The sequence below is a fragment of the Muntiacus reevesi genome, chromosome 6 (genome assembly GCF_963930625.1).
Source record: "Muntiacus reevesi chromosome 6, mMunRee1.1, whole genome shotgun sequence".
Taxonomy (NCBI): domain Eukaryota; kingdom Metazoa; phylum Chordata; class Mammalia; order Artiodactyla; family Cervidae; genus Muntiacus; species Muntiacus reevesi.
This window is the reverse complement of record NC_089254.1, coordinates 105,665,156-105,953,513: the sequence shown is the minus strand read 5'-3', so window position 1 is coordinate 105,953,513 and position 288,358 is coordinate 105,665,156. Positions and strand designations below refer to the sequence as shown.

The 288,358-nt window shown below is 44.5% G+C and overlaps 3 protein-coding genes, 1 long non-coding RNA gene and 1 other non-coding gene across 11 annotated transcripts in view; 4 read left to right on the top strand and 1 right to left on the bottom strand.

The window, feature by feature from the left end:
- The first annotated feature begins 83,571 nt into the window (after positions 1 to 83,571).
- Positions 83,572 to 139,795, top strand: EZH2 (enhancer of zeste 2 polycomb repressive complex 2 subunit). 5 transcript variants are annotated; one of them, XM_065939467.1, is made up of 20 exons: positions 83,572 to 83,717; positions 106,702 to 106,825; positions 107,382 to 107,483; positions 118,810 to 118,926; positions 122,575 to 122,695; positions 123,447 to 123,587; positions 124,545 to 124,647; positions 125,186 to 125,349; positions 130,019 to 130,110; positions 131,455 to 131,695; positions 132,303 to 132,472; positions 133,020 to 133,114; positions 133,802 to 133,842; positions 134,191 to 134,316; positions 135,016 to 135,194; positions 136,658 to 136,753; positions 137,336 to 137,417; positions 138,372 to 138,452; positions 138,580 to 138,664; positions 139,469 to 139,795. In XM_065939467.1, the coding sequence occupies exons 2-20, from the start codon at positions 106,709 to 106,711 to the stop codon at positions 139,527 to 139,529; spliced, it is 2,214 nt and encodes a 737-aa protein (XP_065795539.1). In that variant the 5' UTR covers positions 83,572 to 83,717; positions 106,702 to 106,708; the 3' UTR covers positions 139,530 to 139,795. The 5 variants fall into 5 exon arrangements, with proteins under 5 accessions (XP_065795539.1, XP_065795538.1, XP_065795541.1 ...); XM_065939466.1 differs by having other exon boundaries at positions 107,382 to 107,510; XM_065939469.1 differs by lacking the exon at positions 134,191 to 134,316.
- A 5,196-nt stretch (positions 139,796 to 144,991) lies between these two features.
- CUL1 (cullin 1) lies at positions 144,992 to 233,517 on the bottom strand. 2 transcript variants are annotated; one of them, XM_065939329.1, is made up of 22 exons: positions 233,392 to 233,517; positions 198,155 to 198,456; positions 177,668 to 177,842; positions 175,804 to 175,971; positions 172,900 to 172,950; positions 172,597 to 172,687; positions 171,688 to 171,851; positions 168,187 to 168,349; positions 167,184 to 167,314; positions 158,169 to 158,276; positions 157,982 to 158,088; positions 156,770 to 156,818; positions 156,285 to 156,416; positions 154,837 to 154,954; positions 153,430 to 153,506; positions 152,851 to 152,982; positions 151,086 to 151,178; positions 147,699 to 147,746; positions 147,537 to 147,619; positions 146,914 to 147,019; positions 146,296 to 146,409; positions 144,992 to 145,530 (listed from the first exon to the last, which is right to left on the bottom strand). In XM_065939329.1, exons 2-22 carry the CDS (start codon positions 198,292 to 198,294, stop codon positions 145,450 to 145,452), a joined length of 2,331 nt encoding a protein of 776 aa, XP_065795401.1. In that variant the 5' UTR covers positions 198,295 to 198,456; positions 233,392 to 233,517; the 3' UTR covers positions 144,992 to 145,449. The 2 variants fall into 2 exon arrangements, with proteins under 2 accessions (XP_065795401.1, XP_065795400.1); XM_065939328.1 differs by lacking the exon at positions 233,392 to 233,517 and adding an exon at positions 233,104 to 233,252.
- LOC136170377 (uncharacterized) lies at positions 232,416 to 238,954 on the top strand. The gene is made up of 3 exons (XM_065938526.1): positions 232,416 to 232,504; positions 232,871 to 234,368; positions 234,863 to 238,954. Exons 1-2 carry the CDS (start codon positions 232,416 to 232,418, stop codon positions 233,973 to 233,975), a joined length of 1,194 nt encoding a protein of 397 aa, XP_065794598.1. The 3' UTR covers positions 233,976 to 234,368; positions 234,863 to 238,954.
- Positions 238,955 to 247,394: 8,440 nt separating this feature from the next.
- On the top strand, positions 247,395 to 247,467 carry TRNAG-CCC (transfer RNA glycine (anticodon CCC)). Its single transcript has one exon. It is a non-coding gene; the product is annotated as a tRNA-Gly (tRNA).
- Positions 247,468 to 287,771: 40,304 nt separating this feature from the next.
- Positions 287,772 to 288,358, top strand: part of LOC136171122 (uncharacterized) — an 8,559-nt gene continuing 7,972 nt past the window's right edge. For both annotated transcript variants that reach the window (XR_010663758.1, XR_010663757.1), the window contains exon 1: positions 287,772 to 288,090. This is a non-coding gene — a long non-coding RNA (uncharacterized lncRNA). The remainder of the gene's footprint in view (positions 288,091 to 288,358) is intronic.

Genomic DNA, 288,358 nt, shown 5'->3' with positions numbered 1-288,358 from the left:
TAATATTCCATTGTATATATGTACCACGTATTTATTCATTCATCTGTTGATGGACATTTAATTTGTTCCCATGACTTGGCTGTTGTGAATGGTGCTGCTGTGAACACAGGGGTGCATGTATCTTTTTTAATTAGAGTTTTGTCTGACTGTATGCCCAGGAATGAGATTGCTGGATCATGTGGTAATTTTAGTTTTCTGGGGAAGCTCCATACTGTTTTTCTTCATGGCTATAGCAACTTATATTCCTACCAACAGTGTAGGAGGGATTCCTTTTCTCCACATCCTCTCTTTTGCTGCCTGTTCTAATCTTATTCCTTCAGCACCATTTTTACCAGATAACACCTCAGTCAGAAATTAACAGTGCTCCCTGAATGCCGTAATTTATGCTCTTCTGTCAGATTTTAAGGTTCTCCAGAATCTGGACCCATTCTACCTTTTGCATAATTATAATGGATTTTTAAACATTTTTATTTATTTGACTTTGCTGGATCTTAATTGCGGTAGGCGTGCTCTTCAGTCTTCACTATGGCATGTAGGGTCTTCAGTTGAAGCATGCCAACTCTTAATAGTGGCACGTGGGATCTAGTTCCCTGACCCAGGATCCAACCAAGGCACCTTGCATTGGGAGTGTGGAGTCTCAACCACTGGGCCACCAGAGAAGTTCATTTAATGGGTTTTTAATGCACAGTTTATGATGATACTACCGAAAATGAACCCAGACAGCCAACTCTCACTGATCAGCTTTGGAGAATGTTTGGGAGGCAACTCGTAATTTTCACAACCATAATAGAGGAAAAGACTCAAACATTTACCCTGCTTTTGTTCAACACACTGCACCTCAGAGTAACCTCCTAGTTGCTGAACAACTAGTTCCTCTTTGTAGAGACATGCCAACTCACAGATGAGAAGGGAAGATAGAATTAAAGCCTCACCGTTGTGTGACCCCGATGAATTAATGGGTTTGGGCAACAATTAAGAACAGCTGTTAATACCGACATCATGGCTTCTTTATAGACAGATACAGTACCTGCCCCCTAGTCCCACTTGAATCTGCTCAAGACTCCAGATCTCATTATCCATTACAGCAAACACAGAACAAAGGAGCATTGTAAACCACACCCCAGGGCAGCAACCTAGGAAAGCCAGCCTGGGCAAACTCTGCAGTCAAATGACCCAGTTTCCTCAACAAGTAAATTGCATAAGACAGAGAAAGAGGAGACGCCTACAGATTAAAACAGAATTAAGAGACAGAAGGTAGATTAGTGGTTGCTGGGTGGGAGGGGAAAAGGGGAATGTTTGCTGATGGATGTGGATGAAGAAAATGTTCTGGTGTTTGATAGTGGTGATGGTTGCATAACTTTGTGACTATATGAAAATGAACTCAATTGTTTACTTTAGGAAGTTGAATCTGACATTTTTTTTTTTTTTTACAGAGAATTAAGAGACATGCTAACAAATTACAGTGTATGGATCTTACTTGGATCCAAATTCAAAATACAAGCTGGACAAAAATTATGAGATGGCCAGGGAAATACCAAGGCTGTGTATTGGATGACATTAAGGAACTGTTGTTAACTTTTTGTTTCTTTTATTCGCTAAGGTGTGCCTGACTCTTTTGCGATCCTGTGGACTGTAGCCTGCCACAGGTTTCTCTGTCTGCGGGATTCTCCAGGCAAGAATACTGGAATGGGTTGCCATTTCCTTCTCCAGGGGAAGTTCCCGACCCAGGGATCGAACCCATGTCTCTTACATTGCAGGCAGATTGTTTACCACTGAGCCACCAGGGAAACCCATGTGAAATAGGTAGGGCATATTATCATGGTTATGTTTTTCAAGAGAGTGATTTTCCTTTGTAATTTTATGTTGACATATTTGCAGTTGAAGAAAATACGATGTTTGTGATTTGCTTCAAAACAATCTGAGGAGGAAGTGGATGAGACTGGACTGGGTGAACTCCTGGGAGGGATGAATGGATGAAATGGGGCTGGTCTGCTGTGGGGCAGGGCTAGGGGCTGGTATCTGCTACATAACATCCACCAGATGTTCTTCAGGCTACTGTCTCAGGATCTTGTTACAAGGGATGGTGATGACCATGATGGGCCTGCTCCCAGCTCCTGAGGAGGTGCCCTCTGTCCCCTGCAGCCGGGGACTGAGAAGAATTGACAGGTAGGCTGTCATGCTCAGAATCCACACAGACTTTTTCCCAAAGCATCACTCACCCATAGCAAGGAGATACTGCTACGACGTTGTGGGCTCCTCCAGAGGAACCCAGCCTTCTGGAGCCACCTCTGTCTCTTCCCTGTGCAACCTCTGCTGTTGGCTCCTTGGTGCACCGGGGAGCAAACGATTGCACCCTGGAGAAGCTAAGAAGGAAAGGGAAGCACACTGCTTCTGAGAGAAGGCTGATGATCGCTTCACTGAGAAGTGTCCTGCAGAGCTTCCACGGAGCAGGAGAGCTGACAACTAAAGCACAGGCACCCTTTCTGAGTGGCTTTTATTCTGGAGATGAAATGCAGTGAGGATTGTGGGTGAAGAGGAGAGCGCGGATGCAGGACTTTTGAGTGAACCCTTCTGGGGACAAGTGCAGCTCACAGCGCGAACAGGGGCCCCCGACTGAGGCTCCAGGCTGAAAGCAAACAGTGCCGAGGCCTGCCCCCCACTTCCAGAAGGCGGGAAGAACTGGTGAAGGTGCTTCTGTGGGCTGCTGATGAGAGTGGGGTCAGGGGAGGGCTTTGTGCGCACACATCTGGTCTCAGGAGCCAGTATCTTCAGCAGCATCAGTTTCTGTCAATTTCCCTTCTGACCTTTCCTCACCGGCCCCCCAAAGCCCATTATTCACCAACACCTGCTCCACTCCCGGAGGGGCCCTAAGCCTCCTTCACCTACCCATGAGGAATAAACAGACTTTGAGACCGAGGCTGGAAAATTTTGCATGTTACCCTCAGTAATTTTAAATCAATGTTAATCACTTTGTTGTTCATTCATTCCCCAAACACTTGCTTTGGACCTGTGATGTGACGGTTGGATGCTGGGACTGCACGGATGAAAGAACCTGGGAAACCCTCCCTGTCTAGCTGGGGAGCCAGAAATGGGGATGGAGAAGGAGAATATGAGGCAATAGGTAGCTGGATGAAGATAGCGCGGGGGATTCTGCCCAGAGGGGAAGGCAGGGTGTTTTTTGCCAGAGGCAGTGGTTGGCAGGTTCAGGGATGGGGCAGGGGAGTCAGAGAGGTGGGCCCTAGAAGGATAGTGTCTCCAAGGGATCAATTTCTATCCTATCCCTGGAGAGCCAGACATTTGATACCCAGATGAACACAATTATTAGTTCTCAGCGGACCCTGGAGAGGAGAAGCAGCTCGGGCGCTATTATCACACTTCATCACAGGTCCCTGAGGTGTGCACACTGCTCTTGCTATGCTGGTCTCAGGAACTCTCATCCTACACACATGCACACACACGCGCGCACACACACATGTGCGCACATGCACACACACACACACACTCAGGAGCAGAGGCCATGATCCAGGCAACTAAGGAAACACTACTCAGATACAAGAGGCAAAGAATTTGTGGAGCGACGGAGTGCTGCCTCAATTATCCAAGTATTTGCTTTAATCCTTTGTTTCCTGTCACTTTGTCCTTCAGTTGAGATCATGTTGGGTTTGGACCAGGTTGTCTAAAGGGTTGTTTCTGGAGATTCAAGCTGTTTCTATTCCAGCGACTCAACCACCAACCATTGCCCTTCCCTCCACTGTGGAAAAAAGAAAAAGATGTATGCATTATTCCCTCCATTATCAGGAGTTTTGGGAAGTGATAACATCCCTGTTATTGTCTTTGCTTTGCTCCAGTGGCCAACCTCATTCTTTATAAAGGAAAGATTATGCTGGTTTTATGATTTTAAAAAAATGATCATCACTATTTTGAACTAAAGCAAATGTAATAGAGGGCTTCCCTGGCTCTAGGGTTAAGAATCCGCCTACAATGCAGGAGATAAAGGTTCAATCCCTAGGTCGGGAAGATCCCCTGGAGGAGGGCCTGGCAGCCCACTCCAGTATTCTTGCCTGGAGAATCCCATGGACAGAGGAGCCTGGCGGGCTACAGTCCATGGGGTCTCAAAAAGTCGGACACAACTTATTAACTAAACAATAAAAACCACCACAAAATATAATACAACAGGGTCAAGGAAAGACTTGTGGATTTCTCATTTTGCCCTTCACCTTAGCTCTCATCCCTAAATCCTACCTAGAGATGCTTACAGAGGTAGATCATTGACAAGAGTTTGCAGCTCAAACAGGTAACCATGATGGCAAGGAGAGCCTTGGTCCTCTGAGCAAATAATCAGGCCAGACTGTACTGGGTCCCTTGAAAACTGCTCCCCACTTCTGAGCAAAAAAGAGCCCTGGACACACTGCCAGGAAGGTGTAACCCTTGGCAGTAACACTGTACTGACACCATCTCCAGAGGCTACTACATGAGAGGTGTGCCCCAATCCCAAAGCTGTAGGAGGTTGCCATTCAGGCTAAGTACAAATGAAAGGATGATACCTGCAAAAGAGCATTTCTGGTTTAAAAAATATTATACACTTGTTACGAAACTTAGAAAAAGAATTCCTAGTTGTTATAAGTGCACTTATTTAAGCATGTTTTTCCTCCAAAGTGAATATTTTGCAAAGTGTTTTTTTTTTTTTTTTAAGTTGGATACAAACTCAAATAGTAAAAAGCCAGTCAAATTTAGCAGTGGGGGGTTGTATACCAACTTTAGTGACACTAACGTTAATAAGTTCTGGTAACCCACTACCATCGGACCAGCCAAGAGAGCCACTTTCACTTTCATTATATAAATCCCTTAAGTAGCTACACCAAATAACTTAGGTTGAGTTGTTTTCATAATTTTCAAAAAGTTGTAATGTTATGTGAGCTATACAGCAGAGTGTTACAAAAAGCAACACATTGCCTTATTATTTTTCCTGAATTTTAAACAGCTTAACATGAACTGATATTCAAAATGAATATCGTTGCATGATGGGAAATAGACAAATGACCAGATGGAAGCTTCTTGTCCTTCACAAATATTCTATGATGTCCAGGGATCACAGGAAAAAAATTAATGAACATACTTGTGCCAAATATTTAGCAAAAAAAAAAAAAAAAATTAATGTCAGCCAAATGAGCTTTGGTTGTTTTTTTTTTAAGCTCGTCTTTCTGTCTACGATCTGCAAATGCCTTCCGGACTCAGGCAGCAGCAGATGGCAGTAATACACAGAAAATTCACTTTCCATCCACCTTCTGTGTTGAGTTTGGACTAGAGAACTTCTCAGGCAAGAATACATTGTGTTTTCACACTTGTTATAATCTAGATTTTTCTTCTTTTCTTAATAACCCCAGATAGTTATAATAAGTCAAATAATTATGTCAAGTATACTATGGTCATATTATATTGTCATATCCTTCACCTTTAAGGAAGACTGCTGCTGTGATGTGAAAGTTGCCATGAAATGGTGAAAATAGTCTTTTGCCGATGATTTAATTGTTGGGATCAAACCCCATTCAATAATTAGATATAAGCACTCTCACTAAAATCAAGGTAAGAAATTCCACATTCAGCAGAAGGAAAGAAATGAAAAGAGTTCAAAAATGATCACTAAGTCTTAGTTCTTATCTTTGCCTGTCAACTTTTAATTTTCTTGCTTTAAATTGTCTGTACTTTAAAGTAGTAAACATTGACATGAACTGAAGGTTTCAAGGATGGAGGAAAATGTGTGTTGAAGATTATGATTAATGTGAGTACCAAGAAAGGCCCACTTTGTAAGGCATCACCTTTGCTGCTTGAGCAGTATTGAACTGCACTGGGCTTAGCCAATAACAGAAAGATTTTTGTTTTTACAAATCGGAATAAGAATTATGATAGTTCCTGGGGACCAGGGGCTGAGAGAAGTGAAGGGCTGAGCCTTCTGGAGATGACGTAGAGCCTTCTGTCTTTTTATTTCATATTGAAGTACGGCCAATTAACAGTGTAGTGAGAGTTTCAGGTGAGCAGCAAAGGGACCCGACCGTGCACACACATGTATCCACTCTCCCCCAAACTCCCCTCCCATCCAGGCTGCCACGTGACATTGAGCAGAGCTCCTCGTGCTATCCTGTAGGTCCTTGCTGGTCATCTGTTTTAAATAGAGCAGTGTGTGCATGACCTTCCCGAAGTCTCTAGCTATCCCTTCCCCTTGGCAAGCGTGACTTCATTTTCTAACTCTGTGAGTGCCTTTCTGCTTTGTAAGTAAGTTCATCTGTATCACTTCTCTTTAGATCCCACATGTAAAGGATGTCTTCATGATATTTCTCCTTCTCTGTCTGACTTCACTCAGCATGACACTCTCTGGGTCCATCCATGTTGCTACAAATGGCATTATCTCATTCTCTTTAATGGCTGAGTATTCTCCATTGTATATATGTAGCACATCTTCTTTATTCAATCCTCTGTCATGGACATCCAGGTTGTTGCCATGTCTTGGCTGTTGTAAATAGGGCTGCAATGAACACTGGGGGGCGTGAATCCTTTCAGGCCATGTTTTTCTCCAGATATATGCCCAGGAGTGGGATTGTAGGGTCATATGGTAGCTCCGTTTTTAGTTTTTTAAGGAATCTTCATACTATGTTCTCCACAGTGGCTGTGACAATCTACATTCCCACCAACAGTGTAGGAGAGTTTCCATCTCTCCACACGCTCTCCAGCATTTGTTGTGTGTGGATTTTTTGATGATGACTATTCTGACCATCTACCCTCGTCCTTATCTTCTCTCAGGCAATGAGTAGGGACCACTTGCCAAAGTAGGCTGGCTGGGATTTCCCGGAAGGCTGACCAGTCCAAGGTGACTTCCATCTCTCCCACATTTGAAAGATTCTCCAGTTCATGTGGACGGAGGGCCTTTCTGGCCTCAGACCTCTGTTAGCAAAATGTAAGCATTCAACTCCTGTTTAACAGGCCAGCCTGAATGCATGCATTTGTCTGAATTCCTTCTCTAATCCAAGTAAAACTAGATCGAAATGATTTAAAAAGGGGTGGGGGAAGAGAAGAGAAAGAAGACGCGCTTCACCCCTTCCTCCTGCCTGGAATGGGGATTGGTACCTGGAGTGGGAAAAAAACATCCTGAAACCTTGAGTACAGACACCCTCCCTTAGGACGGCATAAGATGAAGAGAAACGGTCTTGCAGTATTGATCACACGGTGTGGGCATTGCTCCAGCCCTGGACACTGGCTAGCTCCACACTTCTTGTGATCTGAGGACAGTTAGTCTGCATTGAGTTCAAACCACTGTGATCTGGCTTTCCCGTTACATGCCGCTCAACGTATTCCTAACTGGGAGCAAGAGGGTGCCTGAGGCATGGGGCACATATCCCCATGTGAGGATATGCATTGTAGGTAGACTTGTATGAATTGTACACAGACTTAAATAACACTGATCCTCCAATGGGGCTTCACTGGTAAAGAATCCGCTTGCCAATGCAGGAGATGTAGAGATGAGGGTTCGATCCCTGGATTGGGAAGATCCCCTGGGAAAGGAAATGGCAACCCACTCCTGTGTTCTTGCCTGGAAGATCCCAGAGAGAAGCCTGGCAGGCTACAGTCCATGGGGTCGCCAAGAGTCGGACAGGACTGAGCACACGTACACACCTCTAATGAGAATGTTATATCTTTCCAACTTTCTTTCAATCTTTCTGATTACATCAAGGAGGAAAAATCTTAATTTGATATGTCACTAACCCCTCCCATTTGCTCAGCTTCTTTTTTAAGTGAAGGGGAAGTACCTCTTGCTGTAACAGTATCTCACTATGTTACTTTGTTTACAAAGTATTCCTATTTACGGTTCCTTTCACTTGTGGCAATTGATATTGATTTTCTAATTTCACTGGTGATAGAAAGTTTTCTTAAATAATATATTTTGGTACTTCCTTGGTGGTCTGGTGTCTCCACCCTCCCAGTGCAGGGGGCCTGGGTTTGACTCCTGGTCAGGGAGCTATATTCCACATGTTGAAACTAAGAGTCCCCATGCCTCAATGAAGAATTCACATGCTTCAGCTAGGAGTTCACATGCCACAACTAAAAAATTCCCTGCATGCTACAGCTAAAAGATCTGCATGCTGCAACCAAGACTGAAGATCCTGCGTGCTGTCACTAAGACCCGTCACAGCCAAATAAACAAACATCTTTTTTTAAAAAAAGAAACACTTTTGAAAAGTTTCTTGTAAGTAAAAGGGAAAAGCTACTAATACATGCAATAATATGAATGAATCTCAAGAACAGTAATGAACAGAAGAATCCAGACAGCAGTGTACAAAAACCAGGATTTCATTTATATGAAGTTCTAGAAAAGAGAAAGCTACTCTATGGTACTAGAAGCGGACTTGCCGTTGCCTACGATGGAGGTTGAGGAAGGGGGACCGTGCGAAGGGCCATGGAGAACTTAATGCTGTGATGAGACCATTCTCCATCTTGGTCGTGACATTATGCGTGTATCAGTTCAGTTCACTCACTCAGTCGTGTCCGACTCTTTGCGACCCCGTGGACTGCGGCATGTCAGGCCTCCCTGTCCATCACCAACTCCCGGAGGTTACTCAAACTCATGTCCATTGAGTTGGTGATGCCATCCAACCATCTTATCATGTCTTCCCCTTCTCCTTCTGTCTTCAATCTTTCCCAGCATCAGTGTCTTTTCCAGTGAGTCGGCTCTTCACATCAGGTGGCCAAAGTATTGGGGTTTCAGCCTCACCATCAGTCCTTCCAATGAATATTCAGGACTGATCTCCTTTAGGATGGACTGGTTGGACCTCCTTGCAGTCCAGGAGACTCTCAAGAGTCTCCTCCAACACCACATTTCAAAAGCATCAATTCTTCGGCGCTCAGCTTTCTTTATGGTCCAACTCTCACATCCATACATGACTCCTAGAAAAACCATACCTGTGCTTTTCTTCAGAACATGCTGGAAATCATCCCATGACACCCTTTGATGAAGTTTAAATTCTGTAATTTCTCTGGGGCCTGTCTTCCACAGGCTTATCTCTGTAGGCTGTCTCCAGCCAGCCCCTAGAGCTGGTCATAGCTCCAGGCTGTCCCTTCTCCCTTTCAGCCTGATTTATAATGACAGTCGACAGCTGTCTAAGGCTGGGATAGGAAGGAGACTGTTATTTAAGGGGGAATCTTTCTCTGGCCAAAAGCATTTTTAGCCAGCTCTGTCTAAGCAGGTCTCTGATAAGGTTTCTCCTTTTAAAACTCTCCGTGTCAGGACAGAAACCAATACCTCTTCTAAAACGCAGGAGGAGAACATGACTATGTAGACAGCAGCAGCAACAAATGCTCCCCTTGGGCAAAAACCATGAAGGAATATGAAAAAAAAAAAGCAATAATTATGCTACAGTGATAGAGCACCAGGTAGGTCTCTTTCATTTAAAAATTTACTCTTGTGCAGCCTTTATAAAATTGTATTGAACTACAGTTGAGTTACACTGTTGTGTTAATTTCTGCTATACAGTGAAGTGTAGAGTGTAAATATATTTACATTCTTTTTCATAATCTTTTCCATTATGGTGTATTACAAGGTATTGATTATACTTTTGTGTGTTCTGCAGTAGGACCTTGTTGCTTATTTGCGAAGAACTGACTCATTGAAAAAGACCCTGATGCTGGGAAGGATTGAAGGCAGGAGGAGAAGGGGACGACAGAGGATGAGATGGTTGATGGCATCACCAACTTCATGGACATGAGTTTGAGCAAGCTCCGGGAGCTGGTGATGGACAGGGAGGCCTGGCGTGCTGCAGTCCATGGGGTCGCAAAGAGTCGGACACGACTGAGCAATAGAACTGAACTGAACAGTAGGCCCTTGTTGCTTATTGCGTGAGGCCATTTGAAGAGAATAAAAATGTCTTAGGACCAGGTTGTAGCGTGTGTGTGTTTAGTCACTCAGTTGTGTCTGACTGTTTGCAACCCCATGGACTATGGCCCACTAGGCTCCTCTGTCCATGAGATTTTCCAGGCAAGAATACTGGGGTGGGTAGCTATTTCCTCCTCCAGGGCATCTTCCCAACACAGAGATCAAACCCACATCTCCTGTGTTTCCCGTATTGCTGGCAGATTCTTTACCACTGCCCCATTGGGGAAGCCCCAGATTGTGGAGGTTGTTGTGTAACTCCATAAATTTACTAAAAATTACTGAATAATATGGCACACAAATTACATCTCCATAAAGTTCTTTGTAAACTTCTTTAAAGTGCTCTTTTACGATTTTAGCAATGGGTGCTCAAGTTGCTTCAGTCATGTCTGACTCTTTGCGACCCCATGGACTGTAGCCTGCCAAGATCCCTCTGTCCATGGGATTTTCCAGGCAAAATGACTGGACTGTGTTACCATTTCCTTCTCCAGGGGATCGGCCCAACCCAGGGATCGAATCTGCATCTCCTGTGGCTCCTGCATTACAGGCAGAATCTTTGCCGACGACCCACCTGAGAAGCTTAGCAAGGGTAAGAAATGAGAAGATTTTACAAACCTGTAACATGAGTCTGCTGCTTTGCTGTTTCAGTCATTGTACAAGTGTTCATTGAGGTCCTGTCGGGTACGTGGCGGTATGCACTTGGAAGGTGCCAAGGTGATGGAGAAAGCCTGGTCATCTAAGGGTTAAACTGAAGGCCTAATTCATGGGCTCTGTAGTCAGGGCTAGACTGGTTCAAATTTCATCACTTGAATCCTGTATTTTGGTTACCAGGCAGGTGAATAATCTGTGTTAGCAGGAGAGGACGAACCCTGGTAGGAGGCCAGCCAGAGGGGTGCAGTACCACACCCCCAGATGCTGGAGGAGACCTGAGCAGCATCCGTCTTGGGAACAGGGGCAGGCTCCTCTGAGGCCCTCAGAGCATCGACTGGACTCGGGAGATGAGAAGAGTTACCTGGCGTTTTGTCACGAGTCACCCAGGATGTGATGAAGCTACAGGTGAAGCCATAGAAGTAGCCGTTCTGTTCACTGGTTCTTTTATTTGGCTGCGTCCCGGGGGCATGTGGGATCTTAGTTCCCTCACCAGGGATCAAACACATGCCCCTTGCATCGGGAGCCCGGAGGCTAAACCTCAGGACTGCTGGGAAGTCCCTGGCTTTGGTTTTAAATGAATGAATGAATTTTGGCTGTGCTGGGTCCTTGTCGCTGTGCCCGGGCTTTCTCTAGCTGCGGCAGGATGGGGCTGCTCTCTAGTGGCGGTGCGTGGCTTCTCATGGTCGTGGCTTCTTTCTGTAGCGGAGCACTGACTCCAGAGCACTTGGGCTCCAGTGACTGTGGTGCACGGGCTTGGTTGCAGCATGTGGGATCACAGCTCCTGGACCAGGGATCAAAGCCATGTCCCCTACGTTGGCAAGTGGATTCTCACCCACTGGACCACCAGGGAAGCCCCAGGTTTTGTTTTTAAGTGGTACATCTTAAACCCTCTGGCCCTGACCCACTTCTCCTCTTTATTCCACACTCCACCATTTACTTGGTCTGCCCTTCACATCCTCGCCACATCAAACCACACCTCACATGCTTCCCTAAAAGTATTTTTGAAGCTTCATCTCTCCCAGCAAGACTGCCTCTCTTGTTTCTCTTTCCCCCTCAATCATAAGGGCTCTTTTCTTCTCTGAATGCCAGTATAATTTTATTCACGTGCCCCTGCCATGACACTTTTCAGTTTATGTTTCATAATTATGGAGGTGTGTTATTACAGGTCCCCTGTGATGTCCAGCCCCCAAGACACACACGAGTGTGTCATCCCCAAATGCTGTCCTTCAGATGCATCTTTGGGGTTGGCAGGGACTTAGCGACCATAGGGACTAGTCTCTTTCAAGCTATTCCTTTGAAACAGTAGTTCTTAAAACCTCTCAAAAATCATTACACTCTGGGACTCTGATGAAAGTTTTGCATCTGTGTCCACAAAGCTGCACACATTGGCATGTGTCCAAACATTCTGTGCACAGTGTCAGGGTGTTATGGGTCTCCAAGGCCAACCAAGAGGTTAAGGAAATCTGATCTAAACCTTAGGGATACCGACAGCTACCTGTAAAACTATGACACATTTGTCTGCTTCTTCCAGCCTTATCTCCACTCTCTTCTGCATCTCCTTGTTCGCCCAGAGCTGCCTTGGGAAGCAGCGGCCAAAACTACCCCTTCCTCCCAGTCATAAAAACCCTTATTCCCCCAGAACACACCCAACAAATGTATGAAGTATGTTTTTATGCATGTACTTGAGACATGGAAAACTGTGCAGATTTAAAATAGAGAGTTATTAAGACTGGGTAGGACAAAGGAAAACTCTTACATGTAAGGTTCAGTGGGAGAACAATCGTACTGGGCTCACACCTATGGGAGAATTATATGGGAATAAGCAAAACACCTGAAAATCAAAGTGTGACATATTGGGATGTGTCTGTTTTTCTTTTGCTGTATTATTATAGTGCTGTTGATGTAAAAATAAGGAATTGCATTCCTTTCTTGCAGCCAGCTCAGCCAGTTAGAATAAAAGAGACTGAATGGCGGATAAAGACACTGTATGATGTCACATATGTGGAATCTATAAACTAATGAATGAAACAAAAAAGAAGCAGACTCATAGATACAAACTAGTGGTCACCAGTGGGGAGAGGGGAAGGAGGGACAAAATAGGGTAGGCGATTAAAAATGGGTTGTTAGGTGATTATATGAAATCCTGTGTGTGTGAAACTTCTGAAAATTATAAAACATAGAACTGAAAGAATCTTTCATTCAATTTTTAAAAAAAAAGACTGAGTAAACAATTTAAAAAAAAAAAAGAAAAACTGAGTAAGCAAAGTCCCACATGGTGTAAATACCACCATATAACCCCCTAGGTCTGATCTAAATGGGATCCCCAACCCGAAATGACCCTGGAACGGGACTTAGCTAAGCCGCCAGTGTGTCCTGGCCTTCTGCGAAGAAGCTGAAGTCGTCTTAATGTTTCTTTCCAAATTGAAAAAGAAAAGATCACACGGAAATATTTTCCCAGAGTTTCTTCCAAGACTCTTGGAAGAGTCTGGGGGAACAGCCTGGGGGAACCCCCCAGAAGCCTGCCTGTAGCTGCGGTGGGCTCTGCTACTCTGGGGAAGGCAGGTGGGACGGGTCAGAACCGGCCTCCTGGGGAAGGTCGTGGGTCCCAGCATCAAGAAGCTTCTCTTCCAACAGGCTCCATCTGGACCTCGGGGCGGGGGGATGCGGCCTGGGGCCGGCAGGGGGCGCGGAGCCGCGGGCAGCCGGGAACGGCCAGCTCTGGAGCGGGGGCCTCGGCATCTCCTCTCGGAGACGGTCCATTCTGCGGGATGCTCTGGAGTCAGGTGAGACAGCCGGGCCGCCGCAGACCCAGACAGGAGCGCTTTGTGTGTTTCTGGTTTGGCAGGTGAACCGCGGCTGGAACGTCTGTCCGTTTGAAAGAAAAAAAAAATTGTTATTTGTTTCTCCGCTGTGCTAGTTTCTTTCTTTCTGCCCAAACCTGTGTCCTGGGACACACCTCTCCGCTAGAAGGTTCCCGCTTCCAGGCAGCCGTGGTGGGGCTTCGGGATGTGGGCTTGTCCCCACCCTACCTTCCTGACTTGGCAAGCATCCTCTCTTGGGTCTCGCCTGCCTCCTCTGTGCAATGGGATGGGAGTGCCTCCCGGCCCGAAGGTTGGACCGGGCGGCCGGCGGGGACTCACCGACCTTCAGTTCATCCTTATCTTTGTCCTTGAGACCTCAAGTGACAGTCGCTTAGTCTTGTCTGACTCTTTGTGGCCCCATGTCCATGGAATTCTCCAGGCCAGAATACTGGAGTGGGTAGCCTTTCCCTTCTCCAGAGATCTTCCCAACCCAGGGATCGAACCCAGGTCTCTCGCTTGGCAGGCAGATTCTTGACCAGCTGAGCCACAAACCCAGCTGGAAAATGGCCTTGCTCAAAGGCTGTGCACCCTGTATTGTCAAGGGTCACTGCTGAAAGTTTTATTGCCTTTGGCTGGGGAGTGGCATTTATGTGGACACTGCGTTCCAAGGATACTCCCTGACTACAACCCTCTGGTCCAGGGTCGGGTGGGCTGGGTGGGGGTGCAAGTTTGCTCACTCAGGGCATTCAGCAGGCAGAGGACTGGGTGGTGAAACCAGATGATGAGGTTGCTCACAGTCCCAGCGCTGGGTAGAGGAAAGAGTTGGTGGATGAGAGAGCAAGACTGGCTGGGTGTGGAGGATTGGACTTGAGAATAAACCTGGGTAAAACCAGGAGCAGGTGGGCAGGATCTGGTAGAGGTAGAAGGCTGGCCCCACCTGGTACCCTGGCTCTCATTAGGTACAAGTTCCTTATCTCTTCCTGTGCTGTGTCTGGCTCTTTGCGACCCCATGGGCTGTAGCCTGCAAGGCTCCTCTGTGCATGGGATTTTTCCAGCAAAAACACTGGAGTGGGTTGCCTGCGCCCTTCTCCAGGACATCTTCCTGACCCAGGGATAGAACCCGGGTCTCCTGCATCTCCCACACTGTGAAAAGTGAGAGTCACTCAGTCGTGTCTGATTCTTTGTGACCTCATGGACTGCATAGTCCATGGAATTCTCCAGGCCAGAATACTGGAGTGGGAAGCTGTTCCCTTCTCCAGGGGATCTTCCCAACCCAGGTATCCAACCCAGGTCTCCTCCACTTCAGGCAGATTCTTTACCAGCTAAGCCACAAGGGAAGCCCAAGAATCCTGGAGTGGGTAGCCTATCCCTTCTCCAGCGATCTTCCCAACCCAGGAAGCGAACTGGGCCACTGTACATAAAGAATCACTGTAGGGTGATTCTTTATGGCTGAGCCACCAGGAAGCCCCATGTCTCCCTAGAGCCATCAAAACAAGTCAGATAAGGTGATTTAAAGCATTTGATTTACACCCAAACAATGCTCATCTCTGCAATATAGAAAAATATCCTGTGAAATAAAGAGCAGGTAGTCATGATTATCATTGTAGTAGTTAAATAGCATCGATCGAGCTCTTGCTCTTTGGGACTGTGCTCAATGCAGTCATTTACACTCCTAATCATTCTATGAAGTTGTACTATTATTATTTCTTTCTGAAAATATTTTTAAAAATTGAAGTGTAATTGACACATCAGTTCAGTCACTCAGTTGTGTCCGACTCTTTGCGACCCCATGAATCGCAGCACGCCAGGCCTCCCTGTCCATCAAAAACTCCCGGAGTTTACTCAAACACATGTCCATCAAGTTGGTGATGCCATCCAGTCATCTCATCCTCTGTCGTCCCCTTCTCCTCCTGACCCCAATCCCTCCCAGCATCAGGGTCTTTTCCAATGAGTCAACTCTTCGCATCAGGTGGCCAAAGTATTGGAGTTTCAGCTTCAGCATTAGTCCTTCCAATGAACACCTAGGACTGATCTGCTTTAGGATGGACTGGTTGGATCTCCTTGCAGTTCAAGGAACTCTCAATAGTCTTCTCCAACACCACAGTTCAAAAGCATCAGTTTTTCGGTGCTCAACTTTCTTCACAGTCCAACTCTCACATCCATACATGACCACTGGAAAAACCAGAACCTTGACTAGACGGACTTTTGTTGGCAAAGTAATGTCCCTGCTTTTTAATATGCTATCTAGGTTGGTTATAACTTTCCTTCCAAGGAGTAAGTGTCTTTTAATTTCGTGTTTGCAATCACCATCTGCAGTGATTTTGGAGCCCAAAAAAATAAAGTCTGACACTGTTTCCACTGTTTCCCCGACACATAGCATTATATTATTTTTAAATGTATATGATTCAGTATTTGTATATATTGCAAAATCATCACCACTGTTAAATTTGGTTAACCTCTTTCAACAGTTACACATTTTTTTCTCATGAAAACTTTTAGAATTTACTCTCTTAGCAACTTTCAAATATATGATACAGTATTAACTATAGTCACCATGCTGTATATTACATCCTCATTACTAATTTATAACTGAAAGTTGGTACTTCTTGACCCCCATTTTGCCCACCCTCCAACCATACCCACCATAACCAACTCTCTGTTCCCTGTATTTGAGTTCTATATTTTTTTCCCCCTTAGATTCCGTATATAAGTGAGGTCATATGGTATTTGTCTTTCTCTGTCTGACTTATTTCACTTAGCACAGTGCCCTCAAGATCTGTCTATGGTGTCACAAATGGCAAGATTTCATTCTTTTTTATGGCTGAATAATATTTTCTCTACCCATTCACCTGTCCATGGGCATTTAAATTGTTTTTATGTCTTGGCTATTATAAATACCACTGCAGGGTATGTAGGCATGGGGATGTAGGTCATCTTTTTAAATTGGTTTTTCATTTTCCTCGGGTAAATGCCTAGAGTGGGATTGCTGGGTCATGTGGTAGTTCTAGTGTTTAATTTTCTGAAGAATCTCCATACCGTTTTCCACATGGCTGTGCCAATTTGCATTCCCACCAACAGTGCACGAGGGTTCCCTCTTCTCTGCATCCCTCCCACCACTTGTTATTCCTGTCATTTTGGTAATAGCCATCCCAACAGGTGTGAAGTGATATCTCCTTGTGGTTTTGTTGTGCATTTTCCTGATGATTACTGATGCTGAGTAATAAATGTTGGCCACCTGCGTATCTTCTTTGGGAAAAACGTCTATTCAGGTCCTCTGCTCCTTTTTCAATCGGATTGTTCGTATTTTTGCTACTGAGTTGTAAGAGTTCTTTATATAGTTTGGATATTAATCACTTATCATATGTATGATTTTGAATATTCTTTCCCTCTTAGTAGGTTACCTTTTCATTTTGTTGATGGCTTCCTTTGCTGTGCAGAAGGTTTTTTTTTCTTTCTTTAATTTGATGTAGACCCCCTTATTTATTTTTGCTTTTATTGCCTTTCCTTTTGGTGTCAGTTACAGAAAAATCATCACTAAGTTTGATTTTGAAGTGCTTATCACCATTTTTTTTAAAAGATGTATTTATTTATTTTATGCTGTGATGGGTCTTCGTAGCTGCACGGGCTTTCTCTAGTTGCAGAGAACAGGTGCTGCTGCCTGGTTGGGATAACAGACTTCCCATTGCAGTGGTTTCTCTTGCTGGGAGGCACAGGCTCTGGGGCTCAGTAGCCGCCGCACATGGACTTGGTGTTAATAGCTGTGGCTCCGGGACTCCAGCGCACAGGCTCGGTAGTTGTGGTACGCTGGCTCAGTTGCTCTGCAGCATATGGGATCCTGCCGGATCAGGGATCGAACCCGTGTCTCCAGCATTGGCAGGCGGATTCTTTACCACTGAGTCACCAGGGAAGACCTGCCTGTGCTTTATTTTATTAAAAAAAATTTTTTTTTGGCTGCCCTGGGTCTTCATTGCTCTGCACCAGTTTTCTCTAGATGCGGTGAGTGGGGGCTAGTCTCTAGTTGTGGTGTGCAGGCTTCTCGCTGCGGTGGCTTCTCTCGTTGCAGAGCACGGGCTCAGTGGTTGCAGCACACAGGCTTAGTTCCCCTGGGGCATGTGGAATCTCCCCAGACCAGGGATCGAACCTGTGTCCCCTGCATTGGCAGGCAGGTTCTTAATCACTGGACCACCAGGGAAGTCCAGCTGCCTGTGTTTTATTATACTCATTTTAATAATGAGAAAATTGAGCCTCATGATATTAACTTGTGTATGATCACGCTCCTATTAAGTGGCAGAAATGGAATGTGATGAGCTGTGTCTCAGGCTACAATAACAACCTACCAGAGACGGGATGACTTAGACCACATTTATTTCCCACACTTCTGGAGGCTGGAAGTCCGAGATTTGATTTCTGGTGTGGGCTCTGTTCCTGGCCGGCAGACGTCTGTCCTCTCAGTGTCCTCAGGTGGTGGGGAGAGTGGTCATCGCTCATGTCTTAGAGGGCTCTAATCCCATTCATGAGGGCTCCACCCTCATGAGCTAACCATGTTCCAAAGGCATTGCCTCCAAATACCATCATATTCAGGATTGGGACACAACGTATAGATTTGGAGGGTGGTACATAAATGTTCAATCCATATCAAAGTGGTGGCAGCCTTTGGTTTTAACTTATCAACCATCTCTAGCTCTCAGAACTTTTCTCTGTATGTGACATTTAGACCAAGGCATCTGCAGTTAAGTCGCTGGAACAGGATAGCATCTATGCTGTAGAACATGGTTTTCATTTAGTCAAAAATATCCATTGAGTACACACGTAAGCAGCGAGATTCGGGCATGTGACCTCACCCCTGCTGGGTCCTCCTGCTAATTACCTCCCAGAGAAGCAAATGGGAATGACAAGTTATTTCAAGGAAAGCAACGCTAAAGTGGGAATTACTGCCAGATGGTCCAGCTATCTGTTCTGGGTACGAAGTGACTGTGTGTGTGGTCTCACAGAGATGGCTGTCCCTGCTGTAGGGGGCCCCCCTTCCTCCTGCAGCTTCCTCCTTCCAACCTGCTAGCCCGGAGCACGTCCTGCTGAGCCTGACGCCCGCACAGGATGGTGGCATGGACTTCCCATCAGCACTTGTCGCCCGGAAGTTGCCTATGTTCTTTCTTTGGAAATATATTTTTGCCATTAACATTCTTTACTAAATGCATGACTATAATTTTATGTAAGTTTCTTTTTCTTTAGTCATTTGCACAGACTGAATAACCTACTTGCAAATTGGATTGTGCTTATCCTTTTGCTTATTTATTATTTTTATTTTTGGCTGTGCTGGGTCTTCACTGCTTTCTTCCACTCACAGGCTTTCTTCCAGTTGCAGTGAGAGGAGGCTACTCTAGTTGTGGTCAGTGGGCTTCTCACTGCGGTGGCTGCTCTTCTTGTAGAGCACAGGCTCTAGGGCTCTTGGGCGTCAGTAGCTGCAGCTCTCGGGCTCAGTGGTGATAGCTCCCAGGCTCTAGAACACAGGCTCAATAGTTGTGGCACATGGGCTGAGTTGCACTGTGTCATGTGGAATCTTCCTGGAACAGGCATTGAACCCATGTGTCTTGCATCGGCAGGCAAATTCTATACCACCAAGCCACCAGGGAAGCCCCTATAATTTTCTTTAAAATGCAATAAAAGCTCTTTATTCAAGCCATTTATTGTCTCACTCTTTCCTTGGACATTCCTCAGGCTGGATGCATATTTCTGCATATCCAGCCTCATTTGGGACAGGGGCATTGGACTTAGGATCAGAAAACCAGAGTGGAATTATGGTTGGGTCACTTAGCAGCTATGCATCTCTGGGTAAGCCTCCTGACCTCTTCAGGCTCACGTTTCTTATTTGTAAACTGTGCTCTGGGAACCTTACATCATGCTTTGGTATTACCTTGTGCTGGTGAGTCACATACATTATCTACTTGGCTACGTGAGGACAGAGGTTGTTTCTCTTGTGTATTCCCTGCCAGAGCGTTTGCTAATGGTAGGGCCCAGTGAATACTTGTTGCTAATCTCCTTATTAAAGTGATCGTGTTTATGCCTTCATATAAAGGATGGAAAAAGAGAACTCGAGGGTGACCTCATGGATTCACAGAATCCTTTTTAATTCAGTTTCTTAGAGATTAAAAAATGTGCACTTGAATCAAAGAAAGTCCTTGCGTGCAATTAGATAGTTGAATGACATCATTGACTCAATGGATGTGAATCTGAGCAACTCCAGGAGATAGTGAAGAACAGGTGAGCCTGGCGTGCTGCAGCCCATGGGGTTGCAAAGAGTTGGACACGACTGAGGGGCTGAATAGCAACAGCAACAGAATAATACACAAAGGCACACAAATCAAGTAACCATTCGTAAATAATAGTTTCCAGTAATGAGTAGTCTGGAAACTCATCAGAGTGGCCAGGTTCACTTCCTGCTGAGGTTCGCTGATGGTCCTAGCAGTTTGGAATCTTTACAAGGCTGACTGAAGCATCTCCTGGTGCTTGCTTAACTTTGGAAGCCAACCTGGATCCTGTCTATAGTTAATAACATGGCTCCTTGTAAATGGAAACTATTCATTAAAAAAAAATAATCATTAAGTATAAAAAAAATAAGCAATTTGTTTCCGTACCAGGCATTGTGAGGCTGATGGAACTAATACAATTGTATAACCACCACTGTGCTTAGTCATGTCTGACTCTTTGCGATCCCATGGACTGCAGCCCACCAGGCTCCTCTGTCCATGGGACTTTTCAGGCAAGAGTACTGGTGTGGATTGTCGTTTCCTCCTCCAGGGCCTCTCGTCAACCCAGGGATCAAATCCGAGTCTCCTGCGTCACCTGCATTGGCAGGCAGATTCTTTACCGCTGAGCCGTCAGGGAAGCCCCGTGACCACCACCAAAGGGGTTCTACTTTACCTGGGAACAAATTTACAAATTACTATAAGATAACAAAGGATCTGTAAGTAAATGTATCAACAAGGCTCTTTGGTTTGGAGGAAGGAGGTGCAGCCTGAAGGGAGACATGGGTCCTAAGAAACCAAACCAGAAAGGACACTTCCCTTGGTTACAGTCAGAGGAGATACGCTCTGCTTGTACACCCTCACAGGCCAAAAAGAAAGTAAAAAGGGAGGTTTGTCAGTAAAGGAACCCTCTCCAAAGTGAGTCAGCCATTGTCAAGACTCGGACATGAGGCTGCCCCAAAGCCCTCTTCTCAGAAGCCAAACTCCAGATCCAGTGTGAGCTTGGTCAGCGTTTCGGTCAGACATACCACACCCCAAAAAATGCGTGGAAAGTTCTACTCAAAGTCTGATATGTTACTGATGTAAAGAATCATCAGGTTTTACATAAAGACAAAAATCCTTTGAACTCACACCTTCCTAAATTTGACCAAAGGCAGATGCTCTGGTCTCTTTTTCCTTCCCTTATGGGAGAATGTGTGAAGGAACATCACTTTGGTACTTTGGACATTTTCTAAGCCCATCAAATTGGAAGATTATCTGAGTAAAGGTGAAATGTTATTACAATGAACAAGAAACTGACTCGGCTTTGTTACTGTGTTGATTGTTATGATACGAGATCTAAGTAGAAAAGACAGTGAATTAACAGAAGCAAGACAGCAAAGACTTGGACCAGACTGCTCATATTAGACTCCTACTCTGTGTACCTTAGGCAAGCCATCTCTGCCTCAGTTTCCTCTCAGCAAAACAGGGGTAATACTGCACAGAGAGATTAAAAAAAATTACTTGGCTGTGCCGAGTCTTAGTTGTGGCAATGCAGGATCTTCGATCTTCATTACCACGGCATGTAGGATCTAGTTCCCTGACCAGGGATAGAACCCAGACTCCCTGCATTGAGAGTACAGAGTCATAGCCACTGGACCACTGGGAAGTCCTAAAGATTTTTTTTTTAATGTGGACCATTTTTAAAGCCTTTATTGAATTTGTTACAATATTGCTTCTGTTTTTTTATGTTTTGGTTTTTTGGCCCCAAAGCATGTGGGATCTTAGCACCTCAACCAGGGGTTGAACTTGGACCCCCTGCATTGGAAGGTGAAGTCAACCACTGGACCGCCAGGGAAGTCCCCAGAGCAGTTATTGGCGGATGTGGCATATGTTTGATAGATAACAAGGACGTAAACACAGCACAACTCAATCATTGAGTAACCTGTGCATTAAATATCTGAAGTAAGTACTAATGACTTTCAAAATAATCACCTTGGAAGAATTATTCCAATGATGGAGCCATTGGTTAAAATCTATCTGAAAGCAAGTGAAACTGTCCGTAGAAACCATCTTCGTTTTCAGTGTTCCTTGGGGTAGTGACTCTTTCTCTTTGGAAGGCAGATTTGCTTTTGAAAAGAGCCCCAAGTCTGTCAGAGTCAAGGATGGTGAATATGATGAGAACAAGCTGGGACGGATGATCTTGGCAAAAACAAGGTGTAATTATAGGAACGCGGTCCATCTTCTTGTGTGGCTCACACTTGGACCCTGAAGGCGACTTGCAAAACGCAAGGCTTCCAAGGATGCTTAAGCAGAGGAGGTGCTTTTAGTGAAGGACATGTATTAGCTATCTATGGCTGTCTAACAGACTTACCCCAGACAGCAATTTAAGACAGCCAACATCTGTTTTCTCACAATATCCATGGGGCAGAAATCTGGGCACAGCGGCTGGCGCTCAGGCCGAGGGGCTCTCCCCAGCTGCATGGAAGGTGTTGGCCTGGGCAGTGGTCCTCGCCAGGCTCCCCTGGGGAGACTTCCTTGCTTGCAGGCTCTCTGCCTGGCTGTTGGCTCACTCACACGGCCTCAGGCTAGAGTGGTTGTTGGCTGCAAACACCCTTCCTTGCTTCTCTGTCTGCCTGCTCCGTGTGGGGCAGCTGGCTTCCCCCAGAGCAATGAGGGGGACGGGGCAGAGGGAGAGAGAGAATCCTGGTAGAATCCACCGTCATTTTTCAAACTCATCTTGGAGGTGATACTCTATTACTTTTGCCTTGTTCGTTTCCTTAGAAATGAGTCATTAAGTTCAGGTCTCCTGAACTCTTAGAGAGGTAGATACACAGCAGTGACTACTGGGAGGGGAGATGATTGCATAAATCCATGAAGTGAAGCGACAGGGTTGAAAGATGACACGCATTTCAGTAAGACCTCTCTCTCTCTTTCTCCCCCTCTCCCCGTCCCTTCCCCTTCCCTCCCTTCCTGTCTCCCTCCCTCTCTCTTTATATATACATATTCTCCAATTGTTTTTTAAAATTTCATTGTTTTGTAGGGATGTTACCTTTCCCCCTGTGATATAGATACTTTTGTGGAAAAAAATTATCTAACACTAAGAACATCATTTTAATAATTGTCATCGTCGGCCTGGGTTATAGGTTGAAATTGCCTTAGCAAATGCTAGTCCATTTCCCTTGGAATGGACCTCACCTCGCTAGATATTTTAGTCATCTGAAATAGACATGGAAATGCCTATTATGATAGTAACACTGAGCAAGATTCTAGTGGTCTAACATTTCTAGACTAACAGTCGGCTAGAATTTGGGGACTTTGTATCTTAATGCTTTTAAATTTAGGAGTTAGAATTAAGTTCAACAAGGCTGGCTGATGCAAAGCACCCATTTTTAACAAGCTGCCCCAGCCTGAGAGTGTGAGCTGAGGGTTTTCTCTAGCTGAGAACCATCCTTACCAACAAACGATGCCCTTGTCATCTGTCAAGATTCAGTCAACATAGAACCGGCTTCCCTCCTGGCTCAGATGGTAAGGAATCTGCCTGCAATGCGGGAGACCTGGGTTCGATCTCTGGTTTGGGAAGATGCCCTGGGGAAGGGAACAGCTCCCCCTCCAGCATTCTTGCCTGGAGAATCCCATGGACAGAGGAGCCTGGGCTCCTGGGCTACAGTCCACGAGGTCGCAAAGTCAGACATGACTAAATGACTAACACTGCTACCACTCCCTCTGATTTTTTTTTTCAAATTTCCCCCCCAAAGTTACCATAGAGGGTGCATGTATCTAAACAAAGCAGTCAAGTTTCTTTGCTAATAAGGAAAGCCAGTGTGTTGGAACCTGTTGATTCAATTTGACTGTAAACTCGAACCAATCACAGCAATTGAACCAAAGAGAAGAGAGCTCTGGCTGACAACAGGCAGACAGAAAGGATCCATGAGGAGTCAGGAAGCCTTGCCAGAGTTAGAAACCTTCTTTCCCATGTGGTTTTAAATTGGGTCTCCATCTGGGTCTGTGAATGTATGTGCTTTATGTTTGTTGTGAAATAATCCAAAGTTCACTTTCTATTCATTCACAGACACTTATAAATGTACTGAATTTTTGGCAACCATTGTTTGCATACCTTTTTTCATTCTGAAAGTTTCTTTAAATGCCCTCACCTGAAATCCTACTCCCTAGAGTTATGTAGGGCTTCGCAGATGGCTCAGTGGTAGAGAATCCGCCTACCAATGCAGGAGACTCGGGTGGGATCCTTGGGTTGGGAAGATCCCCTAGAGGAGGAAATGGCAACCCACTCCAGTATTCCTGCCTGGAGAATCCCATGGACAGAGGAGCCTGGCGGGCCACAGTCCATGGGGCTGACATGACTGAGCATGCATGCACAGACAGAGTTATGTAATCACTGTTAATAATGTGGTATGTCTCTTCCAGGTTTTTTCTATCCACCGACAAACACACGTGTATTTATATATACATACAGACATATGAGATCATGCCAGTGTAGCTTTGAAAGGAAGCTTCTTTAATTGGCTTCCCCCTTCCTTTTTCCTGATTTATAATAAGAAATGCATTGCTGTTTAACCATGAATTAACGGTTTTCAATATAAGATTTCTAAAAACTGATAAGCTCTCTGATAAGTTTAAAGCGAATTAAAACAAAGTTGCTTTTACTGCATTAGCTTTCTCCCCCAGGGACTTTGAAAGTAAATATATAAATGCTGCAGTAAAGTTAACCTTACAAAAAAAAAAAAAAAAAAGTAACCAAGCAGGCTCTTTTATTTTTTTCATTTTCTTTTCCATTATGGTTCATTGCAGGATACTGAATATAGTTCCCCGTGCTATATAGCAGGACCTTGTTGTTTACCCGTTCTATATATAATAGCTTGCATCTGCTAACCCCAAACTCCAAAGGCCTCCCTCCCCACCCCCAATACCCTTGGCGATCACAAATCTGTTCTCTATGTCTGAAAGTCTCAGACAGGCCATCCTAAGTCTTTTATTTTTTAGATCATAAACTAAAAATTTCTTTAAATTTCCATTTTAGTTAATCTATGTAAACTACCAACGACTGCTTCTTGATGAAGGCAAAACACAAGTTAGTCGAACATGGTTGTGGGGGGGAGACAAATATGATAACCCACAGCTTTCGGACCAACTGCGGGCACGAATAGGTTTCTGAGTATTTATAGTTCCTTTCCAGACACTTTTTTAACTAAGGAGACTTTTCATGGCTCAAGTCGCAACCCCGAGAAGTAAGATGTGAACAACTTCTCGACTAAATACGATGTGAAAAAACCAAAATCCCTCTTTCTAAAAGTAGTATTTGTAAGGATTGTGTTAACCGCTAACCTCTTTTGCATTTCATATTTTTAAACAAAAGCATTGTGGGTAGCGCCTGGCTAAATATGAAAGTAAGCCGGGCAGGCGGGTGGCCGCCGGCCACGTGGGCCGTGGGAGTGGAGGTTGGCCCGGGTGAGGACAGCCCACCTGGCCGGGAGCCCTCGCGGAAAAGGACGAGGAAACCGAGTCAGGCGCTCGCCTGGGGCTGCGGCGCGGCCGGGCGGGCGGGCGCTGTCAGTGCCGGGTCAGCGTCGGGGGCACGCGGCCGGTGCGGACTGAGCGCTCTAACCCGGCGCGCGCGCGCGCGGAGGCCGGCGGCCAGCTAGGGGGCGCCGGCCCGCGGGTCCCTCTCGCCGGCACCGGCAGGCACCACCTTCGTCTCATCGTTAGGAGCCCCTGCTCCCAGAAATCCGTACTCTGCTGGTTAGGGATTCAGAGTGAGTCAGCAGACGTCAAACAGGTGGTGCCAGCAAGATTTCCTCTTTCCCTCCGGTAAAGCTGCCGTCCAAGAAACCCCGTGTGTGCTAAAAACCCTATTCTGGGAGTTCTTCAGTGGTTTACATCAACCCATAAATCACTCACCTTTTCTCAGCCTACCACAGGGGCTGGGGTATTTTTATTTCCAAAAACCGATCGGGAAAACGCAAACCATTGGTGACCTTTCCAAGTTTTAAATATTTATAATGAAAGTCTAAGGATAAACTTGAGAGTTTACCCACACCTAAGTATTTTGCACATAAAAAACATTGCCAACAAAAACATGAAGCTATTTTCCTTAAGGAAAAGGGTTTCAGCTGAGGAACTGGGGCTGAACCTAGGTTTTATGTGTCAGGTATGAGTTAAACCCAGAAACTAAAATACGAGCTAGATTTAAGAAATAAACCCTTTAGAATTTTGGCATCATCTGAATCATTTCTGAGGATAGTTTTGCTTTTTTTGGTTGTTGTCTGTTTAAAAAACAAACTCCTTTTGGGGAAACTTTAATAGATTTCCTGCACTTACTCAAAATAAAGCTCTTATTCAATGTATTTTTTCGGGTTTTCCTAGTAACTTACTGTTCTTTCTTCCTGTAAGGACAAAACCAGGAAATTGTTCAGAAAAAGCCCCAAGTTGACTTTCTAATGAACTATTATGATTAGTGAGAAAAATGTGAGAAATTGGGAATATCGGCGCTGGGTTGAGAATTTTAGAAAAAATGGAGAAAACATCAAATTTAAGATATTTTTAAATTGTCCTAGAGAAAATGATGATACAAGAAGCTTAGAAATTCCCTAAATCTAAGATAGCTGACTCATGGTTTTTAAAAATACATATAATCTAGGAGAGTCTAATAGATTAAGAGAGATATAGAAATATTGTCAAATGCTCTGTTGCAGACATGGATAATTGCTCTAGTGACATCCTTATACATTTGGGGATTTTTGCCTTTTGACTAAGGTGGGAATTTACATGATAATAATCATTGTAGTTTCTATTATAATTTATACTTTTCTTTTTATTATTTTTATTATCTCATTTATATTATAGCATTGATGTCTTAGGAACTGGTTGCACATGTCAGCTTTTCCCCCTCTTTATTATTTATCAGACCCGATGGGAATCAGGATATGCTATTTTGGCATAAAATTATTTTGAGGTAAGGACTGTTGAGAGTCAACAGATGAAGAAAGAAGTCGTTTTGGAGTTTCCCTTTTCTGACCCAAAGCACCAACTTTGGGGAAATAAGCCTGCCACAAATTTCCTCTTTGGGGCAGACCTACTCATAAGTGTCCTGACTGGGGGAGTTTTATGGCCCCGAAGCTGGCATATAGGCTTCTCATACCCATAGAGACAAGCATTATCACAAACTTTCTTATTTCCTATTTGTTCTCCTGAAAATCCATTGGCCTTCCCTAAAGAAACACTTCTGTTCTTCCCATACTGGCCTTTTCTTTCCTCTATTGAGTTAGGTGTATAAACTCCAAATTCTAACTACTCCTCTGGTTATACTCCTCATTGATTGCTCCTGCATGTATGAGTCCTGCACACATAAGGACACTCATTTCCCCCCCCTTGTTATCCCATCTTTTGTTGGACTTTTGATGGACCATCTCATCCTCTGTCGTCCCCTTCTCCTCCTGCCTTCAACCTTTCTCAGCATCAGGGTCTCTTCCAATGAGTCAGTTCTTCGCATCAGATGGTCAGAATATTGGAGTTTGAGCTCCAGTTAAATCAGAGAAAGTAAATAACTTCCTGCAGTACCAAATTCTGTGAAAGGTGGTACCCGGGGCTGCTCCTTACCCCATGCAGCTTTCTTTCCCTGGAAGATGCTACTGCAGGGGCCAGAGGCAGGTAATCTCATGCCTGGCGCTTATCACGTGCACTCAAAAGTTCACTGTAATTTGTTAACGACTATTGAGTTTGATTTTCCAGAGTTTAAATTCTGATAACTGACCGACATTACATCTGTGCCCTTTTTTCCTTTCTTATGATCCAAAGCATTTATAGTTTCCTGGATTTATGCTAATGATACTCTTTTCTTTTTAAACTATTTAGGGGGCTACAGCTAGTCATGTTTACACATAGAGAAAGAAGTCCTGCCTGAACTGGCCAGAAAGCCCACACCCAGGTTAATTTTCAGTTGTCCCATCTTTTCCTATGTGATTTCTTCCATTGCTTTTAAGCTTAAAGTCCTTCCTGTTGATAATTCATAACTATTCACCTATGTTTTCTTCTAGGTTTTGCTCTTATTTTTCATTTAACTCTTTAATCAATTTTATTTCAATGTGAGTAATGAGAAACCAGCTTTTCATCTTCCTAGCCTGGCTCTTTCCTCTTATCTTAATTAAGATTTCTAATTTCTATGGTATTTCTTGGCTTTAAAACCCCTGCAGGTAGTATTAAAAATAGCTACATTTTACTATGCTGTAGGTTATTTTCTGAGGATAAACTGCACTCTTTTAAGAACTAACATGCTAAATAATTTTGGGTCTCTGTTTTCGCTTCTTTGGGTAGCAGAATCTTCTGTAAAATGAGAGACTTGGGCTGGATCCACTTTTCTTCCGAGGACCACACGCCTGGTGGGCTGAACCAGAAAGAAATTCTGCAGACAATTTTGGGAATTTCTGTGTTACATAAAATGTAAAGGGCATTTCTTTTCTTTATTTGAATGATAACTATTATTATTTATTCAGAAGCATTTATTGCATGCCTCCTAAGCCAAGCATCGTGAGAGAAAAGGCCCCCAAGCCCAGACACGGTCTTGGAGTGGAGGTCATTCTGTGCAGAAGACAGCCACGGAGCAAACCCTGGTCAGTTCCAGGGAAGTTGTGACGGGGTGTCAGGAACCCACAGCAGGGGGAGCCCTCCGAGTGCTGCGAGCTGGAGGCTGGAGTGGTAGCTGCCCAGAGGAAAGCACATGCTCTTAAGTGAGACAGCAGGGAACTGCTGAGGGTCCAGCTGCATCACTGGGGAACTTCGAGGTCTTTGGGGGATCTGGGACTTTATCCCCAGGGGGGCAGGGTGGGGGGTGGGGCGTGAGTAAAACATGACTGGAGATTTTAATTAGGGGTGTGATGTTTACATTTTGCAGAGATCCTTCTGCTGCTTCGGAGAGACTAGGTTGATGGAGGCAGAACTGTTAGGGGGTCATAGTGTTTAGATCAGAGATGCTGGTGATGTTGGATAATAGTGAAAATGGGGCCAAAGTGGACGGACTGGAGAGAAAAACTGGAGATGCAATTGGAAGAAGTCAGGGAAAGAGAGGGGTCAGAAGCGATGCCCCGGTTGCTGGCTTGTACCGTTGGGCAAATACTGGTGCTAGTGCCTGGAAGGTGGAGCCTGTGATGCTGACCTGGAGAATAGTCACGAGGTGACGGTGACAGGATTGTGTCGAGACCAGTGAGCTCTGCTCTCCCTAAAGTCAATAGCATGCAGCATCTGTCAAGTTAATTTGCCCCATAATCCATCTCTTCGTGGTGGAGCATCTATGGGGGCCAGGGTTTCGTGGAACACACTCTGATAAATGCTAGACTAGTCACACTCAGAGGTCTCTTCCGGCTCAAATGCAATCCTTCCCCATCATGCTTATTATAACCAGAGAGCAAACTGCATTGCCTGATGTTTTAAATAAACTCATAAATTGAAGTGTGATGAGGATATAGAATGTGCACAATGGATACATTTGTGGATAGTGAGCACACCCGCGTGACCACTGCCTAGAACAGAACACATCACTTAAGCCTCCCGTGTGGTCCAGTTTTTGAGTCTGTGAATCAAACACAGACTCTGGGGAGGGGGCTGCTTTTGGTTGAAGCATCACTTCCCTTGGTCCTCTTGGATGGCTTCCTCCCCAGAAAGCAGGGTATTGAGGGGCCTAGACGTTGGCTCACCTGTTACTCTGCACCCTGAACACCACCAGTCGGGAACCCTGGCCTCTTTCCTTGAGAAGAGTATTAGTGACCCAGAAGTCACGTCAACGGCCTTCATCTGGAGTTGGCCTCACCTGCCGAGTAGCCTTCATGTGAAGCTCCCAGGAAGAAAGGAAAGTTCTTATCCATTTGCCAAACAGTGTCCAGAAGCTCTTGATTCCCTAGGTTAACAGTGGTGCAGCTTAGGGATCACTAAATATTTATAGGGTAATGAGAACATGAACATCAAGCTCTGCTTCCTGCCCAGGGAACAGGCCATGGGTGGCAGTGCCTGAAAGAAAGCAATATTCACTGGCATTTCAGCATCACACATGAATGAATGAGTGAATGAGAAATGGGTGAGAGAATGAACGAGTGAATGAATGAGTGAGTGAGTGAGTGAATGAATGAGAAATGGGTGAGTGTATGAATGAATCAGTGAGTGAGTGAATGAGAAATGGGTGAGGGCATGAGTGAATGAGTGAGAAATGGGTGAGTGAATGAATGAATGAGTGAGTGAGTGAATGAGTGAGAAATGGGTGAGTGAATGAATGAATGAATGAGTGAGTGAATGAGTGAGAAATAGGTGAGTGAGTGAATGAGTGAGTGATTTCATTTTCTGTGCTGAAATGCTCCTCCTTACCTCTTTCTACAGCTGCTTTTCCTATCTGCGGGCCCTACATTCAATGCCTCACCCTTGGAGAAACTATTCCCAAGCCCCAGACAAGATCAGGACACCTCCTTATTCACTCTGTCAGCCCCTTCTACCTCTTCCTAACATGCAGTACCGTTGCTCTTGGCAACAGAGAGGCACCAGGCCTGCGAGGAGGCTGAATGAGGCAGCCTCAGAGGACGGCCACCAAAGTCTGGCTGCCTGGGTTCAGATCTCTGTTTAATTTACTACTTACGAGCTTTGTGACCTTGGGCAAGTTACTTAACTTCCCTGTGCAGCACTTTACCAGCTGGATGAGGATTAGCAGAGCACACCCATCAGAGGCCCCTTGTGACGATTAGAGAGAGCAGCCTGGTGAAGTGGTTAGTGCAGGACGGTGCTTCAAAACACACGTGCTGAGTGAATGCAAGTCTGTACTGTTCTGACTGAGGGGTGGTGGAAGGGTCTATGGGTCTGGGTGTCCGAGGAGGGAGGTGCAAAAGCCAGCCAGCGGGTAGGGAGAGTGGGGGCGACAAAGGTGAGTGAGCCTGGGCATTTTATTTTTGGCCACACTGCAGCCAGCGGGCTGCCCAGGTAGCACAGTGGCCAAGTGTCTGCCTGCCAAGCACAGGAGACACAGGAGAGGAGGGTTGATCCCTGGGTTGACCCCTGGAGAGGGAAATGGGAACCCTCTCCAGTATTGTTACCTGGAAAATTCCATGAACAGAGGAGCCTGGTGGGCTATAGTCTATGGGGTTGCAAAGAGTTGGACGCGACTGAGCATGCGCACACGTGCAGCAAGTGGAACTCCCCCCAGCAGGGATCGAACAGTGCTCCCTGCAGTGGGCGTGCAGAGTCCTAACCGCTGCACCACCAGGGAAGTCTGAGACGGAGGTTTTAATAGACGTTTCTGTCTAGGACAGGGTCTGACTTGCTCTTACCCTTTCTATACAGAATATTTCTTAGCATCTGCCCAAGTTAGAATGAACCTGGCCTTGGTGATAAGAAGCCATTGTTTTAACATAAATGACAGATAGTCTGTCTCTTCTTCCTGCTGGCTTCTATCATGGGAACTTCCGGTGCGGGTCAACTCAGCAGCCTAGATTTGGCTCCTGGCAGCTAACCAGCTAACTCTGTCTGATAACCTAGTGACCAAAGGAGAGGAAAGGGTGGGGCTGGCTTCAGTGTATTTACATGTGATCCCTACGAATGTGCATAGTCAGGGAAATAATCACGGATCCTAGTGCTGGAAAGTTCTTCCCAGTTCCCTTTTGAAATTCAAATGTTTTTATGGCTTCATCTCGCTCAATGTGAAGATCTTTTTTCAGCTCAGGAAGGCATCCTGGAAAAATGCATCTGGTCATTTATTTTCTGGCCTCGTTTAGATGTGGTTTTTGAAGACAGTGGGGGATCTGTCAGCTCTATGATCTGTCAGTTTTCTAGATCACATTCAGCCCTGTAATTCTATGATCTAATAGAATTTATAACATTATGTATTCCAGTAGTGACTTGCAAAGATTACTTTGAAGGGATTACAGATGGTTCTGTAAGTATATACTTTTAGAAGCACATAATGCAATTTGCTTCCTAGCCCAAAGCCCCAAAAATAATTAGGTAGGAGTTGAGACAAGTGTTAAAAGGCAGTTGTTTCTAGTGAATCCAAATGGTTTTTTAAAAAATCAATTTCATTTATCATCAGAGGAGGGCTTGCATTTCAGAATTCTTCTGCTTTGTTGAATAGGAGAGTACAATGACCACGCTAGCGTTACAGAGGTAAGCGATGAGAAAAATCAGTGCAACATTCCAAGTGCTAATTAAGTATAACAGAGTGAGGAGAAGGAATTTCAGAATGTGAGAGTGACTAACAGAACAGAGACTCAAGTGTCTGCCTTTGGGGACTCTTACTGGTTCATTTTCGACTTTAACATATGTCTTCCATCTGACTGCCACTGAAGCCCCTCCTGCCTTGGAATTGCCCTGGCCAATCTGGTTTCCTTTTGTGGGATGGAGGAGACTTTCTCACTGAAGTGTGGGTCAGAGTTCAGACTTGGTCTGCACAGAGTGTGGTGGGGCTGGTCCAGAGGGAAGCGAAGATCTGGACCAGCGGTGGGGCTGTTTCAGATGGAGGGAACATCTGGACAGTGTGGGCCACACTATTGAGGGCTTTCCTATAGGCAAGAGGGAACCATTTGGAAATTTTATTTCAATAAATTTTTATAATAAGAAGAAGGGAGGGAGTGTTCACTCAGTCATGTCTGACTCTTTGCAATCCCATGGACTGTTGGGGTCCTCTGTCCATGGGATTCTCTAGGCAAGAATACTGGAGTGGGTTGCCATTTCCTTCTCCAGTGATAAGAAGAGTATACCTTTAATGTAGAAAAGTCACAAAAAAACCCAAAAAGGTATAAAGAAGGAGATAAACATCACTTATAATATCATCTTTCAGAGTCATTGTGATTTTTTTCCTTTTATTTTTTGGTTGGAGAGAAGTATTATCAAAGTGCTATTTTTAGAAAAATTAACATGACAGGGAGTTTAGGATGTACTTGGGGGAGAACTAAAGCAAGGAGGTTATTTAGGAAGCCAGTTCATGGGTCCCTGGGCAAAATGGTGGTGTTAGCAGTGACCAAAGGAGAGTGTTGTGCTGAGCTGAGTCCGAGTCTTTGCGACCCCATGGACTGTAGCCCACCAGGCTCCTGTGTCCATGGGATTCTCCAGGCAAGAATACTGGAGTGGGTTGCTGTTTCCTACTCCAGTGAAAGTTGCTCAGTCATGTCCAACTCGTTTCAACCCCGTGGACTGTACAGTCCATGGAATTCTCCAGGACAGAATACTGGAGTGGGTAGCCATTCCCTCCTCCAGGGGATCTTCCAAACCCAGTGATTGAACCCACATCTCCTGCATTGCAGGCAGATTCTTTACCAGCTGAGTCACCAGGGAAGCCCTTCGTACTCCAGGGGATCTTCCCAATCCAGGAATCTAACTGCATCTCTTCTATCTCCTGCATTGGCAGACAGATTCTTTACCACTAGTGCGACCTAAGATTTGAGGCCATTGGAACTGAGTGATCAGTGTGGCTGGATGAATTTAAATGGGGGGAGTGAGACTTGAGAGGGAGGAGTTAAAGGTGGCCTGGAAAGTTCCACTGGATGAACATTACTCATTCTATTCATTCATGCATTTAGCAGAAATATATCAAGTACCTCCATTAAATCATCATTCATTCAGCAGAAGTGTATCAGGTACTTAAAACTGTCACGGAACTTACAGTCTAACAGTGGGGGGACAGACAGAAAAGTAAAACAAATAGCTACAGGATGTAACATGTTAGGTGGTAGTGGGTTTTACAGGGGAAAATGAAGCAACAGGCAGCTAGGGTGTGTGGCAGGTGCAGTTTTAAAAATGATTAATTAATTAATTAGACTGCACCAGGTCTTAGCTGTGGCTTGTGGGATCTAGTTCCCTGACCAGGGATCGAACCTGGGGCCCTACTGCATTGGGAATGTGGAGTCTCAACCACTGGACCACCAAGGAAGTCCCTGGTGCAGGTGTTTTTTTTTTTTTTTAAATAATTTAATATATATTTAGGCTTCTTTGGTGGCTCAGATGGCAAAGAATCTGCCTGCAAAGCAGGAGACATGGGTTTGATCCCTGGGTTGGGAAGATCCCCTGGAGGAGGGAATGGCAACCGACTCCAGTATTCTTGGCTGGAGAATCCCATGGACAGAGGAGCCTGGTGGGCTACAGTCCATGGGGTTGCAAAGAGTCGGACACAACTGAGCGACTAAGCACAGCACATATTTTATTTAAAATATTCACTTATTGGCCACACTGAGTCTTCACTGCTGTGTGTGGGCTTACTCTCATTGCAACAGGCAGGGGCTACTCTCTAGTTGTGTCACATGGCCTTAATTGCTCTGAGGCATGTGGGATCTTTCCAGCCCAGGGATCAAACTGGTGTTCCCTGCATTGCAAGGCAGATTCTTAACCACTGGACCACCCGGGAAGCCCCAGGTGCAGTGTTAAGCAGGACAGTTAGGGACGCTCTCATAGAGGTTGGATTTTGAATAAATGCCTGAAGGGTGTGAGGAAATGAGCCATCTGGTTTCCTGGAGGTGGAAGTGTGCCCTGCTAAAGAGGAGAGAGTGGTGAGGAGAGGACCAGGAGAGGAAGGAACCCATCTGGGGTCTCCAGCAGAAGAATGGCTTCTGACTGTGGCTCTTATGTTGGGAATAGACTCAAGAAAGAGAAAGGGAAGAAGTTATGACCAACCTAGACAGCATGTTAAAAAGCAGAGACACGACTTTGCCAACAAAGGTCTGTCAAGTCAAAGCTATGGTTTTTCCACTAGTCATGTATGGATGTGAGAGTTGAACTATAAAGAAAGCTGAGCACCAAAGAAGTGATGTTTCTGAAATGTGGTGTTGGAGAAGACTGTTGAGAGTCCCTTGGACTGCAAGGAGATCCAACCAGTCCATCCTAAAGAAAATCAGTCCTGAATATTCATTGGAAGGACTGATGCTAAAGCTGAAACTCCAATACTTTGGCCACCTGATGCAAAGAGCTGACTCACTGGAAAAGACCCTGATGCTGGGAAAGATTGAAAGCAGGAGGAGAAGGGGACAACAGAGGATGAGATGGTTGGATGGCATCACCGACTCGATGGACATGAGTTTGAGTAAACTCTGGGAGTTGGTGATGGACAAGGAGGCCTGGTGTGCTGCAGTCCATGGGGTCACAAAGAGTCAGACATGACTGAGCGACTGAACAGGAACTGGAGGCAGTGTATTCACTTGCTAGGACCGCTGAAACAAATGACCACAGATGGGCGGCTTATGAGAACAGCAGTGTGCTCCCTGAAACCCTGGAGGCTGAAAAGTCTGACATCTAGATGAGAGCAGGTTGGTTCCTTTTGGAGGTTCTGAGTTCATTTCATGTCTCTCTCCTGGCTTCTGGTGGCTTCCAGCAATGCTTGGTGATCCTTGGTCTTCAGGGGCGCCTCTCCAGTCCATGCCTCCATCCTCACATTGCCTCTCCTCCCTCGCAAGGATACTTGTCACTGGATCCAGGGCTCATCCCAGTCCAGGAAGTTCTCATCTTGAGATTCTTAATTACATCGCTGAACACCCTTTTCTCAAATAAGTCACATTCACAGGGTCCAAATGGAGATGTCATTCTGGGTTACCCGTTGGCCCCTACAGAAGGTCAGGAGGAGGAGGGGGATTTTGGAGAAAGGCAATGTGTTGACAGCAGTCATGACTTAGGTAGACTGAGGGATTCTCCCACAGTTCCACAGGCAAGTGCTGCCTGGTTCTCCCCTAAGTGTATAAGCATCTCCTTAGCATCCCTCAACAATGCAGTGCTGAAAACAGCTTGAGCAAAGAAAGCCAAGGTCATGACCTTGAACCATATTGCAACCACGCCATTTTCTCAAGATGCCTTGGCTATACAGGTGCCTTCTCATTGCTCATCATGTGATCTACCCTGATAAAGATCTGATCCTAGAGGTCACCTCTGGGTCCCATCACCTTTATTCTAATGAGTGAAAGAATGAATAACCAATTTAAGTCTGACTAGTGTTGAAACTCAGAAGAGATTCTAATAGCTCAAGTGGTTCTTACACTTTTTAATTTTTTTTATGTAGTCAAGCATGCCCCTGAGAATGTAGGAGAATATTATGGGTCTCCCTCCCCATGAAATGATCCTTTAGTCTCATCATACACAGTTTCCAGGGATTCACAGAGGGAGAGTGGATCAACCCCTGAGGAGGTAGCCCAAGAAGCCCCTGATTTTGGGCCACAGATATGGCCACGTTTTTCTCATGAGAATTGGATGATACCTCAAATCTTCAGCTTGGGAAACTGCCCAGCCCACTTGATTTCATATGACACAACCAGCCAGATTTGGGCCTGAAAGTGTTCAGAGCCCCAGTTTGCCAGAGAGCTTGGAGCAGGGAGGATGCTGAGCCCCAGGGTCTGATAAGCAGATGGCAGGTACCATGCCGGGGAGAGGCCAGGAGGTAAGGCTGCTGGTGGTAGGGAAGGAGAAGAAGGCTGAAGCCAACACACCTTCAGAAGGTGCATTGGTGAAGGGCTGTGTGCAGAGAGCAGAGGAAAGAAGATTTTAAAAGGATCTCTTGCTTTTCTACAGAAGAACAAGAAAGGCATGATAACATCAAGTCAACTGGGCTATCTTGATGACAAGTCCAATTTGTAGCTTTTAGATTCTTCAGAAAGTCTGTGCTCTGTTTGGAAGCTGTTAACTTTCATCACTGAACTCGTGGATAGGATAGCAGTGGTTGACACAAAGAACATTCATGAATCCTTTGGACTTTGCTCTTGTAGCAAATGTGGACTTGAATTGATGTTGGCTTTAGAGGTACAACTTAACTGTTTCTCCGTGACATCCAGTTTCATTTGTCATAGGACCTGTATTATATTATAGAATTGGGTAATGAAAGGGTCCTAAACTTAAATAAAAACTGCTTTTAAATGGCAGTTACACATAGTTTTTTTTTAATTATTATTATATTGGCGGCAATGAGTCTTTGTTGCTTTGCACAGGCTTTTCTCTAGTTGCGGTGAATGGGGGCTATTCTTCATTGCGGTGCTCAGGCTTCTCATTGCAGTGTCTTCTCTTGTTGCTGAGCACAGGCTCTAGGACATGCGGGCTTCAGTAGTTGCAGCACGTGGGCCCAGGAGCTGCCACTCCCGGGCTCTGGAGTGCAGGCTCAGTAGCTGTGGCGCATGGGCTTAGTTGCTCTGTGGCATGTGGGATCTTCGTGGGCCAGGCCCTGAACCCATGTCCCCTACACTGGCAGGTGGATGCTTATCCACTGCACCACCAGGGAAGCCCTATACATCATTTCTACTGAGCCCCCAACCAAATTCTTAAAAGTGCAAAATGCATAGAGCATGATGATGTGAAGATGTTATGAAAAATGTCAGATTGTCTATACAGGATGCGGGCCATGTTCCCTCTGAGACTCCGGGTAGAATCCTTCCTTGTCTCTTCCAGCTTCTGGTGGTGGCCAGCCAGTCTGGCATTCCTTGGACACATCACCCCAATTTCTCCGTCCTCCAGCCTCTGCCTTCATCGCCACGTGGCTCTCCCTGTGTGTCTGACTCCACACTGCCTTCTTCTCTCTTCTTGTAAGGATGCCAGCCTGCTGGGTGAAAGGCCCACCCTCCTGCAGTATGACCTCTTCTTAACAAACTACATTTGCAAAGACTGTGTTTCCAGAAAAGGTCACATTCTTCTGGAAGCGTTGGGAATAGGGCTTCAGCATGTCTTTTGGGGGGACACGATCCAGCCCCATAACAACATGTCAGAGCTGGAACCAAACTTTCCATCATGTCTTCCCACCAAACCAAACTTATAATGACTTATCTCATGTCCCTCCTCCCTTTAAAAAGCATCCTACGTGGACCTGGGTAAGGGAGGTACAGGGTGCACCAGGAGGCTACTGGAGGAGGGTCTGGTGCCCACGATGGACACCCCAAGGAATGTGCCAGTGGGGTGACCTCCCGACAAGAACTTGTAGCACCAACCCGCTGTTGCTGTTGTCACTAAGACTAAACTGTTGCTGTTTAGTCCCTAAGTCATGTCCAACTTGTTGTGACCCCATGAACGTAGCCCGCCAGGTTCCTCTGTCCATGGGCTTTCCCAAACAGGAATACTGGAGTGGGCAGCCATTTCCTTCTCCAGGGGATCTTCCTGACCCAGGGATCAAACCCGCATGTCCTGTGTCTCCTGCATTGGCAGGCGGGTTCTTTACCACTGAGCCACCTGGGAAGCCCATAGCACCAACCCACTGGCGACTGTTAAAGCACTTTAGACTCTCACCCATGGATCTTGCCAGCCCACAAAGTTGAAGTTGCTGTGGCTGATGTCTTTTGAAATTCTGTAGGCTTGAAACTTCCTAAGTTGAGTGACTGTGTAAGCGTGTATGTGTGAGAGAGTGTGTTTTCTGTATATGCGGATGTGTGTTTATGTCTGCTGAGTGGATGTGTGAGGTCAAGTTTAGATGTGATGATGTCAGTTGACTGTCATAGGATTTCACTTAGATGTCTCTTCTGAAGGGAAACCTTGGCAACTAAAGCCTATAAATGTGGATATTATAGCAAATTAGATGGCAGTGGTTCAAGTGCCTTTCTTCTTTTAGTGACTAGAGGAAGATAGGCTTCCCGCCCCCACGGCCCCCTTCACTGGCATACCCACTGGACACAGATATTTGGCTATAACATTTGAGTCAGAAAGAAAAACAGAAAGCTCGAAAAATGCCAGGCTCCCACCACCATCTGGAGCTAAAAGAAGAGAGGAAAGACTTCTTAAATAGAGGAGAGGGAGAGATGGGAGAGAGAAAGATACAGAGAAAGACAGACAGAATCAGAAAGCAAATAGGCCAGTGTCCCCAGGGCCTGGGATCGAAGGCAGAGTTTGGGTGGATTAAGGCTGTCTTTTAAATAAAGGTCTGGGAAAAGAGTAGATTTAGCATAAAGGCTGTTAGGGGGGAAAAGTTCAGAACTAGTAGAAAAGGTTCAGTTGTATGTTTTAGAGTTAACATTAATTTCAAAATTTGCCTCAAAGCTGTGTCACCGTAAACTCAGCGCTTTGGGTCGTTTTACACGTGTCTGTATAGATAGGAATGTTCTTTCAGCCATGGTGGTAACAGCAACAGTGAAATTTCCGGTGGTGTCTCCAGTGAGAGCAGCAGTGGTGTTCTTGGCCCAGGTTCCCGGATTAATAAGGAGAAAGATGTGATTTTAGAAGTTAGAGCACTCGGGGGCCTCCCTGGTGATCCGGTGATTGAGAATTCGCCGTGCAATGCAGGGGACACTGGTTCGATCCCTGATCTGGGAAGATCCCACATATTGCAGGGCAGCTAAGTCTGCATGCCACAGCTATGGGGCCTGCACTCTAGAGCCCGGAAGCCACAACGAGAAAGCCCAAGCACCTCACCGAAGACCCAGCACTGCCGAAAATAAATAAATAGTAAAAAAGAAGAAATCAGATATTAGATGTTGTTGCCTAACTGACAGTCCACTTACCTCTTAATCTAGGAAGTTGGTGAGACGAAGGTAAATTCCAGAAGTGGAATTACAGCAAAATATATAAAAATTGCTATAGAGGGACATCTGACAGGTATAGAGGTTTGAGGGTGAAGTAGAACTTCATTAAACCCTGAGACTCCAGGAACGAACGTGTATTTAGCAGGACTAGGATGTGAAACACCCAATTACCATCAGGGTTTCTGGATAAATTTATTAATAGATATAGTTCCTTCTTGTAGTTGGCATTTCTGTTTGTGTCGGCATTTTCTGAGTCAGATCTAGTAAGTGAATAAGCCTTTTATGGACAAAGGATAATTTTAAAAGTATAGCTGGTCTTATTAATATGTTAATTCAGCAGCAAAAATGCATGAGAACTTACTACATGCTGTGTATGATTCATGTACATACGTGCATTCTCAGTGTACATGATTTTTAGAGGCTTGCTTTTTAAATGATAGTTTTCTCACATTCAAATGCAGTGCTTTTTTGTTGTGCTTTATTTTACAGAAAGCCTATCTGATTTTATTGTGGAAGATTCCATTTAGTACAGATTTTCACTTTAAAGAAACTTAAAAAAAATTCGCCCCTGTGTTGAATGACAGACCACCACACTGAAAAGGGGATATTAATATGCACCTAAATAACAAAAATGCTGGTTTGAAAGCAAAGAATTTTGCTTGTTATCTGGTACATGCACTTAAATCACCAAATGATAGAATGTTTTAAAGTAGATTCTTTTTTTTTTTTTTTTTTTTTTTTTTTCCAGGAGGATCTATTTTATTTTATTATTATTATTATTATTTTTTTTTTTTAATATTATTTTATTAGTTGGAGGCCAATCACTTCACAACATTTCAGTGGGTTTTGTCATACATTGACATGAATCAGCCATATAGTTACACGTATTCCCCATCCCGATCCCCCCTCCCACCTCCCTCCCCACCCGACTCCTCAGGGTCCTCCCAGTGCACCAGGCCCGAGCACCTGACTCATGTATCCTACCTGGGCTGGTGGTCCGTTTCACCATAGATAATATACATGCTGTTCTTTCAAAACATCCCACCCTCACGTTCTCCCCCAGAGTTCAAAAGTCTGTTCTGTATTTCTGTGTCTCTTTTTCTGTTTTGCATATAGGGTTATCGCCACCATCTATCTAAATTCCGTATATATGTGTTAGTATACTGTAATGTTCTTTATCTTTCTGACTTACTTCACTCTGTATAATGGGCTCCAGTTTCATCCATCTCATTAGAACTGATTCAAATGAATTCTTTTTAACGGCTGAGTAATATTCCATGGTGTATATGTACCACAGCTTCCTTATCCATTCATCTGCTGATGGGCATCTAGGTTGCTTCCATGTCCTGGCTATTATAAACAGTGCTGCGATGAACATTGGGGTGCACGTGTCTCTTTCAGATCTGGATTCCTCAGTGTGTATGCCCAGAAGTGGTATTGCTGGGTCATATGGCAGTTCTATTTCCAGTTTTTTAAGAAATCTCCACACTGTTTTCCATAGTGGCTGTACTAGTTTGCATTCCCACCAACAGTGTAAGAGGGTTCCCTTTTCTCCACACCCTCTCCAGCATTTATTGCTTGTAGACTTTTGGATAGCAGCCATCCTGACTGGCGTGTAATGGTACCTCATTGTGGTTTTGATTTGCATTTCTCTGATGATGAGTGATGTTGAGCATCTTTTCATGTGTTTGTTAGCCATCTGTATGTCTTCTTTGGAGAAATGTCTGTTTAGTTCTTTGGCCCATTTTTTGATTGGGTCGTTTATTTTTCTGGAATTGAGCTTCAGGAGTTGCTTGCAAGAGACCCCCCGGGCCCGACGGCGCGACCCGCCCGGGGCGCACTGGGGACAGTCCGCCCCGCCCCGACCCACCCGGTTGGAGGCGGGCCGGGGTGGGAGAGCGGTAGCGCCGTGGGAGGGGCGGCCCGGCCCCCCCAGACTCCCCGACCCCGGCCGAGGCCGGGGCGGGGGGTGGACACCGGCGCGCCCCCGCGGGGAACGCCCCCTCGCGGGAGCGCCCCCGCGGGGGAGAGCGCCGGGAGGGGGGAGAGCGCGGCGACAGGTCTGGCTCCCTCGAAGTCATCTCCTAAGAAAATCTCTGCCAGGGAGGATACTGTTTTAACCATCTTTGTATCACTGACCTGCCCAGCTCAGAGCTTAGACTATAAAACCTGCTCAAAATGTATATTTTGTGTGGGAATGTTTGATCTTGGTACCCAAACCTGTACATGCCATTTCTTTACCTACGATGGTCAATGGTGGCTTTTTTCAAATGACATTTTCTCTGCTCTCGGTGGTAATTAATGCTCAGTTCAGACTGCACTGTTTGGATGAAGAAATCTGAACAATAGCTAGACAAGACAAAGCCTGTTAAATCTTAGGCAGGTTTCTCCGTCTACTAATGCGGTTTGGAATTATACGTCAGGAGCATTGTATACCAGAAGAGTATTGATTGCATTTCAGATAATGCAATTTACAGTTAATATGATGGTTAGGCTGGTCCAGGGAAATATTTGTTTTGTTCAATAATGTTAGACAGAAAACATACATTTTAATAAATACTGCATGAGAACAATCCTTTAGGGTGAACTTCAAGGAAATAAACACTGCCACATGGCTACACATCAGTGATTTTCACATTTTTGAAATCTGGAGAGATTTATTCTAATTCTTTGTTTTACAAATAGATTCTTTTGATTTGTTCTTATTTTAATATCAGAAACCATTGACTGGCTTTTTGCATGTCACCTTTAATATCTAAGGATGATAGTTACAGGGCAGAATATGCACTATAATCCTATTTGTGTGTGTATATATGTTTTGTGGGTTTTTGCATATGTATATATGACTATATATGTATACATGTTGTGTGTATATACACATATGTATATATACATGTGTTTATATGTGTGTATATGATTACATTTGTGTATATGTTGTGTATACACACATGTATATGTATAACTGTTTACATGTGTATATATGATCACATACATGTATATATGTTTTGTGTATATATGTTATATGTATGGTTACATTTGTATATATACTGTGTATATACACATGTATATATGTATATATACTGTGTTTATATATGTATATGTGATTACACATGTATATATGTTGTGTGTATACACACACACACATTTATAAGTACACACACTATATACACACAGAACTCTGGAAGACTAAATGTCTAACTTCACAGTGGTTTTGGTGAAGATCAGGGCAGAGCGAGAGTATAACATATTTTTACATTTAGAGTTACATATTCCTGTTCTATTTGAATTTTTATAAGAAACAATATTGCTTTTGTCATCAGGAAAAGATATATTAACACAAAGAGCCGAAGTTGATGACATCCACAGTAAAAATAGTACTGCCATGAGCTTGAAAGGAATCTGGTTGCAGCATCATCTATCAACCCCATCTCCTGCCTGCGCACACGGGGACGCTTGCGCATCCCCGTCTGAAATGGCAAAAGATTCACCAGGAAAGCAAGCCCATCGTCAAAGGGAGAGGAAGAATGTGTATCATGCTTAAGAACGTGTGTCCGTCTGCGGTGGGTGGGGGGTACACGACGTGAAGCTGGTGAGCCTAAGGGGGACTGGTGTCACTGGGGGGTACTTTCTCAATTTTATACCATGTCCCTTTGCCACATGGTAAAAAAAAATTTTTTTTAATGCTAAAAGGCTCTACTCAGGTTCACAGATGACAACTGCTGGTCAAGACAGACCAGGAATCTGACGGGACACAGGCCGTCTCCTCCCCGTGGCCTCTCCTGCCCGGGCACCTGCTGTGTTCTCCCCTACTGGGGCTCCTAGAACAGACTGTTGATAGTGAAAACCTAGTTCTCTTTTGCTCTTTATTTCCCTAGTGCCTTGCAGACAGAGGCTTTAATAAGACCAATGAAAATGAATTACTGCAAAGATGAAATTAAAAAAGCAACCAAGACTTGCAAAATTCAGGGTCCAATATTTTTATTATTAGATTGAACAGACATAAAGTTCCTGTGTCAAATTGCTTTTAAACAGTGGTTCTCAATTTGGGGGACATGGGGAGGGGGTGCTGTGATTTTTGCCCCCAGGGGACATTTGGCAACGCCTAGAGATACTTTGAGGATTGACTGATTCAACCAGTCAATGCTAAAGGAAATCAACCCTGAATATTCATTGGAAGGACTGATGCTGAAACTGAAACTACAATAGTTTGCCCACTTGATGCGAAGAGCTGGCTCATCTGAAAAGACCCTGATGCTGGGAAAGATTGAAGGTGGGAGAGGGGACGACACAGGATGAGATGGTTAGATGGCATCACTGACTCGATGGACATGAGTTTGAGTAGGCTCTGGGAGTTGGTGATGGACAGGGAAGCCTGGCATGCTGCAGTCCATGGGGTTGTGAAGAGTCAGACACGACTGAGGAAACAGCTCACTGGTCAGATTGGTAACATTCTTGGACCCCTGTCCACAGACTTGCCTCTGAGAAGACTGCCCTTAACGTCCTCACTTTGAACTCTGGCCCAGGAAGGTGGCTGACAAATTGCAATCGGAATCATCTAATCCTTGACATTTGTGAGGCTTCTGCATGAAGAATATACTGGAAAGAATATACAGGAAAACAGAGCTTAGTGATGTAATCAAATGAAACATGAACTAATGACTCTCTGCAGATGGTCAGAGTAAGGCTTGAAACCCAACTCTGCCACGACCAAGCCTTGCGAGCCTGGGAAAGCTGGTTAATAACCCTGGCCACAGTTTACCTATCTGTGAAATGGGAAGCCCTCTTTGTAGGGCTATTGTGTGGGTTAAGTGTAAGTAAGTTACTGTCTAACCCACAGCAGCACCCACCTCTAGATTAATTCTCTCTTGGAACCCCTCTGTCAAAGGACTCTGCACCCGGCCCCCAGAACCCAGGTCCCTAGAATCCAGAGCACGACTGGTCAGTCTATTTCGGTGGAGGGACTTGAGGCAAGACTGCCCACATCTTCTCCTCCTTTGAGAAAAGTGGGGACTGGCAAGAACTTTCTGAGGCCAAACTTGTGAAGGAGCAAAGGGCAGAGCCTGACTCTTCGGAGGAAGCTGAATGAGATGACTCTGTAAAGTGGAAAGGGCTGCAAGTGGGAGGAACCTCTCACTGGTCCCGCCAGTACTGATCAGCCCTTAGTGGCTGCTCTTCACAGAGAACAGTGGGAAAGGAAACCAGAGGGGAGGGAAAAAAGAAGTCCCACAAAACTGGCCACCTGTGAGCAAGCCGTGCCCTTGGTGAGACCCAAAGCTGTCTTGGGCTGCCAGGAGATCCAGCCAGTTCGTCCTAAAGGAGATCAACCCTGAATATTCACTGGAAGAACTGATGCTGAAGCTGAAGCTCCAATACTTTGGCACCTGATGCCAAGAGCCGACTCATTAGAAAAGACCCTGATGCTGGGAAAGATTAAAGGCAGGAGGGAGAAGAGGGTGAGATGTTTGGATGGCATCACTGACTCGATGGACATGAGTTTGAGCAAGCTCCGGGAGTTGGTGATGGACATGGAGGCCTGGCGTGCTGAGATTTATGGGGCCGCAAAGAGTCAGACACGACTGAGTGACTAAACAACAACAACAAAAGCTATTTGAAGAGCGGAACCAGCTTCCTATCTGTTCACTGGCAAAAACGGTCAGGGAGAAAGACATTTTACGAAGAAGCTTCTCACGTGCTCATGAGGCGCTGCCGTGCAGCCAACTCGGGCGTTGGAAGGAAACTCTTGGGAGGGAACTCACCCAACAAATCCCAGCTCCACCTTAAAAAAACAGCCCTCCAGCTGGCGCCTGTCGTCCTGTTCGTCTGCACCTGAGTGGCAGGGCCTCACATCTGGCCCCAGCCTTGCTGACCCAGTTCCAGGGAACCAGAACCTCTCACCTGTTCCTGTTCTAGGAAAAAGGAGAGGGTGCAGGTTGGCTGTGGGCTCAATGCTGAAACACTCTTCTGGCTGATCTCCAGGAATTACAGCTCATGGAGGAGAAGAAGGAAATGGTAGTGGTGGGGTGGGGGTGATGGGGGCACCCCCCCACAAGTTGGGGCATGCGTGCCCTTGTCAGTTACACCCGAGGTCTGCCCGCATGGAGGCCCTGCCAGGTCTTTGCCTCCAAAACCCTCTTGAGACTACTTCCCTGTCTTTCATAATTGCTGTGAGTGAGTCATGCTCTGGGTTTCGCTCAAGCAGTTATGACAGAGGACCTGGCAGACACCGCTCTCAGGGTGTGTTCTGAGTAAGCGGCAGGTGCTTTAGAAAGACAGCTGCACTGGAGGCTGCAGATCGGGTGGTGATGGGTCTCTGGCACCTCTGTGAACAGTCCAGAGCTTAGACGTTCCCACGCTGAAGTCAGAGATGGATGGGGAAAGTGATGAATGAGTAACAACTTTGTTAATTACCTGGAGCTGCCCGGGAGGGAAAATCCATTCTGTTCCAAACCTGCATCATTTCAGCTGCCTCTTCATGCATGCATCACCCACAGTATCTTTTTTTGTAAAAATATAATTTTATTTATTTATTTTTATTTTTGGCTGTGCCGGGTCTTTGTTGCTGTGACGGCTACTCTCAAGTTGCGGTGCTTGGGCCGTTGCCGTGACTTGTCTCGTTGCAGAGTGCAGTCTCTAGGGTCTGGGGCTTCAGTAGCTGGGCATGTGGGCTCAGTAATTTCGGCTTAGCTGCCCGTGGCATGTGGGATCCTCCTGGACCAGGGATTGAACCCGTGTCCCCTGCATTGCAAGGCAGGATTCCTAACCACTGGGCCACCAGAGAAGCCCACCCCCAGCATCTCTGCTGCCCTTGGTGGAGGGGCTGGAGAAAGATGATTTGTTGATCACCTTCTGTTCCCTGAGTACTGGGTACTGGCTCTGGGCATACAGAGAGACTTCAGACCTGATTTCTCTCACATAGACTCTCACAGCCTACACAGAGATGTGAGCTATAAACTAGTAATGACCACACAGGGGTCAAGGGCTATAAAAGCGCTTTTCCCAAGGGTTTGGGAAGAGGGAGAAGCCAATGAGTGCCCGGGAACAAAGCAGTGGTCCTCTCAGCCTCCCACCGTTGGAACCTGACGATGGTTGACATTGCGCCCTGATCATGTAGCAGACACCTTCTCATTTTATGATGTTTTAGAAATCTTTTGGGCCACGCGATATGGCATGCAGGATTTTAGTTCGCCGACCAGGGTTCAAATTCCAGCCCCTGCAGTGGAAGCTTGGAGTCTTAACCACTGGATAACCAGGGATGTCCCCATTTTATGACTTTTTCATTTTAATTCATATTCTCAGGTTTCACTACCATGGCAGAACATGCTGTCTTAAACTCTATGTTAACCTTACTTATCCATGTCTTCTCTCATGATGCATTATAAAAATATCTTTTTACCCATCACATGCTTTGTGGCTCTATCTGACTGTAGGATGTGCTTTCCTTTCCAAAAGCAAATCATTCATGTAAATGTTCCCACAGATCATTAAGCCTGCAATCTCTGGTACCAGGCATAATTGGAAGATGAATCCACAAATAACACCAACATCTATCTGTATAACATTTGAGATTTCATCCTATTTTCAAAGAAAATGATATGAGTATACTCAATACATAAATGGGTATATGATATATGTGTACTTGAGTATATCATATAAGTAATATATGATATACTGACCTTCTTTCACATATTAGTCTATTATTTTTTCTGTTAAATCAGGCAATGAGTACACTTTCCAAGACTGAACTCTTTGCAAATGAGCCCTGTGACTCAGCTTTGCCATGAGGAGGTATTCTGGGGCTTTTAAAGGTATGGATGGAGACATTCTTAAGATCAGTAAAAACAAGATCGTCAAAAGTCATGCAAATTGAAAGTACAAAAAAACGTTTTAGCTTTTGATGGTTTGATGAAACTTTCTCTTCACTGGCTTCATAATTCATAAACATCAAAGTCAAGGAAACTGTGGTGACATAATTTTATAGTCGCAATTTCTGAGTCTCAGAAATGCATGCAACCGAATCGAATGTAGTATTTTTTTTTAATTTAAAACGAGTAAAATATAGATTCATGGTTTTAGAATCAGTTTAATGACTGGAAAGAGCCTTTGAGAAAATCTGTTCCCAGCTCATCATTTTGCAGATGAATGCTGATGACTGTGGCTCGTTAATGGCCTGCAGGTCCTTAACTTCCCAGAGTTCAGCTTTCTGGTCTGTGAAAGGAGAGGCTGGGCTGTATGAACTCTTGATCCCCACCCACCACCACCATTTTGCAGGCTTCTAATAAGTGGTTGTTGAATGAATGAAACTAACCCCCACCCCGAGAGACTGCTTGATTGGCCTGGGATCATACAGTTACTCAGGGAGGGACCTATGTCTTCTGACTCTTGGCTATTGTTCTGTACAGAATAGGCTTAGAATAAAGGCCTTGAATTTTGTAAAAGTCCTTGGAGATCAGTGAAGAAAACACCCTAAGAAGAGAAAAAAAATGAAACAACTGTATACAAAAACCAAGTGAAACACAGCTTCACAAAGCTGCCATTATCTGCAGATTCACCATTTTCATTGTAGGGTAGCTTCCCTTAGACATCCAGCTCACATGCCTGGTGGACCAGGAGTGTCAACCCGTTCTATTATCAACCTTTCTATTACTGCATCACAAACTTCTCCAAAAGGAAGAAGCTTGGAACATCTACCTTCACCTCTTGTGATGGGTTAAATTGTAACCTCTGAAAAGACATATTGAAGTCCTAATCCTCGGGGCCTGGGAATGGGACCTTACTTGAAAATAGGATCTTGGCAAATGTCACCAAGTTAAAATGAGTTTGTCAGGGCCCAAATCTAGTATCACTGGTGCCCTCATAAGAATAGGGAAATCCAGGGACTTCCCTGGCAGTCCAGAGGTTGACTTTACCTTCCAACGCAGGGGGCGTGAGTTCCATCCTTAATGGGGGAACTAAGATCTCACATGTCTCAAGGCCAAAAACCAAAACCTAAAACAGAAGCAATATTGTAACAAACTCAATAAAGACTTCATAAGTGGTCCACATCCAGACTTCCCTGGTGGTCCAGTGACTAAGATGCCATGCTCCCAATGCAGAGGGCCCAGGTTTGATCCCGGGTCAGGGAACTGGATCCCACATGTGACAGTTGAGAGTTCACATGCCACAACTAAAGATCACAAGTGCCGCAACTAAGACCTGGTATGGCCAAATAAATAAATAAATAAAAATTTTAAAAGAGGGAAATCTGGATACAAGACACTCGGAGGGAAGAAGGCCTCAGGAAGATGGAGGCAGACCTTGGTGTGATGCTTCCATAAGCCGAGGAGCACCTAGGAAGAGATAGAGAAGCAGCTAGGAGAGATAGGGAAGGATCCTCCCCTAGAGGTTTCAGAGGGAGCAGGACCCTGCTGAGGGCTTCCCAGATGGTGCTAGTGGTAAAGAACCCACCTGCCAGTGCTGGAGATGCAGGTTCGATCCCTGGGTCGGGAAGAGTCCCCGGAGAAGGAAATGGCAACCCGCTCCAGTATTCTTGCCTGGAGAATCCCATGGCGAACGGGGCCTGGCCGGTTGCGGTCGTTGGGGTCGCCCAGAGTCAGACACGACTGAGTCTGCACATGTATAATCCTGCTGACACGTTGATTTTACATGTCCAGCCGCCAGAATGGTGAGAGAATGAATTTCTGTTGTTTTTAGCCCCACAGCTCACGGTAGTGTCTGTGGAAGGCAGCCCGGGGAAGTGAACAGGCCTCTTGTGTTTCTGCAGGTTAGTCAGGCCCAGCTGGGTCCTCCTTGCTCGGGGTCTCTCCTCAGCGACTGGGACTGGAGTCACGTGAAGATGGCGCACGTGAGGGCTCTACCCGGCAGGGTGTCCAAGATGGCGCACGTGAAAGCTCTACCCGGCAGGACGTCCAAGATGGCGCACGTGAGGGCTCTACCCGGCAGGACGTCCAAGATGGCGCACGTGAGGGCTCTACCCGGCAGGACGACCAAGATGGCGCACGTGAGGGCTCTACCCGGCAGGACGACCAAGCTGGCGCACGTGAGGGCTCCACCCGGCAGGACGTCCAAGCTGGCGCACGTGAGGGCTCTACCCGGCAGGATGACCAAGATGGCGCACGTGAGGGCTCTACCCGGCAGGACGTCCAAGCTGGCGCACGTGAGGGCTCTACCCGGCAGGACGTCCAAGATGGCGCACGTGAGGGCTCTACCCGGCAGGACGACCAAGCTGGCGCACGTGAGGGCTCTACCCGGCAGGACGTCCAAGATGGCGCACGTGAGGGCTCCACCCGGCAGGACGACCAAGATGGCGCACGTGAGGGCTCTACCCGGCAGGACGTCCAAGCTGGCGCACGTGAGGGCTCTACCCGGCAGGACGACCAAGCTGGCGCACGTGAGGGCTCTACCCGGCAGGACGTCCAAGATGGCGCACGTGAGGGCTCCACCCGGCAGGACGACCAAGATGGCGCACGTGAGGGCTCCACCCGGCAGGACGTCCAAGATGGCGCATGTGAGGGCTCCACCCGGCAGGACGACCAAGATGGCGCACGTGAGGGCTCTACCCGGCAGGACGACCAAGATGGCGCACTCACATGGCCACGGTCAGTGCTGTCTTTGGTTGGGGGCCTCAGCTGGGCTTGTGGACTGGAGCACCTAGTGTGACACAGTTTTCTCTCAGCATGGCAGCGTCTCAAGAACGACTGTTCCAAAGAGGCAGTGAGGCCCTGGCTGGAAGTCGGCACAACTCTTTCACTGAGTTCTGTTCCTCATACCCTTTAGGGAGATGTAACCCACTTTGAAGCTGACCTTAGTGACGAGGGACAGTTCCTGGAGATGTTCTGAGCCATTGCCTCCCGCTGGTAATGTGGATTAACAAGGTGAGGTTGTAGAAAATATTCTTCACCATAGCCAGCGCTGCCTGGGACCCAGAAGGCCTAATGAAGCCCCCAGGGGGTTCTACATCACAAGGAGAGTGTCTTCAATCCAGTTTTCCCCCAGAAACTTTCTCACCCCTAGGTCACAGAGGAGGAGGCTTGACGAGACATCTCTCCCCTTGCTTTTGAATCATTTATAGCAACGGTTAGAGTGGTGTTCAGGCATTCCCAGCAGATGAGGCAAGCTTCATTTTCTCCTTCAGGGAGAATTCTCACAGTTCTTTATTCAAAGTGCCTTTGGTATCTCCTGGGGAGCGGTCCACATTGTGTTGGCTGCCGAGACAAATAAGTAGGAATTTTAGAAGAAAGAAAAAAAAAATTGCAGTCTGGGGTGATGGAGCCAAGAAGACTCTGGTCCTTCCTCTTCCTGTTTCCTTTCCAGGCTGCAGAAGGGGCCAGCATGCTGGGTTGTGGTGCCACTTTGGCCGTGTCTGTCCCCAGACACTCTTTCCTTCCCATGGACTGGCTGGCCTGAGGGACCCCTGGGCTGCAGTGCTGCGGCAGCGCATTCTACCTCTCTGGTCCATTTCCTCTGACGGGATGGGGAAGCTGTGACCTGAGAGGCTGCAGGTGGGGTGAGTCCTGGAAGGAACCCCTCCGGGAGACAGGTTCCTGCTGTCCATTTGCAGGAGGAGACCAGGAAGAGAGTGCAGAGGGGTTGGAAGAAAGAGCAGTGCCACGTGTCTGTATGGAACTGCTTTTGGGTTTTCACAGAAGGGGTTGTTCTCTGATGGGGCGACCGATGGCTTTTACATGACTTGTGGTGGAGCTCCTTGCAGAGCCTTTGGTGTCATCAGTTCAGTTCAGTTGCTCAGTCGTGTCTGACTCTCTTCGACCCATGGACTGCAGCACGCCAGGCCTCGCTGTCCATCACCAACTCCTGGAGTTTACCCGAACTCATCTCCACTGAGTCGGTGATGCCATCCAACCATCTCATCCTCTGTCATCCCCTTCTCCTCTGGCCCCCAATCTTTCCCAGCATCAGGGTCTTTTCCAATGAGTCAGCTCTTCACATCAGTTGGCCAAAGTGTTGGGGTTTCAGCTTCAACATCAGTCCTTCCAACGAACGCTCAGGATTGATCTCCTTTAGAATGGAGTGGTTGGATCTCCTTGCAGTCCAAGGGACTCTCAAGAGTCTTCTCCAACACCACAGATCAAGAGCATCAATTCTTCGGCGCTCAGCTTTCTTTATAGTCCAACTCTCACATCCATACATGACTACTGAAAAAAGCATAGCCTTGACTAGACGGACCTTTGTTGGCAAAGTAATGTCTCTGCTTTGGGACCTACCTCCAAAGGGATGAGAGACTGGTGGAGAGACTCAAGGACCCTCATCCTTTTTTTTTTTTTTTTTTTTTTTAGAGCAGTTTCAGTTTCACAGCAAAACTGAGAGGGACCAAGAGTCCCCACATACCTCCTAGCCTGACACATACACGGCCTCCCGCCTTATCGGCATCCCCCAGCAGAGTGGTCCAGGACACATCATAAACACCCAAGCTACACATTCTCCATGAGGGCTCACTCTTGATGGTGTACCTTCTCTGGGCTTGGGCAAGCATATAATGACGTGTATCTCAGTGTTATAATATCACCCAGAGTATTTTCACTGCCCTCCGCATCCTCTGAGTTCTGTCTGTTTCTGCCTCTCTTCCTCCCCAGACCCTTGGCAACCACTGATCCTTTCACTGTCTCCATTGTTTTGCCTTTTCTCTGACCCCTTTCTGACCACAACTGATGTGGTTTACATATTGGGCTTTTGTTTGAGATTTCCTTTGAAGATGAGGTCATGCTGCTTAAGAAGCAAAGAAAAAGGTTTTAAGTTAACAGGCAGCATCTTGACCTCATCACTAGTTAGGTGTGTGACCCTGAGCAAATCACTTCACCTCTCTGAAGCGTGATGTCTCATTCATGTGATGGGGCCAATGAGGGCTGCCTCATAGGAATATGGGACACAGAGCACCTGCACACAGTAGGGCCTCAACCAGGGTAAACTGCTTACTTCTGCACCTCCTGCTCACTTCCCACTTTCAATCCTTAAGGCCTGAGTATTTTGTTTCTAGTTGCTGTTTAGTCGCTAAGTCGTTTCTTTTTGTGACCCCATGGACAGCAGCACGCCAGGCTCCCCTGTCCTTCACTGTCTCCCGGGGTTTTCTCTAGTTCATGTCCGTTGAGTTAGTGATGCTATCTAACCATCTCGTCCTCTGTCATCCCCTTCTCCTCCTGCCTTCAATCTTTCCCAGCATCAGGGTCTTTTCTAGTGAGTCAGTTCTTTGCATCAGGTGGCCAAAGTATTGGAGTTTCAGCATCAGTCCTGCCAATGAATATTCAGGACTGATTTCCTTTAGGATTGACTGGTTTGATCTCCTTGCAGTCCAAGGGACTCTCAAGAGTCTTCTGCACCATAGTTCAAAAATATCTGTTCTTTGGTGCACAGCTTCTTTGCGGTCCAACTCTTAAGCATCTGCCTGCAGTGCGGGAGACCTGGGTTTGATCCCTGGGTTGGGAAGATCCCCTGAAGAAGGGAAAGGCTATGCACTAGAATGAGCTGGAGAATTCCATGGACTGTATGGTCCATGGGGTCACAAAGAGTCGGACACAACTGAGCGACTTTCACTTCACTCACACCGGTATATGACTTTTGGAAAAACCATAGCTTTGACAATGCAAACCCTTTGTCAGCAAAGTGATGTTCTGCTTTTTAATACACTGTCTAGGTTTGTCATAGCTTTTCTTCTAAGGAGCAAGCATCTTTTAATTTCATGGCTACACTCACCATCCACAGTGATTTTGGAGCCCAAGAAAATAAAATCTGTCAGTCTCCATGTTTTTCCCTATTTGCTTTAGAGCTGAAGGATTTCTCTCTTTTTTCATCCCTATTCTAACTACTTTCTAGTTTAGGCTTGACCTGATTCAGTGTGTCTGAAAGCAGTGATTAGGCTACACACCTGTATCAAATGCTCGCCTTTAATGCAGTGAAACATGGAACCACCCCTTGGCAATATGGTGGTGAGCGCAGGAGGAAGCAGGCAGGTCCTGTGTGCTGTTTCCCAGTTCATTTCTCCAGGGTCCTTACCCCTCAACCCCTTATTGCACACTGGTCACTCAGTCGTGTCTAACTCTTTGTGACCCCCTGGAATATAGCCTTCCAGGCTCCTCTGTCCTTGGAATTCTCCAGGCAAGAATACTGGAGTGGGTCGCCATTCCCTTTCCCAGGGGATCTTCCCAACCCAGGGATCAGACTCAGGTCTCCTGCATGGCGGGTGGATTCTTTACCATCTGAACCACCAGGGAAGCCCCAACCACTACTGCCCCAACAAAGCACCAGGGGACCTGATGGTCCCTGAGTCTGAGGAACCACCATCGGGTGGCAGACTATCCATGTAGGGCCCCACATCCAAGTTTTTCACACCAAGCTGTCTGTAACTGTCGCTGGCACTAACCTTACATGACACAATGGAACAGAAACTGCTACATCCACAGAAATATACCACGCTTTGGGCTTCACCAGGAAGCTTTCTGGACTGCATTTCCTTAAATATTTATCTCTGGGCATCTCCTGATGAAGACCCTCTAAATGTAAGGCACTCAGCCCCTCACCTGGACTACTCCTCACTCTCCTGGGGAGGCCTCAACCTCCCGGATGAGCAGAACTTAGTGAGTGATTAGAAACTGGGGACGAAAGAACATTTCATGGAAGAGGAATCCCAAGTCTCAGAATTGGTCACTATCACCAAGCAGAGAGAGAAGACAAGAAAACAGGCAGTTAAGGACTTCGATGTTGGCTACCTCAGTTTGTGGCACTTGTGAGACCCATCGGTGTGAATGTCAGACCAGCAGCTGGACATGTACATTGGACATGGGCATCTCATCCAGTAAATCCTTTACTGGAGGGCTGTTCTGACTCATCTCCAGCTGATTTTTTCATCTACTTCTTATGGGGCATCTCTTTTCCCTCATGTTTGATTTCTTGGGTGGGGGTCATTCACCATCACTCATGTCCCATTTACAAGACACTTCTTGTATGACTTGGCATCTAGTGTGATACATTACTCTGGAAATGCCAAATATTTACATCTGAACTATTAGCTTATCACTGGACTGAACCGATCAGCTACGAGTGCTTTGAGACTGTGTATGATTGCGTATTACAAATATTATAAAAGACTTACTTTATATATAAGTGGTTAAGATCATAGACTCTTTAGAGAAGGAAAGTTAGCAGTGATATAATCCGATGCCCACAAAATACTAAATAGGTCAATGCACAGTAATTGAGTGCCCTTTATGTGTATGTGTATGTGTATGTTTACTGAGAGAAAGAATGCTGTAAAATGTTAACATTTGGGGAACATCAGTGAAGGAGACTTGGGGATTCTTTGTCCTGCTTTTCTGTTTTGTTTCCTTTATTTACTTTTGGCTGTGCTGGGTCTTTGTTGCAGCACACAAGGGTTTCTCTAGATGCGGTGTGTGGGCTTCTCGTTGTGTGGCTTCTCTTGTTGTGGGTCACAGGCCGCAGGGTACGTGTAGGCTCAGTCATTGAGGTTCATGGGCTTAGTTGCTCCTTGGTGTGTGCAGTCTTCCCGCACCAGGGACTGAACCCGTGTCCTCTGCATTGGCAGGCAGGTTCTTTACCCCTGGACCACCAGGGAAGTCATGCATTGCTTTGTCAACTTTTTTCCTGTCTAACATTTTTTCAAAGTTAACCCCAAAAGTTTTAATACATGCCGTGTAACACTTTAACAGCTGAGAAAGGGCAGTGGTGGTCCTGGTGATGATGGTGGTGTTGGAGGTGGGTAGGAAGCAACAAAAACTCAACAGTGCTACCAAGAAATTGGGAAATCACGCGACCAGATTTCGTATAATTGCCTCAACTTCTTGAAAGTTTTGCAAAACAATCTTTTTGCTTTTTCTAGATGCAAAAAGATAGAATTGCCTAGATCATAACAGAAAATGAAAAGATCCTCTGCTTGGTGTTATAGTGATTGTGAGAAACGAATAAGTCTCAGCACAGAAGGAATTAATTTCATGAACGTAGATGTAAAATCAAAGTGAATAGGACAGTAATCCCTTGCGGCATCTGTATTTGTTCCGATGGCTCTTATCAAATGTTCTTGGGGATACAGGACATGATATTAAGATACCTGGCGGGGGAGGGCAGTAAGACAGACAGACGGAAGATGCTATCTATAGGTCACGTGCTTGACTTGCTCGGAGAAACCTGATGAAGACAGTTCCAGATATCAACTCTGGAGTGTGGACTGTGGGCCTGGGCACCTGACCCCAGGAGCCCCTCACAGATATGAGTCCCTGGATTGAGGCAGAGATGTGGCTGGAGCATATGGTCCTGATTTGTATCAGAGAACGGAGGCTCAGGGATGATCCCCTGCCTCAAGGGAAATAGAGAATATCCTTAATTACTTAAGGACTCATTAAAGTCTAGTGAGGTCTGCTTTAGGGGACCGGCCTCGCTGGGGAGACAGTCAGGGGAGGCCGCTTATTCAACAAGCATTAAATAGAGGTTTCCTATAAATGAGCTTCCTGGGTGACTCAGGCAGTAACGAATCTGCCTGCAATGCAGGAGACCTGGGTTCGATCTGTGGGTCAGAAAGATCCCCTGGAGAAGGAAATGGCAACCCACTCCGGTATTCTTGCATGGGAAATCCCATGGACCAACGAGCCTGGTGGGCTACAGTCCTTGGGGTTGCGAAGAGTCGGGCATGACTGAGCGACTAACACTACACACCATTATAGATGAGGCACAATGCTGGCGGCTCAGATAGTGAAGAGTCTGCCTGAGATGCAGGAGACCCAGGTTCGAGCCCTGGGTTGGGAAGATCCCTTGGAGAAGGAAATGGCAACCCACTACAGTGTTCTTGCCTGGGAAATCCCACGGACAGAGAAGCCTGGTGGGCAACAGCCCATGGGGTCACCAAGAGTCAGACATGACCAAGCAACTGACACTTACAGATGAGACACAGGCAAAGCAGTAGAGAGATGCGGTCAGGTAGACAGGAGCTATATCATCGGGTGACTTCTGGGCTGAAGGCTTGCCAGGGCGTTCCCAGAGAACTGTTTCCATGTCTTTAAGAGGGACAGCCTCCCCTCCTCATATAGGAAGCATGTGGTCTGGGTGGCTCTGAATCAGGCCACTCTGGCCCGTCCCCAGGACAGTTCCATGGACCCAAATCTAGACCTGCTGCCGTCTTACTTACCCAGACATCCTGAGGACCTCTGACCTTGCCCTTATGCCCCAACCCCGTACCGAGACTGTTCACGACAGGGCACACGTTTGATTAGGAAACCACCTGGTTTTAAAATGTGACTCTGTTTGGGCTGCAACCGCGACTTCAATTTGTAGATTTCAGCATGGCTGTGCTGTCAAGCCATGTTCAGGTTTATTAACTTTATATGCACTGCAGTCTTTGAAATTGTTAGTTCATATGTATGGAAATAAATTTTCATGAAATGAACCCCAAGCTCTGTTATATGGGACATCTTTAATAACTAGAGTAAAATAGATTTTAAGTGACATACTAGAATGGCAGGTTTCCACTATAAGTTTGTGTTTACAAAGGAGGAGAGAGAAAGTATAGATGAAAAGAAAGAAAAGGAAGTAGATGTCAAGTCTCTGTACTTGGGGTTACATTCCGGGAGATATTTCATTCCTGGCTTCCTTGAATCCCAGCCTTTTCCCCACCCTTAGGAAGCCCTGTAAAGGTTGGGGTTATTTATCTCAACTCGAAGACAACTTGGGGCAGCCGGGGTGGAGCTGGAAGGAAATGATAAAGAAACTGAAGGAAGGTTGAATTGCAGGCAGCCTTCACGGAGCATCTGCTTCAGATCAGGGGTCTCAGCCATGGAGGAAATAGGATCTTGCGGCCACTGGGCTGAAATCGGAGCCCACACCCCACTCCATGGGGCTGAGGCTGTGGGGGCTGATCAGTGGACCAGGGGGAAGAACTGATGATCCCAAAGATCATGTCGACAGCTGTCTGCTGGAAAATAAGACAGCTCAGAGCGCTTTTTCCTTCTTTGAGTTAATTCCTCCATCTGCCCTGGGCCACGACTCTACAGGAGATATTTCATAACTGCTTACAGAATGATTCAGGTCTCCACAAAATCAAAACTAGTGCAAAGCTGAGGATCCCACAGAGACCAAGAGGAACTGTGGAGAATGTCTGTTGTTAGAGAGGAAATGTGCTAAGTTGAACCAGGAGCTTAGATTTTTTTTTTTTAAGAAAAAGCATAAAGTTGCACATGACACCACTTTACTGGACTGACAAAAAAGGAAATAAAATGGAAGAGCCAATTCTTTCATGTGGAGAAGTCAGGAGAAAGAAAAAAAATTTACCTTTCCTCTACACTTTTCTGTTAGAAAAGTCTCTTTATGTACCCTTTTCTCTGGCTATGCATGCCTAAGAAATTTTTTTTATTGCAGTATAGTTGATTTACAATGTTGTGTTAGTTTCAGGTGTATGGAGTGCCTAAGAATTCTGAATCACCATTCTGTTATGGTCAGATATTGATCTCACACTGGTACCAGGTATGATTCCAAAGTAAGGATACTGACTCCACAAGCCATGCAGGGAAATCGCTGTTCTTATTTTATAATCAAAGCAGATACAGGCAATATGTGCATATAGCAAACCACCATGTTGTATAAAACCAATACAATGTTATGTGTCAATTACATCTCATTTCAAAAAGTTGATTCAGTTTTCCGTGTTTCTAAAGTATCAGATATGATGTAGGGCATCGTTAGTGATCTCTCATTTTTTCAAAATCTTTTAAAAAAATTATTATTGAAGTATAGTTGATTTCCAGTGTTGTGTTAGTTTCAGGTGTACAACAAAGTGATTCAGTTACATATTATTCTTTTTCAGATTAGTTTCCATTATAAGTTATTATAAGATATTGTTGTTAGTTCCCTGTGCTATATAGTAGGACCTTGATGTTTAATATATTTTTTAAATTTATAATGTTTTTATTGGGCTTTTCTTACTACAAAACTCTTTCTTTCTTTCTTTTTGTTTTTTGTACTTGACCTTGATCATTGCAATCAGAGTGATCTCTGGTTTTTACTTGTTGGAACATGGAGGCAGGACTTAACAACTGATCCGGAACTTTGTATTTTCAAAATAGTTCATGCTTCTAAAAGTCATCATGTATTATTTAATGACTTAGTAACATTATTCATGCCTCTCCTCCATGACCCAAATGGGATTATCACCAGACTGTCTCTGATTGTAGGTTCTCAGCAGCAGGAACCAGAACCATGCAGTTCCCTCCGTGTAATATTTTGCACGGAGATGCTTGATAATGATCATGCTTTGAAGTATGAACTCAGTTTTTTAAGTTTGGTCTTTTTATTTTCAATACAATGGGCCATGAAAAGAGTAAGAATTTACTTTTTCTTGTTGTTTATTTATCTTCATTTTATTTTTTGGCTGTAGTGTGTTTTCGTGGCTTCGTGCAGGCTTTCTCTAGTTGCAGCGAGTGGGGGCTACTCTTCATTGCGGTGCTCGGGCTTCTCACGGCAGTGGCTTCCCTTGTGTGGAACACAGGCTCTAGGGACACAGGCTTCAGTAGTATTGGTGTCTGGGCTTAGCTGCTCCGTGGCATGTGGAACTTCCTGGACCAGGGATCGAACTGGCGTCCCCTGCATTGCAAGGTGAATTCTTAAGCACTGGACCACCAGGGAAGCCCTTGTTACGGCATCTTAGACATTGTCAGGTTTCCTCTGTCGCCGGCTTATTTACAGAGAGATGAGGTACTGCTGTGTTCAGAACTGATAGCCATTACCCTCACAATACAACATACTTGAGACAGCAGAGTGGAACCCAGGAGCTGTGTGATGAAAGGTTGAGTTGACTGTGGGTTGGTTTCTTAACTGAATCACCCATGGTAAGCCTCAGGGGCTCTGGACATGCCCTAAAATGCCCTATTTGGAAATTCTGAGAGTAGGGAGTAGTGGGTCTGTTGCTCACTCAGTTGCTCAGAGGAGTTCAGGCTGCCCTGCCAAAAAAAGTAAAGGTAAAACCACATTTCCATGTCTTCTGCTTCCCTGCTTCCATCAGGCCAAGAAGACAAGGGATGTAAGGACAGGGAGACCATGTGCAGATGCTGTCTGTTCCTGCTTCCTTCTGCCAGTAGAGCCCTGACTGTGCTCAGGGTGACAGTGGGCCCAGAGTGAGAGGGTGACTCACGACACTGCATACCAATCAGGACAGTCCCATCCTCTTGCCTTAGACTGTCAACTCCCCAGCCTCCCTTAGAGAAGGTGTTGTTAGCACCCTCTAATGTGTTCCATTTCTTGATGGTGAGAAGAATCAACAACCATTCTGAAGAGTTCTTGCTTTTTTTTTTTGGCTGTGCCTTGCAACTTTTGGGATCTTAGTTCCCCAACCAGGGCTGGAACGCTTGGCAGTGAGAGCATGAAGTCCTAACCACTGGATCGCCAGGGAGTTCCCAGTTCTTGCTTTCTTTATACATGAGAAAGAAGTGACTGACTCACCTCCCTCCCCTTTCTTTTTGCCTTGACCTTGCATGTGATAGTTGGAACTGCTGCAGCCATCTTGTAACCTTGAGGTGACATGCATGGGGATAATAGGCCAATATGCAAAATGGAAAGGCAGAAAGAGTCTGCATCTCTGATGTCTAATGACATTGGCAAGCTGGCAGGCCAATCCTGATATGGACCATGTTTGAGTTTCTTGTTAAGTAAACATAAACATTCTAAGGGCTTCCCACATAGCTCAGTCGGTAAAGCATCTGCTCACAATGCGGGAGGCCTGGGTTCAATTCCTGGGTCTGGAAGATCCGCTGGAGAAGGAAATGGCAACCCACTCCAGTATTCTTGCCTGGAGAATCTCATGGATGGAGGAGCCTGGCAGGCTACAGTTCATGGGATTGCAAGAGTAAGACACAAGTTAGCACTATCTTTCTTCTCTTTCTAAACATTCTAATGGTTTAAGCTATAGTTAGTGGAGGATTTCTGCCATCTTAGTGTATACAGTGAATAATCTTTTCAGCTTAAAATAAAATTAATTGATTCTGTTTGTTCAAAAATATACTGCTTATAGCTAGATGATATTTTCATTGGATGACAATAACCCTATTATTATACCAACCTTCAAAATGTGCATGCAGGAAACATATGGAAGAATCAGGAGTGAAAAAAGAGATCCTCTGAACTTAAGCAGTATTCTTCCTTAAATAAAGAATAGTGGGTTTTACCTTATTTCTGGTTAGTAATACCGTGATCAATGAACAGAAATCATTATATAGGCAAAGAGAGTACACTTCTACTTCCAAAGTGGGAATTAATTTTTTTAAATTTTTGTTTATTTTTGGCTGTGCTGGGTCTTTGCTGCTGTGTGCAGTCTTCCTCTGGTTGTGCCGACTGGCTACTCTTTATTGCGGAGCGCAGGCTTCTCGTTGCGGTGGCTTCCCGTTGCGGAGCACAGGCTTCAGGGTGCAGGCTCAGTCGTTGTGGCGCCCGGGCTGGGCTCCCCTGTGGACGTGGGGTCTTCCCCAGTCAGGGATTGAACCAGTGTCCCCCGCTTTGGCAGGTGGATTCTTAACCACTGGACCACCAGGGAAGTCTCAGGAATTCATTTGAAGTATTCAGGCTTTTTTTATTCTAGACATTTCTGTATCAGTAAATATTTGTGCTATTTCATCATATAGCTCACACACCAACATAAAAGACAAATCTACCAATTAAGGGTTGCATTTTTGTTCTAGTTATTTATTTTTACACTCCATTAAAGCCATTTCAACATGTAAAAGTCCCTTAGGAAATTTGAGGAAGGAAAAAGCCACTGAATTTAGTTAGCACATTCTTCTCTAGGGAAGTTAGTCACATGTATTAATATTTCTATGCTGTTTATATAAACTTATATGTTACTTCATATATATATATCTGTATACACACACACACATATATGTATATACATGTGTGGGGGGGCATATTTTTAAAGCGCTTTATCGGTCGTTCACCAGAGGTGGAGGCTTCGCAGTTTATCAGATAGCTTTAGCTGTGTAACAAGCCCCTCCAAGAGTCAGTGGTTTAAACAGCAATGGTCTTGTCACCTAGGTGTCTGGTCAGTTGGAGTGGCCTACGGTTGACTGCGTCTTTCTTCAAGCTGAAGGTTGGATGCAGGTCTGCTCCACATTTCTTGGACCAGCAGGCTGGCTGGGACATGTTTTTCTTGTGGTGATGACAAAAGCGTGAGAAGCAAGAGGGCCAGCCCAGATGTATGTTTCAAGTCTTTGCTTGTATCACATCCATTAACGTGCCATTGGCCAAAGTGAGTCAGAGGGCCAAGCCCAATATGCGTGGGGTGGGAGATGGGCTTCACTACCAGCTGGGAGGGGACGCTGCAAAGTCACATCTGAGGTCACAGGAAGGCGGTGGGGAAGGATTGAAAACAATGACGGGAAGAGAGTTGGTAATAAAGGACCAGCTTCTGACACTGTCCTGACAGTTCCAGGAACCCCACAGAGCTAAGAATTAAAGGAAGACTCTTAGGAAACAGAGATGCGTGGTAGTCCTATGGTGAAATTCCTCATACTGAACAGGTTTACATTATTCTTGGAAAGATGACCTCACAAGGCTTTTTAAAAGATCACCATTCCTTTCTACTCTATCTATGTGAGAAGGTGGATGTTGACTGAATTTATTGTGGTAAACATTTCCTGGTACCTGTAAATCAAACCATCATGCAATATACCTTAAACCTAATATAGTAATGTGGGCTTCCCTGGTGGCGCTAGTGGTAAAGAACCCGCCAGCCAATGCAGGAGACATAAGAGACATGGGTTAGATCCCTGGGTTGGGAAGATCCCCTGGAGGGGGACATGGCAACCCACTCCTATTCTTGCCTGGAGAATCTCATGGACAGAGGAGCCTGGAGGACTACAGTCCATGGGGTCGTAAAAAGTCAGATGTGACAAGTGACTTAGCAGGTGCCCATATAGTGAAGTGAAAGTGAAAGTCGCTCAGTCGTGTCCAACTCTTTGCAACCCCACAGACTATGCAGTACATGGAATTCTCCAGGTCAAAATACTGGAGTGGGTAGCCTTTCCCTTCTCCAAGGGATCTTCCCAACCCAGGGATCGAACCCAGTTCTCCCGCATTGCAGGCGGATTCTTTACCAGCTGAGCCACAGGGGAAGCCCATGCCATATAGTAATGTATGTCAATTATTCCTCAGTAAAAATAAGAAAAAAAATCACCATCCACCATTATCATATTCATGCACCTTTGTAGAGCTAACCTAGTATTTCTGTGGAATATAGAAGTTATTTATCTTTTTTTTTTTTTTTTAATATTTATGTATTTATTTGACTGCCCTGGGTCTTAGATATGGCATGTGGGATCTTAGTTCCCTGACCAGGGATTGAACCCTAGCCCTGGGCAGTGAAAGCACTGCATCTAACTACTTGACCCAGAGGGAATTCCCATTTGTGGGTTTTTTTAATGATGGCTATTCTGACCAGCGTGAGGTGGTACCTCATTTCAGTTTTGATTTGCCTTTCTCTAGTGTTAGTGACATTGAGCATCTTTTCACGTGCCTGTTGGCCATCTGTATGTCTTCTTTGGAGAAATGTCTGTTTAGGTCTTGTGCCCATTTTTTGATTGGGTTGTTTGCTTTTTTGGTTGTTGAATTGTAGGAACTGTTTGTGTATTTCGGAGATTAAGTCCTTCTCGATCACATCAACTGCAAATACTTTCTCCCAGTCCGTAGGCTGTCTTTTCATTTTGTTTATATTTTCCTTTGCTGTACAAAAGCTTGTAAGTTTGATTAGGTCCCATTTGTTTATTTTTGCTTTCACTTCTATTGTCTTGGGAGACTGACCTAAGAAAACATTGGCTCAGTTTATGTCAGAGAATGTTTTGCCTATGATCATTTCTAGGAATTTTATGGTTTCACGATGTATATTTTTAAGTCTTTAAGACACTCGAGTTTATTTTTGTGTATCATGTGAAGATGTGTTCTAATTTCATTAATTTGTATGCAGTTGTCTAGCTTTCCCAATACCACTTGCTGAAGAGACTTTTTCTATTGTATATTTTTGTCCCCTTTGTCAAAGATAAATTGACCATTAACTGAGTAGGTTTATTTCTGGGCTCTCTATTCTCTTCCATTGACCTATGTGTCTGTCTTTGGGCCAATAGCACACTGTTTTGATTACTGTAGCTTTGTAGTATTGTCTGAAGTCTGGGAGGGTTATACCTCCTGCTTTGTTCTTTTTCCTCAGGATTGCTTTGGCAATTCTGGGTCTAATTTTAGGATAATTTGTTCTAGTTTTATGAAAAATGTCATGGATAATTTGATACAGATTGAGTTAAATCTACAGACTGTTTTGGATAGAATGACCATTCTAACAATACTTCTTCCAATCAAAGATCATGGGTTATCTTTCCATTTCTTTCAGTCATTATAGGTAATTTATTTCATTATTGTTGCTTATTGTCTCCATATGCTGGAATTGTATAGCGATTGTATTTACAAGATCCATGATGTGTAATGGCCAGTATTTATAACAATAACTTAAATAGTAGTCATGGTCCTCACATGCATTCTTTCATTTGTATCTTCACAGTAAACCTGTGAAGTAGGAACTTTTCATCATACCTGTCTCACAGATAAGGAAGCTGAATCCTGGGTTAAGCAACCTACTGAAAAAAAAAAAAAAGAAAGTGTTAATCATTCAGTCATGTCCAACTCTTTGCAACCCCATGGACTGTAGCCCGCCAGGCTCCTCTGTTCATGGGGTTCTCCAGGCAAGAATACTGGAGTGAGTAGCCATTCTCTGCTGCAGGGGATCTTCCCAATCCAGGGATCAAACCCGGGTCTCCTGTATTGTAGGCAGATTCTTTACTGTCTGAGTCATCAGGGAAGCCCCCAATATGCTGAAAGTCACAGCTAACACAGCCAGGAATCAAGCCTAGTTAGTCTCACTTAAGACTTGCCTGCTTAAGAGGACACAGGCTACTCCTTGTACCCCCCCAGGGAAGACACTGCCGAGCTGATGCTGTCAGAGTCCAGTTCGGCACGTGAAGCCACTGCACCCAAACCGCCACCATGAAATATACATGCTGTAGAATAAAACAAATTATGTGTCTCTACTACATTTTTGTGTGTCATAATTCAGAAAATATCTTACCTAGATTGCTTTTGAGTGCAGCATCCTGAGGATTTGGGTTGACTGTTAGCAGAAGAATGCATATTACAGAATGAACGTGAGTTTTTGAACACTCTTAGCTCCCTCATTGACCAGAGCACCAATTTGTCTGGCATCATTGGCTTCTCACACCAGTGTGGTCTGGGCCAGCGATGCCCCCAGTGGACTAGCAGCCCAAAGCTTTGCTCTCTGTGACCTGCCGCCCCTGCCCGGCAGGTGCCGGACGATGCCCCTCACTTACCTGTGGACAGCTGCCTGCAGGTGGCTCTTCGTGTCCCCGCTGTCACCTATGTCTTTCTTTTCCTCTCCTTGATTCTTTGTGTTCTGCCTTCTTTTTGGAAATCTGCTGCTAATTCAGCACATGGAGCAACAGTGGAGGACCCTCCCCAGAATTCAGGTCCATGGGGAGCCTTTTTCTGTGTCTGACTTTAACTCTTCTGCATTCCATCTCATTCTTTGCTCATCTATCTGAACAAAATGAATCTGAGCTTTTAAGTGCTTTCAGCAATCACTTATGTCTCATTTCTTTTAAGCTCTATGAATTAATTCCTTTTAAAAGAGTATTCTTAAGAAAAATACTTTGGTATGAGCGGGAGAAAGTAAAGCACATTCCTTAAGCCCAGGAGTGCTTTCTTGTGACTCATGCCAACGGTCACTCCTTTAACCAGCATTTATTTTTGCTTCTTTAACAAGAGGGACATGATCGTGGGGATGCTTTGGAGATGAGTAAAGGAAAGGGGAGGGTGATCAAGGCCCTTAGCAGGGTGAGGTTCAAATGATTTTATAACCAAGATGGCCGGAGTGCTGACCATTCAGCGTGGACACTTCATCAACAGCCTATGTGGCCGTATTGGTGTCGCCTCGAGACCAGATGTGCCCCTTTCCCGTTGGTGTCAACGGTGGCACTCAGGTCCGTCACCCCAGCTCTGGATCCAAACTTCTGGGAGGTGCTTTTATAAACAGAATCTGCTGTCCAAGGAAAAGATTTGTCACCATTTAGGAAATTCCGTTTCTGAAGGCGGTTTCAAAAGAAAGTTTCCAAAGAGATTTTGAGCAGTGACTTTGTGCAGTTGACTTGAGCAGTTAAGTTATTCCTTCTTCAAGGGTACTGCTGGTTGAGAACACAGAAATTCTGGCATGTTTATTCAAAGACAAGTATTGTTATTTTGTCATACCTCCTGGTGACTGATATACTTAATGGTGGCTTCCAAGAAGTGACTGTCATGTTGATGAAATATCAAGTCAGATGACAGACTGCCTGACTTATTTGGGGAAGCTTAGTCTGGAGAGAAGGAAGGGGAGAGTATGGTTGGATTAGAAAAGGAGGTGTACCGTGATCACATTATAAAGGAGAAGGAGCTGAATTTGGAAAGGGAAACCAAGCAGCTCCGTGACGCTAAGGGGACAGCCCGTGCCGCTGGCTTTCAGCTTGTCGGCTGCAAGTTGACAGAGTCTGCAGGAAGAGAGACACAAACCCAGAGCAGAAGTGGGAAGATCTCCGCTGTAACTCACTGCTTCTCTGACTCTCCACGCCTGCAATGTTCCTGTCATTGTGGATTTGCAAACTAGGCTCTGAAAACAGCCTAGTAAAGAAGACACTGGAAACCTGGGGTTGGCTCCAGAGTTTGTGAACATAATACAGATTTTCCCCAAGGAGACTGTACCTTTTTGTAGCAATTTATTTCAATCTTAACATAAAAAGGAAATGTAAAACTGCTCTTTGTTCTAAAATGCTCACTACTAAGGGACACATTAAATAATTATAGCATCTCTATAACACAGAACATGAAGCAGGCATTAAAAACCTGCTTTTCAGCAAAGCACACACAGCAATGCCATACAAACATACACAGAAAACGTCCGAAACCAATGTGGAAATGACAAAGGCCAAATTCAAATTGAGGTGTTACTTCTGGAGAAAGAATAGGGAAAATGGGGTTCAGGACCTGCAAATGGAGTTTGTTTATTTTTAGGAAACATTTTTATTTTAATTTTTTTGGCCAGGCTGTGGGCAGCATGTGGGATCTTAGTTCCTGGACCAGGGATCAAACCCACGCCCCTGCCCTGGAAGTGCAGTGTCTTAACCACTGGACTGCCAGGGAAGTCCCTGAATGGAGTTAATAATCTGTAATGTTTATTTCTGAAGCTGGTGGGTGGATGGGTCCATGGAGTTTCACTGCATTACTTTGCATGCTTTTTGTATGCTTAATTATTTCATAATTAAAAATAATGTTTCAGATTCTAATCATATGACATGGTCATGATAAAACATTAAATGGATAAATCAATAGAAAAAGGAAATAAATAGGATATAAAATATATACACAGTATGATCTTAATTTTGTTTTAAAGTAATAGCTATACAGATACATATATATGTGTATCTATATGTACAAATGCACATGTATATGAAGAAAATAAAAGAGACTATCTCTGGCGATATCTCTCATCTTGAGAGGTATATATTTTTTATATCTGAACATTTTATAATAATGTCTTTTATAATCTCAGAAGGGTTATTTTAAAATATTATGGTCTCTAATTAATCAAGAAGTGCATTGTACAGTTTTGCTTTTTAAAATTACAGAATAGGGGCTTCCCTGGTGGTCCAGTGGCTAAGACCCCACACTCCCAATACAGGGGGCCTGGGTTCAATCCCTAGTAGGGGAACTAGACCCCACATGCTGCAACTAAGAGTTTGCATGTTACAACTGAAGATCCTGTAGGCTGCAACTAAGACCTAATGCAGCCAAAAAAAAAAAAAAAAAGAAAGACTACATGATTGCAGTCTTATTGTAAAGAGTCTGGCCAGCCATGACAACACAGAGCTGAGGGTGACGCTCCCTCCTCAGCGGTGACAGTTTTGTGTGCATCCTTTGTATATGTGTGTGTATGTGTATATCATGCTCATAGTATGAAATGTGATCATACTATACCTACTGTTTTATGATTTACCTTTTTCATTTCACACTGCGTCTTGGGAGACTTTTTTTGCATCTTTATAGGATTTATTCAGGCAAGTCACTAAACACAAACATTAAGAACAACAGACAGCAGGGCTGTCAATATGTATGATCCTATTACCATTTTCTTAATTGTTTTGGGTTTATTTTTTGTAGGCGTTTTCCTTCTCTTGTTTTCTGCCTAGAAGAGTTCCTTTAGCATTTGTTGTAAAGCTGGTTTGGTGGTGCTGAATTCTGTTAACTTTTACTTGTCTGTGAAGCTTTTGATTCCTCCATCAAATCTGAAGGAGACACTTGTTGGGTGGAGTATTCTTGGTTGTAGGTTCTTCCCTTTCGTCACTTTAAATATATTGTACCATTCCCGTCTGGCTTGTAGAGTTTCTGTTGAGAAATCAGCTGATAACCTTATGGGAGTTCTCTTGTATGTTATTTGTTGTTTTTGTTGCTTTTTCATATTTTATCTTCGTCTTTAATTTTTGTCAGTTGGATTACCATGTCTCTTGGTGTGTTCTTCCTTGGGTTTATCCTGCTCAGGACTTTCTGTGCTTTTCGGACTTGGTTGACTATTCCCTTTCCTGTGTTAGGGGAGTTTTCAGTTATTATCTCTTTAAATATTTTCTTGGGCTTTCTCTCTCGCTTCTCTTTCTGGGACCCCTATAATGAGAATGTGGGTGTGTTTAATGTTGTCCCAGAGGTCTCTTAGACTGTCTTCATTGTTTTCATTCTTTGACGGTGGTGAAGAATCCACCATGTAATGCAAGGGACACAGGTTTGATCCCTGGTCCAGGGAGATCCCACTTGCCGGGGAGCAACTAAGCCCATGTGCCACAATTAGTGAGTCCGTGCTCTAGAGCCCACAAGAGGAAACTCCTGAAGCCTGAGTGCCTAGAGACTACTCCAAGTAAGAGAAGCCTCTGCAACGAGAAGCCCGCACACCACGAAGAAGAGTACCCACTGCTCTCCACAACTAGAGAAAGCCCATGTGCAGCAACAAAAAATAAGTAAGCAAATCTAAAAAAACAACAGTGACAATAACAAATGCTGGAAGAAGGATAATCTGATTTCCAGGGTTGCCACTTTTAAAATTTTGTCTTTTATTTTTATAGGATCTGGGAGAATTTTAAATATCAGCATATGGGGGTTTACTCATATTTCTACTTCAAGAAATTTAAAAATAAATTTAATTCTATTCACTTAATGATATCCATCTTAGTATCTGCATATTATTTATAGTATATGAAAATAAATACATATTTATAGTATACCTCTATCATAATTCATTTAAGTAAATCACTTATGATAGACATTAAGTCATTCCTTAAATTTTTCTATTATAAGCAATATTTCACTGATGATCCTTATCTTTAGGTGTGCAAACATGAATTTTTCTAACAAAGATCTCTAGAAACAGGTCTCTAGTCAGAGGGTACACATGTATTTAATGACAAATACTGCCACACTGCCTTCCTGAAAGGTTTTATCACTTACTACTCCCGACACATATAAGTCCTATTTCCTCAGATCTTTGTATTTCACTAACAGCATGTCTTGAAAAACATAAGTTTATCAAGAACGTTTCACAGATTTCTTGAATGAGCATGTATACCTTTTAAGAGAAAAAATGTTTTTAAATTAAATAGAAATGTTGCTTTTCAAGACTGAGAGCGAATCCCGCAAAATGGTAAAAGTGGTTCTTTTTGGAAGACAGGCTGTGGGCAATTTTCATTTCTTTTGGATCTGCAAAAAAGGCAGTAATTTAAAAACAATGATGCTAACATTCAAACATAAATGTTATAGAAAATAACAGTGAGTGAGAGAGAGGTAGATGCCATAAGCCCCTGTCCAGTTAGCCATTGGATAGAATAGAATTGGTTTGTTTATACAAACAAGTGATGCTAGTTTGGTATTCAGTATACAAAAACAGTTATCTGGAACAGACATTAGAGTGGATTCTTGCAAATGCTATTAAAACACATGTAATCATTATGCTCTGAGAGTAGAAATGACAATACCTTAGAAAAAGCTTGCCTTATCGCTTTCTGCTAGTTGCTGTTGTTCAGTCGCTAAGTCAAGTCCGACTCTTTGTGACCCCATGAACGGCAGTACACCAGGCTTTCCTGTCCTTTTGCTATCTCCCAGAATTTGCTCGAACTCATGTCCATTACGTTGATGATGTCATCCAACCATCTCATCCTCTGTTGCTGCCTTCTCCTCCTGCCCTCAATCATTCCCACCATCAGGGTCTTTTCCAGTGAACCAGCTCTTCGCATCAGGTGGCCAAAGTATTTTACGCTGGAACCCAGCCTAATTTAAAAGGACATTGTCTTGTAAAACAATATGATATGAAAACTAATAAAATTATGGGTATAACAAATGTCTTTACTGAGAAGTTTCTGCCAGTGTACACCGACTGTTATACATTATTTTCTTTTATAAGATAATAAACTATTAAGCAATTGGTCATTCTCTTAAGGTTATCCTAGAATAGTATTAGTATGAAAGTGTTCAAAAAGTAAATTATGAGGTCAATTTTCTAGTGCAGTATTCCAAGTTCAGTGATACTTTTTGCAAATGCTTCACAGGTGGTGTGAGTGTGACAACACTGCAGAATGAACCCGCTCTGTCAAGGATTTATTGCCCTTAGTTTGAAATGGTTGAGTTTTGAAACATATGGTTCCCAGATGAAGCTTTATCTCTGCTACTATTTTTCTTCCTAGAAGATTATACACCAGTTTGATAAATTTCATCAGTGGGAAAATATTTTCTCCTCAAGTTAGGGATGAATTTCTGCAGTTGGAAACATTTCTTATATTAAAGATACCAATTTGGAACATACTCTTCTTTGAATAGTAGGAGTAAGTCTTCAGTCAACAGTCATTAGAACATGGAGAATTGCAAAGCAACATGTCAGAAGGTTGCCGAAATCTCGTAGAAAACCAGTGCTTCAAAACAATAGAGGAACTGCCTTCCTTGGATGTATGTTAACACATATGTTTACAACAGAACTGTCCATCTGTCCGCAGGGGCTGGAGGGGACGAGGGGTGTGGGGAACCTTGGAGCTTAAACCTACTAAGAAGGTGCAAGAGGTTGAGGAGGGCACCACCGTGGACTTGGAACAGTGGAAGAAATCAGGTGTAGGATCTTGTTATTGAGAAGACTGACTAGCCAAAGGGTTGGCGCTCATCCACCCCAGACTCAGGAAATCATGAGCCTGGTCCTGACTGCAGGGTTCTAGTCACACACACTGCCTCTGAGATCCTAGATAATGATGCCTTTAGAGGCCAAGAATATTAACTTTCTGCCACCCAATCAGATCCCCTGGAGGAGGGCATGGCTACTCACTACAGTCTTCTTACCTGGAGAGTGCCATGGACAGAGGAGCCTGGTGGGCTACGGTCCATGGGGTTGCAACGAGTCGAACCTGACTGAAGCGACTTAGCACACACACACCCCATCCCCACCTGTCGTGGGAAAGGGCTGCTGAAAGGACCCAGGTCACTATGCTCTTGGGAGCAGGAGGTCTGGGTTGCCTCATTGCCAACCTGATCTTCTCTTGGCATTGCTGACTCTGCTCTTCATCCCTTTATACTTTCATCCTTCCTTTTCTCCCTCCCTTACTTTCCTCTTGCTTGCTTGCTTGTTTTTCTTTTTTTTTTTTTTTCTTTTTTTTTTAATGATCCTTTTGCTTTCTTGAGGAATCCTTCTGTGTGTCCCTCCCCTCCCTCCACCGGCTATATTCCTGCAGGGCATGGACGAGAGCAAACATTAAGTAAATGTATTTTGAATGAATAAATTAATGGTCATGTGTGACTCAGACTTTTAAACATTTATGCAAACATTTTAAACTCTTTTATGTTTGTCTAATTATGCTGTATTTTTACATAATGAGTTCTTTAGCTTGTTACTTACCAAATGAAGTCATTCTTAATTGTTTTCATTATATGTTATAGAGAATGCAGGCAGTACTTTTTAATTGAAACATCTTGGGATTCAGTGAAAAAACCTGGATTCACTCTATCCAGATTGTATATGTTTTCAGAGAATCTGAGCACTTGATTCACTTCTCAATGTTTGAGCTTTTAGCCTAAACTGTTCTGATGCTGTCTTTAAAATTTTTTTTATCATGTATTTATTTGACTGCACTGGGTCTTAGTTGTAGCAGGTGGGATCTTTAGTTGCAGCATGTGGGATCTATTTCGCCAACCAGGAACTGAACCTGGTTCCTTGCATTGGGAGTGCAGAGTCTTAGCCCCTGGACCACCAGAGGGGTCTCTGATGTGGTCCTTTTTTCAGCAGAACTTCTTTTCCCTTTCCAACCCCCATCTCCCTCTCAATCCTTTTAGGTACAGTGGTTGAAAATGCTTCTATATTTTCTTTTGTGGTCACCTCAAAGTTTTTAAGTCTGATGCCAGGACAAGTAATGTTTTACTGCCTTTTGGACTTAAAGCCCTTATTTTCAAGCAACTGATTCCTCGGGAGAACTTTCCACAGGTCTTTGACCAATGGCTCAGAGGTCTTCTTTATTAATGGATAGAGGATTTATTTTATCTCTAAATAAGTCATCTGGAACTTTCCACCTAAGCAAATATCCTTTTTCTAGAAGTAGGATCTTTTGGTGAGAAGGGTGCCTAAGCAAGTTCTCCTGAGTAATCACCACTTCCCTCTTTAAAAAAAAAAAAAAGCAAATTTAGAGAAGTGATTTACATACCATAAAGTTCACCCTTTGAAACTGTACAATTCAGTGGTTTTTAGTATATTTACAGTGTTCTGTTTACACCACCACCATAATCTAATTTTAGAACATTTCCATCGTCCCACAGAAAACCTTGTATAATTTAGCAGTCACTCCTCTTTCCCCCATCCTCTCCTCCCCCTCCAGGCCCAGGCAATGACTATTCTACCTTCTGTCTCTGTATATTTGCACATTCTAGACATTTTATATAAATGGTCCCATACGATTGTGGCCTTTTGTGTCTAGTTTCTTCCCCTTACCATAATGTTTTTGAGGTTCACCCATGTTGTAGCGTGTATTAGTATTTCATTCCTTATTACTGCTGACTAATATTCCACTATGTGGATATACCACATTTGCTTTATCCTTTCATCAGTTGATGGAAATTTGGGTTGTTTCTGTTTTTGGGCTATTATGAACAATGTTGCTATGAATGTTCATATACAAGATTTTGTGTGGCTATATGTTTTCATTCCTCTTGGCTGAAATGAAAATTACGCTCCTAGGGGTGTAATTGCTGGCTCATAGGGTAACACTTTCTGATTTACATTTTGCAGAGTTGACAGATTGTTTTCCAAATGGGTGCACCATTTCACACTGTACCAGCAATGTCTGAGGGTTCCGATTTCCCTACCTCCTTGCTAGCACTTGTTATTGTCTTTTTAAATTTTTTTATCTTTACCATACTAGTGGGTGAGAAGTGGTGTCTCATTGTGGTTTTGATTTGCATTTCCTTAGTGACTGATGGTACTAACCATCTTTTCATGTGCTGTTAGCCACTCACATGTCTTCTTTGGAGAAATGGGTACTCAAATCCTCTACTTGTCAGGCTTCCCTTGTAGCTCAGTTGGTAAAGAATCTACCTGCAGTGCAAGAGACCTGGGTTCGATCCCTGAGTCAGAAAGAGCCCCTGGAGAAGGGAATGGCAACCTATTTCAGTATCCTTGCCTGGAAAATCCCATAGGAGGAGAAAATCCCATAGACAGAGGAGGCTGGTGGGCTGAAGTTCATGGGGTCGCAAAGATTCGGGCATGACTGAGCAACTAACACTTCATTTGTCTTTCTATTATCTATACCATTTGGGATATTTTTTTTTTTTTTTTATTGTTGAGTTGTTAGAGTTCTTCATATATTATGGGTACACCTCTTCCTTCTTCATCAACTGTTTTCACCTGGCTTTGGGGACATGACACTGATTTTCCTCCATCTTTGTTTATTCTCCTCAGTCTTCTTTGCTGGCTCTTTCTCGTCTCCTTGATTTTAAGGAAAACTTAATATTGAAAGATAACATATAAATAGAAATGGCTTAAATAATTTTCACCAAGGGAAATGCACCTGTTTACCCAGTACCCAAATCGAAGAGCAGAACATCCTGAGCACCCAGAAATGACCCTCCCATTCTCTGTAGTCACTAGTTCACCAGGGATGACCAGTTGTCCTGACTTCTAACATCATGGGTACATTTTACTCATTAAGGAATTTCAAATAAACAAAATCATATGGTACAAATTCTTTTTAATGGCTTATTCACTTGTATGTAGTTGGAGATTGTTTGTTTACATTGTTGTAGGGTAGTCCATTCTGTAAACTGACCACAATTAATTCATTCCACTGTTCATGGACATTTAGATGTTTCCGATTTGTGCCTATTAGTCCTGGCACTTTTTTTAAACATTTGTTTTTTATATAATTTTATTTACTGATTTATTTTTGGCTGTGCTTGCTCTTCATTGCTATGTGCAGGCTTTCTCTAGTTGTGGCAAGCGGAGGCCACTGTCTGATTACGATGCGCAGACTTCTTGTGGTGGCCTCTCTTGTTGCGGAGAATGGGTTCTAGGTTGCTCGGGCTTTAGTAGTTATGGCATGTGGGCTCAGTAATTACAGCTCCCGGGCTCTAGAGCAGAGGCTCAATAGTCGTGGCACATGGGCTTAGTTGTTCTGCAGCATGTGGGATCTTCCCGGATCAGGGTTGAACCCGTGTCTCCTACAAGGGCAGGTGGATTCTTTACCACTGAGCCACCAGGGAAGCCCTTGAATATTCTTGTGTGCGTGTTTTGGTAAATATACACACACATGTACATACCTGATAGATGTAGACCTTGGGGTAGAATGCTATTTATTGAGTATTCAATGTTTGTTCAAACTTTGCAGCTACTAGCTCTCAATTTTCCAAAGTGGTTGTACCAATTTATAGTCCTGTAGTCCTGATTCAGTGTATAAGGATTTTGGTGGTTTCACATCCTTGCTAACACTTGGTATCGTCTGTATTTCTTTTTGTTTTAGCTATTCTGGTATGTCTGTAGTGGTATTACATTATGGTTTTATTTCCATTTCTCTGGTAAGTAGTGAAATTGAGTACCTTTTTATACTTATTAGACATTTGTACATTTACTCTTTCAGAGTGCTAGTGTAAGGTGGGTTGTGTTTGATCACGTTCTGACATTTTGTCTTCTTTTTCAAATTGTCTTGTAGGGGTTCTTTATATGATCTATTGACAAGGCTTTCATCAGATACGAGCATAGTGGATCTATTATTTGGCCTGCCTTTTGAATATCTTAATGTTGTCTTCTGAAGAACAGAAGTTCTTGATTATAATATAGTTCACTTTATCATTTTTTTTATTATGATGAGTACTTTCTGCATTTTGTTTAAGCACTTTATGCCTACTTCAAGATCATAACAATGTTTCTCTGAGTTTTCTTCCACATTTAAATCAGTAACCCATCTGGTAAGAGGTAGAGGCCAAGATTTTTCCCCCTGAGGATATCCACGACCAACTGTTGAAAAGACTTACCCTTCTCCACTGCAGTGCTGGTCACCTCTGTTATAAATCAGGTAACCTTTAGGTGTGGGTCTATTTATGGATGTTTGTGTTGTTCCTCACAGGTCCATTTGTCCATCTTTGTGTTAATATCACTGGCTTAATTACCATAGCTTTGAAAAGCTAGGTTTTGATATCTGGCACTGAAGTCTCCAGGCTTCATTCTTCTTCTTCAAGACTGTCTTGGCTCTTCTCAGCCTTTTGCATTTCACATATATTTTAGAATCAGCTTGGCAAGTTACACACAGAGACACAAACACACTCACACCCCCATAAACCTTCCTGGGATTCTGATTGGCACTGTGTTGAATCTAGGCAGTTTCTTAAGTCACAGAAATGACATTCTATTTACTTAGGTCTTTTAAAAGTTCCCCTCAATATAATTTTGTAATATTCAGTATATAGGTTTGGTGCATTTTCATCAGATTTATTATTAGGTGTTTGTTTTTCAAAAAGTAAATGGTTTTACTTTAAGGGTTTAATTTCCTCTTTGTTTATTGTTGGTATATAGAAATTGATTTTTGTAAACTAACCTTGTATCCAGTGACCTTGCTAACTTCACTCATTAATTCTAATATCTGAAAATTATTTTGGAGTATCTATGTATACAATCATGTGATCAGTTTTGTTTTTTCCTTTTTAGCTCTTATCCCTTGCTAAAACCATGTTCTCTTTCCTATTATATATTTTAGTCTTTATTGATCATTTCTCTTGTTATAGTCCAAAGTCAATGGTAAGTAAGAGTTATCAGTTCTCAACTTCCCCAAATCCTCAGTCCTCGTTTGTAGGAGAAATTTCACATTTGTAAAATGATATTTTACCCAAGGGTCATTTGTAGTCATATTTTGGCCAAGTGTTCCTCAGTTTCATACTTGGATTCCTTTACAACTCCCAGATAATTTCTCAGTTCAGTTCAGTTTAGTCGCTTAGTCGTGTCTGACTCTTTGCGACCCCATGGACTATAGCATGCCAGGTTTCCCTGCCCATCACCAACTCCCGGAGCATGCTCAAACTCGTGTCCATCGAGTCGGTGATGCCATCCAACCATTTCATCCTCTGTCGTCCCCTTCTCCTTCTGCCTTCAACCTTTCCCAGCATCAGGGTGTTTTCCAATGAGTCAGTTCTTCGCATCAGGTGGCCAAAGTATTGGAGCTTCAGCTTCAGCATCAGTCCTTCCAATGAATATTCAGGACTGATTTCCTTGAAGATTGACTGGTTTGATCTCCTTGCTGTCCAAGGGACTCTCAAGAGTCTTCTCCAACACCACAGTTCAAAAGCATCAATTCTTTAGCACTCAGCTTTCTTTGTGTTCCAACTCTCACATCCATACATGATTATGGGAAAAACCATAGCTTTGACTAGATGGACCTTTGTTGGCAAAGTAATGTCCCTGCTTTTTAATATGCTGTCTAGGTTGGTCATAGCTTTCCTTCCAAGGAGCAAGTGTGTTTTAATTTCATGACTGCAGTCACTATCTGTAGTGATTTTGGAGCCCAAGAAAATAAAGTTTGTCACTGTTTCCATTGTTTCCTCATCTACTTGCCATGAGATGATGGGACAGGATGCCATGATCTTAGTTTTTTGAATGTTGAGTTTTAAGCCAGCTTTTTCACTCTCATCTTTTACTTTCATCCAGAGGCTCTTTAGTTCCTCTTTGCTTTCTGCTATAAGAGTGGTATCATCTGCATATCTGAGGTTATTGACACCTCTCTCAGCAATCTTGATTCCGGTTTGTGCTTCCTCCAGCCTGGCATTTCACATGATGTACTCTGCATATAAGTTAAATAAGCAGGGTGACAATGTACAGACTTGACGTATTCCTTTCCCGCTTTGGAACAAGTCCATTGTTCCATATCTGGTTCTAACTGTTGCTTCTTGACTTGCATACAGATTTCTCAGGAGACAGGTCAGGTAGTCTGGTATTCCCATCTCTTTAAGAATTTTCCACAGTTTGTTGTGATCCACACAGTCAAAGGCTTTGGTGCAGTCAATAAAGCAGTAGATGTTTTCTGGAATTCTCTTGCTTTTTCTATGATCCAAAGGATGTTGGCAAATTGAACTTTGATTCCTCTGCCTTTTCTAAATCCAACTTGTACATCTGGAAGTTCATACACTGTTGAAGCCTCACTTGGAGAATTTTGAGCATTACTTTGCTAGTGTGTGAGCTAAATGCAATTGTGCGGTAGTCTGAACAGTCTTTGGCATTGCCTTTCTTTGGGATTGGAATGAAAACTGACCTTTTCCAGTCCTGCAGCCACTGCTGAGTTTTCCAAATTTGCTGGCATGTTGAGTGTAGCACTTTAACAGCATCATCTTTTAGGATTTGAAATAATTTCTAGATAATTTCTAGATATCCTAAATGTTTAAATCTATATTAATCTATCCATTTGACTTGATCAACTTTCTCTTATAAATGTCAAAGTAAAATGGTAACAGCCTGATCAATTTAGCTGAATTTGTGTTTGAGATAGTGAGTAGTATCAATACAATATGGCTGGAATTAAGGGTGGTAGAGGTATGAGAGAGAAAAGTGATGTGACAGCTTGTTTCAGGCAGAGCAAGAGAAGACAGAGAGAGAGAAGGAGGTGGGGGGGGTGGTCCTAATTACAGAAGTGACATCCCATTACTCATGTGGCCATATTCTATTAATTAGAAGTGAATCAGCCAGTGGGTCCAGCCACACTCAAGGGGAGATTACACAAGGGTGTGAACACCAAGAGGCAGTAATGACTGGGAGCATTTTAGAGGCTGCCTACCACTTCCCCCTCTGGCTTTCTAGAGGTGACTATTTCAGCCTTGTTCTGCAAAGGTCAGGCTCATTTAAATCATGACCAAATTATGCTATAATTTTTAATTAAGCTTGCCCTCTGTGCCACACTTTCCCCAGCCTCAGCCCCGGGTGTTTTCCAGCCTGCAGTACAAGGCCACTCTTGTTCTCTATTAGAGGTCATCTTTCTGAGGCCTCCAGTTGCTGCCCCTCTGTTGACAAGCTTAAATCTCTCACCCAGATTTTATATCCTGTGGCTTTTCATTTGTCCTCCAAAAACTTTTAGTTTTTTCACTTTTGCTCTGTATTCTCTATGTCTAAAACCAAAATAATCAGTTTTCTACTTCTGTTAGGGCTGAGACATTAAGACCAAGAAGGGAGAATTGATAAAAATGTGATGCTGGAATATAATGGTCTAAACATAGTTTTTGTCCCCTAACAAACTGCATACTCACATACATACTGCCTCTTGTCAGCAGGTCATTACCCACGGGTGTCTGTTGCAGTCATATGAAAACACGTACCAAATTCACTAAATCCACCCACATACCTGCATTTGCGACCATGTAGTTTACCTTCTCTCCTGGCCATGACCTAGCAGAGGCCAAGTCCTCCACTCAGGCTCCAGGACTCATCTCCTTTCACCTGGTCTGGACTCCCTCTCTTCTAACACCCCAGTATGTTGCTCCAGCAATATGCTTTCTTTCCTGAATCATCAGTTTTCTCATCTTCACTAGATCTTTCATCAGAATACCAATGTGGTATTTCTCTTAAAGATCTTAAAATCTTTCAATCCCACTTACTGTTCTAGCTCATTTTCTCTCCTTTTTTTTTTTCAGTAAAGTCCTTGAGAGAGTTGGCTACAACTGCTATCTTCAATTTTCACTCGCTACAAAATCCACTCCAACCAGTCTACTGAAAGTGTGCTCTCAGCATCACCAATGACCTTCATGTTGTTAAATCTGAGGGTTAAGTCTCGGACATCTTACTTATCATGCAATGGTTACTCTCCTCTCTGAGACACCTAGGCTTCCAGGCTGCCGCACTTTCCCACTTGGATGGTTGTTCCCTCTGTCTTCATTGGTGTCTCCTCATCATCACAAACGTCACAGTAGAAGACCTTCAACTTTTCTGTCTGCCTTTATTCTCTTGATTTTAAACACCATTTATATGCTGGTGATTCCTAAACTTACATTCCTAGGCACAGCCTCGCCCCTAACTCCAGACTCCTATAATGAAAAAAAAATTTTTAATAACAGAAATGGTATAGGGTCTTTCCTGGTGGTCCAGTGGTTAAGAATATGCTTTCCAATGCAGGGGACACAGGGTTGACTGATGATCAGGGAACTGAGATTCCTACGTGGCACGGGGCAACTAAGTCTGGGAGCCACAACCAGAAAGTCCATGTGCAGCAGCAAAGTCCTAGGGCAGCAACCTGCCCCCACCCCACCCTCCGCCCCCTGCCAAAATGCTATAAAGATGACTCCAGAGTGGGAACATCTGAGTCTAACAGATGCTGAAAGAACTTATCGGGCTCCCCTCATCTGACTAAAGCAAGAGCTTCATGAGAGTCAGCTACATGCCCTCCCCGCCTCCCCACCCTTTCCCGAGCAAGTCTCCCATCAGGGAAGTGACTTACTTCAGGCACTGGGATATTCCAAAAGAAAAAAAAAAAAATCACCTAAACAAGCCTCATCAGAACCTCCATCCTTGGAAGACTTAACCCTCCCCTGTGCCCCTGCCCTTTGTTAAGCTGGTATATAAACCTTTACCTTGTGCTGTTTGGGGAACTATTCTCTCTGTAGAAGTCCTCCTGCAGGAATATTAAAAATTTATCCTGTTAATCTGCCATCAATTAATTTGCTGGCACTGGTAACCCAGTCCTAAATTGGTAGAGGACAAGTGTTTCCTCCCATCCGTAACTCACCACCTACTTGATATCTCAATTTGGTTGAAAACAGGCATCTCAGACTCACTCTGTCCCAAACTGAACTCTGATCTTCAAATCTCCACTCGCTCCTACTGGCTGTTCTTTCCAGACACACCCGGGATCTACCACTTCTCACCAGCTCCCCGTCACCACTTTCTTTCCCAGTCACAATCTTTTCTTGCCTGGGTTATGACAACAGACCCCTGACTGTTCTCTCTGATCTGGCCCTGCTCCACTCTGGGCTGCTTTCAGCACAGCAGACAGAAGGCTCTCGTTTGAATGATCAGATCACGTTTCTGCTCCCCATCCTGTCGCTGAAGTCAAGTCCTCACAGTGTCCACAGGCCCGAGAAGAGCTGCCCGTGCTCCCTCACCTCCTGCTCGACTCCCTCCCCCCGCCCAGAACACCGGGCAGTCGCCCACGTCAGGGCCAGGTACCTGCTGTCTCCTCTGCTTTGAACATCTTTATCAGGAAGTGCTCCTTCTCCTCCAAGTTTTCCTTTTTTCAGTCTTTTTTTTAATAAATGTTGACTCTGACCATTTTAATTATTTGTTTACTTATTTATTTTGGCCATGCCATGAGACACTCAGGATCTCAGTTCCTCGACCAGGGATCGAACCCGTGTCCTCTGCAGTGGAACTGCAGAGTCCTAAGCACTGAACCAAGGAAGTCCCCGAGTTTTTCTTCAGATGTCATCTTCTCAGTGAGACCTTCCCTGACTAAGTGGTTTTAAAATGGTAGCATTTATACTCACTCCTGGGAAAGATTGAGGGCAGGAGGAGAAGCGGATGGTTGGATGGTTAGATGGCATCACTGACTCAATGAACATGGGTTTGGGTAAACTCTGGGAGCTGGTGATGGACACAGAGGCCTGGTGTGCTGCGGTTCACGGGGTCGCCAAGAGTCAGACAAGACTGAGCAACTGAACTGAACACTCACTCCTCTCCTTCCATGCTGTTTTTCTCCATTGTACTTGCCACCACCTCATATCCTGTATAATTTATGGTTTGTTTCTCTCCACCAAGGCAGGGACTTTTGTTTTGCTCACTTTGTATTTCTAGACCCCGGAACAGTGCTTTCATGTAGTAAGCCTTCCATATTTGGGTGCAAGGTGAACAAATGAATGTGTGAGAAGTAGATCCCATTTGTGGGCTTGAAAGGGAAGTTCTGTGATGCCAATAAACCTTAATTTTGCACTTGACCTTCTCCTGTCCTTCCCCCTGGAAAACCCTGGTGATATACTGGGTGCAATGGTGGGCCCTGGGAGAAGAGCAGTGAATAAGGTAGAGCTATATCCTGACTTCAGAGTTTAATTCTCCACCTTTTGGTTTTATCCTGTAATAGTGAATCTCTCTTTTACAGAGGACATGATGACCTGTCATTAGGAGCATAACTGTCCTCTGAGCATCTTCACAGAGGTAAACATGCTTGGTGACTCTTACTGTTCATATCTACCTTTGTGTTCAACCTGGTTTTCTGCTTCACCTAGGTCCCTTTAGTAATTTTGGGTTCACACCCAATAATTGGGGGTTCACACTTGCTTTCTTGCTTTCCCAGCTTGGAAAGCTTTAATTTTTCTTAATATTGAAAATGAAATACTTCTTCCTCCCAATTTTCCTGTACTTATGAATATACAGAGTTGCACAATAACATATGTCCTCCATATATAATGAGGTCTTTTGGCAATGTTTTCAATGTATCCTCTTTTTTTGCCACACTGTAACCTAAAACATCTTGCTTAACTAGACAATGTTATCCCTGAATTAAGACTATTGTAGTCCACTGGCACCTTCACTTCCTGCTCCAGGTCAGCCGTCGTATTATATTTAACATAAATATGTATTGTAAATATAAATTCTACAATATTGGCTCTCTTAATTTGCTCTCTCACTCTTTGCCAACTGGAGTTCTCAGCTCTAATTATACTCCATGTAATCCTGAGGAGTACATGCTCATTCTCAAGTGCCCTCACTACCCCATCAATCTAAATCTTATGCTTTCTTTACAGTCTGACTAAAATATCCTTTACTGAGGTATTTTTTTGGGAGGGAACATCTTGATCCAACATCATTTCTTGATTCTAAATGCCTTAGCAACTCACGTGACATTTCATGATATGCTGTTTGTATATTGCTTGGATTTGCTTATAATCTCTGCTAATGTAATTTCCTTTATCTTTCTTTAAAAAATGCCCACATTGTTTTAATATAAAAGGTAAAATCAGTAATTTGATAAGTGATTTAGGCATAAAGTTAACTTTTGAGATGTAAATGGTTAAGCAATCGTAAATTAATGGTCTAGATGGAAGCCTTGTACCATGGACTAATGAATGTCTGTCCGGTATAAGACAGGTGGAATTGTTACATTAGCTTATAGTTACATCTCAGATGCATAGGGGTTCCCAGGTGGCTCAGTGGTTAAAAATCCACCTGCCAATGGATGAGAGGCAGGAGACTCAGGTTCAATCCCTGGGTCGGGAAGATGCACTGAAGGAGGAGATGGCAACCCACTCCAGTATTCTTGCTGGGGAAACGCCATGGACAGCCTGGCGGGCCGCAGCCCATAGGGTGGGCAGAATCCCATACGACTGAGCACACACGCACTCAGATGCATAACTTGCTTTTGCCCTATTATCATTTATTCATGCTTTTATTTGGGCACATGATTGTTTTCTGTCTTTTGATTTCCTCACTCCAGTATTCTTGCCTGGAGAATTCCATGGACAGAGGAGCACGGCAAGCTACAGTCCATGGGATCGCAGAGTCGGACACTGCTGTTCGACTTTCAGCTTCATACTTTAATATGTGAGGAACGGAATGGTGACTTAGGAAAGGCGGTAGATCAATGGGTTAAATGACTGTTCCAGTCTCTAGGAACACAAAGCGCGCGACTAGTTATTAAAAATCGTAGTCATTTAAAAATTAATGCTAAAAGCATGATTCCGTTAGACTTCTAACTCGAGCTCATAAGTGACCGTCTTCCCCGCACCGCACGTGAACTCTTAATATGGAATCTCAGTTTATGTGGGTGAGGGGGTTAGTTTGCCCTATAGCTGCATCCTATTAAAAAAAAATCGGAATAACCTTCACTGCTAGATAAATCAAAAGGGGTGGCTATATCCTAAGTGAAATATTCCTAACTCCTCTGGGTCGAGACAGGCTCACCCCATGATCTTTTTTTTTAATACTTGAAAAATGCTGGAATCCTAATACTTTGTAGAGAAGTTAGCGCGAGGGACGTGAACGGCACGCATCCTTGATAAATGATTTTCAACGCTGACACGTGCTTGGCACTGCAAACACTGGAAAGGGTCTGAACAAGGCGCTCTGAATGAGGAATTTGAAATAATCGTGACTTCTCTCTTTCCCAGGGTTTCTAAGGCGATGGGCACTGCGGGATCCACTAGCTAAAGTCCAGCGGGACGTGGGACCCGAGTCGGGCCAAGCGGCCGAGGGGCGGCAGCTGACAGAAGTAGCGGGCAGGGCGCTCCGCTCTGCTCGGGGGACGGCGCGCCGGTCCTGCCGGAGGGCGGGAGGCTCGCTGCTCCTCGCCCGAGACCAGCCCGGCTGGAGCTGGGGCCGTAGAGGGCGTCTGACCGGCAGACGGGGCGCCGCGGGCCCTCACGTCCGGCGTCTCCCGCCCGCCGGTCGGCCAGCCGGCCGGGGCCTCCGCTGCGCGCGCGGGGAAAAAGAGCGCGGCGGTTGAAACCGTTACCACCCCCGAGTTTTGAACTGGTTCAAACTTGGCTTTCGGCCCCGCCCCGCCCCTCCGGCCCGGGAACACCGAGGCGGCGGTTCCCGCCAAGCGCTGCGAGCGCGTCGTCCCGCCCTCCGGCCGGTTCCCGCCACCCCGCCCAGCCCGCCTTCCCGCCCGCGGTTCGGGGAATCGGGCTCTGGAGGCCCTTCTTCCCCGAGCGCCGGACCCGCAGCCTTCCTGAGAGGCGCCGAGCGTTCGGCGAAAAGAACAAAGAGCCGGCGCGGCGCTTCCACTCGGGCGGCAGCGTCCCTCAGCGCCTGCCCGCCCGCGCGCACGCGCCGCCGGCCCGGCCCGGCCGAGTCCCGCGGGCGCCTCTGCGTGGGGCTGGCTCGGCGCCTCCGAGCCCGGCGGGCCCTGTGATTGGACGGGAGCCCGCCTCGCGTCCCGCCAATCGGGGCGGCGCTTGGTTGGACAGGGGGGGCCAAATAAAAGCGATGGCGATTGGGCTGCCCGGTTTGGCGCTCGGTCCGGGAGCGTCCGACACCCACTGGGACGCAGAAGGCGGTGGAGCCCCGGCGGCGGCGGCGGCGACTGCGGCGGCGGCGCGCGGGAGCGGCGCGCGGGAGCGGCGCGGGCTGGGGCGCGGGGCGCAGGTAACGCGCCGCTGGCGGGCCGGCCGGTCGGCCGGGCTCCGGAGCTCGGCGTGGGGCGGCGGCGGCGGGACATCCCCGCTGCCGCTCAGCCGGTCCGGGTAATTCCCCCCACCCCCGACGGGCTTTCCCGGGGTGCCTCTGGGGCTCGTGGGGGGTGAGAAGAGACCGCCCCTCACCCCCTTCGGAAGGGGCTGTGGGTCCGGGCCGACCCGCGCGACCCCCGCGGGCGGGCTGTGGGAGCCAGAGAAACCTGAGGCGGGAGCCCGGGCGGGCGCCGAGCGGAGGGTGGGGGGTGGTCCCCTCGCGCGCCAGCCCCTCCCGAGGCGCCGGGGCCGGGCTGGGGGCGCTCCGGTGCCTGGGGCGGCCCGGCCGCCCGAGCCCCGGTCTCCTTTGTGTGGAGCGGCGCGGCGGCGGGAGCGCCCGGGTGGGACGGGACGCACACAAGTTGATGGGACCTCGGCGCCGAGTGCGCACTCACAGACAAAGGACGGACTGTGTCTCGGGGGAGCTCGGCGCGAGTCAGGGGCAGTGACACCCGGGCCTGACAGCGGGCGGGAGAGGGGGCGTGGGGAGCGGGCGGGCGGGCTCGGCCCCACGCCCCCTCCCCGCGAGCGCGCAGGCTCGGCCCGGGGCCGCGGGGGCCGGGACGGCGCGCGGAGACCGGACTCGGGCGGCCGCGCTTGCTGACATTTCCGCGGAAAGCCGCCCCGGAGCCCCGCGTCCCCGAGGCCAGCTCGGACCAGGCGGTCCCCGGCCGCCTCCGTCTTCTCGGCGGGGCTCTCGGTTAAGTTTGAGGCAAGGGTTGCGCTGTTCTCCCCCCTCCCCCTCCCTCCCCGGTTTTGTTCGTTACGGAGAGCTTTCTGTCGAGTTCCCGCGTCCTTGTGGGTCCCCCACCCCCATCTCCGCCCCCCCCAAAGTCGGTGCCGCAGGGTCACTTTGTGAAGAACGGGAGGGATCGAGAAGCGCGGTATTTTGGAAAACTTGATGAACTCACGCCTGGTGAATCCCCACTTTCTGAAGAAATCATCATCATACCAAAAAAACTGTCCAGGCTGTTTTGACCAACTAGTTGATACAATTGATACTGGCGACAGGTGCTAACGAAATCAGCTGTCATTTAGTGAGGAGCGATTGTTCCCCAAATCCCTAGGGGATGAACGGGGAAGAGATGGTAGAAAGAGTTGGTCCAAAGAAAACGCTTATGCTAGACGTGTGTTCGGATGGTGTGGTTAGCAGTTTCTCATTAATTGGACTTGTTTTCCGTGAACAATAGCTTTGTTGAGTCAGAAAAGACTGGCTGCAGAAGTGTTTGTTGCCTAAGAAATCGAACGTATGCTCTCCGCAGTTAAGCGAAACTTCCTTTGTTTGTCGCACAGGATCTGTAAAATTTTAATTAATTTGGAAATAAAGATGTCTTTGGTATTTAAAAATGTTTTAAATGCTGCAGGGTTTGCTTGCTGGGTTTTAAAAGTCGTTGTCAGCTTAATTTTGTGGCGTTTCAATGTCACATAAAACAACATTTAAAACAACAGTTTAAAAAAGCTTTTAAAAAACACTAATGCTAACATAGGTGAATGTAGTCTATGCTTCTAGGGGGGTTTGAGATCGATTGGGTGGGGTACTAACCTTTAGATCACCAGGGAGCTGGGGGGGTGGTGGTTGTGGAGTTTATTTTCTATTACTCTTCATTCATGACCATTAGCAACTATTTTATGTTTGGAGATAAAATGTAGAGCAAGTGTGTAAACCTAACTATTGATCATTTTATTTGCAAGAAAACGAAAGTATTCAAGATACATTTTAATTTCCTTTTTTTATTCCCTAAAGTTAGGAATAGATGGGGTTCTAGTCTTAGATATAAAGAATCCTATTCTCTTTTTGGAGATGTGTTAGAGAATGTAGTTTAAAGTCCTGGAAACGCTTAGGAAAATGGCATCTTAAATAGTAATTTTTGTGAAAAGTGAACGTATTCAAAGGAACGAAATTTAGAAACACTTAGGCACTCTTCTTATTTGCATTGTTTTATCTGTTGATTTAATGTGCAGCCTTCTATCTTACGGTTTCAAAAAAATGGAGACAAAGAAATGCAATCTAAAAGTCTTTATTGCACATTTTGCAGTGTTTGACATCACTGAACTGACATTCCAGGTTCTGTTCCTAAGTATTGTCTACATTTATATTAGTTGTTGGTAATTATATGTTCAAAAGTCCTGTTGATAATCTTGCCCATTGTTATGAGATGAGCTAGTTATGCTGGTTATTTCAGAATTTGGCAGAAATTTGAATCTTTTAGGATACAGAATTCCAGTTTTTCCCATCTTGTGTACATTATATTTGATAACTACTATCTTTGTACTTGCCACAAGATTTTGTTTGAAAAGTTTTTTGGGGGAATTGGTTTTAAATTCTTTGTGTTTGAATTGAGAATGTATTTAGTTTAAGTGGCAGTGATAAAAAACCATACTTGTTGATTTAGTGTAGTCAGGCAAAGAAAAAAGCTCAAATCCGTTTATACCAGCTTTGCCTTGCATGCATACGTAAAAGTGGTTATCTTTGTGTTGACCGCTAAAAATGTGTAGGCAGATTTCCCCAGGTCACATGGGGTTTTCCAGGATATCCCCCATCCTTTGAGCTGGCATGCCCCAGGAGTCTGAATTAGTTTCTCACTTGGCCTAAAGAAGTGATTAAGAAAGTTGATCTGCTTTTAAAACACTAACAGCAAGGAAAAGTCCTCTGACGATCTAATGCATTTTGGGGTCAGTTGGAAGTGATTTATGGATCTGCCTTGCAGTCTTTATGTCTGTACAGATGAAGAAAACATTTTCTGTGAATGATGAAGAAATTCTACGTGGGCAGGTGAAATGTGCAGTTTGGGGAGAGCAGGAGAGGAACAGCTTGTTAGGTTCGGAGAAAGCTTCACCTGCTGGAGGCCGTCCGTGTCTCTGCAGGGCTTGGTTGGTACCTTTGCTGTAGCCTGTATCCAGTTCCAGGCACTCGCTGGTGTGTCCCCCCCTTCATTCTGAAGTGCCTTCAGGCAGGGCTCTCTCTTAGTTTTCTCTGCGCACCTGAGTTGCTAGAGAGCAGAGATTAATAGTTGAATGAATAAAGGAAATCCTGAAAATGTAGGGAAATGTTTTGATAAAGCAACTTGCAAAGCAAACAGGATATATTCATGTTGTGAAGAACTTTGGAAGGTATTTTTCTCCCTGACTGGCAGTGGTTACAACGAAAAATAGTTATCAAGGTGTACAAGTTCCACGGTTTCTCCTAGTTATTAACACTCTAAGATACTGAAAATTGGATATACTTTAGATGTAACTGTTGGTTTTCGTATTTGATATTTCAGGCAGCCAGAGAGAAGCTTGATGGATCATCTGGATATACCTGGCATATAGTGTCTGCTTAATTTATGTTGAAATTGATCGAGTCATACAGAATTTAGGGGACGAATACATCTTTTAATCAAAAGGGGTTTAGTTACCATTAATGAATTCTTGGTTGGAATAACTTGAGCTAGGTTTTGAAGCTAAACCTGAAGAAAGTAGTGTTAGTGTAATTACAGATTATTTATTGGCATGCTCTTCATCATTCTTTTAAGATGATAAATGTAGTTGTAAATCCAATAATATCTCAAAAGGCATAGCTGATAAATATGTAAGATGGTTGTACTGTTTTTGTCTTGCCATTGCCCTGCTATGTGATGCAAAAATATGACAAAATGAAGTGAAAAAAAAAGACATTAATATTAAAGAGCCTACTGTTTGCCAGATGCTTCATTCGTTTGCTTGGTTTGTTTTTTATTTGTGGTAACATTCACATCAGATGCTTTGTTTTTGATTCTTGTGGAAACCACCTTGTACCCATCATCAGAGGTTTGGATAAACCAAAACATGTCGTATACATACAATGGAATGTTCAACTATTGAAGGAATGACATATTGACACATACTATAACACAGGTGAAACTTGAAAATGTTATGTTAAGGAGAAGAAGCCAGACACAGAAGGAAACAATTTTATGATTGCATTTATAGGAGGGAGCTAGAACAGGCAAATTCACAGAGACAGAAGGTGGAACAAGAGGTTACCAGGGGCTGAGGGGAGAGGGGAATGGGAAGTTAGTGTTTAATGGGGACAGAGCTTCTATTTGGAAGGTGAAAAAAGCTCTGGACATGGAAGGTCAATGTTTTGATTGTGTTTAATGCCACTGAATTATGTGTTTAAAAATGGTTGACATGGTAAATTTTGTGTATATTTTACAATTAAAAGGACTTTAACAACAAGAGCACACTCTGCAAATATTTACAGATAAGTAAGCTTTGGTGTAGAGGGTTAAGAATTTGCCCAGGATTATCAGCTAGGAATTTGCAGGCAGGATCCAAACTTAGATTCTGTTTGGCTCCTATTATCAGCTCCATGTTATCTACTTGTCTTCTGGATGATTGAAGAGGCATGGGTTCCAAGAAGAATGAGTTTATTTGAATCAATCAGAAAATTTTATTTAAAAGTAGATAAATTGTAGTTCAGATTGAACTGAACTGAATTGTAGTTTTATGGGATCTATGCCCCAGACTAAGAGATGTCTTTGTGGATTTTTTTTTTTTTTCAGCCAGAATTGTAATAGTGTGCACTCTAGGGGAAGGGCACGGGAGCTTTGAGTGTGGTCTTTGGAGTCACATTGTCTTTGAAGTCTAAGTTCCCTGTCTGTAAATTGGTGTCTTAATGATAAGCATTCATTCCATAAGGTTGTGGAGAGGATTAAATAAATTAATACATGTGAAGCCTTTAGAACCACACCTGGCACAAATTGTTTAATAAGTGATTCTTAGTAACTGTGCCAGTATTGTTTTTTTTTTTTTTTTTTTTTCCAGTATTGTTTTTTAAAGACTAGATGTACTTTCTCATTCATGGAACTAAACACTTCCCAAACTTAAATATCTGTATATAAAGAAAATGGTGCCACAAATGATTTATCTGTTTACTTCTAAACAGTACTGTCTGCTGTTTAAAAAAACAGACAATATGTATTCAATTTAAAATACTGAAATAATTTAGATGTTTATAAAGTGAAAATTTCTTGATTCCTGTAGCCCCATTCTGTCTCCCTTAACAGTTTGCCGTGTACTTGTCCCAAACTTTCCAGTGTATTCATGCAAATATATTGGTTTGGCCAAAAAGTTCCTTCAGTTTAAAAAAGTGAAAATAAAGACTCATTTTCACCACAGACTTTTTTGAACAATGTATTCACCATTTTGTTCTACTGCGTTTTGCTATTTTCAGGCAGCTTCATAGTTCTCTTTCCCCTAATCTTTTTTATCTTTTTGAATAAAGAACTGTTCCAGGTGCCTTTTATTGTCTTCCAGGGAATTGCAGTTTTTTCCCTTAAGAGAATTTTGTGAAGATGGAAATAAATGGAAATCCAAAGGTGCAATGTCTGATGAATATGGTGGAAGAATCAGAACTTCCCACCCAAGCTGTAACAGTCTTTGCCTGGTCATCAAAGAAACGTGCGGTCTTGGGTTATCCTGACGGGAGGTTATGGTTTGCTGTTGACTAATTCCAGATGCTTTCTGTGGAACGCTGCTTGCAGTTGTTCTGATTGGGAGCAGTGGGTGCGCGCATACTTATGCTTAAGTGGTGCTAGACTCCTTGCGACCCTGTGGACTGCAGCCCATGAGGCTCCTCCGTCCATGGAATTTTTCAGGCAGGAATACTGGAGTGGGTGGCCATTTCCTCCTCCAAGGGATCTTCCCGACCCAGGAATTGAAGTTGATTCTCCTGCATCTCCTGCATTGGCAGGTGATTACCACTGAGCCACCTGGGAGCAGTACTTGTTGGGATTAATCAGTTGGTTTTCTGAAAGAAGCTCATCATAGAGGACTCCTTCTGATCCCACCATATGTACAATTTCACCCTTTTTGGATGAAGATCAGCCTTTGGTGTGGTTGGTGGTGGTTCATTTTGCTTGCCCCATGATCTCTTCTGTTCCACATTATTGTACAGTATCTACTTTTCATCCCCCGTCAATTTGTTTTAAAAATGGAACGTTTTCATTATGTTTCAATAGAGAGTTGCATATGGAAATATGGTAATGGGTCCCATCCCCCCCCCCACCCTTAAGTGGAACCCAAACATCAAAGTGATTAACATAACCAAGCTGATGCAGATGATTTTCAGTGCTTGATTTGGGTATTTTGAGACTATTGACCATCTCTCGAGTGGTATAACGTTGATCTAAGACATTAGAGCATCGTCCAGTGAGAAATCTCTAGCAGGAAACTTTGATACGTTCAGTCACAGCACCTTCTCCATACACTGCACAAATCTATTTTTGTGTTTCAGTTGGGTTTTTGCCTTAACGTAATAAAGCATAGTTTGCCGAAAATATTCATTTTGTCTTCTATCTTCAGTTTTAAAATGGCTACATAAAAATTCACCAATTTTGAGACTTTCCTGGCTCTTCAGTGGTTGAGACTTTTTCCTTCCAGTGCAGAGGATGCAGGTTCAATCCCTGGTTGGGGAGCTAAGATCCTACATGCCTCTGGGCCAAAAAAACCAAATCATAAAACAGAAGCAATGTTGTAACAAATTCAGTAAAGACTTTAAAAAATGGTCCACACAAAAAAGTCTTTTATTAAAAAATTGACCAGTGTTGATAAGTTTTTTTAAATGCACTGATATGAGAGCTGTCACAATACAATCTAGCAGAATTGTTTCGAATGAAGTGAAGAACAACTAAGCGCATTGCTAGAGCCAGAATGGGCTTTTTGGTCAACCCAATATTTATACGTGTATTTAGGTATTTTACAAAAGCAGAATTAAGTTCTTTTGATATAAAATAATTATTTTAGGTCAGTACAGAGGTCTGTTTCATTTTAAAAAGCTGGTAGTTCTTTAAAGCTTGCTCTGTGGTTGACACGGTTTTAAGTGCTTTCGTTTATTTTACACGGACACTGTAATGACAAGAGATGGCGGGATTATGTTACTAGTCAGTGGTAGTTTACCGATTTGAATTTAGGCCTTTGGGCTTCAAAGCCCTGATTTCTCAGCCTGGAGGGTGTGTGTGTGTGTGTGTGTGAGTGTGAGTGTGTGCGCGCAGCGCCCGCTTGTTTTTTGTTTTCGTAATGCCCCTTGAGCTACCAATGATTTTAGCATTTCTTAAAAGAGTTGTAAAACAACAACAAAACCCCCCAAAGAATATGCAGGGCGACTGGCTGTGGCCTGCCAAGCCTCGAGTGCTTAACCACCCGGCTCTTTGTAGAAGTGTACCGCCCTGTGCTCCAAGCTCCCAGGCTGTTAGGTGGAATGCGCCTTGTGCCGGCTTCTGTGTTGTCAGGCAGTGAACCAGCTGTCTCTGTGGGTTCTGTGCTCTCCCTCTGATGGGGGGGGCGGGGGGCATCCTTATGGAGCTTTGAACCTCTGCACGTCAAGATTATGCACATTTCAGGTTTTAATAGGTGTTGCCCAGTTGCTTTCTAGAGAGGTGTCTGTTTTTGGGGGGTACAGAATCAGCTTTACTGAAGTGTAGCTTATTTACCTTAAGATCCATCCATGTGAAGGGTACAGTTGGAAGAGTTTTGCCAGCTGTAAGCATCTGTGTGACTGTCACCTCAACCATGATGTAACCTTGCTGCCGTTGCAGAGCTCTTCATGCTCCTTTCCCATCATTCTCTCAGCTGCTGATCAGATTTCTCCTGTTTCGGAATTTCATGTGAATGGAATTATGCAGGGTATAGTCTTCTGTGACTGGCTTCTTTGATCCAACATGTTCTCGAGGTTTATCTGTGTTGCTTGTTTCAGGAGTCATTATTTCTCAGTAGTAGTCCATGTGTGAACATCCCATGCTTTTTTTTCACTTCATTGCTTGCTGAATGGGCTGGTCCCTTTTGGCTCTTGTTATAGTAAATCCTCTGTGACCATTTGGGCAATCTTTTTGTGGATGGATCTTTTCCTTTCTCTTGGGTAGACTTGTAGTTGGACTGTGGGGTCACTTGGTAAATACTGATTTAACTACATGAGAAACTGCCAGGCCATCTCCACAAGCGATTGTGCCATCCTGCGTGGAGTGGGGGTGGTGGTGTCTGCCTGGGACCTGCGGTTCCGCTCCGTCTTCACTGATGTCTGTTGTTTAAGTCACTGGCATCTAATGAGTGCTGAGTGTCCTTTTGTGGTTTTGATGTACATTTCCCAAGTGTTCACAGTGCTGGATATCTTTTTACATGCTTATCGGCCATTTGTGTGTACTTTTTGGTTAAACCTTTTGCCCATTTTAAAAATTGGTGTCTCTGTATTCGGGGTACACTGTCTCTGTCAAATGTATGTATTGGAAACGTTTTCTCCTTAGCTTTCTCCAATTTTTTTCTCCAAACGTTTTCTCCAAATTTTCCTATTTGATTTTGTGTATTTTTGACAATCTATAGATCAAGTTAAGTAATAACACTAGAAGCATAATGTTTAAATTCAGTAAAATTGTGTGAAAACAAATTTGTTCTTAATTCACAAGTCATTTAGTTCTTGGTATAACAAAATGTCATGTTGTAGAAACATGAACATGAAAAGGATATTTATCTTGATGGTGTTAGGTGTGTGAGTTATGTGGCATGGAGAATTTTAAAATTTGAAAGTGATAATATTTAGTAATTCTTTAAATTTTCATTTGGAGTAGTTTGGACCTTTTCCATTTTTTAGTGAGTTAACAATTTGCTTTTATTTTTTTCTTCAGAGGATAAATGGGGATATTAAAAGTGACTTTGATCTTAGTATCTGGTTATGTAGAAGTGATAATAAAATTGTCAAGCTTGGTCTACCTGTTTTGATAGTGAAGTAGTTTTTTGTTGTTATATAATCAAATAGTTTTTCAGATTATATATACTTGATTTGTTCACTGCTTTATTTCTGCAAAATATCAGTTCTTTTGCTCAAAACCTGATTTACTCCCACAGTAATTTTTAGTTTTTCTTCACTATACAAAATAATGTCTTTTTCACACTTTTTAAAAGCTTACTAGAAACATCTTGAAATGCTATGTATGAATTTAGTGTGCATAAATGCAACAGAGGGATAAAGACCATCCTGAGATGGTCTCTTCTTTAATAAAGAAAAAAAGTGCCAGGGCTTCTGCTGGGTGTTGTTCACCACTGCAGGTGGGTTGTTTTCCGTGGCTGTCGATTCCGTGAGAAACTCCCGAAGCTAGTGTTCCAGACTATATCGGAAACAGCCTAAGCTCTCTCAACCAGTCACACAGTAAACTAGCTGTTTTCTCAAGAGTTTTCTTGTACTTCTTCCCTGTTGAGCTCAGCTGGTCTTCCTCGTCTCCAGGAAGCCTCACGTGGAGTCTGCTCTGTCCTCTTTCTGGAATCCCTTCCGCACCGTTGTAGCATCTCAAGCTGCTGTTGAGTCTTTCTGTCTTTCCCTCTCCCCTTCACGTGAAGCTCTGGTCTCCTCATCTACATGGGAGAGGTTAGAAAAAAGTCTTGTACATAGCAGGTAGAAATAACTTTTTGTGAAATTGATTTAGGATCAATAAAATTGAAAACTTCGGCCTCTCTTCTTTAGCAGCAACTCAGTAAATAATTATTTAAATAGCACTCTACCCTTTAAAGCAGAGGCTTCAGAAGTCTGTCTCAAAAGTGAGTTTTGTTCTCCTTCACTGTATATATCACCCAGTGAACTTTACTACCTGGTGTCAGGTACTATTATGCAACTTTAATTTATAAATATATACTCTCGATTAAAGTTAGCTTGAGAAACATGGAAATAAGTGAGAATTATAAAATAATGATTCTGCAGATGTACCTCAGAATGGTCTTTATCCCTCTGTTGCATTTATGCACACTAAATTCATACATAGCATATCAAGATGTTTCTAGTAAGCTTTAAAAAAGTGTCAAAAAGACATCATGACTGTTTTATCTGTTTTAGTACCTTGGCTTTTGATACTAAAGACCTAAGTGCTTTGTAAGTCAAACACAAAAAATGACAAAAACTAGTTGATTTTCTTTATTGAAAGAATCTCCATCATCCTTAAAGCAGCTCTTGTATGTTTTTGATGCTGGTGCCTGTAGTGAAGTTTCACTATACGCTGTCCACAGGCGCGTGAGGAGCTGCTGTGTGCTTCCAAGTCATGCTACTAGCTACTGTTTGCTTCGAGCCTGCTCTGTGCCTGATATCCATGCAATTATAAACCAATCATTTTACTTTTGAAATTTATTGAAAGTCATACATTATAATTATTCTAAAATATATATAGCATTTGCTGAATGAGAAGATAGTTACCTGTTCTTTGACTATTATAAAAGATTCTATTCGGATGAATTTAATCATCTTTTACCGTATGATGATCATCTAAAAGTAGTTGTGTTTCCTTGGCAAGTAGCTTTCGTGGATCTCCACTGCTTAGTGACTGAGATGAGCAAACAAACTAAGCAGCTTGTGGTTTTTAGGACCTGCCACTTGCCTTTTTCATAGATAAAGAAATAGGAACTTGGTGGAGGTAAGTAACTTGCCTGAATTCATACAACAAGGACAGAGGTCCCTTAGAGAATAGGGTTTTGCTGCTTCTAGGCTTCTTAGCTCAAATACTGACATGCTAGGTGCTTTGCTACTGTAGGCACTTATGTCTGTTTCTCTGGAGACTGAGAAATACTGGACGTGAGTTCATATTACCTTCACAGGTGATTGTGATGCTTTCTAGCTGGCATTTGAGTTCTGTGTACTTCTCCTATTCCTAAAACATCTAATGCTAATCATAAGCTGGTTCCCTGATAGCTCAGAGGATGAAGAATCTGCCTACAGTGCAGGAGACCCCCAGGTTCAATTCCTGGGTCAGGAAGATTCCCCTGGAGGGAGGAGGGCATGGCAACCCACTCGAGTATTCTTGCCTGGAGAATCCCCATGGACAGAGGAGCCTGGTGGGTTACAGTTTATGGGGTGGAAAGAGCTGGATCCGACTTTGTGACTCAGCACAACACATGATGTTATAGTGATAAAATAATTAAATAGACAATTTACTTTGGTAACAAATGCTGGAAATATCATTGGTTATAAATAATACTTGAAGGGTTAGGCATTTCCTTGTACTTCAGCAGTATATTTATATTTATCATAAACTTTAAGTATGGGAAAGTCATGAAAAGACTTAGAGCTCATCATGACCCCTATCTCTTTTACTTCCATGTTGGCCCAAAACTACTACATTTTTAAGCAAGAGAATGAATTTCAGGGTGGAGATGAACCCCAGGAGTTTCTGAAGGGTCTCTGAGGAGTCTTGTCCATGATCTAAAGAAATGGCACTGACAGACATTTTTATCCCCTTGTGGTGGACACGAACCCCAGTGCTGAAATCTCCAGGTAAAGGTTACTTGATTGTAGAACGCCTGGAAATTCTGAGTGAGTCTGTAAATACTTAGGGATTAGTAGTTTGAACTGCCAAGTCCATTTTATGATACTGTCTTCAAAATATGGAGGAAACTGGGGGGACTTTCTCCCGGTGGTCCAGTGGTTAAGGCTCTGTGCTTCCACTGCAGGGGGCACAGGTTCGATCCCTGGTCAGGGAACTAAGACCCTACCTGCTGAGTGGTGCAGCCAAAAAAAAAAAGAAGAATATAGAGGGAATTTTGTTTGGGGATTAAGACATAAAGTCAGTGTCTCAGGTGACAGTAGTATGTTGGCAGAATTGCCTGTGGAGAGTTTCTAGGAAGGTATTGTAGCGCAAATACCTTGTCTTCAGGCCCCAGAGCAGCCCATCTTTCCTCCAGCGTGAGGACAGATCACTGTCCGTCTGTTGAGCACAGCTGCTGGTTTGCACGGATGGGCTCGTGCTGTGAGGATGCCCTGGCGCCCTGCGCGGCTGACTAGTGTCAAGGCCTTGCAGAGTCTGGGTGGCAGAGTCCTGTCACCCACCTAATGCTCACTGGGATAACTTACCTAAAGTGGGTTTCTCTGAAAACTTTCCCCAACGTGTGTTGTTAAATGTGTACTGGATGTTGGCTTATTTGAGACATGATTTAGAATAGACTTCCTCTAAGGAGGTATTAAAAAGAGTTTTGAAGAAATACGTGTCCCACATCCCATCCTTGAATTACAGTGAGTTGTGTATCAGTTTTAATTTCTGATGCATCAGTTTTTGTTCTGTTTCCTCTCCAACAGTGTCTCGGTAAACTGAATAGTACCTAAAAGAATGAAGGGATTTTAGCTCTTAAAAACAGGTTTTGTACAGTTTTCAAAGATAACATCACCCTTTAGATGTCAGTTTAGCTAATCAATCTGTATTACCTGTTGTCCAAGCCAACTGTTAAGACCTTTATGATAGTTCGGTTTTCCACCTGGTGTAAGTTTATATGCCATTTCTTTTCTAAGACATGTCTGTGAATGGATAGGATTTTCAAATAGCATAGAAATGGTGGTCTGTAGACCCCGGTTTACTCTTCTGCTGAAAGGAAGATGATCTGACTTTTGTAGAAAATAAATTACTGCAGAGTCTACTTACTTTTGCTGAAGCAGTTCAGTTAATGTTTTCTATCATTCACCTAAGATTGCTACATTACTGTAGTTTTCCTGTGCCTTTTTAGCTGGGCTCCAACCAGGGCTACAAATGTGATCTGAATTTTTAGTTTCCCTTATCACTAGTCATGGCACATTTGGTTCCTAAAAACATTTGATACAAATGCTGTTCATAATACTTTTTCACCTGTAGTTGTATGTACTAATGATTATGTGACTATGATCTGCTGAAGTTTAGGCACTAAGGTGCCTGTTGTATCTTGCAAACTTGTGTCTCTTACAGTGTTTGGCACTTTCAGAATGTTTTATAAATGGATTTTGATTGGTGGATAGTACCTCTATTCCTGGCTTTCCCAAGTCCTTCAAAATGAAGTTTCAGAAATTTCTTTTTTGTAAATTTTCACAAGTCTTTTGGGCGGACTGTTTGGATGCAGCAGTAGTGAACTTGTGTATTTTTGTTACTTTTTTCTCCCTTTTAAATAAAAACGGAGGCATGCTAGAAAGTGAAAAGGGACAAGATATTTACTTTTATCTTTCTCTTACGTGGGTAGGGCAAAGTGCTAGTGAGTATGTGGGGAGTTGGTCAGAAGGGTAGGGTTGTTCGGGGGAAGCGAAGCAGGGGGTTAGAAGAGAAACGGTGACAAGGGATGATACCTTCCTGCGAGGGTGAAGGGTAGGACAGATGGATGAAAGCAAGCAATTTGTTTAAGACAAATTTTGTTAATGTTAGTCCCTTAATTTGGCACAGATGTATGGCAGCCTTTCTTTTGTATTCTGTAGTTGACAGTTAACAACGAAGTATCCCTCATTAAATATTTTTAACATAGATTTAAAAATTTTTTATTTATTTTTGGCAGTGCTGGGTCTTCGTTAGTTGTGGCAGGCAGGGGCTACGCTCGCTGTGGTGTGGAGGCTTCTCATTTCGGAGCACAGGCTCCAGGGCGTGTGGGCTCAGTAGTTGTGGCCCGCAGACTTAGTTGCCCCGTGCGTGGCATGTGTGACCTTCCTGGACTAGGGATCAAACCTGTGTCCCCTGTATGGACAGGCGGATTCTTGACCACTGAGTCACCAGCGAAGCTCTCACAGAGATTTTTTGTTAGCCTTTTTTCAAATTACAAAATGGTGATTTCTAGGCTTTCATTCTTACAAACTTGTCTTTTAGGAAATATAATTTGAATATATGGCAGCTCCAGGCTCTCTGCTAGGCAAATGAAAATCTGGGGTACTGTTGGGATTTCTGATTCACATGGTCTGGATATGCTTGTTCTGCAAGTGTGCTCTGTGGCCGCAGGGAGTGGGACTTCCCTGGTGGTCCGGGGGCTGAGGCTGCCCTCCCAGGGCAGGGGATCAGGGAGCCAGATCCCACATGCAGCAACTAAGACCTTGATCCAGCCAAATAGGTACTTTTAAAAAACAATTTTGGTAGTAATTTAAGATGTTACATGTTGACATCTGCTCCAGTGGCGGAAAAGCAGTGGTAGATAAGGACTGTTGGCACTGTAGCACTTGGAGTTTAAAAAAAAAAGTTTTTTTGAGAATGTGAAATGAAGTGAAAACAGTTACTAATTTTGTATGCTCTTGATCCTGAGTGCACGTACCTTAATATTCTGTGCCACAGGATAGGAATGTGCACATAGGGCTTCGACGCTGCCCGAGCCGACGGTCTCTGGGAGCCGCACTTACGTGGTGGAGTTCCAGGCTGCACCAGCTGCTTTTTTCACGCGGAGCCATTTTCACTTGAAAGAGGGGTTTACAGACAGTGATTATTCCAGCTTGGGTATGGGGCAGACGTTTTTCAACAAAGTGAGCCTGTCACTTGACGGAGAACAACTGACCATTATTTGTTGCCAGTGGCAATGTTTGAGTTTTCGAGCAAAAATTAGAATTTTTAGAAAACTTGGTATCTATCATGGTGAGGTTGACAGCTTTTCCAATAAATACTTAAAGACTTTTCTGATGCCATCAGTGGATTTAACAATGATTTTTTGAAATATGTGAACTTATGGAAAATCTGCATAACTCAGTGGACCAGTGTTTTTCAAATTGAGGAAATGATATTATAAAGTCACACATGGGTTAAAGATGCAGTCAAAGGAGACAGACCAATGAATTTTAATGTAGCAGAGTAGGAACGTTTATTGATACAATTTTAAATCCCTCATTGCAACTAATGTTTTAAGCAACAATGGCTGCTTACCAAAGGATAGAGGTTGTCTTGAGGAAAAGCTGCTCTGAGGTTGAATCTCAAGCTGCTCTGGTCACTCTTCTCTTAAAACAGTTCTGGAGTAATGTCTGAGCATGAGATTGCCCATGAGCTCAGAAGCCATGCAAACGCCCTTCCCTGCTGTAGCCCAGTATTTGTTTGGGAAGGGATTTTCTTCAACCAAAACAGCATGTTGGAGCAGATTGAACGCAGAAGCAGATATGGCAATCCAGCTGTTTTCTGTTAAGACAGATATTTAAAGAATTGGCAAAAATGTAAAACAGTACCCCTCATTAATTTTTTAAAAAAAGGAAAATAGTTTTTTAAAAATAAAATGTTACATTAACATTTTGTAATAACATTACATGTTATTATATTATCATGTGACAGACTTGCTATTGTTTTTTTTTTTAATATGTTTTAAAACTTTCTCAGTTTTACATTTCTAATATGAAAAATATCAGTAGATACACCTTGTATAAACTCAAGGGTCCTAAGACCCTTTTAGCTCATGAACGGTGTCGTGTTTTCTTAGAACGTCCTGCCTGCGCTTCGTGCTGGTGATTGCTGCGTGAGTAATTAATGTCTCGGTCTGGGTCTGCGTTCGGACTCTTGGTGGTCGCAGCGGCTAACTTAGGGAGTCCTAATCTCTTTTGCTCAGTCTTTTCGCGCATGAGTGCATCAGGGTTTAAATGTTAGAGTGTCTCTTGCTGTCTATTTTCTCCATTCACACTACTAGCAACCCAGTCAGAAGTTCTTATCACTGTATTCCTGAATTACTTCAGTAACCCAGTTTCTAATATATTTTTCCACCTTGAATGTTGAATGCAACTGTTGGGTTTAGCTTTGACTTTAGCTTTATTTATATGCTCCCTAAAAATGTACAGATATAAACATCTTACGGTATCACCAAAGCAAACTGACAGATTAAATAGACAGTCAGGTCAGCAACGCATATTTAATGACGCTGTTTTGTTAACATGAATAGCCAATCTATTTCTTTAATTTGGCTTAATAATGCTAACAAAGAGCATGTATGTGTTATAAAATGCTGTTAACTTTTAGTCTTTGTTTGTTCAGGATAATTGACCTAGTGGTTCACCTGAGCTGTGACACCTAGCAATCCTTGAATGCCAGCTTGAATGCCACTTGGAAATTCTGTGAAGCTGTGTTGATCACTGGAGCATTGTGGAGTTACTGAAGGCTGCTTTGGATAGATACGGAATCAGTTATTTTTGGAGTCTTTACTGGGAAGTATTACTGCATATTTTACGAGTGGGTTGGTGGGAACAGCATGCAGGTTGGTGAGCGCTCTGTGTCCCGTGGGCCTGTACCCCGCACCGGGTGCTGAGCGCCTCAGCAGGGCTCTTTGTTTGCTAGCCCTAGCGGACCTGGCTCACCTTACTTTCCTGTTTGGTTGTTGTTGTTTTTTTCCACAGCCCTCAACACCGTCTCACATACTAAACATTTGTCTTTGTTTTTGATTTGTTTCCATTCCAATAGACTAAGTTCTGTAAGGTCATTGATTTTTGTCTGTTATTTATTTCTGAGCCTTCCGTTCCTACAAGGGTACCTAGAATGTGCTAGATGTTCAGTAAATATTGAATAACTCGGTGAATGTGTATTGACACTTCTTTGTTAAAACTCCAAACTCAGATTCTCTTTTCTGTGATAGGTGTTTACTGCTATCTCCCAGCTGGGTCAGAGACATGCTTCTCTGTTCATCTTGAACAGGACTAGTTGTACACGACACCTGAATTGTATAGAACTGTTTGATTTCTTTGATCAGTATGTGTATAGTCAGTGGAACAATTACTTTCCTTGGTTCAGAGTCTGTATTTTTATTAATATAGCCTATAGCCTGTATTATCTTGTTAAGTAGACACCATCTTATAAGCTCATATGGAGATTGCCCCCCTCCCTTATATTACTCAAGTAATGTCTGAGTTTTTAAATAGTAGAATTAGATGTGGGAATTTCCCTCTCAAATTCCATCTGTGTATATTTTTTGTTTTTTCCTATTTAACATTTTACATAGCATTTTAATTTTTAATATATTTCTGTTCAGTTTATCATTTAAAAAAGGTGCTTTTAGAATGAAAACCTTTAGGTTGTTGTATAAGTTAATTTTCTTCTTTAAAAAAGAAACTTTATTTTGGACTAATTTTAGATTTCTGTAATCATGGTTTATTTGTCAATAATTAAGAAGCCGTTATTACATTGCTGTTAACTAACCTGGAGACTATTTGGACATCACCAGGTGTCCTGCGTAGTTCTTGTTCTGCCGCAGGACGCCAGGTTGCATTCAGCTGTCTCCTTAGTCTCTTCCGATCAGTAACAGTTTCTTAGTCTTTCCCTGTTATCATATCCTAACTTATTGGTCAGGTGTTTGGTGGAAATATTCTTCAGTTTGGGTTGATACATTTTTAAGCGGCAACTGAAGTGACAGGCTGTGAGGTTAGGGGGAAGATGAGTATCTTCTGTATGTGGCAGGTGTCATGGGGTGCAGGCAGAGGGTGAGCTAATAACCCGGACGGGGGTGTCGCTGGTTTCTGCACTGGGACCCTGCCCACCCCAATTTTGGAATTCCCTGTAAGGAAGACTTGCCCCTCCACCCCCATTTGCTTATTTAGCTTTCACTTCCTTTGCTCATAGACTCATGGATACTTGTTAGTTTGGTTGTAATACTGTTGTGGTTTCCTTTGCAGCTAAAACCCCCGCAGCTCTGGCCCCTGGGAGTCCTTCAGTCTGGTTCCTGCCTTTCCTCCTCAGAGTACTCCCTTCCTTTCTGCTGCAGGCTTTCCTCCTGGTTTCCTGGTCCCAGCCCTCGAACGGCCGTCTCCTTATGCCAGAGAATGGGATCCAGGGGAAGAAGACGCGGGGTCCTGCTCCTGGGCTCTGTGGCCTGGGAAAGGCCCCGCCTGCCAGCTCACCCGGGGATGCTCTGCGTCTCTCGGAGTTCGCGCGGCTGTCCCCGATTCTGGTCCATCACCGCCTCTTCCTTATTTGGCCCTGGTTCCCCATGAGGAAATTGAACTAGAGGACAGTGCTTCTGCCCAGTTCTTTTCGTCCTCAGCCTTCTTCTGTCCGGTTGAAACACAGATTTCCACAGTTTTCTAGCGGGCTCCTTTAGCCCGCCTGTTTCCATGGGCCTATCTCCTGAGGCTTCAATTCACTTGGATTCACTGTGCGGTCTGCATTCCTTCCTGAGATCCCTGGAATCCCGTTCTGTTCTTATTTACTTGCCTACAGCCTCCCATGTGAGAATGTGACTTTTCACACCCATCTGTCGTGTGACTTTCTCTGGGTGTTGTATCCTCCTCTCCCTCACCTGTGGGTGATGGTGGCAGGACCTCCCTGAGGCCGTGCCTACTCTGATGATGGGCGGTGGGCAGTGCCTGACCTGAGCGGGCTTCTCAGGACTGCCCTGTGACCTGCATGCTCCTCATGGCGTGAGGACAGGGAGGCACCAAGAGATGTGGGAACCTGGCCAGGTTCTCACACAGCTGGTTCTGGGAGAGCTGGGTCCAGCCCAGGGAGACTGGCTTTGCAGGCCGTGCGTGCGCCTCTGTTTAAGTTGTGGGTGGGACATGGAGAGCATGCGGCCCACGTCTGTGCCCTGCGCCCGTAACCGGCGCTGTTACTCACCAGGGCACCCTTCTGCCCAGCTGGGGCGGGCGGTGACATGTAGTGGTGTCTGCTCGTTTTCATGAATCCCCCGAATGGGGGCGCAGGCAGCAGCTCCGTGTGCCTGCCTCCCTGTCGGACGCCTTGCTCCCGGTCTGCTTCTCGTGGGGGTGTTTTCTGTGAAGCTCTTCAGGCATACGACCTACTTCCCTTTGGTAATTTTTATCTCTTACCAAGAGTTAACATCTATAAGTCTGAGTTCTCCTAATCCTAACCTACAAAATCTTATTTACCATTAATTTACTTTTGAATTTATTAAAACAGTGGTTTTTAACTTAAAAAGATAAATAGGTAAGTGAGACTATATTACTATATTACCTATATTACTTTGAGCTGCCCTCAAAAGTGTTTTAAATATAAAAGCACTATTAAAGATTGGTGATTTTTCAAACTTGGCAATTTTCTTTAGGGAAGGACATTGAGAGTATTGCACTTGTAGTACTTAAATGTTGTTGAGTTTGGATTTCACCTTCCTCAGTCGAGTCTTCAGTTAGGAGTCAAAGTTAACGCAATTAGGTGAGAAGGATAAGTAATACACATAATTTATAATTTTCTTTAGATAAGTAGAAGCATAACTCAGCAACTGAGTAGATGGCAAATGCCTTGATGCAGCAAATCCTTTAGGAATGAAAAACCTTTTAAAGAAGGGCATCAGGGGCACCGAAAATGCCTAGGGAACCTTTTTTCTTCTTTTTTTAAAAAAATTCCTCAGCTGAGTCAGGAGGGGCAGGAATGTTACCTTAGGTAATAAAGGCCCCTCACAAGTGGCTGAGGGCTGGACCTGAAAGAATGAGATTCCTGGGCGGTGTGGCCTAGTCACTGCAGGTGGAGGTGTGTCTTGGCGTCTAAACCCGAGGGCAGGGGCGGAGTAGGTCTGCTCCTGGGCCCGCTGCTATGGACCCTGAGGACATGGGGCCAGAACCTGTCTTCTGTTCATTCATGCAGTACTAAGACTATACATCAGATCCCTTCTGTGTCTCATGTGGCAGAAAGCCTAATCCAAAACAATTGAGGTTTGGTTGATTCATAAAATAGACTCTGAACTATGTATAATCTTACTTTAGTTTCTTTAATCTCTGTATTTGTAGTCCTGACAGGCTGTACGACATTGTATTAAGTTGTGGATGGTCCCCTGCCATACCCTGGTTTGTCTTTTGAATTAAAGCATATAACTGTCGTTTTAGTTTCATTGTATACAGGTGGACTTGAGCTATTATCTGCTTTGAATAAGAAGCTGTTTTTTTTTCTGGAATAAAAATCATACTCGTGTCATTTCATCTGTGAGACTAAACAGATCTTTTGAGTGAGAAATTTAAAAACTGGATTTCTCCCACATCCCCATCCATTTAGTAGCAAGTCATTTTAGTGAAATTTCCTTTCTGCTAATCCACGAGTACTCCGAGCGCTATCTTAGTTTTTACTGGGCTGAGATGTGGTGGGAAGGAGTCAGAAGGACTCATTTGTCTGCTTTCAGGGTGGGCGGGGGCTGGGGGAGCTCGAATTTGAAGGCTTCTGCCTGCCGGCCTAGAGGTGGGTGGGCCTGCCGGGATTGGGTGTCTGCAGCCAGCTGTGGGGGGTGCTGGTACCCAGTTTGTTTGGATGAGGTGCCTCAGGCAGGAGCAGCTTCCTTAAGGGAATCCTGGAGTTTTACGCTCAGGATCTCTTCATTTGTTGCAGGGCAGGAGGGCCACAGGGCCCTGACCGCCCCGAGACTCGGCTCCTCCCAGGTTTCTCGTGGTGGGGTGTCTCCCCTCCCTCCCTGTGCTCAGCACGGCAGCCCCCTTCCTGTCATGACCCGTGGCACCGTGGCTCGTGACCCGCACATGTCAGTAGACCTGCCTTTTGGTTTATTGTTTGTTTTAAAATCTGTTTGTCAGGCATACAGCCAGGCCCTGGGGTTTTACAAAGAAGAAAAACTGTTCGTGAGGTGGAGAAACCTCCAGGGGGTTGGAGTGGGGTGAAGAACGTGAAAATGCGATTTTAATGTGCTGTCGGTGCTGAGGGAGGGAGCTTGTTTTATGTAAAGCATCCTTCCGATGGTCCCTTAAGTTTTGTTGATTTTTTCATGGATCTGCCTGTGTATCCCTATACTTTTGAGGAGCAGTCTGTATACTTTTATTTGTTATCCTCATTCAGAGCTCATGAACCTTATATTTGGATAATTTCCCCTAAATGAATCATGATTTTCTTTTCCTGTCTATTGTGCATATTTACCAGATCATTCTGTGGCTTAAAAACCTTGATTTTCATTATTTGGGAGAGCTTTGTGAAATTTATAAGCGTGGAAACGTATCCACACATGCCCTCTTACGGAGAGGTTGGTTTCAAATCAGCTTTGAAGTGTCCTGTTGTTGATTGTGAGACTTGGTAGTTTAGTTACAGCTTTGGTTCTGTCTTGACAGGCTCTGGAAGATATTCCAGGGTTGAAAACATGAAGTGCTAACTGATGATGCCTTTTCACCACGACAGAAAAAATGCACCTGAAAGACTGTAGTGATAACCGTGCTGGACATCAGTGAGGACAAGAGCCATGCTCCCAGAGCAGGTTCCTCGGACTCGGCACCACCACCGCCTGCCAGGGACCAAGAATTTGTGGAGGCGGTGGTGGTGATGAGTTTATGAGCTAATGAAGTGGTGACAATCCCTTTTTACCTGATATTTCCCCCTTTTGGGTAGGCCTCTGAAGTGCCAAATATCTGAAACTGATTTGCATAGAATCTCCTGAGCCCATCTGTTGTCTTAACCACAGATATGAAAGCAAAAAATTCCCACAGAGTCACTTTTTAAATAGAGCTTTAGCTTCTCCCAGACTCGGGCGTCCTTTGGCCCGGCCTCACCTCCTTCCTCGTTTCTTCCCGGGGTTCTTCATTGCTGCCAAGCTGGGGTCGGCTGTGGGGGTTAGTCTCCCCAGCTCCCAGGACTGTTCCACTCAGCCCCACAGGCAAGGGCGCACTTTGAACCTTTTACAGGAGTCATCCTATCTCTGATCTCACTCAGCTGTCTTTATCTGAAGTTCTGAAATCTCTTCATTCTTCTCATTCCCTCAGTTCTTGTGGTTGGACTCTTCACCTGTTTGGGGCGCCTTTGTCTGCAGGGTCTGCCGGCGACCCCTGGCTCCTGCTCTTAGCGCCTGCTCTCTGTGCTTTTGAAATCGCCTCAGCTGTGAAGGTTGAGTTGTCACTTTTCTGCCCTCCTTCTACCCCTCCTTACTTGACTCCCCAACCCTCAACCCCAGTACTTTTGCGTGTTTATCTCACATTGTAAAGTCTGTTCTTTCAGACCTTCCTAGTTCGGCTATAAGCTCCACAAGGCAGGTTCTGTGTTCCTTTCATCTTTGTGTGTTCATCGTCCAATTCTTACTAGTCATTTATCACTTGCTCTCTCTGCTCCTCTTTCAGCCTGAATCATCCACCATTGGCGTTGTCTGTCGTGGCTTGGTGGTGGAATATTCCCACAGAAAGTTCCACTGACCTCTGGACTCCTTTTCTCTCTCTGATTCCTCTCCTGAGGCATTTTTCTCTGTGTCTGAGGGCTGTATGTGAACAGGTGCTGAAACTGCTCAGTCAGTCAGGCCAGAAAACCGTCTTCCGCAGACTGAGATCCTTTCCTGCTCTCCTCACCGGTGGGCTTGCACAAGCGCGTCTCCCCCCGGCCACACCTTTGCCTTTGGCTCTCTTGCAGCCCCTTCTGTCACTGTTGCAGCCAGCTGGCCCCTCCACAGCTGGCCCCTCCTTGACTCAAAACCTGCATGACTTCCTCTGTGCCTAGAGAAAGTAAAGCCCAGATCCCCAGCGCAGCCCCTTTGCGCCATCCGACAGAGGACTGTCCTTCTAACCTTTTGAAGAAACAAGTACAATTGTAGCACTTTGAGAAAATGTTCTAGAAGAGGACACTTGTTAGACTCTGTAGTGTGAATTGGACACCTGGTGGACTGCAGGCTGAGCCTGCACTGCACATAACGGGCTTCCAGAGCCTCTGAGTCCCTGCCTTCTCTGGGAGGCCGCGGGAGGAAAGGTGGCCACAGGTAAAACCACAGACTTGCATCGCCGTGTTGAAGGTGAGAAGCATGGTTGAAAGTGCATGTAGGGGGAATACTTTAATTTGTACCTGTATCATATATTGTTCTGTATATTTTCCACCTTTAGTGCTGTATGCAGATTTTACTTCTTTTTTGGATTTCTCTTCCAGTCATATATTTGTGCCTATATCAGCTAATTTAATGATGAAAAACTTAGAACATGTGTCTACATTTTTATTTCACTCCACAAGTGTGAATCTCATAGCTTCTTACTGTATATAATTAACTCCTGTAATGGGTCTTGTTTTGGTAGAATGACTGCAGTTTAGGAGTGGAGTATCTTTGTATATAAAAATGTCTTTGAAAAGCTATGTTAAATAAAAATTTATACCTGGAATGAAATGTTTTTAAGGACTTCACAACCCAGAACAAATGAGCACCCTCCTTGCAAATACCAAGAGCGTAATTATGTGTCATTTCTTTAGTTGGTGGTTAGTTTGCTGGGGGTTAAAACACAAGTGATCATATTCAGGCTGGTCAGATCAGCAATTTTAATATGAAACCATTGCTTTTAGAATAATCATGGGCCAGACTGGGAAGAAGTCTGAGAAGGGACCAGTGTGTTGGCGGAAGCGCGTAAAGTCAGAGTACATGCGCCTGCGGCAGCTCAAGAGATTCAGGCGCGCTGACGAAGTCAAGGTACCCTCTGCCTCCTGGGAGCACGCGGTACAACCCCTCAAGATAAGCTTTAGTTTGAGAGGGAAAATGGCCTTTTTACTGTAAGAGAAATGGAAGCTTGGAAGTTGAGGTCCTTGGTCTGTCCTAACTAACATAAAAATGTACCGTGCGCACAGTGAAATGATGAGTTTTAGTCTAATTCAGCCTACTTGGCAGTCACCATCTTCTCAGTATAGCTTTGTGCACTGCATGACAAGACCTAGGATCCAAGCATAAAGGGGTGTTTCATGGTACTGTGTTCCAGAAGTTTTTGTGATTAAAAAAGATATGTACACAGTTGACAAAGGACAAAAATGATTTCTTGTTCCCCTTCTACTCTCAGTAAAATAATAGATGTTGTGTTTTTGTATTATTTGAATGTGGGAAGCCACATTTTAGTGTAAAATCCGTATGCTTTTGAAGGAATATCCCTGGTACTTTTGACGAATTATGCAATTTTAACCTTCATTAGAGATGTTACAAATTTTCTAACAATGAACAATTTCTTTTTTTCTCTCCTTCATTTTTTTTTAAAAAGAGTATGTTTAGTTCCAATCGTCAGAAAATTTTGGAAAGAACAGAAATCTTAAACCAAGAGTGGAAACAGCGAAGAATCCAGCCTGTGCATATCCTGACTTCTGTGAGCTCATTGCGCGGGACCAGGGAGGTTGGTGAACTCATGCGCTGTTCAAATTATCAGTGCATTTTGGTTTTTGCTGTTGGAATGTTGGTTGGTTATTGAGAGGGAACCATTGACCTCGGATGTCCCTTGTTTTATTGCTGTTTCTCTTTAACATGCAACTGCTAATGGCTTCTAGTTATTCCTGTAACAGAGCTCTGATGTTTAGAATTCTACTTTCACTGTTATTAGATAGATCCCTAGACTTTATAAGACTGTTCATTAAAAAAGAACTTAAAATACTCTTAAATGTCCTCATCAGATCAAAAGTTAGAGCACGGCTTTCTGACCCACACTTTTCTTTTTTCCTCCCCCTTCTTATGAATTAGCCATGCTGGAAGAAATGTTTCTTTTTCATGCATACTCATGGAGTTAACAAGCATTTTATTACACATTTTGTTTAAATTCTAAGGCTCACTGGGAATTTTAAAACTTGGGATTGAGAGGTCAGAATTTCATTTGTTAATAGCATTTTTTTGGATGAATGAAGTAGATCTTAATCACTCCAAAAAATTACTGTTTTCCAAGGAAGGCAGTAAATCTATGGTAGGTTTATAATGAAGTAACACTTTAAAATGTAGTAGTAGCAAGATGAAGAGAAAATGGCAGAAACTTACACAGTATGAACCAATCAGTAGGATTTTGGTTAAGGTGTTTCAACTTAAGTGCCAGTTTTATACAGGAAGACATGGCATATGATAAGAAATGCTACCTGAACGGGCATGGAAGCAGAAAGAGGGAAGAAAGTGAGATGAAATTTAAATTACACCACAGAGTAGATGATTGTTGACCTGGGTGTCTAAACATGGGATGCATTTAAACAATGGAATGAATTTGTTCTAAAGTGATGTTTTCAACGAGTAGACATTTTTAATATGGTATTATGATAATTAAGCACTAATTTGCTGTCATATGAGGCCTGTTGAGGTCATGTGATGGACTGGCTTCGAGGACTGGTCAGTGCTACAGATATGGTCCTAGAAGTGGTTTTAGTGATGATGTTCATGGTCTTGATGGTGAAAAATGGCTTGGGATGATTCTTAGTTATTTATAAATTTTGTCGGGTGACAGCTCTTTAAGCTCTGATTTGCAGTTGTATAAAATGTATTATATGAAAAAAAGTATTAACACCTTTCAGTCACATGGAACAGGTCAGGACCTACACATTGAGGTAAATGACTTATTAATATGTACTTATTAATGTACATATGTAAATAAAATGTACTAAATATTTCATAACTAAAGGTGAAAGAGATTCCTTTCTGTGCTGGTTAGAACATTCTCAAAAGGGATCAGGATGTAGCCTCTCGCTAGTTCTTTTGCAAGTTTTGTCTGGTGATGTTCTGAAAGTTTTGAAGTTAAGGAGAAAGAAACCTCTGTTTTTTTCTCCCCAGAGAGAAAAATCTTAGAAATTTGAAGAAATAAAGTAGGAAACGCATGGAACACTTGTTTTTGCCACCCATTACAAATCTCAAAATGCTGCCAAAATCCTGGCCTGCCTTTATAATAAAAGTCGCAGCAGTGGTGATTTCTGGCAGGGCACTAGGTCTGTTGTGATTTGATCATTGTGATGGCTGTGTTACCCCCTTTCCATTCCCGGGTGAGGAAACATAACTTAGAGGGCTTAAAGTCAGTTTCCTTGCTCTAGTGATCTGATGTGGGCCTGAAAGAGTACTCTTTGCTCAGACACTTTAAGAAATTATTGAAGTTCGTTATTTAAGTACAACTGGAATTGCTCATGATACAATTTTTGGTGTTAATCAAAGAGTATAGTTTATTCAAATGAATATTTACAAATTGAATTTTGCTTTTAATTTTGTTAGTAGAGATAAAAGTCATTGAATGTAAAGATACCTAACTTTTTATTGAGCTTATGGGACAAATGGTAAGAAGAAATTAGTATTTTGATAAAAAAACAAGTGGTTTTTAAACTTAGTACTCCATACAGGTTGAGAAGAAATATTTTCACAAAATAAGAAGGAAAAGGAGGAAAGAAACCCCTAGCCTCAGGGTTCAGGGTTTGTTGCCTGGAGCTCTGACCTGGTCAGGCTCACTTGTTTTTGAGTGTCTCTTGACAGCTGATTCTGCTTCAAATGATTCATCTTATACTCCTCCTAGCCCCCCATCCCCTTTAAAACCATCATCACTGACTTTTGGAAGCTAAAGATTTATATAGTTTGTGATAAGCTTTTTGGTGTTATCATAGTAAATAATAGAACTTTAGGGCTGGAAAGGACTTTAATGATCTGTCTAGTCTCCTTACTTTCCAGATAAGACTCTATCTCTGTTTAGTTTTTCTTCAGTTTGAGCATTTCCAAAATAAATCAGTTTCTTTTTTATGCTTTGAAAGTTGGGGTCAACTAGGTCAGAAGCAGGGAGAAAATAGGTAAGTTAGCCTATTTTGCAAAGACTTTCTTTGCAGTAGGCTTGAAGGCTTGGCAGAATTTGGGACTGCCCTGTTGACCCAGACACCTGAAAAATCTGTTTCTCTGAACATTTGTTAAGTGCTGTTGTGACACTGCTTTAATTAAGTCCTTATCTTTATAAACTCATCCTTTATAAAAGGGCTGTCTTCAGTTTAAGTTCTTGGAGCATGATGATGATTCACTGACAGTTTTCAGTCAAATTCACTCAAATTCACTCAAATACTTTATTCCCTTTTGTACTTGTAGAAGGTAGGTGATACGCCCAGTTTTAAAATGACCAATTTTATCTAGGTTATTTTAGTAAAATCTGACAAGGTTACTTTCTGATCTGATGAAGTGACTTGGGTTCAAGGAGCCCTGCAGTTGAACCGCAGCCACTTTCCTTCAGGAGTGCTTTTAGGAGACTTGCGGCTACTTAGTTTGTGGTGTTGAAGTTGCAGAACCTAAACTGTTGCCCATAGGATTTTAGTACAGAGTATGTCTGTTTTTTTCTTTTAGAAAATACTCCTGACTTCTTGAAGATGGTGACTATAATATATATACTTTACATTTATTTCCTTTGCGCTTCAGTTTATCTGTTTTTAAGGAGCGCTCAGCTTAAAAATGTTATTAAATGATACTTACAGGCCAAGGGATATGCACCACATCGCTGTAACATGTGGCTGTTTATCAAAAACTTCTTTCTTGGTAACATCATTGCTTTGTCTTATCAGTCAGTAAAGAGCTTTATCTTCTCTAAGCCTGTATGTTAGTGGCTGTGCCCTGTAGTGTGTCTGTTTTTCCAGTGTTAATGAAGGAGCTGGTTGAGTTACTCTTGTAGTTCTTACTAATGCATTTCTTTTTGTGCGTTTTCCGTTTCGTGCTAAAAACCACAAGGTGCTTTTCCTCTTCATTGATTCTTCATATCAAGATTTTTTTTACTTGTACAAATTGTGACTGAAAGGGAGGCTTTCTCAAATGATGTCCATCTTCTGGGCAACTGGTGTGATTGGTGTAGTACTTTAAAAATATCCTGCCAATATGCATTTTTAGATTTCCAGGAGAATGTAGTGTTCTTGTAAGAATTCTGTGTCTTGTTTACTTATGAAAGGAGTGGGGCTTCTTCAGAATGTTTGACATACAAGCAGCATCGGAAGGACCCCAGGTTCTCACATTCGTGGAGAACTATAAGTCTACTGGACTTTTCAGTACATATAGGTTTACTCTTCCTAGTGATATCTTAGAATTTTAAGTTCATCACCTATCACTTGATATTCACAAATGAATTTTTTTTGTAGGGGGAGGCTTCTGTTGTAATGCAGGACATATGAGTTCTTTCATGAGTTTGCAATTTGGGCTTATTTTTTATTGAAGGGGAAGAAAAAACTTGTTTGCCTGTAAACACTTGACTGCATCATTTATTGACATGGTCATGTACTTTTGTCAGTTGATTGTAAACAGAAATCACCACACGCGAAGAAAAAGAGCATGCCGGTGCACCCGGTGTGTGCTGGCGTCTTGTTTACTCCTCACCCCAGCACAGTCGCGTGCTTTCCCTCCTTGGTGAGTTTGAGCATTAGAGGACCAGTGTGTGCTGCTCAGCATTTGAGCAAGTGTTCAAGGAGCTGGGCCCTTTTTCTCATGTCTTAGAGAGAGGTGAGGGGTGCTCCCACGTGAGTGTCTTGACTCTCAGCTTGAGCATATCTGTCCTTTCTTGGTTCCTCAAGGAACTGGTTTCTAGTTGCTTTCTGCTGCTGTCTGTCTCTCTTAACCCTTAGTTGGTTGAGTCTTGTATTAACTCTGCCAGTCCTTCCTGCCCATGTAACTTTTTCAAATCATGACAGCCTTCGCTTTCTTTCTGGCTTTCTTTCAGTGGAACTAGATGGAACGTTACTTCAGTAACCATAAGGAAGTGTTACTTTTCTTTTGAAAGGAAGCTAATATAAGCATTTTATGCTTTTCCAAAAAGACCATTTAAAAAAAAGATCACGTATGTTGGTTGAGGTTCTATTATTGTATATTGAAGATATATCACATACTTATGTTTGAGTTCATATTTGAAACTTAAGATGATATATCTTAACTTTAAAAGTGAACTTTTCAAAAACATCAAATGTTTATTTTGTGATCTTAAATAAACTAGCAGAAGTTGTGTTTAATTAGCAGAAGTTGTGTTTAATTTGCTGTTTTTCTGTAAGAACACTGTGTATACAGTTTGGGTTTTAAAAATTGTTAAATTGACTATTACAAAGATCAAAGTCTCTTCTCAAAATGCAAAACCAAATTTTGACAGTTGTCTTAAAAACAAACAGAATGAACCAAAGCCCAAAGAAATGCCTGTCTAGTCTACAGTGTTAAAAATTGTTTATTGCTCTGAAGAAATAACACTTTTTAGGCCTAGAACTTCTGTCATAATTTAGCTTGATATTATGGATTGACAAATCCACTGCTTAGGATTCTGTTTTGTTTGCTCTTACTAGATTTTGTAAAAGTATATAATTGAGTACCTTTTGGGGAGGGATGGGTAGATTTCATGAGCTACCTTGGCAATTGATAAGGTACTTTCTTACCAGCTAATGGGAATATCTGTGTGTTGTTAGTTGCTCAGTTGTGTCCGACTCTTTGTGACCCCATGGATTGTAGCCTACCAGAGTTCTGTCCATGGAATTCTCCAGGCAAGAATACTTGAATGGGTTGTCATTCCTTTCTCCAGGGTATCTTGTTGACCCAGGGATCGAACCTGGGTCTCTTGCATTGCAAGCAGATTCTCTACCATCTGAGCCACAGGGAAGCCCCCGGGAATATCTGTGGGTTAGTGAAATTTTGTAAAAGTCTTTTTCTTAATTAGAAGATCATTATAAAATATTAACTGTAAAAATTCAAGTAACACAGAAATATATGAAACAGGAGACAAAGGACCCTGTAGCTGAACCCTTGTGATTGTGATTCTTTCAGATTTCTTTTTCTGTAACATGTTAGTAATAATGATGATGTATTTTATTTAAAAAAAATTATTCCCAGATAAAACATGTCTGCCACCCGGGGCCGTCACTTTACAGTTCTTCCCCAGTGCAAGTGCCTGGTCTTGTGGCTGTGCCATAATTGATTGCCCTGTTCATAACTGATGAACACTTAGGTTTTTATTTTTTCCTTTTGCAGTTAGCATTTCTGTGAGTATTATTCTTACACATCTTTTGAGTAAGTTTGTAGGAAAAGTTTCTAGAAACGTTTTACCTAGGTCAAGAGGATATGTGTATATAACATTTTAATAGATGTTAACAAATTGAACCCCGAAAGTTTTTTGTTTACACTCTTCACCAACTCATAATAGTAGGGCTTTCTCTGTTTTCCCAACGTAAAATGTTAACCTTTGTCAGTGTGACAGGCAAAACACTACTGCAGTTTGCTTGCCTTCCTTTTTTCAGCAAAACTAAGTATCTGTTGTTTGTTTGTATTTGTTTTATGAGTTGGCTGTTATGGGCTCGGATCTTTTAAAATTGGGTTGAACTTTTTCTTATGATTTTTAAGGACTTTATATTATAAATACTAGGTTTTAATCATCTATTCTGCAGATCTTTTTCTCCCCATTTTGATGTTATTTCTGATATATTTTGGTTGTACAGAAGTTTTAAATGTATATGTAGTTAATTAGAGTTTCTTTTGATTTTTGTGTTTCTTTAAGGCTGACAAAGCCTTTCTTCACTTCAAGATGATAGATTACCCATCTTTCCTTCTAGTTCTGTTTTCATTTTTGTGTTTTAACATCATTTACCCTATTAGGAGTTCCCTCTTGTATAAAGAGTGGGGAGATTTCATTTTTGATTTTTTTCTGTTTAGCTCTGTTGTTTTAGCATCATTCACTAAATGATGAATCTGTGAGCAGCTGGGGAGAGTCATGCTTCTGTTGTGCAAAGATCAGCAGAATTGGCCTGTCTGGCGGTCACGGAGCAAGCTCAGCCCCTGAGCGCAGAGCTCACGCTTCTGAGACCGAGGTCCTGGGACTGTCCTGTCTCCACTGCAACCCCTGCTGCCCCAGCTGATGGAAACCCGGCTTTATTCTTTGTTCTGCTTCTTAGTTTTTCTTTTCTTTCCTTTTTTTTTCAGTGATAGAAGTGATCTTTATTTACCTCTCATAGGACCCTTACTGAATTAGGTACTTGAGTTTGCCTCTCACGGACAAGCAGTACTCTGGTTACCTGCCTTACACGCTGTGTTGGGTGTTTTTGTGGTCCTGTCAACTTTTGTCCTGTGACTATTAATTGTTCTGCTTCTGAGCTGTAGGATTTTAGCGGAACTGCAGATTAAGAGGGGACTATTTACCCTTACAACCCCCTTCAGACTCAGACCAGAGTTGGGTTTTTAACAGTTACTATACTAACTAGATTTATAGATCTGTGATCTCCTCACTCAGGAGCTCAGATGCAGGGAGGAGCTTTAAGGTCCCAATATCCTGCCATTGCCCTTCACCGATAATGTGAAGGTAATTGTTGTTACCTGTTCTCTGTGAAGTGCTATATGTGCCCCCGTGTCCCGCCCAGAGGATGCTTGTAGGATGACATCTTTCTGTTCTCAAGTGAGCTCAGAGCAGGAGCCTCGTGTCGCTAGGCGGAGCTTCTCCTCTAGTCTGGGCGGCTCTGCAGCACACACATTCAGCACCAGAACAGGAAATAATTTACAGTCTGGTCTGAAGCACTCTTGTATTCCTTAGCTCCCACGACCTTGATTAGCTGCTTTTATTAACTGTAAAGGTCTTTGTGTCAAGATCTCATCAGGATGTTTGATTTCTGACCACCCTTCCCTCCTCTCGCCACCCTTTTCCTAATCCTTCCAACCCCTGTTAGGAGCTCACTTCTACTGTGAGCTTTTCTTGACCCAAACTTGATACTTAACCTCATTCCAGTTTTCTCTTCAGTACTTCCTTCACATGAAAGCAGTCTGAAATTAAGTTATGTACACTATCATTTTCACCAGAGGGCTAGCTAATTTAAAACTTGGTGTATCATCTTGTCTCTGCTGAAACCGTGAGGAATATGAGTAGTTTCAGAAATCACCCTCAGCTTTCCCCTGGAGTTGGGCGGCAGCCAGTACTTTCTTTCCTGCACTTTAGATGTGAGACAGTCCTTATTGTTTTCGCTCGGAAAAGCTAAAGGATATTAGACAATATCAACAGTTCATTGTGTCTCTGGCTTGAATTGAGTGGACCAACCAGGATCCAAGAATATTTTTAACTTGGTTAACCGAGTGTATTTTTTCCCCTTACTACACGGAAGCTGGCCTTCACCCTCCTAACGTAAAGCCTGTTGAGAGTCCGGATGGCTGTGGCCGTGCCCCTTGGGCCGTCCCGCTGTAAGAGGGGGAGTCATAGCTGCCTCCTAGGGCAGTGGTGGATTTTAAAGCAGTTAACTTTGGTAAAGTCTAGCACAGTGCTCGGCACGTAGTAGGGTGTGTTAATTTCTTTCCCTTCCCTGCAGGCCACTCACCTGCTCTTCCCTCTACGATTTTCCGTAGCACAGTTTTTACTTGGAAGCAGCCTCCCGCCACGAGTCTCAGTGGGCTGTGTCCTCCTCCAACCGCTAGTTTGGGCTGCCTTCCCTCCAGCTCCCAGTGGTCCAGCCACACGGTCGCCTATTGTACCAGCTGGTTGATGTAAGTCTCTCCATCCTCAGGGGACCGGTCACCTACCAGTAGGCTGTGTTTCTCTGAAAGTGCAGCATCCTTGATAACGCGTGTGGTCATCCTCTTTCTTTACCATCGCTGATGGGTTACCTGCAACAGCTTCCTTGTGTGATCCTCAAGTTGGACCTAGAATTAGAGAATTTCATTGGTTGATATACAGGTCTCCTAGTGAGTGCCTGAGCCCAAGGCTTTGATGAGGTAAAAGGCTGTGGAGACCCAGGAGGTCAAAGTCCTATTCAGTCCTCTGAGTGCTGTGAGACTTGATAACAAACTGTCAAGGATGATACATTTTCAAAGAAAAAAAGTTACTGGTAAGTAACTGGGATTTTTGAGTAATTTTCCTGTAAGTCAATGAATAAGAATTCCCAAACTTGTTTTACCAGCAAATGCTTTTGCATTTGAATATTATTTCATAAACGAAAGGGATATGGTTTTTAGTTAATAGTTAAAGAATGGGATAGAGTTTCTAGAGATAATGCATAGATAACGAGGTGGGTATAGACCTTCGATTTGTTACTTAGGTGTTCTCGTAGCTTTAAAAGAAGTGGAAGTCGAAGTCTCCATCGGGGAAAAGTCAGCAAATGCAGTCGGTTCATTCCGGGAACATTTTTTGAGTGCCTACTCTTTTTTGAGACACTGTGCTGAGTATTGTTGCGAGGCAGACGTAGCACCACGCTCTGCCACAGCCACTTTTGCCTTCAGAGAGCTTATTTCTAGCCCCTTGGTAACACTGAGGGCTGAGAATTGAGGTCTAGGTGATAGGGTGTGGCAGGTGTGGGGTGGGAGACAGTACGCAGTGCTGCAGCCTCTGCCATCTTATTTTCTGCGCTTCTCTAAGTTCTTTCTGTTCACGGAGACGTGAGCTCGTTCAGTGGACTCAGCATCCTCACGACGCCGGGCAGACCGGCGGGGCGGGGCTCGTGCCCCTCCTGTCTGGTGGTTGAGTAGGACCCGCAGCTCTCCCTCCTCCTCTGAGTGTGACCTTGGGTTTGCCAGAGTTGGAGAGGCAGCCGCCCCCCCTTGTCCCCCAGGCTTTAAAGGGGACCAGTCTTCTGAATTAAAGTCACTGAATTAATTTGCCTCCACCACGTGTAAAACAAAATTCAAAAACTCCAATTTGTTTTGCAAGGACTGAAATTGTTTTGAACTTAAAGCTGCTGGACAGTGTATATCACTTTATTCTGTAGTTTCAGCTATTCTTTGCCCCACTGTTAGCTGGTTAAGTAACTTAAGAAGAAGGAATGAAGATGTGGTAGAAAGAGGGGAAGAGGAGGAGGTGGGGGAGAAGATGCTCGGCGTATAGCACCCATGGCACGAGCATCCCGGGAAGGGCTGGAGCGTACGGATGAGGCTCCCGGGTGTAGCGGTCAGACTGAGGCTTCCATCCTGGCTTGGCAGTTGACTATCTTTCTGACCAGGCAAGTTATTTAACTTCTTTGAACCTCAGTTGCCTCCTCATCGTGCAGTCGCGATGCTAAAGGCTAAGATGAGGAGTGGTTACGATAATGCATATGAAGCACTTAGCACAGTGCCTGCAACATAGTACGTGCTCAATAAATGTTAACTGCTCTTATTATTGGACAGATGCATGAGGAACTGTATCAGAGGCCAAGGGAGGAAACGGGGAAAGATTGCGGGTTCTGGAGCTTAGTCAACTGTTCACACTGTCTTACTTACTTGAGCCATGAGCTCTCTAGTGTCACCTTTGATCTTTGCCCTTTTGGAAAGCAAATTAATGGATTAACCACTGTCACAGTTTTTCCTAACTGTTCTATCTTTAAACCTTCCCTTCCACTGAGGAAGGAACTGTTTTTGTGCTGGGTGACTGTGACTATTGGAAGATTGTCCTCCTGGCCTGAGGACATGCTGAGGGCCAGGTGGGCCTGGAGGCCAAAGACTTCCACTCTGATTTCACCAAATCTAGCCCTGCTATTTTTAAATCTTCTTTGATAAAAATGAAACATTTAATAATTATGTGTGTCGTATAGATATGACTTTTTTGGTTTCATTTTACTACTTCAATTCTACTTCTTTTTGCTCTGTTTTCATGGATTATTTGTCAAGGGCATTTTTGAGATGGCTCTGGAGACCTGATATCGGGTATTGGAGCTCCTTAAGAGAGGCTGGATTCCTAGACAGGGTGAAGTGCTGTGGTCTTTGGACACAGATCTTTACCGTATTTCATCAAGTCAAAGATGCAAACTTCTAAACATTTTAACGTCTGAAACTGGCATGCATCTTAGAGTCACTATGATAAAGTATTGTGTTATAGTTTAATTGGCAACATTATTTTCTTAATGATACAGAAGGTAATGGTGTGCTTTAAAATTCATGTCATTGTAAATTGGATGAAATACGGTACAATGTCTCAGGGGAATATACGCACTTAACTGGTATTGGAGATGTGTCCTGACAGTGTATGTATGGGTAAGAAGAGGGGCTCCAGAGTCAGACTTGCTGGGCTTGAATTCTAGCCCTGACTCGTGTCTGACTTCGGGCCAGTTATGTATCCTTTCTCCCAGTTTTCTCACCTGTAAGATGGGCACTAAGAATAGTCCCCATCTTACAGCGCTGTGATGAGGACTGAATATGAAACATGCAAGTGTTTAAAATAGTGCCTAGCACATAGAAAGTGCTTAATGACATTAGCTGTTGTTATTAATAATTTGGGGATTACACTTCTGCAGAATTAATTTGAATCCATTTTGTTGTGATTGAAACGCCCATCTACTACCTTTTATATTAGTGTATCATCTGATAATATCAGCAGACACTGACTTTTTAAAAAGGGAAGGTAAAGATAAAGGTGAACCTAACAAGTTTCTAAATTCTTATTTAGTAAGATTTATGTTATTGTTTCATGTGGTTGAGATGTAAGCAAAATTAAGCAGTGAGGTAGGAAATTTATGGTGAAAGCAAAGAGCAGTTAATCTGAGGCCAACATAAATATTATATTTGATTCTTATTGGTACTGGTAAATATGGGAGGTGTTGGAAGGTTTTGAAAATTTTCAAAATCTGAAGCTTTTTTGGTCACTAAGTAAAGGAGGAGAGAATGCTTTTTGGTTTTTACCAACTTACTGTCTCAGGTAAAGAAATTTACTTTTCAAAATGATGTAAGTAGGCAGCATCTCTTTATAATATGATGACTGAAGCTTCAGGTTGTCCTTTTATTCTTAGGAGTCAATTCTATTTTTTCTGTTCTAGTGTTCAGTGACCAGTGACTTGGATTTTCCAACGCAAGTCATCCCATTAAAGACTCTGAATGCAGTTGCTTCAGTACCAATAATGTATTCTTGGTCTCCTCTACAGCAGAATTTCATGGTATGTAAATAATGTGTCTTCTTATTTGGTAATTACTTCTTTTAACCAACACATAATTTTCAGGTCAAGGTAAGTCAAGATTTTGTTGTTCCGTCACTAAATTGTGTCTGACTCTTTGCAACTCCATGAATTGCAGCACACCAGGCTTCCCTGTCCATCATCAACTTCCGGAGCTTGCTCAAACTCATGTCCTTTGAGTTGGTGACATCATCCAACCATCTCTCCTCTGTCATCCCCCTTTCCTCCTGCCTTCAATCTTTCCCAGCATTAGGGTCTTTTCCAATGAGTCAGTTTCTCTGCATCAGGTGACCAAAGTATTGGAGTTTCAGCTTTAGCATCAGTCCTTCCAATGAATATTCAGGACTGATTTCCTTCAGGATTAACTGGTTTGATCTCCTTGCAGTCCAAGGGACTCTCAAGAGTCTTCTCCAACACCATAGTTCAAAAGCATCAATTCTTCAGTGCTCAGCTTTCTTAATAGTCCAGCTCTCACATCCATTCATGACTACTGGAAAAACCATAGCTTTGATTAGATGGCAGAGTTTGTTGGCAAAGTAATGTCTCTGCTTTTTAATATGCTGTCTATGTTTGAAGCCTAGCTTGAAGGATTTTGAGCATGTTTTTGCTCGCATGTGAAATGAGTGCAATTGTACAGCGGTGTGAACATTCTGTGGCATTGCCTTTCTTTGGGATTGGAATGACAACCAACCTTTTCCAGTCCTGTGGCCACTGCTGAGTTTTCCAAATTTGCCGGCATTTTGAGTGTAGCACTTTTACAGCATCATCTTTTAGGATTTTAAATAGCTCCGGTGGAATTCTGTCACCTCCACTAGTTTTGTTTGTAGAAATACTTCAACATAGTATAAGTAAAAATAGCTATTGAAATGGGAACACTTGGAGTAATTTTTTAAAACCGGTTAATATATGTATTTTTAAGCCTTTTCAGTGTTGATGTTGCTCTTAGTCCTTTTAAATTTTTTTCTTTTTTTTTTTTTTGCTTTTATTTACTTCTTTTAAGTAACATTTTTCCAAAGGGAAAGGGAAAGTGAAGTCACTCAGTTGTGTTCGACTCATTGCGACTCCATAGTCCATAGCCTACCAGACTCCTCAGTCCATGGAATTTTCCAGGCAAGAGTACTGGAGTGGGTTGCCATTTCCTTCTCCAGGGGATCTTCCCAACCCAGGGTTCGAACCTGGGTCTCCCGCACTGCAGGCAGACACTTTACTGTCTGAGCCACCAGGGAAGCCCTCCAAAGGGAAAGTATTAAGCGAAAACCATACCTGGGATTTAAAATATATTTAAACGATGAAGCTTATAGTTCTTGCTCTTAAAGATGTTAGTATCCTGTAATCTCAGTCTGACTTTGAGATTTTGTTAAGTGAGAACTTATTATTTAGAACAGTTTTAGGCAGCATGTTATTATTGATAATTACACTATGAAATAGTCTCAGTATAAGGCTATTTTTCCACAGATAACACTGGCACAATAGCTTTTGTTATGAAATGCTAGTATTTAATTCTTTATGGAAGTAGGATGAAGGAGAGGATGGAACAAAAGAGAAGGTAAAGTATGCATTCTTGACTTGTTTTGTCAAATTAAAAATACATAGTTTTATAGTTTACTTGCTATATAAAATAATAGGGCTATTGAAATCTTGATGGAAGTCCTTGGTGAGCCTACTTTAGAGAATTGCCTGCTAGATTTTTCAATAAATAGGTGTTTATAACATCCTCAGTAACTTTTCTCAGTGGAGGCTTAAAGGTAAACTTGAGATTCTCTTTTGCCATTTCGTAGATTTGTGTATTTAAGGCTTTATTCAAAAACATTTGGTTTGAGAATCATGTTGCAAGAACTTCTGAGAGGGCTCATATTTTCACAGACTGAAATTCTGAAGGAATATAGTGTTTTAAACTTGGCAATACATTTTTTAACCATTTGAAAAAATTGAAGTATAGTCAGTTTATACTGTTGTGTTAGTTTCAAGTGCATAGCAAACTGATCCCTTTCTGGATTCTTTTTCCTTATAGATTATTACAAGGTATTGAGTATAGGTCCCTCTTGTTTTATGGATAGTAGTGTGTGTCTATCAACCCTCCAGTCGTAATTCATCTCCTCCTCCAAAGTTGTCAGTATTATTTATGAATCAGACATGGGTTTTGCTAGTGATGAAAGCCAGATTAGGCAGACTCTTCTTTTTTATGGCTAGGGTATGCCCTACAGTGCAAAGGTTTTATGGATATAATTGTGAAGACAAAAAATAGCCAGCTGTCATCTAATTTTGGCTTGTGTCCAAAATAATAAACTTTCCCAGTTTTAAATGGGGTTTAGTGCTGGTGAGGTGTGCTGGCAGCTAGACTCAGTAGTTGTATATGAGGTTGACTCTGAATAGAACAGTGTATTAACATGTACATTTTCGTTTTATACCCCATGTGCACTTTTCCTCCCAGTCTGCCTTTTCTTTGTTGGTCAGAGGTACCATTATCTTTATGAACTCTGCACCTGCCCTAGATTTGTTATGTAGGAATTGTTTGAAAAATTCCCTGCTTTTTCCTATTTCCTGTGTGTTCCTACTTGGCAGCTCCTGTGTGTCCCGGCCTTTTCCCAGCCTGTTCCTCTGTATCAGTCATGGGCCAGCCTGAGGCACCTCACACTTAAATAGTTGCCATTTCCTCTCTTCAATCTTAGCCAGTCTGTTCTGTTATCAGAATTTCTTTCTAAAATTCTGTTTTTAATCAATACCTTGTTCAAAGGCCTCTTCAGACTGAGACCTATCCTTGTTTTAAATTAGTCACCTTATTTAGATATGGACTTCAGAAAGGTTGTGTCTTTATCTGTAATTACTCTTTAACTTTTTTTATTGAAAGTTCTCTTCCCCCAAGAACATCAGCTTCCTCTTCCTTGTTTTCTTGAAGTCCTGTGTCCTCTCTGAACTTTTCTTTGACTAGCCCTTTCCTGCTCAACCAGCACCCTCTTTCTTCCCTGGTATCTTCCAAACCTTGATATAATCTCATCTGTCATCTTTATTAGCACTATCAGGTTTGATATGTCTTGTTCATAGCATTGAAGAATTTTGTTAATGTAGAATGTTCCTATTTTATGAATGAGAGTAAATCCTTTTGGCATAACCTGTAATGAACCATCTATATTTTACATGCCTAGAATTTATTATGTTGACTGTCGATAAGTTGATCAAGTGAAGTTTGGAAAGCCTCACTTAATTAGTTCTTTTCCTTTTGGGGCATTGTTATTTATGGTTGGCTTTGATAAGCTGTATTTTGTCGACCCTGAGATGCTTTTAAATGTCTGAAGCAGGAACATGTCTTCAAATGGTTGATGGGCCACACTGTAACTTGTGGCGTGTTCCTGTCTTAGAGGGACATGAAGTGATGGTAAATTGTAGTGACTGATTCCATAATACAGTATTTTTTCTTAAGTTTTTTTCCTGTAAACAGTTTTCTCAGATATTGATGAGAAGCATCATTTATTTCTTTGTAGCTTTTAGAGTTGGCTATTATTTTAGATCTGGAGAACTGGGTATGGACATCTGCTTATGAAAAAATACTGTATTTCAGTTATATTACATTTGCTTTTAAAAAACTTAGGATGTGTCTACTTTTTAAAATATATTTATTTTTTTCACTTTTAGGTGGAAGATGAAACTGTTTTACATAACATTCCATACATGGGGGATGAAGTTTTAGACCAGGATGGGACTTTCATTGAAGAACTAATAAAAAATTATGATGGAAAAGTACACGGGGATAGAGGTGAGGCATGTGTTTATTCTCTTGGAAAAGGGGCCAGAGAATTGATACTTTGATTTGTTTTTTCGAACGTCAGTATGATAAAGATTTTTTAAAAATTAAAACTGCTGGATTGGCCTGGGCTAAAATTTTCAGTATTTTCCCTATTTATTTTTAAATTGAAGGATTGTATTTGCCACATGGAAATTATGCATAGTTGGTTATTAAAAAGCTGTCAATCACGTGCAAATTAAATAGAATTGTTTCAGTGTATATAGATTTTAAGATTCTTTAGCAATGAAATGGGTTAGGATTAGAGCCCTGCTTATGTAACATGGACTCCAAAAGGCCTTGTGATCAAATGACTTTCTCTGCTAGGCCAGCACAGGACCTGAGAGTCCTGTCGTTAGAATCGCAGCTTCGTGCTCTAGCAGGGGAACCGCTCAAGTGCCTGGCGGGAGGGTGGTGTGTGACAGCCTCTGGTCTCTCCACAAGTGGACAGCGCAGTCTGGTGGACACGCTGTTCAGAAGGCAGCGAAGGCCGTATTTAGTTTCTGGAGAGTCGGGCTGTGGTCCCCGGCACTGGAAGCTTGTGAAGAGGACTGGTGTTTCCAGCTTTGCCTGAGTTCCAGTCCTGGAAACGACCCTTCTCCCAGATTTTATAATAACTGTGCTGTTACAGTGCTGATTGACATGCTGCAGTTGTTTCTTACAAATTAGAAAAAAGCATGGTGTACTTTTGTGTATATCTGATATTTGATTTCATGAATTTCAGAATGTGGGTTTATAAATGATGAAATTTTTGTGGAGCTGGTGAATGCTCTTGGTCAGTACAATGATGATGATGATGAGGATGATGGAGATGATCCTGATGAAAGAGAAGAAAAACAGAAAGATCTAGAGGAGAGTCGAGAAGGTACATCTGTCTTGTTAGGTTTGTGTGTAGCCATAACAGCGTTTTTCAAAAAAATAGAGTACAGGTAAACTTCCCTTCTTTTTTCTTCTGTTAAATATCACATCAGGGGTAGTATAATCAAAATTAAAATACTGTTTGTAACATTTCATCCTACACTTGTGAGTCTTTTATTTCCTTGGCTAGCAAAGGAATGTACAGGTTTTGGGTTTCCCTGGACAATTATCATAATTACTGTAATATGTAACATCAGTTTTTGACTATATGCACGTCATACACTTGTCAATTTTATCACTTTATATGTGTATAGACATTTAATCCTCCTAATATTCCATATGGAATAAAGTGGATTATATCCTCAGATCCACTTTATAGTTGAGATGGGTTTAGTGAGGTGAAGTAACTTAAGATCACAGCATTGGGAAGAAAGAGAACCCAGAAAGTTCTGCTTTGGAAATCAGCTCTGACTGACCCCAGGGCACATGTGTAACTTGCACACTAATTACGGATCACCAGAGAAATTAGAGGGTCCCAGTTTAGAGCTGGGGTTGGAAGAGACTTGACAAAGCTCATTATGAAGTCAGCATAGAAGAATTTTGGGGGAAGTTGCAGTTTCAGAGAAGCATCCTGTTCTCAGAATCTGTGCCTTAGCGATCCTGTGGGCCCTCGTTTCACAGGTGACACGTGCAGCGGGGTCAGTGACGGGGCAGGGTCACGGCAGCAGGCAGTGCTGAGTTTTTTCTGGGTTTTTCTGCTTCCCGGTGCACTTGAAACTTTGCATATTTGATTTTGAATTTTGTCTGACCTACCAGCATTCCAGATACTTGTAAAATAAGTTAGAAGTGAGAGAGACACAGAATTGGTAATTTCTTGAGAAATCCGCATTAAGTGTAGACAAAATGAAGCATTGGTGAGCTTGTTCATTTTCATTCTTTTTTCCTTTCTCATTTCCCTGTTTAGATAAAGAAAGCCGTCCACCTCGGAAATTTCCTTCTGATAAAATTTTTGAAGCTATTTCCTCAATGTTTCCAGATAAGGGCACAGCGGAAGAGTTAAAGGAAAAGTAAGGTTTGCTTTTTGGAGACGGCCTTGCTGTGTGTGGCGTGTGACTCGCCATTCTGGTTTATAGAGACGGAGCTGGTGGAGCTGGTGAAGCCGCTGCTCTGCGCGTTCAGTGTCTGCGGGACACTCGGACTGATACGTGTGTGTGTCTGTGGGAGCCTGGGCTGTGTTCCTCACAGATGGAAGTGTGCATGAGTGTGCACGTGTGTGCACACACACAATTTATAGGCGTGCGTGTAAGAGGAAATCTCTCTAGACACCCATAGAAATTTTACTGCCATGACTGCTTTGTTTTAAGGAATATAATAACATTTTTCATGACAGATCTGAATAACATCTGTGAATGTTTCTTGATATACTATGTGTAATGTGTAATTGGCTCTTCATCTAAATGAAGATTGCTGTAGGCCAGACCCTTTTCTGTGTTTTAGGCAAGATAAAATATCCAAAGTAATACATAGAAAGCTTGTGGAAACTTCTGTGTTCAAGAATGTAGTTCTGGTGTCACCCTCACGTGCCTTTCTCTTGGTTGATGTCAGGTACAAAGAACTCACGGAGCAGCAGCTCCCGGGCGCACTTCCTCCTGAGTGCACCCCCAACATAGACGGACCGAACGCCAAGTCTGTCCAGAGGGAGCAGAGCTTGCATTCGTTTCATACGCTTTTCTGTAGGCGGTGTTTTAAATATGACTGCTTCCTACATCGTAAGTGCAGTTATTGTACGTTTTCATTTTCTATCTTTGTTGTGGAATTATGTGTTAAATCAACTTGGAAAGTGTTGTCATCTGTTACCACTAGGATCTGTCGTTTAATCTTAACAGTTATGACTGAAAAATATGTTAGAATCAAAGTATTGGTATTTTTTAATTTGTTGCTTGAGGTTGCTCTGAAGTCTTTTTGCACATGTTAAGTTGGGACTACTGTCTCCCCTAACTTGGAATACGGGCCAGTGATTTTTCCATACATGCTGCCCTTATGGTGGTTTTGTAATGAAACTCACTGTGAACTAGCTGGTAGCCCAGAGCAACATCCTCCATGCTGACGGACAGGTTTTGTCAGATAAGAAATTGACTAAAGGGAATTCCCTGGCAGTTCAGTAGTTAGGACCCTGAGCTTTCACTGCCAAGGGTACTAAGATCACACAGGCCTCTAAAAAGGTGTTTATGTAGCTGTTCTTATCTGTTGAGTGTTAAGTCTGGTGTTTGGGGTGGGGGAGAAGGTCCTCTAAATATGTTGATTTTTAAAACACCTGCCTTTGAATATAGGTAAAGCATTAAATGTTCTTAATGAAATTTATACATATGGTACTCCTGTATTTTTCTGAGTCTGCTGGAGAATGAGGTTTCTTAGTACATTTTTCAGGTTTAAGTACAATTTAAAGAGTACCAGCGACTTGGGAGGCATGCGTTGCGAGAATATATTTCATACCTCCTGGTTCCTAATAAGAAGGGTTTACTTAATACAGGTTAGCTTTTTCTGTATTAGACTTTTGAGCAGCTGGCCATCTGTGGCATAACACCTTTGTCCATGAGCTAAGTTGGCTCATGTTGCTTTGTCCTTTTAGAGTTCCTGGGTCCACCTTTTGTAGTTTTTTCCCTCTGTCCAGTGGTACCTCGTAGTGTTAATTAGCTTGCTCAAGCAACTACATCTTGCTTCATTTTGAGTTTTTGCTCTACTTTTTATAGCACATAATTTGTTATGTGATGCGTATCTTGGTCTGGAAATGGTTGTGTGTGTGAAGTGTGAGTAGTTTAGTTATCTTAAGTTAGAAAACCTTGAAGTAGACTTTGAGAATTATCATTGTATCTTCCACGTCCTCGCTGCTGTTATCCACGCTCCTGATGTAGTTTACATGGATGATTTGATAGTTTTAATAGTTGAAGAAGCCAGCTATTTGTTACCCCAGCCACTGTAGGGTTATGAAATACCTTACTTGGGCTTGGCAGCCTTGTCTTCACACAGCCCTTGAAGTAGTTGAAGTGAAGTGAAGTGAAAGTTGCTCAGTCGTGTTTGACTCTTTGTGACCCCCTGGACTATACAGTCCATGGAATTCTCCAGGCCAGAATACTGGAGTGGGTAGCCTTTTCCTTCTCCAGGGGATCTTCCCAACCCAGGGATAGAACCCGTCTCCTGCATTGTAGGTGGATTCTTTACCAGCTGAGCCACAAGGGAAGTTGTCTGGAATTGCATTTAATTCCCCTTTACTTACTTACACATGGTCATTTTATAAAACATTGTCGAGTTCTTTCTTAAGAATACTGTAAGCTGCATTCAGATATCACTATAGCTAGACAATTGGTGGGAGCCCTTCTTGGAGTCGGTGGAACGTCCCCTCCAACTTGTTGGCGGCTGCAGCATTTGATAACCTTTTTGTACAAATGAGCCAAGGCAAGAGGACGCTCCTTTTAAACGTTATCACAGGAGTTATCTTCTTGTGCTCTTCCAGAGTGATTTGGATGAACCCTGAGCCTGCACATCGTGCCGTCATTCAGGCTGGGGAGAGGGCGAGACGGGGGCTGTGCTTACTGAGGCCGGCTCCCCTGGCCTGACGGGTGTGCCGCGCGCCGCTCTGCCTCCCGCTCCCCTCGTTCCTCCCAGTGCGGCCCTCTCAGTTCTGCAGGCGTTCGTCGCTTTACCCTGACTCTGACAAAAGATCACACACTATATTTTTTTTGGGTAAAGGAAGTCATTAAATAAATGACTAAACACACCCGTTAAATATAGCATTTTGTGCTTTTTGTTCTTTGTGATAGGAATAACATACAGTCTTGAGGATTAAATTTATTACTTACTATGTGCAAAATACTTCAGATAATAGCACCTGGCTTGTGTTTTTAGCTATTACTTTTTCAAAATCATCCTTCACACGCGTGTATTTCAGAATAGCATTCAGAGCTGTCCAGGAAAGTCTCCGCCGTCCTCACTCCCTTGTAAGGGAGCTGCTTCCACTTTTAGTTCCGCTGTCTCTCTGTGGTTTCTTCCAGCAGATGTACACACACATTCTTTTCCAGCCACCCTGTTCACGTGCTGCGTTGGACTCGGCTCTCCCCCTCTGGACTCAGGTTTGCAGATTTAGTCCTGTCTGGACAGCTGCGCCGTCCTCTCCCGTGTCAGAGCGGCCCCCGGAGGTCAGCCCTTGGGGAGCGGCGCACAGTGAACCGCCCTGCGAGGTGGGCCCGTGCGTTCTCTGCCGCGGGCGCGCGGGTCCTGCCCAGCAACCCGCCGCGTGGGGGTCTGCCAGTTTAAAGATCCCTCAGCAGAGTGAGAGTGCCGGTTTCCCTCGAGCCCAGCCACCCGAGTGTGTTAAACAACAGACTTTGATCTTATTGATTGAATCAGTAAAATGGTTTCTAGCACAATGTAATTTGCATTTCTCTATATGATTAAGAGATTTGTGTTTTATTTTCTCTGAACTCTTTTTATCCTTTTGGCTTTGGTGGTCTTTTTGATATCTTAAAGTTTTTTTATATACTCAGGGAATTAGTTTTTTTGCGATGAGTTGCAGTGTTTTCTTTCCAGTTTGTTAAAAATCCCGTAGCAAACTTAAAAAACAAAACAAAAACACAAAACCTTTAGAAGTAGTTAAATCTATCATTTGGCTTTCCCTACTCCAAGATTTTAAAGGGAGTCTCACCTTTTTCCCTAGTATGTTTAGACTTTTTGAAAACATCCCTCCCTTTGATCCATTTGGTTTGCTCTGTTAGGATTTTGGCTCCAGCTCACCCTGTCTCCAGGACTGCTGTTTCCCACCGTTGTCCGCAGGTCCCTCTGGGGCTGCCCTGAGCTGCAGTCGGTCCTGGTCACCACAGGGGCTGGGCTCTGCTTCTGATCCGAGGGTCTTGTTCCTTGAGTCTGTCTGTTTGGGGGGTTTTATTCCGAGATCTCCTGGCCATTCTTGTTTTTCTTTGTAAATTTTAGAATCAATTTGTCTAAAGAGTCTAGGTGTGTTTATTGAAATCTTATTAAATTTATAGTACCTAAGGTAAAACTCACATTTTAAAGTAAGGGTTCTATCTCACTATCTGATGACTCTCCTTTTGTTCTTTCCTTTCAGATTTTCTTCCCGTAGCGCGAGTGAAATGATTATTGCTGCTGTTTTTTGTTGTTTAGTTGCTAAGTAGTATCCGACACTTTTTCAACTTAGTCCTGACTTAGTGACACCTTCTCTCTCAAGACCAGAGTGTGTGTGTGTGTGTGTGTGTGTGGGTGTACAGACACATCTGTGTCTTCTTCCGTGAACTGCGGCATAATATCAGTCTGTAAACCTAGCACGTACTAGAGGAGACATCCAGGCTCAAAGCCCACATGTGCCTTTGGCTCATGATGACCTTATGTCTGGATTGATGTAACTCCTTCCCCTTACGTGACCTTCACCTTCCATGTGCTCAGCCTTTGTGTTGACATTTTTAGGGGCCCTCACCCATGCCAGTCCAGGGTGAAATCAGTCATATGGTATCAGACTCTTATTCTGGGAAAAAGCAACTCACATACTTGACACGGGGACCTGAGCCTTGGATTTCCACTTTAAAAGCATAACTGTTTGTTTTTCCTTTCTCTTCCTTTCCTCATCAGTCTGTCGTCATTTCCCATTTAAGTTCTATGGATAGAAGTATGGCTTTTTACATATGTATTTTGGAATGACCTATTCCATGAATCTGTCACTTGTTTTTATCCACGTTACTTCGCGTCGTGTGTGATGCTGGGTAGGGCTTTTCTGTACTTGCCTTTGTGCTCTGGAGCCAGCGTCCCAGGCTCTCAGTCCAGCTGCTGGGCTTTCGTCCTTGGTTAGGGCACCAGTGTGCTGGAGTGGGCGTCTCTGCTGTTATTTGGGCATCTTAAGTTTCAAACACTGTATCTTGCCAAAGCCATTTTATCTGACTACTATTTTTCCCTGCAGAAAGTGCTGACTGCAGGCTCCCCCTGGGTTCTTGAATTGTGTGTGATTCATAGAAACTGACTTCCGAGGCTCTCCTCACTGTCTTTGAACCCAGGTTTTTAACAAGCGGTGTCCCAGTCTATTCCCTCATTTGACAAGCTGGGGTTGACCTTTCTTTAGAAATCAGTAAGTTGTAGGTGTCAGGATTCTTCTGGTGAAAAGAGGAAACTCATTTCTGTGTAGAGGGTACATCAGTTATTTCTATGGAGACATTAAAGACTCAAGTAAATGTTTATAATTAGGGCTCAGGTGTTCTGGGGGAGAGCTGAGGAAAATACATGGTGAGTATTCAGTAAGAGCGTGAAGGAAGTTCCACAATGTCAACCACGTGTTAGCAGAAATGTGATGATGTATAATTGCCTTTTTCTTTTGGAACTGGAGGAATGAAAAAGTAACTGTTTTACTTCATGTGTGGCTGTTGTCTGTTTATTCTTCAGCTTTTCATGCTACACCCAACACTTACAAGCGGAAGAACACGGAGACGGCCCTCGACAACAAGCCTTGTGGCCCCCACTGTTATCAGCACTTGGTAAGCATGTGCGGGGGGTTCTGGAGGGAGTGGAGAAATCTGAATTTTGAATTTTCGCGAGGTCTGTGAAGTCAGTGGTAAGCTGTCATTCCCATACTGTTACTGGCCATACAATAGGCAGAGTTTCTCAGCCACGGTTCTCGGTAGCTCGTGCCTACTGCACATCCTCGTCCTTTGTCACCTTGCGTTATTCTTTACCAGCGCGTGCAGGTCTCTAGGACCCAAGACTCTGGTACTTCCGCCATCCTTAGAGGACAGGAAGCTCAGAGCAGCCGCCCAGGCCCCAGAAGCACGGTGGTCTCCGAGCCTTGCTCAGAGCCATCACCCTCCTGTCAGCTGTAGACCTGCTCTAGTTCAGCGTGTTATGTGTAGGTCCCAGAGATGAGGGGTGTGTGTGTGGTTTTTTTTTTTTTTTTTTGTAATGATGGAGAGAAGGTAAGGGTTTAGGAAAATATGAGGTAGGAAAGTTGTTTTTTATGGGTACTATCTTATTTTTACCATTTCCCCTCTTTGAACCAAGCCACTCCTACCTAGGAACTAAGTGGGTATATATTGCCTGTTGGATTTTGGACAGAAGATTCATTGAATGGCACCTACAGAAGGTATCCTATTTTTAAGCAATTTGGTTTTTGTAGAATGAAGTGTAAAACTGTTGGCTGCTTTCAAACTTCTCCCTTCTATTGCCACTAAAAATGGAATTCTTGAGCACTGTTGTACAGTATTCTTTACGAGGCAGCGTTTTATTTGGCTCAGCTAAAGTGTGTCTGTGGTTGTAGTCCATGCTCCTGCTGTTGCCGTGTGCTTTCCGAGACGGGGTAATTGTGCCTGGCAGCAGACTGTGACCCTCACTGCCTGTCCCTCAGGGTCCTTCCGTGTCTTCCTGGGGCTGTGCATCCCTCACAGGAAGACAGGGGCAGGAGAGGGACGGATGGCCCATGCGTCCGTCCGTATTCTTGTATACTTCAGACGTGACCATAGAGGAGCGAGTGTTCGCTTAAGAAGCCCTGAGACAGGAAAGGCTGACTTTAGATGCACACTAGGTGTGTGACTCCTCTTAAAGTTCACTTTTAAATAGACTGTGTTTCCTAAAGTATATTCTGTATCTTAACTCATAATCAGTTAATACAGAACTGTCTTGCCTGAGTTTGTAGAAGCCATACTTATCTTTCTGAAATCTTCAAACCATGGAAAGCAGATAGGAAAACGATTGTCTTTAGATGTGACTGCCTGTGAAAAGCAGACACTGATAAGTCTGACTAACATGCTTACCCAGTCCTTTTCTTCCTCCTCTGCCAGAACGCATTGTAGAACTTGACTCTGATGTCTCCACTCTTGCTGTTGTAGGAGGGAGCGAAGGAGTTTGCTGCGGCCCTCACCGCCGAGCGGATCAAGACCCCCCCGAAGCGCCCGGGGGGCCGCCGGAGAGGCCGGCTTCCCAACAACAGCAGCAGGCCCAGCACCCCCACCATCAACGTGCTGGAGTCGAAGGACACGGACAGCGACCGGGAGGCGGGGGCCGAGACGGGCGGGGAGAGCAACGACAAGGACGAGGAGGAGAAGAAGGACGAGACCTCGAGCTCCTCGGGTGAGGCTACGTGGCTCCGGGCCGCGCCGTGCCGGGGGCCGGGTGCTCTCCTGAGCCGTTGGTTTTCAGCGCGGTGAGACGCCAGGAGCAGAGCTGGGTGCTCCCTCCTCTCGCCTGTCGTGCTGTCCGTCCGGGTTATTTGAAGGTTGATGATCCAGTGTATTTTCACACTCTGGGTCGTTTTCCTTTTGCCAGTTTTCTCAGGCAGGGCATAAAGAAATTTGATCGTTCAGGTGACCATTCTTGATGGTCTGCGGGTGGGTGGCGCTGGTTAGGAGAAAGCAGCCCAACTCCTCACTAGTGCGTTCCCGGCTGTCCTTTCAGCCGTTTGCATCCTACCGTGACCAGCAGCTGTGGAACCCCATTTGCGTTCATTTTAGAAGATTGTGTTAAGGGGAGCCCGATCTCATGTTTCCATGGGGAAAAGCTTCCTGATAGTTTCTGGCCTTCATGTCTTCTCACATATGATTCACTTCCTGTTTTCTGAAGCACACCTAAGCTCTGCATCCTAACACTGTTCTCTGACTGCCATTCCACGCCTCTCTCCCTCCCTCCCTTTCTCCTCTTGCCACTTCCTGAGCAGTGCCTCTTAACTTTGGTTTTGTAGAAGCGAATTCTCGGTGTCAAACGCCAATAAAGATGAAGCCCAACACGGAGCCCCCCGAGAACGTGGAGTGGAGCGGCGCTGAGGCCTCTATGTTCAGGGTCCTCATCGGCACCTACTATGACAACTTCTGTGCCATCGCCAGGCTCATTGGGACCAAAACGTGTCGGCAGGTGAGCGTGGCTGGGAAAGGTAACAGCAGAGATCTTCAGACGGACAAGTGTGTGGTCACTGTCCAACCTAGGAACGTTCCTGGTTATTAAGTTCCTGTTCATCTGAAAGAACTTTTTTTTTCCACTGAGGGAACTGAAAGAAAGAAGTCTTGACTTTAGATGCTGTAGGTAGGTGGCAGTGGGTTTGAAAAACCCAGAAGAATTTAGATGTAGCCTTGTGACTCGTGGGGCTTCCCTGGTGCCTCCACTGGTAAAGAACCCGCCGGCAGTGCGGGAGACCTGGGTTCAATCCCAGGGTTGAGAAGATCCCCTGGAGAAGGGAGAGGCTACCCACTCCAGTATTCTGGCCTGGAGACTTCCATGGACTGTATAGTCCAGGGGGTCGCAAAGAGCTGGACACGACTGAGCGACTTTGACTCGTGACTCTTGAACAGAGAGTGACCGCAGCAGCGCCACGGGACAGCCCAGCAGAGCGTGTGTGTGAGTGAGCAAGAGACCCGTGTGCTCACAGACGGCCCTCACGGCCTGTGACTCTGCCTCCTGTCAGGTGTATGAGTTTCGAGTCAAAGAATCCAGTGTCATCGCGCCGGCCCCCGCCGAGGACGTGGACACCCCTCCCCGGAAGAAGAAGAGGAAACACCGGTGAGTGTGCAGCGGGGAGGCCTGGCCGGCCTGGCTGGCTTCCTTGGGCCGTTGCTGCCATTTTTCTGTGAGACCCAGTGGCTGTCCATAGGTTTGGTGTGTTGAGTCGTAGTCAAGGTCCCATTTTCGTTCCGGAGAACTATTTAGTAGCCTCTGCAGTGACGGCACGAGCGTTTGTGGTGTGTCTTGGGGGCCTGTGAGCTCCAGAGCCAGTTCCCGCTCCAGAGCCCGGGTTTGCCGGCGGCATGCGGCATGGACTCAGGTATTCTTCACGGCCACCCCGCTGTCAGCCCGGCGGAGCAAGTGACGGTGCAGTGAGGGCGGCAGGCCGACCCCTGTGCACGGAGACGGAGAGTCCCTGGGTGCGCTGATGTAACCCTTCCGGGGTTTTTAGAAGCATAGCTGGGTGTTGGGTAAGGGAACACTTAGATTATACCTCACAAATCATCTTCGTGTTCATATTACATTTCTTTGATACGTAATTTAATAATTTAGCTTTAGTAGATACGTTTGCATTTTTTGTTTGGATTATTTCTGCCCAGATAGCTCAGTTGAAATGATTCGACTCTGGAAATTAGAGTGTGCGGTGTCGGCACCCTCCGCAGAGAGCAGATGGCGGCACGCGGTGGGCTGGCTGCTGCAGGGTGCCTGGTTCACCAGGGGCTGTCGTCTGCTTGTGTTTTGCAGGTTGTGGGCTGCACACTGCAGGAAGATCCAGCTGAAGAAGGGTCAGCATCTTCCCGTTCAGCATCCTTGGGAACTCCTGTCTCCTCCTCATGTGTCTTAGAATATAGTAACTGGGTTAGAGTTTGGGGTGTTCAGATAGAACTGACTGTGTGCCTTAAACCAGTTTAGATGGAGGCCTCTGGTGGCTAGAGGAGAACTGGGAGCCTGACTGAGGTGTGACGGTGCCCGGGGCTCCCTGGCTCTTGGCGGGCGGGGGGCGTGTAGATGGGAGAGTGAGGTGGACACGGCGAGGACAAGCCCGAGCTCAGGTCACGGGGGGAACGTGTGCCTGTTGGGCGTGTGGTCACCTCGCGGCGTTCGGGACTGACGCGGTGCTCTTGTCTGTGCAGACGGCTCCTCCAACCACGTTTACAACTATCAACCCTGTGACCACCCGCGGCAGCCTTGCGACAGCTCGTGCCCTTGTGTGATAGCACAAAATTTTTGTGAAAAGTTTTGTCAGTGTAGTTCAGAGTGTAAGTACTTGTTGTCTTGATGTCATTGTGTGAGAATTAAATTGACTGTTGGTCAGGAATTTAAAACTAACTTCAGTCAACACCAGGGCATCATGGCAACCCCTGTGTTGTTTCTGTCGGGAAGCTGGCTCCCGCCACAAGCCTGTGTGGCGCCAAGGACCAGTGTCCAGCCCGCCTCCTGGCTGGGGCAGGTAGGCGGGCAGGTGAGGCCAGCGTGCATTAAAGGAGCTTTGTACTGTCTTTGATCATTTAACTTAAATCATAGTAAAGTTGGCCCAGAATGGAAGGCAAGTCTAGAAATGGCTTCCCAAATACTTTCTGGACACTAGAGATTATCATGAGTTAGGTGGGTTCGGTCTTAGAGTGAAGGACGTGGTGGCATCCGGGTGAGGACGGTAAGTGTGCACTGAAGCCTGGCACCAGGGAGGCCCGTGGAGCCCTGACTGAGCGCGGCAGGGAAGCCCGGGTGTGGTGCGGTCCAGAGCCCGCCTCGCCGCGCGTGCAGTCACTGCACGGTAAGTGCGCAGACCGCCTCTCACACCAGCGGCGAAGCAGGAAGGCGGCGGTCGGCGTCCGCGTGGGTGGCTCTGACGTTCCTCTCGCTTCCCCTCCCTTGTGACGATGGTGGGAGAGTGAGGGGCCGTGCGGGCTCGGTGAGGCTGCTGGGCCGTTCTCCCCTGACGGGGCGTCTCTCTGAAGGTCAGAACCGCTTCCCCGGCTGCCGCTGCAAAGCCCAGTGCAACACGAAGCAGTGCCCGTGCTACCTGGCCGTCCGCGAGTGCGACCCCGACCTCTGTCTCACCTGCGGCGCGGCCGACCACTGGGACAGCAAGAACGTGTCCTGCAAGAACTGCAGCATCCAGCGGGGCTCCAAGAAGGTAGGAGGGCGCTGCATGCAGGGCCTAGTCGTCCCAACCAGGGGGTTGTTGCTGAGCGTAAGAAACAAACAGCACTGCTGGGTCAGCTGTCTCAGGTTTTTAGGGGAGGCGATGACAGTAAAATGACCCTGATGCTGGGAAACGTTGAGGGCAGGAGAAGGGGACGACGGGATGAGATGGTTGGATGGCATCACTGACTCAATGGATGTGGATTTGCTGGTGATGGACAGGGAGGCCGGGCGTGCTACGGTCCGTGGGGTCGCAGAGACATGACTGAGGGACGGAACTGAGAGTGCAGGCCCTGGTCTGAGCGCTGTGTGCGTTAACTGCTTCGTCGTCCTGACTGCGTGAATTAGGAATAATCACTAAACCCAGAGTTCTGAGACTCAGAAGGAGAGGAGCCGGGCTCCGAGCAGGCGTTCCAGCCCCGGGCCCCGTGCTGCGCGCGTGCGGCGCAGTCAGCTCGCAGGGTGCTGACTCGTGTGCAGTGTAGCTGAGACGGCCCTGTCAGCCCTCCTCGGCCAGAAGTCGCGTGTGGCACTGGCCTTAGTTCTTTGGCTGTGGTGGTGGCCGGCGTTCAGGTGGTTTTAATCCAGGTCCTCATGTCACAGTGAAGCCAGCGTTTCCCACGGACCCCAGTGAAAAGCCCTGAAAGCTTTTCATTTCTCCCCCAATCCCAAACCTCCTCTCTTGTACAACAAAACTCTCCTTTGTCATCTTTCTAGACATCTTTTACCTTCTCAAACAGAAAACTGTATAGATATCTTTTTCCCAACTAGGTTTCATTTGTTTAACAGCATCTTGCTGGTCAAGGGGGTACTTGGTTAACTGCCCCGACAGGGGAGCGTAGGCCGGGTCAGGCACAGCTTAGGGGCCTGGGGATCAGGGAGTCTCCTTTAAAGACATAAGAAATGTGGAACGAAAGCATGATAGTCAGCCTTGATGAAAAGGTAGGGCCTTGGGCTTCGTTCCCGAGCACAGTCTGTCTGTAAATTGACGGTGGTGATCACCTTGGCGCCAGCTGAGCCCAGAGTGCTGGCCCCTGGGCTTCTCTGCTGTCGTGAGGAAGGGCTGTGGAACGGCGCTCTGGAAGGAGGGACAGCGCTTCGGGAGGAGTGGAGGCTGCTGACCCACCAGGAGGGGTGGCGACTGGGCCCGGGGGAGGCGGAGGGGGCGCAGGCGGCCTGTGAAGCTGCCGGCGGAGTCGGGGTCAAGGCTGAAGGATGGCTGGGGACACACATGCGGACCAGCTCAGCGACACCGTTTTCTTCTGAGGCAGACGCTTAGGCTCTGTACTGGATTTACAAAAAAACAAAACGTGGCTTCTGCAGCTTGTTGGCCCCTCTGGTCATACAGGGGACGCTGACTCCCACACCCCTCTGTGGCTGAATCACCCGGTTTATCCTGTGGTCTGATCTGTCCAGCCTCGTTCTCCTTTGATTACGATTGTGTTTATTCTCTAGCATTTACTGCTGGCACCGTCTGATGTCGCAGGCTGGGGGATCTTCATCAAAGACCCTGTACAGAAAAATGAATTCATCTCGGAATACTGTGGAGAGGTAAGGCCGGGCCCACCAGTCAGTCACAGACAGCGGGATGTCCACTGTGCTCGCGTGGTATCACCTGTAATATGCTTTGGACTGATTTTCATTGGGCAAGTCCACTGGGTTTGATTAGAAATGAATATAAAGCACCTTTTCAGCTTAAGACTTGTGGGTTTGGTTTGCTTGAAAGCTACATCGCTTCAGTCCTGGTCACATTCCACTTTTTATCACCCAGGAAAAAGAGGGGAGAACAAGAGCTTTATGATGACGAGTCTCTCTCATTTAATCCGTAGCTTACCTGATAAACTAAAGCCTCCTTTCTGGGTTGTTAATTTAGGGCAAACCCTGGGGCTGGCTGCATTTGGTACCAAGTAAAGAGACTCAGGTTACTCACATTCTCCAGGCAGTTACTTTAAAGCTGTGAACGTATTTCTAAGTTAAGAGTCCTTAAAACCACCACTGTTCTCTGACAAAGAGAAATTGGCCAGTGACCCTCTGTTGAGTGTTGTCAAGGTCCTGAACGTTTCAGATGAGCTGGGTGTGTTCTGCCAGGCTCACCTGGTCCTGAATCACCTCACCCTGTGTCTGTCTTTTCAGATTATTTCTCAAGATGAAGCAGACAGAAGAGGGAAAGTGTATGACAAGTACATGTGCAGCTTTCTGTTCAACTTGAACAACGGTACGCTGGGGGGTCGGCGCCCCTCTGCTTCCCAGGCCGCACCTCAGGGGCTGAAGCAGCAGAGATGACATGAGCCGTCCCTGGTGTCAGCTGTTTGAAAGGGGGCTGGGCTTAGGAATAGGCTGTTGGCTGGAAGGCGTCCCAGGGGGCTCAGCTGGTAAAGAATCCACCTGGAGTGCAGGCGACCTGGGTTCGATCCCTGGGTCGGGAAGATCCCCTGGAGAAGGAAATGGTACCCACTCCAGTATTCTGGCCTAGAGAATTCCCTGGACAGAGCAGCCTGGTGGGCTGCAGTCCATGGGGTTGCACAGAGTTGAACATGACTGAGAGACTTTCACTTCCCCCAGGTTTGCAGAGTGTAACTTGGGGAGTGGGCGGTCACGGGTTCCGCGTGCAGAGAGTGGTCACTGTCGGGCGGGGGCGGGGGGGCCTGCAGCGGCCCAGGCTCTGAGCCATCCTTGGCTCCACAGCCTGGCTCTCCTGCGTCCCTCCTGCCGCGGATACCACGCCCAGGCGCCTCTCACCTGGGAGGGCCTGGAGCCCCGCCCTGTGAGGCACCTCCTCAGCTTCCCTGAGGGTCCCAAGGATGGACAGGGACATGCACGTGCAGACCCCGATCCTGGGGGAGGACATCGGGGTGGTCGGGTCCCCGCTTCACACCCGTGCTACTCAGGGGGTCTCGCCACTGAAACAGGTGGTTTGCATGCTCCATAACCAGTAACATGAAAAAAACTAATTTGAAGATATTTATGAGGTTGGGAAGAGTCTCTCTTTAACCTAGGGCAGCATTTTCTTCCAGAGATCATTTCTTATCAGGTGAACTTGGTTGAATGATTCACTTGCTTTTGAAGGGAAACTCTAAAGAATAACCACTTACATTTTTACAGAATCATAACCACCGTGTATTTATTGATTTAACTGTTAGCTAGGTTGTGCTTATTTTTTTCTCTTTAGATTTTGTGGTGGATGCAACCCGTAAGGGTAACAAGATTCGTTTTGCAAATCACTCAGTAAATCCCAACTGCTATGCAAAAGGTGGGTACTCCGAGGTGGGCGGAGTCCCCGCAGGGCGTCCTGAGTGGTTCTGGGCTCCTTACCTGACTGTCAGCTCCTCTCCTGGGTCGTTCTCACTGATGCCTTGACCCCATGTCTCTCTTTGCAGTGATGATGGTCAACGGCGATCACAGGATAGGGATTTTTGCTAAGCGAGCCATCCAGACTGGTGAAGAGCTGTTTTTCGATTACAGGTTGGTTTCTAGTCTCCGAGGGCTTTTCTGCTGGGACGCTGAGCTCTGGCCAGGGGCCGGCTTCTGTCGGGGCTGGTGCTTTGCCATGGGTGGTGCTGGGTAATGGCGTTTCCAGGGTAAAGTCATGCTTTCTGAAAGTTCAAAAAAACGCAGAAAGCTCCAGTTTTACCTTCGGGGTCCATGCCTGCTGTCAGGGTGCTGAGCACAGGCTCCCGGAGGGGTGGGTGCTTATGCCGCTGGGCATCCGGCTGGCACTTTATACTGTCAAGTTCTGGGGAAAATTGACAAGTTATAGAATATTTAAATGTAGTCAGAGGAATGTTCAGTTGAACAAATCCTGTGGCTGACTATACATTTCATCGAGAAGCTTGGTATTTTGTGTAGAATTGTCTTAAACTGGGGCCTGTGTGGAGCTGTTTCCAACCCAGATCTTCCCAGGAGCAGCAGCTGGGGCACCTTCCTTTTGGGGGACCCCTAGGGCTCACCCAGGGGCAAGAGTTGCAGGCATCTCTTCTGGCCTCTGTGCTGTCCTGGCTTCAAGGGGCCCGTGGCCCGCTCACTGAGGTGCACTGCACCCCCTGTGTTTGGCCTTAATACCAGCCCCGCTGCGGGCCGGCCTTCCCGGGCACTTGGTTTCAGGGGCAGGGGGCTGGCTGGGGAAGGGGCATTGTTGCCAGTTCTGTCCAGCCTGGCCCCTTTGTAGCTGGAATGTGTGCACCCCTTCTGCGAAGGCGCCTTTGTGCAGCCAGCAGTAACGGGCTCGTGTGTGCCGTGCTGGCTCACCTGTTCCTCCCGCTGTTGCAGATACAGCCAGGCCGACGCCCTGAAGTACGTGGGCATCGAAAGAGAAATGGAGATCCCTTGACGCGTGCTACCTCCTCCCCCCCTCCTCTCGGAACAGCGGCCTTAGCTTCAGGAACCTCGAGTACTGTGGGCGATTTAGAAAAAGAAAATGCAGTTTGAAATTCTGAATTTGCAAAGTACTGTAAGAATAATTTATAGTAATGAGTTTAAAAAAAATCAACTTTTTATTGCCTTCTCACCAGCTGCAAAGTGTTTTGTACCAGTGAATTTTTGCAATAATGCAGTGTGGTACATTTTTCAACTTTGAATAAAGAATACTTGAACTTCTCCTTGTCGTAGTCATCTGTTACACTGCCTCTCCAGCTGGTTTTAGAAAAGGACTGAGTGATGGGAAAAACATTTCACCCCTTTGGTTTGTCAGAAGCCATCCTAGGAACTGGGTATAACACACATTGCCTGTATTAGGCATTTTAATAAATACTGTTGCAAACATGTTACCATATACCATACATACCAGCTAAGGAGACAAGGGCACGGGAAGCGATCACTGCTCGTGTCCGCGACCAGGGTGGATGGGGCGCGTCCCCGGTGCTGAGAGGCCTGCAGGTGCCCGCCCTCCGAACCTCGTTCTCCAAAACGACAGGAGATTCCTGCGAACGATCTAGCGCTAAATCCCACTAGATGCAGCCTTTCAGAAATGTGACGGGGACAACCAGACTACTTCTAGATCTTGATGGAATAAGACACCCGTAATGTCCCGGGAAGCTGCTCCTCAGGCTGGGTGGTGGTAGGAGTGCCCAGGACGGCAGCATTCAGTAAGTTTTCATTGATTTGTAACATGGATGGGACGCTCAGATAGAACACCTTCCTTTTCCAGTTACTCAAACATGCACAAGACTGGTTTCTGCTACCTCGATGCACAAGCCTGTGAGCTGAGTCATGGAATACAGTTCATTCACCTTGGCCTGACAGTGAAAAAGATCCTGTGTCCCCTCAGCTTCCCTGCAACCTGCTGAGACACCTGGTCTCCGCACTCCACCCAGGAGGCATCGCTGACCAATTCGGGGAGAGTCGCCCCGAGCTTGCCCGACCGCCACATCCCACCCTTGGCATGGGGCCCCCATGAAGCCCGTTTGTTCCCCGTCATGTGACCAGAGACCCGACTGCAGCAGAAGACAGCAGCTGTCCCCGATGGAGGGCAGGGCTTGGGCGCACCACCCTGTGTGTGCGCTTCGCACACCGTGGGCTTTCATTCCTCAACTAGCAGCGTACCTCCAGGAACCGGTCCACTGACCTCACGGATGCAGAGATCCTGACCAGAAGTCCTGGGCTGCAGCCATGGCCACATCCCACGTGATTGAGAGCATCCTTAGCTTGTCAGCTTGCATTTTCTTTTACCTGGAATGGGGGGGAGAAAGAAGAGAGCTTAACACGTGTTCAGTTCACACACAACACCAAGTTTAAATATATGCTTTTTTCTCTTCCCCTTGCTCTCCCGCCGAGGTAATAACTGACACTGTGCAATCCTGGCGGGTTTAGTTCCCCAACAGAACCAAGAAGGGTGAGTGGGATGAGTTACCGCATCAGGATATGGATACACAGCAGGATATGGATGCAGTCACGGTCGCCATGGTTTAGGAGGATCACACCTTGTCCACTGAGAAGAGCCCAACAACAGGCTGGTCAGCGTCTGTGGTCCCTAAGCCTTTCCCCAGTGGTCATGAAGACCCACACGTCTGACCACAGGCCTGACGTCCAAGTGCAGGCAGCACCTTAGACTCCGACTAACTGCTGCAAGACAAAAGTTCAACATTTTGCAGTTTATAAAAAAAAGTATTCCTCTACCTAGAAACTGCTTCCTAACTCTCAGTATTGTCTGGATCACTCAACCTCCAGACTTCAGTGTCCAGTCAATGACTCCAACTCTGGATTCCCACCTCTACCCAAGGTGTTCAACTGCCCCACCACTGCCAGAAATCAACGCACAAATTGCGTCATTCGGATTTGTAGGTTGCAGGTAGGATCTTCCGGACCCAGGGATTGAACCCAGGTCTCCTGCGTTGCAGGCAGATTCTTAACCATCTGAGTCACCAGGGAAGCCCACTCTTAGATTTGTAGGCAGGTCATCAAGAAAGGTTTCAAACGTGGACATTTTGCAAGAACCGAAGTATTCCCTTAGAGGGCTTCCCTAGTGGCTCAGCTGGTAAAGAACCCGCTTTCAATGCAGGAGACCCTGGTATGACTCCTGGGTCGGAAATATTCCCCTGGGGGAGGGCATGGCAACCCACTCCAGTATTGCCTGGAGAGTCTCCATGGACAGAGGAGCCTGGTGGGCTACAGTCCATGGGATTGCAGAGTCTGACACGACTAAGCGTGTATGTGCATGCACGCACACACACACACACACACACACACACTCCCTGTTGGAAGTTGCATGGGCTTTGGGCTCTTACACACACACACACACACACACACACACACACACACACACACTCTCCCCGTAAGCTCAAATCAACACTTGTGTCTCCAGCCTCTGTTACAAATGGTCCAGGGAGGAGTGTGTGTAGTACTTGGTATAAGAAGTGGTCCAACACATCCAAGTCACATAGCTTTTTGTATGTGAACCAAAGCTCCATAAAGAAGTTTTAGAAAACTGTCCTCACCTATCTTGACCAAGTCATCATTCTGCCTCTAGAGAGGTGAGGTTCATGTGTATAGAACCAAATCACCCAGACAAGTTGTTGCTATTCCTAAAAAAAAAGAAAAAGTCTTCATTTTATGTTTTAGGATTTACGTAAGGGGGATTTTCTTCAAATGAGTCAGCACGTTTGATTTTTTAGCTGGGTGTGGCAAAATCTTGTTATTTGTTTTCAAAGGAAAATTAAGATACCTCAATGAATAGGTAGGCCATCTTAAAATACTCAGTAAAAATATTTTAAATTCAGGTGCCTCTCGACCCTTTATCTCCTGCTGTGGTGTCCCTGGCTGCCTCTTACGAAGGTGCTGACCCGTGACGGCTGGCAGTTTGCCTCTAGGCAGGCGCGAGGTTTGAGCCATGAGAACCCAGCCTGGAGAGAGGGGGTCCTGGCCCTGGGCTCTACCTTACCTGCCCCCTCCTAGGAGAGAGCAGATGGTTCCGTCAGGAGGCAGCACCACAGCGAGTGCCCGGAACACTGTTTTCCTTCAATGACCAATCCCTGTGGGTTATGCCAGGGCTGCCACCCATCACCCTCCCCCAGGGCGCGACCTTCCCAGAGGGCCTGGGCACCAGGCGGCCTTCAGAGGCTGGACGTCGGTCCCTAGGCAGATTCAGAAAGCTACTATTGAAGTTCGGAAAAATGCAGCTCACTGGATGCTGGGGAACTCGACCCTCGTGGCTTGTATTTGGAGGCCCGGCCATTCTTGTTAGGCTAGGATGTGGTTTGTGGAATGAAGGCACGAAGTCTGGAACTGTATTCCACACCCATTAAACAGGACGCACCCAGTGTGAGGGGGTCAGGGTGGGGGGCACGTACAGGGGATCTCCCACCACCCACCTCCAGTCCGCCTTTGCTCACGGACGTCCTCGGTCTTACCAAGGACACTCTTCGTCCTGGAGACGTCAGGAAAGTTCCATGAAGAGGTCCCTTCCCTCTTGAAGGGGAGGGTGGGACGAATTGAGAGTGGCATCAGCACAGATACCCCAGCTGGCGGGAAGCGGCTGGACAACTCTGCGAGCTCCGCTGTGTCCTCTGCGCTGACCCAGAGGTCCTCCCTAGAGGGGTGGGCGGGGGAGGGTGGGGGGGAGCTCAAGGGGGGGGGGTCTATATCTGATTCCCTTTGTTGTGCAGCAGAAACGAACACAACATTGTAAAGCAATTATCCTTGAGTTAAAAAAAAAGACCATGAAGCTCTTTATTATGTGCTCTGGCAACCCCACTCCTGGGCATGTATCTGCGGAAAACCATAATCTGAAAATGTACCTGAATTCCAATGTTCACGGAAGCACTATTTAATAGTATCTGGGACATGAAGGCTACCTAAATGTCCACCAGTAAATGGATAGATAAAGAAGCTGTGGTACCTAGACACAATGGGATATTATTCAGCCACATAAAAAAGAACAAATAATGCCATTTGCAGCAACATGGACAGATTTAAAGATTGTCATGCCAGAAAAAGACACACCATACAGTATCATTCACACGTGGAAATCTTAAAAAAAGGTACGAATGAACGTATCTACAAAACAAAGAGTTAGAGATGTAGAAAACAAACTTATGGTGAAGATGGGGTAAGGCAGGGGAGGGATAAATTGGGAGACTGGGACATATGCGCACTGCCATGTGTAACACGGATAACTAACAAGGATCTCCTGCACAGCACAGGGAACTCTACTCAATACCCTGTAATCCCCTGTATGGAGAAGAATCTAGAGTGGGAACAGGTGTAACTGAATCACTTTGCTGTATACCTGAAGCTGAAACAACATTGTAAATCAACTGCATTCCAATAAAATTTTTTTTTAAAAAAAGCAATTTACCTTCCTACTCTTGCTGGGACTCAGACCCAAGCGGCAAGTGGCTGTGGGGGTTAACAGCGCGTCTGTCCCAGGGGCAGGTGGACTGTTGCCAGGAGAGGCAGAGCTGTGGTCTCAGCTCCCAGCCGGAGATGCGCAGGGCAGTTTCTAGGTGGCCCTTGGAGCCCCAGGACACTGCAGGCTCTGGGGGTGGTGGGGGTTCCCCAGGGTGGGTGGGGAGTGGGGGTGGCACTGTTTTTTGCCTGGTGCATACACTGGAGCTCTTTATAAGACTGTTAGAAAAAAGAAGATATACTAAAACAAACATGGAAACCGTTAGACAAGTGCTAAAGTCAATTACTCAATAACCCGTTTAACTGTTAAATTGTAAAAAACTAACCTGCTAGGTGCCAGGTTGGTCCAAAGAACCGGAAGGACGCAGTGCCTTGGGTGTGTTCCTCTGGCCCCGCTTTCAGAAGCAGGCCTCAGGGCAGGGAGAGACGGCGCAGGTGTTGACAAGCATGTCCACGCCTCTGCTCTGGAGAGCCACGCGTGGTTTATATGGACCAGGAAGCCCAAAAGGCTAAACCGGCCCGGGCCTCTGCTCCCACCTCCCATTCCATCTGTCTTCAGGCTGAGAAGTGACTGCACAGGGCTGCAAGCCAGCCATCTGGACCACAGACGGGGAGTCAAAATGGGCCGGAGGCAAAAGGGAGGCGCCGGCGGTGGACGTGGCCCCTCCGCTCGACTCCTGACGAAGGCCCGTGACCAGCGGCCCGCTTCCAGGGAGGCGGCCGGCTCAGCCCGGCCAGCACCACGAGGGTCTGCAGAGAAGCTGCAGCGGGGCTCCTGGGCGTTGGTCGCTGGAGGCGGTCACGGGAATGACGGCCAACGCTCCAGGAGGAGGAGGTGAGCAAGGGCTTGGCCGGCCAAAGCTTAACCGTGTTCCCTCGGGAGGGCGGCCCTCGGGGCCTCAGGAAGACACCAGGGAAGGCCCGTTTGCACAATCATTATATCTTTTATTTACAGATAGAAATTAGTAAAACTTAAAACAAAAACCCAATGCGACTTGTACAGAAATCCTTTAATTTTCTTTATTTTCACACATTAAAAAATGAAACACACTATACAAATGGTTTTCTCATAGCAGATTACACGTGGGTCCCTTCAGACCCGCTCTCCAGGACTGCCGGCCTCCGAGGGGCCCCGGCCGGCAGCTGGGGCTCGCGTGGCCAATGGTTGATTCGGATGCAGACGCATGCAGCCCTCGGCGCGGGAGGTCCCCCCTCCGGTCTTAAATTAGGTTAAATGGCGTCGGTGTCCCTATGTACAGACGTGAAGTGTGGCGGTCCTGAGCAGCTCCGGGGCCCGCGGCGCCGGGGGCCTGGGCCAGGGGCCGGGCGGGCGTCCGGGGGCGCGGCCGCCGTGCTCGGGGCTGCCGGGCCCGCAGCCGAGGGGCCGCGCCCGCGCTCAGACCCCCGGGTCAGGCCAGGTAGCTGTACGTGTCCTTCTCCCCGTCCACTCGCTCCAGATACTCCTTCTCGATCAGAATGTCGATGCATTTCTGGGCGTGGGTTCCGAGGAGGGAAGCCGTGAAGGGGAAGAAAAGCACACTTACCGTCGGAACCGAGACGGATTCTCCCACCCATCCCGGGGTGGGGGGCGCCGCCTGACTTCCCGCAGCGCCCCTGGCTCTGGGGCGCCTCACCCCAGGGTTTCCTACCGCCCCCCTCACCCTGCCAGCCTCGGGTCTCCGAAGGGGAAGGGGCCGCCCGGTTTCTGTGTGAGACGACACTGGGGGTCGTCGTCCAGGGGCTGCAGGCCCCCGGGGGCCCCGAGGGGAGCCACGTCCGCAGGGACGAGCCTCCCGCCGGGCTAAGCACACGCAGGAGGCTCCCGGGCGGGGGCCGAAAACTCCCGGCCACTGTTCACTCCGAGCAGCTCAGCAAGCGGAATGCTGAGGATTTTCCACGTCTCAAAATGACCCTTTCAGAATTTGGCCTGTTTTCTTTTGTGGAAACCTATTTTACATGGGCTTCCCTGGTGGCTCAGGGAAGCGTCTGCCCCCAATGCAGGAGACCGGGTTCGATCCCTGGGTCCAGAAGATCCCCTGGAGAAGGAAATGGTAACCCACTCCAGTATTCTTGCCTGGAGAAGCCCATGGACGGAGGAGCCTGGCGGGCTACAGTCCACAGGTTGCAAAGCGTAGGACATGACTGAGCGACTTCACTCTCACTTTTCATTTTACGTGACTAAGCAAACTAGTCACCGCCTCGTGTGTCTCCTGAGACAATAATCAACTGGATCCTGCTGCTGGGGGACCCTGTACCTTAATCACTGGGACCCGGGGCTTGAATCTTGAGGACAGCTGAGTCAGGACTTCTCCCAGTAACTGCTGGTGCTTGAGGACCTTCCTCATTTTCATAATTCTCACAATAGCCGCCTGTGTGACCAAGGAAAGAAAGACCTTGTTTTCCACAGCGTTAACCAGAACTTATCTGTAATGAGAAGGAGCAGCAAGCCTGCAGGGGCGCTCTGTGTGGGAGACTGGGTTCCGAACAGGGAACAAACACTGCAGGTCCGAGGACGCAGGGGGCCGATTCTATCTGCTGGTTTCGGCGCCAACACAACCAACATTAAAGTGTTTTGGTCTTGTGAGCAGCAATTTTAGCAATCTAACCCAACTAGAACACACTTTTAAAATGAGGAAAAACTCAGTCCTCAAAGTCACAGACGGCACCTGAGCCCCCCACCGGACGACCCTTGCTCCCCCGTTTCGTGGATGCATTGCTCTCATCTGTTTCATCCGGCATTTCATCTACTCCACCCAGAACCATCCATCATCCAGGCCGCCTCTCCCAAGTCCCAGCAGCACACAGCCTGAGGGAAGCGCCGTCCCAGCTGTGGGCGGCCTGCCTGCCGCGCAGGGCTGGGCCCCCAGGGTCACCTGGATCAGTAGTTTGCGATCTTCCTCGATGTTTTTGTGTGTAGTTTCCTGTTCCTGCTTCTGTTCTGTTTTCATTGGCACATTGATGTTAACCCTTAATTTTTTGCTGTCAAGAAAATCGAGGAGACCAATCACTATTGCTTTCAAAGACAGGCAGTAAAGGCTGCTTTCTGCTTTTGGTCTTAAAGAGGTGCTCTGTCCCCCCAGAGGATGGAGGGCATGCCCAACAACCTCCCACCCCCCCAGGCTGTTTCCACGTCATCTCTGTGAAAGGCCCCCTAGTTCCCGACGGAGTGGGGTCCCACTCTGCCAGCAACGGGACAGCTGTGTCGCAGGATATTCAGCTCCTTAACCTGCTCTCCCCAAACTCTGTCAAGTGAAATAACATCAAGACACGGGGGCACAGAGGGCCAGGCTTTCGAGGTGAGCCCTTTACCAAACAAAGAAAACCTCGAAAACTGAGTCAACTGGACAAGCACCCGGGATGGCCAGAGGACGTCAAAGGCCCCCGCAGAGGCCTGAACTGAGCTCACAGCCCCGTGTGCAGGGACACCCGGGTGCGCGCTTGGGGTCAGGGCCTAAGTCTGCGGCCTAGGACCACCTACTTGGCAGATTTTCCTTACTTTTTATAACCAAGATATAATTTTATTAAGGTATCTGGCTTCAATTCCACCTCATCAACATTTGCATTTTCATCTTCCAAGACCTGTAAGAAAACAACTGTTAGAACATCATCTCAGGAAACAGCTTTCTTCCAGCTTAACATACGAAGGACACAGACGTACCAGTAACTTGGACTTCAGTAAAATCTGAAGGACTTGTGCCAGAATGTCCTGCATTAAAGAGAAAAAGAGAAAACGCATTTTTTTCTTTGTAGTAAGAACCACAGCCAATCCCACAGAGTCCAATTTGGGGGAAAAATTAGTGACCTAAGTAGAACATGTCCAGAGGAAAAAGAGGGCAGCGCCCCTTGGCGGCTCCCCAAACCTACTCCGAAAAGTGCCCGCAACCCCATTCTGCTCTTGATCACCCAGTATCCAAACTGACAGCTCTACTAACAAAGACTAGAATGCATGTAAGACCGACTTCGTGGACTACATCTTTGTAGGGCGTCCTGGACCCTAAGCACTGAGAAGAATGGGCAGGAGCTTCACTGGCCTGGATGTGCCTCCTGTTCATGAACACGACAGGGGCGGTGCCGAGACCCTGCTGCTGACTCGGCTTTGGTGAACCTACGCCCCCGGGCCGCCTCTGCGTGCAGACAGCAGGCGGCCTGTCCTGTCTCAGCTCTCCTTTAGCGCCCTGGCTTCAGGACCCCACGCAGTGGGACAGCCGCCAGCTGCTCATGCGCCCACCCTGCCCTTAGGGGAAGGCCATCCCGGCTCAGGTGAGCTGGAGAGGCCTCTGGTGTGCTGACCGGCCCACAGCCTGGAGCGGGATGAGGACGTGGCCACGCCCGGGGAACGGCCGCAGAAGCTGTCTTCACGAGCTAGAGAGACTGAGCAGCCAATAGCCCTCGTGGAGGAGAGGGAAGTGGGGAGCAGTGGCCCCCCCCACCCTGGGGGTAGTCAGTGCCCCCAAGAACAGCTGGCTGAGGCTGGCGTGGAGGCTGAACAGTGGAGCGAGGGGCCACTCAGCTCCGAAAAGGGGGTTCCCCAGAGCAGAGCCCTCCCCGCGGTCTGGGGGCAACCTGAGCCTCCACTGTAACTTTAGTCTCCTCCTTCTGGTGAGGAATGAGGAAGGAAAAAAAGAGACTCGTACGTGCACAGAAGCAAATTCTTGTGTTATTAAAACTTGAAAATGTATTCTGGGCTAACTTGAAGCATGACGCAAAAATAAATGACTTTCCTAATGCACGTTCCATGAGGCCAATATTACCCTAACACCGAAACCAGACAAAGCTATCACAGGAAAATGGCAGACCCAGTTCCCTATGAATAAAGATGCAAAAATCTTTGAGAAAATTCCAGCAAACCAAATCCAGCAGCATATAAACAGTATTATATACCATGACCAAGTGGTATTTATCCCAAGAATGCAAGGGTGGTTCAACATTTAAAAAACCAATCAACATAATACACATTAATAGACAAAAGCACATAGTCATTGCAATAGAGTAGCAAGAGCATTTAAACAAAGTCCAACACTCTTTCATGATGAAAACACTAAAAAACCAAACGCTGTAGAAATAGAAGGGAATGTCTTCAGTCTAGTAAACAGCATCTAAGAAGAACTTACAGTGACACAGTGCAAGCTTTCCCTCAAGGTCAGGAACGAGACAAGGACGCCCGTTCCCACCACTTCCACTCAGCACTACAGGAAGTTCTATCCACAGCAATCATGCAACAGAAATAAAGACACCCAAGGAGACAAAGTAAGTACCAAAACTGTTAGTAGATGACATGACTGCATATTTAAAAAGTCCTAAAGAATCCACATAAAGAGTGCCAGAATAAATGCATTCAGCAAGACCGCAGGACACAAGATCCAACAGGCGACTGTTCGTCTCTAACCAGCAATGAATGTACAATTTCGTTAACAGCATCAAACTTAATAAAATACGTAGAGGAGTAAATTACCCAAAGCATCAAACTTAATACTTAGGAGTAAATTTAACCAAATAAGTGTAAAAAGGCTTGCATAATGAAAACTACGAAACACAGTTAAAAGAAATTACAGACAATCTGAATAAACGGAAAGACATCCATGTTCACAGAGTAGAAGACTTCATATTGTTAGGATGGCAACTCTCCCAAAGCAACCTACAGATTTAATACAATCCCCATCACAATTCCAACTGCCTCTTTTGCAGAAACAGACAAGCTAATTCTGAAATTTATATGGAAGTACGAGGGACCCAGAACAGCTAACACAAGCTTGATAAAGAACAAAGTTGGACGTCTCAATTCCAAAACTTACTACAAAAAGACAATGTGGTACTGGCATAAGAAAAGACATTTAGATCAGTGGAAAAGAATTGAGGATCTAGAAATAACATCTAGAACCAACTGATTTTTGACAAGGTTGCCAGTACCAACCAATAGGGGAAAAACATGTATAAAAATATACAATCACTATGAGGTATACCTGAAACTAATGTATTAATTTATACTTCAATTATACTTCAATAAAAAGTCAACTGTACTTCAAGAAAAAACAGGGGAAGAACCATCTTTGACCTTGGATTAGGCAATGATTCCTTAGACGTTGACACCAAAAGCATAAGCAACAGAAGAAAAATAATGTGGGCTTCATCAAAATTAAAACCATGTGCGTGATAAAATGAAAACCCACAGAATAGAGGGAATATCTATAAATCATTTATCTGAAAAGGGTCTACTACACAGAATATATGAAGAATTCTTACAACTCAACAAAACGACAAATAACCCAATTAAAAGTGGGCATAAACATCACTGGGGACATGCAGATAACCACAACGAGGCACCACTTCATATCCACCAAACGGAGGCGTACCCTGCTGGCAGGGATGCAGAGAAAGGGGAACTCTCTCCGCTGCTGAGAACACCAGCTGCGGGAGCCACTCGGGGACAGCCTGGCAGTGCCTCCGGAAGAGCAGCCTAAGTCACCACGACCGTAGCTCCGCAGCTAGGTTTATACCCAGGAGAACTCAAAGTGCGTCCAATCCAAAGACCTACACGCATGTTCAAAGTAGTGTTACTCATAGCAACCAGAAAGTGGGAGCAACCCAAATGTCCATCAACTGATGAATGGATAGACACGATGTGGTCCATCCATATACTGGAATATAGTTTTTCCACCACAAAAAGAGGATGAAGGTAGAGAGCAGCTGTTGCTGATAGGCACTGGTTTATTTTTACGGTGATGGAAATGTTTTGGACTTGGATGGTGGTGGTTGTACAACCCCGTGAAAAACCACCGAGTAGTATAAAATGGTGAATTCTGTTATGTGAAATGTGACTCAATAGCAGGAAGGATAACATTTGGTGAAAACTGAAGTTTAGTAAGGGACAGCTTAGCTGGAAAGAGGGCTGAGAACAAGCTACATGAATGAGAGAACAGCGTGCCATGTGGATGTGTGTGTGGCGGGGGGGACATGTTACACTGAGTTTAAAGCTTTTAACACGTGAGGAAGAGCATATTCAGGGTCATGGAGCCGCCCCCTCCCCAGGACACAGAGGCTGGAATACCATTTTGATCTGGGTGCTGTCCGTCAGCTGCTGCACGGCATAGGCGTCCTCCGTGTTGTACTGGAGCAGGATGGCCATCTGGAATGTGGATGCCTTCAGGGCCCATGCGAAGGAAAGAGAGCAAAGAGCTAAATGCTGGGCAACTCCCACAAGAACTTACTTAGGAAACCAGTGCTCTGAATAGACGCAAACAACAAAGCCGACCCATTAAGCAGGAATAACACACGTCTCACAAATCCACCACGATCCGCTTCTTCCGGAAAGACGCCGCTCCCCCCTTTACAGACACTTGAGGATTCTGCACTCTCTTCCACACGCTTTGTCTATGTACATACAGCTGACCCGTGAATGATGCAAACTGAATACTTAGGATGGGTATCGTTTTATGTAAATAATCTCAATAAAGTTTACATAATGTCTACTGATCAAAAGGGGGGGCGCCTGAAATTTTAGGTAATGAAATCTGAACTCAGAGATTCTTCTATGTATACTTGGGAATAAAGAAAACAATTTCAGTTGCATAGGGGACCCTTGACATGGGTTTGAAATGTGTGGGTCCATTTATTTGTGGACTTCTGGCCCCCCCAACAGTAAATAGGACAGTGCTACAGATCTGAGGTTTGTTGAATCTGAAGATGTAAGGAAACCACTGGATGCGAGGTGCTGACTCTAAGTTTTATGCAGATTTTCAACTGCCCAGGGGTCGGTGCCCCAAACTCCCACTCTGCTCAAGGGTTGCTGCTGCTGCTGCTACGTCACCTCAGTCGTGTCCGACTCTGTATAGAAATCCACATTCAAACTGATAAAGACCTCTGGGCCTGGTGTAACGGAGTATCAGACACTTCAGTTTATCAGAGTAGAATTACTGAAAGTTTAATCAGCGGGCTGAGTCTGCAAAATGCAGTCAGAAGTTTCTTAACACTTATAGATTTATAATTGCTTCTATAAGCTTATAAGCACACGAGTGAACCCTCTTCAAGACGGAATCTTTAAGGGACAAGATCTTAACTGAAACTTTGGCTCTTATCAGCCGGGAGCCAGAGGTCCCTTTTGTCAGGCTGATGCTTGGCTTCTCAGCAATAAAACGGAAGTCAAGTGACAGTTGTCATCATGTGGTGCTCAGCACCGCAGTGAGTGCTGAGGTTGCCGTTAATATGAAACTGCCCCGTCAAAGGAAAAGAGCTATCATCATAATTAAATAAATAAAACTCCAGCTTTTAAAGCTACTATCTGAACACTCAGTGTGTGTCAAGCAGAAAGTGTGTCGATGATACTCTGCGACCCCATGGACTGCAGCCCACCAGGCTCCTCTGTCCATGGGATTCCCCAGGCAAGGACAGGAAGCCAACAGGAGTGGGTTGCCATCTCCTCCTCCTGACTCTGGTACTGAACCCGCATCTCTTACACTGGTAGGCAGATTCTTTACCGCTGAGCCACCAGGGAAGCCCTCAAACACGTATTAAAATACCTTTAATTTCATTTAGTCTTCACACCGCACACAAAGTCCAAGCATTAACACCCTCTCGCCTACTCTTGTGGAGGAGAAAAGTGAGGTTCAGCATTATTGAGTAACTTCTCTCTTAGCCACAAAGAACTCACCTCCCCGACTCATAAAATCCAAGTTGTTTAACCTCAGTAGTATTTTGCAGAGGCTTAACTCTAGATTCTGTTGCATGTTATTGATGGATTTCTATAATTCATCTTTATCTTCATTTTGTATTAAAAAAAAAAAAAAAACAAACTCTGAAATAAAAAGTGATCTTACCTGCAAAGTGTATCTGTTTTTGAAGCAGTTTGTTACTAATTCTCCTTTTGACAGTTGATATAACCACGTCAATTTTCTGCCACTGTGACGGCTGGCGTAAAAGGCTGTGAATCGCTGGTAACTCCGTTCCAGCTGCGTACAAAGTGGGGAGAGCACTCGTCAAACACGTACCTCAACGCCTCCTATGGTCAACATCTCTAAACACAGACACTGGCCTGAGTTTACAGGACAAAATGCTGACATAAAAGTGAAATACAAGTATCGAGTGTTTATTATCTTGCAGAAGTCCATTAATTTACACACGTTTGAAAGTATTAAAAAAAAAAAAGTCTCTCGCTCAGGACAAGTAGGGACCACCACGACATTCATCACAGAACTACACGGTCCTCTTCCCGAGAGTAAACCACACTGCCGAGTGGGACTGGGGGTGCCACCTCCTGACCCCACGCCGGCCAGTGCTCACGGCTGCCTGGGCACGGCTCGGCTAACAGGAAGGCCTTCTGCAGGCACGCTGGCATGAAGGTGCCCCTTCTCACCCCTGCCCAACACCAAGGGAACAGAAGAGGAACCCATCCTTACCTCTGACGGCAAGGCAAACGTACAAGACTGCTGAAAGGGCCATGATCCGGAACTCAGTACTTGAATACTGAAATCCACTGGGGGAGGGGGAAAATTCAGGAATACATTAGCCTTATAAACTGGAAAATGCCAACAGAGCAGGTAAACTTGAATTGCTTTTTATTAAAAGAAAAACACACTAAATGAAAATCCTGCTTTAATATAAAACTAAGGATAAAACACATTAAATTTCAACTAAATTCAGTGAAGGGTAAGAGTTAGCTGCTCAGTTGTGTCTGACTGTGCAGCCCCGTGGACTGTAGCCCGTCAGGCGCCTCTGTCCATGAGATTCTCCAGGCAAGAACACTGGCGTGGCTGCCATTCCCTCCTCCAGGGCATCTTCCCAGCCCAGGGACCTCCTGCATTGCAGGCGGATTCTTTACTTTCTGAGCCACCCGGGAAGTAAAGGGAGGAAGAGCCACAAATTCTCCCCCTGCAGAGAGAGTGTCTTTCACTCCTCATCTAGCTCAGAATTATAACACGGCGTGCCTGTTTGGCTTCATCTGCTCTGGTTTTCTGTCACCAATAACCTCAGTCCACTCAGGGCACACCTGAGTTCCTCAGGCTGGATGGCCTGAGAGCCCCAAACTCAAGACAATGAGAAGCCCGAGTCAGCCGACTTCATTATGCCTCGTGTGGCACTGCTGACTCTGTATGCAGCACGAAGAGTGTATGCATCTAACACACAATCTATAAACTAGACCATCACGTCATCACCGCAGACGGCTGACAGCAAGTCTGCTGGCACCACAGTCAAGTTTTACAATGGAATGCTACTTTTGATTTGGGCAAAGCACAGCCTCATTTTTCATTTAAAAACAGAGAATCACCATGGATGATGTCAGCGAAACCTGCCACCACCTGCTGCAGTCAGACCCTAAAGGAGCCCAGCGGGCCTGTGTGTTCAGACGCCAGCCTGTCCTGACTCCCAACGGCAGGCAGGAGCCAGGCTGGACTGGTCATCTGTGCAGCCAAGGCAGTTTCTTATAATGGGAGAAACTGCTAAAATGGAATCAAACCAAGGTGAAAAAATGTTAACTGAAACTTAAACTTAAGTGGTGCCCCGAGCTGGCGACCGGCCAGGGTGAGGCGGCCACGCCAGCCGTGGAAGGGTCAGGGCTCAGGGCCTGAACACAAGACCCCCGCCGGCTCAGCCCCTCGGGGGGAACGCCAACCCCCTTCCCCAGCGGTCACCTCCTGTCATCACACAGGAGGCAGGAGGCGGGCGGTGCGTGGGGGGAGGACTTCCTGTGTGCCTGGCCCTGAATTTCTGATAAGGCTGCTGTCTCTCACATTTGCTGCGAAGAGTGCCGCCTCCTCCCAGAGCCCTGCCTGATCAAGGACGCTCGGGAACCCGGGGATACTCACAGTCCAGCGGCTCGGAGTTCGTCAGGTGCTTTTTGAACTGCTCGTTCAAATCTTTGCTTACACCAATGTCTTGAAACATCCGCTGAAGTTTAGAGGTATACTCAAAACCACAAGCTTGCTGAAATGAACCCAGACAACTGCCTTATTAACTTCTCCAGAGACAGGGATGTATACAGGGGAGTCTGATGGGGAGCATACACATGGCAGACACTGAACGGCAGTACTAAAGCTGCAACAGGATCCCACGGTATAAATATGCACTGATAAAAATCCACACACTATCAAAATCTACACAGCTGTAAACAGAACCGTCACAACTGTCACAGAACATAGTGACTACAACTCGGGCAGGAAGAGCAAGGATTTCTGACAGTGCAGGAGAACGCCAGGACGACACGGCTTGTCTGTGCTCTCACCCGCTGCCGCGGACTGACCTGCCACCCCTCCACCCCCGTCCTACTATGCTGAGGTCCTAGGCTGATGGTACTCAGAGGGGGGGCCTCGGGGAGATAAGGAAGTTTAGGAACGGTCCTGAGGGTGGACCTCTATGCGGGAATCAGTGCAGCTTGGTCCTGAGAAGAGAACGAAGAGTTGGCTGGGTGCGGACGCGGCTGGGCGTCCTCAGGGAAGGTGCAGGGAGAGCCCGCACTGGACCCTGAGCTGCCTGGACCTCGACCTGGGCTTCCCGGCAGCCTCCAGGGCTCTGAGAAGACTTCTGTCCTGTTTGAGCCACTCAGCTATGGCATTCTGCCACAGCAGCCCGCACCGAGGAACACTCACGTTAACTCATTTCCGGTCACAGTGAAATACGCCGTGAAACATGGACTAGCACCTGAGAGGCCAGGAGCAGCGGGGGCTGAATTAAGAAATAAACGCTCAATAGCAGCTAACACTGACGCTTCCTGTCCTCCTGCAGACGTGGGGTTACGAACGGTCGACCAAGTCCAGAGAAATACAAAATGCCCCACTTGCTCAAGACCAACAAACATACGAGTGGAGACCACGCCACGTGGAGTGATTCCTGGTGGTGGGGGGAGTGGGCGGGTCAGGGCTGGGGGCGTGCAGAGCGGCCTGTGTGTGCGTGTCTGTGTCTGGGAAGCTGTGTGTGTGTGCACATGGGCGCACGTATGAGTGTCGGGACAGCACAGGCAGTCCTACAACGGGGGCCTGGACGCGTCTCGACAACCGTTGGGGGGGCCTGGATGCGTCTCGACCACTGCTGGGGGCACCTGGACGCGTCTCGACCACTGCTGGGGGGGCCTGGACGCGTCTCGACAACCGTTGGGGGGGCCTGGATGTGTCTCGACCACTGCTGGGGGGCTCTCAGCGTGCAGCGGCAGAGCTCACACCTAGCCATCACAGCTGATAGCTCAGCCCAGCCGACAGCCTGGAGGGCCCAGGAGCCTCGGTGCCCGAGGCCACGCTCTCCAGGAGAAGCCGGCCTTTACCTTCAGCTTGGAGATCATGCTCGCCTCGGCGTCGTCGCTCGCACTGTTCTGGTGCACGAGCCGCTTGGCCAGCATCTTCGCATAGAACTTCTGAAACACGTCCTTGTCCTCGATGTACTTGAAGACCACCATCTGGAAAGCCCCCAGAGGGCACACACACGCCTCACGACCAGAACCAGCCACAGGCCGAGAAGCCACACGTGGGTCTTGTTCGGTCCCGCCCCGTATGCTGACATTTAGAAAGAAAATACTGCCCCCATAATCTTTAACATTGTCATCAACTCCTAAATCACATTAAGTTGGTCTAGACTTATTACCAATGAGAAAGGTACAAATGCTAAAACTGACTCAGTACAGGAAGTAAAATCGGATTTAGAATAAAATAAGTGATTCTACTACTTTCCAGATGCCACATATACATAACCTTAAAGCCACCTGTCAGAGAAAAAGTTCCTGAAAACCAAGGTAACTAGCCAGCACCTTACCACTTGGTTGAGCGTGTCTTCGAGTTCTGCTTCTTCTGGGTTCTTGGAACTGAAAATTTTTAAAAGGCATGGTGTTTTATTAATAAAACAAACCAGCAAATGTTTACCAAACAAGCATCTCTTTGTCAAACTACCATATCAGATGCAGTTCAAACAGTGAGTTCTTTTTCAGATCAGCACGTGGATGAAGGAAGGTTAGCTTTTCTAACCTGTGGCAATTTGGCAATCTTATATTCTATTTCATAAACTATTCTTCCAAATAATCATTTAGAATATCCACAATAAAAATTAAATGTTTCCCAAAACATTCTGAATCAAGTTTTCCTTTAAGATAATCCATTTAAATAAATGTACGTAAATTAGCTTCACTTTTCTAATTGCTTTCCTCAATATGCTTTAACTTAACTCTGAAAAAAATAAAAGGCCATCCAATGGCCTAATAGTTAAAGGTAGTGAGTGAGAGAGTTTTTTAAACTGCCTCCCCAGTGCTCCGTTCCACTTGTCATTATGTCTACAAAACAGATGGCTGTCCTTTAACAACTGATTTGTTCACGCTGGTCTATGAGCATATACTAAATTGAAAAGTGATTTCAGGACAAAAATTTAAAGGTTTACTCCAAGAGTCCTCGAAAAACAAGATCCCTATAAATTCATCTGAAATGACCCAACCAGCAAACAGGCTCTGAAGAGGCGCTCCTGCTGCTCCCGGAGCGGGGGCCGTGTCCCTCTCCTGAAAGGTTCCCCTGGGGCCCGCTCGCGTCTAGTCACTCACGCACGCTCGTTAGAGCGGCACTTCGGAGCTCTCGGCCGCTCTGCCTGCGTCAGCGGCCCTAACGAAAGAACAGTCTGTCAACAGACTCGATGAGACCGTCTCTGAAAAGACAATGGCTAAAAAAGCAGCTGTGTGTTCTGCCAAACAAACTCAAGCCCTGCCAGGGTGCCTGCGTATTTAAAATACAAAAGTTTTTCATTTGACAGAGCCCCAAATTTTAGCCTTTCAGCTAGGAGGGTCACGCTCACACCGTCTACACTCACAGACACGAGAAATATAAGAAAAAATGTGAACTGGGAGAAGGTACTCGGTTTACAGTACTTCTCTCAAAAGGTACAAAAAAATTGCAACGTAACACACGTAATAGAAATTCTAACTCCTCATCTAGAGGCTGAGATTTTAAGCAGGGTTACTAAGAGAACGCACAAAGGCACTAGTACCTCTTCTTCAACAGGGAGTCACAGTATCGAGCCAGCAACTCGGGGGATTTACTAGACGACTGAGCCATTTTGGTAACTGCGTTGTTGTTTATGAAGCGACCGCAAGCCTGCAGATCACAGAAACACAGTCAGAGACCAGTGTGCCGTCCGCTCAGTCCCGAACGGAGCCACAGGTCAGCACACCTACCTTGTCCAGCGCGGCCACGAAGCCAGCATCATTGTTGAATGCCGACATCACCAGGGCGTTATATTTTTTATGAACATCCAACACTGTCTGTACATACATTTTGGGGTCCTTGGGTAGAGGGAAAAACAGACACGAGTTAGTTCCTGGGGACTAGACTGTATACTCACATGCTACTGGAAAATATTCCAAAAGATCTGCATCCTTCTTCAAAGATGCTAACAAATAAGATCAAGAAATAGTTCACATCCCATCATCAAAACACATAGGACATTCTGCTTATTATAAGAAAAGAAAATATATTCTCTGCACTCGAAATGAAATACTAATTCCGAGCTACACGAAAAAGTGATTTTTCAAATTATTTGAAAATTTAAAGGAACCACACAAAACAAACTTTCAAAGTGACAGCTTTGTTTTGTCTACTTTTGCTGTTGAAAATTTCATATTCTTGACTTTGTCTTGGCCGGGGAAACCCGTCTGTAAGTTACTTAGAAGTAGCTGAGCAGGCAATGCAAGAGGTCTCAGGACACATGGGCAAGGGCAGGGGCGGGTCGCATGTGGCGGTGAGGGTCTGACTAGTACATCGTGAAATCCGAAGACGGATGAGGACAAGCAGAGAGAACTAGGGTGGAAAAGGCCAGGCCTGGAGACCGTCAGCGCACTGGGCGATCGGCGGGGTGGCCACCGGTAGTCTTTGGACAGAACGGAAAGATGTGAGAGCCAGCCTCAGGGGAGGCTTTGGGAGCGCTGCAGAAGGCAGGCAGGAAGGATGGGCCGGAGGAGAGAGTCCGGGGTCATACAAAGACCAGAGTGGCCGACCCCGAGGGCTGGCCACGTGTCAGAGGGCGGACTGAACTCGCAGGCCTGACCCGTCACACTGCGGGGTTGGGGCTGTCGGCCTCCCCTCTTAGAGGCTAGGAAACAAAGTCACGGGCAGGCACCCGGCCAGCCTGATGCGGGCAGCCTGCTCCTGAGAGTCTCAGAGAGCAAAGGGCCCAGGGAGAGGCCGGGCGGGCGGCAGGCGGTGCTGCTGGACACGGGCTCCGAAGCCAGCACGTCACCGACGGGAGGCGTCAGTGGTTTGCCAGTGCTCCCCAATTCCTGACGGGCACTCTCCTCCGGTTCAGGAATGAGAAACCACAACTCCCCCAACTCCAATTATTCTGCGTTTCTGTGACACCTGACTTGATTTTGGGTCACCATTAAGTCATTCTTCTGTGATAGGGTTACACTGGGAGGTTCAGAGGTCTTCTGTTTCTAAAGATACAGTAAACATGCCAGGTCTATTATTATTATGAATAAAAGTACTGTGACAAGATTTTCATTTCAGTGACATGTAAAGTGGCCTCTACCGGGCAGATATTTGATAAAATGTTAAAAGGGAACCTAACACAAAAAACTGCCAAATAAAAATCACTTAAAAGATTGAAAGCGGATGTCAATCTTAAAACTCAGAACACACACACATAGCATTAACTGTCTCATTGTACAATCCTGCTCTTAGTTTCAGGAGAACGATTCCAGGAGTAGAAGTTTCAAAAAAAAAAAAAAAAAAAGAAGTTTCTTGCATTCTGTATTAATGGTCTGATTCCCAAGACTGTATCCAAAAGTACCTGTCAGTCGGCACATGTCTTACTTCAGATAAACTCATTTCTTTTAACAATGAAAATACTGTCCGCTTGACTTAATTTTGGTTTTGCCATTGAAATTGATACTACTTTTGCCAATTCAGATTTTAGATTGTTTTCTGACTTCATGTCAAATTATTTCTCACCATTTATACTGTTTTTCTCTTGGCATTGGTTCTTTTAAAGTATTTACAAAGATCTTTAACCTCCAACGAGTACCCAAACACTGGAAAATGCCAGCAAACACTATCACACAGTAAGGTTAGCAGCATTACAATGAATCACACATCAAAACTGCCAATTTAAGGGCTTAATATGCTTCCAAACCTTTCTGTTTCTTGGAACGTTACTTACAGGATTGATATAAAGTGTATTATGAATCAAACAGATTAATATTTACTTTGTTTGCAAGAATGACTGCTTCTTAGGAGCAGAGGAGGACACACACACATTTATGACTGGGCGCTGCCCAGGAGGAAGGCTGACCCACTGGACCGCCCCGCTGCCTCAGCCTGGTTCCCAGAGACGGCCTGAAGCTCGGAGTTCCCGCCTCAGCACCCCCGCCCTTGCTCTGCACCCTCATCGATGGAGTCCTCTGAACCTGCACAGCCTCTATGTCCACCACCATGTTTGCGGGAGAACTACATGTCTTCTTCATTTCTTCCGATTTTTCTCAGATCCAGGATTTGGAAAAAACATAAAAGTCCCAAGAAATGCCAGATATGAATTCTCCATGGAAAGATAGATCTCTAAAAGAACAGAAATCTTCAGACTCCAATTACAGATCCTTTCGGCTAACAGGAGAAGACCCAGCCAGGGTCTTCAGGCTGGTGAGGAGCGAGGGTGTGAATGAAGTGAAGTGAAGTCGCTCAGTCGTGTCCGACTCTTTGCGACCCCGTGGACTGTAGCCCACCAGGCTCCTCTGTCCATGGGATTCTCCAGGCAAGAATACTGGAGTGGGTTGATCTTCCCGACCCAGGGATGGAACCCAGGTCTCCCGCACTGGAGGCAGACGCTTTAACCTCTGAGCCACCGGAAGGGAAGACTGTGCTAAGGCACTGAGCCCTGGAGACTTGAATCAGCTTCTAAGATCCAGAGAGAAGCCAGCTCGGAGCCTGCCAAGGGCAGACGGAGACAGGGCCACACGGGAGTAGCACAGAGGAGGGAGTTTAAGGAAGGAAGGCGCCATCGGCAGTGTCAGATGGAGGAGGAGACGTTCACAAGCTGAGTGATTTAGCAACCAGGAGGTACGTGGTGATGTGCAGGAGCTGCTTCCGAGGGCCCTGGATGGCAGGGTCACAAAAGCAAGAGAGGCGAGGGCAGAGGAAACGCCGGTTGGACGAAATGCATGCTTTTTTAAGAACATAAAGATGCGAATTTTGGATGTTAAAAAAAAAAAAGGAGCACTTAGCAATCTGCGTGATTACTCTTACTACGCAAGAGTTCTCTGCATACAAGAAACACGACACTGTTCAGGCTGGTCCCGGGGGGACCTCATCCAACTCCTACGTGATCGGCATCTTTCTGCCCGTGGCTGGCACATTGCTCTCCAGACCAGATGTCCCCACTCAGCTCACACAACCTGCCGTGGATGCAGGGGGATTCCTGAACTCTGCACATCAGAGCCGGCCTGACCGTGCCCCTGGTCCTGCCGCTCTCTGCACTGCTATTTACATTTCTTTTCTGTCAACGTTTTATTGTAGAAAAGATTCAGATATACTCAAAATCACAAAGAACCGTAAAACCTGCCCCTGTATCACTGTCCCCCTTCAACCATCGTCCAACACGAGCCCTGCCCATCACAGAGTCTAACCGCCTCACTCCTCCTCTGTGTCCCTGTCAGCAGCCGACTCATTTCTACCTGAACCACTCTTGATAAGCCTAATTGGCATGCTAACAGTTCTTCCTTTCAATCCATTTTTCACATGGTAGCAATTTCACTTAAAAAAAAAAAAAGGAGAAAAGAAAGAAAATATTGTCGTTTCAGGCTTATTGCACCGCTTAACCTGGTTTCCTCTTGTCCTTGGAATTAAGGCGCATCGCTGACCTAGCCTTCGGGGTGTCCCTGGGCTGGCCAGCCCGGGGCACCCTCTCAGGTTCACCTGCACCCCATCCCCTCTTCTGTCCCAGCAGACCTCTTGGTCTGTGGAGCTCTTTGTGGGATCCCAGCTGCCAACCGTCGATCCGTCTATTCTCAGGGAACCTCCCTGACCCCTGGACAGCAGGCCTCCCCCACCACACGATGGTCAGCATCCTGTGGGGTGCTGCGCAGGCCGCCCCCCTTGCCAGGCATGAGCTCAAACACCGAGAGGAGTTCACGGTGTCATCGGCCTGGGCCAGGGACCAGCCGCGGCCACTTCAGGGCGGGTGGACGCACAGCAAGGCTAAGCCAGAATTGGGCTCGGTGTGCAGGTAAAGTCCGATCTGGGTAAGAGAAGGCTCCCTGACGGGTCTGCCTGTGGGAGCAAGGACTGAGGTTTTCCCCTACAGGTGGAGGAGAGAAGGGAGCTTCCTGGTTACACGAAGGACACAGTGAGTCTCCTCAGAACCTGGTGATCACAGACTAAAAATGGACATTTGTGTATTTTTTTTCCTTCAGAAAAAAAGGTTGTTCTCTTCATCTCATGGCAAGAAAGAGTGGACAAACTTAACTGCATGTTTTGTGGACCAGTCTGCATTGTCACCATGTTATCAGTTCTCTGTGATTAAAATGGTCAGTTGGATTTACTGTACAAAACTGCTTCCTTTCATCCTAAAACAGCTCCTTGGGCTCCTCTCTCTTTTCCCACATCAACTGTGTCAAAACTAGTACGTGTGTTTTTTCTTTCTGTTTAAGTTTTATGATGGAAAACTTTCAAAATGATAAATAGTAAAATCAGACACCATAATCCATTGGCCAGCGTTCAGCAGTGCTGGTCGAGGACCTCCTCCCACCCACTCTGTACTCTGAGAAGGCCTGATGAGGCTGAGTGCTCCATCCCCCTGGACTAGACGAAGCCACACCCCGCTCCACACGCAAGGCTCCTGAGCAGGTGTGGCTCTGCATGGATCATTCTCTTCTCTCACCATCCACAGGAACGTTGAGTCAGGACTAAGTTATTATATTTGGGAATTTTACTCCAGAGAAAGGGAATCTTGGATGTATCACTTAACCTTACATCTGCCAGAAGCACCCAGCACCATGTTACTCTGTTTATTCTGGGGTAAATTCGTACACAATTCAGCTCTTCTAATTACACCTAAGCCAACTTCTCAACCCAAACCACAGAAGTTTTTTTTACAAGTCTGATACGGCCTCAGACTCACCCCTTAGTCTTATACTGAAAAACATGCTTGTCAGAGCTCCCTGATTTTATGTCTGTCTTTAAAATTCTCCATTTTAAGTACTCCTGTTACAAGCACTGTCGCTCCCGATCCTGGAGCCAGCAGCCCTGGGCCGCTCCTGAAAATGCCTTTCCATCTCAGGAGAACATTTTTTCCCCCCAAACCTGCAAATAAACATTGACAACTTTGTGCCCCAGTCCAGGTCTGCAGCCCAACCTCCCACTGTTAGACCGACAGCTCCGCTGGACATCAAAGTATCTACAAGCCCACTCTTGCTGGGTTCTATTTCAGGTCCAGTTTTAGAGTGAAGTCACTCAGTCAAGATACGGTTTCAAAGAGGAGTTTGTTGCTTATCTGTTGCCACTTCTGCCCTGAAGACAGTACTGAAACATTCTCTATACCTGACTTATGAAACCTTCTTTGTGGAGAACAATAGCACCCAGATTGCTGCAGAACGGAGCGCTAATTAAAAATTCAACATGAAACCAACTGCACCGTCAAGTATTCATCAGCAAGGACTTACAAGTCTGCATTGACTCCTTTCCTGAACTTCATTCTGCTATAAAGTTTTGGTGTAAGGGGAAATTACAAAGCCATCCAGTGGCCTGACACAGTTTTATTTTGTATTTATGTTGTATGTGGATGACTTTCCACATAGCTGGTGCTCACTTTAGATGGGCCATCAGGAAAGGTATTACCAGTTCTGAACGCCGATAAGAGTCATTCCTCAGAGCTGAGGGCTTGTCCTTATGACAGTACTGCCAACTTCCTTTCCAGAGAGCTTTCTGTACTGATGGAAAACACAGGAGGCAAGCTCGTGACCCACCTCTACCGAGAGACCGGCCTTCACCACCTCACTGCACACACCCTGAGCGCCATTCACTACCTGCACTCAGCTTCGCCTGTGTTTCCAGCCCTTATTTTGCTGCTGTTTCATTTATCCCACTGCCTTTTACATACTGGGTAAGCCCCCTGAACCCTGCTGGAATATCACGAAGGCCCAAGTGTACTGAGACCCAATTCTGTGCGAGGCATGGTGCTGGGCTGAGGGCAGGACAGTGGATAAAGCCACCTCTGCAGGAGACATTTACACAGACATCTAAAATGTAAGGAGTGTGAACGCCATGTAAAGAGTCCAATATGATGCTATTTCCAAGGGGTGGTCGAGAAAGGCTTTGGGGAAGGAATGGCATTTGAGGGTACTGGAAGATGAAGGTGTTTAATACACGGGGCAAAAAAGAAGGCACACATCTAGGCAGAGAGAAGAACCAGGCAGGTCTCAGCACGGCACGTGTATGGTGGTGTGAAGACCCACGGCTGGTTCAGACTCAGTAGGAAATGACTCCATCTCAGGGGACAAATGCTGCCGGGGCAGAGGGGGAGGGCAGGGGCCCTGAGCCCACAGCTGCCCCGCTGAGCTAAGGGCGGAGGAGGGCACGGAGTCTGAGAAGAGGCCAGGCACCTCACACGGGGACCCCTGGGCTCAGAGCCGGGCCGCAGATCCTTGCGGAATAAATGAAAATCATTTCAATGTTCTCTGCAGCATACCTTGGCCCTTTGAGTTACAGCAACAGCCACCATCATGCAGCTGGCTGCTGCGGTAGATAAAACCAAGAACCCAGCCGACCACGCCAAGGACTTCGATCTTTGTAAACAAACCTGAAGGTGTGGGCTCTGCTACCAGACTGCTCCCCTCAAGTCTCCTCCTGTATCTGACCATTCTCCTGCAAACCGCCACTACACTGCCAGCAACTGAGCACGTGTCGGGCCTCGGCCCCTCTACCTAAGCGTCACGTGGAAAGTGCCGGCTGACCCGGCCGCCCACTCTCTCCTTTCCGTCCAGAGGCCAGACGTGGGGTGACTCGCCTGTGAAACAAACCTGCCTTTTGAAACAATGATCTGATCCGCTGTTCAGCTCTAAAGCAGTTTAAACCCATCCCTGAAGATTCCTTGGTGCACAAGGTTTTGAAGTCCTCCAGGAGCCTCCATGCAGCATGCTGACGGCGCGGGCGGCCTGGCTGGGCACGCCTGCCCTCAGTCACCAGCCTCTGAAGGCCGACAGCTCTCGTCCTCCGCTGGAATCTCCCGTGACTGCGGTGGGCCGGACCACACCGAGCTGCCTCGGCCTGAAGCCCTCATCCCCCGAGAGGAGCCCTGATCCCCAGCCTCGTTCTCGAGTGTTCCCCGGCCTGGGGGCACGGCAGGTACAAGACGCAGCGCGTCTAAAAGCGGCACGTGTGCTTAGACTCTCAGCCACACTTCACGGGGGGAGGACCGCCATTTCCTCTTTGGGTGAAGTGAGGGGGACCCCATGAGGGGAATTCCCTGGGCACCAGTTACCCAGGAACACATGGGATTCTCAAATCTATTTAACGATGAAAAATATGCCTTCAGAAAATCCTTAAGGACATTCTGATGTTTCTAATACATAAATATTATTTGACTCACATTACAAACTTAAAAACCTGTAAAAATTTCAGCCTACATCAGATTTATTAGCAGTAAAACATGCTTTCCAGCCAAATGGATGGCTACCCTGCCCTTATAGCTAAACCGGGTTTTGAATTAATAACTATGAAAACCTTACGTTATTGAAAAGATAACTTCATCAAGGTGGCCCCTTTTGAGTCTCATGTACGCGCACACATGTGCGCGCGTGCGTGCGTGTGTGTGTGTGTGTGTGTGTGTGTGTGCGCGTGCGTGTGTGTGTGTGTGTGTGTGTGTGTGCGCGCGCGTGCATGTGTGTGTGTGTGTGTGTGTACCTGTGTCTGTGAGTCAGACTGTTCAACAAGAAATATTTAGAGTTTGGACATAAGAAAAATCATTATATAATTTTTATATAATTAAAAACAATTAAACAGGACTGTGTACCGGGTAAAAACTGCAATCCTCACTGCTAAGCACTGCGGACTTTCATGTAAGAAGCCCTTTATGAGCATTGAATATTCTTTATTCACAAAACCTCTAGAAGGTGATCACCATCATTAGTGTTTCTTCCTAACTGCCACAGACAGGACAAGCGAGTGAGCAGTGCGGTCAGCGGTTAGTGAACAGCCAAGCTGGATCTGAGCCCAGACGGGCTGTCCCCGGGGTCTGTGTGCAGGGGCCCCACGGCACTGCCAATCTCATTGCTGGGACCTCACCCTGAAACCTGGAGACCGCTTCCACAGCACTCTCCACCAAGCCTGTCCCCGGCCATGTAAAACTCTAAGGTGTGTTCACATTCTTCCCTCTGATAATCCACAGATGTGGCAACAAGTGATGCAGCAAGCCCCATAATGAAAGGTGGAAAACAGAGCCCCCAAAGATTAACAGGAAAATAAAGACTCGAAATACTTTACACCAAACACAGTAATATCAGGGACAAAAAGTTTTCTGACTGAGGCAGAAGAACCAACTGTGTTCCAGAAATTTTCTTCTCCATTAGCTGTCCCAAACACTACTGAAATTAAAGCTCACAACAGGGACAAACCTGAAGGCTACTTGCCTGTCTCTCAGAAACACGCGACACTTCCAATGTAAGACCAACAACTGAATTATAGAAAACCCAGCAGAAATACTCTGGGACCTCCTGGAGTTGGGGTGGCAGTGGGGATGGAGGTTGTATGAGAAATGCCATACATTTCAGGGCCTTTCCAGGGCAAACAGCCCTGAGGTCTCCAACTGGAGGGCGGCACTCAGACCACAGTTCCCGCACGGGGCAGCCTGTGGCCCTGGAGCAGAGCCGGGCCTCTGGGAGGCTTCAGCCTCTTCTTTCCAAGGAATCATCCGCTCTCTTCTAGTGCAACGAATGTTAATTTTGAGAAACAATGAAAGAAAAAAAAAAAAAAATCAAGAAATAACATCCCTAATGCCTAAGAAGTGCCAGAGGAGAATTAATGGAGATATTTACTAAACAAAGACACTTGTGAAACTCCTACTTTAAAGAGCCAGTGGATGGTTCTCTATGAGAGTCCAGTGAAAGTCCTACCCACTAGACCTGTAGGCGGAGGCAGGACACCCACCTGCAGTCCACGCACGGGAATGGTTAGGTCCGACCGGTATTCAGTTGAACAGTACTCACATTTAATGCAGCTTCTCCACACTTTTCAATTGCTGCAAGACCCTGATTATGAATGTGTGTCTCCAGGAGTTTTTTCAATTCTCCCAGGCCATCTTGGATTCTAGATACAAGATTATACATGCGACCCAAATCTGAAAGAAGAAGGTGCCACATTTACGCATCAAAACAAACTTTGCAAATCCATCCCACTAAATATGTATTTATAGAGATGAAAGGTACAGTGAAATAAAACCCCCATGTTGTTAGACCTAATAATCTATTGCACTTAATTGTACTCAAATACTTTATATTTAGCATATGTATATTTAGCCAAAATAACAATGAAGTCATGTGATTATGAAAGCATATTTCCCCCTTGCCAGGAGAAAGTACTAATATAACAGAGAAAAAAGATGAACAGGAACTACAGGTGATGATTCAAGATTGAGAAACTGATTATGCCTAATACACAATCAGTATTTACAAGAATGAATACATTTAAGGAGTATTTATGAATATCCTTCTCAACTATACAAACAGTTCAGCCACAGAAAGGCCCCACATCCGTCACTTAATATATGCATGGCACATGACTGATTTACGAGCACCAAAGAAGAAAAGTCCTGCGTCTGAACACGAATCCTCTACTGAGCTCCTCAGACGTCCCAGGAAAACAAGGGAGGCGTATGGAAAATACTTCTGCAGAACAGCGGCCTTCTCATCTCTAAGAGTTTTCAGCATAAAAGTCACATACTCACATCCACAAACAGTGGCAGCATCACTGAATGCTAGAGTGTATGGAATAAGTCAGATTTCAAATCAAATCGAAAAGATGCTCTTCCTCCAAAGTCCCACCCAAAACACACTATAGAAATCTGAGATCAGCACACCACAAGGTACACACACACACCTTTCTTAAAGAAGGGCTGGTGTGGTAACGCCAACTCTGCGTCTAGACCTTCACGCAAGTTCGCAGTCACAGACCCTAACACACAGCCGCGGGCTCCGAACCCCAGCGGCTCACCTTCATTTTTGTCGGCGTCCAGCAGGTTCTGGAACTCCGTGTGGAAGATCTCCAGGTGCTTCTCGATGAGGACCTGCTCGCACTTCCTGGCGAGCTCGTCCTGCGTGCTCTCGTGAAGGTACACCTGGACCCTCCGCTGCTCCTCCAGCAGACGAGCCTCCGCCTGCGGGGGTGAACTCAGGTCAACGGTCTGGACTTGCGTCTTTTTAGAACAAGAATAGCGACAAATTCAACTCACAATCCTGCCCTACCTGATATGAGGAGGAAAACAAGAGAAGGGAAGGGTTCCTTTGATTTGGGGTGGGGCGGGGAGGGAATGCTAGCCACAATTTACGGGTCCCTGGTGTGTGCCTGCCTCTGTAACCGATATGTGTTTCCAAGTCCTCTTCAAATGACTTCAACGAGGTTTTCATGATTAACCATCCAAACGTCTTTACATCAATTTTCTTCCCACAGATATGTGCAGTTTCACACTTTTGGGGGCAATACCCTTATCGATACTCTGCAATTTAAAACTCGTGGACTGCTTATTTCTGGAACTTCTCGTTCAATATTGTCAGAGAGAGGCTGACTGTGGGTGACTGAAACTGTGAACAAGCAGGGACTACTGTCCCCAGGCCGACCTCCTTCTTTTGCTTTGGTGCTGGTTTTGTTTTTTACACAGCAACTGGAGGTCTGCGGTGACTCTGAGCTGTGCAAGGCTATCAGCACCACTTTTCCAAGAGCATCTGCTCACTCTGTGTATCTGTGCCACATTTTGGTTTTTCTCAAAATATTTAAACATTTTTCATTATTATTATTTGTTAAGCTGTCCTTTGGTCAGTGATCTTTGATGTTGCTATTATAATTGTTTTGGCATCATTTAGCAATATAGTATTTTCAAATTAAGGTATGTACATTGGTTTTTTTTCAGACATAATGCTATTCTCCACATTCACAGACTATAGTAAAGTGTCATGACTGGGGAAACCAAAAAGCCCAAAATCCTGGATATGAAGTCATTAGGTTTTAGGAGGGACAGTGATTTACATTCTTCGTTGATTTGACAGCAAATAAGTTCATGATCACCGTTGTACTTGGCAGATAATCACATCAGAGTACAAATTCAAAAGGACTAAATAAAATTAAGCAAACAAAGACTGTCTCTATTAATTCTATTAGGATCAGTATACAGGAAAAACAAAATGAAAAAATGGATCAAAAAGCAGTAAGCAAATTCATAACATATATTTTGCTTTTAAATCTTTAAAAAAATGACATTAGAAACCTAGAAAGGTCAAATATTCTTTCGAGGCTCACCACAGACTCCATCACATGAGACAGTGAGATACACTGAAACCCATGCGGCTGAGGCTTGTTCCCTGGTCGACACCATCAGGAGAAGGGAAGCCAGAGATTCTCAACTGTTTCCTCTCGAGGACAACTCAAGAAAAAGGAACACAGACCCCAGAGAATCTGTACAGCTAGCCCAAACTGGCTGCTAAAAGGAGAGTAGTTCTTGAAAGTTGATGTTTTATCTCAATGCTATTCATGAGTTTTGTATTTTACTTCCTAATAAGTGTTCGAATATAAACATAATATCTCAAGTTATTGAATAAAATGTTTCATATTTTATCCTGTATATTTTCAGTGCATACTCATGGCCAAACATCAAAAATACATAATAATGATGATGATGATGATAAAGTATCACCATTTTCCAGATGAGGAGGAAACTGAGGAACAGACTTTAACATGACTTTAAGCCCCTAGTAAATGGTGGAGTGGGGATTTTCAATTAGACATATATCGCAGTTTGAGATGCAAGTCTACATCGAGTGGTAATAGCAGCACTGTTCAGACAGTTAAATTCCAATTTTAAGCCCACAGAATCTCTACATGATAGATTTTTCAAATGGAATAGCTGTCGTGTTTGCTAAGACCCAACCAGATTTGGGCCAAACCTTTAACCCAAGAAACCCCATCTAAGATAGCCAGGATGCCGGTAGCACTCTCCCTTGAAGGCAGGGCTCAGACTGGGTGAAACCGCAGGTCTGCAGAGCGGATTTCCAGGCACCAAAGCACTACCACCTTCCCCGGTGTGGACAGCAGGTGACTGCAATTCACTAAGAAGTCCATGAAATGAAAAGGCCTGAACCGCACTTGTGGATCTGTACCCTGATAAAAGGCCACACTTTTAAAAAGCATATACAGTTCTAAAAGACTCACCATATATAGTACAGTTCAATAAAAGCTGTGTTTATGAAAACTACACTGTAAAAATCAGCGCTTAGATTTAAAACTAACTGCTCAGGCAGCTGTTCCAACTCTCAATAAGCTGGTTAGCTTCCAGACTGGCACACGAAAGCTAATTTAACTTATAAATACACAAAGAACTATCACTTTCCCAAGTGTAATAGTTCTGCAGGGTTCCACTTCTGTTAGGTTTTGAAGGATCAGATATTTGTCTGTCAAGGACTTTCAACTTCAGACTTGTAAGGCCCACTTATAATTACTATCTCTTATGGGAAAATGTACTAGGAACGTCATGGACAAATTGAGGAGGACTTTCTCTATGTGGTTAGACAGGGGAGCTGTTGCTCTCCTGGACTTTTGGTGTCAGCACGTGGAGAAAGTGACTCTGCTCTCCAAGTGAACAGAGAATAAAGGGGAAAGCGGGTGTCAGACACACAGCCCCAGACCCCCGAAGTCTCCTTGCCTGTCTAGGTCAGGGGTTGCCAAACTACTGGCTGGGGGCAAAACTCTGCTGGAAGGAAACTTGTATTGGAGCGCGGTTTAGATGTTGCCGCGGCTGCTTTTGCGCCACAGTGCAGAGCTGAACAGTTGCAAATGAGAACACATGCGCACAAGGTCTAAAGTATTTAGCATCTGGCCCTTCACAGAGAGTCTGCTGACCCGACTGAGGTCACTCCTCTGAGCTTAAGTCTGGGACACCGGTATTTCCGAGAAGGGAAGTTGGAAAAATTCTCGTAGAACTGCACTGTAACATCACTTAATGTAGAAGATTTATGATGCAGAGACCAATCCCCAATCTTCTCATCTAAGATTTCGATCCTGTTCTTTCGGAAGGACTTCTCCTCTAATACACACTGGTAGGTTGTGTTAGATAGATTTTTAGGAGATATCCCAGAAGCAAAAAAGTAAAAAGCTTAAAGTTTGCAGATAAAAATTTGTTCCTTAAATACTATTTTTTCATTGATATAAGACCATGGCTGCCATTCTAGGAGCATATACATTCTAGGAGAGAGTGTTTAAGACATGTACTGTAACAGTTACATCCTCCACACAGTAAGGAAAACATGAGCCACGATTATTAAATTAATTTATACAAGCTCCTTAGTGAACTGGGAGAAACCATTTGCACCTGCTACAAACATTACTGGTTAACAGTGCCCAAGAAATGACTTTGAAGGAAGCTGCACATAAAAGAATAAAAAGAGAAATTTATTTGAGCAGCAGTAACTTTTAACTTAAGCCTACTTTAAGTATGTTTAAGCTTACCTTTTTCATATATTCAGTAACCGGGTTCTGCTGCAAGAATTCGGTACTCTCTCTGGTATAAAATCTTTCTGTGTCAGCCAGAAACTGAGATTCAAAGGATTCTTTGTACACTGTTAGCGTAGGGCCCTTTGCAAAGGCGTCATCTTCATTCAGTCCCAGCTCCACTGGAAATAAACACGAACTATATTTCAACTGCCTCATTTTGGTTATATTTTAAGGAATATATATTTCACTCGAGGTGTAGCTTTCAGTTTAAGTTATGTTGAAAAGGTAAGAATAAAATAGCAGGGCAGAAGGCAAACTTATTTTCTGGTAGTTAAGTACATTTTGCATAAAAGAAAAAAAATCCAAGACACACAAAGGCAAGTGATTCTGACCGACAGCCAGGCATGCTTCAAAGTTCTCATGAAGTTCATTAAGAGAACATCTTAATATTTCTAAAGCTTAAAAATAATAAGAATGCTTAATTGTAAACTTCCAAAGAAATACAATATTACTTAAGTTTTAAAACACTTATTACTTTATTGGCTTCTCAATAGCAGCTGTTCAAGATGATACAGATTTCTGGTTATCATTCAGCTCCATTAATGACACTCTAACCATATATAAGTGCTCAGTCATCAGTCTATACAGGTATATAGATCCAGTAATTCAGTGTGAAACCAGAAAAGAAAATAATTCAAATGTCAAATGTCGAGTCCGTCAAAATTTCCTTAAGGCATGAACATAAACAATCTTTATAATGGGTAAAATCAAACATAATCACACTGGCATAAAGAGAATTATGAGTATGTTGATAAATGCTAACAACATTCTTGATAATGCTATTTGAAAACAAATCTGTTGCATCACTGTTATCAGTGCCACTGATATCAAAACTTTCACTAAATTAAAGGGAAAACTGCTTACCATAAGACTGTACAACTCCACTTATCAGTCTTGTATTGATGGTTTCACCATTTCTTTCTTTTTCAATAAGTTTTAAAACAGCATTTGTTACCTTTAGAACAGATGTAGGAAAGAGACATGTAGATTACAGACTATGGTATGCATCAGTATTATGTTACTACATAGCTCTTAAACATTTAAATCTGTCAAAGGCAAGATGAGAGGTACTCTGAGGACATTCTAAAGGAGCGAGGAAGACAATGGCTAAGGTATGACACCTGGAAGGGGTTTTAAAAGGAAAACGCAACACACACAAGTAGGTACCTGTTTATTCAGTGGCCTGAAAAGACAGTCTCTCCAAGTCACCAATGCAAGCTGAATGAAAAGAAAAAGCAACAGTATTAAATGGCTATACTTTCACAATGTTTTTTCAAAGCTGTAGGAGACAGCCTGAATCCCAGACTATATGTATCAATATTTTTAATTATAAACTTGGTAAAAAAAATTCATGATGAAATCAGAGAGTCATTCTCTTGAGTTAAAAACTTCTCTTTTTTCTTGCATACTCAATTGTGTCCAACTCTTTGTGACCCCGTGGACTGTAGCCTGCCAGGCTCCTTTGTCTAAGAATCTTCCAGGCAAGAAGAGTGAAATGGGTTGCCACTTCCTACTCCAAAGGATCTCCCCAACCCACGGGTCGAACCTGAGTCTCTTGTCTCTCCTGCATTGGCAGGCAGTTTCTTTACCACTGTGCCACCTGGGAAACCTTTATTATACATAAAGTATTCAAATTTCCCATTTTACTTATGTGTGTGCATATGATGCATTTTTTAAAACGTTTCTGGAACTTCTCATAGAGGGTATGTCAGACAATTACTATAAAATGCTCCTCCACCCAAGAGGGAAATATTAATTCATATATGGCTTTTAAACTGTTGAGGTATTACTCAGTTAAATTCAAACTTAAGGGAATTCAATACTCAATAACTACTGAGACACTTATATAAATGCTATCAGTCTTATTTTTTTCCCAAATTTAACCACAGATAAAACTAGGTTTATACATACAGTTCTGAAAAGATTCTATGTACATTTCATTTACAAAATGAAAAATTTCTACCAAAAAAAGGGCAGCATGAAAGCAGTATTTAAGAGAAAATACCTTTAAAAAGATATGAACACTGTATACCCAAGTCTTCTATTAGAATGAAAAGGTGATTTCAGAATTAGGAACTATTCTGTCAAAGAAGTTGCTGGGAAGGGAAGAGTCGTAGTTTTTCGGAGAAATGCCCCTGGGGGGCAAGGTTTGGGAAGTAACTCTCCAGGCGCACACCCTCTGTTCCAACTCCCCAGGCCTCCTCGGTGCAGGAGTGGGGCAGGCAACACGCCATGTGCGGCCATCAACCTCTAGTGAAGACACTACACCTTCAAGAATAACTTTTTCCAAACATTTTTCTAACTTGAAACAGCATAAGACAGATGCGATTTAACTCTGGATAACTGGTCGCTTTGAAGGAAGAAAGGCAGATTAAGAGAGCAGGAGCAAAGGTAAGCCAGAGGAAGTTCAGAGGGACAGAATCAGGGGGAAAGTCTTGCTGCATCACTTCAATATGTGGATAATGAAATTAATTTATGTCCTCTGGTTGACTTGAAAGGGAACCGACAACCTTCTGTAACTGAAGAGAAAGAAAAAATTAATAGGAAAAAGGGAAAACTTTATAATTCATGACAAAGCATCCCCATCTCCTGGAGATTCTGGAAAATGCAACAAGAGATCACTGTGTAAGAACCGTTGCATGTGTCGATTGGTATTTGAACTGTGGATTCAACAGCCTCGTGGAAGAGCATGCAGAGGAAATACTGTTTCCAGACGGGTGTCCACTGGCCTTTGCTAAGAACTGTGGCTGCAGAGTGTACTTCCAAACTGACTACAGCGTTTAAGGAGGTAGCAATTACAAATTTTCAAAGTTAAAAAAAAAAAAAAGCAGTCAAATTTTGAAAACAGTATTCAAAAAGTTTAAAGACCGTAAAGATTTGTAGGAGCCTGTGCCATTACTATAGGGCATACATATGGTGTTTTCGGTCAGGGGGAAATCAAAATCATGCTGATTCCCACAGATAATTTTTCAGTCTCAAGAAGTTATTTTTAATGGAAAAGGTAAACTATGTGAGGCTCAAATCAACACTAAACCTAGAAAGCTTTGTTAAAGCTATGTAACAAAATCCTGTTAAACAGCAGTTAACAGTTCGGTACAGAAACTGAGCTATACAAGTGATAAAGACTTGTTATGCATCTGTGGTACACTGTATTTTTCTTTTAACCAAACTTGTAAAGCTACAAAGCACTGCTATTACAGTAGCATGCGTGGGTAAGGAGACAACCTCATTATGCAATAGAACTGACATTTTAACACCATTCAAAAAAGGTACTGTCTGTGTATCCGAGCCCATTATGAACAGAGAGGCTGTTCTGGTGGTTTAGGTCCTCCCTTAATTGGTTCTCAGAGCAGAACGAGCACTAGAACCACCTGGAGAGCCTGCTAACACCACGCTGGCCAGTCCCACCTCCAGAGCGTCTAGTTAAGCAAGTCTTGCTTAAGGCCCAAATATTTGCCTTTCTAACAAGTTCCCAGGTCACAATGATGCTGAGGGTTTGGGGACTACACTTTGAAAACCAATGGGCCTTGGAAAAATCTTCCTTGACTGAAGAAACCTACTATGAAGATGTTTTAACAATCCAGACTTTGCCTCTTCAGAATTCATTTTCCTGCAGTCTTTTAAAAACCCATCAATTTTGAACTCTGTGTCATTACTTCCTAAAGTGAGTGGGCAGAATGGAATTTCACATCACAGTTCGCTCCTGGAAGCAGCTTCCCGGACCCCAAAAGGCCACGAGGGCTGACTCTGGAGGCGTGAGTCCCGGTGAGCAGACCCGCTGTGCCTGCAGGGCTTGCTGTGCTAAGACGGGGCCAGCTCCAGGCTCAGCCCCACCGTCGGCTTTTTAAACCTGCAACTGCAGAAGCGTGCAGGCTGTATTTCAGAACTTCCAATTCCTCATCCTTCTCCTGTCTTGCCACAAAACATCCAAGGGCTGTTTTTTGATACATTAAAACAAAGAAAATTAGCTCGCTGGTCTGAAAGCTGCTCACTATCTGCTTAGATCCCTTGCTGGAAAGGAAACATCTCCAAGAAAAACACACGCCTGAAAGGTGTGTGGTCAAATCTTACAGAATAGATTTCATAGATCCCCTTCCGTCCTTCGTCACATTCGCGGCGAACCCAGTGTCTGTTGAGGTAGGCACAGATCCCGTTGAGCACTTTGCTTGAAAACCGGTAGTCTTCCCACTGCTGAGTGTAGAACTTCAGCACACTCTCATCCATCAAATCTTCTCCGTCCTGGAAGCAAGGCAACCAAAGCTTTAAGATGACTAATTCGTCACATGATTAATTTATCAAGATAAGAGTTCACTAGAACAGATCTATTGCACTAAGATATATTGATGCACGTGGTTTTAGATAGACAGGTTCTTTAAATTATTCTGTACACAAAACATACTCACTACAAATTCTCACAAGAATGCAGCTCATGAGGATTAGACTACAGAGAATTTTAACAAAAATTCTTTCATCTCAAATTGGAACTTTTTTCACAGTATTAAATATGCACATACATTTGTAAAAGACTGAACTTGTAGAATATGAGGGTAATTCCTTTATATTCACCAATAGGGATAGGTTAAGGAAATCTCTTATTTTTTGATAATTTCTCTGTTAAAAAGATATCCGATTAACAATTTAGATCGTGGGACCAGTACTATTCCATTTTCTAATGTATCTTCTTTCTTCATTAAATTTGCTTAAAAATTATAAAAATTACTTTTACTGAAACTTCTACAACTTAAACCACAAATCTTTATTCAAAGGAAACTAACTTGAAATTTTTTCTTAGGTATTAATGATATCTACAAATGACATCTTACCCTTTAAAAATGGGGCATTATATGATTAAAATGTGCTGCAGGAGGAGAGAAATCTGAGGAGCTTGGTGGGGGGTGGTGGTGGTAGGCAGCCCCTCCATGAACTTGGGGCCTCGGACCCTCCAGCTGGCAGAATAAAAAGCTATAGAACAAAGCTCCAGAAACACATGGGTGCACAAATGATCCAACAAGCCACATGGAAACCTGGCCATATCTTGATAAAACCAAACTTGTGTTCATTTAGATTTAAATAACATATTTAAATAACAAGGGATGAACCCAACACATAAAGCTAATAATCTCTTCTGGATGATAGCAGATGATCTTTTTTAAAAATGCAAAAAAAAAAAAAAAATATATATATATATATATATATCTCGCTGACGGCAGGCCTATCAACACCTTTCACAACACAACACACTGTCACTTCGATACTAAAGAATAATGAATCCCAGTGTTCACTTTACAAAGTGTTGCAAATCAGAGCCAGGAGGACACAGTGGCTTCATCAAGACTGCTTGGGAATGTGAAAAAGATACTGTCTTGGTCACGATTGTGCTCACTCAACTCTGCTCTGTTAAATGATGTTAAAGTTCCCAGTTACCTTGCAAAATATATTAAGAAAAACAAATTTGGAGCATGCTGGAGTTTTTTGGACGTTATTTGTGTAAATCAAAAATCTCCATACACACGTGTGCAGAAGCCGTTGGAAAAATGTGATTACCAGAGGCTGGATAACCTTAGTCATTCATACACTTAATACAGAATATTACAGTGGGTTCAAAATATACATAGGTAACTTGAATTCATAATTATGTGCTTTAAATTAATAGGTTCATCGCTTTCTAACCACCAAACACCAAATGGTCAGTAATTTAAGGAAAGTACTACACTAGGGAAAGGTATCAGAAACTTCTGATCTAACAAGTTAACAGAATATGGCTTAGGAAGGTTTCATCTTCATAATGAGCAAATGACCTAAGAGCAGCACCTCTTTAGGCACAGACATGTCAGTGCCAAGAACAATGAAAAATTAACTCACAATCATTATTTCACTACTTTTTATCTTTTTACATTCTATTATAAATGTTCAGTATAAATGTAAAACATCTTACCTTAAGAAGATTTGTCAAGTAATTCTTCAGGAATTCTTTAAGCCGTTTGTACAACTCCAAGCCCACAAACTGAGCTCCCCCCGGCGTCTGCCCCTTTTTTGATTTAGAAGGAGGGACACCAGCCCCTCGAGCTTGGTTTGACTGGTGAACACTCGTGCAGTAGTTATAAACGTGACTTGGAGAAAAGTCAAGGAAATCAACGTGCATCATTAATGTCAACAGTCATTAATACAAATATAGTTGCTTACAAGATACTGCAGTGTCAATGTTCCCGTGTATCAACAGAAACCTGTTAGAACCAAAGTAAAGATCCCATTTATACACCAATAAAGCAAAGAGTCAGCCAGCTATGAGGATGGCAGTTTCTGGAGGAAGTCACCAAGAGAATTCTGGACCTTTCAGATCATCTAATGCCATTACCTTGTGGGAAACTGTCCCCAGAGTGGATCAGAAAGTAAGAAGAGTGGCAAATGGTACAGAGAGAAAGTTGCAAGTTAAAAAAAAAAAAAAAAGCAATTATCTACTTCAGGAAAAACAAAAGGCTATGACCATAGTCTATTATGATGCTTAAGCTATGAATATTTCCAGAAGCATATGTTACAAATATAAAAATATCCAAAACCTTTAAAATGATTTATAAGTGGATTTAACCAAACTACATGACAAATAGATAGGGAAACAATGGAAACAGTGACAGACTTTATTTTGGGGGGCTCCATAATCACTGCAGATGGTGACTGCAGCCATGAAATTAAAAGATGCTTGCTCCTTGGAAGAAAAGCTATGACCAACCTAGACAGCATTTAAAAAACAGAGACACTACTTTGCCAACAAAGGTCCGTCTAGTCAGTTATGGTTTCTCCAACAATCACGTATGGATGTGAGAATTGGACTGTAAAGAAAGCTGAGTGCCAAAGAATTGATGCTTTTGAACTGTGGTGTTGGAGAAGACTCTTGAGAGTCCCTTGGACTGCAAGGAGATCCAACTAGTCCATCCTAAAGGAGATCACTCCTGGGTGTCCACTGGACTGATGCTGAAGCTAATACTAATACTTTGGCCACCTGATGTGAAGAACTGACTCACTGGAAAAGACCCTGATGTTGGGAAAGACTGAAGGCGGGAGGATAAGGGGATGACAAAGGACGAGATGATTGGATGGCATTCACCAACTCAGACACAAGTTTGAGGAAGCTCCGGCAGTTGGTGATGGACAGGGAAGCCTGGCATGCTGCAGTCCACGGGGTTGAAAAGAGTCAGATACGACTGTGCGACTGAAATGAATGACACTCTGAAAATGAAAAATATTTAATAAAAAGCAGAAAACACAGTAGCTCAAGAGATGGAGTCCTCTATCACAGCTGAAATTCAGGGATGCCGAAGGCTGACCAATCACAGAGGAGCAGTCCCACGCACTATGGAGACGCGCTGCTTTGTCATAACCGTTACTACTATTTCAGTTCATCTGCATGTACTCCGTGCATGTTAGTCGCTGAGTCGCGTCCGACTCTTTGCGACCCCAGGCACTGTAGCCTACCAGGCTCCTCTGTGCATGGGACTACCTTGGATAAAATTAAGACACCGATACTTATTCAGACAGAAAGACCATGAAACCAAATATTCTAGTGTGTTTAAGAATTTACTATATAAAGATTATTTCAAGTCAGTGGATAAAGATTATTGAATAAATAGCATTATAGCAAGGGGTGATTTAAAAATTTCATATTCCAAAATATATTACAAATAGATTAAGAATTAAAATATACAAACAGAAGCTATAAAATAAAACAAATACACACAAATATTTTCTAGGGGAGAAGGCCTTTCTAAGCAAAGTCATAAACACTTCATCTGAAATTCTGAAACTATTTTAGTAAGAACTATCTTAAACTTACTATTTTTATTTTTTTTTCATTTAAACTTACTATTTTTAATAAACTAAGGTAAATTAAAACAAGGTGAAAAAAATTAATCTCTAAAGAAACATAAGGATTCCAACTGAAAATCCAAAGGCTAGAAAAGAAACATGTGTTAGTAGTTCAGGGGCCAAAAACCTAAGAAACGCCTCAATCTCAGTGGTAATCAAAGAAAGTGAAGTGAAAGTGTTAGTTGCTAAGCCGTGTCCGACTCTTTGCGACCTCATGGACCAAAACCTGCCAGGCTCCTCTGTCCGTGGGATTCTCCAGGCAAGAACACTGGAGCGGGCTGCACGCCCCCCTCCGGGGAACTGTGTCATAAAACACTAAGTCACTTGATTAAATATTTCAAATAGAGAATCACAGGTTATAACGTACAACCAGCTGTCTCCAACTCATGACCCAGTGTGCCCACGCTTGTGTCACTCATTCCATCCGAATCCCCATCGACGTTCTGGTTGACTGGGGCCGTGTAACTGACACGCTCCTCCCCAGTCCCACGCCTCCTCCCCCTCCCTAAGGGCAAATGTCTACGAGTGTTTAGCATCGCTCTGAACGGTTCACACTTCACCATGTAACAATAGGGCTTCCCTGGTGGCTCGGATGGTAAAGAAACGGCCTGCAATGAGGGGACCTGGGTTCGAGCCCTGGGTCGGGAAGATTCCCTGGAGGTGGGAATGGCAATCCACTCCAGTCTTCTTGCCTGGATGGAATCCCACGGACAGAGGGGCCTGGCAGGTACAGTCCATAGGGTTGCAAAGAGCTGGACAGGACTGAGCGAGTTTCATTTAACTAAACACGTAATGATACATGCAATTATTTTACATGGTTTCAAATTTTACATTACAAAAAATTATAACGAATCATACATTTGCTTCTGCCAGTTCTTTCTGACAACATAGTTTCAGCTAGTGGCACAGTGGTAAAGAATCCACCTACCAATGGAGGAGATGCAAGAGAGTCAGGTTTGATCCCTGGGGTCGGGAAGACACCCTGGAGGAAGAAATGGCAACCCATTCTAGTGTTCTTGCCTGGAGAATCCCACGGACAGAGGAGACTGGCGGGCTACAGTCCACGGGGATGCAAAGAGCGGGACACGATTGAGTACGCACACGACCAGTCCGTGTGTAATATATATTAAACAGTAAAAAGTAATTTAATCCCTTCTGCTGTTGCTAGACTCCTGATGATCTTTTGGCAGTTTCCAATTTTTTCCATATTTTGCTGTATTTTCTTTTAAATCTGATTTTCACACTGGTTCCTAATCCACCTTGAGTAAAACTGTACAACGTGAGGAAGAAAAGTGAGTGTACATTTCTCTGCAACATTTCACAAGAGGTTAAGTATACTGCCCAGTTCAGTCTTCTTTTAAAAAAATGCCTATTTAATGGTCCCCCTTTTAAAATATTCTTAACTCTGCCAGAGGCTTGTCCACTCGTTTTAAGGAACAAGTTTAAAATGTATTAATTTTCATCACTGTATTTGTATTTCTATTCCTTTAAATTTACTTCTTCCTTTATATTTGCTTTCTATAAATCCTTGTTTGGCTGAGTAGCTTCGTCATTTTTCCTCTTCATTCTTTTTAATATAAGCAGTAGATTTTCTGCTCTTCACCCCTCTGGCTGCATCACCTAAGTCTGATATTTTCCTTAATCAGTTTTATTATTTATTTTTTTTCCATTACTAGTTATCTTGACAGAGTTTAAATTTTAGATTTCAACAGTATTTTTTTTAATCTTAAAAAAAAAACTTAAATTCATGCCAAAATTAATCAGAGAATATTACCTTTTGGGTGGTTTCTTTAAAATGAGACTTATAGGTGAATACATGATGATTTTCCTTACAAATGCTTGAGAAAATGTCCACTCTCTAAGTTGGACACAACGGCTTGTGACAGCAAGCTGGTCAGTTTTGTTTTTCAAATCGTCTATAACATCAATGACGTGTCTGTTTATTAATTACTGAGAAAATTTTATTGAAATCCCTCCATTCAGTTATGGACGTGCCAATTAAGTCTCATAATTCTCTAAAATATCTGTCATATATTTTGAGGCCCTGTTAATAAGCACACAAAATTGGAATTATATTCCTGGTGACTTGTTCTTTTTTTATCATTAGGAAGTAACTGCATTTATTCTTAACAACAGGGTCTTAAAAATCTATCATATCTGATGTTAATATGGGTTTTCCTATATTTTGCTTAGAATTTCTCCCAAGTACCTGTATTTCACTTTTTTATTTTCAACTTTTATGTATCTATGTTTTGGTTTATCTGCTGCAAATCACCACAGTAAAATTTACCTTTAAAAAAGAAACTTAAAAAAAAAAAAAAAGAAACTGTTTCAGTTTGGTTTTAAGCTTTTACTGTTTTTATACTGATAAATGGATTAATTTCTACCATCTTATCTTGCGTTTTCTATTTTCATTATTTTTCTCTATGCTTCTCGTTTTCTCCCCTTCCCCCTTATACTGGATCACTAGTTTCTTTATTCTATGGTAGTTCTTTTATTATGTTGGAGTTATACATCATATCCATATGACAGTAACTTAAAATCTGACATGCATAGTATTTTGCTTTCACCAATTCTGGTAAATTTTTGGATTATTTTCTCTTCGAACATTTCTAAGCCATGTTCAATTTTCTCCTGGAGGTTTCACCATGTATATTGACCATTTTTATTTCAGCTCCATATCTCAATTTATGTCCATTACATCCATCACTTTATCTTTGTTCAAACTTTTCTAATTTTTTTTTATCTACCTATCATATCAGGTTAAGTGATTCTCTTTCAAAAGTGAAATATCTATCTAAATAACTTTATTTTACATTTGCAGAAGTTCCCCACTTATTTAGAATTATGTCTTATTTCCATGGTGCTTTGTCCCTTTATATTCTGGACTCTTTTATCACTAATTGTTTTCAATACACTTAAAAGTGCCCTCTAAAGGCCCTTCTGTTAGTTCTTGGGGCTCTAGTTCTGCTGTTTGTTCTACATGTTGACTTGTTCACGTGGACCAAGACTCTCACTTAAACTTCTAACTCCCTTTCACATTTTACCTAGCACCCAGTTCTAGTTGTTTGCTTCCAGGGAACTTTTTAGGTTACCAAGATCAGCCTGATCTCTCTTTATTGGCAATGTATCAATCTCTAGCTATTAGAGTAACAAGGTCTTAAAAACAGACAAGTGCAGGAACAGGGAGCATCTATTCACTGGGGTCAGAGCTCATATTTTTCTGAACTAAAATGTGCAAATATTCAAAAATCTTCAAGTGCATTTTTTTGATACAGTAATTATCCTCACAAGCATTTACTGAACAGCAATTATCATGGAAGCATACAATTACTTTAGTTAGCCAACCATGACAGCATTGCTGAAGATGGTAAAAAAAACTTGTAGCAACCTATTTGTCAAACACAAAGAATTAGTTACATATATTGTTAGATCTACCTGTTGATATACTGTGCAGCTTTTAACACTGTCACAGGATATAGAATGGTTATAAAAACGGTAATATATGTACCAAAATCACATATTTGGAGTCAAAGCCAAGACTCCACTCATGATATGCATCATCAAGTAAATACTCCATTAGGAAAATACTGCCAATTATAACCTGACACAATGCATTCTTAGGTGGAATTTTTATATTCACTTCCTGAAATATCAGTGGTTTAGACGTAAAAAGATGCATCACAACATTCTCACAAGCAAATAAAGAAAAGTTAAATAAACTGGTTGACTCATTCTCAAAGGCTGTACACAGCCTCACTCCTCTGGGCCTGTGCGCCCTGAAGGCGAGGCGTGTTTCCCACACAGCGCCCTCCTCTGGACACCGAGAGTGACAGCATCGTGGAGAGCCCTCCACAGCCCCGCGCCGGCTTTTCCTCCTAATCTGCTCTCATCCGTTTTGTAAGTTTTGAACCTGAGCTTGCTTGATATTACAAGGGTTTTCTCTTTTGGGGCAGATTCTTCCTATGGTCCTTAACGGTTTGCAGACTAAGAACAAGGCTAGTGGGGGCTCGGGGGAGGGGGTGAAGCCTGCAGAGTAAGCAGGCCGTGACGGACACCCGGCCCTGGAAGCAATGGGCCAGGCACATCCAGGGATCGAGACAGAAAGATGTTAAAAAGACAGGAAGTGGGAAGAACTTAACAACTTAGAAATGAGCGTTTCAGTATATGGTTCCTTTGGACATGCAGATAAAGTTTACGTATCTCTTCAGGTATCAAAGAACCATTCTTTTGGGAAAGCAGGGCTAGGGCATTTAAGAACTTCTAACCACAGAATTCCTTCTTCTTCACAAAGTATTCTCTGTGCAAAGAACACGCTCTCACCCCCGTTAATTCCTTTTAGCCTCACCTCCTCAGAGGACCTTGGAACAAGGTAAGGAACCCTGGGCCTCACAGACAGAAGGAAAGGCAACATTTTAATTGGGGTGGCGGGGGTGGGGGCGCTCTTAAACGCTCTTAAAATTTCTACCCAGAGTTCAACTCCACTTTCATTGGCAAATTAGCATCACCCTCACCATTAACCATCCAGGCATGGAAAACACGAGGCAGTGCTAACTAGTATTCTTTAAAAATGAAGGCAAAATAAGGGTAATTTCAGATAAAATAAAATCAAGAGCCTTCATGTAGTATAGACTTAAATTCTAGGTACAGACGAATTCATAGTAGGTTGAATCCTGGATCTTTAGAAAAGAATGAAGAGCGTCAGAAATAATAAATAGCTGTGCAAATACAAAAGACTACTTTTCTTAACTCTTTAAAATACAAAGAATGATTTAAAACCAACATTTACAATAATTGTCTTGGGGGGGTCTTTAAGACTTACCAATCCTATAGATCAGGGCCCTACTTATCTTAATTATTTCCCTAAAGGTCCCATCTAAATACTGCAAAACTGGGGTCCGGGCTTCAACATGTGAATTTTGGGGCATAAGCTTCAGCCCATGTGTCATACATGATTACATTACACAAAATGTTCAGAACTGACAAATCTATGGACAGAAAGCAGATCAGCAGGGAGGCAGGGGATTAAGGAAGTAACAGCTCAAAGGTACAGGGCTTCTTTCTGAGATGTTAAGAATGCTCTAAAATGTGAAGATTGAATATACCTGTGAATATACTGAAAACAACTGAAACGAACATTTTAAATGGATGAATTGTATGGCATGTGAATTATATCTCAGTAAGACTGCTATTCAAATAATTCAACACAATACCAATTGCAATCCAGCAATTTTTACGGTAGAAATTGACAAACTGACAATAAAATTTATTATAGAGAAACACAAATTAGAATAGTCAAAAAATCCTGGGGTAGGAGGACAAAGTTGGAAGACATACTATCTGACTTCAAGAATTTTCATAATGCTACAGTAAGAAATTATAAAAAATGAAAACAGCAACCAGTAATCCCACATGAATATAGATGCAGCCACAAGTCACAAAATATAAACAAATCAAAGTAGTAATACACCATCCCTTTACACTGGACACATCTCGATGAAACAATTTTAGTAACAAAACCACATTTACATTGTCAGTTAGTTTTAACAAAGGCACCAAACTGCCCCTCTGGGGGAAACAAATGACACTGGGATAACTGCAGAGCCGCGTGGCAGGAAGAGCAACCTCCAGCCCTGCCTCACACCACACAGAGGTTAATGAAAGATGGATCACAGGCCTCAACGGAACAGCCCCAACCACAAAGCTTCAAGAGGGAAACAGAGCATCTTTGTGATCCAGACAAAGGTTTCTCATAGGTCACAGAAGGTAACTGTAAAGGAAAATAAACAAATCAGGTTTCCTCAAAATAAAGTACCTGATCACTCAAAAACACCATTAAGAAGAGGAATAGCAAGCCTCAGACTGGGAGGAAATAGCAAGACATGTCTGAGAAAACTCCTACAACTCAATAATAAAAAGCATAGTAATCCCCCCAAAAAACCCCAAAAGACTCTGATACTTTACAAAAGACAACATACAAATGGCAAACTAGCATATGAAAATGACTCAACTTCATTAATCATTGGGGAAATGCAAATGAAAACCATGAGATACCATGACACACACCCCCAGAAAGGCTAAAATGAAAGAATGACGTTCCAAGCAGGCGCTGGCAATACTGTGGGGCAACTAGAACTTACATACACTGCTCACGTGATTCCAAACTGATACAGCCGCTTTGGCAAAACGGTGGGTCAGTTTCTTACACTGTCAAAGACACCATTAGTACACAACGCAGCAATGCCACTGCTCTGTGTCGGTCCAAGGATATAAAAGCATTCTGCTCCCCAAAAGATCGCCACTTAGATACTGTTTTCCCCCTGCTATAGCCAAAAAAAAAATGGGAAACGGCCCAGGTATCTATCATTAGAAGAATGAATCAAGGAACTGAGGTATTCATACAATGGAATATTACTCAGCAAAAGGGAGAAAACTACTGCCCCTTAGGTAACACGGATAAATCTCAAAGACGCCCTGAATGAAAGCAGCCTTACACGAAGGGGAACATACTCTACTGCCCTCTGGATGAACTCCTGGGAACAGCCAAACTAATCTATGGTGGCCACCGTGGGGGAGGCTAGGATGCACTGGGAAGCATCAAGAAACCTTCCACAGGACGAAGACGTCCTCTATCTGGATAGGTTTTTCGGTTACTTAGGCAACTGTGCTAGTCAAAGCTTCTCTACTGGAAACTATAAGCAAGTTTCAAACTCTAATGATGTACATGCTCAAGCATTTAGTGAGAAGTGTATTGATGTCTATAGCTTATTCTGAAATGTGCAAAATAAAATGGATGGATAGATATATGGATTCAGGGTAGACAGATACATGATTGAGCAAGTCCTGTAAAATGGGTCTTCACTGTAAAATTCTTTTGACTTCTTTGTATGTTTGAAATTTTTTTATGATAAAAGTTTGAAAACTCCAAGACAGAAAATAACATGTAAAAACCTTCAAAGCAAAACATAAAAAACCTAAACTTCTGATGCCATTTGTTGTTGTTGTTGAGTTGCTAAGTCGTATCCAACTCTTGTGACCCTAAGGACTGTAGCCCATCAGGCTCCTCGGTTCATGGGATTTCTCAGGCAAGAATACTGGACTGGGTTGTCATTTCCTCCTCCAAGGGATCTTCCCGACACAGGGATCAAACCCACGTCTCCTGCATTGGCAGGCGGATTCTTTACCACAGAGCAACCAGGGAAGCCCAATTAGCTAGACAGTGAGAAATGCCTTACTACCTAAAGCCAGAAGCAAAGCTACAAAGCCAGTCATTTACCTACTACTGAGCAAATGCCTATGTACCACTTTGGTCCTTTTATATTAGACTTATTGTAACAGTGCTCTTAACTATGTTGTGATAGACTGATGGCCTAAGACAGGCTGCTAGGCTCCAACTATTTCAATATTTGAGCTGCTAAGTGAAGGTGAAGTTGCTCAGTTGTATCCGACTCTTTGCGACCCCATGGACTGTAGCCTACCAGGCTCCTCTGTCTATGGGATTCTCCAGGCAAGAATACTGGAGTGGGTTGCCATTTCCTTCTCCAATTTGAGCTGCAAAATTACATTCATTTTCCCTAACTGTGCCTCTTCACATGTATGTGTGTGCTCAGTCATGTCCGACTCTTTGCAACCCCAGGGACTGTAGCCTGCCAGGCTCCTCTGTCCATGGAGTTTTCCAGGCAAGAATATTGGAGTGGGTTGCCATGTCCTCCTCCGGGGGATCTTCCCTACCCAGGGATCAAACTTGAGTGTCCTGTGTCTCCTATATCAGCAGGCAGATTCTTTACTATTGAGCCGCCAGGGAAGCCCTCTTCATAAGGACGAGCTACTCTTGGTAACTGAAAGCTGGGTTTCACTCAACACTGTGCTTAGTCACCCAATCATATCTGACTCTTCACAACCCCATGGACTGTAGCCCACCAGGCTCCTCTGTCCTTGAGGATTCTCCAGGCAAGAACACTGGAGTGGATTGCCATGCCCTCCTCCAGGGGATCTTCCCAAGCCAGGGATTGAACCCAGGTCCCCTGCATTGCAGGCAGACTCCTTACCAGCTGAGCCACCAGGGAATTTTGGCAATAACTGCAACAGCTACCCCGTCTTCCAGCTCCAGCCTGAACTGACTGCTCTCTGCACCTTCTGGGCAGCACTAATCCAGGAACTCTGTCCCGCTCTCACATTCAGCCCAAAGACTGCTGGGTCTCTCTCAATTCTGTGTACAGAAACTTCATGGTTTTGTTTGTAGGATCCATTTTTTCATCCTTTATTATCTTCAGCACTAGTGATTTAACATCTTCACTTCTGGGAAGTTACTTTATACTCTCTGTTAATACAATTATAAATTCAAAACCTCTTCTCTCCCTGTTTTTCTTTAGAATTTCTAATAGATATTTATTGGGCCTCCTGGCTTACTTCTGTTTGCAAAGCTACTTGCCCTCATATCTTTCCTTTTTAACGTCCTTCAGGGCCTTCTATTACTATTCTTTTTAAAACCCGAGTTGCAATTGCAAACGTGAGCTCTTTTCTCAGTGTCCTGTTCCTAACTTACTGCCATGAGGAGATTCTCATCTCAGACTTTGCGACTAACATTCAAAAATGTTACTTTTAAAAACATTTTCTTCTTTTCCCTGTATTGTCAGTTCCTTCCTGTTCTCTTTTATTCTGTGTGTATTCTGTTCTTTCACGCACTATTAATGCTTAGCACTCAAAATGATAAGGCACTAAAAAACCAACTGGAAATACCACTGGCCTGAGGGAGGCTGGTGGGCCATAGCTCTGCACAGCTCACCTTTTGTGTTAACAAATGCATTTATTTTCCAGGTTGTTCAGCTTTCCCAGAGAACTGTTCTGTCCCTGCATCACCAGCAGCGTTCTGGTACAGAATGACGGACCAGTCACTTAAATGCTAACTTTCCATCACAGCCACGGTTGTCAGTTCCTATTCATCCCAACTTGTGCTAGGCCTCCTGTTCATAAGTTTTTGTGATCTTCCCATTCAGCGTGTCCTAAACAGAAGCAGCGAGTCTTCTGCCTGGGATCCAGGCTCTCAGCCGTCAGGGGTTCTACCCTCGAGGAGAGGGAAGTGACAGGCTCTTGGGTCTGCAGGCTCTGAATCAACCCTCCCCTCCCAGCACTGCCCAGTCTCACTCCTCCAGCTTCTGCCAAACCGGAGTCTTCGGGTTCCGAGCTTCTCCGGTCCTACAGGGCCGGCGGTGCTGTCCCCAGACCCTCCTCGGGGACGCTCCCTCTAAAGTGAGGCTTCCTACACCCTGGTGATCAGTGCGGCGACTCAGTCTGCTTTGTGTTAAAGAAAAGAACAAGCAAACGGTTAAATTTCTCATCTCATCTCTCTGCCATTCTTTGTCCTCACTGACTTAAAATGATTTTATGGTGATCATTTTAGTGATGCCACCAATGGGAAAGTCAAAACAAATTTCACCTTCAGCCAGAAGCCCAGAAATCTGCTCCTTTTGTTTCCTGTTTCCATCACCACTACCCTAGTTCAGAACTTAACATTGCACTTGGACTGCCAAGACCAAGCTGGTCTTCCTGTGCCTTCGATCTCTTTCTGGTATTAACTCCACTTGGCTTCCAGATTCCTCCTCCTAAAGTCACGGATTCTCAAGTCATATATCCATCTCTGTGGACCTATAACGCTTTCAAAAAATAATGGTAACAAACACATTTACCTGGTCTGCAAGGTTCACCATGACCTGGAGTCATCCTGTGTCAAAGCTGGTGAAACTAACTCCGGGGGCCAGTCTGACAGCATCTACTCCTGGCCAGCCTCGTGCCTTCTCGTGGTGCCACTTCCCACTTCACATCCATCTTTCTCCCTCAAGCAAAACTCTGCAAGGCTTTCTCCCTTTTCTCATTTTTTCCTCCTTATTTATACTCATCTTTTGAGGTTCACTTAGCTTCCACTAGTTCTTGAAGCCTTCCAACTTCAGTAGTGTCAATATCTTCCTCCCTCCTCTGAGCATCTCCTCTGCAGTAATAGCTGTCTGTATTGCCCATCATCAAAGACTTTCAAATTAATGAAATGACTATTAAGTATTGCATCACATACACACACACACCCTTCCACTGCCTTAAGGCATTTGAGATAGCTTATAATAGCTGAAAGAAAGTGAAAGTCGTGCGGTTGAATTCTCCAGGCCAGAATACTGGAGTGGGTAGCTGTTCCCTGCTCCAGGGGATCTTCCCAAGCCAGAGATCGAACCCAGGTCTCCCGCATTGCAGAGCCACCTGGGAAGCCCTATAATACTTGAAACACCACAGAAGAAAGAAAAATACAAGCCAGAATAGTATCTACATAACATAAAAATAAAATAGAACACAAAATTAACAATAACTAAGTCAGAATCCTAAAATTAAACAGATGACCTAACTATGAATTATCCAAAATAAATATATTTTGCATCCAGACTGGTTTCAGAGTATTTATCTTCAGCATGTCTAACAGCATTTATGTAACAGAACCAATGGCTAAGGCAACCCCACGGCTAATTAACATGCAAATGCCATCAAAGGAATCAAGGAGAATGCGTTTTTCTATGGTCTCCACCGAAGATGCACGTTTCTGGAGGGACAGGAACAATTCCCCTGGTGAGACACCAGCAGAAAACGGTACTGCATCAAGAGCGGCCCTCACGCTCAGGGGAGGACTCGGAGCATGTTCCTGTGGGCCCGATGACCCGGGAGCCACCCCAGGTGCACGGCCACCAAAACCTGGGAACGGGGTCAAAGGGCGCGCCTCGGCTGCAGACAGACACCGTGCAGACGGACAGGCATGGCCGACACCGCCCTGGAGAGACTGATGGGCCGGGGCGGGTGGAGGCGGCTGGGAGGATGTGCGCCTTTCACCGTGCGCCCTGTTAAATGCCTAGGTTGACAACAGGATTATGTATCTAAAAATCAAAAATTACATAGCAGAAAGCCCCCACAGGGATCTACTCTCAAGCCCATGCAGTTTTTTCTATAAGTAAGTTTTAGGCCACAAAATGGGTAGTTGTGCCTGACTGTGGAAAGCTTCAGCCCAAAGCCCAGCTGGTCCTCATCTGAGAAGCTGGCCTGGGGACCCAGGAGGAAACGGGGGCATTCAAACAGAAGCCGCCTTCGGGAGTCAGTGGGCTGGCTGTTTTACACTAGGGCAGCGAGAGCCTGACAAGCCCGCGCTGTGGACTTTTAAAACATTGACCTTGTTTTCAAAAGGTTCCCTGGAAGGGTTCCTTTGGCGCCGCCGTCAGACTGGGACAGTGAGTGGGACCTGAGGCAGACACCTGGGTCTCTGGCAACACTTGGCCATCAAGAGCAGAGCCTGGGCCTGCCTCTGAAACAGGCCTACAACTCTTCTGCATCCCACAACTGCTTCATCATTCGCCAAAACACACTCTTCGCCTGACTGGTAGGGACAAGTCACCCTGAAAGGGGTCAGGTGAAGGCGAAGCTTCAGGCAGACGTCGCCTGGGTGCCCGCCCCGCCTCAGGCATCCAGGCCCTCTGTATGACCACACGCCGTCCCTGGCCGTGATGCCCAGGGTGCCTGGTAACACTTTATGACCGGGCAGCGGCCCCCCTGTCTGTTACCACAGGGCACCAGCCTGACAGCATGAAGTCAGCACATCTGGGGAATCAATCTGTGACTTTCAGTTACTACCAAACTCAAGCCACCTTCCTTCTGAACAGAACCACTTTCTGCGACCCCTTCTTATCCAAGTGAACTTACAGTGGAAATTTGAGCAGCTGCCTGTATTAACATCATTTGGAAGGTTCTGCACTAAAAGCTGTGTCCACAAACGTTCCAGCTGCACCCGCTGGCAGGAGCGGCAGGCCCGCCTCCCACCCTGCACTGTCATCTGCAAAGTTATTTAAGAACCAAGTTCTCTCTGGGCTGTGGCAGGTACAGCTCTGAAAGGGAATAAATATCCCATATGAAGCAAATAAATTCACATTTATTTCAAAGGCAAAAACTGCACACAACAGCCTGTGATTAACCACAAAATTTGTTTTAACAAAGCTTAAAGTGCTGACTATACACACCATGAATCAAATTTAGAAGAAAGCTCAACATACCATGTTTATACTAATAAAACCCCCAAAATTGCCTCCAGAGACAACTACGCAATATGATTACTGAGTTGGCTAAAAGGTTCACTCGGGTTTTCTGTAACATCTTTATGGCCAACCCAATATAATTTCTATGGGTTTCCTCTGGAAGATAGATTTGGGTTCTCAATCCCCAAAACTATTTTAACAGTACCGTGTCAGTAACGAAAGACAGAAGGAATTCTGCAAGTCGGTGAAATAACTAGGACTTCTAGTTGCACAAGGGAAACCTGCAGAAACTAATCAACTGTATTTTAAAATATATGTTCTATAGTGAAAGCTTAGAAAGCACAGATGAGGTTTTAAAAAACCATCCATAAGCCCAATAACTATGGACAGACACTTCCCATGCTATGTAAAGCTTTTCAGAAGCACAGATGATGTCCTGGGGGTTCACATCACACAAACCACTTCATATCCTGCGTTTCCCATTATTAGGGACATTGTACATGTCAATGAATAATAATCTTCAGTGAATTTTTAGTGGCTGTTTATGGCCATTTATATCAAATCCCTAATGTTGAAGAATGAGGCTGTTTCCCATTGTTTCCAAATATAAAGTATTCTGAATCCCTGACACATACAATTTGAACAAAACTGGAGGAGGAAATGGCAACCCACCTCACTATTCTTGCCTGGGAAATGCCGTGGACAAAGGAGCCTGGTGCGCTCCAGTCCGTGGGGTCGCTAAGAGTCGGACAGGACGTTAGTGACTCAGCACATTTCCTTAGGACAGTTAAAAGTTAAAAATCAGTGGGCCAAAGTACCTTTTTGTGTCTATATTTCTAAACTTCCCCAGAAAGATCACAACAAACTGATACCACCTGACTGGCAACCCCAGCTTCCTTCACTCGGGCCAGCGCTGGCTTACGATCATCTCTCTAAAACACTGCCAACCTGATTGGTTTAAAATGTCTTAAATTCTTCATTTCTTTAACAATTAAGAGGTTGACAATTCTCCTACAGGCTTACTGACCTTTTGCATTTCTTTGGTCTGTGAACCAGTTATATCCTCCAGAGCCTTATTCTAAAAATATGGATAAATGTATCTGTATGTAAATATATATATATGAGAAGAGCTGCATACATTTTGAAAAAAATACTTCTATACATTTAGGTTTATTTGATGAAAGCCATGCTTGTTAGGTGAGCAAAACCGGATTAATGTTACGACTCCGGAATAAAAAGTACAAGATGACAGATGTCCAAATACCTTCACTGGCTGCGTGGTTACCTCAAGATGGACTGGGACCATCATCAAGACACTGTGAAAACAATCTGACATTCTTTCTGTCTGATCTGCTTTTCCACGAGCCCGAGTTTCTCTACAGGACAGAGAATCCTGCGGCAGGCGGGCCAGGAGTGTGGCTGCTGCCTGGAACACCGGCCCCGCGGCCACAGCCGCCGCGGAGGAGCCGGCAGGGGGGGACGCCGGCGACCTAGAAGAGTGAGGGCAGCGGCGACTCGACGCCCCAGCTGGCGGGCGCTGAGCAGCGACGGGACCGCATGCCCTGGGGGGCTCTCGGCTCTGCCAGGGGCCCGGGAGCCGCTCTGGGGAGGAGAGTGACCCCACCCCAGTGATGCGAACTGAGTCGCAGACTGTGGCTGCTGCTGTTAAATCATTTCTGTCGTGTCTGACTCTGTGTGACTCCACAGACGGCAGCCCACCCGACTCTTCTGTCCCTGGGATTCTCCAGGCAACAATACTGGAGTGGGTTGCCATTTCCTTCTCCGATGCATGCGTGCAATGCTAAGTCGCTTGTCATCTCCAACTCTGTGCGACCCCACGGACAGCAGCCCACCCGGCTCCTCTGTCCCTGGGATTCTCCAGGCAAGAATACTGGAGCGGGTTGCCATTTCCTTCTCCACGTAGACTGTGGGGACAGAGCTTAACTGCGAATTCGAAATATGATTTCATTCCAACTTGTGGACAGGTAAGCAGCCCAGGCTAGGAAATAGGAATGTCATCCTTCATGTAACTGCCAGGGAAAAAAGGAACTTTGAAATCAGAATAAACTAACTCAGCTCACAGCACCAAAGGGAGGAAAACAGATCCTGTCAAGTGTCTGAGACCGTCTGCAGGCAGAGAGGAAAAAGACAAAGACATCAACATAGAAGTTTAAACTGACTCCAAGGGAAGCTAAAATTGTGATTCGAGGTGAACAATGACTTCAGGAAAAAAAGAATGACTTGGAAGTGAGAAGCAGGAAGACCGGGGGCCTAGCAAAACCAACAAACTTAACCAGGTGGCCTGCTGGCTAGACGAGCCATGACCGGCTGCTCCCGGGTACGCCATGGGGGTCCCCCCATCACACCGCACCCCCTGCCCGAAGTCAGGACCCATGCCTGCTCTCTGAGCATGGAAACACAGTGGCGTCAAGAAGCTCAAACAGGAAGCTTCCCTGGTGGCTTAGTGGTAAAGAATCCACCTGCCAATGCGGGGAACACGGGTTCAATCCCTGGTCCGGGAAGATTCTGCATGCTTCAGAGCAGCTACTACTGAAGCCCGAGCTCCCCAACAACACCGCACCCAGAGAGCAGCCCCCGCACGGCACAACCGGGGAAAAGCCTATGCAGCAGTGAAGACCCAGCACAGCCCTAAACTAACGAATTATTTTGAAAAACAAAGAAAGAAACCAAATAGGAAACTTCACTACCCATTTCAAGTTCAAAAGAAAGGAAATCTACTATTATTTACCCACCGGCATAGAACGTACTCCTATATTTTACTCCAAAAAGAAAAAACAAAAAAAAGTTGCTGCACTGTACTCTACACACCCAAGACGGAAAATCGGACTTGCTAACCGCCATCCAGCGGGGAGCCAGGGCGAACTTTAAGGAGAAAAGAGAAGCCTTTCTGAATGGCTGGGAACAAAGTTATTAATAACTGAACTAGATCTTTCTGACTCAGGTGCTCTGGAACCTTATCCGCCACCCCCCTTTCCTCAAGTTGCCTTCTCTTCCTTTTGCTACTCTGAGTTGAGAAATCAAAAAAAACATTTACGCTGTATAATAGACCAACTTCTTGTTATAGCCCCAGGGAGTGCCAGTGGTTGCTAAAGGCTCTAGGAACACTAGTTGCACTTCCAGAAGTTGGTTACTTTTCTCTAGAAAATGTGTCACAGTGTTTCTTGAAGATAAACAGAGGGTAAAGATCTCGCTGTGAGCTGCTGTCTACAGTGAGATGGAGAAAGGACCCCTCCTCCTTCTCCCGGCCAGGCCTCCTGCACCGGCCCTGGTCTGACTGCAGCAGGGAGAAGCAGTCTGCTCCCTCTCCCCAGGACCCAAAGTACCTCCCAGCCTGAAACACAACCTCACAAGCCAGCATTAGAACATCCGTCACTGGACACCAGCCCTGGGAGATTATCTTAAAGGGCGATGCAGCCGAGTGGTTACACGGAGGCTGAATGTACACTCGAAAGAGAAAGTTCTACAAACACTGTTATGTAAACTGAGGCTGAGATAGAACCATGGTACGGCGACAGTTTCCAAAAGCTGTGTGTAAATGACTGGAATGGAAGTGAAGATGCGTTCTAGAAAAGTGTGCCAGATGACTTGAGCTCCTCTATACTGGAAAATAACACTGATGTTAAAGAATGCAGGTGAAGGAGGCAGCAGAATTTTATGACTTTCAGTAATTCAATTAAAAAACACAAGTAGACATTCTCTTTCGTCTATATCCTAAAAGTTAATCTTTAAGGGTTGATCAGACTCTTTTGGAACTTCCTAAGGAAAATACAGAAAATATTTTGAGAACTATGGCTCATTCACATACAGAATCTGAAGGCCACAGAGTGGATAAAGGCAGTTTCTAGAGTCAGGCTACCAAGAATTTCAGATGAGCGTCATCACTGCCCAGTGGTTGCTATAACAACTAGGCAAGTTACCCAAGCTTTGGGAGTCTGGTTTCCGACAGCACTGCAGGAGGGTTACTACCACCAGCCCTCGTGGGTGACTGATATAAGCCTCCAACCAGATGTAGATGGTTCCCAGCACGGTGTCTGATACCCAGGACTCAAATGGCAGCTCTGATTTCACAAATACCTAAGGAATTAATGTCAAGTTCAGAATCTCCAATCTCTTTTTTGTGGGGGGAGAGGAGAAGTAGAAAAGAACAGTTTTATTGCTTTGCCAGCAAAGTGGGGCACGGTGGGCTCACGCCCTCACAACCCAGGAGGGTTTGGTGAGCAGTTTTACAGCAACAGTTCAAGAGTGGCAGATTCTCCACTCTTAATAAATGTACTAAATAAATGAAACTATTATCTTCTCAGACACAACTGGAAGAATCTTACTCAAGAGTTATTCCTGAAAAAAAAAATTAAAATGGAAAGCATCAAAACGACAAACTGTATTTATAGAATAAAAGAATTTAGTAATTGCAGCAAGCAGAGGAAGAGAAACAGTCCTAAGACCAAAACATTATGCTGAACAAGGACCAATCTGGGCTGGTCAAAAATGAAAACTAATAAGTTCCCTGGAGACAAACCAGCAACTAAATTTTCATCGTTTCTATTCTAGCGCTCCCCTGCTGTTGGCATGCAGAAATCCAACCAAGGGCCTTGTTTCATCACTGGAATCACCATCTTTAGCTCTAGGACTTAAAGAATTAAACAAAATAACCAATCAAAAAAAAAAAAAACACAAAAAAGCCAAAAACCACACCTCAAAAACCTCCACCACAAAAGCTGCCACACCTAGCAAGCCACAGCCTTCTTGAAGGGATCAATATCCTCTCATTTGTAAAGATTATGGCCTCCTTAAAAGTGTTCGACATGTCACTTGACCCAATAATTCCACTCCTATATATACACGTGTTTTTTTTAATACATCTGCACAAAACACAAAAACTCACACACAATATTTATAATATGGTTCCTAACAGCCAGATACCCATCACTGACAGATGAATAAACAAAATATGGAATATGCATCAAATTCAGCTGTAAAAAGGAATGATGTCCTGACACGTGCTGCAACAAGAATGAGGCCTGGAAACATTATGCTAAGTGAAAGAAGCCAGACACAAAAGGCCACACACTGTGGGATTCCATTTATGTAAAATGTCCAGAATAGGCAAAATCATAGAAACAGAAAGTAGGTTAGCAGTTGCCAGGAACTGGGGGGGAGGACAGAATGGGAAGTGACTAGCAAGGGTGCACAGTTAGCTGCTCTGGGGGTGATGAAAAGCCTCTAAATTTAGACAGCGGTTACGGTTGCACAATGTGTGAGTACACCTAAAACTGCTGCATTGGACCCTTAAAAAGGGTGGATTTTATGGGTATGTGAATTATAACTCAATAAAACAGCTATTTGTTGAAGTATTCTACAGTGTAAGTATATATGTATTTATGAAAATTGGTCTATGCCCACAATAAGTGTTCATTTTAGAGACAGACATATAGTTTCATACCTATTCAAATTAATGTTAAACTTTTTTAAAACCATAAAATATTAGCATAGTTGAGGGCCTCCTGGACTATCACATAACCAAGTTTGATAATCACTGATACACATTAAAGCTTTAAACTTAAATCTGCCCTGAAGTGACAACTTTAAACTCCTAAAATGAGCAAATCAGTAGCAACCCGCCCTTTGGTGAGCGAGCTTCAACTGCAATTTCTGATATTTGAATGGACTCGAGAAATTCTACAAGTTAGGTAGTAAGTACGCCTTGGTGTACACACACACAGCCATCTCTTGGCACCTGTGGGGGTCAGGTTCCAGGACCACCCCACCTTCCCAGGCCAGAAGCTGTGGGCGCTCAAGTCCCTCATATAAAATGGCCAGTCCAGCTGGAGTTCTGCCTCCGTGGATCAGGAGGGCCAACTGCACACACCAGACAACACAACCTTCTAGCACGCGGCAGTGCCTCGCACCTGTCAGGGACCACACAGAGCGAACCACCTGGACGCCGTGTTGTAAAACAAGGCCACAACAATTAGCTTTTGCTCCATGTGGTGACCCTTTCACATGGGAGTCGCAAGCCTGTCCCATGAAGGACCAGATGGTGAATATTTTGGGCTTTGTGGACCAGACCACTTCTGACGCAAGCTCTTCCACCCTGACCCGCGGCGTGAGGGCAGCCCCAGACAATACAGAAACCCAAGCCCCCAGCGGTACGCAGCGCCCTGCCACAGAACTTCCCGCCCTGGTCGAAGTGATTACCTACTGCGTGCTCAGAACACGGGTACCACGACTAATGACTTCAAACGGAATCAGCCATGAGCCACGAGAGGCTCCTGGGCTGAAGAGCACTGCTTTAGACCACCAAGCGGCCACTTTCACCTCTGTTCATAAACGCAGACAGAGTAAATGAGTTAACTCTGAAGGTTAAAAACCGACCTTACTGATTCTATCCTAGGAGGACTGCAGAGAGAACACGACGTAACATCCCTAACGCACCCCAGGTGGGCCCAGCAAAGGCTCCCGCCCCGGGCGCACGGGCCGGCGGCGGATACGTGTAGAGCTCCATGTATCTGGACTTGGCCATACTCTGCCTGGTGTACACCTGTTGGATGCCGGCTCTGAGGTCATCCCAGATCTGGTCGAGGCCGATCTGCTTCAGTCCATGCGGGTTCTGACTCCGGTTGGATGACATGGTGAGTAAGATTCTCAAGTCGTCCAGTGCAGCGATCCTTGGTCAAGGTTCAGCTAATTCTCCATCAGATGAAAATATACAGTTATCATTCCAAAGTTATTCACAGCGGCTCAGAAACGATGTCTTTTGAATGGAGAGAATGAAATCTCATCGCAGGCCAACCTGAAGAAGAAATAAAGGGAACTGATTAGGCGGGGGTAGCGTGAGAGGATGCTGGCCACACGCTGAGAGCAACACTGGGTCTGCAGGCCCCGGCAGGCGCCTCTGCACTCTGATCCAGAGATTCTTTCTCTTTCTATGTGACGACACTTTCATAGTACATGGTCTGTGTGATACGCGTACATAGACGCTTAGTTCAAAATCATTATGTTTATTAGAGTGCACCGAGAAGAGCTGGTAAAACTTACACACAAGCACAACTAACATGCTGTTTTGCTGGTCTTCAAAAGGCATCACAACTTAAACTACATTACTTGACCTACATAACAGTTAGACAAACTCAAAGGAAAAAAGGCAAAGGAAACATCCAGAAAGAGCAACACAAACAGCTAACAAAAAAGCCAATATTCAATCTCACCAGTTACCTGTGAATTTAAAAAAAAAAATTCACTTAGCATCTGGCAAAATACAAATGGTGGTGAGGCTGAAAGTGAGGGGGAATGGTCACTTCTTTTGGGGGGAGGAGGGGCAGTGGGCAGCTTGCGAGATCATACTTGCTGCACCAGGGACTGAAATCTGGACCCCGACAGTGAAAGCACCAAGTCCTAACCACTGGACTGCCAGTGAATCCCCAGTCACTCCTTTTTAAGAAGGGAATTGGGCAAGAACTAGCAACATTTAAAATGTACTCTGAATTTAGGGAGACCTGGGTTTGAACCTTAGCTCCACACCTACAGATATATGGTCATGGGCAAGTGACTTCTCACTGCTCAAAGTCTCAATTTCCTAGTCTGCACAATAGATGCAGGTCTATCCAACACACAGTAAACACTTGACGAGGGGCGAAGTGAAGTGAAGTGAAAGTCGCTCAGTCGTGTCTGACTCTTTGCAACTCCATGGACTATACAGCCCATGGAATTCTCTAGGCCAAAATACTGGAGTGGGTAGCCTTTCACTTCTCCAGGAGATCTCCTCCAACCCAGGAATGGAACCCAGGTCTCCTGCATTGCAGACAGATTCTTTACCAGTTGAGCCACCATGGAGGCCTGCGAACACTTAAGGGAAGTAGCCTATCCCTTCTCCAGTGGAACTTCCCGACCCAGGAATCAAAGCTGGGTCTCCTGCAACACAGACAGATCCTTTACCAACGGAGCTATCAGGGTTGACAAGTGGTAATGGCTATTATCTCTAAGTGTATGAAGCGACTGCAAAATACAATTTATAATGCCTCAGGATTATGGATCCACAGATAAAGAACGTTAGCTATCCAATATTGTGTTAAGTCAGTACTTTCCAATATAAAACATTACAGATGTACTTCAAGGAATGTCTATGCATATTACATCAAAATTCGGTGGTTTTTAAACAAGTACTTCTGGTGTAAAACTAGGAAACAGCGAATTACTTCAATGGCTCCAGAAAATAAATGCCGGGAGGTACATGGTACCTGGAATACTAAGAATGGGTATCACAGCTTGCGAGGGATTCAGTGCACCCAGCACCTCAGTGGCTACACGGCGCTCTGCAGGCTAAGGCACATTTAAGGACAGTGGCAGCCACACGAGTGGACAGTGCCTGAACTTCTGAAGCCTAAATCAACTCTGATATTTGTAACCTAAGCTAGGGGCTTAATATTTTATGAAACCACAACATCATTCCTAATCTTAAAAACACTTTATGTCATACATCCAAATAGGTACGTCCAAAAGTGAAACATAAAAATGTCTAACACAAGCATGAATCCTCTTAGCTTTAAGAAACTTGACACCTCAGCAACCACTTTGCAAATGTTTCCTGACTTCAATCTGCCTTTTCTTGAGCTTGCGGGGTACATGCCATCACCCCACTTGAGAGGAGCTGGGGTGTTCTGGATTCGTACTGAGACTGAGGGGGCCAGGGCAAACAACCTCTAAAAGAATGACCCAGCCCAGGCCACGACACAAACTGGTCAGCAGCAGCTCGGGCCAGGACGGCGGGCGGCTGACTTCCACTAGACCGCGGGTCTCGGGGCACACTCGCTGCAACACCTCAGCACACTGCGTGACACATCCACAGGCACCGAGACAGCTCCACGGACCACCAGAAAAGGCCAAAAAGTGGGCGGTGGCCCAGTTTCTGGAAATCCTCACCCCTTCTCCAAAATAGCTGAATTTCGCCTCCCACTGGGCCTTGGTGTGCACAAGACGTCACATGCTAGAAAGGTTAGGGGAACACACACCAGCCACAGCAAACACCCTCTTCCGACACCACAAAAGATGACTCCACACATGGACACCACCAGACGGTCAATACCGAAATCAGACTGATTTTATTTTCTGCAGCTGAAGATGGAAAAGCTCTATACAGTCAGCAAAAACAAGATCAGGAGTTGACTGTGGCTCAGATCATGAACTCCTTATTGCAAAATACAGACTTGAATTGAAGAAAGTAGAGAAAACTACTAGACCATTCAGGTATGACCTTAATCAAATCCCTTACAATTATACAGCAGAAGTGACAAAGAAATTAAAGGGATTAGATCTGATAGACAGAATGCCTGAAGAACTATGGATGATGACTGTGACAGTGTATAGGAGGCAGTGATCAAGACCATCCCCAAGAAAAAGAAATGCAAAAAGACAAAATGGTTGTCTGAGAAGGCCTTACAAATAGCTGAGAAAAGAAGAGAAAGGCAAATGACAAAAGAAAAGATACAACCATCTGAATGCAGAGTTCCAAAGAATAGCAAGGAAAGGTAAGAAAGCCTTCCTCAGTGATCAGTGCAAACAAATAAGAGGAAAACTACAGAATGGGAAAGACTAGAGATCTCGTCAAGAAAATTAGAGATACCAAGGGAACTTTTCATACAAAGATGGGCTCAATAAAGGACAGAAACAGTATGGACCTGACAGAAGCAGATGATATTAAGAAGAGGTGGCAAGAATACACAGAAGAATAGACTCCTCTGGGGTCCACTGGCTAAGACACTGAGCTCGGAATGCAGGGGGCCTGGGTTCAATCCCTGGCCAGGGAACTAGATCCCACATGCCACTACAACCCAGAGGAGCCAAATAAAAAACTAAAAAAAAAAAAAAAAGAATATATATATATATATATATATATATATACACAGAAGAACTGTACAAAAATGGTCTTATAAATAACCTCGATGGTGTTATCATTCACCTAGAGCCAGACATCATGGAGTGTGAAGTCAAGTGGCCCTTAGGAAGTATTACTACAAACAAAGCTAGTGGAGGTGATGGAATTCCAGTTGAGCTATTTCAAATCCTAAAAGATGATGCTGTGAAAGTGCTGCACTCAATAGGCCAACAAATTTGGAAAACTCAGCAGCGGCCACAGGACTGGAAAAGATTAGTTTTCATTTCAATCCCAAAGAAGGGCAGTGCCAAAGAATGTTCATACTACCACACAATTGCACTCATTTCACATGCTAGCAAGGTAACGTTCAAAATTCTTCAAAATAGGCTTCAACAATATGTGAATCAAGACCTTCCAGATGTAGAAGCCGGATTTCAAAAAGGCAGAGGAACCAGAGATCAAATTGCCAACATTCACTGGACCATAGAAAAAGCAAGAGAATTCCAGAAAAACATCTACTTCTACTTCATTAACTACGCTAAAGCCTTTGACTGTGTGAATCACAACAAACTGTGGAGAATTCTGAAAGAGATGGGGATACCAGACCACCTTACCTGCCTCCTGAGAAACCTGTATGCAGGTCAAGAAGCAACAGTCAGAACTGGACATGGAACAAACTGGTTCAAAATTGGGAAGGAAAGGAGCATATCAAGGCTGTCTACTGTCACCCTGCTTATTTAACTTATATGCAGAGTACATCATGCGAAATGCCAGACTGGATGAAGCTCAAGCTGGAATCAAGATTGCTGGGAGAAATATCAATAACCTCACATATGCAGATGAACCCACCCTTATGGCAGAAAGCAAAGAGGAACTAAAGAGCCTCTTGATGAAGGTGAAAAAGCTGGCTTAAAACTCAACTTTCAAAAAACTAAACATGGCATCTGGTCCCATCACTTCATAGTAAACAGACGGGGAAACAATGGAAACAGTGACAGATTTTATTTCTTGGGCTCCAAAATCACTGTGGACGGTGACTGCAGCCATGAAATTAAAAGACGCTTCTTGGAAGGAAAGATATGACCAACCTAGACAGCACATTAAAAAGCAGAGACATTACTTTGCCAACAAAGGTCTATAAACTTAAAGCTGTGGTTTTTCCAGTACTCATGTGTGGATGTGAGAGTTGGACCATAAAGAAAGCTAAGCGCCAAAGAATTGATGCTTTTGAACTGTGGTATTAGAGAAGACTCTTGAGAGTCCCCGGGACTGCAAGGAGATCAAATCAGTCAATCCTAAAGGAAATCAACCCTGAACGTTCATTGCAAGGACCGATGCTAAAGCTCTAATACTTTGGCTACCTGATGTGAAGAGCTGACTCGTTGGAAAAGGGCCGGATACTGGGAAAGATTGAAGGCAGGAGGAGAAAGGGGTGACAGAGCATGAGATGGTTGGATGGCATCACCGACTTAACAGACGTGAGTTTGAGCAAACTTTTGGAGGTAGTGAAGGACAGGGAAGCCTGGTGTGCTGGAGTCCATGGGGTCACAGAGTTGGACAGGACTGAGAGACTCAACAAAAATAACAAGGCACTTATCATCCTGCCTCACTTCCACCCCAGGGGCAAGTTTAATGAGGTACACCGAATAAAATGGTCAGTGATTTTCCCCCACATGACCTCCTTGTCCTCGTTCAACGTCAGCACCCCAAGGTGCTCTTTCTTTCTCCTATTGTACATCTGATTCCAGTTATGAGTCTTACTGTATCAGAGTAACTGGTATTCCAAGATCAAACACAGTCTCTCATGTTAAAATATCAAGTCTACTTTATTACACACATTTTCTGTCTAGTTCTACGTGTGGGAATCTGGTGCCACAGCCAAATCTCAGCTCATGCGGTGAAAATTCAGCAAAGTATCTTACTTTTGCTTTTAGGTGCTTTATTGTTTTCCCTTTCAAATGAGTCATTCCCATTTCCTAGTTGTCCTCACTGAGTATCCAAAATTTACACAGTTCACAAAAATCCACATGCCGTTACCGACTTAACTGAGAAGCTGAAAGACTCTAACCTTATCTTATATTTTTAATACCCCCCAGACAGTCTCCCGTTTATACATTTAACATTTATCACTTATACTACAACAGAGAAAGCTAAAACTACATCTGAAAGGAAATGTTAAAAATAAGAACATCAGAGAAATGTCTTCAAAATCAGGCCGTGTGCTGAGAGCAGCTGACCTGCTGGTCACAGGCTGGGCTCCCCGGAGCAAACGCGGGGACAGAGTCTGGGTGAACGGCGAGGTGGCCCCGCCCGGGAGGCAGCTGGGCGCCCAGCGCTGCCTGGACTGACACACGGGGCAGCGCAGTCTGAGCTGCTGCTCCTGGGGGCTCAGTGCCCGCAAGTGCACCGGGCGGGGAGGTCAGAGAGGACCTTACAGCGGGAGGCCCCCGGGAGTCCAGCCCCTCCCTGAAGGGGCACGTGGGTGGGGTCCGAATGGACAGGGGGTGCTCTGGTCATGGAGTTCCCACCTTGGGGTGGGCTCGAGGGGCTGTGTTTGGATTTCATCTGCTTATGTATCCCTCCTGAATATTCACTGGAAGGACTGATGCTGAAGCTGAAACTCCAATACTTTGGCCACCTGATGGAAAGAGCGGACTCACTGGAAAAGACCCTGATGCTGGGGAAGATTGAGGGCAGGAGGAGAAGGGGACGAGAGAGGATGAGATGGTTGGATGGCATCACCGACGAGATGGACATGAGTTTGAGCAAGCTCCAGGAGTTGGTGATGGATAGGGAAGCCTGGCGTGCTGCAGACCATGGGGTCACAAAGAGTCAGACACGACTGAGCGACGGAACTGAACTGACTGGATACATCCCTCAATGTTTGATAGTGAACTGATTGGAATAAAAATTCAATAACACGAGTGCCCATAAAAGATTGACTTATCTGCCAGTATGGAATTTTCAGGAATAAAACCACTTTACAAACCACCTGCCCTTCATCCCATAACCAGGCCATCAAAAACTATCAATAACCTCAGGCGGATCTCATGAAAAGTCAGAGGCTGACATGGTTTTGGGGTAAGGGATAAAAATACTTTACTAATAATTCACATCCCACAGCCATAAAACTTAGAATGTCCAAAAAGCCAGGAGATACTAAAAACAAAAAACACAACTAAACCAAATATACACTTAGAAAGTCGGGCAAAAGCACTGTTACACTGACTCCTTGGCATCACAGGGTTTCTAACCGTGGTCACAAACATCCAGGAGGAACACTCAAGTTTTCAGACGGAGAAACTGCAGATTGGCTACTTTCACTGGATGCCCAGGAAACCAAGGCACAAATGCAACCAACCCAGGGCAGGGACCGGTGGGCAGAGCCTGCTGTCCCATCCCACCCCAGCCCTGGCCTCAGAAGCCTGGGCCAGTCACAGCGCTGCTCACTGCACCCTTCCCTCTCCCAGCGAAGTTAGGATAAGGTAGGGGAACTCAAAATAAAGATGTCTAAGAGGAGAAGGGAGGTTGGGTATTCAAGGACTTGCCTCAAGAAAGAGACTTGTTCCAAAGGGATACGAAAGCCATTGGAATCAGTATTAAAACAAGTGTTCTAACACTTCAAACTGTGAACTAATCAAACAGTCTATTTCTCAAGATTAATGGTGCATAAGATTTTTTCGTTGAATACAAGCATGAACTAACCAAACGACCTCCAAGAATCCTAAGAGCTACATCCTCTTTGATATTAGTAACTCAGTTTCATTAGTAAGGAAAGGGCTTTCTTAAAAGACCACTTATGACAGATGTCTGTAGACACTAACCGGAGCATCAGCTGAACAGATCATCCAACGAATCTGGGGAAATGATAGCTTTACTGAAGCTAAATATTTTGCTTGCTACAAGAGTTCAGAGGCCTTAATAAGTGAACATCTCTTATGAATTCCTGTCATGAAAACAGCATAAAACATCTCCCACTCAAACTGACTTGGCTAGAGCATCTTTTTCCCTGAATACATCTCAGGTCTGGATTTTCAAGAAAACACTAACGTTTCAAGAAAACACATTAAAAAAAAAAAAAAAGGAAATCTGGGCTGATCCCTATAGAGACCTAACTTTCTTGGGATCAACCATGCATTGTTCTACAACTTTCTTAACTTAATGAGATAAACCTCACTCGCTTAACGAAATATGCCTCACTGGTTTGGAAGCGTAAAATATCCCACTGTTCATCACCCTAGCATCCAGCTCAGAGCTCCCGGTGCTGAGTTTAAACAGCTGTACTGCTGTAAAAGGGCAGCACAGAACCCTATGGATTCTTCTCTGTGATGTGTGTGACAAACGCCCACGTGCAGCTACACGATAAAGGGACCGTGGGCTGTCTATGAGGGCAGAACATGACAGAGTGGACAGACTGGCTCTCGGACGCAGGGAGGCTGAGGTGCTTGTGACCCGTCCTCGGAGGCTGGACTGTGGAGGCTCATCTCTGACGGGCACTAGAGAGCGGGAACCACCATCAATCACAGAGAGAGGCCCAACCGGAAGCCTGAGGAACATTTAGAGACAGATCAGATGGTGGGGAACCAACGGAGTTTGCACCTGCAAAGTCACAGCCAAAAACAACAAGACCAATGCTGGAGGCCAGAAAAGGGCACGGCTGTCTGGGACTCACAGTCGCTGCATTTACTTCTTGTATGATCTTTGGTAAATCACTTAACATCTATGAGGGTCCTGGCTGAAAGTGGCAACACGGTGTGTGATAAATGTGAGCTATTAGTTTCATCATAATGACAGTATCTGAAATGTAGCTTCTGACCTTAGTTCTATCTAAGACACTGGGGACCCGAGCAAGGCAGGTGTTACCATGGTTTTAACAGGAGGAATCAAACTGGAGTGGGTTGAGAGAGACAGCAACAGACGTGAGATTAATCTCCAAAATACACAAACAGCTCCTGCAGCTCAATATGAAAAAAACAAACAACCCAATAAAAAAATGAGTAGAAGACCTAAATAGACATTAGACCTTTCTCTAAAGAATACACACAGATGGTCAACAAACACATAAAAAGATGCTCAATATATCACTAATTATGAGAGAAATGCAAAACAAAACTATACACCTGACACTGGTCAGAATGGCCATCATCAAAAAATCTGCAAACAGGAAGTGCTGGAGGGAATGTGGAGAGAAGGGAACCCTGCTTCGCTGCTGGTGGGAAGGTAAACTGGTACTGCCACTATGGAAAACAGTACCAGAGGTTCCTTCAAAAACTAAAAGTAGAACTACTATGTGACCCAGCAATGCCATTCCTGGGGGCATACCTGGAGACAACCAACATTCAAAAACATGTGAACCCCAACGTCCACTGCGAACTATGTACAACATCCAGGACATGGAAGCAACCTAAACGTCCGTCCACAGAGGAACGGATAAAGGTGTACATACACACAATGGAACATTACTCAGCCCTAAAAAGAAGTGAAACAGTGCCACTGCAGACACGTGGAAAACCCTAGAGACTGCCATAGAGAGTGAAGTTAGAAAAACAAGTATTACTTAATATTGCTTATATGTGGAATACAGGAAGAAAAAAAACAGTACAGATGAACTTATTTGCAAAGCAGAGACACAGATCTAGAGAATACTTGGAGCGACTGAGATGAGAAAGGGGGAGCGGGATGGGCTGGGGGATTAGGGCTGACAGAACACAGGACTGCGCAGAAAACAGACAGCTGATGGGAACCTGCTGAAAGACACGGGGCGCTCTCCTCGCTGCTCTGTGACCCGAGAGGGAAGGAAATCCCGGCAGAGGGGACATGTGTGTGTGTGCTGCGGGCACTGTGCCACACCGCAGACACACAAACTGCAGGGCAACTCCTCTCCGATCACAGCTTAAAAAGAAACGCAGACTCTCCAGGCATGCCGGCCCTGAAGGCGTGAAGAGGCTGCCCGGGACGCGTTCCTCGCGGGGAGGGCCGGCCGCAGTGAGAGGCGGCGGCACCGGGAACCATCACCGGGAAGGGCGCTGCGCGCGGGGACCGAGGCGCCGCTGCGGGGCGGCCGGGCGGGCAGCACCCAGAGCCGCGCGCCTTCACGGGAGCCCGGGGAGGACGTAGGGGTCCCGCAACGGCTCCAGCGCGGCTTTCGGAGCGCAGCCTCTGAGGAGGAGCCGGAGGCTGGAGAGGCGTCCGAGGAGTTCCCGGGAACAGGATTCCAGAAGGTTGCAGGAAGAACTGAGGCGGGGAGAGGAGCGAGGGCGAGGGGGGCTGGGGGCTGGGTGCCTGGGGACGGGCTGGGGCGTCAGCGATGGGGGGGGGGGGTGGGGACCGGGGGTTCGTCTCTGCTTTCAGGGGTGGCCTCCACTTTACCCGGCCGGCCGGGCCCCTGAGCTGGAGAGGGCCACCCGTTTCACTGCGTCTCACCAGCTGGGCTGCCTGACTTCTCCGAACACCTTACTTCCCTGCCCCAACCAGCTCTAAGTACAAAACAGACAGGAACATTAATTCAGACCTTAATGAACCTACATTTCTACTCTAGGGGAGGAGCCCACACATTTAAAAGTAATAAAAGAACTGTGTCCCCTGCTCAGTTTCACCTCAAATATTAAAAAAAAAAGAAAATCCAGATACCACTGGTCATAGTAGTTGCCTCTGTTCCTGTAAATTAAGACCAAACGCATTTAGCAGATGCTTTTGCACAAGCCAGTGTAGAACAGTGTTCAATAAACAAAGCAAAAATAATGCAGATCAGAGTGGTAACAGGAATACATGACACACGGCAGAAAGACCACAACTGTGTCGACGGTTAGGTGACTGCTTGTGAAAAATGTAAAAAAAAAAAAAAAAAAATCAAAACAAAGCATGGATTTAAGCTGCTACAGTATCTTTTAAAAATAATCATTATTAGAGTTAATGAAAATACAGTCAAAATTCACTGTTAAAGAAAAAACAAGGCTAAATTTGGCTTTTCTAGTTTAATAACACTAAATCTGATTAAAATCTGAAATGATCCTGAGTACTGCTTAGTAATTACTTATTTTCTAACAACTAGTTAACAGCACACAGAGTCCCTGGCTCCCACCTGCAGTGTGGCAGGTAAGAAATGAAACAGATGGTAAAACAATGATTCACACCGAGAAGAATGTTCGCCGGCGCCCTCCTGGAAACGCATGCAAGCTCACCACGAGGAGAAGTCACAAATAAGCTGCCGGACAGTCGCACAGCACACCAGACACAAGTGTGTCCACTCTGGCCACTTCTTCCAACACGATGAATTTCCCGAAGAGTCCCGCGGGGAAAGCGACAGGGGAATACATACGAAATGATACCATTATATTTGAGAGTAACAACACACAGAACACAGGACAGAGGGTCCGGGCTTCGCTGACAGCCTGGAACGCAGGCTCAGAGCTGTGTGAGGCGCCGGCCTCGGGGTTTACTGGCTCCTGTTTAAAAACAAAACCCCCAAGCCTCACCAGATTAATACTCTTGTGGGTGAAATGATAGCATGGTTGGGATTTACCTTAAATACACTGCAGAAGAAAAAAAACCAAACCAACAACTAAGTTCTTTGTATCAGGTGGCCAAAGTATTGGAGACTTCATCATAAGTCCTTCCAATGAACACTCAAGACTGATCTCCTTTAGGATGGACTGGTTGGATCTCCTTGCAGTCCAGGGGACTCTCAAGAGTCTTCTCCCAACACCACAGTTCAAAAGCATCAATTCTTCAGTGCTCAGCTTTCTTTATAGTCCAACTCTCACATCCATACATGACTACTGGAAAAAACCACAGCTTTAAGTCTATAGACCTTTGTTGGCAAAGTAATGTCTCTGCTTTTTAATATGCTGTCTAGGTCGGTAATAGCTTTTCTTCCAAGGAGCAAGCGTCTTTTAATTTCATGGCTGCAGTCACCATCCACAGTGACTTTGGAGCCAAAGAAAATGAAGTCTGTCACTGTGTCCATTTTTTCCCCATCGATCTGCCATGAATGGAAGGGACCAGATGCCATGATCCTAGTTTTTTGAAAGTTGACTTTTAAGCTAGATTTTTCACTCTCCTCTTTCACCTCCATCAAGAGGCTCTTTAGTTCCTCTTTGCTTTCTGCCATAAGGGTGGGGTCATCTGCATATGTGAGGTTATTGATATTTCTTTCAGCAATCTTGATTCCAGCTTTTTACACAACATATGTGGTAGAAAAAGAAAGAGAAGCAAAAGGATGGGGCCTGGCAGGGAGGTGGTCAAGTTCAGGACACGGATGTGGGAGGGGATGGGACCAAAACACAGTACCTTTTCACTTACACCCCTGGAAATACTGTGCCATTTGATCATGATCTGGTTGTTGCATACCAAGCAATCTCGGTGCCACTTAGAACTGAGACTGGTAAACTCACCAACTGAGAAATTCTTAAATTCCATTAATGTTTTAAATGAACGCAACATCTGAACTGTGGTGTTGATAAGACTCTCGAGAGTCCCTTGGACTGCAAGGAGATCCAACCAAGTCCATCCTAAAGGAAATCAGTCCTGAATGTTCATTGGAAGGACTGATGCTGAAACTCCAGTACTCTGGCCACCTGATGCGAAAAACTGACTCACTGGAAAAGACCCTGATGCTGGGAAAGATTGAAGGCGGGAGGAGAAGGGGACGACAGATGATGAAATGGTTGGATGGCATTACCGACGTGATGGACATGAGTTTGAGTAAAATCCAGGAGTTGGTGATGGACAGGGAAGCCTGGCGTGCTGCAGTCCACAGGGTTGCAAAGAGTTGGGCACGACTGAGCGACTGAACTGAACTGAACATCTCAAACCTGGGTTTGATGTGCATAGCTGGGATAAGGTAACGCGGAGCCTTCAGGCTGTAATTTGCATAGTAGTGGGCAGGATTTTACTAGACTTTTACACTCTCTCTCTGGTAATTCAGGAGTCACAGGAGCCATCAGCACATGAGGTGATGCTCCCCTCCCCTCCTGGTCCATGGCTGTGGACCCTCTGTGTACTGGCCATGCCAATCTGCTCCCGACTCAACTCTCCCTCCTCCTCTCCTTTCCTGGACCTTCCAGAGGCCACACGCTCACGTGAATGAAACAGAACACCTCCCTCTCCACCTTTCTTTACCTTGGTGAACAGAAAGAAGGTTTGGTTGTCCAATTCAAAATCCTGGAGGTGATGAAAGCACCCCCTCCCAGCTGCAGACCCATCTCCATTCACATATACCATCCCTCCCTCCCCAGTCCCTCCACCCTCACCTCAAATTAAGGGCCATCGCTTAGTCTCTTGACTGGTCCACGTTCCAACTAAGCCTCCCTCTGTACCCCCTATCTTGGTAAGAAGTCAGCTTTGGTTTCTCCTGTTCTCACCCCTGATGCAAAGTCAGTTCCATCAACTCCCTCCTTCTCTCTTGAATCACCCACCTCTCATGATACCCCCAACAGCTCCTTAAGAGTCTGGCGGTCATTATTATCTCACCTGGGTCACTAACGTCAGTCTCTTCCCTGGTCTCACCTGCTCCAATCCACCCCCCACCGTGGTGCCCAGACTGATTTCTAAAACACAAGCAGCCTCTCATTCTATTAAGTGAGTAATTCCACGACCTCCGTCTACACTCTACCGCACCCACGACCAGACAGGGTCCATGAGGTGGGACTGCTTGTTTCATGTCCGTTTCCTCGCAGTGTAAAGAAAGGAGCCAGTATTCTCTTGTGGCCTCATTGCTAGACCCTGTGCCACTAGGAGCTGTAATACTTTTTCCTCACCGAATCTTTACAAATAACCATATTCTCTGCATAGTACTATTTCCTACAAATGAGGACATTCAGGCGTGTGTGTGTGTGTGTGTGTGTGTGTGTGTGTGTGTGCATGCGCGCGCGCTCAGTTGTGTCCGACTCTTTGCAACCCTATGGACTGTAGCCCACCAGGCTCCTCTGGCCATGGGATTTCAAGAATACTGGAGCAGGTTGCCATTTCCTCCTCCAAGGAATCTTCTTGACTCAGGGATTAAACCTATGTCTCCTCCATTGCCGGCGGATTCTTTTACCACTGAGCCACCAGGGAAGCCCCACTCAGACTTGGAGATGTTCGATAATTTGCCCCAAACCACTCTGGTAACAAGTGGCAAGGATTCATACCCAAATATTTGGATTCCAAAGCACTGTTCTTTCCATCACTCACCCCTCCATGCTCTTTTCTTAGGAAGGCGGAGATTTCCTATCCCATCTCCTTAACAAGTGTGCCGCTAATTTGAGATTACAACATGGCTTAACAGGAACCACGCAAAAACACAAGTGAAAGCTTCAAGATGTCCGTGTGTGATGACGGGCCCAAAGGACTGCAAACCAATAGGTCAAGGAAGATCTGGCCAATTCACGAACTGGATATTTACTCATATTCACATCCCTATTTATTTCTATATTTATTTATTAGTATTTGAATATGAATTATTTAAGTGTTTAACTTTTTAAATCAAAGTATTCTTAAAGATACCAGAACAAGGGTTAATATCCTGTAAATGTAGACCAACAATTTGTACATTCAATACTTAGGGTTCTATCTGTACATCACCAGGAAAGGCATTTACTACCTGACCTCCATTATTGAAATTTGTACACTTACTTATAAAATGTAAATGTGTATTATTCCATTTCTATATAGAACTAAGGGCTTAATTACAATTAAGCTCAAACAATTACAGTTGACAAAAGCATAAAAAATTCTAATTAATATCCTAATAGATGTCTTTCTAGGAACATTAGCTGAGTTTTGTCTCCACTTAGTCATTCAAATCCATTAAATCCACGGCTAGAAAGAGAATCTAAATACACACACAGATGGGAAATGGGTTCTGCTTTTTCTCAATCACTTCAGAGTCAAGTTCCCCAGGCCTGAATCATAAGTGCGCAAACTGTCTTGTTTATGTCTTTACTCAAAGCTAGTAATTAAACATTCGGGCCATTTAAAGACTAGGTTCAGTTAACATAAATTTACCACTGTGCTAAGTCATTTCAGTAGTGTCTAATTCTTTGTGACCCTATGGACTGTAGCCCACCAGGCTCCTCTGTTCACGGGATTCTCCAGGCAAGAATACTGGAGTGTGTTGTTATGCCCTCCTCCAGGGGAACTTCCCCACCCAGGGAGAGAACCCCCATCTCCTGTGACTCCTGTATTGCAGGCGGATTCTTTACCTACCACATGACCCATCAATTCCACTAAAAAAGAAGATATATGTCCATCCAAAGACCTGTACACGAATGTTCACCAGCACATAAAAGCCAAAAAGTGGAACAGCCCAAATGCCCACCAACAGGTGAACGGATAAGCAAGATATCCTATAGTCGTACAAAAGAATACACTTAGGCAACAAAACATGCAGTACTGATACACACCACAGCACGCGTGAACCTCAAACACATTAGCCTAAGTGAGTCAGTCAGCTCAGCCGCTCAGTCGCGTCCGACTCTTTGCAACCCCATGAACTGCAGCACGCCAGGCCTCCCTGTCCATCAGCAACTCCCAGAGTTTACTCAAACTCATGTCCATTGAGTCAGTGATGCCATCCAACCATCTCATCCTCTGTCATCCCAGAAGAAAAGAACACATGCTACATGATCCCATTTATTACATGAAATGTACAGAACAGGTAAACAAGAGAGGCAGGAAGTGGACTCCTGCTTGTTGGGGGCGGAGAGTTGGCGGAGCCACTGGTTGGAGTGGAGAGTGACAGGAGACAGGCCTCACCCCAAAGGGATCCTTTGGGGTAAAGGAAATGTTCTAAAACTGGACTGTGGTGATGACTGTGCAACCCTAATTTTACTAAATATTACTGAATTATACATTTAAAACAAGTGAATGCTCTGAGAATTACACCTCAATAAAACTGTTAAGGAAAAAAAAGACAGCTTTAAAGCACAAATCGCTCCGGATCAAATTCAGGTCACTCACAGCAAGGAATGGATCTTCACAAAATGACCAGGTTCTGGATATGCGGGAGCCTTAGCATGAAAAGCAGTATTACTGGGTGTTCCACTGGAAAGAAAGCTTTAACAACTGCCATCTAATATGTCACCAACAGAGGGGCTCAAGTTCTCCTGCAACATAAAATATTTAAAGACAGCTGAAGTACGAGAAGAGTTGTCACCAGGCAGAGACGTTTTACTGCCCCAGTGAAGATACAGTAAAACTGCAATAAAGTCTGGAGGGTCTGGAAGAAGTCACTCCAGACTACAATGTCCAAGAAGGCTCTACGAAGTCTGCGCTTTGAATGCTTCTCAGGTGGGACCTGAGGGTTTTTGCCCAGGAAGAGCAGGAGGCAGAAAAGCAAAGGGCAGGAGGCTAAGTTTATGGGGGCTTGGGCGAGAGCTTCCGAGAGAGGAGGAGGGGGCATCTGTAGTAAAAGGATGCGAGGCCTTTATTCTGAGTGGGCAACGGGGTCCTGCAAGGTTCCAGGGCAGGGATGTGATGTTAGAAATACTGGCTGATAGCTCCGTGGAGCTGGGACGAAAGGACGCCTCAGCGTGGTGAAATTAACTTAAAGATGCGCAGGGCAGAAGGGGAGGCGCCAGCGAGGAGCCTGGAGGGGAAGAGCCTTTCAGACTTGGACTTTGAGATCTCCAAAAACGCACCTCTGAATTCCAGAATCTGACAGACACTACATGACAAACGTCAAAACGACGGAATTGATGCTGGTGGAAGTGTTCATTCTGCAGGCGGTAATCGGCCAAAACACCGCCAGTGCACTGACCCATCCACCCAGTCATCTCACTTCTAGCAATCTATCCCCCAATATAGAGTGGCCCCAAACGACAAGAAGTTGTAAACTCAAGTTTAGTCACCGCAGAAGACAGGAAATCAACCTGAAGCCCGCCCAGAGAGGCTGGGAGCACTGAATGACGCTCGTCGGCGCACACAGCATCCTTATGTAACCTCAGACTGACCCTATCTCACTCCCCCAGTTAGGAGCGCAGGTGGCGCGCCACAGGGGTTCTGGGACCACCTCTGACCGCTATTTCACCACCAGGAAATCAGAGATATTCTCCTTACTCCAGGACAGTTACTGCCAGTATCATTTCTGCTCATCAATCAATTGGTGATGCCATCCAACTATCTCATCCTTTGTCATCCCCTTCTCCTTCTGCCCTCAATCTTTCCCAGCATCAGGGTCTCTTCCAGTGAGTCAGTTCTTTGCATCAGGTGGCTAAAGTATTGGAGTTTCAGCTTCAGCATCAGTCCTTCCAGTGAGTATTCAGGACTGATTTCCTTCAGGAGGGACTGGTTGGATCTCCTTGCAGTCCAAGGGACTCTCAAGAGTCTTCTCCAACACCACAGTTCAAAAGTATCAATTCTTTGTCGCTCAGCTTTCTTAACAAGGAGACAAATCCTTCCTGATACTCCAAAACCAAGGAGGATGACTAGTCAGACTCACTTAGAAGGGGAACACTTGGTTCCTTCAATGCCAGTGCTAATTCTGTGAACTCAATTGAAGTTAAAGATCCAAATGCCAACTTCTCAGAGTTGTTAAATAAGACATCATTAAGTAAAAAGGCCTACTTCTATGACTGGTTCCTAGTAGGAACTCCCCAATTGATGGTGATCTTCCTTCCTTCTTAAAAAATAACCATAGTAGGAGATGATCATTAAAAACCCATCTAATTCATCTGATCTTAGTCAGAAAAATGATTAAAACCCATTAAATGCAAGGACACTTTTGGTATGTTGAACATTTTTCGTGTAATATTTGCAAAGCCTTCCTTAAAAATAAAAGCAGAGCAAAACTATAAAGTTCCTAGATCATGTGGGAGAAACCCTAGATGAGCTAGGGTAAAGGTGTGGCCTTTTAGACACAACACCAAAGGCAGGGTCCACGAAAGAAATCACTGAGCAGCTGCACTTCACTGAAATGAAAAACGTCTGCTCTGAGCAAGACACTGTCAAAAGAACGAGAAGACAAGTCGCAGGCTGGGAGAGGATACTGGCAATAGACAGGTCTGATGAACAACTGTTAACCAAAATACACAAAAATTCTTAGGACTCAGTAAGAAAACCATTTGGTTAAAAAATGGGCCAAAGGCTTCACCAGAGGAGAAATACAGATGGTAAACAAGCACATGAGAAGCTACTCCACATAACATCATCACCAGGAAAATGCAAATTAAAATAATGAGACACCCTACACACCTACCGCATGCTCAGTCGCCTCAGCCGTGTCCGACTCTTTGTGACTGCGTGGACTGCAGCCCGCCAGGCTCCTCTGTCCATGGGATCCTCCAGGCAAGAATGCTGGAGTGGGTGCCATTCCCCTCTCCAGGGGATCTTCCCGACCCAGGGATCCAACACGAGCCTCATGTCTGCTGCATTGGCAGGATCGTTCTTTTTCACTAGTGCCACGTGGGACGCCCACACACCTATCACAATGGCCAAAATTCGGAACAATGACAAAAACCAAATGCTGGTGAGAGAGAAGAGCAACAGGAACGCTCCTTCACTGCTGGTGGGAAAGCAATATGATGCAGCCACTCTAGAAGGCACTTTGGGCTTCCGACAAAACTAAACAGGCTCTGACCGTACATTTCGGCAATTAATTGTTCTGCTTTGTATTTATCTAAAGGAGTTGAAAACTAATGTCCACGTGAAAACCCTCACACAGATGTTTATAGTGCCTTTCTTCATAGTTCATACAGTGCCTTTTTTCCAGTCAAAACCTGGAAGCAAGCAAAATGTTCCTCAGGGGGTGAGTGGATAAATAAACTGTGGTCTCTCCAGACCATGGAATATTATTTAGCACTAAAAAGAAATGAGCCATCAAGCCATGAGAAGACATGGAGGACCCTTAAAGGCACAAGACTAAGTGAAAGAAGCCATTCTGAGAAGGATACATAGACTATACATGTTGTGACTCCAACTCTATGACATTCTGGAAAAGGCAAAACGAAGCAGACAGTAAGAAGTTGCCCAGGTGGCTCAGCGGTAAAGAATCTGCCCAAACGCAGGAGAGGTGGGTTCAATCCCTGGGTCGGGAAGACACCCTGGAAAAGGAAATGGTAATCCAGCTATTTATGCCTGGGAAATCCCATGGACAGAGGAGCCTGGTGGGCTGCAGTCCATGGGTTCGCAAAAAATCAGACATGACTGAGGGACTAAACCACACATCACAAGAAGTTGTCAGTGGTTGCCAGGAACTTGGTGGAGGGTGGGGGCAGGGAGATAAATATGCAGAGCACAGAGGATTTTCAGGGCAATGTAACTATTCTGTATGCTACTATAATGATGAATACCTGTTATTATACACTTGTCCAAACTCATAAAACATACAACACCAAGAGTGAATCCTAATGTAAACTACGGACTTTGGGTGATTATGTATTAATGTTGGTTTGCTTGTAACAAATATACCACTCTGGTAGGGGATGCTGATAATGGGGGAGTCTGTGTATGTGGGGGCAGGGGAGATACAGGAAATCTCTACACCTTCCTCTTAGTTTTGCTGGGAACCTACAACTGCTTTAAAAAAAGAAAAACAAGTCTTACAAAAAAATTAAAAAAAATGAAAGTAGAGGCTCACTTTTGATCTTTATTTAGGTTTTGCTCATAAAATAACCTGCATTTTATAATCTAGAAAACCTGAGTAAACTAAAAGCTAATGCTGAATATTAAATACTATATTATATTTGCCATTTCTCTTAATTGAAAATCAGGCTTTTGCTAATTATTGCTATTTGAATAATGGATATGTTAATAAGTGGATTTTAAATTTATACCTGTTACTGTAAAAATGGAAAGTATATCAATAAATGAAGTTCTTCTTTGTAAACAAAATCTCTCACCCAGAACCTTCAGATTTAATAAAAGTAATACTTCTGATTCATGGGCTCTGCTCTGCGGCTCCAAATAGATAGATACATTGCGAACTCGCTCAGACGTGTCCGACTCTTTGCGACCCCGTGGACTGTAGCCTACCAGGCTCCTCTGTCCATGGGATTCTCCAGGCAAGAATACTGGAGTGGGCTGCCATTTCCTTCTCCAGGGGATCTTCCTGACCCAGGGATCGAACCCGGTTCTCCCACATTGGAGGCAGACGCTTTAACCTCTGCGCCACCAGGGAAGACTGTGGCTCCAAGGCAGGGGTCTAATTCACAGCTGAATCCTCAGCACCAAACACAGTGAGTGCCTGGCACATTGGAAGTGCTCCAGAAATACTGGGTAAATGGTGACTCCAAATATTTGGGGGGACACATCTAAATCACTGATGATACTTTAAAAAACCTCCAAACCCACCCATCTCTTCAGCATACAGAACTACAGAGAGGCAAGCTAGAACATGTTAATTACATGTCATTTCATTTTCTACCAGCACAGTAACAGTACTGAGAAAAATGGGGGTGAGCGGAGGCACACCATTTACATTATGTATAAAATTTAAGAGAAATTACTCAAATAGGCGATTAAAACTATAAAACTGATGGCATGGGAAGTGAAGAACCACGCCCAGGACCCACCATTCTGGGGTAGAATGTGAGCAAACGAATTTAAAGCTTCATGAGATCTCCTACTTTCTAAAAACTAGCAGAAGCTTTGAAATTACTAGGTCCTCAAACTTACACTAAACGAGGGAATATAGCTACCTTGTCCTTGAGATCACTGCCCTTTTTATTATACAAATAAAGAAATATGCTAATTCAACTCAGTCCCCAGAATACACACACAATTTTATAACTATGAGAAATTTCGGATGTCATCAAGTATGGAATTTTGTCCTAAGAACATCATAGGAATTAGGATACAATTTTTATTTTTGGTACTTGAATAATTAATTAATAGGTCTTTTTAAATCTTAAAAATCCACACAAAAGCACTCAAAGCCTTAAGTATTGTTAGAGCTGATTCTTAATTCAGTCGGTATATACATCCTTCCTACCCTAATGACTATGTGACTTCCAGTGCACTGACACAAGCATGACTGGTATACACTTTAGGAAAACTTGAAGAAGTGAAGTCGCTCAGTTGTGTCTGACTCTTTGCGACCCCATGGACTGTAGCATGACAGGATCCTCCATCCATGGGATTTTCCAGGCAAGAATACTGGAGTGGGCAGCCATTTCCTTCTCCAGGGGATCTTTCCGACCCAGGGATCAAACCCAGGTCTTCCGCATTGTAGGCAGCCGCTTTACCGTCTGAGCCACCAGAGAAGCTTGAAGATGACCATAACCACTTGGTATTCAACAGGTACCATACAGACTGCAGCCTGCTGTGCTGCAGTCCATGGGGTCACAAAGAGTCGGACACAGCTCAGAGACTGGACTGAACTGACTATACAGACTGACTTGTTTGTCCACATCAACTCGTTTTAACTGTTAAGGACCGAGTTTCAGGACTCTCCATTTCAGCACAATGCTATCACAGGCATATTAACTCAGTGATCTAGCTTGCTGCTTGCATGTATTTCATTTTCAAGCATTTTCATTCACTTTAAAACAAGGGGGAAAAAAGTATTACACATGATAATGATTATCTATACCATGCATGTTTTCCAAACTAAGGACTGCAATCCATTAACGTGTAGGCCGTGAAACCAGCTTAGTCAGTGATAACTGGAACTTTTCAAAAAAGTGAAAAAGAGAAGAGCTCATAGAACATAACAACTATTACTCAGAGCATCTTTAATTCACAGTTATGTCTGGGTATGTATAGAGTTAACCTACGAAATGTACTTCTTACTATAGAAACAATTCAAAAAGCACATGGTGACAAGACTCTTCGAGACAGTTAATATGAAAGTGCACGTGGACGTCCGAGGGGACATTTCTGGGTCTGTAACTTACAACCAGTATGAGCTTGGGCAGATTCCTTAACTTACAATGCCTATAATGACCTGCAGTGATCACATTACCTATCTCACAAGGCAGTTGTGAGGCACAGATGAGTCACGCGAAGAAAGTGTTAAGGGTACTAGACACAGTAAGCATCTGCTACTTTTCACGTTAACACTCCAACTTCAACATTGGAAAAGACCCTGATGCTGGGAAAGACTGAGGGTGGGAGGAGAAGGGGGTGACAGAGGATGAGACGGCTGGATGGCATCATCAACCCAATGGACTTGAGTTTCAGCAAACTCTGGGAGATAGTGAAGGACAGGGAAGCCTGGTGTGCTGCAGTCTGTGGGGTCGCAAAGAGCTGGACATGACTTAGTGACTGAACAACAAAGGTTATCAGATGTCTCTGAAACCCCTAACACAGTATTTAAATAAAACAACAAAAACTCAGGGGGAAATATCAAACTTAGAGTGCTTATTTTTTAAGTCAAAATGAAGTAATGTTGTCTGCAAACTGCACAATACTCTTGGACAACCGAACACCAGGGGTATCTCCCCAAACTGCCACTAAAGTGGACCCACCATCAGAAGACAGGGAGCCTCGTGTTCTGATGGACCCGGGGATCCAGCCAGAGGCAGCTGCTCAAAGTTCAGCTTTTCTTTGAAATCTCATTCACTCTTAAAATTCAGCTGGTTCTTTGATTCCACCACCAAATGCACTTAAAAAAAAAAAAAAAAAGCTTTAAAAATACCAGCTGGCAAAGTGTTTCGGACCCCAGCTGGTGGGCGAGCTGCTGCTGGGAGGGATCCACTGAGTCTGCACCCCGGCCACCCCCTGCTGTCCTGGTGCCACAGCGTCATCGGGACCCAGACCAACAGAGGCAGAAACACACGGCAGGTTGCCTTCCCTGCTAGACGGCCAGGACGCTGGCAGCAGGGGGACAGCTGCAGGCCACTGAGGGTGAGGTCTGGCCGCCTTCGGCCGGGGAGGCGGCGTGGCACGTCACGACCAAGCGACACAGGTCCCTCCTCCTCCGTAAAGGATGCCACCACACAGACAGTCACTTTCGTCTCCATGAAACATTTCAACGCACAGGGCTCACAATCCCGTTCCGCTAACAGCCAGATTTCCCCACATGGCACACGGTTCGCCCTGTACTTGGCCAGCGCTGGGCCCTGAAATACCATCTGCTGAGTCAGCAGAGTTTGAAAGTTACCACGTCACTAGGTGAACACGATCATTCCGCTAATCCGGGTGTTTCAAGCCTTTTCATTCCTTTTCTTTCCCCTACTCCAAATACATTAACCTTAAGTTCAAAACTCATGACCAGCAGCTCCCTCTAGCTAAGTGAATTTTCAAGACATTTCCCACTTCACTACAAATTGGTTCAAAAAGAACACACAGTCCCTCCTCTGCACTCAATCGGATTTGGAGCTTTCACATTTGATTTGTTCTGAATACAGTTTACCCATTCCTTCACCTTCCTGAGGTCCAAGAGATCTGCTGGCGCCGTCTTTCAGGAGCCTGGAAAGTGCTCTGGCCATGCAGGGTGGTGAAGAGCCTGAGGCACCACTGCTCCGGGGGGTCTGTACCCCACTCCACCCCATGCACACGTGCAGTCAAAGCCGCCCAGTCGTGTTCAACTCTGTGTGACCCCATGGACTGTCGCCCACCAGGCTCCTCTGTCCACCAGATTCTCCAGGCAAGAACAGGAGTGGGTTGCCATGCCCTCCTCCAGGGGATCTTCCCAACCTAGGGATCCAACATGGGTCTCCAGCACTGCAGGCAGATTCTTTACTGTCTGAGCCTGACCTGATGATAACGTGTCCTGTTGAAAATATCCTTTCCAGCTATGACATCAAGTAGTCAGAGATTTATAAATACCCGGCAAAGGATAAGAGGAGATACATAACACACTAAAGTGCTGTGTTTAAACCTGGGCTTTGCACCTATCAAGGACAAACAGATTAAATTCAGTCTCTCAATTACCTGAGTAAGTCTTCTGAGTTCCTGAACACATCCCATTTGATAACCTTCAATAAAGGTTTTTTCCTTTTTTTTGGTGGCAGGTGGGGATTTTTAAAAAACCCTGCTCCCCAATCCGACTCAAAACAATCTGGCCATGTCTATAACAAAGGCAAAAATCTGGTAAAACCTGTAACAGCTTCACCTAAGAAAATGATTCTGACACTGACTGAAGCTTCTGGCATTTTTTACTTGTGTTTGTTTTTAGTTGAACTGATCCTAGTCATATGTTTAAGTTGCAAAAACTTGTAGTCAATTTCCTTCATAATCTGCACTAACTTGTTTTTATGGTCACTGTAGAAGTACTGGCTTTTTTTAAAGGTTACTGTTTTAGGGACAGAAGAGACAAAAGCAGCTCCTTTCACTTCTACAGTAAGAATAAAGAGCGTCCTACATATTGAGATTGGTATTGATCTCTACTACCTGTGATGAGGGTGGCACTATTCTCTTTACAGTCAAGCTCAAGTTTAGCAGGGGAAGCCTCAGAGTAATGTCTGTCAAAACTCTTGATTTCACATAATTTACTGTGGTGTTGGAGAAGACTCTTGAGAGTCTCCTGGACTGCAAGGAGATCCAACCAGTCCATCCTAAAGGAAATCAGTCCTCAATAGTCATTGGAAGGACTGATGCTGAAGCTGAAACTCCAATACTTTGGCCACCTGATGTGAAGAACTGACCCATTGGAAAAGACCCTGATGCTGGAAAAGATTGAAGGCAGGAGACGGGGACGACAGGGTGAGATGGTTGGATGGCATCACCGACTCGATGGACATGAGTCTGAGTAAACTCTGGGAGTTGGTGATGGACAGGGAAGCCTGGCATGCTGCAGTTCAAGGGGTCACAAAGAGCCGGAAACGACTGAGCAACCGAACTGAACTTGTATATATTTTCTCAAGCAAAGTTTTCAAGCTTATGCTTCAAATAACTTATTTTTAAAACCATCATAATCATGTTCCCAGTTGAAAATGAAGTATCTTTTTAAAAGAACATCAAAATCACAAAGTGCAGGTTTCCTCCAGTTTATCAAGTACTCACATATAAAAGAGAGGGAACTTTAGAGGACATGAGCTTCACAAAATGATACAAAAACTTTGTAAACACATCAACTTACTGCAAAGTACAAATGCAATGAACTATGGAGAAAGAAGCACATTTTAGAACTGATTTTTTCAGATCACACACCCTTAGTCTCTACTAGACAGTTAATAAAACACACAAATCTTCCTCTGCATTTGGGGCGGGGGGGCGACCCTCTTTTTAATGTAGAACTACAGTTAGACTCACTGCTGCCAAGGAGTCATCTGAATATGCTTTAAACTATTTTAAACTATGAAGGGAATCCACTGTCCTAGTTAGACACATACTCACTCACCTATAAATCCACCAGAAAAAGCTGAGGATGTTCACCTTACACCACATCCATACTTTCAGACGGTTTGGTGATTATAACACCTGTGAATTCTTTAATCACAGACATTTTCCACTAGTCAGCCTATCAAAAGAACATTTCTTATTTGTAATTTATTATAGGTTAAATCTCAAAATTAATAGAACTTCCCCAAACTGGTTTGCCCTACTGAAATCGCATTGTTTCATGGGTAGAAGGTGTGAAGAACCAGGACAAGACGAAGAGCCAGCCCCTACACCAGCCACTTCCGAGTGAGAAGAGCCGCAGATCCGCACTGGGCACACGTCCGACTTTGGGAATTTTCTGAGGTCAGGTGAGAGACGGAGGAGAGGAGAAGGGCTGGCGAGGATGGAGTGCAGGGCCTCCTCCAGCCGGTCATGGTGATGCCAACCTCTGCTGGGGACAGACCCTGTAGTCAGAGAGTCAGGACAAATCCTGAACACAGGCAAGGGAAGCTGGGGACAGACCCAAACAAGGCAGAGCTGAGGACAGAGCATGCTGAAGGAAGAACTAATAAGACTTGGCCATCACTTAATATGGAACATTCTCAGAGACAACGCTGTAAACTGGGACACTAAATGTGGCTGGGGAGGCTGGGAGGGTAGGGAGGGCCACGGGGACACCTTGCGGGCAGTGAGAAAGCCTGGTGGGGGGGCTGGGGGGGTGCGGTGGGCTCAGCCAGGAGGCAACCAGCTACCCTCGAAAAAGGTCAGAAGTGCTCCAGCCAGAACATACCTGAAAAATCCCACAGCAAAGCGAACCAGATCAGAGAATCCAGCCAAAGAGCCATCTCCTCAAAGAGGATCTAACAAGCGAACGCCATGATGATTCAAGAAAAAACGATGCGATCCTGGTCCAGAAGCTTGGAGAACACTGCGTGTTACAGCCCTTCCTTAAAGGGGCCAAAAGTGCTCTGAAAAACACACCTGGTTGGGCATCCCACTTTCACCCTGGAAACCACCGAGCGAGAAACGCAAAGGAGCCCATTTAAGTATCAGAAAACAAGCTCGGAGAACCTGACCTAGGAGAAGCCAAGTCTGTGTTCAATGGACTGGAGTGCTTTGAAAACTCCAGCAGTTTATAAACTTTAAAAAGTTCTGAAACATCTTTGTAGTTAATGTTACAAACCAGCATTTTCCAGGTTTAAAAAGTACTTTCAATGTATGTCACCTCCAAGAAAATGTGAACGACACAGGCTGAGATCCTGCTGTTGTTCCTCGGTAGTGAGGACGGATTAACACTGGTCCATGCGCTTAAAAAAACATTTTGTTTAGACACTTCCTATAATAGCACTTCGGGTTTATATTTAGACAAGGAATAAAGTGAGGCAGAAACCACTTCTAGACAAGTACGCGTCTAACTCTGGACTCGGGAGGCTCCTGCTCTCCGTGTTCCCCACCCCGCTCCTGAGAACCTGGTGTTTTAAGATGCTCAACGCTCTGCCTGAGAGCGAAGAAGCAAACACAGCGTTTACTCCACACCTGGCCTCCCCTCCGCGGCAAGGCATGGCATTTCTCACATCTAATTCTAAAATCGGTATGTCTCTACAAAGCAACACATGTTCTTTACCACGGTAGTAGGGCTTTCTTCCCTCAGATGCTATTAGTAAACCAAGGGTACAAAGGTCCCTATAGTCAAGGCTATGGTCTTTTCAGAGGCATTGTGAGAGCGGGACTGTGGAGAAGGCAGATGCCAAAGAATTGATGCCTTTGAACTGTGGTGCTGGAGAAGACTCCTGAAAGTCCCTTGGACTGCAAGGAGATCAAACCACTCAATCTTAAGGGAGATGAGCCCTGAATATTCACTGGAAGGACTGATGCTGAAGCTCCGGTATTTTGGTCATCTGATGCAAACAGCTGACTCATTGGAAAAGTCCCCGATGCTGGGAAAGATTGAGGGCAGAAGGAAAAGAGGGCGTCAGAGGATGAGATGGCTGGACAACATCACCAATGCAATGAACATGAACTTGGGCAAACTCTGGGAGATGGTGAGGGACAGGGAGGCCTGGCGTGCTGCAGTCTGTGGGGTTGCAAAGAGTCAGACACAACTGGGCAACTGAATACCACCACCACCACCTCATATATGCACACAGACCCTGTAAGATATGTATTTCCTATAAAACAGAAGTCTCCCTATTAGAATAGCAATGTTCATTAGCATATTAAAAGCTCCTCAGTATCCAACCTAGCATTTCCTAAATGCATTTACTCACACATCTTCCCTTCTATAGGCTTCCCAGGTGGCACTAGTGGTAAAGAACCTGCCTGCCAATGCAGGAGACACAGCTTCGATCCCTGGGTCGGGAAGACCCCCTGGAGGAGGGTATGGCAACCCACTCCAGTATTCTTGCCTGGAGAATCCCATAGACAGAGGAGCCTGGTGGGCTACCGTCCATGGGGTCGCAAAACAGTTGGACATGACTGAAGTGCACAAACACTTCACTTCCATTCCAATATCTTACATGTCACAGAACATAGATGGGCAAACACTGCTCTAAAACAAATGACTGAAAACGCAGGGAGTGGTAAAGCTGAGTTGCTTTATTATAAAAATAGGAACTGAACAGTGCATCAGAGTATCAAGTGATACGTGCATGATAGGCTTCACCATAAAGTCCGGCTAAATCGCCGACGTCCACAAACACAACACAACCCCCTGCCCAGGACAGAGGCAGCGACACACGGGACACTTGCAAACGGACCGCTGAGGAGCACCTCCCGTGAGATGGCCCGCAGGCGGCGCCATCGCCAGCACTCTGCGTCCCCTGAGGGCAGGCAGTCCTCACCCTCCAGTTTCGGGAGCCTCTATCTGATGCAAGCAAAGTGAGTCGCTCAGTCGTGTCTGACTCTTTGCGACCCCATGGACTGTAGCCCGCCAGGCTCCTCTGCCCATGGGGTTCTCCAGGCAAGAATACTGGAGTGGGTACTTGTTCCTTTATCCTGAGGATCTTCCCGACCCAGGGATCAAGCCTGGGTCTCCTGCATTGCAGACAAGATTCTCTACCCTCTGAACCATGACTGACTAGCAAACCATTCCTGAATCAAGTGGGCAAGGCTACCTTTATCTTGGGAAGTGAAAGAAAGACTTCTGTCCATAATAAGGTGTCTACTTGCAAGAAGCAGAAAGCTGGGGCAGGGGGTGGGGGTGGGGGGCAGCTTCAAAGCTGCCAGAGTGGGTTCAGCCCCAGTCTCTGGCACATTCTATGTGCTGAGGAAGAGCGGTTATTACCACATTGCAAGATGATCCGCTAAGACTGGAGTGGAGTGGTCAGAAGAAACCAATCTCGGGCTTTTTTTCTTCCCCACCCTCCCCCATACCGAAGCCCCCTAGTTCCCTTATGTCTGGGACGCCACTTGGGGCTGAACTCTGCGTTCCCCGGTTTCTCAGCCTCAACCCCACTTCAAACCTTCCCCTCCAGCCCAACCAGGGCAGGCCTCCCTGCCTCCTGCAGGAGGGCCTCCAGGCTCTCTGGCCTCTCCCCCACATCCTGACTTTCACATGCTTCCTCGGCACGCTTAACTAACTATGTTAGCTACTCGGGGCCACGTTTCTGTGGGCCTGTTCTCTCAGATGGCCAACAGCATTCCTAGCTTGTGTCAATCAGAATATAGTTCTCAATCACTAATAACGCTTTAATATTCCAAGCCACGGCATGAAGTGTGTCAAGAAAATTTGTAGCAAATGCACATTCTCAGGCATGATGACAATGGTTTCAACACCCATCTACTATGGCTAGGAGTTGCGAAGTCCACAAAAAAAGATAGGAAGGTCGCAGCATCGCTAAGAAAAAGAAACTTCCACACTGAAGACAATTCATTAGTACAAAATCCAGTTACAACTCAACAAAATTATAAAACATAAATGGATTTCACGAAATTAAAACAGTTTCACGCAGGGCATGGAGTATGAGGGGATCCGGAGAAGCTGAACGACTAAGATGGGAGGATGGGAAGCGGAGCCCTGCAGGGAGAACCAACAGTCAGGTATCTCACCCCTAACCCTTCACCCGCGTCAGCACACCTGCGGAGGGACCTGCTGCAAGCAGAGCAGACACCCAGGTGACCCAGCACTGGGCTGAGGGAGCAGAAACATCCTGCTCAGAGCAGGCTCGCTGCTTCTATTGTCTTCTGTCTTCATAAGCTAAACCACTGCATTATAAATACATGTGAACTGTAGAAAACTGGAGGAAAAAAACACAAGCCAAAAGAATAAACTAAAAATAACCCATAATTCCACTACTCAGAGATAATCACTATAAACATTTTGGCTTATTATCTTTATTTAAAAAAAAAAGTACACGCACACTAAAAAAAGAAAATTTTAGACATTACATATATTGTTTTATAGCATGCTGTGGTCTCACCGAATACAGAATTACAGAAATGCAAAGATTTGTCTAAAAATGCTGAGATCATAACCCTTAACAGCAAAATGTGAAAACAAATATTCAATAGGAAGGCATTAAATAGTGTACCAGTGGCAGAGTATTAACCCATCATTTTTTATATTTTCTTAAGACTGAATTCCTAAAAGTAGATTGGCTATTTATATTTCAAAGTGCATACACACACACAAAACCTGGTTCTTGCAAAAAATTATTCTTCTTCAGGCAATGACTGAATGGACTCATTTCTTCATATCCTCACCAGAAGTGGCTTATTTTTCAATCTATGCCAAAATTTAAAACAAACAGTATCTCATTGATTTGCTTTCCCAGGAGTACTACTAGTAAAGCTGAATTTTTGTTTCTTGACCCTTCTTTAAAAAAATGACCAGTTTGCTCATATCCCCCCATAGTGGCGAAGGAGGTGGGACAAGTATTTTTATCTTAGTTCTATAAGCCCTCTTTTTGTAGTAAGGAAAGCAAATTTACCTGAAAGGTACACTATTTCTTTCCGTTTGTCATTTGGTTTTTAATTTTATTTGTGGCATTTTTAACATATAGAAGCTTAATTATTCTCAAGTAATCAATGGAGACTTTTCCTTCATGGTTCCTGCTTTTGGGGTTATACGCTGAGAGGACTCCTCCATCCTGAGATCACTTGCATTATCTTTTGGTACTTAAAAATCTGGGTTGTGGGGGGACACTTTAAAAGCACACAAGTTCTCCATCCTAAAATCACAAGCGTTTTTATTACTCCAAATATTTTCGGCAGCACACACACACATGCACACATTTCATACAATCTCTTTTTCAAAGTATTCTCTGCCATAGGCCTTTTTAAAAAAATCACAGCTTACTAGATTTGAACAGTCTTCAATGGTTTTATAAGGCCAGTGAGTCACATCTCACTCCACTTCACGACAGTCCCAAAGTCCAGAGCTGTTCACCTCTGTCCCACAAGTATCCAATCACTCTCCTTTAACGTCCCCCCATTACTAAAAGACTAAGAAGAATAAGCTCATTCTTGGGAGGCAACCCAGTTCTGCATAATGAATTCTGTCCTAATTATCAATAGGAAGATATCAATCTTGAAGAGCATTTCTACCTTGCTTCCTTCTTCTCTTCCACCTTCATATAAATCAGAACACCTGGGTAAAAGCTGGAGCCCTGGAGTCACCGTCTCATTTTAACTCAAGCCTGGCCACCGAAGAATTGATGCTTTTGAACTGTGGTGTTAGAGAAGACTCTTGAGAGTCCCTTGGACTGCAAGGAGATCCAACCAGTCCATCCTAAAGGAAATCAGTCCTGAATATTCAGTGGAAGGACTGATGAAGTTGAAACTCTAGTACTCTGGCCAGCTGACACAAATAACTGACTCATTGGAAAAGACCCTGATGCTGGGAAAGATTGAGGGCAGGAGAAGGGGACGACAGAGGATGAGATGGTTGAATGGCATCACCGACTCAATGGACGTGAGTATGAGTAAACTCCGGGAGTTGGTGATGGACAGGGAGGCCTGGTGTGCTGCAGTCCACGGGGTCACAAAGAATCAGACATGACTGAGCAACTGAACTGAACTGAACTGGCCACCGAGTAGGCCTGACCTTAACCACCCAAGTCCTCGGCTTCTTCCCCAAGAGGCTGTCAGAGGATTAAACAACAGCAACTCTAACCCGAGGGGCTTGGTCAAGATGTGAAAATATTAGTCGTTACAGTCATTTCCAACTCTGCAACCCGGTGGACTGTAGCCCGCCAGGCTCCTCCGTCCATGGGATTCTCCAGGCAAGAATACTGGAGAGGGCCGCCGTTTCTTTCTCCAGGGACTCTTCCCAACCCAGGGATTGAACCCGAGTCTCCTGCATGGCAGGTGGATTCTTTACCACCTGAGCCACCAGGAAAGCCCCCAGATGCGAAGCGGGGAGGATGTTTAGGAGCCAAGTGTGAGTTACTGGAGTTAACTGGTGCGCCTGCACGAGGGCCACGTGCCTGTCACAAGGTCCCACGCCTACAAGAGGTCTGTGTAGAGAGAAGGAAAAACGAGAGAAAGAAACGAGAGAAAGAAACCACAAGTCCAGGCCAAGGTGAGGTGCTCGGACAGTGACCGGGCGGGGCCTCAGGGAGCCCAGGAAAGGCTCCCCCGCCCCCTGGGTGACGCGAAGGGGACACGGTTCTGGAGGCCGAAGGAGACCAAGAGGGCAGCGGGGCCACTTCTGGGAAGGGGGCCGCCACAACAGGGGGCCCCGCAAAGACTCCGCTCACCTGATCCAAGGGTCCCAAGGACCAAGCCTGGGCGTCCCAACCCTGCTTTCAAACACGAAGAAGGTGACGCTTTACGGGGCGGTCCAAATGTCGTGAACGGTAAAAGCTATGGCATTCCCATGGAATCCACACACTCTGAACGACTGAAGAAAACGGAAGTCAACTGAAAACCATCTCACTTTTTAAACAAGGAAGTAAGAAGTTTTCTACCTCTAGATCCAACAACATTCTACATCTTCTGTCTCAAGCAACACGTTCTATACTCAAGCGGAAAGAAATAAAGCACACGTATGTTTTTTCCAGAAGCTGTATTCTTGTGCATAAAAAATTTTAAAGCCACCAAACATCACAATAATCCTGTTTATAGTGTGCATTATTAATCGGACAGATTGCAAAGCTTAAAATCCTTAAAGTCCTTAAGGTTTTATTTAAGTTTATTCCTCATTTCACATTCGTGTCTCAGTTTTGAGAGACAAATGAAGGAAAACAATTTGTTAAGAAACAACCCAATAGCACCCCACCAAAACAAGCACACACACAAAACAAGACAAACTTCAAACTGGTCCTTAAAACATTACATTCTTTTCTCCAGGTGTAACTAAAAGCTCGAAATTCATTCTGAGTCTGGACTCAACTGCCAAGGCCCATGGCCTTGGAACCTATGCAGGGCTGAAACAGCAAAAAATAAAACACAAACACACTCCTTCAATTTTTGGCACCCTAAATTTGAAGGAGGGCAAGTAACTATTCTTCAATCTAAAGCCTGTTCGCTTGAACTTTCCTTGCAGAAAGAAAGGCATCCTATGTCTGCTGGGCAAACTGGGAGTGAACTTCTGATCAAAAGGCACGCAGGGACCCAAGAAAGGCCTCTCCTGTGAGAAAGCTCACTGGGCCTCCAGGACCCAGAGTCAGAGCTCTCTCAACAGGGAAGAGTCTCAACCAACCAAAGGATTTCACCTCAAAGCTAAGGCGGCAACACTTAACCTGAGGCAAAGACCTCAATCTTGTTTTTAAAAAACACACACACACACAGAAAAATTTTAAACATCTGTACTTAAAACTAGTTCTGAAGAAAAAGAAGGAAATTAAAGTTTCACAAGTTGCTTTCTTGGCACTTTCCTGAACTTTCAGAGCCGAAGAAAGCCTGAGCATTTTTCCGTCCAGCTCTGTGTTAGTTCCCGGGGATGTGGTAGAACAGTTTATTAAAAAAGCTCGCACTCTTACCCAATTTAAGTGCGGTGACTGCTTCTGTAGCCAAAATCCGAGGTGGTCAGACACTGGGTATAAATCAGAATTATTCCAGATTTCTTCATTCAGAAAGCAAATGAAGTACCCATGACCAAGTTTTATGCTCCTCTGGGGATGCAAAATATAAAGACTATGTCCTGCCTTCAAGGAATTCAGTCTGTAAAGTATGGGAAGTAAGGCTGCATTGACAACCCAGACTAAGCTAATTATCTCTAGAGGATAATAATCAGTAAGAGACAAAGGAGTCAACATGTCTGTAATATATGTATATTAGAGCTATGAGTCGACAGAGCTGTAACATCCAAGGAAACTGCAGGATATTACCAGGTATCAGCAGGCTGTTAGTTACCCATGTGGTGGGTGCACAGCAGGAAAGGGGGGCCTGCCTCCGAGGACCTGCATCATGGCCCTAAGAGCTGCTGCTGTAGTCACTCAGTTGTGTCTGACTCTTTGCAACCACATGGACTGCAGCACACCAGGCTTCCCTGTCCTTCACTATCTCCCAGAGTTTGCTCAAATTCATGTCCACTGAGTCGGTGATGAGAGGATAGTATGAACTGGTGAAAAACCCTAATACTAGAGCTAAAGGTTTTTTTCTCCCTTTTGTTAAAATAAGTTTAAAAAAAAATAAGTTTTTAAAAGATGATTCCAATGACAAAAAAAGCTAAATATTTTTAAACAGTATTTCACCCAACCCTCTAGAGCTTAATGACAACTCTCTCTAGAAACCTCCAAAAATGGGCATAATAGAGTTAAAGCAAGTCAGTCTCCTGCATGCTGTATGCATGCCTCAGAATTTGAAATGCGTTGCAACTATTTCAACTTACCAGGGAAAGCAACAGAACTTTTAAGTAAATTTTCCCCCAATACCCAAGGACACTTTTAGATCAAGAGAACGTTAGGTGTAAATTTTTTAGATTAAAAAAAAAAATTTTTTTTTTTTTGCTTCTTAAACAATGCTCCCTATTTTTTCTACACAATCCATAAACGCTGCAGGATTTCAGAAAACCAGGTAAGATAGGGTGGCTACAAAATGAATCGTTAAACTTACAACTGGCCATGCTTTTGCACACTGCTAAAGCTATGCTGAGGTCTAAAAGTTGGGGGTTTCAAGTAAAAGTGAATTTCATTCCCTTCTGTCACTCGAATGAGTGCATTTCCAAAACTGCGTGACCCCTGACTCCACTAACTTGGACTGTTTTAATGCCACTTCGCGAAGAGCAATTACACAGAGCAAATAAATACTTAACTGCAATTCTTCATTTGCACCCTCACCACCAACTCCAGCTGCGAACTGCGAGCAACGACAGTGATCCAATCCCAAAAGAAGATCCTATTTTTGGCAGAGAGCTCGCTAAAGGGAGAAAACCCTCAACTTTGGAGGATTAGGCTCAAGGAACGTTCACCATGCGTTTCTCCCCGGAACCACCAGTACTCGGCCTACAGCACACGGGGGGCCGGGAAGGGCGCGTGGGGCGACCCCTGCACGCGGCCGGCCGGCGCCCGGGTTACCTGCGGGGTCAGCGCGCGCTCCCGCCGGGTGCAGGGCCGGGGGCGCGCCGAGGCGGCGGCGCAGGCCCGGCCCGACTCGCGGGCGCTCCGAGAGCGCCGCGGAGGGGGGCGGGGGGGGCGCTCCGTCCGCTTCGGCCGCCGCACTCGCATCCCTGCGCGCAGCCCCGGGCCCGCTCCCCGTGGAGAACCGGGCAAAGGGTCGACTGTTACCCAATAATAGCGCCCTGCACGGTCGCAACAATGCGGGCGGGGAAACCCGGGAGCCGCGGGGCAGGGAACCGGAAAGCAGAGAGAGCCCGGCTCCGCGGCTCCTCCGGCGCGCGAGCCCAGTACTTTACTTGAGAGCACGAGTCGGGGGCAAGTGACGCTCGGGGGAGCAGTGGGTCCCCACGGGGGCCGAGGGAAAGAGGGCGCGGGTCCGGGCGCCCAGTGGTTGGGGGGGGGGGTGTCGCCGACTGAGGAGAGGTGAGGCGCGCGCGCCCGACCGCCCCGGGGGCCGCTCACCGAGCCCGGCTCCGCGGCCCGAGCCGGGTCGCGCTGGGAAAGGGGCGGGCGCCACCAGGCCGCCGCCTCGGGCGCGATGAATCGGGCTTTTTTTTTTTTTTCCCCCCAGTGCGTAGTCCGGGCCTGGGCCGTCCCGAGCCCGCGTCCGGGGCCGCGGCCAGGCCAGGCCCGAACCGGCCGGGGTGACTCAGGGCCGGGCTCCGCGCGCGCGCGCGCGCTCGCTCCCCTCCCGCCCCCGGCGCCCTCTGCCCACGAGTGCCCCGGCCCCCGCCGCCATTCCGCCCGGTCGCGGCTCGGCGCCTCAGGCCTCTCGCCCGGCGCCTGAGCTCGGCCGCCGCGGCCCCAGTCACTGCGACACCGCGGCTCCGGGTCGGGCCTGCGCCGCCGCCGCCTCCCGTCAGCCCCGGCGCCGCCGCCAACTCACCCGCATTTCCCGGCTGCCTAAATGGCTCCGGCGACGTCTCCACCTGGTCGCTGGGCCCGGCCCCGGTTAAATCCCCGTCCCGCCAAGGTCTCGCCGCGTCCCTCAGCCGCCGGGGCTGCCCCGCCTGGAGCTGCGTGCGACACGGCTCCCGCCTCCTCCTCCTCCTCCGGGCCCGCCCGCCGGCCCTCCTCCCGCCGCCGCCGCCGCCGCCGCCGCCGCCACCGCCTGCACCACGCAACCTCCGCCCTCTCGCCTTCCCTCCGCCGCTCCCCGCCCTCCCGGCCTCACCGGCTCCGGCTCCCGCGGTGGAGAAGCTGGTGGGGGAGGGCCGGAACGCTCCGCCATCGGCGTCCGGGGCGGGGGAGCCGGGAAACCGTCGCCGCCATCTCCCCACCAGCCCCGCGGAGCGGGAGGGGCCCGGAAAGCTCCCGCCCGCCGTGCTCCGGCCCCGGGTTCTCCCCACCCCGCCCGCCGCCCCGCGCCGCCGAGGCCCCGCTCGCGGGGCTGCTCTCTACCTGAAAGGCCCGCGGGCCCCTGGCCGTGGACGCCGTGCCCTCCCCGGACGGGCGCACCGGATCCTCCTCCAGGTTTTACAGCCTCCCTGGCCTTGGGGGCCGCCTCTGAGGACCCGGCTTCCCGCCACTTTGGGCCGAACGAGGGTGGGGGGGGTGGTCACCTTCCTAGGTCGGGGCCCCAGCCTGAGGAGAAACCGCCCTGAAACACCCCGGAGCAGAGGGTCTCACACGCCCGCCCTCCCCGGCTCCTACGCGCACACACACATACACCCTCAACCGACGCGGATCACAACTACACCCGCTGGATCTACCTCCCCGGCCGGGAGGATAACCAAAAGCCATAACCCGACCGGCTGATAAAAGTCAGAGATGGGCGAGTGACCCTGAAAGGCTGGCACAGCAGACTCCAGAGAAACGTGCCGTCCATTCTCGTCCATTCTCTTGAACCCCAGGACACCTGCGGCCTCGTGGATCGGCACCTCAAAGTCCCAGCTCCTCGGCGCCTCTCTGTCTCTCTCAAATCGGTTCGGAGAGCAAAGCAAATTAGTTTCCCTCATTAAACTCTAACCCACTCTTTTTTGAACAAACGTCGACAAAGACTTACTTTACCATTAATCTCTGTAAAGATAAATGAAGAAGGGAATTGAAGATCTTACAACTATGAATGGGATGAGGTATGACTATTGAATAGGACTGTTTTCACCAGTGCTGCGGAGTCGTTCGTCGCATTCATCTGAAATTAACTCACAAGTGGGTACCTGAAATACAAATTTTGGCAGCGTAGATGGCCACCTGGCTTCCTATGGGGGGGGACACAGGTGAGCAAGCCTGGACTTGGAGGGGCTTCTGCTCTAATACCATGGTCCATGAACAATTCAGCATGGAAGGATTTCAGGTTATCTGGGACAAAGACTTGATGAGTGTAACTTCCTGTTTTGCTCCAAAACTAAAACATTAAGTATCACCTTGGGGTGAAAATGCTAGGCCCAGAGCCTAGGGCTATTCCCACAGCCCTCACTATTTACTGAGGAATATGGGTGTCTCTTAGAAGAAATATCTAAGAGATATTTGTATATGTGGTTCCTCCTATTGAAATGTGGCCTTTTGTCAACAACTCTTTATCTTTGAAAGTATGGCATTTGTCTGTACCTGTCACCAGAGTATGTGATCTCAGTCTGCTTGAGGACAGAGTATGTGATCTCAGCCTATTTAAGGATTTTTAAATTTGTGCTTTATATCCACAGTGGACATGAGTTGGAGCAGGCTCCGGGAGATGGTGAAGGACAGAGAAGCCTGGCATGCTGCAGTCCATGCGGCTGCAAAGAGTTGGACAGGACTGAGCAACTGAACAGCAGCAAATATCCTATACTTCTAAATACTCGAAGCTTAGATGTACTTAACTTTCTCATGGGCACATGGGAGGACTGAAGGTAAAAATGGAAGGCTTGTACATATATATGTACACATATATGGGAGACTGCACGTATATGGTTTCTCTGAGACCCTCACTTCCGTGTGCTTTCCCCAGAGGACAAGCTAGCTCATCTCCTGTTTCCCTAACCTGTCCTCTCCCGTCTCATCATTCAATATGGCCGTCTTGTCTGTGACTCACCACAGCTAAGACTTGAATTGAATGGGTCAACTTTCCCTTTGCTGTTTGTTTCTTCCAACTTCTGTTTTCCCTTAATGGAAGGATTTAGTTCATCTCTACCTTCCTCTCCACTTCTCATTGCCTCAATTCCCGGTTCTTAACTTCTTCCAGCCTTTACTCTCCGCTCATCTGCACTATTATTCTTAGCTCTAAGACTACACCATTGACTCTTATGTCCACTTCATAACCAGGTTGCATCTGTACCACTTCTGCTCTGCACAGGTTACCTTGCCTCCCACCTAACCATTTATTCTCTTTCCACTCCAAAACTTCTCCATCTTCGCCCCGATCTCAGCAAAACTGATGTTGTCCCCATCAGATGACCCAGCATTTGGAGGGGTAATTAACTTATAGACGTTAGAGTCAAAATTCAAAATAGTCTTGACTAGAATATTAGGCCAAAACCTAGGATAAAATATAACTTTGCAAACCTAAAACAATATGATGAAGTTCAAAAAGCCCATGTTTTAAATTTAAGCAGACCTCGGTTTATATTCAAACTCAAACTACCATCTTTTGTCTTGGTTAAGCCAACTTATATGGGGATTAAAATACTTACCTCATTAGGTTGTTGTGAAGAGTAATTCCTTCATAGTCACAACATACTTCCTGAAACAGTGTTAGTCCCTAATTCCTTCGTAATCCCAGCATACTTCCTGAAACAGTGTTAGTCCCTTTTTTTTTCTTGTCTTCTGTACAGTTGAGATTTACTGACCGCCCTATTTGGTGGTTGATAACGCTGACATTTTCTAAGTCATCAGTTCAGTTCAATTGCTCAGTTGTGTCTGACTCTGCAACCCCATGGTTTCAAAGTCATACAGGCCTGAAAACAGTATATTGACCCATGAACCTTGCATCCCAGAGCTAGTCACCATCCTAAAGAAATCTTTTGTCTATTTTGGCTCAGTCTGGGGACATACATTATCATCATCACACTCACTTTCCAAAGAAAAACTTAAGACTTCAACAGTAGCAGTTTGACCCGAACCACAGCTTAATTGGTGGCATAACCTGACACAGTGACTCCCAAGTGCGAGTCAATCCATGCCTTTACTACGATGTTTCCCCACACCTGTATCGTTCCTGTAACCTTCTGAATGGTTTTCCTGGTTCTCATCTCTGCTGTCCTTCCAGCCTGCACAGTGACTGAACCCCACTGATTCATTCCAAACTGATGCCTTCATCATTGAATCTTTATCCTTTCAAACTTTTCAGTGGCTCCCCACTGTTTATAGGGTTCAGTCAAAACTCTGACCTCGTGCCTAAAGTGGACCATAATCTTGTCCTAACTTACTTTTCCAAATTTTTTCCAACCATTTCCCAGAAGGAACTCTCAACTTCATCCCATCCTATTAAACCTACTGTTGACCCACAAATACCTGCCTTGAATCACCATTTGTGAATGCTTCCTTCCCTTGGTTCCTGAAACAAACGGAAATGGTCCCTCCTCCTTTCCTTCATCTGCAAATCACCCTCACCTTTTCATGTCCACTTTTTCACATCCACTTCCGGAAGCCTACTTTGTGGAAGCCTACTTTGTACCTTCTGCACAGGGTTTTGTGAATTCTTCCAATTGCCAGCCTCTTATGTGCGCCGTTAAAGGAGGTAGTCCTTGGTCAGGCGTTATTTCCACCAGACGCCTCAGTATTGTGCCTGAAGAACAGGGAACAGTGTTCCAAAATAGCTGTTTACTAGTCAAATCTGAAAGGATACCATGTCACTTGATGAGCCATCTGACCTATTGTTTCCAAGATGTGAGTAAGGAACTAGCCATCCAGAGCAAATTAAATTCGTTTAACAAGAGAGTTCCCAAACCTGTCTTTGCCTCAGAATCACCTGGGGATTTGAACACTGATTCCAGGGCTCATTCCAGACCTACTGAGTCAAAACTGGGTGGGAAGGGGGAAGGGATGAAATTTGAAACTGTCACAGAGTTTATATCATGGCTTTACTACTTATTATCTGAGTAACTCTGAACAAGTTGCTTAACCTCTCTGTGCCTTCCCCTATGAACTGGGGATGACAGTATCTCATATGAGGTTGTTATGAATATAACAACTTAAACATGAACTTTCTTGCTGGTTGCTCAGCGGTAAAGAATCTGCTTGCAATGCAGGAGATAAGGTCCCTGGGTCGGGAAGATCTCCTGGAGGAGGAAGTGGCAACCCACTCCAGTGTTCTTGCCTGGGAAATCCCATGGACAGAGGAGCCTGGTGGGTACAGTCCATGGGGTTGCAAGAGTCAGACACGACTTAGGACTAAAGTACCACTGCCGATGATGATGTTGCTGATCTAATTATCCAGGGCCAATCTGGTGACCTGAGTTTGGGAACCACTGATTTAATAGACTACTCCTTCCTGTGTTAAAGTTTCAAATGTTATGATCTTAAAACTTCTGGTGTTAGCATTGTTGACGTATTACATAAGTCTTACTTGTTTTGAAATCATGTATTTCAAGGAAGAGGAGCTAAGTAAGCAGATTTTTCAATTAAATTTGCTTATTTAATCCAAATCATGAAGTATACTTTATGCATGCTTTAAAAAAAACAAACTAGTTTCTCTTAGGAAAATAACTACCCATGTACTATGCTAAGTAGAGTAATCCAACCAGCTTAACATTCAAAGGAAGCAATCAGGAAAGATACGAAATAATACACGATTTCTTCTATTTTTTCTTCTATTTAGGATAATGAGTTGTAAGTTCTTTTTGGAGAGGTAGGTTTTTAATCTTCGGTTTCAATTCATTAGAAAAAATTCATAGCTCATGTTAGTCCACCAAATTCCAAACAATATTTTAATGATATTAAATGTAACTAGCCATAAAAATAGGAAGCAAAAAATTTACTTAACCAAAGTCACAAAGTAACTGTGTCTGAATGGGGAATACAGAATGGGTAGCCCCACCTTCTCAACTCTTGACTGATAAATGGCCTATACAAACAAATACACAAAGGCCTTATTTTTATTGTCTGGAATTCCACCAAAGAAAGATTCCTAGTATCCTCTCTTAAAGACTCACATAGCTCTGGGATGGTAGAATCCCATGGTGAATCAAAAGTGATTCACACGTCAGCACTAACTAGTTTAATCAGATGGCCTTCTTTCTCACCCGTGTAGGGTAACAGCCAAAGAAAGGAAGGTTTGGGACATATTAAGTTTTGAGGATAGACAGTGCTTTAGGGCAGGCTGAAGGCCTTGGGGTCAGAGGTTCTGGTGAGAAGAGCCATAAGCAAAAGAAGGGACTGAGGAAAGGAGACTGACTGAAGGACATATAAAGTCTAATCTGTTCAAGTCCAGATTTTGCACGTTGAGAAGGCCTAAGCCTCTTGTTTTGAGGACCCTTAAGACAGAAAAAAACTGTTGTGAGACAGTCATGAATCAAATAGGCTTTAGAATTTGGGGGACCTGAACACCATGGTAACATTCAATCAGGTTGGGCCATATGGAATTGCAACACATTTTCTAATGATTCGACCTTGTGTCTGTGAGGAAATTATTGGGTTCCAGGAAATTGCCCTAAAATCTCTTCTTCCAGGAAACTTTGCCTGACCTTACACACACCAACTGAACCCCACACCCACATGGGAATCAGGTGCCTGCTTTTTGTGATTCTTTTATACCATGTGTTAATACTTATTGAAGAGTTTGTCTATATTGCATTATAATTTTCCTTTCTCTATTTCCCACTCTCTCATAGGTTATAAGCTTCTTGAATACAGAGAAGATGTCTTTTATTACTATATGTACAGTATTTATCATAGTTCCCGGTACATAGTCTATTGAAAAAATAGTTAGAACCCAACTCATGGATTAGTGGGGATTGTTTACACTATGAAACCCAGTGATGCCACTTTCCTGCTCAAAAGTCTTTAACGATTCCCTATATCCTACAAAAAGAATGACAAACACGTCATTCCTAGTATTAAAACACCCTCCACACCTCAGCTTCGATGGACTTACTCCTCTCTGGTTTCTTACACATACCAAATCAGATCCAAACTGGACTCCTGAACGGTCTCTGTGTGTTTCCTCTTCTAACCACGCTTTCTGTATTAGTTATTCTTCCCCAATCACTGCTCACTTCCAGGTGGCACAGTGGTAAAGAATCCGCCTACCAGGCAGGAGACACAAGAGATGCAGGTTTGATCCTTGGTTCGGGAAGATCCCCTGGAGGAGGAAATAAATGGTAACCCACTGCAGTATTCTTGCCTGGAAAAACCCTTGGACAGAGGAGCCTGGCGGGCTACAGTCCATGGGGTCGCAAAGAGCTGGACACGACAGCCTAGCACAAAGAGAATCACTGCTCTCCCCAGTACAATTCATTCTTCTGGGTCTACCTTAAATGGAATTTCCTCAGTGAAACCCTTCTTTTCCTCTGCCTAATGTGAATTCCAACTCCATCACTCCCCCCCCCCTCCCCCACGCACACACACTCACTGGGTGAGCTTCTAGAAGACATTCTTACACAAGTTTGTGATACAGGACTGTATTCATCAAGCAATAGGAGATACACCAAAGATACAAATATATAGAAGCGGAACCAACAGGAGAGATATATATATAAAATTCGATGCCTCAGGTATATTTATTCTGCCCTCTTTTTCAACCTCCATGTCCACTAGTTCATTAAACCCTATCCAATAAGACCTGTATTAGCTTTCATTTGCGCTGCTGCAATGGCCTTCTGCTGGTCTCGCTACCTCCTCTCTTCTAATTCATCCTCCATGTAGCCATGGAGTTGTGTTCCCCACCACCACCCCAGAATATGATAGTGACTTCCTCAAGAAGCAGAAGATCATGGGCTCTGGAGTTAGATGGTCTGAGTTGACCCCACCACTTAACGGCTGTTGGACCCTGCAAAAGTTATTTCACCAGTCTCTGCCTCAACTTCTTCACCTGTAAAATGGGAACAGTACACACTGCATAGGATGGTTTTTAAAGGTGGGCTGTATACTGTTTATAACAGCCAGGACATGGAAGCAACCTAGATGCCCATCAGCAGACAAATGGATAAGGAAGCTGTGGTACACATACACCATGGAATATTACTCAGCCATTAAAAAGAATTCATTTGAATCAGTTCTAATGAGATGGATGAAACTGGAGCTCATTATACAGAGTGAAGTAAGCCAGAAAGATAAAGACCAATACAGTATACTAACGCATATATATGGAATTTAGAAAGATGGTAACAATAACCCTATATGCAAAACAGAAAATGAGACACAGATGTACAGAACAGACTTTGGGACTCTGTGGGAGAAGGCGAGGGTGGGATGGTCTGAGAGAACAGCACTGAAACAAGTATACTGTCAAGGGTGGAACAGATCAGCAGCCCAGGTTGGATGCATGAGAAGTGCTCAGGGCTGGTGCACTGGGAAGACCCAGAGGGATGGGATGGAGAGGGAGACAGGAGGGGGGATCGGGATGGGGAACACATGTAAATCCATGGCTGATTCATGTCAGTGTATGGAAAAGACCACTACAATATTGTAAAGTAATTAGCCTCCAACTAATAAAAATAAATGGAAAAAAATAAATAAAATATTCTATTTTAAATAAAAAAAAATAAAGGTGGGCCGTAGCATTTCATGGTGTTGGATGCCTGACACACAGAAAGCATTTGGCATATTATTGTCGTTATTCAACAAAAAACTCTCAAGGGTTTCACATCCCTAAGGAAGACATTCAGTGATAATGTTCACAGCGTGACCTCTGCCTCCCTTCCCAGTATCCCCTCCAGCCACATCTCTTCCTGGACCTTGGGTTGCAGCCACAGTGACAACCCAAGGGGATCCCCCCAGGAAGTGTGGGGGCTCCTGGTAGAGACCTCTGTTGAGAATGTCCTCCTTACTTTTTCTTTCTCCCTGAGTCATTCTCCGGACCCCTAATCCCATGTCATCTTCTCTCTGAAGTTTCCTCCGCCTCTTCTTACTCTACTGTATCCTGATATTTTTGCATAAATGCTGGCCAGAAGTCTGCTGAGAAATTGCCTTTCACCTTGAACTTTCTTTTTTGATTGCCAGAAATGGGGTTTCCAATTTAGAGCCACTATTCTTGTATGTAATGTAATACATGTAAAGTATATCTTGGATTATTCCAAGTTTTTATTGGCATAAATTGGAGAGGACATTCTCGTTGTGAATGATGTGTGTTTTCCAGGTCATACCACATTTGTGCCAAGAAAAACTTTATAGCCCTTCAACACTATTTGTTTATGATACATTTTTAAAGAAAAGCAATAGTATTTTGAGAATGTGTACAGAGAATTGAAGAAATTCCAATGACCTTAGAGCTAGGTGTTCTTGGTCTGAAAGGTCATTTGCTTTATGACTCAACGTTCACTTTGGGGGTAAAAAAGAAATGAACATTAAAGGAGACTGTAGGCCCGAGTTCTCAATGAACAGATAATAATCAACAAAGATATTATACTACCATTTTGTGAGAGAAATTATTTTACTTCCCACTCCATTAGTTTTTTTTTCTGTGGAAGAGAAGTGAAGCAAGCTCTCTCAAATTTGCAGACTTTCTCTGACTGTTTGGGAAAAAATGTATTTAACTTTTTAATATAATTTTTTAAAATGTAATTAAATAAAAAAATCCAGTTCAGACTTGTATCTGGGTAAGGAGCTCCTGGCTAGCTTTGAGAGCAGAATAAATTCAGGAACCAAATGCTTTTTTGTACAATGAGAGTTACATTTTATTTTTGCTGATAATGTCCCAGAAACCGAAGTCAATGTCATCAGCCACTGTTCCACCCCAGCAGCGACAAGGCCATTGGCAGGTGTTTGACTTTTCTATCAGCGCCATCGCGTTCAGGTCTGCTGCTGTGAGCTTAAGTAGTTCAGTGTACCATGATGAGAACAAGAATTACACCCCCTCCTGCCCTCCCAGCTGCCCCATAACTTGGTAGGTGAGTAAGAGACAGAAGACAGGTGGGAAACCAGCTACTAAGTATCCCAAGGAAGACTTCAGACTTTCCTCCTGTGTGGGAAGCTAGTCCCTCTTTCTCATTCTTTTGTCAATGATATTTTCTTTCTCCCTTCCAGTCACCCTGGCCTTTTACTTAAAGATTGGAACTAGGTAAATATCTAGCAATCTGGTTCCCTTATCGTTGTTAAGTTTGCTGACTTACTCGCCTTTAAATTAGCCCACGCTACCTGGACGATGCAAACTGATTTCTATTCTGAACATGCCAGCAAGGCCAAGTGGAAGAAATGGGCAGTGGGGTAAAATTTACTTTGAACCACAGATGCTTAAGTTCCTGATAGAATTAGGTGAGGAGATGTAAAGAGCAGGTATAAACACACTCTAATGGTCAAAAATATTGTGTGATTGTTTGAAATCCCGGGGTATCAAGAGTTGGGAAAAATAAAGCATTGACTGTGATCGTGTTCCTTGAGTGAGCACTTCATAAACCATTTGCTAACTGACCTACTTTCCCCTCCTGCAACTACAATGCCACATCTCAGACATGGGCCACAGGGTGGCTCTTGCACTGAGTGGGGTCAACCCCACTAGCTGCTGCAAGGAGCCTCTCCAGCTCCACCCTTGGCCTGAGAACGACTATGGGAAGAAGCAAGGAAGAGACACCCGTGGGGAACAGACAGACTCAGGTACCCAGGCTTGGGCCTGACAGCAGACAGAAGAGGGGGCGCGCACAGAAGGTGTCACACATAACTCCCTCTGGCTCCCCTGCAGCAGGAGCAGACGGGCATCTTGCATGATGGCCCCTGGCCAAACAATCCCATCTTTCTGGACATCCAGAGTTCACATCTGTGAGCATTCTCTGCAGCTCTTCCCAGAACCAGCATTTTCTAGCTGTAAGCTATTTGGGAACAGGGCTCTGTCTCCACTACACTGGTTTCCATAATTTGTCCCCAATCCCCTGTCCAGGCTCACTCCCCACTTCACTCCTCCCATACCCTGGAATTTACACTGGGCCACTCATGGTATCAACATTCTTGCGCTTTCCTTCCTTCTGGCAGTGGTGACGGTTTAGTCGCTAAGTTGTGTCCAACTCTTGCGACCCCATTATAGCCCACTAGGCTCCTCTGTCCATGGAATTTCCCAGGCAAGAATACTGGACTGGATTGCCATTTCCTTCTCCAGCGGATCTTCCCAGCCCAGGGATCGAGCCCGGGTCTCCTGCACTGCAGGCAGATTCTTTACCATCTGAGCCACCAGGGAAGCCCATCCTTTCCTTTACTACAATGTTTTCCCACACCTGTATCATTCCTTTCACCTTCTCTGTCCAGGGGATTCTCCAGGCAAGAATACTGGAGTGGGTTTCCATTTCCTTCTCCAAGGGATCTTCCCGACCCAGGAGTTGAACCTGGGTCTCCTGCGTTGCAGGCACCTTGTTTACTGACTGAACCACTAGGGAAGCCTTCCTTCCTGCTAGCTTTTGCTGATTAGATGCTTTTCTCACTCTTGTGTCCATCTGCTACAATCCTACTGACTTGTCTTTTGATTCCTAGCTTGGTTCTCACTTCATCAGACTTTCCAGATTCCCTTGGCTGAAATTAATCTCATTGTCCTTTGTATTCTCATGGTACTTTGTTTGGACCTCTGAGGTAAGCACAGAATCTTATGGTTTGTATCACTGCTGCATTCAATTCTAGGCTTCTTGTCTTTTCATCCTCTTGTCTTTCAAAAAGCAAATGGTTTTCATGTTGATGATATCCAGTTTATCAGATTTACTCTGTGCATGGTGCTTCTGATGTCAAGTCGAAGAACCCTTCAGTCCTAGATCCTGAAGATTTTCTCCTATGGTAAAATAAAGATTCTTGATCCTATGTTAGAGACAGGGAAAAAGAAGTTAAATATAATGGAGATATTGTAGAAGAAAAATTATTATGTTCACATTAATTAGGATTTCTTGCTGTTTAGAGAGAAGAAATGGTTAAGGCTATATGCATGTGAAAAAACAGGTGCCTTTCTGGGGGCAATTTTTTAGCCAAAACATTTGAATATGTAATAGTTATTGCAGGAAAAGCATGATATCAAATCAGAACTCAATGAATACTTTTTAGTAACAGAAACTGGGGACTGAAATAGATGTCAAAAAAGAATGCAAAGCAAATTGTTCTGAAAAGGATTTCTCAAGAATTTCTTTAGCCTGGATTTAAAGTTCTCAAAACTTTTACCTTATATATACACAGTTAACACACAGGGAGTTCAATATGCTAATGAATAATGTTAAAACATTTCCAATTGCAACTATAATGGATAATCAGTATGTTAGGGTGCTGCTCATTACATAAAGTCTATTAAGATTATTTTCAATAAGCTTATCTGGAAGTAGCACTTTGTTGAGAGATGAATTTTCTGAGTATGTCAATTTTTTATCCTGATTGATAGCCTCAAAGAAAATAATAAGATGCAAAGAGTTTTGCTTGTCTAATTTTAAAGTCAGTAATGACATGGGTTCTACCAAAATCAGCTCTCATTCTTTAAAACATGTTATTCACATAGGTAAAACTGTACAATAGTTTATGTGCTGTATCTCACTTCTCTCTACCCAGAGAGATGGCAACCTCTGAACTGTAGTCATCCCTGGAGGTAATATTCCATGTGGTAGCTTTCATATATGTCCATAAAGGTTTTGTGCTCCTCCCATTACGTGAAAGTGAAAGTCGCTCAGTCATGTCCAACTCTTTGCAACCCCATGGACTATACAGTCCATGAAATTTTCCAGGCCAGAATACTGGAGTGGGTAGCCTTTCCCTTCTCCAGGGGATCTTCCCCACCCAGGGATCGAACCCAGGTCTCCTGCATTGCAGGCGGATCCGTTGCCAGCTGAGCCAGGAGGGAAGCCCCTCCCACTAAGAGGCGGGGTCAGATTCCTCTCGCCTGGAATGTGTGCCGAACTCAGTGACTCGCTTGTAACAGACAGATTAAATGGGAAGTGATGATAGGAGACCTGGCTGTGACAGATGCTGTATTCTTCCTTGTTCCCTCTTGTGGATGGCTTACTCCGCGGGGAGCCAGCTGCCATGCTGCAAGGAAATCTCCCTGAGTGAGAACCCGAGGCCTCCTGCCAGCAGCCACGTGAGTTCACCATCTCTGAAGGGCATCCTCCAACCCCAGTCAAGCCGTCAGATGACTGCAGCCTCAGCTGACCTCCTGATTGGAACCACACAACAGACCCTGACCCAGAGCCACTCAGCTAAGCCACTCTTAAACTCCTGCCCCACAGAAAATCTGACTTTTTTTTTTTTATGGTGTGAGGCTAGGGTCAAGGTTTCTTTTTATTCCACAAGCATGTCCAGCTTTCTGAGCACCATTCATTGAGCAATTATCCTGTCTCCACTGAATTACCTTGGGGCCTTTGTCAAAGATCAGTTGGTCAGTGGGATTTACCCCAGGAATGCCAGAATAGGTCAACATAAGAACATCAGTGTAGCACACCACAGTGATAGAATGAAGGAAAAAAAACATGATCATCTCCTATACAACATCACATCATGCACACAAGATGAGGAAAAGCATTTGGCAAATTCCAATACCTTTTATGATAAAAAAAAAAACCCTCATAAACTAGAAATAAACAGGATAAAGGCCATATATTAAAAGCCCACAGCTAACATACTCAGTGGGGTTTCCCTGGTGGCTCAGCGGTAAAGAATCCTCCTGCTAATGCAGGAACCGCAGGAGATGCAGTTTTGAGCCCTGGGTTGGGAAGATGCCCTGAAGAAGGAAATGGCAACCCACTCCAGTGTTCTTGCCTGGGAAATCCTATGGACAGAGGAGCCTGGGGGCTATAGTCCATGGGGTCGCAAAGAGTGGGACATAATTTATCGACTAAACAACAACATAGTCAATGGTGAAACACTGAAAGCTTTTTTCCCAAGATCAAGAACAAGACAAGGATGCCCACTCTCACCACTTCCATTCAACACAGTACTGGAAATTTTAACCAAGAGAAGTCAGACAATAAAGAGAAATAAAATACCTCCAAATTGGAAAGAAAGAAGTAAAGCTATCTCCCTTCAAGGATGGCATGGTGTTTTATGTAGAAACTCTAAGGAATCCACAAAAAAAGTTTAGAGCTAATAAATGAATTTGACAAATTTTAAGGATATAAAATCAATGTGCAAAAATCAGGTGTACTTCAACATACTAGCAGTGAACAATTCGGAAAAGGAAATTCAGAAAACATCAATTCATAAATCCATGTTTATCCTTCTGCCAATATAACACTGAATTAATTGATGTACCTTTATGGAAAGATTTGCAATCAGGTAGTGTAAGTCCTTAAACTTTGTTCTTTCTGAAAATCATTCTGGTGATCTGAGACCTTTTATGTTTCCTTATAGATTTTAGAATCAGTTTGTCGATTTCTGTAAGAAAGCCTTTTGGGATTTTGACTGGGATATCTTTATCTCTTGAACCTGTTTCTCTCCATCTTAACCCCAGTTACCACCCTAACACACGACTGGGTGAACAAGAGTCTGTTAACTGGCATGCATGCATGATCAGTCACTTCAGTTGTGTCTGACTGTTTGTGACCCTGTGGATTGTAGCCTTCCAGGCACCTCTGTTCAAGGGATTTCCCAGGCAAGAATACTGGAATGGGTTGCCATTTCGTCCTCTGGAGTATCGACCCAACCCAGGGATCAAACCTGTGTCTCCTGCATTGGCAGGCAGGTTCTTTACCACTGATTCACCTGTGAAGCCCTCTATTAACTGGGAGGAGGGATAAGTTAGGGGTTTGGGATTAATATATATTAATTAATATACTAATATATAAAATAGATAATCAATAAGGACCTACTGTATAGCATAGGGAACTATCCTTTATATTTTGTAATAACCTATAAGGGAAAAGAATCTGAAAATATATAATATATATAGCTGAATCATTTTGCTGTATACCTTAAACTTACACAACATTGGAAATCAACTCTACTTCAAAAAAAAAAGACTACTAACTGGTCCCCCGTCTCCACTTTGCCACTTCCTCAATCTGTTATTCACACTGCAATTGAACTGGTGTTTTTGAAACATGTATCTGATCATGCCACCATCTTCAAAGATATCCCATTATTCTTGGAATAAACACTAACCTCTTACATGCCCTATAAGCAGGGGTTGTATTCAAAATAGTCTAAATAGGGACATCCCTGGTGGTCCAGTGGTTAAAACTCTGCACTCCCAATGCAGGGGGCCTTGGTTTAATCCCTGGCCAGGGAACTGGATTGCACATGGCACAACTAAGCATTCACAAAGAACAGTGAAAGGTCCTGCATGCTGCAACCAAAGATCGAAGATCCTGCATGCTACAACTAAAAGACCTGGTGCAGTCAAAAAAAAAAAAAATTTAAATATTTAGCAACCAACACTGTGCAGTTACTGACCTTCAGAACAGACGCCAGCATCTTGGAGCAGTACTTATGAGCTTAGGGCAGGAGTTATTCACCATCCACTTCAGAAGAGTGGTGGGCTTCCCTAGTGGCTCAGATGGTAAAGAATCTGCACAAAATGTGGGAGACCCGGGTTCAATTCCTGGGTTAGGAGGATCCCCTAGAGGAGGGAATGGCAACCCACTCCAGTATTCATGCCTGGAGAATCCCATAGACAGAGGAGCCTGGCGGGCCACAGTCCATGGGGTCTCAGAGTCAGACACGACAGCGACTAACACTTTCACACTTTTCAGAAGAGTGTTACATTGGAGCAGATTGGCTGAACACCTGGCCTGCTTCCAGGGCCTTCTGTGGCCTGGCATCGACCCACTCTTCTGGTTTTATCTCCTGCCCTCCCTGCTCGAGTCACACTGTCTTCTTTGAGTTGCTGGAAAATACCTACCACACAGCCACCCAAGAGCCCCCAGGCATTGTTCCCTCCGAAAACATCCTTCTTCCCTCCCTCACTTAGCAAACTCTCACCCGTGCTCCCTGTCTCGACTCTTTAACTCAGGTTCCTCAGGAAGCTGCTCTGACTTCCCTGGAGAGGTGAGACTCCCCAGTAACCGTCCCTCATGGCGCCATGTTCTTCCCTGTTCTTGAAGTTGTCACACTTGAAGTTATAAATATCTTTACCTTCTTACTCAGGTAACCCTCTCTCCTAAGCTCCAAGAGGGCAGATCATGCCTTCTTTACTCTACCATTATGTCCATAGCTCCAACCCAGTGCCTGGCACCTACTGGGTGCCAGGTGACTGATAAATATTTGTCAAAAAAATGAATTAAAATGCCAACTCAGGGAATTCCCTGATGCTCCAATGGTTAAGACTCTATGCTTCAACTGCAGGAGGCACAGGTTTGATCCCTGGTTGGGAACTAAGATCCTGCATACTGAGCAGCCAAAAACCCAACTCAGAGGAAAATAAATATCATAGGATATCATTCATATGCAGAATCCCAAACAAAAGAGATACAAATGAATTTATTTACAAAACATAAACAGACTCACAGACATAGAAAACAAACTTATGGTGACCCAAGGGAAAAAAGGAGGAAGAATAAACTGGGAGTTTGGGATTAACAGATATGCACTACTCTGTATAAAACAGATAAACAATAAGGACCTACTGGGGCTTCCCTGGTGGTTCAGTGATTAAGAATCCACCTTCCAATGCAGGGGATGCAGGTTCGATCCCTGGTCAGGGAACTAAGATTCCACGTGCCTCGGGGCAACTAAGCCTGTGCACCGCAACTGGAGAGAAGCCTACATGTCTCATGCAAGAGCCTGCATGCTGCAAGTAAGACCCAGCACGGCCAGATAAAGACACATGTAAAGACCAAACAAACAAACCCTGGAACCTACTGTATAGCACTGAAAACTATACTCAATATCTTGTAATAACATAATAAAAAAGGATATGGAAAAGAATTTGCATATATATATAAAACTGAATCACTTTGCTATATACCTGGTCCTTGTAAATCAACTGCAGCCATGAAATTAAAAGACGCTTTCTCCTTGGAAGAAAAACTATGACCAACCGAGACAGCATATTAAAAAGCAGAGACATTTCTTTGCCAACAAAGTTCCCTCTAGTCAAAGCTATGGTTTTTCCAGTAGTCATGTATGGATGTGAGAGTTGGACCATAAAGAAAACTGAGCACTGAAGAACTGATGCTTTTGAACTGTGGTATTGGAGAAGACTCTTGAGAGTCCCTTGGACTGCAAGGAGATCCAACCAGTCCATCCTAAAGGAGATCAGTCCTGAGTGTTCCTTGGAAGAACTGATGCTGAGGCTGAAACACCAATAGTTTGGCCACCTGATGTGAAGAACTGACTCACTCACTGCAAAAGACCCTGATGCTGGGAAAGATTGAAGGCGGGAGGAGAAAGGGATGACAGAGGATGAGATGGTTGGAGGCATCACTGACTCAATGGACATGAGTTTGAGTAAACTCCGGGAGTTGGTGATGGACAGGGAGGCCTGGCATGCTGCAGTCCATGGGGTCACAAAGAGTTGAACATGACTGAGCAACTGAACTGAACTGACTGAACTGTAAATCAACTATGCTTCAATAAAGTAATAATAATAGTAATAAGAAAAGCCAAACTCAGTTCATCTCTCAAACCTTTTCTTTCTGAGTTTCCCGTTTTGGCTTATGGCATATCTACCTAGTTGTCATAGCAAAGGATTGGGAAATCATCCTAGATTCCTCCTTTATTCCATCATTAAGATGGATGTCATATCCTATTGGTTCTACCTTCTGAAATCTGTTGCTACCTCAGCTCATTTCTTGTTTGGACTGGTGCAGACTTCTCCATAGTTGTCTCATCTCCAGGTTTGAATTTACTTGGTTCATTCTTCACTCTGAACCTGACCAGGTTAGTCCCCTGTGTAAAGTACTGCAGAGTCAAGTTCAGATTCTCTCCTGATCTGGTTCTTGCTCATTTCCAAGGCCAGTTGTCTGTGGCCATTCATGGCACATCCCACATGCTCTCGTGTTCCTTTAGTGAGAATGAGCAACCCTGGATATAGTAGGGCCCAGGTTTCATCGACTCTATTTTTAGAACTCAGCATCATGTCTGACTTGGAGAGTGAAATACACAAATGTTTGTGTACTGAATGGAAATGAACAAGACTTATTTTTTGTCCTGGTGTGCTAGCTGTCACAACAGTACAGTACAGTGAAGAAGGTTCACTGCAGAATGACAGTAGTCATTAAGAAATGGATTGAATTAAACTTAATACGCTACATCTTGCAAAGATGTCAAATGAGGATGATTATGATTTTAAAGTTTTGATTTAAAGGCATAGTGGTTCAACTGTGTCGGAGAGTCAGATATGCAAAAACACATTCTGTGAGTCCTTGGGTTATTGGGACTATTTGACTATGATTTAATAATATTGTGCTTCCCTGAGGCTGGGGTGGGGTGGGATGGGGGAGGCTTAGCAACATTTGTGAGTTTGACATAAACTTTCTTAAATTTCATATTTATACCATTTTCCCCCCTGTTCCTTCAAATTATTGTCTTATCAGAAACAGTTGCTAACTTCTAATTACTTGTTTTTATTTGCTTCTCTGAGACATGGTGTTTGGAGTTAAAATTACACTTAGGTTTAAAGTGTGGCTTGAGCAGTCTATAGACAAGGATGTATGTGATTCAACAGGCTGTGGGAAGAAATGATGCTAACAGGTACCACAGCAGATGCAGTCTTCTTAAGGGGTCAAATTTCCATCTGTTGAAGGCAGCTGGCAAACCAAGACTGGGAAATAAAAACCAAGCAGAGAGGGCTTCAGATACATGGTATAAGTCTAATTTAAACTAGGAAACTTCATCTAGGAGCTGAGAAGCATAATTTGAAGAAGCAATTTTAGTGAGGGGTGGGGGAGAGTCTGGGGAGCCGCTGTAGTCGGAAGGCTGAATAAGACATTATAATTATAGCATTTGAGGCACTACGATTTTTCTAATAGGTAGTATGAACAGTTAAGATGATTAACTGATAATTATCTCTGTTCTCCTACCAGAAAAAATGACTTTGCCTCTAAAGGTATGTAAAATGGTGTCAACCGCTTCGGTGCTGATCCCCACCATTCAACTTGGAAATTCCATTTGGAATTAACATCCCACCTTAAACTCTCCCCCCAGAAGAGAGTGATCTCTTAATAATTGATGCCACCTTATTGGAAGGGACCTTTGTGTAATTCTGTGAGTGTATCAAGTTTGATCAGCTTTCCACTGTAGACAGAAAGCGCAAGGGACCGGCTAAGAGAGAATTGTTAAGGTGGAGGCTGCCCTCGTGGCTCAGGGGTAAAGAATCTGCCTGCCAACATAGGAGACACGGGCTCGATCCCTGGGCCGGGAAGATCCCACATGCCCCAGAGCAACTAAGCCCATGTGCCACAGCTACTGAGCCTGTGCTCTAGAGCCAGGGAACTACCACTGCTGAGCCCATGTGCTGCCAGCTACTGAAGCCCAAGCGCCCTAGAACCTGTGCTCCGCATCAGAAGCCCCTGCTATGAGAAACCCACACACCGCAACTAGAGGGTTGCCCGCACAGCAGCGAAGACCCAGCACAGACAAAGATAATAAATAAAACTATTTTTTTAAGGAATTGTTACTGTGAATTCTTATGTACAGTGTAACCTCTTGGACCTAATCAGGTCCAATACAAAATTTGAGTTAATTCAGACAGGGCCCAATTTGTATTTTTACCATGACACCATCTCTATAAAATATGTTTGAAACCAAGTTAGCATTTTTGATAAAATTTCAAAGTGAATAAGTTATTTGTCAGGCACCCTCAAGGGTTTAGAAGCACCATTTACACATAACTTAATATCCTGGTTACCAAAGTCAGTGTTGCCTTTTCATAAAACAAGATCTTTTTGTAAACAGCAATTTAGTAGACAGTCCAGTTTTCCTATCCACTTTTATCAAACATACTCTATGTGTTTAATTTTTGTGCTTAGCATTGTTGGCGATAAGAATAAATGTTAAGGCGGCAATAATACGCTTGGCAGGATAAAGATTTCCCCCACAATTATTTTTATAAGAAAATGAGAGCGTATATAATCACAATGTAGACTGTATCATAGTTAAGTATTACGGAAATTCAGAGAGGTGAGATCAGTGCATTCTGGGTTAGTGAGGACCGGCTTTATAGAGGATGTTTGTCATATAGTGGTGCTCAGTCACTTCAGTCGCATCCAGCTCTTTGTGACCCCATGGACTGTAGCCCGCCAGGTTCTCTGTCCACGAGGAGGCTCCAGGCAAGAACACTGGAGTGGGTTGCCATGCTCCCTCCAGGGGGTCTTCTCAACCCAGGGATCGAACCCGCGCCTCCTGTGTCTCCTGCACTGGATGGTGGGTTCTTTACCACCTGGGAAGCCTTTTTCTGAAAAATTACAATCCAGACTCCCACAAATTTCCAAAGGACTTTCCTGCATTTCATTTCAGTTGTTAACATCAACCTTTAAGGAGGATATAGACGGGAGCATTATACTGAGAAGTTCTTTTTCCAGCTGCTCCGCCCTGTCCAACCCCATCTCTGCAACAGTTCAGAGTCTTGGGTCTGCCCCCTGGCTCTGTCCTGCTCCAAACCACCAACCCTCAGGACTGAGGCTGCAGAACAACTCATGACCTAACACCTCCTGACATTATGAGGGTAGACACACACGAGATCTTTGGGCCTCCTTAATTCTCCAAGATTTTCTCTCAAAATATGTTTCTGACAAGAATTAAAATTTTTCTTTTGCATCTCAAGGTCCAGTAGAGCCCATTTTCAACTTTCGCTTGAAATCTTCTCTCTCATTTATTAATATATGAGACAGGCATCCTTCTTGTCTCAGCATCCGTTCTCCCTTATTCTGGGAGCAGACAGCTTCTCCTTTTGGAGCATTTGCATTGGTGTGCTAGAGCTGGCTCACAAGAACGAATCATCAAAGCTTCAGGAGGGTGGCTTGTCCACTGTCATAAACTGTCAATTTGCTGTTTGTTGTTCAGTCACTCAGTTGTGTCTGACTCTTTGCGACCCCATGGACTGCAGCACACCAGGCTTCCCTGTCCTTCACTATCTCCTGGAGTTTGCTCAGACTCATGTCCTTGATTTGGTGATGCCATCTAACCATCTCATCCTCTGCCACCCCCTTCTCCTCCTGCCTTCAATCTTTGCCAGCATCAGGGTCTTTTCAAATGAGTTGTCTCTTCGCATCAGGTGACCAAAGTATTGGTGCTTCAGTATCAGTGCTTCCAATGATTATTCAGGGTTGGTTTCCTTTAGGAAACCATCACTACTTAACATTAGATTTTATCACTTTCTGATGAAATAAAAACAAAGGTCATGCACACTCAAGACACGTCACTTCCTAATTATTTTACTACATGTTATTATTATTGATGGCCTTGAGGTCACTTACATTTATTTTCTCTGTAGGGTAGAAACATTATGTCCTGGGTGCTCCTGTATCTCTCTTCCCAACTCTTCGTTCAGGGACCACTTGGGCAGCTTGAAATCTGCTCTGGTGAGAGTGTCTGCTCTCTCACCGTGGAAATCGGCAAACAGTACAAATGAAGACCCCCTGCCTCCCACCCTCAGGGCTCATCATTAAATATTTTTCAGAGCACTGCTGGGCATCCCCCACTGTACCCACCTCTCCCCATCCTGGTTCACATGGCTCAAGTCACGTGAGCACCTGCTCCACCCCCAGCAGTGGAAACATGCTGCAAACAGTGAGTGACAGTAACACCTCTGGGGTCCCTGCATTAGCAGGATGTAAGCCAGTAGCTGGTGACAGATAGCCTCTTCATCATCACAAACATAGAGACTGCTGGGGGAGGAAGCTAGCCCAGAAGACTGCAAAATGGAAAGATAGAAATGGATGATATTCTTAGACATTTAATCTAGTTCCCTGTGCTATATAGTAAATCCTCATTGCTTATATATATTTAAAATTTGGGGGCACACCGTGAATGTGGGATCTTAGTTTCCTGACCAGGGATCGAACCTGCGCCCCTGCACTGGAAGTGCAGAGTCTTCACCACTGGACTGCCAGGGAAGTCCCTAGAAAAAGATTCTTAACGACATCATCTTTCAACATCTAAATCTACTTGGTCTGATACTATGATAACCTAGACTCCTCAGTTATAGGAATCGATCATTTCTCTCCTATTTTTTTCACGTGAGTCATTCTGAACTGACTTTCTATCCCTTTAAAGAGCAGTTTTCCACAGTGAAAATAATTTCTCAGAATCACTCCAGGATTGTTTCTGAGCCCTCATGTACAATAAGAGAGTAACAAAGTCATATCTGGTGATGGGTTGATGCTGGGAGTGAATGCAGACTCATTCCAAGAGATTTTCCTGGCAGAGCACATGATTCAAATTCCTGTGTTAGCAAAATCACTAAGTGAATAGACTTCTCTGATTGCCCTTGGATGACTGAATCTCTGAATGGCAGATCTGTGAATCCTGAAGCCCACTGTGTTAATGACCAGGCTTTGGCTGTGACTGTCCTAACCCTTGTCCACACGCCACGAAAGGAGGTGGTCTGTGTTCTCCGGGGATGTCCTCCGTGCTGTGAAAACCCATCACATAACCCTAGTCAAACTCACGGTCCTCAAACAGTTACAAGACTCCAGGCTAGAAGAATATGCCCAATTTGTGAGAAGAGTCCTATATTAGAAATCAAGGTTTTGCTTTCAAATTCAGATGTTCCCACAATTTTGAACAAAACGCTTCCCTTCTCTGGGTCTCAGCTTCCTCTTCCAGAGAGTTGAGGGGTTGCTGCAATGACCCCACCCAAATCTATGATGAGTTTGGTCACAGGTAAGCTCCTCACCTGTAATACATGGGGAATTTAGTATTTCAATCCTGGACAGTTCCTTCTGTACTGCTGGGATCTTTTCCATGAGTTAGTGAGCCTTCAAGTTTGGCTTCATGATTCTGGCTTTGATTTATTATAAGAGACTATTCAACACAATCCCCTCGGAATGCTCTGGCCCAGAGTGTCTTTGGGTCTCCCATTATATTTTTTTCTTTTTAAACCTTATATACATATATTTATTTGTTTGTTTTTTAGTTGTTTATTTGTTGCACTCGGAGAGGGCAATGGCACCCCGCTCCAGTACTCTTGCCTGGAAAATCCCATGGATGGAGGAGCCTGGTAGGCTGCAGTCCATGGGGTCGCTAAGAGTCGGACACGACTGAGCGACTTCACTTTCACTTTTCACTTTCATGCATTGGAGAAGGAACTGGCAACCCACTCCTGTGTTCTTGCCTGGAGAATCATAGGGACGGTGGAGCCTGGTGGGCGCCATCTGTGGGGTCACACAGAGTCGGACACGACTGAAGTGAGTTAGCAGCAGCATTTGTTTCACTATGCAGATTCTTAGTTCCCTGACAAGGGATTGAACTTGCACCTGCTGCAGTGGAAGCATGAAGTCTTAACCGCTGGACCATCAGGGAAGTCCCCCCCTTACCTTCTTAGAGTGTGACTGTAGGTAGATGATGATACTAGGTATCTATAGATAACTGCTATATCAAATACACACATCCTGGGCTTCCCTGGTGGTCCAGTGGTTAAGAATCCGCCTTGCAGTGGAGGGGACACTGGTTTGATCCCTGGTGCAGGAAGATTCCACAAGTCAAGGGGCAACTAAACCTGTGTGCCACGACTACTAAGCCTGAGCACCACAGAGCTTGTGCACCGCGACTAGTGTGGACCCCGCCTGCTGAAACCAGAGAAAGCCCGCTCACAGCAACGAAGACCCAGGGTAGTCACAGATAAATAAATAAAAATATACATGTCCTGTGTCAAATATGTTGCATCGTTATGAAAAATAAAATTACTTTCAAAAAAAGAAAGGCAATTGCATTGGTGTCATCCGTGGTCCCAGTTCCTGTGATTCTACATTAAACCTTCATCTTCCCAGTGTTCTCTAATTCTCAAACATTTTCTGATCAAATTAAAAAAAAAACAAAATGATGTAGATAAATTGCCACATTTTAGAAGGGCTCTTATTTTCATTTTTGAAAGCATGAGAGACAGTGGTAAGGCCAGGAGGTGGCGAAAGGGGTAAATGACAAGTGACTTTTCACTGTAAGAAGACGCAGGCCAGTGGGACCCAGAGAGACATTTACCGCGGAGGAGGGGCAATTTTGTAGAGTTCAGGCCCCAGCTTCTAGCTCTTGCATCACCAGCCTGTGATCAGAGGTGCTAATTAAATTAATAAAAAGGCATTTTGCTAAAACATGTGTTGCACACCCGCTGTGTCACCAGGCACAGGTGTCTTGCCTGTCGTGATGGAACAGCTTTTCCACTAGACAATGAAGATGCAAAGGCAAAAAACAGCAAGAGGGGACCGTCGAATTGGAGCCAATATTTCCTTGATTTCCCACCACCAATGTGTGTTAATTTGCAGTGACACACATTCAAAAGCCCATGTTTTGCATCTGACATTCTCAATTACTTAGGGCGTGACAACTTTGCTTAATAGCTATTATAATGACAAGAAATAACATCCTGTCCTCACCCAATTAAGGATGAGGATGATAAACTGAGAAATTACAGCTTATAAAAATAAAACCTTAGATGCCTACAATGGGCACCGCCATCTCTCCATCATGATGCTCTTACTGAATGGTCTGGAGATCACTTAATTGGAATCATTTTCAGAAGCTCGAGTATCATCTCTCTTGACTTGAATGCAGATCCATGTGTGTTTTGCTTGGGGAAGATGAATTTTAAAAATATTTTTAATATCTAAAAGAAGATGTATGTACATGTATAACTTAATCACTTTGCTGTATGTCAGAAGCTAACACCACATTGTACATCAACTACACTTCAATAAAAAAAAAGAAAGTAAATTCAGAAGTAGAAAATAATCAGGTCAAAATGAATTTCAGGCTCATGTCACCTGGAAAATATTCAGTACTACACTGATAACTGGTATTGAAGGTGGCTTAAGCTTATTGGTTTGATTAATATAGACATGTTTTAGAGTCATAGATGATAAGTATAATACTTCTGTGGTACCGAGGCTTACCAGAGATCAAACAAGACCTTATTATATCTGCAACAAATGTGTCAGCAAGAAAAGCAACTTGAAGTGGAAAAAAGACCTTTTGAGGAAAGTAAGATGTATGTTTTCAGTAAAAGAAAATGAGAGGAATGACAAAAAATAGAGTTGTACATGATCAGGATTTTCTCAGACTAGATGAAATTAAGTTGGATAAATGGATTTTGTTGGGAGTGGGATGGGGCCAGACTGGATTTGGCTTCTCCTCCAAAATTTTCTTGAAATGTTTCTTTTAATAACATAGTATGAGTTTCTTTGCGTTTAAGTGATCTGTATCTGCTTTTGAGGTCTTTTATAACTTCTGTTAAGGAATAAGTATTGTCTTACAGTGAACTATGATCTTATTTGACTAAGTGTTTTAAAACTTTTTGACAAACGTCCCAAATATCAACTTTTAATTAAAGTTCTTTGGACTTTCAGCTAACTTTGGGATGTCAGAGGGCCCCTGAGGCATCTCAGAGAAATATTTAACTAGTATTATTTAGTATCGGAGAAGGCAATGGCACCCCACTCCAGTACTCTTGCCTGGAAAATCCCATGGACGGAGGAGCCTGGTAGGCTGCAGTCCATGGGGTCGCGATGAGTCAGACATGACTGAGCGACTTCACTTTCACTTTTCACTTTTCTGCATTGGAGAAGGAAATGGCAACCCACTCCAGTGTTCTTGCCTGGAGAATCCCAGGGATGGGATCGCATAGAGTCGGACATGACTGAAGTGACTTAGCAGTAGCAGCAGCATTATTTAGTATGTTAAATTGCATAGAGAGCATTACCATATAAACAATAAACTTATTTAAAAATATACTGTATGGATGAATGCTATTGATATAATTCTAATTCTAAGAATTATATAAAGTTTCTAAAATTTGGATAGTGTTGTTTACTCACTAACTCATGTCTGATTCTTTGCGATCTCATGGCGACTCCATGGATTGCAGCCTGGCAAGCTCCCCTGTGGTGCTGGAGAAGACTCTCAAGAGTCACTTAGACAGCAAGGAGATCAAACCAGTCAATTCTAAAGGAAATCAACCCTGAATATTCACTGGCAGGACTGATGCTGAAGCTGAAGCTCCGATACTTTGGCCACCTGATGCAAAGAGCCAACTGACATTGGAAAAGACCCTGATGCTGGGTAAGATTGAGGGCAGAAGAAGATGGTGACAGAGGATGAGATGGTTGGAAGGCATCACTGACTCAATGGCATGAGTTTGAGCAAACTCTGGGAGATGGTGAAGGACAGGGAGGCCTGTTGCGGTGCAGTCCGTGGGGTCACAAAAGACTGAGGACTGAACAAGAAGAGCAGGCTCCCCTGCCCTTCACTGTCTCCCTGAGTTTGTTCAAATCAATGTCCATTGAGTTGGTGATGCTATCTAATCATCTCATTTTCTGCCGCCCGTTTCTCCTGTTGCCTTCAGTCTTTCCCAGCTTCAGGGTCTTTTCCAATGAGTCAGCTCTTCAATATGTCCTGGTATAAGCCTATGGTTCTAGTTATCTTAAAATGTTGTATGTCACAACAGTAACCAAGCATCTTTATCGAGTAATCAGATGTTTAACTGTGTCTTTTAAGTCTTTTGTCAATCACAGATAGTTATTTTTGTACTCTGATGCTATTACAAGAAGTGCTTCATTAAGAAGATTCATAGGAAAGCTAAGGAAGCAGTTATAACATTTCCACAACAAGATGATGGCTCATTTGGGGATTCCAACCCACACAGATTAAAACAAGGAGCTGTCTTGTTCCTGGAGCCCTTGGATCAGGCATCCAGAGATCTTACTCCCAGACAGGTGGGTTGATGCCCCTACTCAGCCTTGAAGCAGCTACAGAAGACTGACCATCACCACTAAGCTTCCTATAAGACTATGGGAGTAAAATCTCTGAGTGGGGAACATGACAGGAGGGAAGGGTGCGGGGCACAGATGTTAAAAGCATATAGACATAAAATATGGGCTTACCAGGTGGCACAGTGGTAAAGGCTCTGCCTGTCAATGCACAAGACACAAGAGACGAAGTTTTGATCCCTGGGTCAGGAAGCTCCCCTGGAGAAGGAAATAGCAACCCACTCCAGTATCTTGCCTGGAAAATTCCATGGAGAGAGGAGCTTGGCAAGCTAGAATCCATGGGGTTGCAAAGAGTCAGACATGACTGAGCACATAGCACACAGACATAAAACAGAGACATAAAAGTACACAGACATAGCCCAAGGACATGACATAAACTGATTACAACCAACTAGGTCCAAGATGCCGGAGGAGCTGACTTCCACTAGACCTTGAGTCTCAGTATACGCTCGCTGAAACATACCAGCAAGCTAAGCGACACGTCCACCAGCTCCGTGACAGTTCCAAGGCTGACCAAAGATCAAAAGTAGGTTGTGGCCCAGTTCATGGAAATCCCCACTCCTTCCCTGAAATGGTTGGAATAATCCTCCCACTTATTAGCCTATGAAATTACCCAGCCCATAAAAACTAACCACGCCATATATTTCAGGGCACTCTCTCCTGAGATGACTGATATGCTGCCTGTGTTTTTCTCTCTAAATAAATCCACTTCTTATCTATCAAAAAAAAAAAAAAAAAAAAAGATGTATGTACATGTGTAACTCAATCACTGCACACCCAAAACTAACACAACACTATGTACATGCTAGTCCCTCAGTCACGTCTGGCTTTCTGCGACCCTATGAACTGTAGCCTGCCAGGGTCCTCTGTCCACAGAATTCTTCAGGCAAGAATACTGGAGTGGGTAGTTATTCCTTCTCCAGGGGATCTTCCTGACCCAGGGATTAAACCTGGGTCTCCTGCATTGCAAGCAGATTCTTTACTGTCTGAGCCAGCAGGGAAGGCCAACCTTTCTTTAATTTAAAAAAATAAAATAAATTTCCAAAAAAGACAGACAGACATAGAAAACAAACTTATGATTACCCAGTGGGGAAAAGGATAGGGAGGAGTAAATTAGGAGTTTGGGATTAGTAAATTCAAACTGTTATATCTAGGATGTATAAGCAACAAGTTCTGACCATATAGCACAGGGAACTATATTCAATATTCTAATAAACCATAATGGAAAAGAATCTATAAAAGAGTATGTGTGTGTATGTGTGTGTGTGTCAATGTATATATACATATATGCAACTGAATCTCTGCTTTGTACCAGAAACTAACACAACATTATAAATCAACTATACTTCAATTAAAAATAAATTAAAAAATTTTAACTTTAGCTACATTTTATGTTTAAAACGGTCATGCTTCATATATTAGGATTAGATTCTATGAGAGACAAAAACCCTAAGTAAGAATTTCTTTCTCTGTCATCTAGAAATCTGGTTCGAATGTCCAAGTTCAGAATACTGTTCCCTGGTGTCAGGACCAGTAACCTTGGTGCTCTGCTGTGCGTGGCCTCTGTGTTCAAGCTTTTCTCATGGTTTAAGATGAAATCGTGCCCAACTTGCACTTACCTCTTATTGCAACCCTTAGACATCAGACATAACTGCAGCGTGGTACAAAAATAAAGTCTCTATTCCAAGCAGCCACGTACCGAGGTTAAAATTGCATGATCTAGTATTATAGAACACGGGTTGGCAAACTTCTCTTTCTGTCGAGGGCCAGATAGTAAATATTTCAGGCTTTCTGAGCTACATGATCTCTGTCTCAACTACTTAACTCTGCCATTGCAGTGGGAAAGCAGCCACAGACAATACGGACATGAATGCTCATGGCTGTGTGCCAATTAAACTTTATTTACAAGGACAGGTGGCTGGCTGGATTTGACCTACAAGCTGACTCCTGTTAGCAGATGGGTAAAACAGATGCTGGAGATAAGTAGTACTTCTACACCAGCTGATAGAACTATTAGGGATATTAACTTTGGTACCGTCCTTCTGCACCCCCTCCCCCTATTTTAATATAGTGGTCAGCAACATTGCCAATAATTAATTAAAATCAGCAAAAAAAATATAGTGGATGGAAATTTGTTTAAGGCTCTCTTTGAAAGACTAGTTAGTGAATTTCAGCTATGCTTTTGTCATGCTGATGCTTCTTTTACTTTGGCAAAAACTCTTGTTCCTCACCTTGGTAAGAGAATGATTTTCTCAGTCCAGTGCTTGGGAGGTGCATGATTCCATGACTTGAGTACTATGAAGGGAATGCAGAGGAGACACTGAGAAAATGATGATGACTTTCCTCTCTTCTCGGCAGGGTGGGACAAGCCCAGGATTTCATTTAGTTATGTCTTACTCTGAGATTTTTTTTCCTTCCTGGTGGTCAGGGGAGAAAAGACATGAGATTATGTTAGGTAGTTCTCACTTGAGCAAAATAAACCCTGTAGGAGTGTGACCAAAACTGATAGTGGTAATGACTTTTATCAGTCATTTTTACTTACTACTTCATTAACTATTTATCTTTTTCCCTGAATGCAAAGGTAGCACATGGTTTAATAAATCAAACAGAGATCAATATTGAATTGACAGTCTTCCACAATATCCCCTGCCAAGTTTCTCCCAGACTTTTTTATATGCCTGTCCTAACAGTTCCAGGAATGCCAGGTTACACTCATTTCTGTCACTTTCGTCACTCCTGAAGTGAGGAGAGCTGTTCTACACACCACTCCCTTGGTTCCTTTTCCTCCATTTAAGATCTCATTAGTGGAGGAATATTAAGCTCCAGGATCTTCCCTTTTCATAATGCTGACTACTGTTGAAGTTACTTTTTGTTGTTGTTTAGTCATTGCTCGGTCATGTCTGATTCTTTGTGACCCCATAGACTAGCCTGCCAGATTCATCTGTCCTACATTATCTCCCGGAGTTTGCTCAAATTCATGTCCATCGAGTCGGTGATGACATCCAACCATCTCATCCTCTGTTGTCCCCTTCTCCCCCTGCCTTCAATCTTTCCCAGCATCAGCGTCTTTTCCAATGAGTCAGTTCTTTGCATCAGGTGGCCAAAGTACTGAAGCTTCAGCTTCAGCCCTTCCAATGAATATTCAAGGTTGATTTCCTTTAGGATCGACTGGTTTGATCTCCTTTTGGTTTGAAGCTACTTTTCACATCTCCCAGAGTCCTAATTTTGTATTCAGTACAAAAGATACTTATCTTTAATTAAACTGGTCAGACATTTTTACCACATGAATTAGAAACTAGAAGGATGGTAGCCTTATATTTTCCCATTTATGAATGACAACCTAGAAAGTTAGAACAGAATGGGAGAGTTAAGAAGAAGCTTAGATAATTTAGTCCAAATCTCTTCACTGACTGAGGGGAACTGAGGTTCACAGAAGGAAAGTGATGTGCCCTGGATTGCACAGCTAATTAATAATAAAATTCAGTAGAAACTCGGATCTTCTGCTTCACAGAAGCACTTAAACCTTCTACCCTCCTTGCTGGTGGGCTGAACTCTCAGTGGGAGTGTAGCCCTTCCCGCAGGTGGGGGGCAGGCGGACACAGCCTGCTGCCTGAGGGGTGCTGGCCAGTGGGAGGTTAAGCTGTATGGCTTCTCCATTTCTTCCCGCAACGGCAATAAATAAGCTGCTTCTGTCCTCAGAGTGGTGGCTGCATGGAGATCTGTCGGGGACACATGAGCGTGTACTAGGCAAGATGGACCAGATGTCCCCTCCCTAGGGTGCCTGGGCCTGTCTTTGTAGTATTCTCAGGTGCCTCTAGGTTTTTAGGGTGGTCTGAAAGAATTATCCTCAAATCTGGAGTGAATTTTAACTCACCTTGGCTCCAGTAGGACAGTTTTTGGGAATGTGTCAACTTTAGACCAAACAAAAAGGTTACCAACATTTCCCAAAAGGTTGGAGATCACCAAAAATAAATTCAGGGCTTCCCTAGTGTCTCAGCGGTAAAGAATCCGCCTCCCAATGCGGCAGACCCGAGTTCAATCCCTGACCCAGGAAGGTCCCACATGCCGCGGAGCAACTAAGCCCGTGGGCCACGACTACTGGGCCTGTGCTTTAGAGCCCGGGAGCTATAACGACTGAAGCTTGCGCGCCCTAGAACCAGAGCTCCGCAACAAGAGAAGCCACGGCAATGAGAAGCCCGTCACCACACCTAAAGAGTGGTCCCCGCTCGCCACAACTTGAGAAAAGCCTCTGCAGCAATGAAGGCCCAGCACAGCCAAAAATAAATAAACAAAATTATATATTAAAAAAATTCAAATGAATATGTATGGTGGCATTGTTAGGGACATAAATACTTAGTAGCTCCTAGCAAGTGTATTAATTTCCAGGGTCATCTTCACAAATGGGTAAAATTATCATAGATTCATATGAACATATGGATATATATTCATATTATGTATACATAATATACATATGCAAGATACACATGCATCATGTACATACACATAATATACACACATAATACATATAGAATATACTTATATGTATATATATATAAATGCATTCACACACGTTATTATGTAATGTTATTTATTTATGCTTATATTGCATGTATATACTGTGCAACATGCATAATGTGCATATGTGGATACGTGCGTGTGTGCTTGCTAAGTTGCTTCAGTTCTGTCCAACTCTTTGTGACCCTATGGACTGTAGCTGCCAGGATTGTAGTCTGCTAGGCTCCTCTGTCCAAGGGATTCTCCAGGCAAGTGGGTTGCCGTGCCCTTCTCCAGGGGATCTTCCTGATCCAGGGATCAAATCCGCGTCTTTTATGTCTCCTGCACTGGCAGGCAGGTTCTCTACCACTAGCGCTTCTGGGAAGCCTTACATGTATATATATACATCCATATATTCATGTTGATCTACAGAAATTTTACCCATTTATGATGATGACCCTGGAAATTAAGTAATAAACATACTAGGACACACTAAGTATTTATGTATATACATACACATACATACACATGTACACATATAAACACAATACACATTTATAGTAATGGATTATATACATATATATGCTAACTCTCCTTTCTTCATATATGAATATATTGTGAGAGCCCTCTCCCTCCACATCTGTATATATGGATATATTTTACACTTTTCTCTTTTTTAAAAAAAATATTTTATTTATTTGTTTGGTCGCACCAGGCCTTAGTAGCAGCATGTGGGGTCTAGTTCCCCAACCAGGAATTGAAACCAGGCCCCCTGCATGGATGCACGGAGTCTTAACCAGTGGACCACTAGGAAAGTCCTCACTTTTCTCTTTACTATTCCTTTTTATTTTCCCTCCAAGAAGACGGAGGGAAGAGAAAAGAAGGGAAGAATTAAAGAGAACAGAATTGGGTGACAAAAAGATGTGCAAACACTAATATGAAAAGAATGAATGCTTAAATCATAATAATTAGTGACACATGCCCTTTTTGGCTCTCATCTGTTCTAGCCTAAGGAAAGAAATTTTAAAAGAACATTCTAAAATGGAAGAAACTCCCTTTTTCTACTTTCTAAAACCAGTGAAGGCTATGTCATATTCCAAGCCATTATGGCAAAAGCATTAGGAAGGACCATTTCAAGTTAAATCTGTAATTAATTTACTAACTACTCACTTGAACCTCATATATAACTTTAAGTAGAATGGGTTGTCAAGCTTGATTAAGGTCATTATTTTGGGTTAAAGTAGCCCACAGGCATTTCTTATGTCAGAGCTCTTTCCATAAAAAGAAGAACTAAGGTTTCTCCAAGGTTAAAGGCCTCTGGAGCCTTTTCCATGAAGATATATTACAGCAGAGAGGATAGAATGTATAGAAGTCTTCTAGGAAGATTATACAAGGTTTCTCAAGGTGAGAGGTCTTTGAACAAGAACAGATTATGTTATTTTAAGAAGATTTGCAGGGTGTCCAATTTCCAAAATGAATTGTAATATTTCCTGCTACCTAGAAAACTGATACCTGTGGTGAGAAAATGATAGCCTTGGCATCAATGAGTTCATTCAACAAATATTTATGGAGACGGTCCCATATGCCAGATACTCTTCTAGGTTCTTGGGATCCAGCAGTGAATAGAATGAGATCCCTGCTCCCGAAGACCTCATACTCTAGTGTGAAGGCAGGAAAAAAAAAAAGCCACAAATGATTTCATTGATTTTGTATATAGATATAATTATGTCAGTATGGTTACATATATAATTCTATATACATGAAACACAAATTTATATCTTCAGCTCTGTGTTCCCAATTTGTATAACTGGCTACCTGCTGAATATCTTTGGGCTTCCCTGGTGGCTCAGACAGTAAAGAATCTGCCTGCAATGGGAGAGACCTGGGTTTGATCCCTGGGTCAGGAAGATCCCCTGGAGGACAGCATGGCAGCCCACTCCAGTATTCTTACCTGGAGAATCCCCATGGACAGAGGAGCCGAGTGGGCTACAGTCCACGGGGTCACAAAGAATCAGACATGCGACTAAGCGCACAGAAGCACAATCTAGATTATAATCGGAGTCAAGGAGGTAGACACAACTGCCTTGGCACAATGTTTAGGGTGTTTGGAGAAGATAGTTTAGCACCCCCAAAGAAGAGACACAGAAAACTTGAAGAAGGGACTGACGGGGACTTCCCTAGTGGTCCAGCGGTTTAGGAATCCGCCTTACAATGAAGGGAACACGGGCTTGATTCTTGGTTGGGGAACTAAGATCCCACATGCTGGGGGGCAGGTAAGCCCACACGCCACAACTAGACAACCCATGCATCACCACCACCACCACAAGGCCCTGTGTGACACAACTAAGACTTGATGCAGCTAAATAAATAAATAAAAGTAAATATTAAAAGAAAGTAAAAGGCTGACAGGACGTGGATTGAGAAGTGTGAGGAAAGCAGAGAAATGGGCTGAGCAAGACCTAAGAGGCTCTTCCAGAGCAGGAGGGACTGAGCCTCATCACGCTCTCTGAGAGGGGGAGGGCTGGACGCTCCGTTGGATCTGACAGTGAGGATGTCCCTGGTGGAAACCACTGGAGTTGGTGAGAGTAACAGCCAGATGGTGCTGGTCAATGAGTCGGTGAGTGAGGATAACTCAAGAAGGGAGAAGGGAGGTAGGCGGTTGCGGGAAAAGAACATAGGGAATAGGGACTGAGGAAGCTTGATTTTTAAATGAAGGAACTATCTGTGCGCATCTCCCACATGCTGATGATAAGGAAGGAGTTCAGAAAAAGAAGTGATGGAGCAGAGACAGGACAAAGCGAGGAATGTGTTCTTAGAGCAGAAATGGGTGGAAGAGTTGACTTCAGACTGGAGGAGGGGGGTGGGTGGAGGGGCACGGAGGGTGTGGATGCTGAAGTTTATGTGGGTTTGGTGGTGGGAGATTCTTGGGTTGCCTACTCCATGGTTGTGCAAACCCCACAGCTGCCCAGACTCAAGAGTGAAGAGCCTAGAGACAGCAACAGAGACATCAATGGTTTCCTGCACAGGGGATCTTATACAATGGGCCCTGGAGTGACTCTCCACCTTGTGTGGCAGATGGAGAGCAGGACATGGCAGCAGTCTCTCCTCCTCAGGGGAGAAGGAGGCTACCATTTATAAGGGTAGGCTCACCAGTCACCAGCGACTAATGAAGTCCTATAATTAAGAGGATTGGGTAGTCATGTGAGTGAAGCTGGGACTGGTGGAGCAGGGCGTGTAGAGAAACCAAGAGAACAGCTGTCTTAAATGGTCTAATCATACAGGGATCAAGGGTTTCTTGTTACAGGAATTCATCTTAGTAGGACTGCGTGTAAAGGGGAGATGTCGTGCGGCCAGAAGTTTGAGGAGAGTAGAAACACTGAAATAATGAGAGTGGAGACCGTGAGGGTGGATCAGGGAAGGACTCACAGGTTGCTGAGAGCACTGAAGAGCCTGATAGGGTCTGGCAGCCATGGATTTATGGTGGCACCAGTCTGTGAGGTTGTCTGGTGTTCTCAAGCAGAGTTTGGCGGCCTAGTGTACCAAGAGCCCAGAAACCTTGGCTCGGTCAAAGTTGAGGTGTTTCCAGGTGGCTGGGGAGGGTGAACCATGGAGACACTGGAGCAAGAGAGCTGAGGGGCTGCAAGAGCCTGGGTGAAGGGGCAGGTCGTGGAGGCTCAGCTGAATGGGAAATGGGGAGAAGGAGGGGGTAGATTCCTATCTGGCTCTCACTTTGACTCTGTTACTTTGGGCCATTTGCCACATATCTCTGGGCTTCAGATTTTTTCCCACTTATAAGAGAGGGTGTTGGCTCTCTCAACTAATATCCCTTCCAGTTCTAAAACTCTGTGGTTCAATTTTCCAAAAATGTAAGTATTCTCTGACCATGAGTGACAGACCCTGCCAACTCCTTTCAATCACTGGGGTCAAACAACCTTCTGTATGCCAGAGAAAAAAATTCCATTGATGTTTCCAGACCACTGATGCAACTCTTTCATTTTCTCGTGAAAATATGAAAAACATGTGGGGCCCTCCCCATAAAGCAAAAATAACTGTCTTCTTGCCATTGGCTATCCAACCCTGTTGTACACTTCTGAACCTATACTTGATCAGTTCAATCAGTTTAAACACATATTTATTGAGTACTGACTCTGGGTAAGTTACTGAGACAGCAATGGCAGGGGATGGGAAGGTAACAGAGCTTCAGTCACTGTTCTGTTATAGTCTAGTCAGAAGGATCAGACTGAAACAGAAATAAATGTTTGGGGGTATAAATATTCATATTCAACTCAGGGAAGAAAGGACAATTTCTTTAGTTTTCCTCAACTTGATTTCTGTTCTGAGCCTACTTTTTACCAAGTTGGAATAAACTCAGTGAAGCTCTCACCATTTTTTGGTCACAATAATTCTCAGGGCTTACATAATCCTAAGGCACCAGGAGAGGCTGTCTTTATGGTCCTCCAGGTCATCTGTCAGCAGATAGAGACATCCACAGACCCCATAGTTCTGCATCACCAGTTCATGCCAGCAGCCTCAGGGACATGCTCATTTGCTTGGCATAGTCCCTTCAGAACATCTTGATTCTCTACTACTCTAGGCCTTTCTAGGCTGCCTAGAAATCAGTATGCCCCTTCCCAACATGCTTAAACACACCACCATGGTCTGTCTGTGTCTCCCCCAAATTCACGTGTTGAAATTCTAACCTCCGAGGTGACGGTGTTAGGGGGTAGGGTCTTTAAGTCATGAGGGAAGAGCTCTCATGAACAGGATTAGTGCCCTTATAAAATAGACCACTGAGAGATCCCATGCCCCTTCCACCATGTAAGGACCATGTAAGAGGAGTCTGGGCTCTTATCAGGTACTAGATTTATCAGTACTTGGACACCCCAGCTTCCAGAACTGTCAGCAGTAAATTCCCATTGTTTATAAGCCACCCAGACTATGATATTTTGCTATAGCAGCCTGAATTGAGTAAGACACACACCATTCATTCATTCTTTCTTTCTTTTCTCATTCATTTTCTTACTCTGTGTCCCCAAGGTTCTACGTGAGACACAATATAAAATGCCTCTTCTCTCTAGAATCAATTGACATGTTGGTTCTCCTCATTTGGTCCCCCTGCCATCTTTACTTTTAGCCCTGAGAACCCTCTGATATGGGAAGACTAAGCAGGTGGGGGGGGAATCTTACTATGACAAGTAATGTTTCCTTCTAAATCTTTTGTTTTTACTGTGAGCCATTTATGTTATACTGGAAACCTTTTTCTCTCACTTTTCTGCTTTATCACATTCTTTTAAGGCAATGAACACAGAATGGATTATCTGCTTGCATGTGGAGAAGAGAAAGGGGGAAAAAAAAGAAATGTGGGGGAAAAAAATCTGGAAGCGAATTTCATACAAGGCAGAAATAGGATGCATTATGAGAGGTACAAACTTTGTGCTCTGAGGATTAAACTATATCAATAGGGATATTTGGTTGAACATGAAGATGAGATTGATGAGATCGTTTGGGTGGGCCTTAATCCAATACAACTGGTGTCCTTACAAGAAGAGGAGCACCTTAGTACATATAGCAAGTGCTAACCCCTATAAAAAAAAGAAATTGATAGTAGCACAATAATAGTGAGACACTTTAACATGTCACTTACATCAAAGGACAGATAATCCAGAAAGAAAATCAATAAGGAAACACAGGCCTTAAATGACATGTTAGACCAGATGGACATAACTGATATTTACAGAGCATTCCATCCCAAAGTAGCAGAATACACATTCTTCTCAAGTGCACCTGGAACATTCTCCAGGATAGATCACATACTGGGCCACAAAGCAAGCATCAGTTAATTTAAGAAAATTGAAATCATATCAAGTATCTTTCCTGAGTACAATGCTGTGAGATTAGAGATCAACTATAAGGAAAGAAAAACTGTAAAAAACAGACATGTGGAGGCTAACCAATATGTTACTAAACAACCAACAGATCATTGAAGAAATCAAAGAGGAAATCACAAAATGCCTAGGAATAAATGATAATGAAAACACAATGATCCAAAACCTATGGGATGAGGCAAAAGCAGCTCTAAGAGGGAAATTTATAGCAATACAATCTTATCTCAGGAAGAGATTAGGACACAGACATGCAGAGGGAGGACCATATGAAGACATAGGGAGAAGTTGGCCACTTACAAGCCAAGAAAAGAGGCCTCAGAAGAAATCAACCCTGCCAGCACGCAAATCTTGGATTTCCAGGCTTAAGAAATGTGAGAAAATAAATTTCTGTTGTTCAAGTCACTTGGTCTGTCGTACTTTGTTATGACAGACCTTCCAAACTGAGAAAATAAACTTCTGTTGTTCAAGTCACTTGGTCTGTCGTACTTTGTTATGACAGACCTTCCAAACTAATAAAGAATTTTTATTTCTTATTTTGGAAGCCCTGGGTACCTGTGTAAACTTTGTAAAGAGGGAACTTACATACTGAGATTTATTCTGCAGGAAAATAGGTCTAACAGTGGTATATAAGTGAGGGGAATGGGTAGAGTCTGGAGGCTGGGAGACCAGTTAGAAGGCTACCACAAATGCTTGAGAAAGGTAGAGGATGATATTAGCTTGGACAGTGAAGAAGAGATGGTGACTATGATGGAAATAGGATTCACTAGGTTGTCATGAACTGAATGCTAGGAAAACCGAGTTAAAGATGTCTTAGATTTTTTCTAACCAGTTCCCTAGGAGAATGGGTCATAAAAGAGGATTTCTGATAATGAATGAGGAAAATCCAATTCAAATAAGCTTAAGGAACAATGGAATTTAGTAGCTTTTATAATTGTGAGGTCTGGGGGAGGGGTGATGTATCCTCAGCTGGTTGATGAGGAAACTGAAGCCCCAAGAGGGCCATGACTTGTACGAGTTCCCCATGGGGTCTTATAGAAGAATGAGGATGGTCAACCAAAGCCTTGACTCTGGGTTGGTATTCAATGCTAGGTCTGCTGTCTGGTGTCAGCCTGCAGCTTCCCCTACACCAAGAGGCACTCTCAGATGCTTCTGGTGCTCCAGCACATGCTCAGTCACTCAGTTATGTCTGACTCTTGGTGAGCCCAAGGACTTTAGCTCACCAGGCTCTTCTATCCATGGGATTTTTCAGGCAAGAATACTGGAGTGGGCTGCTATTTCCTCCTCCAGGGGATCTTTCCTGCCCAGGGTTCAAACCCACATCTCCTGTGTCTCTTGCATTGGCAGGTGAATTCTTTACCACTGTGCCACATGGGAAGCCCCCAGCGAACGAGTGAAGCTGTCCCCATTAACAGGGGCCCCTATTACTCAGCTCAGCTAATCACTGCCACGTGGGACAAGGGGTGGGAATCGTCCAGATAGGATTTTCTGAGAGAAGCTGGTATCTGAATTTTCACGTCGGCAGCTAACTTAAAAACATAAAAACACTATGTGAGCAAAACAGGTTTGTGGTTGGGCTGCCAGTTTATGACTTTGGCTCTACACCTTGGGGATAGGAAAAAAAAAAGAGGCCAAGATGTGGAGGAGAGATGATACAAACAGCCTTCACCTCCGACTTACTTTTACCAGAGACACTGGTGGGAAAATGACTTCTGTGATCCTGAAAATCTGGACACCTCTAGTAAGACAGGACAGAGTGTGGGACTCTTAAAGCCATCCATGATCTAGATTTTAAACCTCCTCTCATCTTTTATACACATCTGGAAAGATTTTTAGTTATGACCATTCTTCCCTTTTTGGTGAAAATACTATAAAATATGGAGATATATATATATATAGATAGATAGATAGATAGTGAAAATGCTATGTAATCTGGATTAAAATAGTATAGGACAAGCTGAAAAAAAGATTTTGCCAATTTTGCAGTCATATCTTTCCTTCAATCTTTTTTTTTTTCCTGCTACGTGCAAGGAAATGAGTTCTACCTTGGAGGGTATAAGAAATGAACAAGGATCAGATGCGTCCATGCTCTTGAAGCTTATAACTGAGGAATCAGAATGTCCTTGGTTCTTACAGTCTCCCAACCATCATGTGTTCCTTGTACCACATTATTATTGAGGACAAAGTAAAATAGGACATGTTCGTGGACTCAGAGTTTAATGTAGAGAGAGATGTAAACAAATAATGACAAATAATTACATATGTAAACAAATAATAGGCTTGTGCATGTGTTATAACAACAGTATGATCAAGAAACTATAGAGGGGACTTCCCTGGTGGTCCAGTGGTTAAGATTCCATGCTCCCGATGTAGGGTTCTGGGTTCAATCCCATGTCAGGGAACTAGATTCTACATACTGCCACACCTAGAAGATCCCACGTGCTGCAACTAAGACCTGGTGCAGCCAAAGAAACAGATAAATAGGGAAATAAATTAATTATAAAAGAAGGAAACTATAGAGGAACAGAGGAGAATGACCTAAATCTGTTTGTATGAGCCAGGATAGGTTTCACGGAGGAAGTAACATTTACGATGCGTTCTTAAGGATGACTGAGGATTTGCAAAACAGATTAAGGGTGGATAGGCTTTCTAGGCAGAGGGCACAGCATGTTCAAAACGCAGGCACAAAGGAACATCACATGTTTAGGGTGTGATGAGTGAGAAATCAGATGTGGCAAGTTCCTTGGGAAACTACAAGCAAAGAGCTTCATGATTCTCATTTACATCATGATTCTATTGTTCTGTGTAAAATGAGTCAGGGCAGGGGAATGTTTTGGGCATGCCAGACATTCAGGTAGTTTGGGACTTGCCTTATACACTCTACACATGAGAATTTTATTGGAATTCTTACTGGAAAGAAGCCATTTATGTATGTCATCATATCTTGGGAGAACAGTAGCTTCTACAAATTACTTCAAAGTATTTATTTCACTTCTGGTATCTAGAGTCAAGAGACCAAATATTTAAAAATGAGCATTACTAGTTACCATAATCCATAAAAAAACTGTCCTATATTACTGTGGAATTAGTGGTTCTTTTTCATTAGATGGCAGGGTTATGGTTTAAATGGGGATTTAATGGTAAGATCTATTATCTACTTACATTGAATTTTGTCATTCAGGAGATTATTGAATATGTATAACACACATAGGTAGCTATGGGCTTCCCTGGTGGCTCATATGGTAAAGAATTTTCCTGCAGTACAGGAGACCTGGGTTTGATCCTTGTATTAGGAAAGATCTCCTGGAGAAGGGAGTGGCTACCCACTCCGGTATTCTTTCCTGGAGAATTCCATGGACAGAGGAGCCTGGCAGGTTACAGTCCATGGGATTGCAAAGAGTCAGACACAACTGTTGTTAACACTTTCACACATACTACTAGGTAGCTATATGAGCCTGTAAAGACAAGAGGATGCTTTTTACATCTGGTTTGTATAATCAGTATCACTACCTTAATTGACAGTGAAAAAGAAAAATACCAATCAAAGGAAAGGTACAGTTCCTTCCTCAGCAGAAATGTTCAGAAAGACAGTATCACAATCCAAGGAAAATGTCTTGGTCCATACCCTGAGACATCATGATGCTCATCATGCTCATCATGATGCTCAATGACATCATGACCTTCCCACCCATGAAGGTCACAGGTTGGAGTTTAGCCAACATGATTTTTGCTTCTTTTACACATGTATAGTTATCATGAACTATATATTAAATATATGTGGGTTTCCAGCCAATTTTTGTTAAAAGACAAAGTGTTTCAGAGAATTTTATCTGTGGAATTTGACTTTAACATTATTAGATATTTACAAATAAAGGCAATTATATACTAAGTAGAATGTAAAATCCATTGAATTGATTTACTATCAGCTTAAAAAAACGAACTTTTGTGAATGTGAGCTGGCAACTGCCAACGCCAGGGTGATCATCTCATCTTTGTTGCAGCCCTGAAGGTCCTGACTCCCAGGGCCCCAGACCATGAGGAAATTCTGCCCATTGAAACCAGCACCGCCCAGTCCAGGCTCAGATCTGCATGCTGACTCGTGTTCTGAAAGCAACTTGAAGGACTTAGTATCTGGCTGGAGCAGAGCTGGCTGGTGGCATGTGGATTGCTTGAAAATCAATGACCCAGGGTTGTGACAAGTGATAAAATACTAAGGTTGTACTGTCACAAATCTGACCACAAGTGATGGGGAATATGAGAAAGACAGAAAATGTAGGCAGGAAGGAAGGAGTGCCAACAGGCTGAAGAGAAACTTAGGAAAGCTTGGCTCACTAGCTCACAAGCCTCGTCCAGAAATATTCATCAAGGATTGTTGTTTCTCTCCTCACTGCCCCTCCACATGCCTATGTTCAGGGAAAATCCAGATAAAAATCCTCATGTGCAGCATTTTAATCCTCCTTTTTTAAAAAAAATGTACAATGTCCTTAAGTGAGCTTTCCTTACCATTTTTTAATGAAAAATTTCAAACATGCAGAAAAGTTGCAAGAATTTTACAGTGAACACCTAGACACCCACCACCTGTATTGCACAAAAACCATTTTACTATACACTTGCTTTATCACATATTTTTCATCTCTCCAGCAACATTCAGAAAACTAAGATCATGGCATCTGGTCCCATCACTTCATGGCAAATAGATGGGGAAACAGTGGAAACAGTGGCTGACTATTTTTTTGGGCTCCAAAACCACTGCAGATGGTGATTGCAGCCATGAAATTAAAAGATGTTTACTCCTTGGAAGGAAAATTATGATCAACCTAGACAGCATATTACAAAGCAGAGACATTACTTTGTCAACAAAGGTCTGTCTAGTCAAGGATATGGTTTTTCCAGTAGTCATGTATGGATGTGAGAGTTGGACTATAAAGAAAGCTGAGCGCAGAATTGATGTTTTTGAACTGTGGTATTGGAGAAGACTCTTGAGAGTCCCTTGAACTGCAAGGAGATCCAACCAGTCCATCCTAAAGGAAATCAGTCCTGGGTGTTCATTGGAAGGACTGATGTTGAAGTTAAAACTCTTAATATTTTGGCCACCTGATGCAGAGAGCTGACTCATTTGAAAAGACCCTGATGCTGGGAAAGATTGAGGGCAGGAGGAGAAGGGGATGACAGAGGATGAGATGGTTAGATGGCATCACTGACTCAATGGACATGAATTTGGGTAAACTCCGGGAGTTGGTGATGAACAGGGAGGCCTGGTGTGCTGCAGTTCATGGGGTCACAAAGAGTCGGACACGACTGAGCATCTGAACTGAACTGATCTATCAATTCATCTTATTTTTATACATTTCAAAGCAAATTGCCATATTCCTTCCCCCAAACGCTTTTGCATGCATAACATTAACTTAGTATTGTTTTCTTTCTCTTGAGATAAAATTTATACTTAATGAAATGCACAGATCTTCAGTACATTTTTCCATGCGTTTTGACAAATACATACACCTATGTAACGCAAACCCTTGGCAAGACATAGAGCAGAACATTACATCAAAAATGTTCCATTCAAGTCTCTTCCCCACCACTGTCATGCCTCCCCCACAGAAGCAGGCAATTACTCTTCTGATTTTTTTCCACTACTGATTAGTTTTTGTCTGTTCTAGAGCTTCATATGAGTGGAGTCATTGAGTACATATTCTTTGGGGTCTAGTTTCCTTTGCTCTGTATAATATCTGCCAGATTCATCCTTGTTCATGTGAATATCAGCATCCCACTGAACATCTATATCATAGTTTGTTTGTTCCTTCTCCTATTAATGGACACCTGGTCTGTTTTCAGATTTTGAATATTATATATAAAGCTGCTATGGACATTCTTGTGCAAATCTTTTTGTGGACATTTCTCGCTTTTCTGGGGTAAATAGGAATAGAATCCCCAGCATTATTTTAACTGGTTTAGTTTAGTACCAGGTGGTGTAATCACTGTAGCTCAGCACATCCCATGTCTCTATGCCTCCATCCATCTGATTTTCTCTCCTTTTCTCCTTCCTATTTTCCTGATCGCCTTCTCCTACCTCTTGTCTCTTTTCCTGATAGGGTATAATATTTTATTACCATTTTTTTCATTGTCCTAAAAATTCTTCCAGAGGGAGGCAGCATAATGTTGATGGAAAAAGCCCCAGTTTTTTGGGCTATATTCAAAATACACCCCTACCACTACTTAGCATGGCAAGTCACTACCTTTCTGGGCTCATGGATCATTCACTCAAGAGGTTGGAAGAGGTGGCTCTAAAGTCCCATTTCCAGATCTATTGTTCTGTGAATCCGTGATGAATCTATTGTTCTGTGAACCTCTATTTCTAAGACAAAAATAGGGCAGAGAGCCAAGAGAAAAGGAGGGCAGAAGATGAAGATATCAGGATAGAGGTGGAGAAGGGAAAATAGAAAAATAAACCTCTTCCCTGCTTCTTGACCAGGAAAATAGTGGCACATTCTCTGGGATCAGGACAGTCCCATCCTGTAACCAGGTTTCTCTTCTTACTCCTAGTTTTGGGGTTAGGTATGCCACCTGATTAAGCATTTCCTCTCCTGCGGGAAGCTCCCACCGTCTCTGTTTCCCCATTAATCTGTTTGTTCTGTGCTCCAGGGAAGCCCACTGCCTTTTGAGGTGGCAGCGTGCGTGTGTATTCGCTCAGTCATGTTGAGCTCTTTGCAACCCTTTGGCCTGTAGCCCGCCAGGCTCCTCTGTCCATGGGATTCTCCACGTGTCTCCTGCATTGCAGGTGGATTTTTTTTACCGGCTGAGCCATCAGGGAAGCTCTTTGAGACGTCATGATATGCTAATTTATGCCAATGAACCAATGAAGAAACCAAAAAAGGTCCTTTCTTGCCCCGGTAAAATTTGCAATTTAACCTAGACTTTGTGGATGCGACGACCCTCATTGTTATCATATAATCCAAAGTTAGGAGATGTAGGTCCAAGAAGTGAGGTGACACCATGTCAGCCTTTGGGGAGTTCCTCTTGAGCACAAGAGGCTGGGCAATTGAGATCCAACCATACAAACTATGTGACCTGAATTTTATTGTGTGGCCTCAATTCCAGAAGCGTCATCTGACTGCTCTCAAATGTACCCCTACACTTAACAGAACACATACTCCAACCTCTGGCTCACAAACTCTGTTTCCGGGCGTGTTGATTGATACCATTTTCAGGATGTGTGCTCTTGTGGGCAGTCTCTGCTGGTTAATAATTAGCATATAATTAGCACATATGTTATCTCACAAAGGAAGAGTCATAGCCCCCGGTACTCAATTTACAGAAAGGTTAAGTAAAGGGACAAACTACTAATACAAGAGGGAGATAATGTGATTTTTTAGAAAAGGGAGATAGTATAGAATGAAAGAGAGGGGAAAGACGGGACAATTGTGAATAGGAGATAGAAAAACAAAGGGAGATGTGTACAAAGAAAACAGAAAGCCCTTAGAAGATAACATTTTATTATTATTATTTTTATTAAAAACATTCTGGGCTAATACTATTTAAAATTGCTTTACCCAAAACCAGAGGTTTCAAGAGTAAAATGTAAATCTTGGGCCACGGCGCCCCCTGGCATACCTAACTGCAAGTACAGTTCTGCACATTCAAACCCCTTCTGTCTTTTGATGCACTCAAAAGGTACTCATATTTCACAACAAACACAAATTAATTGTAGCTCAAAAAAGAGCAGAGCTAGGCTTTCATTTAAGCTCCAAGCAATCATATTAGTGATTATTTTTTCTGTTTCTAATACACACCAATTAAGCTCATTGAGTTACTAATTAAGTTACTTCACTCAGAGATAAGGGAATCATAACATGCATAGAGATGGCATGAGCTCTAGCTTTTACGTAATTATCTTTCTGAGGTTGGGGCTCTTCAGTTTCCTATGTTATGGAATTGAATCTGAAGAGTCACTTACAGAAAAAGAAAAAAGGCTTTCAGACAGTTCTAATCGTCCTCCTTCTCAGACACAGCTAAGAGCAGTGTGGCTTTAAGACCCAGAGGCAGGCACCTGTGGGAACCGGAGAACACGCACGCTTTGAAAAGAGGCCCCACCACAGCGGGAAGTTATGCTGTTCCCTCTTCTTGTCATCTAAAACCTAACTCCCCACTCCAGGAATATTGAGGAGCCACCTGACCTTTTGTTGTTCAGTCACTAAGTCATGTCTGACTGCAACCCCATGGACTGCAGCACGCCAGGTTCCCCTGTCCTTCACTATCTCCCAGAGTTTGCTCAGACTCACATCCATCGAGTCGGTGATGCCATCCAACCACCTCATCCTCTGTCATCCCCTTCTCCTCCTGCCCTCAGTCCTTCCTAGCATCAGGGGCTTTTACAATGAGTTGGCTCTTGGCATCAGGTGGCCAAAGTATTGACGCTTCGGCATCAGTCCTTGCAATTAATATTCAGGGTTGATTTCCTTTAGGATTGACTGGTTGGACCTCCTTGCAGTCTTAGGGACTCTCAAGAGTCTCCTCCAACACCACAGTTCAAAAGCATCATCAATTCTTTGGTGCTCAGCTTTCTTTATGGGCCAACTCTCACATCCGTACATAACTACTGGAAAAACCATAACTTTGACTATATACTTGATGTTTAACTCCTTAGAAAACAAGCCTTCAGAAGACACAGCGAGCAAATAGAGGCTCTAACTTTGCAAACTAAAGAGATTATGATTTGAGATAAGGAGGAAGATCAGATAGATGGGGTCAGGATTAAAAAAAAAAGAAAAAACAACAACCCTCAGAGTCAGGATCTGGGTATGAGGAGAGGAAGGGGAAGAGGGCAGAGCATGTTGTTTTGAGAATCCAAACAAGCGAGGCCCCCAGACTGGGCAGCAGGTTGTGCAGCTGCACAGGGGGGTTAAGAGAATCTTAAAAAGTGGGAAACACCTGCCGCTGTGGCCTTTCAACTCCAGCCTGGGTTCGGGAGAACCACTTCCCCCACTGTGCTCCACCATAATTACAGTTAGCTCACATCTTTGTTGAACCCTGAGGATGTCTACCCAGAAATCTGTTTGAAGAAGGGCTTTATAAATTTATTTTTTTTAAAGGGAAGTTTTCCATTTTTAAAAGACTGACAGCTATGAACTAGTCACATTTCTGACATGGGCTGCCCCTGGGAAGAGCTGGCCGCCTGTAGCCAAGAGCAGGGCCCAGTGAGGGACACAGCTGTAAATCTTCAGTGGCTGGCCTTTCCAGTAGCACTGGTTCTATCCTCTCTGCTTGTTTGTTTGATTTTCACATTCATTTGTTTGATTGTGCTGGGTCTTACTTGTGGCACATGAGACCTTCAATCTTCATTACGGCATGTGGGATCTTTTTTATTTTTAAGTGGAGGATAACTGCTTTTCAGAGTTGCGTGGGCTTCTGCCCTACATCAGTGTGAATCAGCCACGGGTATGGGAGGCAGGGTCAAGGGGGAGGGGACATGTGGGATCTTTTACTTGCGGCAAGTGGAATTTCTAGTTGTGACATGTGGCATTTTCTGTCTCAAAAACAACGGAATGATCTCTGTTCGTTTCCAAGGCAAACCATTCAGCATCACAGTAATCGAAGTCTATACCTCAAACCAGTAATGCTGAAGAAGCTGAAGTTGAAAGGTTCTGTGAAGACCTACAAGATCTTCTAGAAGTAACACCCCCCAAAAGACGTCCTTCTCATCATAGGGGACTGGAATGCAAAAGTAGGAAGTCAAGAGATACCTGGAGTAACAGGCAAATTTGGCCTTGGAGTACAAAAGGAAGCAGAGCAAAGGATAACAGAGTTCTGCCAAGAGAACGCACTGGTCATAGCAAACACCCTCTTCCAACAACACAAGAGAAGACTCTACACATGGACATCACCAGATGATCAATACTGAAATCAGATTAATTATATTCTTTGCAGCCAAAGATGAAGAAGCTCTATACAGTCAGCAAAAAACAAGACCGGGAGCTGACTGTGGCTCAGTTCAGAACTCCTTATTGCAAAATTCAAACTTAAATTGAAGAAAGTAGGGAAAACCACTAGACCATTCAGGTATGACCTAAATCAAATCCCTTATGATTATACAGGAGAAATGACAAACAGATTCAAGGAATTAGAACTGAGAGAGTGCCTGCAGAACTATGGATGGAGGTTCGTGACATTGTACAGGAGGCAGTGATCAAAACCATCCCCAAGAAGAAGCGCAAAAAGGCAAAATGGTTGTCTGAGGAGGTGTTACAAATACCTGGGAAGAGAAAGGCAAGGAGAAAAGGAAAGATATATCCACCTGAACGCAGAGTTTCAAAGAATAGCAAGGAGAGATAAGCAACAGCAAGGAGATTCCTCAGCAATCAGTGCAAAGAAATAGAGGAAAACAACAGAATGGGAAAGACTAGAGATCTCTTCAAGAAAATTAGAGATACCAAGGGAACATTTCATACAAAGATGGGCACAATAAAGGACAGAAATGGTATGGACCTAACAGAGGCAAAAGATATTAAGAAGAGGTGGCAAGAATACACAGAAGAACTATACAAATGAGATCTTCATGACCCAGATAACCATGATGGTGTGATCACTTACCTAGAGTCAGACATCCTGGAATGTGAAGTCAAGTGGGCCTTAGGAAGCATCACTACAAACAAGGCTAGTGGAGGTGATGGAATACCAGTTGAGCTATTTCAAATCCTAAAAGATGATGCTGTGAAAGTGCTGCACTCAACATTCCAGCAAATTTGGAAAACACAGCAGTGGCCATAGGACTGGAAAAGGTCAGTTTTCATTCCAATCTCAAAGAAAGGCAATGTCAAAGAATATTCAAACTACCACACAATTGCACTCATCTCACATGCTAGTAAAGTAATGCTGAAAATTCTCCAAGCTAGGCTTCAACAGTACGTAAACTACAAACTTCCAGATGTTCAAGCTGGATTAAGAAAAGGCAGAGGAATTAGAGATCAAATTGCCAACGTCCATTGGATCATCGAAAAAGCAAGAGAGTTCTAGAAAAACATCTACTTCTGCTTTATTGACTATGCCAAAGCCTTTGACTTTGTGGGTCACAACAAACTGTGGAAAATTCTTCAAGAGATGGGAATACCAGACTACCTGACCTGCCACTTGAGAAATCTGTATGCAGGTCATGAAGTAACAGTTAGAACCAGACATGGAAAAACAGACTGGTTCCAAATCGGGAAAGGAGTATGTCAAAGCTGTATATTGTCACCCTGCTTATTTAACTTCTATGAAGAGAACATCATGCGAAATGCCAGGATGGAGGAAGCACAAGCTGGAATCAAGATTGCTGGGAGAAATATCAATAACCTCAGATATTCAGATGACACCACCTTTATAGCAGAAAGCAAACAGGATCTAAAGAGTCTCTTGATGAAAGTGAACGAGGAGAGTGAAAAAGCTGACTTAAAACTCAACATTCAAAAAAGTAAGATCATGGCGTCCATTCCCATCACTTCATGGCAAATAGATGGGAAAACAATGGAAACAGTGACAGATGTTATTTTATTGCCTCCAAAGTCGCCACAGATGGTGACTGCAGCTAGGAAATTAAAAGACATTTCCTCCTTGGAAGAAAAGTTATAACAAACCCAGGCAGCATATTAAAAAGCAGAGACATTACCTTACCAACAATGGTCTGCCTAGTCAGGTAGTCTGTCTACTGCTACTTGCAGTAGTCATGTATGGATCTGAGAGTTGGACCATAACAAAGGTTGAGCGCTGAAGGATTGATGCTTTCTAACTCGTGCTGGAGAAGACTCTTGAGAGTCCCTTGGACTGCAAGGAGATGAAACCAGTCAATCCTGAAGAAAGTCAATCCTGAATATTCCTGGGAAGGACTGATGCTGAAGCTGAAGCTCCAATTCTTTGGCCATGTGATGCAAAGAACAGATTCATTGGAAAAGACTCTGATGCTGGGAAAGATTGAAGGCAGGAGGAGAAGGGGACAACAGAGGATGAGATGGTTGGATGGCATCACTGACTCAATGGACATGAGTTTGAGTAAGCTCCTGGAGTTGGTGATGGATAGGGAAGTCTGGTGTGCTGCAGTTCATGGGATCACAAAGAGTTGGACACGACTGAGTGACTGAACCGAACTGAACTGAACTGTGGCATACGAGATCTAGTTCCATGACCAGGGATTGAACCTGGACTTCCTGCATTGGGAGCACAGAATCTTAGCCATTGTGCCACCAGGGAAGTGCCAATCCAGTGGCTTCTTGGTCGTGGGGGCGTCTCATTGGTTCTTATGGTCATTTGCATTTCCTTTGCTGTCAAGTGGATCCCTAGATTCTATTCTGTTTGGAGAGATTTTATTTCAGAGGATTAAGCCCTCTAAATCCTTGAATAGTAGTGCTACCCTGAGGCACTGAGGGCTGGGGAGGAACATCCATACATTGAATCCCAGGCAAGATGAATTTTTGTCTTTCCAGGGGGAAATGGTCCAGCGTGGTCAACCTGTTACCAAGTGGCTGGTCTCTTCAAAGACTAGTGCCACACCAGGGCTGGCAGATTGGCCTTCCAGCCTGGCAGCAGCTGACTCAGCCGGGGTGAGTGGGCTCCACGAATGTGCAGGACTCATATTGGTTCCCTGACCTTCATAAAAGAGTTGGCTTAGTGACAAAGCTGTTGGGTATATCAGCTGTTCTTTTTATTGCTTATTTTATTACTCCTGTTTAATTTAGTATTCCATTCTACAAATTAATCTATTTATCTGTTCATCTGTGGACAGACATTTAGGTAGTTTGCTTTGGGGAAACCATCATGAACATCCATGTACAGGTCTTTTTGTGGGAATGAGGCTTGGGAAACTGTATCGTGAGTTCAGTTCAGTTCAGTCGCTCAGTTGTGTCCGACTCTTTGAGACCCCATGAACTGCAGCAAGTCAGGCTTCCTTGTCCATCACCAATGCCTGGAGCTTACTTAAACTTATGTCCATCGAGTCGATGATGCTATCCAACCATCTCATCCTCTGTTGTCCCCTTCTCCTCTGGGTGATTCTCAGGTATACTAAAGTTTGATCATCTGGCTGTTAGGATGAATCCTGACTTTATGCTGAGGCAACTGAAGGAGATCTAGCCCCACCTGGGGAGTCTGATTCAGTAGCCATATTTTGGTGTGAGTCTGGACCCCAATGTAACTAACTTTTGTGCCTGAAACTGAATGTCTACCTTGCAGATAGTAGTAGTGTTAGTCGCTCAGTCATGTCTGACTTTTTGCAACTTCATGGACTATGTAGTCTGCCAGGCTCCTCTGTCCATGGGATTCTCCAGGCAAGAATAAAGGAGTGGGTAGCCACTCCCTTCTCCAGGGATCTTCTTGACCCAGGGACCAAACCTGGGTCTCCTGCATTGCAGGCGGATTCTTTACCATCTGAGCCGCCAGGGACTCACCATGATATGGGATTTAGATGCTGGATTTGATGTCGAGTTTCTTGGTTATCAAAATAAAAACCTGTTATGTTCTGTTCTAGAATTCTCATTGTTTCAGAAGAAAAGAAATGACACCAGTATCTTGGGAGAAGCAAAGCAGGTCCTAATCCTTTATCTCAAGGAAATCTCTCCCTGACTGACATGGTAGACAAGTCCTCAATAACAGCCCTGAGTAGATGCAGCCATGGTGGTCAGCTGGGTGAACAATTTATTAAAGCCTATAGCTTTTAAGCCAGCCAGACCTGAGTTTGAAATTGTAACTTAAATTGCTTCCCTGGTGGATTAGACAGTAAAGAATCTGCCTGCAATGCAGGAGACCTGGGTTTGATCCCTAGATTGGGAAGGTCCCCTGGAGAAGGGAATGGTAGCCCACTCCAGTATTCTTACCTGGAGAATTCCATGGACACAGGAACCTGGTGGGCCACAGTCATGGGGTCGCAAAGAGTTGGATACGACTGAGTGACTAACATTTCAACATTTCATTAAATTGCTTTTACTAGGTGGATAATCTCTAGCAAGTTATTCTTCTTGAACTCTGACCACTAATTATTTTTTTTAACACTGTGTAAACAATCAGTCTCCATTATAAATGGCTCTAGACACGTGTAAGTATAGAATGAAACGGAAAGCTCTCCTCTTCCCACTCTTCTCTTCTTCCACTTCCCCCATTCTGCTCCCTCTGCCTTAGGAAACCACCATCAACTGTTGATGCATGTCCTGTCCAGCCTTTTGTAAGCACACTGTACTTCACATGAATGCATTATTCTGCAAATTGCATTTTTCACCGAGCAAAATATCTTGGAGGTAAGAATGGGTTTATCTCAGGATAAACAAGATGAAAAAAACAACATATTTGCAAACAAGGTCATCAACAAGGGCTCAATCTCTAAAATATACAAACAGCTCACACAACTCAATATCAGAAATACCAAACAGTCCAATCAAAAAATGGGCAGAATACAGTCACTATGGAGAACAGTATGGAGGTTCTTTGAAAAACTCAAAGTAGAGCTACCATATGATCCAGCAATCCCATTTCTGGGCATACATCTGGAAAAGACAAAAATGCTAATTTGAAAAAATACATGTACCCCAGTGTTCATAACAGAACTATTTACAATAGCCAAGTCATGGAAGCAACCTAAATGTCCATCAACAGATGAATGGATAAAAAAGATGTGGTGTATACATACAATGAAATATTAGCCCCAAAGAAGAATGAAATACTGCCCTTTGCAGCAACATGAATGGACCTAGACATCATCATAAATGAAGTAAGTTGGATAAAGACAAATATTACATGACATCACTTGTATGTGGACTCCAAAATATAATATAAATGAATTTATTTATAAAACAAAGAGACTCACTGACATAGAAAACAAACATGGTTACAGAGGGGGAAGATGGAGGAGGGATAAACTAGGAGCATGGGATTAACAGATACACATCATTATATATAAAATAGACAAGGAACAAGGATTTACAGTACAGCACAGGGAACTATCTTGGAATCCCTGGTGTCTCAGTTGGTAAAGAGTTTGCCTGCAATGCAGGAGACCTGGGTTCGATCCCTGGGTCAGGAAAATACCCTGGAGAAGGAAAAGGCAACCCACTCCAGTACTCCTGCCTGGGAAATCCCATGGAGGAGCCTGGTGGGCTACAGTCTGTAGGGTCACAAGAGTTGGACACGACTTAGCAATTAAACCTACCTACCTAATAACCTATAATAGAAAAGAATCAGAAAAAATATGACTGAATCACTTTGCTGCACACTTGAAACTGACAGTATTATAAATCAACTATACTTCAATAAAAAGAATGGGTTTACCTCATTCATTTTTAAGGTTAATATTCCATAGTATGGATATATCATAATTTATTTAACCACCTCTCTTTGATGACTCATAGATTTGTTCTTTTCTCCTTCTCTCCCCCCCCCCCCCCCCCACCACCTTCCCGTTCTTTCTTCCTGCTCCTTTGCTAATATAAACATTGCCGTACTGAAGAGCAAACATGTCTTTAGGGTAGATTCTAAAGGAGAGTTAACTGGGTCAAAAGATATGTACATATATTTAAAATTTGGATTCACACTGCCAAATGCCCTCCCAAACAGCTTTACTAATTTATACTTGAGGCAAGTTGCTTAATTTCTGTGCTTTGTTTCCCCAACTACAGAAATTAAATATGATAAAACCTACCATGTGGGGCTGGTGAGGTGATTCAGTGAGAAAACAAATGTAAAAAGAGTGCTGGGGCGGGGGGCGGGGAAGAAAAAAAGAGTGGTGGGAACATAGGTGGCTGTCATCATGTTTATTACTTCAGTTCAGTTCAGTCAGTTCAGTTGCTCAGTCAGACATCTGATGTTTTTCAACCTCATGGACTGCAGCACGCCAGGGTTCCCTGTCCATCACCAACACCTGGAGCTTGCTCAAACTCATGTCCACTGAGTCGGTGATGCCATCCAAACATCTCATCCTCTGTCTTCCCCTTCTTCTCCTGCCTTCTATCTTTCCCGGCATCAGGGTCTTTTCAAATGAGTTAGCTCTTCACATCAAGTGGCCGAACTATTGGAGTTTCAGCTTCAGCATCAGCCCTTCCAATGAATATTCAGGACTGATTTCCTTTAGGATGGACTGGTTGGGTCTCCTTGTAGTCCAAGGGACTCTCAAGAGTCTTCACCAACAGCACAGTTTAAAAGCACCAATTATTTACCACTCATCTTTCTTTATAGTCCAACTCTTACATCTATACAGACTACTGGAAAAACCATAGCCTTGACTAGATGGACCTTTGTTGGCAAAGTAATGTCTCTGCTTTTTAATACGCTGTCTAGGTTGGTTATAACTTTTCTTCCAAGGAGTAAGCATCTTTTAGTTTAATGGCTACAGTAACCATCTGCAGTGATTTTGGAGCCCCCCAAAATAAAGTCTGACACTGTTTCCATTGTTTCCCCATTTTTTTGCCATGAAGTGATGGGACTGGATGCCATGATCTTAGTTTTTTGAATATTGAATTTCAAGACAGCTTTTTCACTCTCCTCTTTCATTTTCATCAAGAGGCTCTTTAGTTCTTCTTCACTTTATGCCATAAAGGTGGTGCCATCTGTATATCTCAGGTTATTGATATTTCTCCTGGCAATTTTGATTTTAGCTTATGCTTCATTCAGTCTGGCATTTTGCATGATGTATTCTGCATATAATTTAAATAAGCAGGGTGACAATATACAGCCTTGACGTACTCCTTTCTCGATTTGGAACCAGTCTGTTGTATCATGTTCAGTTCTAACTGTTGCTTCTGACCTGCACACAGATTTCTCAGGAGGCAAGTAGGGTGGTCTAGTATTCACATTTCTTGAAGAATTTTCCACAGTTTGTTGTGATCCACAAAGTCAAATGCTTTGCTGTAGTCAGTAAAGCAGAAGTAGATGTTTTTCTGGAACTCTCTTGTTTTTTTGATGATCCAACAGATGTTGGCAATTTGATCACTGATTCCTCTGTCTTTTCTAAATCCAGCTTGAACATCTGGAAGTTCGTGATTTATGTACTGTTGAAACCTGGCTCAGAGAATTTTGAGGATTACTTTGATAGAGTGTGAGATGAGAGCAATTGTGTGGTGGTTTGAACATTCTTTGGGACTGCCTTTCTTTGGGATTGGAATGAAAACTGATCTTTTCCAGTCCTGTGGCCACTGCTGTGTTTTCCAAATTTGCTGGCATATTGAGTGCAACACTTTTACAGCATCATCTGTTAGGATTTTAAATAGCTCAACTAGAAAAACAATCTATTTTACTATTATTAATAAAATGAAAAAAACTATTATTTAATAGTTACAATATTCGTGAAGACCAAAGGTAGTCACAACTTTCCTCATGGCATGTCTTCACAGTTTGTAAATTTCAGAGACTAAAGTTTTGAGGGGATTACTCTAAAAAAAGTTCTCCAAATCATGGTGGTATGATTTTTATTGTTATGTTAGAGCATCACTTAACAAGCCTATCTCAGGATTATCTGACTCTAGGCAAGTATCATTTTATTTAACTTACTATTTACCAATGAATAAAACCCAGGCATTTTACTACAAAAATTAGAAGTTATATGTAAAAAAAGAAAAAAGTTAAAAATAACTTTTTGTCCAAGAGCAATGCAAACAATTTCTGCTTATGAGAGAAAGTGAAAGTGAAGTCGCTCAGTAGTGTGATCCCATGGACTATAGCTTCCCAGGCTCCTCCATCCATGGAATTTTTCAGGCAAGAGTCCTGGAGTGGGTTGCCATTTCCTTCTCCAGGGGATCTTCCTGACCCAGGGATCAAACCCAGGTCTCCCACATTAAGGCAGATGCTTTACTATCTGAGCCACCAGGGAAGCCACGCAAAAAAATAACCCTAAAGATGATAGCATATTGCCTTGTAGGTACTGACTTTTGCATCTAAATTGATAATTTTATTCTATTCTTATTTTCTTTACTCTAGGTACATCTGGGCTTCCCTGGTGGCTCAGATGTAAAGAATCTGCCTGCAATGCGGGAGACCTGGGTTTTATCTCTGGATTGGGAAGATCCTCTGAAGGAGGGCATGGCAACCCACTCCAGTATTCTTGCCTGGAGAATCCCATGGACAGAGGAGCCTGGCGGGCTACAGTCCATGGGGTTGCAAAGAGTCAGACACGACTGAGTGACTAAGCACATAGATACACCTGTTTCTTGACTTGGCCTTGGAATCATTTTGTCATTCTGGTGGCTCCCTCATGACTGAGCTAAATAAGGCTTTGACGTAAGCTCTCTACATGTGTGTTTTTAGTATTTTGAGAACCATCCTTTGCCAGTCATTCCTTATGCCGAGCAGGGCTGTGGGGCTCCCAGGCACAAAGCCTTTCTGTGTCTACCATTTCTTTGATGGCAGGAAACAGCCTCCATGACCTTGGTGGTTTAGCCGCTAAGTCTTGTCTGTCTCTTGGGACCCCATGGAGTGTAGCCTGCCAGGCTCCTCTGTCCATGGGATTTCCCAGGCAAGAATACTGGAGGGGGTCGCCATTCCCTTCTCCAGGGGATCTTCGGACCCAGGGATTGAACCTGTGTCTCCTGCATTGCACGCAGACTCCTGCATTGCAGGCGGATTCTTTACTGACTGAGCTACAGGGGAAGCCAGCAGCCCTGAAACCACCGAGAGGTAAGACTGAGAAACTCATCAAGATTAGGAGACCTGAGACCCTGAACACACCCTAATCCTGTCAGCAACCCCACCCCTTTTGAAACTCTGAAAGAAAGAATGCAAGACTGTTACAGCTTTGATTCTTATCACACCTGGCTGCCTGACATGAGACCTCTCCCTGTTTCCCAGGGAGGGGGCACAGTTCTGGAACCTACTGTGTTCTGCCTTTGCCTGGCAGAGAAATCAAGCCACTCTTTATTTCTCCTCACTATCTCTGTCTTCACAT

What these genes read in the sequence shown, in the direction of transcription:
- LOC136170377 (XM_065938526.1), top strand. Translation starts at nt 232,416, where the DNA reads ATGCGGGCGGGGAAACCCGGGAGCCGCGGGGCAGGGAACCGGAAAGCA. An exon ending in TCCTCCGGCGCGCGAGCCCA is followed by an intron (nt 232,505 to 232,870) that starts GTACTTTACTTG and finishes GGGGTGACTCAG; the next exon opens with GGCCGGGCTCCGCGCGCGCG.
- CUL1 (XM_065939329.1), bottom strand. Translation starts at nt 198,294, where the DNA reads ATGTCATCCAACCGGAGTCAGAACCCGCATGGACTGAAGCAGATCGGC. An exon ending in TCAGGCCACTGAATAAACAG is followed by an intron (nt 172,688 to 172,899) that starts GTACCTACTTGT and finishes TCTGTTCTAAAG; the next exon opens with GTAACAAATGCTGTTTTAAA. An exon ending in TGGAGTTGTACAGTCTTATG is followed by an intron (nt 171,852 to 172,596) that starts GTAAGCAGTTTT and finishes GTTTATTTCCAG; the next exon opens with TGGAGCTGGGACTGAATGAA.
- EZH2 (XM_065939466.1), top strand. Translation starts at nt 106,709, where the DNA reads ATGGGCCAGACTGGGAAGAAGTCTGAGAAGGGACCAGTGTGTTGGCGG. An exon ending in GGCGCGCTGACGAAGTCAAG is followed by an intron (nt 106,826 to 107,381) that starts GTACCCTCTGCC and finishes TTTTTTAAAAAG; the next exon opens with AGTATGTTTAGTTCCAATCG. An exon ending in TCTAGAGGAGAGTCGAGAAG is followed by an intron (nt 123,588 to 124,544) that starts GTACATCTGTCT and finishes TTCCCTGTTTAG; the next exon opens with ATAAAGAAAGCCGTCCACCT.